General features: G+C 44.6%; 2 protein-coding genes, 1 long non-coding RNA gene and 1 pseudogene across 7 annotated transcripts in view; 2 read left to right on the plus strand and 2 right to left on the minus strand.

Annotated features, from left to right (window-relative positions):
• The first annotated feature begins 1077 nt into the window (after positions 1 to 1077).
• WWP2 (WW domain containing E3 ubiquitin protein ligase 2) lies at positions 1078 to 179362 on the plus strand. 4 transcript variants are annotated; one of them, XM_063717117.1, is made up of 25 exons: positions 1089 to 1156; positions 14953 to 15005; positions 25685 to 25769; positions 37349 to 37496; positions 37841 to 37962; positions 78652 to 78789; positions 80571 to 80667; positions 110286 to 110413; positions 125718 to 125934; positions 146400 to 146489; positions 155290 to 155464; positions 163104 to 163158; positions 167119 to 167200; positions 167801 to 167929; positions 168823 to 168898; positions 169181 to 169252; positions 169474 to 169562; positions 171643 to 171802; positions 173524 to 173657; positions 173983 to 174123; positions 174791 to 174911; positions 175230 to 175334; positions 176680 to 176776; positions 176994 to 177066; positions 177494 to 179360. In XM_063717117.1, exons 3-25 carry the CDS (start codon positions 25700 to 25702, stop codon positions 177591 to 177593), a joined length of 2619 nt encoding a protein of 872 aa, XP_063573187.1. In that variant the 5' UTR covers positions 1089 to 1156; positions 14953 to 15005; positions 25685 to 25699; the 3' UTR covers positions 177594 to 179360.
• Positions 179363 to 203160: 23798 nt separating this feature from the next.
• On the minus strand, positions 203161 to 212925 carry PSMD7 (proteasome 26S subunit, non-ATPase 7). The gene is made up of 7 exons (XM_009250878.4): positions 212461 to 212925; positions 209255 to 209346; positions 208320 to 208412; positions 207809 to 207906; positions 207171 to 207251; positions 205050 to 205141; positions 203161 to 204160 (listed from the first exon to the last, which is right to left on the minus strand). Exons 1-7 carry the CDS (start codon positions 212532 to 212534, stop codon positions 203716 to 203718), a joined length of 975 nt encoding a protein of 324 aa, XP_009249153.1. The 5' UTR covers positions 212535 to 212925; the 3' UTR covers positions 203161 to 203715.
• A 21960-nt stretch (positions 212926 to 234885) lies between these two features.
• LOC129050945 (uncharacterized) overlaps positions 234886 to 288358 on the plus strand; it is an 89413-nt gene continuing 35940 nt past the window's right edge. For both annotated transcript variants that reach the window (XR_010137851.1, XR_008514878.2), the window contains exon 1: positions 234886 to 234937. This is a non-coding gene — a long non-coding RNA (uncharacterized LOC129050945). The remainder of the gene's footprint in view (positions 234938 to 288358) is intronic.
• LOC100438802 (peptidyl-prolyl cis-trans isomerase A-like) overlaps positions 287968 to 288358 on the minus strand; it is a 566-nt pseudogene continuing 175 nt past the window's right edge.

Consider the following 288358-nt stretch of genomic DNA (forward strand, 5'->3'; position numbering starts at 1 on the left):
GAGTTTGAGCCCAGCCGAAGCAAACTATCCAGACTCATCTCTTAAAAAAAATATTTCTCTGCCGGGTGCGGTGGTTCATGCCTGTAATCCCAGCACTTTGGGAAGCCAAGGTGGGTGGATCATTTGAAGTCAGGTGTTCCAGACCAGACTGGTCAACATGGGGAAACCCTGTCTCTGCTAAAAATGCAAAAATTAGCCAGGCGTGGTGGTGCACGCCTGTAATCCCAGCTACTCGGGAGGCTGAGGCAGGAGAATCACATGAACTGGGGAGACGGAGGTTGCAGTCAGCTGAGATGCACCACTGCACTCCAGCCCGGGTGACAGAGCGAGGCTCCATCTCAAAAAAAAAAAAAAAAAAAATCATCTATCTATCCACCTACCTACCTACCTACCTGGATTATAATTCATTAAGTTCTCTGTGCCCTGTAGTTGTAGATTAAGGGAATGCGATTGGATTAGTGTGGAGAGGCGTTTTATGGAGCCAAGCAGCAGTTTTTAAGCTTTTGTACTTTTGCTTCATGTCACAAGGACAGATGCCCCACAAAGGCTGAGATGTTTGTGGTCCTGGATCTTAGAACAGTGCCTGGCACACAATAGGCGTAAGGTTGCCAGGAAATGGAAATACAGATACTCAATTCAATTTGATCTTCAGATAATCAACAAATACTTTTTTAGTATAAATATGTCCCATTCTGTATTTGGGACATACATATTACACTGTTGTTTATCTGAAATTCAAATTTAAGTGGGTGTCCTGTACTTTATCTGGCAACCCTACTAAAGGAGCTCAATTAAGTATTTGCTAACTTAATAGACTGAAGGTCTCGTTTCACCTGTAAAATGGGGCTCGTACCTGTCCCTGCCTCCATAAGGTTGATGGGCACAGTAGATGGCATTCAGTGAGCCCTCAATTTATATGACTGCCTGGGACCATCCGGTGAGCAGAAAGCCCTTCCACTTTCAAATACAGAGACGATAAAAAGGCCTCTTCGAGGCCAGAGGTGCCCAGGCCAGGCCTAGGTGGCCCGCACCTGCGAGCCTGGCCAGCCTCTTCCGGGTCAGGTGACCGCGCGCGGTCACGTGACCCGGTCCGAGTGCGGGCGGTGGAAGGCGGAAGTAGGAGAGGAGTTCGGCGCCGCTTCTGTGGCCACGGCAGGTAGCGAGCGCTGGCGCGGGGGGCGCGGCGGGCTGGCTGCCTGCGCGGGGCGGGCCGGGGGCGGCGGGCGGCGCGGGGTGGGCCGGGGGCGGCGCGGCCCGGGCGCCGGGGGGCGGCGGCTTCCTGTGGGAGGGGCCTGGCGCGGCGGTTCCGGCCTCCGAGGAGGGGTGTCCCGGCTCCCGCCCGAGCTGGGTGGGCGCGCCGCGGCCCGCGCGGGGGCTGCTCCGAAATGGGCGCCCCGGCCGCCAAGGGTGCAGCTGGAGCGAGTCCTCCCGGAAGGGGAGAGGAGCTTAGGTGCCCAGGCATGGAGAGGAGCGATCTTTGTGGAGGGATCGGGACCAGGGGAAGGGGCGACTTGGAACTGAGCTGGAAGGGGGTGCCTGAAAATGGGTTTATGGCTTGGAGCCAGAGGGAAGAAGATGCTGCCTGGACCTCCTCTGAGAGTCTCTCCCTTCCTCCCTCTTTGGAAATGATTGCTACCCGAGACTTTGATGACGGTCCCATTCAGTTTTTAAACTTCAGGAGGGATCACATAATCTTGATCGTCTTGCTTCCCTCGCGCCCACTTAGTCCTGCGTGGGTAGGGTTCCCACTTCTTGGGAGCCTAGCCCTTCAGCTCATTTTTCTTTGAGATTTTCCCTGAACGGGCCATCATCGAGGCTTTAAAAAACAAAAAAAGAAAATAAATTAAAAAAATAAGTGTGGGCACTTTGCTCTGCCCATAAAATGGCTTTTAGCTTACACTGTTGACCTAGCCGAGCGTTACCTCAGCAACATAGTGACTGCTGAAATCTTGGACAGAGAAGTGTCTACCTAGACTGCTTTATGACTTTTCTCTTTCTTCCGTTTAAATTATTCAGTTTCCCTTAGCTTATCTTGTGACTTCTTATCTTGACGAACTGTTACTGGGTAGGGTGACTGAGATGTCTGTGTTATGTTCCTTAGAACTGTGACCTGGATCATGATTTTGAGATTGAATACTTGTGTTAAAGCCTGTTCATCCTCCTGTTTCTCACGTTTACTAAAATTTGCAGAAGCGAAAGGAGTTTCATGAGTGCGGTGTAACTGGAACGAATGTTCAAACTGGACATTCACAGCAGCCAGCGTCGTTTTGGGTTACAAGTAGGAAAAAGTACTTTCCTAATGTATTATGAGTTCAAGTTTTTGGAGTTATTTGACAAACATTTAAAAATTAGTTTTTGTAGCAGCACCTATGAGTGAGGTTGGGAAGGTGTATTCTCATTTCACAGGGAACAAACAGACTTAAGAGAGACGACTTGATTTTTTAAAACAATTTATTGCTCTTTCTTGTTTGCTGGCCTCTTTTCTTCCTGCTAGACTGCAAATCCTTCAAGGGCAGGTTTCGTATTTTATTTGGCTACTAGCCCAGTGCCTGGCATGTTGTGGGCACTTGATAAATATTTGGTGAATAAATGCATTTCTAAAACTCACACCGGTGTAAGTGGTGACAAGGGATTTGAACCCAAGTCTTCTACTCTTTTTCTTGTCAGAGAAGCTTGTGATTATTTGTGTCATTGGTCCATATGAAAATAGGCTCGACAGAAAGGCTTGGATTGGCTTCTCAGTCTCTTTCACTTCATGATTACTTTCCCATTTACAAAGAGTGTATACCAACATCTCACTTAACCTTCCCTTTGAAATTGGGATGGTCAGTATTGTCCCTATATCACATGAAGAGACTGAGGCTTAATGAAGTCCTTACTTTAGATTCCAGAGCTAGTAAATGAGTAGGGACTCAAGCCCAGGCCCTTAATCCTTAGATCCATTGTTTTTCATTTATTGACACAATAGAAAATTTTATTTTTATTTTATTTTGAGACAGGATCTCACTCTGTTGCCCAGGCTGGAGTGCAGTGGCATGATCACGGCTCACTGTAACCTTGACCTACCCGGGCTCAGGTGATCCTCCCATGTCTGCCTCCCAAACAGCTGGGACTACAGGTGGGTGCCACTTTGCCTGGCTAATTTTTGTAGAGACGGGTTTTGCTGTTACCCAGGCTGTTTTCAAACTCTTGGGCTCAAGCGATCCTCCCACCTCGGCCTCTCAAAGTGTTGCAATTACAGGCATAAGCCACCATGCCCAACTGAAAGTTTTATTTTTACATAATTTTTCAGGAATAAAAACTGTGACATTTTAAGGAAAAAGATCACACAGAAAAAGTTGTGAATGTAGAATGTGAGTAAATGAAGTTTAGAAAACGCTGTACTCTACCGTAGCTTCCTCTTCCTGGGAAAACATTCTTTCATTCAATGGATATTTATAAGTACCCATTCTGTCTTTGCCAGGCATTGTTGGAGAGTCTGGTATGGTGTACACTAGCCACATGGGGCTGTTGAGCACTGGAGCTATGTATGCTGTGAGCATAAAATACTTTCTGGGTTTTGAAGACTTAGCATGAAGTTAAAATGTCTCATTGATACTTTTTATGTTATAGTAAACGATCATATAATATAATGTATAAACATGTATGATAACATTTTGGATTTATTAGGTTAAATACAACATAATTATGAATAGTTGGTTGGACATGGTGGCTCATGCCTGTAATTCCAGCACTTTGGGAGGCCAAGGTGGATAGATTGCTTGAGCCCAGGAATTTGGGACCAGCCTGGGCAACATGGTGAAACTCTGACTCTACAAAAAATACAAAAATTAGCCAGGTGCAGTGGCGCCCACCTGGCTGGCTACTCAGGAGGCTGAGGTGGGAGGATCACCCAAGCCTGGGGAGGTGGAGGCTGCAGTGAGTTGTGATCATGCCACTCACTGCACTCTAGCCTAGGTGACAGAGTGAGACCCTGTCTCAAAAAAAAGAAAAAGAAAAAGAAAAAAAGTTTCACCTTTTTGTCTTTTTTTCCCCACTTAACCTTGACTTGAAACCCAGCACTTTTTTCTTTTTAAAATGTATTTCCTAGAAAAATAAAAAATTATAAATGTGGCTTGCACTTGTGGCTCCCATCTTATTTCTATTGGACAAACCTGTTCTGAATGCCAGGAATATAGCAGTACAAGAAAGGTAAGGATCCCCACCCTTGTGGATCTTCAATTTTATTAGAGAAGGGCACATTGATAACTAAGTATAATATGTATTACGTTGTAATAAAGCAAGGAAGAGGGATGTAGGTTGCAGTTTAAATAGGATCCTGGCCAGGTGCGGTGGCTCACGCCTGTAATTCCAGCACTTTTGGAGGCTGAGACGGGCGGATCACTTGAGGTCAGGATTTCAAGACCAGCCTGACCAACATGGTGAAACCCCATCTCTACCCAAAATACAAAAATTAGCTGGGCTTGGTGGCACATGCGTCTAATTCCAGCTACTCGGGAGGCTGAGGCGCGAGAATTGCTCGAGCTCGGGAGATGGAGGTTGCAGTGAACCAAGATCGCACCACTGCACTCCAGCCTAAGTGACAAAGCGAGACTCTGTCTTGCTTTTGGAGAGGTGGGGAGTTGGGGGGGGCGGGTCTTACTTTTACCCAGGCTGGTCTTGAACACTTGGCCTCAAGCCATCCTCCTGCCTCGGCCTCCCAAACTGCTGAGATTACAGGCATGAACCATTGCACCTGGCTCAGTCTCTTAACTCTAAATACTATCCACATGCTAACAGCTTCCATATGTGTATGTCTAGCCTAGGCCTGTCTCCAGACTTCTAGATCTAATTGCCCACAATATCTTCACGTGGATTCCTATCAGGCATTTTATAATCAACATCAACAAAATTGAGCCCCACCCCTGCCCCTCAGACAGCCTTCCCCATCTCAGTTAATAACAACTCCATTCCTCCAGTTGTTCAAGCCAAAGACCTTGGAGTCACCCTTGACTCGTCTCTTCCTCTCACACCCCACATCCAACTCAGCTCGTCCACAAAGCCTACTGGCTGTACTTCAGAGTACACCCTGGATGCATCTTTCCCCTGGATGATGGCAACAGCCTCCTAACTTGTCTCCCTCTTCCACCCTGGCTGGCCTTCACTTTCTCCACACAGGACCCAGGGCAAGTCTGTTAAAAGGCAGGGTGGATCCTGTCCACCCCACTGCCCAGCTCAAACCCTCCAATTGTCCCAGCTTAACCGGAGTGAAAACCAATACCCTACAATGGCCTGCAAGCCTTCCACGACCTGATTTCTCCTCCCACACCTGCCACCACCTGACCTCCTCTCTCCACTCCTGCTTACTCAGTCCTCTCCAGCCACACTGGCCTCCTGACGGGCCCCAAAACCTGCCAGTGGTACTCCTTCTTTGGGGCTTTTGAACTCTGCCTGGACCCCTTCGCCCCTATTCAGCCACACGGCCCCTTCCTTCTCTTACCTCCTCAGATCTTTACTGAGCCATCACCTTCAGAGAGAGGCTTTTCTAGGGATCCTGTATTTTATTTTATTATTTTTGGAGTCTTGTTCTGTTGCCCAGGCTGGAGTGCAGTGGTACGATCTTGGCTCACTGCAACCTTCGCCTCCCAGGTTCAAGTGACTCTCCTGCCTCAGCCTCCCGAGTAACTGGGATTACAGGCATCTGCCACTATGTCCAACTAATTTTTGTGTTTTTAGTAGAGATGGGGTTTCACCAGGTTGGCCAGGCTAGCCTCAAAATCCTGACCTCAAGTGATCTGCCTGCCTCAGCCTCCCAAAGTGCTGGAATAGGGTTTTTTTGTTTTTTTTTTTTAATTTTTTTGAAAACCACAAGCTAATGGGTTTCTTTTTTCTTAACGAGGCTACTCTTCCAACTGTGCATCTTTATAGCACCCCTGAAATCAATTTGAGTGCCAATTTCTGGAATTAGTCTGGCTTCCTGGGTTGGCATCCAGTTTAGGCCTCCAGGATGGATGGATAATAGGCTTTTTATGTTTAAAATATGTATTGGTTTTTTCAAACATGTATTGAATGCATGTTGTTTGTCAGACATCCCACCATTTTATACATTTAACCTTGTTGAGGTAAAGTGACCCTCACAAGGTCAGATAGCTAAGAAATGAAAGAGATGGCCATTTGAATCTTGGTCTTCAGAGGCCAGATCTGGTCCTTCTACCACTTACCATTAGTGAGATGGGTGGAGTGGCTGTATAAACATAAACTCCCTTTGGAATCAAATCAGTGAGTTGCTTTTGAGCGACTTTGAGTCCCTTAGGACTATTATGTGTCACAGGCAGAAAGGGAATTTACCAGGTAAAGAAAGGCAGATTTATTAAAGTGAAAACACGTTGCAAGAAAGCAATGGGCAGTACAGCAGAGAAGGGGCTGTCTGCAAAGAGGCAGGAGATGGAGGGAAGTTTTACAGGGTCATGCTGGAGGGGGCTATGTGGGGATCGATGCGTCTGAGGGCTGTTTGTGATTAATCATTTCTCAGAACAACTGTCCGTGGTTTTCTCCTACCTGAGGCCCCTTCCTCTTTGTTGCTTACTTATCTTATTAGGACACCATATTATGGACTCTGAAATTTCTTTTCTTTCTTCGTTATTTGTTTTGCTTTTGAGACAAGGTCTCATTCTGTCACCCAGGCTGAAGTACAGTGGCATGATTATGGCTCACTGCAGCTGCAACCTTTTGAGCTCAAATGATCCTCCCATCTTAGCCTTCCAAGTAGCTGAGACTGTAGGCATGTGCCACCACGCCTAGCTAATTTTTAACTTTTTTGTAGAGATGGGGTCCCACTATGTTACTCAGACTGGTCTTGAACTCCTGGGCTCAAGTGATCCTCCTGCCTCAGCCTCCCAAAGTGTTTGGGATTACAGGTGTGAGCCACCACACCTGGCTAGGGCTCTGGAATTTCTGAGAGATGGGAACAAAAGGGAAGATGTTTCCCCTGGATGATGGGACAGGTTAGATTCTAACCAAAATCTTTTTAGAAGGTTGCAGTTCCCTGTTTTTCACCCCACCACAGTTTATAGCAAAAATTCAGTGATTTAAATCATTACTACTAATAATAACTATTAGGAAAATACCAGCCAGGCATGGTGGCTCACACCTATAATCCCAGCACTTTAGGAGGCCGAGGTGGGTAGATCACCTGAAGTCAGGAGTTTAAGACCAGCCTGGCCAACATGGTGAAACCCTGTCTCTACTAAAAATATAAAAAATTAGCTAGGCGTGGTGGCAGACACCTGTAATCCCAGCTACTTGGGAGCCTGAGGCAGGAGAATCGCTTGAACCCAGGAGACGGAGGTTGCAGTGAGCCGAGATTGCGTCACTGCCCTCCAGCCTGGGCAACAAGAGTAAAACTCCATCTCAAAAATAATTAAATAAATAAAAAATAACAAGTACCAAGACATGGCAGTCCTGACCTAGGGCCCGTCCTCTTCCTCAAGTCACTCATGCCTTTGCTTCTTGTTTTGTCTTCAGATCTGCTTTCCAGTAGGCCTCTTTTATTCTTAGCCTGTAATTCCACGGGGCTTCCAATAGTGTACCTCCCTGCTCCCTCCCGTTTTCTTTGTTTTCCGTGCTTAGTCTTTGTAAGGATGTCATTTGGCAAAGTTGATTCTGTTTGATTGTTTTTCAATATGGGCCTTTGGAGAATGGAAGGTAGTAACTCAATGCTGGACAGAGGAAGGAGGCCAAGAAAGAAGCATTAGTGTTGGAGCAGCATGAGCCTGTGAAGAAAAGGAGAATCTTTTGGACAGAGCTTTTCCTTGCGTATCTTTCAAGAAATGAGTGCAGGCTGGGCACAGTGGCTCACGCCTGTAATCCCAGCACTTTGGGAGGCCGAGGCGGGTGGATCATGAGGTCAGGAGATTGAGACCATCCTGGCTAACACGGTAAAACCCATCTCTCCTAAAAATACAAAAAACTAGCTGGGCATGGTGGCAGGCACTTGTAATCCCAGCTACTCGGAAGGCTGAGGCAAGAGAATTGCTTGAACCCGGGAGGTGGAGGTTTGCAGTGAGCCAAGATTGCACCACTGCACTCCAGCCTGGGTGACAGAGCAAGACTCCATCTCAAAAAAAAAAAAAAAAAAAAAAAAAGAAGTGGGTGCAAGGTTGATCTCTAGTTAGAAATAAGCTCTGCCTGTTTCTACAGCTGGTTAATTAGAAATAAAATCTTTGTGAACCCATGGATTATATTGAAAAAAAATTTTTAAAACAAGAAATAAAATCTTGATACTGGTGAGTAATTTCTGCTTTTCCCTGGCTCCTTCTACACAGGTCTTTTCATCTCAAGATCAGTGTTCACTGGTTTCTCGACTCAAAGCTGAGTCAAGAATTTTAGGAATTGAGGTGCTTGTAATGCCAGAGCCAAGAATTTTGGTATCGAGAAGTGGTTTCATTTGTAGTTGATATTTGAAGAGCTCTTACTGTGTGTCCTCTGCTTTACCTGAATTCATGTAGTCAGTACAATAATCTTATAAAGTAAGTACTATTATTGGGTTCATTTCACAGATGAGAAAACTGAGATTTAGAGAGGGTAGGTATGATTTTGTGAAATACATATTTAGTCTTCCTCCCATCTCCTGCCCTATAACTCCTAAAATCATTGAAATCTCCCAAGTGATCAGTGTCTTTTTTTTTTTTTTTTGAGATAGAATCTCGCTGTGTCACCCAGGCTAGAGTGCAGTGGCATAATCTCAGCTCGCTGCAGCCTCTAGGCGATTCCCGTGCCTCAGCCTCCCAAGTAGCTGGGGCTACAGGCACATGCCACCATACCCAGCTAATTTTTGTATTTTTAGTAGAGATGGGATTTCGCCATGTTGGCCAGGGTGGTCTCGAACTCCTGAGCTCAGGTGATCTGTCTGCCTTGGCCTCCCAAAGGGCTGAGATTACAGGTGTGAGCCACCACACCTGGTCAGTGTCTTTTTGTGTGCTAATAATTGACCTTTGGTTGGGGACTCCTGGATAGTCTCAGGATTTGGGGGCCAGTGGCCAGGGAAACTAGCCTTGTGGTTAGAGGGTTGGCGCTTTTAGTCCCACACCCAGCCTCTGGGACAGGGAGAGGGACTGAAGGTTGACTTGATCTGCAGTGGCAGTGACTTAATTGATCATGCCTGCATAATGAAGTGTCCATAAAAACCCTGAAGGACTGGGTTTGGGGAGCTTCTGGATGGCTGAACACGTGGAGGTTCTTGGAGGATGGCACCCTCAGGGAGGGCTTGGAGGCTCTGCGCCCCTTCTCACATGCCTCGCCCTAGCGTCTCTTCATTTGTATCCTTCATAATATCCTTTATAATAAATCAGTAAATGCAAATAAAGTGTTTCCTTGAGTCCTGTGAGTTGCTCTAGCAAATTTATGAATCCTAAGAACCTCGATTTACAGCCAGTCGGTCAGAAGCACGGGTAAAACAACCTGGAGCTTGCAATTGACGTCTCAAGTCAGGGGCAGTCTTGGGGAACTAAACCTGTGGGATCTGATGCTACTTCCAGGTGGATAGTGTAGGAACTGAATTAGAGGACACCCAGCTGGTGTCTGCCAGCTGCAGAATTGATTGCTTGCTTGGTGTATGGGGCTCCCACACATCTGGTGTCAGAAGTATTCTGTGGGGCTGGGCGCGGTGACTCACACCTGTAATCTCAGCACTTTGGGAGGCAGAGGTAGGAGGATCACTTGAGCCCAGGAGTTTGACATCAACCTGGGCAGTATAGTGAAATCCTGTCTCTATTAAAAAAAAAAAAAAGGTAGTATTGTGTGTTGTGAGAGTATAGCAGCTGAAGAAAGTGAGTTTGCTTTTTCCTCTCCATCCTTTCAGTAAGTAACTTGCTCTGGATCACTCAAAGGCAAATGAGGGGTTCAGCTTATTAGCCTCCAGAAGATTGACAAGTCTGAAAGGTTGTTGCTGAGGTAGGGTGTTAAAAGTGATCAGGTGCTTCAGGTATTGCAGGAGCTGCCACTTACTCAATCTGATGTGTGGTTGTTTTCTCCTGTCAAAAGTTCTTTAATAATTATTATTTTTCTTTTTGAGATGAAATCTCTCTGTGTCTCCCAGGCTGGAGTGCAGTGTGCTATCTCGGCTCACTGCAACGTCCACCTCCCAGGTTCAAGTGATTCTCTTGCCTCAGCTCCTGAGTAGCTGGGATTACAGGTGCCTGCCACCATGTCCGGCTAATTTTTATATTTTTAGTAGAGACGGGGTTTCACCATGCTGGCCAGGCTGGTCTCGAAATCCTGACCTCAAGTGATCCACCCGCCTGGGCCTCCTAAAGTGCTGGGATTATAGGCATGAGCCACTGAGCCTGAAGGACTGTAGCTTTGTAGTAAGTTTTAAAATTGGAAAGTGTTAGTCATCCAACTTTGTTCTTTTTCAAGATTGTTTTGGCAATTTTTGGTTCCTTGCATTTCCTTACTTTAGGGTCAGCTTGTCAATTGTTGAAAAACAATTCTCTTTTTCTCTCTGTTTGTTTTTATATCTGGCTTTTTGGCCAAGGACTTCCTCAATGGTTGTTGGCATTTAGGTGTGAAGTACCCACGTATGCTAGGACCCAAGTGCGGGAAAGTGAGTTGGGTGGGGGAAATTGACCTTTTGAGTTTATAATGTAGACTTTCACTGTCTCGCTGGGTCAATATGGTGCCTTATCGCTGTTGTCAACTGTGCCTGAAGTCTTGAGTTTGGTTTCACCTATTGAGAAACTAAAAATCTTTTGTCTTTTTTTTTTTTTTTTTTTGAGACGGAGTCTTGCTCTTGTTGCCCAGGCTGGAGTGTAATGGTGTGATCTTAGCTCACCACAACCTATTTCCCGGGTTCAAGCTATTCTCCTGCCTTAGCCTATCTCAAGTAGCTGGGATTACAGGTGTGCACCACCACGCCTGGCTAATTTTGTATTTTTAGTAAAGACAGGGTTTCATCATGTTGGTCAGGCTGGTCTCAAACTCCCGAACTTGGGTGATCCACCTGCCTCGGCCTCCCAAAGTGCTGGACTAGAAGTCTGTGCTTGGGATTAGGAAGGGGCAACTGCTTGGTTGAACTGGGTGGGGAGGGGACTCTGAGACTCTAATCGTTCCCAAGATAGGCTTTTGCCAGTCCTCCTGTTTTTAGCCCCACTTCTGCCCTTACTTTCGGAGGTACCTGGTAGTACTGATGCAGGGCACGTGAGCCCCAAAACTGGGGGTTAGTCTGGGTAGGTTCTTGGCTTTGCCCTGGAAACAATTCAAGGGCAAGCTGGTAGTAGAAGAAAACAACTTTATTGAGGCAGCAGAGTTATAGCTCCGTGACTGCTCCTGCAGAGCAGGGCTACGCTATAGGCAGTGTGTCCCAAGTAGCAGCTCAGGGGCAGTTTTGCTGTCATATTTATACCCAGTTTTAATTATATGCAAATTAACGAGTGGGCTATTAGACATTTCTAGAAAAGTGGTGGTAACTTCTGGGGCATTACCATGGCGTTGGCACACTGTCGTGGCACTGGTGGGTGTGTCTTGTGGGGAGGTGCTTTTGGTGCCTCTTCCCTGTTTCAGCCAGTCTTCAGTGTGGTCCTGAGTCGAGTCCTCCCTCCTGCCTCACCACCAGTGATTGACCCTTTCTGGAATTCTTCATTGCCAGTCCGCTTGCCTTCTGTTGACCTCTCTCGTGGGCAGCTAAGTTTCAGTTTCGACACACTGGAACCATTTTCCAAATTTTTGCTGCTATTTCCGTTGTGTTTTTTTCCCTCTTTCTGTGGGTTTTCACCTTTTTGTATTGCTTTCCTGTCATTTTGATGGAGTTTGAGAAGGGAACAGAGATAAATGTATGTGTAGTCTGCTGTGTGTGTTGAGAGCTCCTGGAAGGCTAAGGGAAGAACTGGCCTCTAGGAAGACGCTAGTGTCGCTACTACTTTGTTTCCTTAGCAACAGTCCTGACGGGGAGCTCCTTCATTGTATTCTGTTCGATACACATTGCTCCTTTTTTTTTTTTTTTTTTTTTGAGATGAGTCTCACGCTGTCGCTCAGGCTGGAGTGCAATGGCACGATCTTGGCTCACTGCAACCTTTGCCTCCCAGGTTCAAGTGATTCTCCTGCCTCAGCCTCCCGTGTAGCTGGGATTACAGGCATGCACCACCACGCCCGGATAATTTTTTTATTTTTAGTAGAGATTGGGTTTCACTATGTTGGCCAGGCTGATCTTGAACTCTTGACCTCATGTGGTCCACCCACCTCGGCCTCCCAAAATGCTAGGATTACAGGCATGAGCCACCACGCCCAGCCTCATTTTTTTTTTTTTTCTTTTGAAACAGGGTCTTCCTCTGTTGCTCAAGCTGGAGTGCAGTGGAGTGATTACGGCTCACTGCAGCCTCAACCTCCTGGGTTCCGGTGATTTCCCACCCCAGCCTCCTGAGTAGCTGGGACCACAGGCATGCACCACCATGTCTGACTAATTTTTTGTAGAAATGGGGTTTCTCCATGTTGCCTAGACTGGTCTCGAATTCCTGAGCTCAAGCAGTCTGCCCACATCAGCCTCCCAAAGTGCTTGGATTACAGGCATGAGCCACTACACCCAGCTGCCCCAGTTTTTCATTTGCATAAATTTCTATGCAAATTTTTTGCATTTTTTTAGTTCAGCCAAATTAGCTGAGGTCTAAAGTACTCCTTTTAGTGCAGTCACATTAGTTGAGGTTTCAACAAATTAGTTAACACTAAACCAGTGGTCCTCAACCCAGCTTCATATTAGGATCACTTGGGGAATTTTTAAATAACACAGCTGTCCCTGGCCCACCCCAGACCAATTAAATGGGAATCTCTGAGGGTAGGGTTTGGTGGTCAGTGTTGTTTTTTTTTTAATGCTCCCCAGATAATTCAGTGTCTAGAAAGGATGGAGAACCACTGCTCCAAGGCATTTGATCCTTCATTAAGGATAATTTAACCTAACTCTACACATTCAATTACATTTGTTATCTTATTGTTATTCTTCCCGTCTTATGTTTCCCAACATTGGCTCCTTTCCTTCCTTGTATCCCCAGATATGCTGTCATCTCAACAGCATTTTTTTTTGAGACAAGGTCTTGCTCTGTCACCTATGCTGGAGTGCAGTGGCGTGATCATAGCTCACTGCATCCTCGACCTCCCAGGCTCAAGCGATCCTCCCACCTCAGCCTCCCGAGTAACTGTGACTACAGGCATGTGCCACCATGGCTAATTTTTGTGGTTTTTGTTGAGACGAGGTTTTGCCGTATTGTTCAGGCTGGTCTCGAACTCCTGGACTCAAGTGATCCACCTGACTTGGCCTCCTAAGGTGCTGGGATTACATGCATGAGCCACCACTGCTGGCCATCATACCCTTTTATCTATCTGAATGTTTTGCAGATACTCTCAGTTTCTTTCTTCAGCTTCTTCAGATCTTTGCTCAAATGTCACCTTCTCAGTGAGACCTTCCTGTTTGTGCCTTTTTAATTTCTATTTTGGCCAGGTGCTGTGGCTTACGTTTATAATCCCATCACTTTGGGAGGCCAAGGCAGGAGGATCGCTTGAGCCTAGGATTTCAAGACCAGTCTGGCCAACTTGGTAAAATCCTATCTCTACTAAAAATACCAAAATTAGCTGGGCATGGAGGCATGTGCCTGTAACCCTAGCTACTCAGGAGGCTGAAGCATGAGAATCACTTGAATCTGGGAGGTGGAGGTTGCAGTGAGCTGAGATCACGCCACAGCACTCCAGCCTGGGTGACAGAGCAAGAGTCTGTCTCAAAAAAAAAAAAAAAGAAAAAAAAAGTGAAAAGCATGCAAATTTATATAATATAAATTAACATGACTAAGACCTGGAGAAACAGATAATGTGTATTTATGTTTAGGTTTGATGAAGAGTGGACAATCGTGGAGAAATATGATTGGACAAAAGGGGTATGATTGACTGGTAATACACTGGGGGAAATTTACCAAGTCCTATTTGTTCAAATTCTTCTCTGTGTCCTTTTGTCTTCAGAGAAGGATATTCCTTTCCTTGGGGTATAAGGAGGGCATCTCTCAAAGGAGGGTCATATGACCTGTTTCAGGGAAGATCAGAAAATCTTTCATAGGCTTTATGACCTGCTTTATGGGAGAAGGGTGAGAGGAAGCTGAGAGTGACTTCCTGCTTTTCCTGCTTTCTTAAATGCCAAGGTGTCATGTTTTGGGGTAAGGTATCTTAAACCCCATTAGCCATGTCCTGTCTACTGATGAGCCCATCAAGGCATTCTTCACTTTTATTACAGTGTTTATGATTTCTAGCATTTTCTGTTGACTCTTACAGTTTCTCTATCTCTCCTTACATTGCCCATCTATTCTCGTGTGATGTCTGCTGTTTCCATTAGATCCCTGAACCTAGTAATCATAGTTATTTTGCATTACCTGTTTGATTATTGTAAAATGTGTCCTATCTGAGTTGGGTTCTGATGCTTGCTTTATTTCTTTTTCACACTGTTTCTTCTTGCCTTTTAGTGTGTTTTGTAATTTTTCATTGAGAGCTAGACATTGACCTTCTTCCTGCTGATCAGCTCCTCTTCCTTACCCCTCCCTAGTTCTTGTTTAAAAAAGAAAGCTGGACATGATGTATTAGGTAATAGGAAATGAGGTAAATAGGCCATTAGTATTGTTAGTATGGCGTTTCATGTTAATCTGGCTAAGAGTTGGTCTGTGTTTAATGATTGCTGTAACTGTAGGTATCTGAGGCTTCAAATTCCTCTAGTGTCCTTGTTTCTGTCTCCCCTGTGATCTTTGGTTTTCCCTAAAAACTCCTTCTTAAATAGCGTGTATGCCTTTCAGCCCTAATTCCCTGTTATTGTACTGGAGCCCTGTTGGTGTGACAGCAAAGTATGGGGGAGGGGAAGCATTCTATAGCCTCATGGTCAAATCCTAGTCTTTTAGTGGGCCTGTGTCCCAGGCTATGACTGTCACTTGTATTTAACTGTTTTTCTCCCCTTAGATGAAACAGAAAGGCTAAAGAGGGCTGGAGTCAGGGGAATTCTCTTCCACCAGGTAGGATAAGGCTCTGGTAAAGTCTTTTTCCCTGGAGAGTAGGCCATTGCACTGGGCATACTTCACTATGGTTACTTCCCACAACTAGAGCTAGGAGGGGATCTTTCTTGACTCTTTACCAGGAGAATCTTGTAAAGAAGGATTTTTCTTTCTGTTTTATTCACCAGTATATCACTAGCACCAAAACCAGTGCAGAGTACATAATAGATGCTCAATAAATATTTGTCAAATGAATGAATCCCTTTTATCTAAGCTCTAGAGATTGTTTTACCTAGATGTGGGAAATTTCTTATCTTATAATAGGCCGGGTGCGGTGGCTCACGCCTGTAATCCCCAGCACTTTGGGAGGCTGAGGCAGGCGGATCAACTGAAGTCAGGAGTTCGAGACCAGCCTCAACATAGAGAAACCCCGTCTCTACTAAAAATACAAAAAATTAGCCAGGCGTGGTGGTGCATGCCTGTAATCCCAGCTACTCTGGAGGCTGAGGCAGGAGAATTGCTTGAACCTGGGAGGTGGAGGTTGTGGTGAGCTGAGATCGTGCCATTGCACTCCAGCCTGGGCAACAAGAGCAAAATTCCGTCTCAAAAAAAAAAAAATAATAAAATAATGATAATAAACTGATGACATTTCTCTGAATAAAGTTAGTCCCCAGTGTAGTATTTGCTTGTTGGGTTCTGTAGTGTTTGTTTAATCTAAAACCCTACCTTAGATAGGATTGTTGTAGACCAGTAGTCTCAAGCTTTTTTGACTGCAACCTTTAGTAAGACATACATTTTATATCTTAAAACAGTATATGTGTGTGTGTGTATATATATATGTATATATATTTCTCTTAAAACAGTATATGGATTTATATATACACATATGTGTATATACAATATACACATATGTGTATATACAATATACACATATGTGTATATCATATATGCACATATTTTATATATACATGTGTATTTATTTGGTAAAACTTTTTGTGAAATAATACTTTCCTTAATGTGTGATGTACTTTTATATTTTCTTTTTTTTTGAAACAGAGTCTTACTCTGTCACCTAGGCTGGAGTGCAGTGGTGCGGTCTTGGCTCATTGCAACCTCTGCCTCCTGGGTTCAAGCAATTCTCCTGCCTCAGCCTCCTTAGTAACTGGGATTACAGGCACCTGCCACCATGACCAGCTAATTTTTGTGTTTTTAGTAGAGATGGGGTTTCACCCTGTTGGCCAGGCTGGTCTCGAACTCCTGATCTCAAGCAATTCACCCGCCTCAGCCTCCCGAAGTGTTGGGATTACAGGCGTGAGCCACCGCGCTCGGCCTATATTTTCTTTTAAAAAAATCTTTTTATTTATTATACTTTGGTATACAACTTTTATAGTTTCTACCCTATTAGTTTGTATTTTATTTTTAAAATGCTTGTCAAGATTTATGTAGAGGATAAGTTCAGAGGAAATATGTTGTTTGTATTTATATTATATATAAATATGTTATTTATATTTTTGAGACCAAGTGTGGTGGCGCATGCTTGTAATCCCATCACTTTGGGAGGCTGAGGTGGGAGGATCGCCTGAGCTCGAGAGTTCCAGATCAGCCTGAACAACATAGGGACTTCATTCATCTGTACAAAAAATTTAAAAAATTAGGTGAGTCTGGTGGCTGGTGCCTATAGTCCCAGCCTTTTAGAAGGCTGAGGTGAGAGGATTGCTTGAGCCCAGGAGGTTGAGGCTGCAGTGAGCCATGATTGTGCCACTGCACTCCAGCTTGGGGTGACAGAGTGAAACCCTGTCTCAAATATATATATATACACACACACACGCACACACACACACATATATACATAGATATACATACACACATATATATATACATACACACATACTTATACTATAAATATATATATATATATATATTTTTTTTGAGAAATTTCAGTAGATCTACCAGACTTAGTAAAGGGGGACATTTTGACTTTCCCGTCCCCCTCCCAATAAGTCCATTAGTTTCTTCAATAATGAAATACTTTGTTCATCTGGTAACCTTTAGTTATATTTTAAACATTGACCCCCTTCTCCCTCTTCCAGCAAAGCTTATGCTCACTCAGGGTTTTGGAGTGATTAGGATGCAATTACTTTCCATGGCTATTAGCAGGGGAGAAATTACTTGAGTACATGTACAGAGTCGTGTGTTTGTGTTGCTGAGACAGAGTGTAAAGTCTGGGCCTCAGGTTTCCTAAGCTTCTTGTAGTGGATAGTGGGGATTTGGACCTAATACGCATTAGGAACCTTGTCTAAGATGGGAGGCAAAAGCTAAGAGGTCTAAAGTACTTTGATGGGGATGGGATCTGTTCCTTTCTATAGTTACGGTTATTTTTCTTGAGACAGAGTCTCGCTCTGTTGCCCAGGCTGGAGTGCAGTGGCGCGATCTTGGCTCACTGCAACGTCCGCCTCCCGGGTTCAAGCGATTCTCCTGCCTCAGCCTCCCGAGTAGCTGGATTATAGTTGCGCCACCACTCCTGGCTAATTTTTGTATTTTTCATAGAGACGGGGTCTCACCATGTTGGCCAGGCTGGTCTTGAACTCCTGCCCACAAGTGATCCGCCTGCCTGAGCCTCCCAAAGTGCTGGGATTACAGGTGTGAGCTATCACACCTGGCTGGTTATTTATTTATTTATTTTTCTGAGATGGAGTCTCGCTCTGTTGCCCAGGCTGGAGTGCAATGGTGCAATCTTGGCTCACTGCAACCTCCACTTCCTGGGTTCAAGCAATTCTCCTGCCTCAGCCTCCCAAGTAGCTGAGATTACAGGCGCCCGCCATCACGCCCGGCAAATTTGTTATATTTTTAGTAGAGATGGGGTTTTGCCATGTTGGCCAGGCTGGTCTCAAACTTCTGACCTCAGGTGATCCACCTGCCTCGGCCTCCTGAAGTGCTGGGATTATAGGCGTGAGCCACTGTGCGTGGCCCCGGCCGGTTATTTTTCTTTATGCATCAATTGGAAAGGTTTTACAATTCCAAATGCCTACATTATATAATGTCAGGGTGGTATCTTGCTCATTAGATCTGGAACTCCAGACAAAGCTCTATAGAATAACATGGATTAGTGTTAATAAGCAGTGGACTGCAATTTTAAAAGACACTGGAGAAAGAAAACATGGTGATGTTATCTACCCTGTTTCTCCTGCCTTCCCAGTTGGCTTTGTTCCTTCTGAGCCTTCTTTAAAATTTATCTGATTGTTTTAGTTTTGCGGCCCTGAAGTGTAGATCAAAAAGTTTGGTCTTTCTCCCGTTGAACGGGCCATGTATGGGCTTCGAGTTTCATCCTCTAAGAGTCAGGACCAAAGGCTCAAAACTGCTACAGTTGAGGAGAACAAGATAGTTTAAAAACTACCATTAGTTGAGTTGCCTTAGGAAAGAAAGAGTCCCAATAGAAGTAAAGATTTCTAAAATATTCTTTTATTTTTAAAGTCTGTAAATAATGGATTTCCAGCTTTTGGTGCTTTAACCCCCTGTTAACTAAAAGCCCCAAGGCTCAATTTATAATTATTTACAATCTTTCCTGCATTATTCAAGATACGATCTTTTGCTTCCCCTTAAAATTATTGTTCAATTATGAAAGAGATCAAACATATAAAATGGTTAGAGATGAAGATAACAGTCATAAAAACCACCATCTGGATTTAATGAATATGAACATTTTGCCATATTTGCTCCAGAACTTTTTTCTTTGAAAGATAAAATGTTGCAGATACAGTTGAGGTTCCTTTGGTCTCTTCCTCACTCCGGTTCCCCTGCTCCCTCCTCCCCTACCCTAGAGGGAACTTCTGTTCTGAACTTGGTGTGGTTCCTTCCCATCATGCTTTTATACTTTTAAACATTTGTGTGTCCACAACAACAATGTATACAGTTGTTTTGTGTAAGTTCAAGTGTACACCAAAGACGTCATACTAAGGCTGCCACTTGCCTTTTTTTTTTTTTCCCGTCTTGGCATTATCGTTTGGGATTTGTACATGTGGATTAAATTCATACATTTCAGGTACTATATAGCATTCCATTTTAGAAATATATCACAATTTATCCATTCCCCCACTGATGGGTATTTAAGTTATTTATAATTTTTTACCATTACAAATACTGCTATGATGAGCATCCTTGAACATGGCCTCTTCTGTGTGTGTTGGAGAATTTCTCCCTCTGCAAATGCCTGGGAGTAAAACCCTGGTGGGTCCAGAATTACGTGTCTTTAACTCTGCGGGAGGTTGTCAGTTGCCATCTAATGTGCGCTGCCTCCACAGGCATGTGAGACTTCTCTCCAACACTAATTGTCGGGCTTCTCATATCTTTCTAATCTGATGGGTAGGAAAGAGAGTTGATCTTTTTACTGCTTTGCCAAGACAAATTTAGTCTGAGGGAGTCAAAACATCATCTTTTTGGCCTGGTGAAATGGCTTATGCCTGTAATCCCAGCACTTTGGAAGGTGGGGCTGGGAGGATTGCCTGAGGCCAGGAGTTCAAGACTGGCCTGGGCAAGATGGTGAGATCCTATCTCTACAAAAAATAAATACACAAATAAATAAAAAAGGAAAAAAATTAGCTGGATGTGGTGGCACATGCCTGTAGTCCCAGCTACTCAGGAGGCTGAGGCGGAAGGATCACTGGAACCCAGGAGGTCAAGGTTGTAGTGAGCTATGATCATGTCACTGTACTCCATCCTGGGCGACGGGGCTAGACCCTGTCTCAAAAAAACAGGTTGGTCCCATGGTAGTGGGTTATCAGAACTTATTAACATTAGTGTCACTAAAGTTTGTGTACAACCCCCGAGTGCTAAATTTGGCTTTAAAAAAGGAAAAAAAAAAAGAACTGAGATGGGAGTCTGTCTGCACGTTCAAGGGATAGTTGAACAGTGAGGAGGCCTGTGTGGCAGTAGTCACAGCGTGATGAGGGTGAGGGGATATTGGGGAGCAGGAAGTGGGCCGTGAGGTCAGAGAGGGGTGTGGAAATGGGGGGAAGGTATTGCATAGGACATCAAAGGTCATTTGCAGGTCTTTGGCTTTTAATCTCTTTTTTTGTTTGTTTTTGTTTTTCAAACAGGGTCTCACTGTGTCACCCAGGCTGAAGTACGGTGGCGCAATCATGGCTCACTGCAGCCTTGACCTCCTGGGCTCAAGTGATCCTCCCAACTCTGTGATCCCGATTAGCTGGGTCCACAGGCATGTGCCATCACACCCAGCTCATTTTTATATTTTTTTGGAGAGATGGAGTTTGACCATATTGCCCAGGCTGGGCTTGAACTCCTGAGCACAAGGTGATCCACTTGCCTCAGCCTCCCGAAGTGCTGGGATTATAGGCGTGAGCCACCGCGCCCGCTGGCTTTTACTCTGAGTTAGACGGTGTCTTAGCTCATTTTGTGTTTCCATAAATGGGTAATAGAAACGGGATAAGTTATAAAGAGACTAGGTAATTTATAAAGAAAAGAGATTTATTCTTTGTATTGGAGTCTGGGAAGTCTAAGGTGGAGGGCCCACATCCTGGCGAGGGCCTTTGTACTCCACATCCCAAGTGGAAGGAAAGGCAGGAGAGCTAGAGAGAAATGTGAGGGGCTGAACTTGCTTTCATAACAAATCTGCTCTTGAGATAATGGCCCCAGCCCTGAAGTAACATCAATCTGCCCTCATGATCCAATCACCTCTTCAAGGCCCCGCCTCTCAATACTGTTAAGATTAAATTTCCGGAGCCGGGCGCGGTGGCTCATGCCTGTAATCCCAGCACTTTGGGAGGCTGAGGCCGGTGGATCACCTGAGGTCAGGAGTTCGAGACCGGCCTGGCCAACATGGTGAAACTCTGTCTTTACTAAAAATACAAAAATTAACTGGGCGTGGTAGCGGGTGCCTGTAATCCCAGCTACTAGGGAGGCTGAGGCAGGAGAATCTCTTGAACCCAGGAGGCAGAGGTTACAGTGAGCCAGGATAGCACCACTGCACTCCAGCCTGGGTGACAGAGCGAGACTCAATCTCAAACAAACAAACAAACAAATGAAGGGATGGCATTCAAAGCCTGAGATAGGATGAGGTAACTGAGAAGAGGTAGAACATTGGTTGCTTGAGGTTGAGGAGGGGGCAGGAGCCAACCAAGGAGGCTCAGGTGGGGCAGGAGGAGGATGAGGCAGGACTGGTATCCCGAGAGCTGAGGGAAAAAAGCGGTTAAAGAACGAAAGGGTGATCAGTTGTGTCAGATGTTGCCAATAGGTCAGTCATGTAAGAGGAGACGGAGAATCGCTATGGGATTTGGTAACCTGGAGGTCTCTCTGGAGCTCTTGATAAGAAGAGTTTGGTATTGTATTCCATTTGCTAAATACCGTTTCAGAGGTTTCCACTGGAAGTAAAATGCTTATTACAGACTAGTCTAGAAAAACTAGCCACTTTAAATCTTTTTGGAAACTGGATATATTACATAAATAAGACGAATTCTGTTCGAGTTTGCTAAAAATCTTGAAGCATGACATTGTTTGACTTTAGCTATGGAAAATGTCAAAATCACTGTCACTTAGCTGTAGCTACATTTATTTAAATTTAAATTTAAATTATAAAATAGAGCCGAGGTCTCACTATGTTGCCCAGGCTGGTCTTGAATTCCTGGGCTCACATGATCCTCTTGCCTCAGCCTCCCAGTGTGCTGGGATTACAGATGTGAGCCACTGTGCCCCTCTCCTGTAGCTATATTTAATTCTCATATAAAGGGCTTTTGTCCTTTTTTTTTTTTTTTTTTTTTTTGAGATGGAGTTTCACTCTCTCCCCCAGGCTGGGGTGCAGTGGCGTGATCTCAGCTCCCTCCAACCTCTGCTTCCCAGGTTCAAGCGATTCTCATGCCTCAGCCTCCGGATAGCTGGGATTACAGGCGCGTGCCACCATGCCTGGCTAATTCTTGTATTTTTAGTAGAGATGGGGTTTCATCATGTTGGCCGGGTTGGTCTCGAACTCCTGACCTCAAGTGATCTGCCTGTGTTGGCCTCCCAAAGTGCTGGGATTACAGGTGTGAGCCACCACGCCTGGCCAAGGGCTTTCATTCTTAGAGTAATATGGTGAGTTAATAACCATGTTTTAAAGCTGAACAGCTCTTTAAGATGAGTCAGGCACTGGGCTTGGTGGTCCGATCCTGTATTTCCAGCTACTCAGGAGGCTGAGGCAGGGAGATCCTTTGAGTGCAGAAGTTCGAGGCTGCCGTGAGCCATGATTATGCCTGTGAATAGCCACTGTACTCTAGCCTGGGCAATACAGCCAGACCCTGTGTCTAAATAGTAATAATAATAATATTGAAGAAAAAAAAGAAAATGGGAAGTCAGGGAGAGAGGTCACATACAAATAGAATGACAGAAGGTATTAATGATGTTGAATAGAACAGGAATTTTGGCCAGGCTTGGTGGCTCATGCTTGTAATCCCAGCACTTTGGGAGGCTGCGGAAGAAAGATAGCTTGAAGCCAGGAGTTTGAGACTAGTCTGGGCAACGTAGTGAGACCCTGTCTCTACAACAACAAAAACAACAACAAAATATTAGGATTGTGGTGGCACATCTATAGTCCCAGCTACTCAGGAGGCCAAGGTGAGAGGATTGCTCGAGTCTAGGAGTTCAAGGCTGCACTGAGCATGTTCATGCCACTGCACTCCAGGCATGGGTGACAGAGTGAGATACCATCTCTAAAAAACATAAGATACAAAGGCACAAGAATTTAACAGCATCAGTTCTCAAGTGTGGTCCTCAGACATTGGGAGGCCTCCCAGACTCTTTTAGGGTTTTGCAAGGTTAAAACTATTTTCTTTTTCTTTCTTTTTTTTTTTTTGAGACGGAGTCTTGCTGTTGTCGCCCGGGCTAGAGTGCAGTGGCATGATCTCTGCGCACTGCAACCTCTGCCTTCCAGGTTCCAGCAATTCTCGTGCCTCAGCCTCCCAAGTAGCTGAGATTACAGGCACCCACCACCATGCCCGACTAATTTTTGTATTTTTAGTAGAGACGGGGTTTCACTGTGTTGGTCAGGCTGGTCTCGAACTCCTGACCTCAGGTGATCCACCTGACTTGGCCTCCCAAAGCGCTGGGAATACAGGCGTGAGCCACTGTGCCTGACCGAAACTATTTTCATAATGACATTAACACTTTGCCTTTTCACTGTGATCCCATTCACACCAATGTTCCAGAAGCAGAGGTGAGTAAAGCAGTTGGTGCTAGCACCAATTGGGATGTTGCTGTGGTCATGGTATCCTTCACCACACATACTCTCAGTATAAAGAAAAGAAAAAGCCAGGTTCACCTGAGAATGTCCTTGATGAAGTGGTAAAATTCATTAATTTTATGAGGTCTTGACTCCTGGGCACGTCTTTTTAATATTCTGTGTGCTGAAATGGGCAGTACTCCAAAAGCTCTTCTGCCGCCTGTTGAAGTATAATGGTGTGTTGGGAAAAAGCACCGATGTTTGAATTGAGAGCTGAATTAATTGCTTTTTGGTTGAAGTACCATTTTTACTTAAACATCTAACAGACAAACGTGTTACTAGATTTGGGTATTTGGCAAGCCTTTTCTTGAAAACGAATGAAGTAAGCCCGACACTTCAAGGAAAACAACACAGTATTTGTTACCAATGATAAAATAGGAGTTTTTTTTTTTTTTTTTTTTTAAAAAAAAGAAAGAGTGGTTGAGTGCAGTGGCTCACACCTGTAATCCCAGCACTTTGGGAGGTTGAGGCAGGTGGATCACTTGAGGTTAGGAGTTCGAGACCAGCTTGGCCAACATGGTGAAACCCCATCTCTACTAAAAATACAAAAATTAGCCAGGTGGTGCTGGTGCCTCTAATTCCAGCTACTCAGAAGGCTGAGGCACGAGAATCACTTCAACTTGGGAGGTGGAGGTTGCAGTGAGCCGAGATCGTGCTACTGTACCACTCCAGCTTAGGTGTGTGAGATTCTGTCTCAAAAAAAAAAAAAAAAAAAAAGACAAAAGATAAGGTAGCAGAGATGATGGAAGGAGGGAGGAAGGGGAGCGGATATGAGTTTTTAAGTGAAAGGTTTTAAGTGAAAGTTAGACTTTTGGAATGCTTTTATCTACTACCAAGAGCTCAATGGCTTCCCAATGCTTAAAGACTTGTCTGATGAGATCAGCGGTGACATTCACAAATGTGATTTTTGGATATTGCATAATGAAATGTGTCAACATTTGGAAAATCTGCAGAACTCAATGAACCAATATTTTTCAAATGTCAAATGATGGTATTCCAAAATCACATACAAGTAAAAGATCCATTCAGAGTACAAGATAGACTTGCTTCTAGCCAAGACGGAATGACAGGGACACCTCATGGCGAATGATGCTGCACATCTTTTTTTTTTTTTTTGAGACAGAGTCTCGCTCTGTCACCCAGGCTGGAGTGCAATGGCACAGTCTCGGCCCACTGCGACCTCTACTTCCTGAGTTCAAGCGATTCTCCTGCCTCAGCCTCCTGAGTAGCTGGGATTACAGGCACCCACTACCACGCCTGACAAATTTTTTGTTTTTTACTATAGATGGGGTTTCATCATTATGGCCAGCTGGTCTTGAACTCCTGACCTCAGATGATCCACCTGTCTTGGCCTCCCAAAGTGCTGGGATTACAGACATGAGCCACTGCACCCAGCCTACCCATTTGAAGAATTGTATTAGTTGTCTTCTTTTTCTCTCCTTTTTTTTTTTGCATTATACTTTTAGCAAGGATTACTGTCAGATTCTACGCATTTGGCCAGAGACCCTCCTTGAGGTGTTTGCAGCAAACTTGCTCCACAGGTAGCACACTAGATTAGCTGTCTTTCTGCTGTGAATCTGTGATGTTCTTTTTGGAGATGTCTTTTTTTTTTTCTTCTTTTTTTGAGACAGAGTCTTGCTCTGTCGCCCAGGCTGGAGTGCAGTGGCACGATCTCGGCTCACTGCACCCTCCGCCTCCCGGGTTCAAGCAATTCTCTGCCTCACCCTCCTGAGTAGCTGGGATTACAGGCACCCACCACCACACTTTGCTAATTTTTAGTAGAGATGGGATTTCCTCATCTTGGCCAGACTGGTCTTGAACTCCCAACCTCGTAATCCACCCGCCTCCCAAAATGCTGGGATTACAGGCGTGAGCCACCGCGCCCAGCCAATCTTTTTTTTTTTTTTGAGATGGAGTTTCGCTCGTCTCCCAGCAGGCTGGAGTGCAATGGCCGATCTTGGCTCACTGCAACCTCCGCCTCCTGGGCTCAAGCGATTCTCCTGCCTCAGCCTCCGGAGTTGCTGGGATTACAGGCATGCGCCACCATGCCTGGCTAATTTTGTATTTTTTGGTAGAGACGGGGTTTCACCATGTTGGTCAGGCTGGTCTCGAACTCCTGACCTCAGGTGATCTGGCCATCTCGGCCTCCCAAAGTGCTGAAATTACAGACGTGAGCCACCATGCCTGGCGGAGATGTCTTATTAGACTCTGCCTCCTCTAGACTTTGCTATAACAGTCCTGTGTCCTTTCTAGTCTATCCTAAGTCCTGTCCAGGTTCATTAAGTCATTATAAGACAAACTATACCCTGATTGCAGTTGCTTGGACGTTTCTATTTTCTTGCCTCTGTTTCTTTAAGCTTAAATATTAAAATTGAGTTCAACTCCTCTGTCTTCTTATCAGATATTCTCTAAATTCTCTTTTCTGTTTGTCTTATAGCTTCACGGTGATGATATGGCATCTGCCAGCTCTAGCCGGGCAGGAGTGGCCCTGCCTTTTGAGAAGTCTCAGCTCACTTTGAAAGGTGAGTGGCACTGTATAACGTCTTTATCTTGTCTACGGCCAGGGAAGAGGGGGAATCTAACCACACCTTGGTCTGGGGAACCAAATTTTGTGAAGTAGTTTACATGTGCTAATTATTTATTCTCATGGGATTGTCGTCTTGTAGCTGTAATTCTTGAAGAAGAAAGAAAATAAAGGAGCAGGAAAATAAGGAACTTTTAGCTAAAATTGTGTAAAATGGTGATTTCAGGCCAGGTGCAGTGGCTCACGCCTGTAATTCAGCACTTTGGGAGGCTGAGGCAGGAGGATCCCTTAAGCCCAGAAGTTCAAGACCAGCCTGGGAAACATAGGGAAGCCCTGTGTCTACAGAACATAAAATAATTAGCCAGGCATAGTGGTGCATGCTAGCTGGTCCCAGCTACTAAGGAGGCTGAAGTGGGAGGATCGCTTGAGCCTGGGAATTCAAGGCTGCAGTGAGCTGTGATCACACCACTGCACTCAGCCTGGGCGACAGGGTGAGACCCTGTCCCAAAAACAAATTAAAATAAAAACTGAATAAAATAAAATGGTGACCTCTTCATGTCCTAGGGCTCGTTGCTACCTACACTCACTCCCTAGGTGCTTCATCCAACCTCTGGCTTTAAATGCCACCAATAGAAGATCACTCCTCCGGGCTTTTCCTCTGAACTCCTGATTTATAACCAGTAGCCAGTTTGTTACCTTCACTTGAATATTTAGTAAACATCTAAAATTTAGCCTGTCTATAGCTGAGGTCCTGGTTTTTCTTATTGTCTGTATCAAGCCATCAGCATATCTGGTTGACTCGATCTTCAAAATGTGTCACTCAACATTCAGCCACTTCTCACCACCCCTAGGTCCCAGCCTAGTCCAGACCACCATTGTCTCCACCCTGAGTTAAGGCAGTAGCCTCCTATCCTGTCTCTCTGCTTCTGCACTTTGCCCTCCTTCAGTCTGTTGGTCACACAGCAGCCAGTGATCTTGTTAAAATGTAAACTGGGGCCTGGTGTGGTGGCTCATGCCTGTAATATCAGCACTTTGGGAGGCCAAGGCAGGAGGATCACCTGAGCCCAGGAGTTTGAGACCAGCCTGAGCAACAGAGCAAGACCTTCATCTCTAAAAAAAAAAAAATCAGAGGCTGAGGCGGGAGGATCACTTGAGCCTAGGAGTTCGAGGCTGCAGTAAGCTGTGATTGTGCCACCGCACTCCAGCCCAGGCAACAGAGCAGAGCGAGACCACGTCTCAAAAAATAAATGTAAGCTGGGTCTTGTCACTCCTCTGCTCAAACCATTCAAGGGTGCTCCATTCACAGTAGAAGCCGAAGCTCCCATGTGATGTGACCCTTCCCCACCCCGCATTTCTCATCTCCTGTTCCTGGTCTACATTCTCTCTGCACCAGCCTCCTTGCTCTTCAGTGAATACACTGGGCAGGCCTCTGCCTCTGGGCCTTTGCACTTGCCGTTCCCTCTGAGTGAAATGGTTTTCGCTTCCTTACTTCCTTAGGCCTTTTCTCAAAAGCCACCCTCTTCCTGATCCCCTGATCCAAAGCCACCTTCCTCATTGACTTCATCACCTCTATTTCCCTCCCTTCTTTATATTTTTCTTCTCAGCCCTTGTCCCTGTTTAATTAATTTATTTCATTTGTTGACTGTCTCCTTCAATAGAGTGTAAAAGCCACAATAAGAGATTTTTGTCTGCTTTGGTCACTGTTAACTACCCCAGCCACTAGAAGAGTGCCTGACACATAGTGGGCCCTCAGTAAATAGTGCCTGAACGAAAGAATGTTGCTTCGGGTTCCATAGCTGTGCAGCCGCCACAGATGGGAGAATGGCTCTCAGTATCTGAGCTCAGACCCCTCAGCCTGGTCCTCCAGAGGCAAAATTGTGTCTCTTGGGAATATTTTTCTTGAGTATTTTTGAAATGCAAATGTTATTTATAGAATATACTCATGGAGTTTAAAAATCTTAATTTTTAATTTTATTATTATTATATTTTGAGACAGAGTCTCGCTGTGTCACCCAGGCTGGAGTGCAGTGGCGCTATCTCGGCTCGCTACAACTTCTTCCTCCCAAGTTAAAGTAATTCTCCCGTCTCAGCCTCCCAAGTAGCTGGGATTACAGGTGTGTGCCACCATGCCTGGCTAACTTTTTTGTTTGTTTGTTTGTTTGAGATGGAGTCTTGCTTTGTTGCTCAGGCTGAAGTGCAGTGGTACGATCTCGACTCACTGCAACCTCCGCCTCCCGGGTTCAAGCAATTCTTCTGCCTCAGCCTCCTGAGTAGCTGGGACTACAGGCGTGTGCCACCGCGCCTGGCTACTTTTTGTATTTTTAGTAGAGATGGGGTTTCACCATATTGGGCAGGCTGGCTCCAAACTCATGACCTCATGATCTCCCCGCCTTGGCCTCCCAAAGTGCTGGGATTACAGGTGTGAGCCACCATGCCCGGCCTCCTATAGTTCAAAATTCTTTCCCGCAGTCCTTCAGTGCTCCTGCTTGGAAGAAACCAGTATTATGTTTCTTGTGTGTCTCTTCCAACATACACCGAAAGGGATGCATTTTTGTAATTTTGAGAGCCAGATTGCCTTCCTTGGAAGGAATACTCTTCTAGCAATGTGCGAGAGTGCCTGTTTCCTTACATCTTTACCAGCACAATGTTGTCAGACTTTTAACTTTTGCCTGTTTCGTTGGCGCAAGCTTGTGTTCTCAGTGTAGTTTTATTTCCCACTTCTTTGCTTATGCATTTGACCCTTGAACAGCATGAGGGTCGGGGGTGCTGATTCCCTGCTCAGTAAAAAAATCCACATGTAACTTTTGACTCCCCCAAAACTTTACTAACAGCCTACTGTTGACTGAAAGCCTTGCCAATAACGGAAACAGTTGATTGGCTGGGTGCGGTGGCTCACGCCTGTAATCCCAACACTTTGAGAGGCTGAGGCAGACAGATTTCCTGAGGTCAGGAGTTCGAGACCAGCCTGGCCAACATGGTGAAACCCTGCCTCTACTAAAAACACACAAAAAAATTAGCCAGGCGTGGTGGCGGGCGCATGTAATCCCAGCTACTTGGGAGGCTGAGGCAGGGGAACAACCTCAACCCGGGAGGCCGAGGTTGCTGTGAGCCGAGACCACACCATTGCACTCCAGCCTGGGCAACAAGAACGAAATTCCATCTCAAAGAAAACAACAACAACAACAAAAAAACAGAAACAGTTGATTTACACGCATTTTGTGTTACATGTATTATATACTGTATTTTTACAATAAAATAAGCTAGAGAAAAGAAACTCATAAGGAGGAAAAAAAAATTTACTATTTGTTCAGTGGAAGTGGATCATCATAAAGGTCTTCATCCTCATCATTTTCATGTTGAGTAGCTGAGGAGGAGGAGGAAGAGGAAGGATTGGTTTTGCTGTCTGTGGGGTGGCAAAGGCAGGAGAAAATCCATGTAAAAGTGGACCCTCGTAGTTCAAACCTCTCTTGTTTAAGGGTCAACTGTGTGATGTTTAGCATCTCTTTTTTTGTTTGTTTTTGAGACAGAGTCTCACTCTGTCACCCAGGCTGGGGTGCAGTGGTGTGATCTTGGCTCACTGCGACCTCTGTCTCCTGGGTTCAAGCGATTCTCATGCCTCAGCCTCCCAAGGAGCTGGGTTTACAGGCATGTGCCACCACACCTGGCTAATTTTTGTATTTTTAGTAGAGATGGGGTTTTGCTATGTTGGCCAGGCTGGTCTCGAACTTCTGACCTCAAGTGATCCGCCTGCCTCAGCCCCCCAAAGTGCTGGGATTACAGGTGTGAACCACTGCACCCGGCCAGTGTTTAGCATCTTATATATTTAAGGGCAGTGGTATTTCCTTTCCTATGGATTGCCTGTTCATATTCTTTGCCTGTTTCTTATTACATTATTGATTTTTTTTGTAGTCTTGAAATATTTTAATTATATTTCTTGGAGTCTTTTGCCTTGCTTCTGCCCTTTTGAGTAGGGAGATGAGTTAGAGTGAACTGATATGGTTTTAAACTGGGGACTACAGACTTTATTACCTTAGCTAATAATTAGCAAGTCTAGGTCAAAGCAGAAGTCAGCCCATTGGACCTGGTAACATCCTGAGTTCTCTGTTTTGGGGTCATATTATTCAGCCACGCACACTTATTTCTTTTCTTTTCTTCTTTTTTTCTTTTTTTTTTGAGACAGAGTCTCGCTCTATCGCCCAGGCTGGAGTGCAGTGGTGTGATCTTGGCTCGCTGCAACCTCTGCCTCCCAGGTTCAAGCAATTCTCCTGCCTCAGCCTCCAAAGAAGCTGGGATTACAGGCACCTGCCACCACACCGGCTAATTTTCGTATTTTTAGTAGAGACGGGGTTTCACCGTATTGGTCAGGCTGGTCTCAAACTCCTGACCTCAGGTGATCCACTCACCTCGGCCTGCCAAAGTGCTGGGATTACAGGCATAAGCCACTGCACCTGGCCTCTTTTCTTTTTTTGAGACAGTCTTTCTCTGTTGCTCAGGCTGGAGTGTAGTGGCATGATTACAGCTCACTGCAGCCTCGAAATGGTCTCAAGCAATCCTGCCTCAGCCTCCTGAGTAGCTAGGACTCTAGGCATACACCACCATACTTAGCTAATTCTTAAATTTTTTTATAGAGATAGGTCTTGCTGTGCTGTCCAGGCTGGTTTCAAGCTCCTGGACTCAAGCAGTTCTCCCACCTTGGCCTCTTAAAGTTCTGGGATTACAGGTGTGAGCCACTGCGCCTGGCTCCCACCTCGGCCTCTTAAAGTGCTGGGATTATAGGTGTGAGCCTCCGCACCTGGCCAGCACATACTTATTTCTAAAGGCTTTTTTGTTGCCTTTCCTCAAGGTGAATTTTCGTACCAGGGTGGAAAGAGCCAGCTTGATAATACTGGTGTATCTCATCATACACATGTTTAACCTACACAGATTTGGTAACACCATTCAGGAAAATGGTTGGGGGAAAGAGAAAGAGAGAAATAACTATTAAATAGTGTAGGTGGTTCTTTTTGCCGTGCATTTCATGAAGAAAGCTGATAGTGTAACCTGTGGGGTGTGACTGCGTGGTTTCCAGTTCCCTTGTGCCTGCCCACAGTGTGATCCTGGTGTTTTAAGGTATATTTTTAAATGCATCGGGGCCCTTAAATGTAGGCCAGCTATTTTATTTGATATTTTACTAGAGAAACACTGAAAAACTGATCTCTGAAAAGCATAGTATAATAAAACAAGAAACGAGCTGTTTGGAACTTATTGAGAGAGCAGATGCCAGACTCTATTGTGGTCCCTTTTTAAGAGCTTTTTCAGTGTATAATTTTGTCATTATGTGATTTTTGCCTGATTTGTTGACTTTAAAAGCTAAATCTCACATAAAGTCGTGACTCTGTGTATAAAGATATATTTCATGAAAGAGACTTTCTAGATAAACTTGCTCATATCTTTATTTTGGCGTGTCTTTTAAGAACAAGAAATATTCAAAATATCACCCTGCCAATTAACTGTAGGTTACAAACGTGTCAGTGGGGAGACCTGGCCAACTCCACATTAAGCAGGTGTTCAAACTTAGTATCCCCAATGGCAGGACAACCTAATGTATGTGGTAAGAGGTACACGACATACTTATGTAGTATTCTTCTTTCTTTTGAGTCAGGGTCTCACTCTGTCACCTAGGCTAGAGTGCAGTGACACAATTACAGCTTACTACAGCCTCGACCTCCTGGGCTCCAGGGATCCTCCTATCTCAGCCTCTCGAGTAACTGGAACTACAGGTGTGAGCCACTACACCTGGCTAATATTTTATTTTTTGTAGATTTGGGGTCTTGCAGTGGTGCCCAGGCTTATCTCGAACTCCTGGGCTCAGGTGGCCCTTCTGCCTCAGCCTCCCAAAGTGTTTCAATTACAGGGTGAGCCATTGTGCCTGGCCTTGAAACCGAATCTAATCATGAGGAAACAATTGTAATCACCCAGTGGGTTCTTCTTGCCCACTGCACAGACAAAATAAATTCACTGCTGGGCGCGGTGGCTCATGCCTGTAATCTGAGCACTTTGGGAGGCCTAGGTGGGTAGATCACGAGGTCAGGAGTTCAAGACCAGCCTCACCAAGATAGTGAAATCCTGTCTCTACTAAAAATACAAAAAAATTAGCCAGGTGTGGTGGCGGGCGCCTGTAATCCCAGCTACTCGGGAGGCTGAGGCAGAGAATTGCTTGAACCTGGGAGGCAGAGGTTGCAGTGAGTCGAGATTGCACCACTGCACTCCAGCCTGGGTGACAGAGCGAGACTCCATCTAAAAAAAAAAAAATAGTAAATAAGTAAATTCACTGAGACTGTAGCATTGCATTAGAGAAAGAGTTTAATTGACACAAAACAGGCGGTATGGGAGACAGAGTTATCACTCAGATCAGTCTGTCTGGAGGCTCAGAGGTTAGGGTTTTTATAGACAATTTCACAGGCAGGGGACTAGGGAATGGGTGCCGCTTATTGGTTGGGGATGAGATTATAGAGGTGTGGAAAATGGTCCTCCTGTGCTGAGTCCACTTCTGGGTGGGGCCACAGGATAATTTGTTTCATGAGTCAAGTCACGGGCCCAGGCAAGGTCAGTAGATTGCCAGAAAGTCAGAAAAAATCTCAAAAGACCAGCCTTAGGTTCTGCAATAGCGATGTTATCTATGGGAGCAATTGGGGAAGTCACAAATCTTGTGACCTCTGGCTATATGACTCCTGAGCAGTAAGGGATTATAGAAACTATACTTACCTCTTATTAGAATTCAAGCCCCTCCCATAATCCTAACCTTGTGGCTGTTGATTAGTTTTACAAAGGTGGTTTCGTTTTGGGAAAGGCTGTTATTATCCTTGCTTTTTTTTTTTTTTTTTTGAGACATGGTCTTGCTCTGTCACTCAGGCTGGAATGCATTGGCGAAATCTCAGCTTACTGCACTTTCTGCCTCCTGGGTTCAAGCGATTCTCATGTTTCAGCCTCCTGAGTAGCTGGGACTACAGGCGTGCGCCACCACGCCCGGCTAAGTTTTGTATTTGTAGTAGAGACAGGGTTTCACCAAGTTGGCCAGACTGGTTTCAAACTCCTGGTCTCAAGTGATCTGCCTCCCTTAGCCTCCCAAAGTGCTGGGATTACAGGCATAAGCCACCATGCCCAGCTATCCTTGCTTTAAGATTAAACTATAGGCTGGGTGTGGTGGCTCATGCCTGTAATCCCAGTACTTTGGGAGGCTGAGGCGGGTGGATGGCTTTGAGCTCAGGCTTAAAGTTTGAGACCAGCCTGGGCAACATGGAAACCCTGTCTCTACAAAAAATACAAATATGAGCCAGGCATGGTGGCTCACACCTGTAGTCCTAGCTACTTGAGAGGCTGAGGTGGGAAGATTGCTTGAGCCCCAGAGGTGGAGGCTGCAGTGAGATGAGATTGCACCACTGCACTCCAGCCTGGGCAGCAGAGGGAGACCCTGTCTCAGAAAAGAAAAAAGAAACTATAAACTAAATTTCTCCCAAAATTAGCTTGGCCCATGCCCAGGAATGACTAAGGACAGCTTAGAAATCAGAAGTAAGATGGAATCAACTATGTCCGATTTCTCTGTCATAATTTTGCAAAGGCAGTTTCACAATCAGAAAAGTGTAGAATTTGCTGCATTCTTTAAAACAGCTGGTGGAAGTCTTTAAAAATCATTGTTGCCTTGGCAAAGCTGCTGAGATTATAAAAGAAAAAAACCAAAAAGTTAAACAAACAAAAATCATTGCCATGGAAAAGAAGGGAGGAAGTTCTAGATTTTAAAAGATTAAGGAGATAGTAGCCACAGGCAATTTGTATATATTGATTAGGTACTGAATTGGGGGAAAAATGGCTTTAAAAAATATGTTTGGGGACTGGGCAGTGGCTCATGTTTGTAATCCCAGCGTTTTGGAAAGCTCTGGCGGGTGGATCGCTTGAGTCCAGGTGGATTCCTTGAGCCCAGGAGTTCGAGATCAGCCTGGCCAATGGGGTGAAACCCCGTCTCTACAAAAAAAATTAAAAAGTTAGCCAGGCGTGGTGTTGCACGCTGGTAGTCCCAGCTAATCAGGAAGCTGAGGTGGGAGGATCGCTTCAGCCGGGCAGGTCGAGGCTGCAGTGAGCCGTGATCGTGCCACTGCACTCCAGCCGGTCTACAACTTATTTTTAAATGGTTTTACCTAGGAAAAAAAATGTGGATATATACACACACACACATACATAGAGACATAGATGGCATTTATCTGTAACCTGTGGTGTCCAATAGAATAGTCACTGTAGCCACATAGAACTGTTTACACTTAAATTACAATTATATAACATTTAAAAATCATATCCTTATTTGCACTAGCCATATTTCAAGTGTCAATAGCCACATTTGTCTCATGGCAATGTATTGGGCAGCACAGATGTGGAAAATTTTCGTCATCATGGAAGTTCTCTTGGGTAGTGATGCTATAGACACATAGAACAGAAAGCAAATGTGGCAAAATGATAACAATTGGTGAAGAGTATACAGTATTTGTTGTTCTATTTCAATTTTTCTATAGATTGGAAACTTTAAAATAGGAGGGTTTTTTTTTTTTTTTGTGAGAGTCTCTCTCCATCACCCAGGCTGGAGTGTGGTCTCAGCTCACTGTAACCTCCGCCTCCTGGGTTCAAACAATTCTCATGCCTCAGCCTCCTGAGTAGCTGGGACTACTGTTGTGCCCCACCACGCCCAGCTAGTTTTTGTATTTTTGGTAGAGACAGGGTTTAGCCATGTTGCTCAGGCTGGTCTCAAACTCCTGGCCTCAAGTGATCTGCCTGCCTCGGCCTCCCAAAGAGCTGGGATTACAGGCGTGAGCCACCATGCCCTGCTTCAGAATGAGAGTACTAATTGCCACATATGATCCTAGATTGGGGCCTAGACCAGAACAAATTTTTTTTTCTTTCTTTTTTTTTTTTTTTGCTATGATGGGCATTGATAGGACAATTGGCAAAATACAAATAAAGTCTGTAAATTAAATCTTAGTATTATAAAAAGTTAAATGTCCTGATTTTGATAATTGTGCTATTGGTTATGATAGAAAATGTGTTTGTTGGGAAATACAACCAGAAGTATTTAGGAGTAAAGGGGCACAATGTCTATAGCTTACTCTCAGAGTTTCAGGAAAAAATGTGTATGTGTATGACCGCAGATACTCCTCAACTTACAGTGGGGTTACGTCCTGAAAAATCCATCATAAGTTGAACATATCACAAGTTGAAAATGCATCTGATACTCCTAATCTGCCAAGCATCATAGCTTAGCCTAGCCTACCTTAAATGTGCTCAGGACACTTTGATAGCCCACAGCTAGGCGAGATCATCTGGTGAAGGGGTACATGGCAGAGTATCAATTGTTTGCCCCTGTGATCAAGTGGCTGACTGGTGTTGCGGCTCACTGCCACTGCCCGGTAGTACCGCATATGACTATTCTTCGAAAAGACCAAAATTCAAAATTTAAAGTACAGTTTTTACTGAATGCATATCGCTTTCGCACCACTGTAAAGTCAAATGTCCTAAGTCATGCACCATTTGTAGTCCCTATTTTTTTAAAGGCATGTAGATTCATGCTCTTACCACCAGGTGGCCTCAGTTAACCTTGGTCCGTGTGTAAATCACTGCACCTCATTTTTCTACCCTGGGCCATGCCTCAGTACCACAAACCTTTGTTCCTAGTACTGTTCCCTTGTCGCTTCTGAATCTTAGCCACAGCTGATTTTTTATCTGTTGGCTTCCTCCCTTCTGTTCCTTTGGGGCCTGAGGAAGACAGTTACTGCTATAAAAAATCTTGGTCTTTGCCAACTTGTAGACACCATTGTAGGACTGTCACCTTTCAGAAGAGTCTGGGAGGGAGGGATTTGCTTATACTCAAACAGGGAAGCTCAGGCTAGGATAGACTTGCCATTACGGGCAAGGGAGCATCAGTTATATCTCTGATTTGGGGCAGGACGGGAGACGTCTAGATGTGTTTCACCTTAGCGACCTGGCGTTTCCACCAGGGGTAGTATACACTAGGATGTCTGTCTAGCTCCTCGGCGTGATGCTTGCGTAGCTTTGTGCTCCGTGAGTCTTTGGCTTGCTGTTCCCAAACGAACATCGGAATTGTTGCCACATGAAGGCTATGAGCGGAAGAAGAAATGTAGATGACTAACGACACATGGCAAAAATATTCAACCTCGCTGGTAATCGAAGAACAGCAATAGAACAAATAAGTAAAGTTCAATAATAATACGCAGCATGATGTGGAATCAGGCCGGCCGGGTGCGCAGTCTGGCTTGTAGCTCCCTGGCTATGTAGAGTGGGACAGTGACCTTGCCTCTCAAGCCTGTTTTCTCCTGGGTAAAATGGGGTGATGATATATTCCCTGCCTCATGGGTTTGTTGTGAGGATTCAGTTAGAAAATGTGTGCACATAGCAGAGGGTCTTTAATAAGTACTCATAAAATCTTAAATATTATCTTTATTTATTTCAATTAAAATTTATAAATTGGCCAGGTGCGGTGGCTCACGCCTGTAATCCCAGCACTTTTGGAGGCCAAGGTAGGCAGATCATCTGAGGTCAGGAGTTTGAGACCAGCCTGGCCAACATGGTGAAACCCTGTCTCTACTAAAAATACAAAAATTAGCCAGGCATGGTGGCGGGCGCCTGTAATCCCAGCTACTCAGGAGGCTGAGGCAGGAGAATTGTTTGAACCTGGGAGGCAGAGGTTGCAGTGAGCCGAGATTGCGGCATTACACTCCAGCCTGGGCAACAAGAGCGAAACTCTATCTCAGAAAAAAAAAAAATATAAATTTTGTTATCTTCCCAGGCTGGTCTTGAACTCCTGGGCTGAAGCAGCCCTCCTACCTTGGCCTCCCAAAGTGCTGGGATTCCAGGCATGAGTCACCACGCCCGGCCTTAGCTGTTATCTTTACACTATGAGTTTTTAACCCATGTGATTTGCAAAAAATGAACAAGCATATCCCTTAGCACTCTGTGATGTCTGGTAAAATGAATATTCTCCTGTAGCACTGATGGGAGGCTACATGGGTTTACCTTTCTTGGAAAGGAATGGGCAGTTTTAAGAACTGTAAGAAGTGTTCATGTCCTTTGGAGGAATACTCAAGAAAGGCATGCAGATGTATATGTTCACGGTAATTTCCGCAGAGCGAACAACTGCAAGCAGTCTATTCGACAATGAAAGAATAGTTAACATATACCTATTATGGGCTTGTATTGCAGTCATTTAAGAGTGACTTATGGGGGTGAAGAATTTTTAAAGAATTGAATAAATAAAAGATGAAAATCTGGAAGGCAATTTACCAATGATAAATTGGTCATGATGATCACCGGCAGTTATCCCAGTGGTTTCAGGTTAGGGATGATTTTTTTTTCTTACACTTCATATTTCTTTGGTGTGTGTACTCACATTTCTTTAAAAAGTTTTTAGAATCAAGACAAAACAAAATGTATTGATTTATTTTTTAAAGAAATAACTAAAAAGAGCCGGAACATCTGCCACAGGGGGGCATCTGGGAGCCCTGGGACTCATCTTTGACTTTTTCTTTCTTTCTCTCCCAGTGGTGTCCGCAAAGCCCAAGGTGCATAATCGTCAACCTCGAATTAACTCCTACGTGGAGGTGGCGGTGGATGGACTCCCCAGTGAGACCAAGAAGACTGGGAAGCGCATTGGGAGCTCTGAGCTTCTCTGGAATGAGATCATCATCTTGTAAGAGAAAGCCCCTTCTTTTTGAATTCAGCAAGATGGGGAAAGAGAGAGGGTGCTCCGAGGGGGTTGTGGGAGGTACAGATTCCCTGTGGCACCTCCGACTTTTTCTGCCTATGGTACCCAAGGTGGCTCTCTTTAGGTGTTCCTACACCATTGAGCTCATAGAGCGTTCATTATTAGCTAGAGGGTTACAGGGTCAGCTTTGTGGGGGGAAAGGATATATGTGGGTGTCTGCCTGTTTTGGTTCCCCCTCCCCAAGATGTCAGCAGTTTAGTTTAAATGTTTTCTTCTAAGTTATAGGAATGATCTGCTTGGATGTAATGAATCAGGTATTTGTTTTCCAGGAATGTCACGGCCCAGAGTCATTTAGATTTAAAGGTCTGGAGCTGCCATACCTTGAGAAATGAACTGCTAGGCACCGCGTCTGTCAACCTCTCCAACGTCTTGAAGAACAATGGGGGCAAAAGTACGTATGATGAAGGGGGCGCCGACGTGATTCATTGGTGGGGATGGGAGGACCTGGCAGATCAACCTGGTGTTGCAGTTTCCCCCAGGACTAGGGGCTGCGGTACCTCTGTTCTCCTTGGATGCTGTCTTTGCAGTTTTAGGAAGGCTGAGGACTCCTCTCTGCCTCCACTACAGAGTTTAGCCGTATTTGTCCAGGGCCTCTAGTAATGTGATGCAGTGGTGTGTTGCCCTTGATCCTTCCTTAGGGACTGGAAACTTTCTGTCTGCCTCTGCTCCTCTTCCCGTTGCAGGAGATGTGTGATATGTTGAATGAAACTGTTAAATGCCTCTAGCCTAAATCATTGCTTTTCTAGCCTCAGCCCTAAAACAGAACAAAGGAGCTGTGTGTATACGTATATGTGTGTGTGTGTGCATGCCTGTGTGCATGTGTGCACGTGTGTGTCTGGGATAGTATTACAAATAGTGCCCTGTGCTTACTCGGCACTCAGTAAACATTTACTGGATGTTGGAACGTGATGGACGCGCCATCTGAATTAGCCAACATGCCTCTACGTCATGGACATATAAATCCTCATCTATTTATTGCTGTTTGTGGTCAGTGGCATGGCCCATGGCTGTGGTATTGGACCCTCCTTCATAAGGCCTCTATTCAGAGCAGTACCATATGTGGCGAATGAATGGCGTGGAAAGAAAGGCTCCTTTTTCTCTTGATGTCTAGAAAGTATTTTCTGAAAGTGGATGTAGCTTAAGAGAGAGGTGGGGGCGGGGAGAGTTGCATCCCAGTGAGCGTGTTACATTGATTTAAGAGTCTTTCTTTTCTCTCCAAGCCCGTCCTTTTAAGCGATGGGCCACTTGAAAGGTCTTTGAGCCTCCTCTGGTCTTTTCTTTTCCGCTGGGCACATAGAGATGTGCTGAACCCACACTGGCCTGAGGGATTGTTTAAAACCAGAGATGCACCTCCACTTTAATCCTGCAGAGAACTCCCTGATTGCTTTGTCTTCTGAATTGGTGTTTATTTTCCCAAACCCTAGCCAGCCTTTTGTAATTTGATCATCAGGGAGAATTCTATTTATTGCAATATTTGGAAATATACTTGTGGATAGCCTCACATTAGGATGCAGCAACCAGCCTGAGGGTCCTTTTTTCTTCTTCATTTGCCCAGCCAATATACTTTTGCTTTTTGTTAGCAAAAGTCCTTGTAGAAATTGTAAATTACAGAAAGAAAACAAAATTTGCCTGTAAGCACGGCACCTAGTAATAGTTACTGTTTTTTCTTTTTTTTTCTTTGAGATGGAGTCTTACTCTGTTGCCCAGGCTGGAGTGTAGTGGTGCAATCTCGGCTCACTGCAACCTCTGCCTCCCAGGTTCAAGCGATCCTACCGCCTCAGCCTCCCAAGTAGCTGGGATTACAGGCATGTGCCACCATTCCCAGCTAATTTTTGTATTTTCAGTAGACATGAGGTTTCACCATGTTGGTCAGGCTGGTCTTGAACTCCTGACCTCAGGTGATCTGCCCGCCTCATCCTCCCAAAGTGTTGAGATTACAGGCATGAGCCACTGCGCCCAGCCTGGTAGTTATTCTTAATGTTTTTTTAAAAGCAATTTTATGGCCGGGTGTGGTAGCTCACACCTGTAATCCCAGTACTTTGGGAGGCTGAGCCGGGTGGATCACCTGAGGTCAGGAGTTCGTGACCAGCCTGACCAACATGGCGAAACCCTGTTTCTACTAAGAAAAACACAACAATTACCCAGGGATGGTGGTGGGCGCCTGTAATCCCGGCTGCTCAGGATGCTGAGACAGAAGAATTGCTTGAACCCGGGAGGTGGAGGTTCCAGTGAGCCGAGATTGTGCCACTGCATTCCAGCCTGGGTGACAGAGCAAGTCTTAAAAAAAAAAAAAAAGCAATTTTACTTTAATTAATTAATTAATTTTTATTTTTGTATTTTATTTTTTTTTTTGAGACAGGTTTCTCACTTTGTCACTCAGGCTGGAGTGCAGTGGTGCAATCTCGGCTCACCGCAGCCTCTGCTCCTGGGCTCAAGTGATCCTCCCACCTCAGCCCCCACCCCTAGTAGCTGGGACTACAGGCACACGCCACCATGGCCTGGCTGTATTTCATATTTTTAGTAGAGAGTAGGTCTCACTATGTTGCCAGGATGGTCTGGAACTCCTGAGCTCAAGTGATCCGCTTGCCTTGGCCTTCCAAAGTGCTGGGATTACAGATGTGAGCCACTGCGTCTGGCCAATTAATTAATTTTTAGATTGAGATGGGATCTCGCTATATTGCTCAGGCTGGAGTGTAGTGGCTATTTATAGGCACGATCACAGCTCACTGTAGCCTCAAACTCCCAGCCTCAAGCCATCTCCTGCCTCAGCCTCTGGAGTAGCTGGAACCACAGGCGGGCACCACTATACCTGACTACTGTTAACATTTTGATGTATACATTTTTGAGCTTTTTAATTTTATCTTTTAAATAATTTTTTCCCCTCAGATCCTTGTTCTGATCTTTTTTTATATTTGTAGATGTATATTGATGTTTATGACATCAATGAAACTAAATTGAGATTCTACATGAACATATTATTTTGCAATATGCCTTTTTCTCTTTAAAAATCTATCAGTTTATATTTATTTTTATTTATTTATTTTTTTTTCTGAGACGGAGTCTTGCCCTGTTGCCTAGGCTGGAGTGCAGTGGCGCGATCTTGGCTCACCACAACCTTTGCCTTCTGGGTTCAAGTGATTCTCCTGCCTCAGCCTCCCGAGTAGCTGGGACTACAGGCACCCACCACCATGCCCGGCTAATTTTTGTACTCTTAGTAGAGACAGGGTTTCACTATGTTGGCCAGGCTGGTCTCGATCTCCTGACCTCGTGATCTGCCCGCCTTGGCCTCCCAAAGTGCTGGGATTACAGGTGTGAGCCACCGTGCCCGGCCTATATTTATTTTTAGTTGTGATAAAATACACATGATGTAAAATTAATCACGTTAATAATTTTTAGGTGTACAGTTTAGTGGTGTTAAGTACATTCACCTTGTTGTACAACCATCACCACCATCTATCCCCAGAACTCTTTTCACCTTGCAAAACTGAAATCCTGTGCCCATTAAACCATGACTCCCCATCCTCCCCTCGCACCAGCCCCTGGCAGCTACCACTCTACTTTCTGCCTCTGTGAATTTGGCTTTTCCAGGTAGCTTATGTTAGTGGAACCATACAGTATTTGTCCTTTTATGACTGGCTTATTTCAGTCAGCATAATGTCCTCAAGGCTTATTCATGTTATAACATGCGTCAGAAAATTTTTCTTTCCTTTTTTTTTTTTTTTTTTTTGAGACAGGGTCTCGCACTGTCGCTCAGGCTGGGGTGCAGTGGCGCGATCTCGGCTCACTGCAACCCCTGTCTCCTGGGTTCAAGTGATTCTCCTGCCTCAGGCTCCCAAGTAGCTAGGGTTATGACAGGTACCTGCCACCATGCCTGGCTAATTTTTGTATTTTTAGTAGAGACGGGAGTTTCGCCTTGTTGGCCAGGCTGGTCTCGAACTCCTGACCTCAAGTGATCTGCCCACCTTGGCCTTCCAAAGTGCTGGGATTACAGGCATAAACCACCGCATCTGGCCCAAGATATCTTCTTATGTATGTGCAAATATTCCAAAATCTGAAAAAATCTGAAATGTGAAACACTTCCAGTCCCAAGCATTTCAAATACATACTTATGAGACCTGTACAATTTACCTTCCCATCAGCAGTGGCTGAAATTTCTGGTTTGTATTGTACCTTGGCATATGTTGGATATTACTTATTAAAAAAAAACCAAAACTTTTTTTTCCTATTTGATAACTATTAACATTATGATGGATTTGCTTTTCCTATTTCCTTTTGGCTGAATTATTTTTATTTTCTTATTTTTTACTTTTTTGCTCTGATCTCCTGGCCTCTCAATAAGAAGTATTTTAAAGTATATTCTAGACGTCTTGACATTTTATCCTAGATTCTTCAACATGCATCTTGTTAAAATAGGACATTTTCTTTATTTTAATTCTTCTACTTTTTTCTATTTTTTTTTTTACTTTGGAACATTTACATAAAAAAAGAACATTATCTTACACAATTACTGTATCGTTATCACATCTAGCAATAGGGACATGAATTCCTATTTATGTCTAATAATCTGTTCATAGTTTCACCATTTTTCTCAACATGTCGTTTTGCAGTTTTACATTTGGTTTGCTTGAACCTGGGTTTGGGAAGGTCCATTCATTGGTTGTTCTATCTCTGAGGCCCCCCCACTTCCACCCTACTTTTTTTTGTGTGTGTGTGAAAGCAAATTTGTTAAGAAAGTAAAGGAAGACAGGGCGTGGTGGCTCACACATGTAATCCCAGCACTGGGAGGCGGAGGCGGGTTGATCACCTGAGGCCAGGAGTTCGAGACCAGCCTAGCCAATATGGTGAGACCATGTCTTTACTAAAAATGCAAAAATTAGCTGGGCGCAGTGGCACACGCCTGTAATCCCAACTACTCGGGAGTCTGAGGTGGGGGAGTCACTTGAACCTGGGAGGCGAAGGTTGCAGTGAGCTGAGATTGTACCACTGCAGTCCAGCCTGGATGACAGAGCGAGAGTCTGTCTCAAAAAAAAATGAAGTAAAGGAATAAAGAATGGCAGAGCAGCCTCCACCCTACTTTTTAAAGTTGTGATTTGTTGAAGGATACTGAAGGATTAAAAAAAAGTGTTTATTGCCCTATTAATGTCTTTTGCTCATTTTTATATTGAAGTGTGCATTTTTCTCTTTTGGTGTTGAAAGAACTCTATTTGTTAAGGTTATTATTCTTCGTCTTACCATTTGTAAATGTTTTTCCAGTTTTTCATTTGCATTCTAACTTTGTATGTTTTTAACTTTTTGTAGTCCAATCTGTCACCCTTTATGTTTTCAGCATTTTCTTTCGTGCTTTGGAAGGCATTCCCCCTTCTGAGATGAGGTAAATGGTCACCTCTGTTTTTTCCTAGGTGTTTATGATTTTATTTTTTCACATTTAATTCTGCATCCAAATGAGTTTATTTTTGTGCCCAGTAGGAATAGGGATCTAATTCATTTTTTTTCCTAATATGTAGCTGATTGGTTTAGCACTACTTATTGAATAATCCATCTATTTCCCCAGTGACTTGAGTTGCTTCAGCTTATATTAAAAACATATGTGTATTTGGGCCTGCTTAGGGACTTTCCATTTAATCCGTCGTTTTATTAACCTTTCCAAATCACTCTGTCTAAGCTATTGTAAAATTATGTTTTAATACCTGGCAGTTAAGTTTCTCTTTTTTTTCAAAGTCTTCATGCTTCTTTTCTTTGCATATATCACATCACTAGATGAACCTTAACAGTTTCGTCAGATTCTCTCCTCTTCCTACTCCCCATGCCCCCAAAAAAATCTCTTGAGATTTTATGGAGTCCTGTCATATGTAAAGTTAACGTAATGGGGAATTTTCATACTGAACTCCCCACCTAGGAACATGGAATGTTTCTAAATTAATTCAAATAATTTTGAAGTTATCTGTAAATAGATTCCACTTTAAATTTTAAAAACCTTTGGTATTATTTTCAGTGGGATCTTTTCTTATTCTGTCTTCTAACTCAATATTGTTGGTAGATGGCTGTTTCTGCATTTTCTTTTGTAATCTGTCAGTTTACTGAGTCCTTTAGTATAGGTTTGCAGTAGTTTCTTTTGAGTTTGCTTGGTAGACTTTTTTTTTTTTTTGAGATGGAGTCTCACTCTGTCACCCAGGCTGGAGTACAGTGGCATGATCTTGGCTCACTGCAACCTCCGCCTTCCGGATTCAAGCGATTCTCGTGCCTCAGCCTCCCGAGTAGCTGGAATTACAGGCGCCCAACACCATGCCTAATTTTTGTATTTTTGGTAGAGACGGGGTTTCATCATGAAGGCCAGGCTGGTCTCGAACTCCTGACCTCAGGCGATTTGCCTGCCTCAGCCTCCCAAAGTGCTGGGATTACAGGCGTAGTCACTGCGCCCAGCCTGCTTGGTAGACTTTTATGTGGGTTGTGACACTGATAATTTTGTTAATCCTAAGAGATAATTATATTTCTATTTTGTGTTAGTTGCTTTGCATAAAACTTTCTGTTTTAGTGGTGATAGAGAAATGCCCACTAGTAAATAACTTCTAGGTATAAGGTTGGGTATTAGTAACCTTTTTGCTTTCTTCTTCTTTTTTTATTTTATTTTTTGGCACCTTTCTGACTGGGAATCTTTTTGATTTATTAATCATTGCAGGTTAAAAAAAGTCAGGAAGGATGTTGAGTTTTTTTTGAGACAGGATCTTGCTTTGTTGCCCAGGCTGGAGTGCAGTGGCATGATCACTGCTCACTGTGGCCTCTACCTCCCAGGCTCAAGCAATCCTCCCATCTCAGTCTCGGTAGTAGCTGGGACTATAGGTGTGTTACTAATTTAAATTTTTTTTTCTTTTTTATTATTATTATTTTTTTTTAGCGATGGTATCTCACTATGTTGCCCAGGTTGGGTGTTGACTTTTTATCAAATCTCTGTTAAGCAACCATTGGAATGATTATATGATTTTTCTTCTTTAAATTACTATATTAATTTCTACAATTGGGCACAGTGGCTCATACCTGTAATCTCAGCACTTTGAGAGGCTGAAGCAGAAGGATCACTTGAGGCCAGTAGTTCGAGACCAGACAGGGCAACAGAGCAAGACCCTGTCTCTACTAAAAATTAAAAAAAAAATTAGCCAGGTGTGATGGTGTACGCCTGTAGTCCTACCTACTTGGGTGACTGAGGCAGGAGGATCACTTGAGTCCAGGATTCTGAGGCTGCAGTGAGCTATGATTGTCCAGTGCACTCTAGGCTGGACAGCAGAGTGAGACCCTGTCTCTAGAAAAGATTTTAAAAAATATATTAATTTCCTAATAGTAATTATCTTAGAATTTCTAGAATATACCTAGTTGCCCAAGATAGACTATTCCTTGAAAATTTTGTTAGAATTGTTTGTTAATATTTTATATTGGGGTTTTCCATCTATATTCATTAGTGGCATTTGTCTGTAGCTTTGGTCTATTTTTGTCAGCTTTGGAATCAAGGCCAAACTAATTTTATAAAGTAAATTGACGTGCTTTCCAACTTTGGGAACAGTCTCTATAACATGGGAATTATCTGTTCCATGAGTGCAGCAAAGAGCTCACCCATAAAACCAACTGGGTCTGGCATCTTGCTTTGAAATAATTCTCTGATGACTTTTTTTTTTCAGTTTTCCCTCCCATAATTACTGGTTTGTTCAGCTTTTTTGTTTCGTCTTGACTCAATTTTGTTAACTCATTTTTTTCTGAGAAAATCGGTTCATGAGATTTTCAAATTTATTAGAATAAGGGTTTTAAATATCATTCTCAGTTTAAAAACATCTGTAATATTTTTTACTTTAAATTTTTGCTATTTGTGTGTTTCCCCAGTTTTTTTCTTGACTAACTTAAACATTTTTGTTTTTCATTTTTCTTTTAAATTTACTTTTCATAGAACAACTTCTTGGATTTGTCAGATACCATATTTTGTAATGTTAATTTCTGTCTTTAGCTTTATTAACTTTTTCTACTATTGGCCCTTGATCTGTTGTATTTATTTATTTATTTATTTATTTATTCATTCATTTATAGCTTTTCAGGTTGAAAGCTTACTGCATTTATCTTTGTCTTTTTTTTTTTTTTTTTTTTTTTGAGATGGAGTTTATCTCTTTTTGCCCAGGATGGAGTGCAATGGCGTGATCTTGGCTCACTCCAACATCTGCCTCCTGGGTTCAAGTGATTCTCCTGCCTCAGTCTCCCGAATAGCTGGTAGCTGGGGTTACAGGCACACGTCACCATGCCCGGCTAATTTTGTATTTTTAGTAGAGATGGGGTTTCACCATGTTGGCTAGGCTAATCTTGAACTCCTGACCTCAGGTGATCCACCTGCCTAAGTCTCCCATACTGCCGGGATTACAGCCATGAGCCACTGCGCCTGGCCTATCCTTGTCCATTTTTGTTTAATAATGAAAACATGTTTGCTTTGTACTTGTCTTTGAATTTTCACCCCTGGATATTGAATTTTTTTTCTTTCAATGTAGCAATGAAAACTCATCTCTACAAAAATTTAAAAAAATTAGCTAGGTGTGGTGGTGTGTGCCTGTGGTCCCAGCTACTCGGGAGGCTGAGTTGGGAGGATTGCTTGAGCCCAGGAGGGTGAGGCTGCAGCGAGTTGTTATTGTGATACTCCACTCCTGCCTGGGTGAGAGAGCAAGACCCTTTCTCCAAAAAAAAAAAAGAAAACGAAAGGGCAGCCAGGTGCAGTAGCTTATGTCTGTAATCCTAGCACTTTGGGAGGCTGAGGTGGTAGGATTGCTTGAGCTCAGGAAGTTGAGACCAGTCTGGGCAACATAGCAACATAGTGAGAACCTGTTTCTACAAAAAAATTAAAAAAAATTAGCCAGGTGTGGTGTTGCACACCTGTAGTCCCAGCTACTTGAGAGGCAGTGGTGGGAGGATTGCTTTAGTACAGGAGATTGAGGCTGCAGTAAGCTGTGATCATGCTGCACTCCAGCGTGGGTGACAGAGCAAAACCCTATCTCAAACAAACAAACAAACAAAACAAAAAACATTCTTAGTGTTACAACTTGAATATGTACATGTGTCCACAGCTGTGTAATCATCACCCACATCAAGACACAGCATATTTCTAGCATCCCCAGAAGTTTCCCATTGTCCCTTCTAGTTAATTTCTCCTCCCTGAAATAACCACTATTCTGACTTCTATCACTATTGTTTAGCTTTGCCTAGTACTGAATTTCGTATTAGTGAGAACATGCAGTATGTTTTCTTGTGCCTGGCTTTTCATTTTATATCTTTGAGATTAAAAATATATGACCATTTTTTTGCATGTGTCAATAGTCTATCTTTTTTTTTTTTTTTTTTTTAAATAGAGATGAGATCTCGCTATATTGCCCAGGCTGGTCCAAGCGATCCTCCCACTTTGGTCTCCAAAAATGCTGGGATTACAGGCATGAGCCACCATGCCTGGCCTGTCTTTGATTTTTATTTTTATTTTTTTTTGAGATGGAGTTTCACTCTTGTCGCCCAGGCTGGGGTGCAATGGTGCAATCTTGACTCACTGCAACCTCCACCTCCCAGGTTCAAGCAGTTCTCCTGCTTCAGCCTCCTGAATAGTTGGGTTTACAGGCACCTGCCACCACGCCTGGCTAATTTTGGTATTTTCAGTAGAGACGGGGTTTCGCCATGTTGGCCAGGCTGGTCTCGAACTCCTGACCTCAGGTGGTCTGCCCGCCTTGGCCTCCCAAAGTGTTGGGATTACAGGCATGAGCCACTGCACCCGGCCATGGCCTGTCTTTGTATTTGGGTGTAGTGTTCTGTTTTATGAATACACCATAATTTATTTCTCCATTCTCCTATTGGTAGACATTTGAGTTGTTTCCAATTTCTGGCCATCATGAACAATGCTGACATAAACACTCTCAGGACATGTATTTTGAAGGACACACACATACATTTCTATTGCATGTGTACAGATCTAGGAGCTTTGGTTCATAGGGTGGATGTACGCTTACCTTTAGTAGACACCATCAGTTTTCTAGTGTTGGACCAATTTGCCATCCCATAAATTTTGCTGTGCTCTGATCGTTTGTAATTACTGTTGTGATTTTATCTTCAAACCCAGAGTTAAATTTAAGTGGATGTTTTCTATGTTTTCCAGTGGTTATATTTTTTGTGGTATTGGTTGTAGCTATTGCTGCTGTTGCTGGCACCAGCCGTAGCACGTTGTGCATGTGGCTGGGTTGGGTAGCAGGCAAATCGGATCAGAGTCTGTTGGAAAATGTGGATTGCAACAGGGCAGTGGGCTTTTTCTTAGAAAAACAAATCTTCTAGGATGACAATGGCATACGTAGCCTATGTACCTAACATTCCAGCCATGTTTCATAAAGTCTTCTATTTAGAGCAAGTTTATTTCTGGTAATTGCAAATCTTCCCAAAGATGGGGAGGTTTGAATCTCAGAGATGGACCACAGACACCCTGTTTCCTGATGCGTGACTGTCTTGCCTAAAGGGAAGGCAGTCCTGAGGTTGTTTCAGGAGGGAATTCTAGGATGAGACAAATGCATAAGTTTTGAGGGTGGCCAGGTACGGAGGCTCACGCCTGTAATCCCAGCACTTTGGGAGGCCAAGGTGGGTGTATCACCTGAGGTCAGGAGTTTGAGACCAGCCTGACCAACATGGTGGAACCCTGTCTCTACTAAAAATAAAAAAATTAGCTGGACGTGGTGGCGCGTATCTGTAATCTCAGCTACTCGGGAGGCTGAGGCAGGAGAGTCACTTGAACCCAGGAGGCAGAGGTTGCAGTGAGCCGAGATTGCGCCATTGGATGCCAGCCTGGGTGACAAGAGTGAAACTCTGTCAGAAAGAGAAAGAGAGAGAGCGACAGAGAGAGAGAGATAGGAAGGAAGGAAGGAAGGGGAGAGAGAGAAAAAGAAAAAAGAAAGAAGGAAAGAAAAGGAAGAAGCTTTGAGGGTGGTGGAGTGGGGAAGCTGTCGTTAACATGGGACATTTCAGCCCCATGGGCTTGCCCCTTGCTCTTGGTGTGGAACGATGTTTGCAGAGCGGTGTCAAATCATGCATACAGTTGTGTAGGGTAAGTGGGTCACAGGGCGGTTAGGTAACTCCTCTCACCATGGCCTAGTCTTCCCGCAACATCTTTTCCTGGGGAAGGACCTGATGGGTGATGGTTGCCCTAACTGACATTCTTCTCTTCCACAGACAGAATTTGTTCTTTCATTTGCTCCCTTGTTTCCCCTAGGTGGACTTGGACATTGGCTGGGAAACTCAGCTGGCTGTTTTCTGCCTCCCTTTGGCAGAGGGATGCTGTAATGCGGGGTTTCACTCAAGTCCTGCAGTGGCGGATGGTCAACCTGGGCTGACTCTCTCTGAGGGGACATTGCCCTGGCCATGGCTGTAAAAAGACTTGCCCAAAAGTGCTGGTTTGCCTCTTAAAGGTAGTTCTAGTTATCTCTGGGTAGAACCCAGTTTTTGATGTTGCCAATTGAGTTTTTAACATCTTTTTTTTTTTTTGAGACGGAGTCTCGCTCTGTCCCCCGGGGACAGGAGGGCAGTGGCACGATCTCGGCTCACTGCAAGCTCCGCCTACTGGGTTCACACCATTTTCCTGCCTCAGCCTCCCGAGTAGCTGGGACTACAGGCGCCCACCACCACGCCTGGCTAATTTTTTGTATTTTTTTTTAGTAGAGATGGGGTTTCACTGTGTTAGCCAGATGGTCTCAATCTCCTGACCTTGTGATCTGCCTGCCTCGGCCTCCCAAAGTTCTAGGATTACAGACATGAGCCACTGCGCCCGGCCTTAACATCTTTTTACTAGAGGAATTTTCTTTTTTTTTTTTGAGACGGAGTCTCGCTCTGTTGCCCAGACTGGAGTGCAATGGCGCAATCTCCACTCACTGCAACCTCCGCCTCCCAGGTTCAGGCAATTCTCCTGCCTCAGCCTCCTGAGCAGGTGGGATTACAGGTGCACACCACCACGCCCAGCTAATATTTCTGTTTTTAGTAGAGATGGGGTTTCACCATGTTGGCCAGGCTGGTCTCGAACTCCTGACCTCAAGTGATCTGCCCGCCTCGGCCTCCCAAAGTGCTGGGATTATAGGTGTGAGCCACCACGCCTGGCTGGAATTTTCAAGCATAATTTTCATGATGCAGCTTCAAGACTTACCAGCATGTTTCATCTGTTCCCACCCACTGGCTGCTCTTAATTTCTCTCTACATTGTTAGCAGGTAGGGTCTAATACTCCATTTCCTCTTGTAGCTCCCCACTCCTGCAGCTCTCCCCAGGAACACTGCAGCATTGGCTTTCCCAGAATCTCCTACTTTCAAGGAGGTGAATGTAGCTTGAAGTAGGTTTTTTCCCTCCCTAATTTTTGTATTTTTAAATAATTTCAGGCTAGGTGCGGTGGCTCACACCTGTAATCCCAGCATTTTGGGAGGCTAAGGCAGGAGGATTGCTTGAGCGTGGGAGTTCAAGGCCAGCTTGGGCAACATAGTGAGACCCACGCCACCCCTCCATCTCTACAAAAAATAAAAAGTAGGGTGTGGTGGCTCATACCTCCCCGCACTTTGGGAGGCTGAGGTGGGAGGCCCTCTCGAGCCTAGGAGTTTGAGACCAGACTTAGTATTATAGTGAGACCCAGTCTCTGCAAAAATAAAAACAAAGAAAATAGCTGGGCATGGTGGGCGTGCCAGCCACTTGGGAGTCTGAGGTGGGAGGACCACTTGAGCACAGGACTTAGAGGCTGCAGTGAGCTGCGATTGTGTCACTGCACTCCAGTCTGGATGACAGAGCCAGACCCAGTCTCAAAAAAATAAAAAATTCAAATTCAGAGAAGTGTTACAAGAATAGAACAAAGAACTCCTCAATGTCGTCCTTTACCCAACTGTTAAACTTTGCTACATTTGCTTTCACTGTGTTCTTCTGAGCCATTTTAGAGTAACTTACAAACCTCGCGTTTCTTTTATCCCTAACTACTGATGTGTCTGGTTCCTAAAGGAGAAGGATACTACAGTACAATTAACAAAACTAAGAAATTTCCCATTTTTGCAGTGTTGTTAATCTAATTCAGATTTCCCAGCTGTCACAGTCCAGGACCTCATGCAAGATGCAGTGTTTAGTTGTCCTGTCTCTTTAAGTCTGGATCTGGATCAGTTCGTTAGGGTTATTTATGTCTTTCATGACATTGGCATTGGCATTGTTGAAGAGTACAGACCTTTTTTTTTTTTTTTGAGATGGAGTCTCGTTCTGTCACCCAGGCTGGAGTGCAATGACATGATCTTGGCTAACTGCAACCTCTGCCTCCTGGGTTCAAGCAATTCTTCCACCTCAGCCTCCTGAGTAGCTGGGATTACAGGCACCCGCCATCATGCCCAGCTAATTTTTGTATTTTTGTAGAGATGGGGTTTCATCATGTTGGCCAGGCTGGTCTTGAACTCTTGACCTCAGGTAACCTGCCTGCCTCGGCCTCCCAAAGTGCTAAGATCACAGGCGTGAGCCACCACGCCTTCCCCCAACCCCCTTTTTTTTTTTTTTTTTTAATTGAGACAGAGTCTTGCTCTGTGGCCCAGGCTGGAATGCAGTGGTGTGAACACAGCTCACTGCAGCTTCTATCTCCTGGGTTCAAGGAATCCTCCCACTTCAGCCTCTCAGTTGAGACCACAGATGTGTGCCACCCTGCCCAGCTAATTTTTAAAAATTATTTGGCAGATTCCCCTCAACTTGGGGCCATGTGCTTTTCCTCATGGTTAGATTCAGAGTGTGCATTCTTGGCAGGAACACCCAGGAGTGACTTTGTGTCCTTCTCAGTACAGCATATCTGGAAGCTCATGACTCAGCTTGTTTATTATTGATGACATTAACTTTCATCACTTAGTTAGGGTGCTGTGTGTCAGGTTTTTCCACTGCAAAATTACTGTTTCCCCTTGACAATGAAAAGGTATTATAATTTACGGGGAGATACTTCGAGACTATGTAAATGTCTGTTCCTCATCACACCTTCACCTGCTAGTTTCTGCATCCAGTGACTTTACTCTGATGCCTATAAATTTTTATTTTTGAATTCCATCCTTCCTTCTGCATTTGTTAATTGGCATAGTACTGCAAAGAAGGGCTTTCCCTTTTCCTGTACACGTGTGTGTAGGTATGTATTATCAGCTTCTACTCATGGATTCAGATTTTATTCCATGGGTTATAACTTATTTCTGGTGTAATTTTTTTTTTTTTTTTTTTTTTTTTTTTGAGATGGAGTTTTGCTCTTGTTGCCTAGGCTGGAGTGCAATGGCGCGATCTTCGCTCACCGCAACCTCTGCCTCCCGGGTTCAAGCGATTCTCCTGCCTTATCTTCCCGAGTAGCTGGGATTACAGGCATGCGCCACCACACCCAGCTAATTTTGTATTTTTAGTAGAGATGGGGTTTCTCCATGTTGGTCAGGTTGGTCTCAAACTCCCAACCTCAGGTGTTCCACCCGCCTTGGCCTCCCAAAGTGCTGGGATTACAGGCGTGAGCCACTGCGCCCGGCCTTTTTTTTCTTGTTTTTTTAATTGTTTGTTTGTTTTAGATAGAGTCTTGCTCTGTCACCCAGGCTGGAGTGCAGTAGCGCAATCTCAGCTTCCTGGGTTCAAGCGATTCCCCCACCTCAGCCTCCAGAGTAGCTGGGACTACAGATGTGCGCTGGCTAATTTCTTTTTTTTTTTTTTTTGTATTTTTGTAGAGACAGGGTTTCACCATGTTGCCCAAGGCTGGTCTTAAACTTTTGGGCTCTAGTGATCCTCCCATGTTGGCCTCCCAAAGTGCTGTGGGATTACAGCTGTGAGCCACTGTGCCTGGCTTCTGGTGTTGATTTGATGCTAAAATGATCTCTGGCTTGGCCAGTGGCTGCCTCTTCAAGCTTGCTGCTGTATCTTTTCGCATGTCCCCATCATATATTTTTGTCCCAACATAATCCAATATAGATAAAATTTACTATGTGATAAAGATGGCATTTAAAATCAGAAGAGAAAGGCAAACAAGTGGCATTAAGATCATCAGCTAACCCAGTGGTTTTTGAAGTGTGATCCTGAGGCCAGCGGCACAGGCATCTCCAGGAAATATGTCAGACATCTAAATTCTCAGGCCAACAAGCCCTCGGGATTTGGACACACACTTGTTTGAGAACCAGTAAGCTAACCACTTGGGGGAAAATAAAGTCAGGTACCTTCCATACCAAATGTGGGGTCTTTTTTTTTTTTTTTTTTTGACAAGGTCTTGCTCTGTCGTCTAGGCTGCAGTGCAGTGGTGTGATCATAGCTCACTGCAGCCTCGAACTCCTGGGCTCAAGCGATCCTCTTGCCTCAGACTCCGGAGTTGCTGGAACTACAGGTGTGCGGTCCTGTGCCTGGCTTCTGAACCTGTATATTAAACATTATGAATTTGTACTGAAGCCACCAATCCACCACTTCCAACTGAGCTCCACAGGGCTCTTCCTAACCTTCCTCCACTCTCATGAGAACCCTGGCACTCAACACTATTTATATATTTACAAATTCCTTCACATCTGTAATGCACAGAAGGCGATTTGAGAATTGCTGTACCCACACCGCAAAGGTGGAGTTGATTTTGAAAACCTCCGTACTTTACGCTGTCCATTTCTGTGTGTGTTTCTTCTCTTTCCTCATGTGTGTCTACCAGATTCAAAAAGAGAAAGAAAAAGAAAACAACCCCCTATTTATTTAAAAATCTTTTAAGCAGAGGGTTATTACAGCACTTTACATTCCAAGAACAGACAGGCCAGTCATTGAGCGGTGGGCCTCCTCCCTTATTGCTCCGTGAGGATGGAGTGTTCTGGTGGATGGGCCGTGGGTCTTGAGCAGCTGTGCCTGACAGACAGTATACGCATTTATTTTAAAGTAAACACAGCCCTGTTTTTCCAGTTTTTCAGCTGCAAGATAAATAAAACTACTGAACCTTGGAACTTGAGTCAGTGGGAGAAGAGAAGAAATTTTTAAAAAGTTGCTCTTCAGTTAAAAACAACTTTAAATTTATTTTTATTATTAGTTTTTAAAAAATATTTATTTATTTTTATTTTTTTCAGATGAAGTCTCACTCCTTTGTCACCTAGGCTGGGGTGCAGTGGGACGATCTTGGCTCACTGCAGCCTCCGCCTCCTGGGTTCAAGCAATTGTCCTGCCTCAGCCTCCTGAGTAGCTGAGATTACAGGCATGAGCTACCATGCCTAGCTAATTTTTATATTTTTGGTAGAGACAGGGTTTCACCATGTTGGCCAGGCTGGTCTCAAACTCCTGACCTCAGGTGATCTGGCCATCTTGGCCTCCCAAAGTGCTGGGATTACAGGCGTGAGCCACCTTACCCGGCCTCATTTTTATTGTTAGTTTTTTAGAGGCAAGGACCTACTCTGTCACTCAGGCTAGGGTACAGTGGCTCGATCATAGCTCACTGCAACCTTGAACTTCTGGCCCTAGGCCATAGATCATGCACTGAGCTATGATCATGGCACTGTACTCTAGCCTGGGCAACAGAGTGAGACCCTGTCTCTTTAAAAAAAAAAGGAGGGAGGCAGGGGCTGGGCGCGGTTGCTTGTAATCCCAGCACTTTGGGAGGCCGAGGTGGGCGGATCACAAGGTCAGGAGTTTGAGACCAGCGTGGCCAATATGGTGAAATCCCAGTCTCTACTAAAAATATAAAAATTAGCCGGGTGTGGTGGCGGGCGCCTGTAGTCCCAGCTACTCGGGAGGCTGAGGCAGAAGAATTGCTTGAACCTGAGAGGCAGAGGTTGCAGTGAGCCGAGATTGCCCCATTGCACTCCAGCCTGGGCGACAGAACAAGACTCCGTCTTGAAAAAAAAAAAAAAGGCAATGGAATCATACATACTGTATATTATGGCCTCAACACATGTTCCCAATTTCCTTTCTCTGCTTTATTTTCTTTCTGAGTAGCTAAGACTACAGGCGTGCACCACCACACCGGGCTAATTTTTAAATTTCTTGTAGAGTCAGGGTCTTACTATGTTGCCCAGGCTGGCAATTTTAAACTTAAATTGGATAAATTACTCACCATTCTTCAGCTGAGGAGGCAGCAAGGGACAAAAGTAAAAGACAGCTACAGACCCTGGTGCCTTGAACAGGCTTCATGGTAGAAACTGCTAACCCAGTCCTGCATACCCAGTTAGTTTTTTCAACCTGGTAAACCACTATTTCAATCTTGTGGAATTATTACAATAATACTAGATTCTGAGAGTTTTTCTCTTGCTCCCAAAATTGAACATTATTATTAATATTTTGTATGACTGTAAAAGCTGTGTACAATTTCATATCATATATATTTTACCACAATTAAAAATAATTACTCAGCCCAGTGCAGTGGCTTACGCCTGTAATTTCAGCACTTTGGAGGTGAGAGGATGACTTGAAGCCAGGAGTGCAAGACCAGCCAGGCAATATAACGAGACCCACCTCTCTATTAAAAAAAAATATATATTTATATATATATAAAATATATAAATATATATACTTAATATATATATTAAATATATAAATATATATTTTATATATATTTATATATAATATATTTATATATTTATATATATTTAATATATATAAATAGATATATTTTATATATATACACTAAATCATTCTTGAGCAAGCTAATACAATAAAAAGTAAAAAAAGCAATACAGGCTCATAAAATTAAAAACATTATTAGTATTTTTCTGATTATTATTATTTCATGCCTATTACTAAAAAGGACAATATTCTGAGTGCTTAGTATGTATCAGTCATTTTTCTGAATTCCCTCATATGTATATACATATACACACGTATACATGTACACATGTACATACACACGTACACACATGTATACATATACACACGTGTACATATACACATACACATATACACACATACACACACATATACACACATGCACAAACATATATGTGTAAACTCATTTATTCTTCCTCTGTACATTCAAGGTAGATTGTGGTGCCATCCCCTTTGATGAAGAAATTGAGGTGGAGAGATGCTATGTAACTTGTCCAAAGTTGTCCTATAAGGAGTTCGCAGAGTTAGGATTTAACCCAGGTCTTTTGTTCCTAGAGCCTCTGCCCATAACCTCTATACATTCTGCCTTCCAAGGAAGAAGGTTAAAATCATTTGGAATTCTGTTATTCAGACCTAATGCAGTTAATACTTTGTAATATAGCCACTGTTTTGGGGGGCATATAATCATATTTGTATGTATGCCTTTTTTTTCCCCCAAATGAGAACTCATTATACATATTTCTTTGTAACTTGATTTTTTCACCCAGTTTTTTCTGCATCAGTGAAACTAGGTCAGTTTTAACGGCTACAGTAATGGGTGTGTTTTGTTTTGTTTTGTTTTTTGAGACAGAGTCTCATTCTGTCACCCAAGCTGGAGTGCAGTGGTGCGATGTTGGTTCACTGCAGCCTCAACCTCCCGGGCTCAAGCGATTCTCCCATCTTAGCCTCCCGAATAGTTGGGACTACAGATGTGCACCACCATGCTCAGCTAATTTTTGTGTTTTTAGTAGAGACAGGGTTTTGCCATGTTGGCCAGGCTGGTCTCGAACTCCTGACCTCAGGTGATCCACCCACCTTGCCCTTCCAAAGTGCTGGGATTACAGGTGTGAGCTACTGTGCCCAGCCAGGTGCTTTGTTTTTGTTTTGTATAAATGTACCCACAGTTTAACCAGTCTTTCATTCTTGGCCCTTTCTATTTTTTTTACAATTACTAGCAGCACTTTTTGTTAAACTTTTTTTTTTTTTTTTTAAGAGATGGAGTCTCGCTCCGTCCTGCAGGGGTGTGATCACAGCTCATTGCAGCCTTGACCTCCCAGGCTCAAGTGATCCTCCCACCTCAGCCTTCCGAGTAGCTGAGATTACAGGCTTGTGCCACCATGCTTGGCTAATTTTTGCATTTCCTCCCGCCTCAGCCTCCCAAAGTGTTGGGATTACAGGTGTGAGCCATTGCGCCCAGCCAAAATTCTTGTAAAGATATCTTTATGCTCCTCTTTTTTTTTCCTACAGTAAATTCCTAGGTATGCAGTCGCTGGGTCAGAAGGTGGGTGTGTTTCAAGTTTTTGATGCCTGCTGCCTGTGTCCATGGCAGAGTCTGGACCAATTTACACACTGTAAGGGTGCCACATACCTGTTTCCCTGTATCTCCAACAGCACTGGGTGTTGTCAGTCTTTTTAACTTACCTTAGTCTGTTAGGCAAAGTGATTTCTCTTTTTTATTTTATTTTGTTTTATATTTTATATTTAATTTAATTAATTTATTTAATTAATTTATTTTATTTTTTTGAGATGGAGATGTTGCCCAGACTGGAGTACAGTGGTGTGATCTTGGCTCACCGCAACCTCTGCCTCCCGGGATCAAGCGATTCTCCTGCCTCAGTAGAATCCCAAGTAGCTGGGATTACAGGCGCCCGCCACCATGCCAGCTAATTTTTTATTTTTAGTAGAGATGGGGTTTCACCATGTTGACCAGGCTGGTCTCAAACATCTGACTTCAAGTGATCTGCCTGCCTCAGCTTCCCAAAGTTCTGGGATTACAGGTGTGAGCCATGGCGCCTGGCCTCCTTTTCTTCTTGAGGAACCTCCAGTGAAGTGTTCTGCTGCTCTGCTGCATTTGCTTGTCCCAAGGTTGCCAGTGACCTCCGTGTTGCTAAACCCAGTGGTCACTTCTCAAGCTGTAATCACTGGCTTATAGATTGGACACAATGAATCGATCCTTCCTGCTTGACATATGTTCTGCCTTGGTTTCAGGGTGCCACACTCTGTGGGTTTTCTGTCCATCTCTCTGGTCACTCTCATTCAGTCTCCCTTGCTCGTTTTCCTCTTCCCCAGTCTGCAAACATGGAGGTGCTCCATGGTGGCTTTGTCCTGTGTTCATTTGTTAATTTACCCCCCTTTCATTCATGAGCACATCCAGCCTCCTTGCTTTAAATTTGACCTATACGCCCAAAACTCACAGCTAGGGCTTCTCCCCTGGCAACCAGAGACAGTATTTACGTCTAATTAACATCCTCAAGTGAACTGTTGAAATCTGAGTCACCTGCTTCCCACAGCTTTCCACATCTTGAAGCAGTGACAATTCTGTATCACTCAGGCTAAAATCCTCTGTGCCTTCCTTGACTTCATTTTCTGTCCCATCAGCACCTCCTGTCTGCATTGCCTTTAGGATATATTCTGGGATCCGACCATCTGTCACTGTGACTGCTGCTGTCACCCATGTCCAAGTCACTTCTTGACTGTTATTGCAAAGGCCTCTTAATGGGTCTCCCTGCGTCTGCTGTTGTCTTCCTATGGAATGGTTCTGAATGCAGCAGCCAGAATAATTCAGACCAGAAGTCAAATTGTATTGCTACTCCATAAAAACCAAAGTCCTTCCCTGTGGGCCCACCAGCCCCCTGTGATGCCTTTATGTGTGTCTGTTACTCCTTCGTTACCTCATCTCAAACATGCTCCTCCGCTTTCCAGACCCCTCGGGCCACAGGTCTCCCTGCTGTTTCTCCAGCCCAGTGCTGCTCTCCTGCCACTGACCCTTGGCACCGGCCTTAAATCTCTCCTGAAACTCACCCCTTCCAGTCCACTGAAATATCACCTCAGTGAGGCCTTCTTTGATAATACTGTCTTCATTTTAATTTAATTTAATTTTATAGAGATGGGATCGCACTATGTTGACTAGGCTGGTCTTGAACTCCTGGCCCCAAACAATCTTCCTGCCTTGGCCTCCCAAATGCTGGGATTACAGGTGTGAGCCACTGTACCTGGTCATGCCTTTTAAAAAAGGCGTGTAGTTCAGGGATTTTAAAATGATTTTTAAAAATCATTAATTCAGTGATTTAAAAAAACATTACTGAGTCATGCAGTCATTGCCATGAATTTTTCCATCGCCCCAGTGAGGTACTTTGTGCCCATTTATAGTGAATTCCCCTTTCCACCTCCAGCCCCTGGCAACCACGAATCTATTTTGTGTCTCTCTAGATTTACCTTTCCTGGACATTTTATAGAAATGGAATCATACAGCTGTGCACAGTGGCTCATGCCTGTGATCTCAGTGCATCAAGAGGCTGAGGCGGGGGCAGGGGATGGATGGGGTTCGAGACTAGCCTGGGCAACATAGCGAGACCCTCTACAAAAAATAGGAAAATTAGCCAGGTATGGTTGTCCGCACCTGTAGTCCCAGCTACTCAGGAGGGTGAGGCGGTAGGATTACCTGAGCTTTGGTGGTTGAGGATGCAGTGAACTGTGATCATGCCACTGTATTCCAGCCTGGGTGACAGAGTGGGACCCCTGTCTCTTTATTTTTTGTTATTATTATTTGTTTGAGACGGAGTCTCACTCTGTTGCCCAGGCTGGAGTGCAGTGGCACATCTTGGCTCACTGCAACCTCCGCCTCCTGGGTTCAAGTGATTCTCCTGCCTCAGCCTCCCGAGTAGCTGGGATTAAAGGCATGTGCCGCTGTGCTTGGCTAATTTTTGTATTTTTAGTGGAGATGGGATTTCACCATGTTGGCCAGGCTGGTCTTGAAATCCTGATCTTAAGTGACCCACCCACCTCGGCCTCCCAAAGTGTTGGGATTACAGGCGTGAGCCACCGCTTTTGGCCCCCTGTCTCTTAAAAAAAAAAAAAAAAGGGACCACACGTATTGTATATTGTGGCCTTGACAAAACTATCTTGATTGTGACTACTCCTCCCCAACATTCCCTGTTTCTCTTCTCTGCTTTATTTTCTTGTAAGCGGTTATCACCATATACAACTGTTTGTTTTGTTTATTTTTCTCATTCATTGTCCTCCACAAATAGAACGTAAGGTCTATGGGGGCAGGCGTTTTGTGAATTTTGTTCACTTTTGTGTGCCTACAACACAAAACCATGAATACATGTATACACATACACACACACACACAACATTGAAAGAGTGACTTTCTCCTCTAATTACTGAGGATGAACGTCTTTTCCTGTGACTTAGGTCTTTGCGGCCAGTGTCCGGCTCACCTCGGAGGCCGACAGCAGGACCAGTGTGTTGTGTGCTGCCCACTCGGGGGAGGCTATGGGCTGAGCCCAGCTCCAGCCTCCAAATGCAAGCCGTTGTTTCATTTTGCCCTGATCAAGTTGCAGTTACATCAGCGACTACTGTTTTTTTGATTGGCACCAGATGCCAGGCTTTGGGATTTCAGGCTGTCTTTAGCAGTCTTTGAAAAGCCCTCTGTGTGTCACTTTCTATCATCCTGCACCTCAGGCAGATATGCCTAGGCCAGAACCTCAAGGAATTCTCAAAGATGCCAAAAGCAACCCCCTCCCTCAGCTCCACACCCTCAACTTCTCAAAGTTACAGCCTGGGCCCTTTTCCTGGCTTTGGTATCAGCCGAGAGCTGTTGGAAAGAAAAGGTCCTTTTAGCCACAAGTCTCGAAAAGTAAACATGGAGGCCCTGCAACGAATGTTCCAACAATCCTGCCCCCTGTGTCACTGAGTGCTGGCTGAGAGGCTGCCTTGTGGAGCCTCACCTGAAGAGAGAAGAAAAGCTCTCTGTCAGGATTCCCTTCCCCTGGTCCAGGCTGCCGCCTCCAGAGTGTTCTGTGAGGTGTCGGCTTTGGAAGTCGGTCAGCCTCGTGGGAACACATATTTGAGCAAAGGGTGATTCTGCTCCAAATGCTGAATGCTGGCCAAGGCCTTTCCTCTTACTCCTTTTCTACAGGTATATTGTGACTGTTTGCATTTTAGTCTGCAGTAGGTGGCCAAGACATTTTTTCTCCCCTTTCTTTTCTTTCTTTTTTTTTTGTAGAGATGTAGTCTCACTGTGTCAGGCTGGTCTCAAACTCCTGGCCTCAAGCAATCCTCCCATCTCGGTCTCCCAGAGCTTGGATTATAGGCGTGAGCCACCATGCCCGGCTATTTTTCTTTCTTTTTTTTTTTTTTTTAATAAGAGACAGGGTCTTACTCTGTCACCCTGGCTAGCGTGCAGTGCCATCATAGCTCAGTGTAGCCTCAAACTTCTGGCCTTAAATGATCCTTCCACCCCAGCCTCCCGAGTAGCTAAGACCACAAATGCACACCACTATGCCCAGCTTTTTTGTATTTTTTGTAGAGACAGGGTCTCCCTTTGTTGCCCGAGCTGGTCTCAAACTCGTGGGCTCAAGCGATCCTTCCACCTCGGCCTCCCATAATACTGGAGTTACAGGTACGAGCCATCATGCCTGGCCCCTGCTTTTCTTTCCTTCTTAGACTGAAGAGTTTCTTAGTGTTGGATCAGGGTTTTGTGTGAGAGTTTCTTTCTTCTTTGTAGGGCATTTTCTTAGGATCATGAGCCTTGCTTGTAGCAGGGGCAGGGCCTGACGCTGATTTATCAGCTTTTGTGCAGTAAGCACCTTTGAGTTCCGAGCTAGAGGCTGGCGCTCAAGTGGTGAACAGCAGACAGAAAGTTGAACAAATGGTGCAAACTATTCCAGTTGTGACAGATGCAGTGGAGCAAAGTACAGGATGATCTGGGAATGCATCATGGGAGACTTTGCGTGGCCTGGGTGGGGTGTGTGTGTGTGTGTGTTCATGCATGTGTGTTTATCAAGGAAGGCTTCCTGGAGGAAGTGACACCTGGACACCACAAAGAGAAAAAGGAATTGTCTAGAGGAACAGGAGAAAAGCATTTTAGGTGGAGGGAGCAGCATGTGGGAAGCTTTGAGGCAGGAACAAGCTGGTTGCTGTCAAGTCACACAGGAGGCCAATGGCAGGGAGGAGGCAGGTACTAGATCAGTGCTGTCCAATAGAAACAGAATTTGAGGTGTGTGTATAATTTAGAATTTGCTACTAGCCATATTAAAAATAAGTAAAAACATAGGCCAGGCATTGTGGCTCACGCCTGCAATCCCAGCACTTTGGGAGGCTGAGGCCAGTGGATCATTTGAGGCCAGGAATTCAAGACCAGCCTGGCCAACATGGCAAAGCCCCATCTTTACTAAAAGTACAAAAATTAGCCAGGCATGGTGGCATGTAATCTCAGCTACTTGGGAGGCTAAGGCAGGAGAATCGCTTGAACCCAGGAGGCAGAGATTGCAGTGAGCCAAGATCTCGCCACTGCACTCCAGCCTGGGCAACAGAGCGAGACTGTGTCTCGAAAAAGAAAAAAGTAAAAACAAAAACACAGGTGAAATTAATTTTAATAATGTATCTTATTTCCACTTATCTGAAATGCTATTTTAATATGTAATCAGTATAAAGAAAAGTACTAATGAGATATTTTACATACTTTTTGGCCTCAGGTGTGTCTTTCTGACACATAGCACATCTTAATCCATACCAGCCACCTTCTAAGTGCTCTGTGGTTGCAGGTAGCTGTGGCCCCCATATTGGACAGTGCAGGTCTAGAGGTTGAGTCCCTGGAGAAAGACTGGGAAACTTCTCTTCTTTTATTTATTTATTTGTATTTACAATTTTTTTAATTTAAATTTTCTCTTTTTCTTTTTCTTTTTTATTTTTTTGAGATGGAGCCTTGCTCTCTTGCCCAGGCTGGAGTGCAGTGGTGCGGTCTCATTCACTGCAGCCTCTCCTCCTGGGTTCAAGCGATTCTCCTGCCTCAGCCTCCCAAGTAGCTGGGATTACAGGTGCGTACCACCACACCCAGCTAATTTTTATATTTTTGGTAGAGAAGGGGTTTCGCCATGTTGGCCCTGCTGGCCTCGAACTCCTGACTTCAAGTGATCCGCCTGCCCCAGCCTCCCAAAGTGCTGGGATTACAGGCTTGAGCCACCGTGCCCAGCCAAAGATTTTTGTTAAAAGATCACCTTGTCTTCAGAAGAAACTTTTCTTTGAAATTAGGTTACCATTAGTGTAGGATTATATTTGTACAGTTCTAGAAACTTCTTCCATTCCTCTTGAGCCTGTGGCACAGGGGCGTTGGCATCTTCTCCAAGGGCCTGTGCTGTTTCTCATCAGCCGTGTAGCGTTCAGGCCCTAAATGAACACCTGCTGCAGGCCCGGAATGGTGGCCTTGACCTGGTGACAGGAAAATGAGATTGTTGCCTGAATGTGAGCTGTTTCCTTCCCCTTGCCAAAAACAAAACTGAAACACTTCATCTGGTGTTTGGGCCTCTGCTCTGCAGCAGTCATTTGGGCGGCTTCCGCCTGACCGTCCATTCCAGCCTCCCAGGTTCTCCCAGGGGAGGTGCTGCGGCTGCCAGAATAGCTGTGTTAACATCAGATCTCATTTATCTCGTTGCAGTGTTTGATTTTCCCTTTTCCTTCAGACTACCAGGATTCTTGGAGTACTTTTCTTAGTGTAGGAGGCTTATTCTTTGTGGGAGAGTGGTCTGTCGAAAGGGAAGATAATCCTGAACCAGAGTAAGAGTGTCACAGTCACATAAGTGGGCAGTTAGTGCCACTGTTAGGTACAGAGTGGGACTCTGACTTCAGTGCTTGGCCTGGCCTGGGGGTGCTGTTTATTACATCCAGGACAGTAAGGCACACACTTCTCAGAAAATAATATCCCTCCCTCCCCCCTCTCCTCTCCCTCCTCCTCCCCTTTGTTCCTTCCTTTTTTCCTTCCTCTTGCCCCTTTCCTCTCTCCCTCAATTAATTAATGTTTATAACACATGTATTGCATGAATTCATTCTCTTGGAGGGAGGAATCCCCAAACCCTCTTGAGTGGATAGATTGCATCTATATATATTTGAAAAGATTCATAGATTACAAGTGAAAAATCAAAGGGCAGAGCTTTGGGCCTAGAATGACCTCAACTTTGCACCTGTGGCTTTTTTTTTTTTTTTTTTTTTGAGACAGAGTTTTACTCTGTCGCCCAGACTGCAGTACAGTGGTGCGATCTCGGCTCACCGCAGCCTCCACCTCCCGGGTTCAAGTGATTCTCCTGCCTCAGCCTCCCAAGGAGCTGGGATTACAGGCATGTGCAACCATGCCTGACTAATTTTTGTGTTTTTGGTAGAGATGGGGTTTCACTTTTTTGGCCAGGCTGGTCTCGAACTCCTGAGCTCAGGTGATCCACCCACCTCAGGCTCTGGGTTTACAGGCATGAGCCACCGTGCTCAGCCTTGCATCTGTAGCTTTTATGTGTATATTTGTGCTTGTGTTTGCAATGACTTCATACAAAGTTTTTCAAAGTGGGCGATACTGGCTGGGTGCGGTGGCTCACACCTGTAATCCCAGCACTTTGGGAGGCTGAGGTGGGTGGATCACTTGAGGCTAGGAGTTTGAGACCAGCCTGACCAACATGGTGAAACCCCATCTCTACTGAAAATACAAAATTAGCTGGGCATGGTGGCAGGCGCCTGTAGTCCCAGCTACTCAGGAGGCTGAGGCAGGAGAATCACTTGAGCCCAGGAGGCAGAGGTTGCAGTGAGTTGAGATGGTGCCACTGCACTCCAGCCTGGGCAACAGAGCGAGATTCCATCTCAAAAAAAATAAACAAAAAAACAAAAAAAAACCCCCAAAACCAAAAAACTAAAGTGGCGATAACATGGGAAAGGCTTTGGAATGTGTGCGTTTGTGGAGTAGGTGTCATATTTTACCTTTCTGTATTTGAATTTTTTTGATGAGCACGTTATTTTTTATTTTGAAAGCTAATATTATTTATTGTAAAGACGATATGATATAGCAGAAGTGGGGTTTTTTTTTTTTTTGGATACAGGGTTTTGTTCTGTTGCCCAGGCTGAGGTGTAGTGGCGCGATCACAGCTCACTGCAGCCTTGACCTCCTGGGCTCAAGTGATCCTCCCACCTCAGCCTCCCAAGTAGCTGGGACCACAGGTGCATGCCACTACACCTGGCTAAGTTTTTACATTTTTTGTAGACACAGGAGCTTCCTATGTTGCCCAGGCTGGTCTCAAACTGGGCTCAAGGGATTTTCCCACCTTGGCCTCTGCAAGTGTTGGGATTACAGATGTGAGCCACCACACCCTGCCTGGAAAATACTTTTTAAACTTTTTACTATGGAAAATTCCAAACATAAATAAAAGTAGAGAGAAGCAGCCAGGCATGGTGGCTCATGCCTGTAATCCCAGCACTTTGGGAGGCTGAGGTGGGCAGATCACCTGAGGTCAGGAGTTTGAGACCAGCCTGGCCAACATCATGAAACCCCATCTGTACTAAAAATACAAAAATTAGCCGGGCGTGGTGGTGGGTGCCTATAATCCCAGCTACTCAGGAGGCTGAGGCAGGAGAATTGCTTGAACTGGGGAGGCAGAGCTTGCAGTGAACTGAGATCACACCACTGCACTCCAGTGTGGGTGACAAGAGTGAAACTCTGTCTCAAAAAAAAAAAAAAAAGTAGACCAGGTGCAGTGGCTTATGCCTGTAATCCCAGCACTTTGGGAGGCCGAGGCGGGCAGATCACAAGGCCAGGAGTATGAGACCAGCCTGGCCAACGTACTGTAACTCTGTCTCTACTAAAAATACACACAAAAAAATTTACCGGGCGTGATGGCGGGTGCCTGTAGTCCCAGCTACTTGGGAGGCTGAGACAGGAGAATTGGCTGAACCCAGGAGGCGGAGGTTGCAGTAAGCCGAGATTGCGCCATTGCGCTCCAGGCTGGGCAACAGAGTGAGACTCCGTCTCAAAAAAAAAGAAAAGTGGAGCCGGGCATGGTGGCTCACACCTGTAATCCCAGTACTTTGGGAGGCTTAGGTGGATGGATCACGAGGTCAGGAGATCGAGACCATCCTGGCTAACACGGTGAAACCCCGTCTCTAATAAAAATAGAAAAAAAAAATTAGCCAGGCATGGTGGCGGGTGCCTGTAGTCCCAGCTCCTCGGGAGGCTGAGGCAGGAGAATGGTGTGAACCCGGGAGGCGGAGCTTGCAGTAAGCCAAGATCGCACCACTGCAGTCCAGCCTGGATGACAGATGGAGACTTCGTCTCAAAAAAAAAAAAAAAAAAAAAAAGTGGAGAGAATAATGGACCATCCAGCACCAGTTACCCAGCTTTAATGATAACCAGCACACATCTACTTGTCCTTCATCTTTAGCTCCCATCTTTTGGGGAAGTATTTGCAAGAAAATCTCATGCCTTGTGTCATTTCACTTGTCGACACTCCTGCATCCATGTCTAATGTTTAACTGAAATGGAAATTATGAAAAAAACTACTGTGGAATTAATGGAAATTGAACAAAGAAAATCTTTATTTCATAATCTTACTGGTCAAACACAACTTATCATTTTTACCTGGTTCATTTATTTCTTTGCCCCTTTGTATACTTATTTTTACATGGTTTTAATAATAGGGTGCATTCTATAATGTCAGAGGTTGCAGTGAGCCAAGATTGCGCCACTGCACTCCAGCCTGGGCGACAGAGAGAGACTCCATCTCAAAAAAAATAAAAACTTAACATTGTGGTATGAATAATTTTCCATGTTGTTGTATACGCTTTATAATCACTAATCCAAATCTTAATTGGAGCATAATAGCTCCTCATCTGAAATTATAATTTGTAAAAAAACCCCAATGTATAAAAAGGGGAATTTTTTTAAAAGCAGAATTGTGACCTTAAAAAATAATTTTCTAAGAGGACTCCTACATTTTGCTCTGCAAAGAACATTTAAAAGGAGGTTTGTTCTTTGGAAGGTGTTTATAAACATGGCTTTGATACCCGGCAACTGAGAGAGGTGGTTGTGGCCGCTGCGGTTCCCTGAGGGCACAGAGCATGGGTGATCTGTTGGAACCAGGCAGGGCCTGGGCAGGGGATTAATGGTGTGGTGGGGACTCTCCCTCCCCTTGGAGAAGAGGAGCGCTGATGACAAGGCAGCAGTAATGATGTGAACTGATAATTTATTCTAAAGACTTAACCTTCCCAGATCTGTATTTATTTCCCCAAGTCCCTTTTAATAAATTAAAATATGCTGCAGCTTGAGAGATTTACCAAGACGGATGAAGTCTTTGTATCCTGTTTTAAGAGGATCCACAGCTGGTTCCCGAGACTCCTTCTGGGGTGCCTTGTTACGTGGGTGACTGTAATGGGTAATTGGTGCTGAATTGTGTGTGCATATGTACTTTTTTTTTTTTAAGTAAAGGAAAATGTGTGTAGCTGCATGGGCCTTGCCTGTAGAGCACTGGGACCCTGAATCAAGAGAAATAAGGGTGGTCCTGGTTGATGAGTCCGTTATGTACCGAAATGAGGACATGAGTGCCAAATCCACCTTCCTTTCTTTCCCTCCTCCTAAGGGCAGATGCCACATCCATGCTTAGAGGCTTCCCTTTCCTGCCTTCCCAGGAACCCTTCTTGATCTTCCTCCCATCTCTCCAGTTATTCTTCTCTGTCTTCCTTGCAAGGTCATCATCTATTATTAAGTTTTTATTAATTTTTTTTTTGAGATGGAGTTTCACTCTTGTTGCCCAGGCTGGAGTGCAATGGCGCGATCCAGCTCACCACAACCTCCACCTCCCGAGGTCAAGCGAGTCTCCTGCCTCAGCCTCCTGAGTAGCTGGGATCACAGGCATGCACCACCATGCCCGGCTAATTTTGTATTTTAGTAGAGATGGGTTTCTCCATGTTGGTCAGGTTGGTCTTGAACTCCTGACCTCAGGTGATCCGCTTGCCTTGGCCTCTCAAAGTGCTGGGATTACAGGCGTGAGCCACCGTGCCTGGCCTAATTTTTATATTTTTAGTAGCGATAGGGTTTCGCCATGTTAGCCAGGCTGGTCTTGAACTCCTCACCTCAGGTGATCCGCCCATCTCAGCAAGGTCGTCATCTATTTAACTGTTAAATATGGGAGTTTCCTATGATTCCACCCTCTTCTTCCATGATTTCATCCCTGTTTGAACTTCCTCTCTATGCAAACCACCGTGTGCAGGTGAGCCACAGATTTGAATCACTTCTGAGCTCTCTTCCCACATATCTGACGACTTTCTTGGTGTTTCCCTGTGGTGTTCCCTGACAGGTGTTTCCCTGTCAGAAGCACCTCAACATGTGCAAGTCACCTCTTCCTCAGACTTGGTCCTGTTCCCGTATTCTGTATTTCATCATATAGAGCCTCTATTTGTCCAGTTAAGTGCTTTAGAAACCCAGGAGCTGTCTTCGATACCGAACCCCTCTTGCCCACCCCGTTTTCTAATCTCTCTTTTCAGATTATCTTGATTTTTACTTTTGCAAGTCTGCCCACTTCTTCAGCTCCATTTCTCCTGCTCTAGTCCTTTCCTCGCTGCCAAAATTTTCATCTGCAGCCTCCTGTCTGCTCTGCCTGTTTCTGTCCTTCCTTTCCTCTGGCTTGTTTTCCACACCACAGTCAGAATGATTATTAATCCAGCAAGGCTGATCTTGTCACACCTCAGTTAAAAAACCCTTTAGCACTGTGCGGTGGCTCTTAGGATACAGAAAAACTCTCTAACACAGCATGTCACAAGGCACTGCAACGTCCAGTGACCACTCAGCCCTCCCACCCATTTGGATCTCATTCCAGTCCAGCCCCACTCATCTCTGCCCACTTTCCTGAATGCACCCAGCTCATTGTGCCACAGGACCTTTGCACACAACATTTCCCCTGCCTGGATGGTCTTCCTCCCTGCCCTGCCCTACCCTGCTAGCTGTCTTCTTGAAACTTAGATGACAGTTATCAGTTTCTCAAGAAACTTTTCCTGATGTCCTGACCAGGCCAAGCATCTGGCTGCTCAGGGGACCATATGTTAATATCTCTTGCATGAAACCTTGTCTTACAGTTGCAACTTTACATTTCCTTGTTACTTCCACTTCTCCCACTGAATTGTAAGGTTCCTAAAATCAGGGACAACATCTGTTTCCATTCTCCATGATAACATAGCTTCAAGCACTGTCTGGCAGATAGTGGGCACCCAGCAAATGTTACTTGAACCTCCTGGGTTCAAGTAATCCTCTTGCCTCAACCTCCTGAGTAGCTGGGACCATAGGCATGCGCCACTACGCCCAGCTAATTTTTTTTTTTTTTTTTTCAGATAGAGTCTCACTCTTTAGCCTAAGCTGGAATGCAGTGGCGCGATGTTGGGTCATTGCAGCCTTCGCCTCCTGGATTCAAGTGATTCTCCTGCCTCAGCCACCCAAGTAGCTGGGATTACAGGCACATGCCACCATGCCTGGCTAGTTTTTGTATTTTTAGTAGAGATGGGGTTTTATCATGTTGCCTAGGTGGGTCCTGAACTCCAGCGCTCAGGTGATCTCTCTGCCTCGGCCTCCCAAAGAGCTGGGATTATAGGCGTGAGCCACCATGCCCGGCCTAATTTTTTTCTGTTTTATAGAGATGAGGGTCTCACTTTGTTGCCCAGGCTGGTCCCAAACTGGTCTCAAGCCATCCTCCTACCTCGGCCTCCCAAAGTGTTGGGATTACAGGGATGAGCCACTGTGCCCAGCCCAGGAAATGTTTCCTGAATAAATGAACAAGAAACAGAGAAAAAGTTTGTAAACTGGCTTTGTAAAAATGAGGCTATTTTCTCTAGAAGAGTTCATACAACCCCCAGGAGACCAAAACTTTAATTTAGCAATGATAAAGGGTAGATTCCCAGCGGTAGTAGCCCAAAGAAGAGACTGCAAGGCCAAGCCAGCGTTCTCATTCCATTCTGGGTTCTGGGTAAGACCCTGCCAGAGTGTGAGTGTTGGGGGGCCGTGGGGAGGTGGAGTGAGCAGAATCAGCATTGGTGCCCCAACAGGAATACCAGTGTTCACTGTTGGCCTGGTTGGGCAGAAGAGACTTTCTGTTGTTAGGCTCTGGCTAAGGTTGGAAGCTGAAGAGCCACATAACAGTAAATCCTGGAATCATCTGGCTTCCTTTACTGCAAAGGAAATGTGAAAGAGCCTTCTCTCTAGACCTGGGGTAGACTCCAGCCTGTGTGTGTCCGAGTTTCGGGGAACTGGGGAATGGAAAGGAGACTGTTTACTCTCTGCCCTTCTGGAATTTCCCCTGTTTCCGTTCCTCTGTGTACCAGTGTTTGCAGTTATGTGTAGAATGAACACGGGCCTGTTCATGAAGTGCTGCTTACTCTCACCCGCTTTTGATGGGCCTATGGGATTGAGGGCAGAGGGCGGCAGGAAGAAGGAGGCTGGTTCCACTAAGCAGGTCTTATGTTAATGGCCAAATCGTCACGTCTTCATCAGGCTTCAGAGACTCTTAATCCTGGCATCCTTGGCCTCCCTTTAAAAAATCCTCCTTTCTTTCTTGTTTCATGTTTCTCAGATTTCCAGGTAAATCCTAACGTTTGTATTCTGAATTAGGAACAAAAAGAAAACAGAACTATTTTTCCTTTGACATGTGCATACATTTCGGTGGTATGGGGTGGGGAGGGACAATAATGAGAAAAGACCCCAAACTAGAAAGTTCTTTCATACATTTGCTGTGAAACTGTCCAGGCAAGAGTTCTGGATTTTGTAACAGAATTGCATTATAGTAGCATGGTTTGGCAGTTACAGTTTATGTAGTTTTTTTTCTTTTGTTGGAAAAAGGACGGCAGTTTCCATGCCCTATTTATCTATATTTATTAGTACCACATGCAAACAACATATTTTTAAAAATCCAGGTCAAGAAAGGGAAAAAGTAACTCTTAGAAAAATATGACTCATCCTTGCTGCACGTACAAACTCTTCTCAATAGGAAATTATTAACTTGAAGCCACTTGCAAATCTGAGGCTTTGAAGGGAGGAAAAATAAGAGTAAGAGTTATTCCCCAAACGGCTTGACTGATGTGTCTTCTACCTTTTTATATTTTAAACTATATTTTGTCAAATTCTTGCAAGTTTTTATTGGTATAGTTGCTGTTAGTGCCTTAGGCATGCTGGCATGGAAAAAAACAAGAACTTTTTTTTTTTTTTTTTTTTGAGGCAGTGTCACTCTGTCACCCAGGCTGGAGTGCAGTAGCCCGATCTCAGCTCACTATAGCCTTGACCTCCTGGGCACAAGTGATTATTCCACCTCAGCCCCCCAAGTAGTTGGGACTATATGCAGGTACCACCACGCCCGGCTACTTTTTGTGTTTTTAGTAGAGACAGGGTTTCACCATGTTGCCCAGGTGGGTCTTGAACTTCTGAGCTCAAGTGAACCATCTGCCTTGGCCTCCCAAAGTGCTGGGATTACAGGTGTGAGCCACTGCGCCCTGCTTTCTTTGTTGTTTTTTTTGTTTGTTTGTTTGTTTTGATAGTGGCCAGTTACTAGAGCAAAAACTATTATAGGAAATGTGAAACATACACACAGGTGGAAAAAAAATAGTCGATGAATCCCCACATGCCGTTACCCAGTTCAGCGGCCGTCTGTGACGGGCCATTCCTGTCTCATCTATCTTCCCATCCCACCCCTGCTGGATTAATTTTATGACAATCCCAGACATACTTCAACTGCAAATATTAATATTTTAGTGTATTTCTCTAAAAGATAAGGACTCTTAAAAACCCAACCCATGATGCCAATTTCATACCTAGAAAACTCAATGGTAATCATTTAATAATTTGAACTATCTAGTCAGTTTTTACATTTCCCCAGTTGTAGTGTAACCCTTTCATTTTATTTTAAAATTTTTTTTAATGTTTTTTGAGACAGAGTCTCAATCCATCACTCAGGCCGGAGTGCAGTGACATGGATGTCAGCTCATGGCAACCTCTGCCTCCTCTGGGTTCAAGTGATTCTTGTGCCTCAGCCTCCCAAGTTAGCTGGGGTGACAGATGTGTGCCACCACACCTGGCTAATTTTTGTGTTTTTAGTAGAGATGGGGTTTTGCCATGTTGGCCAGGCTGGTCTCAAACTCCTGAACTCAAGTGATCTGCCTGCCTCGGCCTCCCAAAGTGCCGGGATTACAGGTGTGAACCACCGTGCCTGGCCCAACCTTTTTATTTTTTATTTTTATTTTTTGAGACGGGATCTTGCTCTGTTGCCTAGGCTGGAGTGCAGTGATGCAAACATGGCTCACTGCAGCCTTGACCTTCCGGGCTCAAGTGATCCTCCTGCCTAGCCTCCCATGAAGGTGGGACTGCAGGTGCACGCCACCATGTCCAACTAATTATTTTATTTTATTTTTTATAGAGATGGGGTCTCACTTTGTTGCCCAGGCTGGTCTCAAACTCTTGGACTCAAGTGAGCCCCCTGCCTTGGCCTCCCAAAGTGCCGGGATTCCAGGCGTGAGCCACCGCGCTCAGCCTTTTTAAGCCATCGGTTTGTCTGAGCCAGGAACCAAACAAGATTGATATATCTCTTCAGTCTCTCTTAACCTAGAGGTTGTCCTCCCTCTTTTTACTCCTTGCAGTGTGTTGTTGAAGAAACTGGACAGCGTGTCCTTTACAGTTTCCCACACTTTGAATTTTGCTGGTTGTCTCCCTAAAGTGTGGTTCCGTGTGTCTCTCTGTCCCTCATGGGCAGATCTAGAGGCTGAGACTGACCTTGGTTCTTTTTTTCCTCTGGTGTGGTGATATGTGTTTCCATCAGGAGGCACCTGGTGTCTGGTTGTCTCTCTTGGTGTGCTGGCTTTTAAAGGGCTGTCTTTCAAAGGGCACAGTCCCTGGGGACTTCCCAGAGTCTTTTTCCCTAGATTCTCATATTCAGCCTTACTGCTGTCTGTTGACCTCCATAAAGTAGCATTAGAAGGTATTGGTAACCCGTTACTACTTAGAACAGAAGGGTGCAGTTGTATAGCTGAAGAAGTATGTTTGCTGATTACTGAAGTTAGCATGAGCTCAGGCCTTTGGCTTTCTCGATGAAACCTAAGCCTCTTGCCAGCTGAATATTTTCATTATATATGTTCCATTTGGTCCTAATTGAATCAGACTTCCTCTAACCATGCTCTAAATTGGCACTGTTTGCAGCCCCTGCCTATGACTTGCCCAAAGCTTTGATTCCAAGAGATCAGTGGGCCTGCAGGGCCTGGCTGATGTGCTCGGTGGGGAGTCCTGGGGCTTTCTAACTCAGCTAGGGAGGAGGCCAGAGTACAATCTTCTTAGACACTGTGTTTCTTAAAGACACCGCCATCGCCTTCGCCCAAACCACCATCTGCTCTTGCCTGGTTTACCACAGTGACCTCCTACCTGGTCTTGTGTACCTCAGCCCTTCTCCTGTAGCCAGACTGGTTGTGCTACAGCAGGAATCAGGTCACTTCCTTGCTCAAAACCCTGTAACGGAGCCCCGTCCCATGTTGAGCAATTGCCAAGGACCTTGTCCCAAGGCCTGACTTGGAGGCTCTGGTTACCTCCTGCCCTCATCTGCTCCTCTCTTCCCTTGCTCCACTCCAGCTGCCCTGGGCTCCCTGCCATTCCCCAGACATGCTAGGCATGCTCTCTCACCTAGCACCTCTGGGCTTGCTTTTTCCTCTGCCTAGAATATTCTTCCTCCAGATACGCATGTGACTTCCCCCATCCTTTAGTCTTTGATCAATTGTCACCCTCCCAGGGAGGTTTTTCTTCTCTACCCCACATCCTCTCCCAGCTTAGCATTCTTCATCCCCCTTCTTTTATTTTTTCCTATTGCACTTGCCACCTTCTTTTTAAAATTTTTTTATTTCATTAAAAAATTTTTTTTTAGTTTTTTTTTTTTGAGATGGAGTTTCGCTCTTGTTGCCCAGGCTGTGTGCAATGGTGCAATCTCGGCTCACTGCAACCTCTGTTTCCCGGGTTCAAGCGATTCTCCTGCCTCAGCCTCCCAAGTAGTTGGGATTACAGGTGCCCGCCACCACACCCAGCTCATGTTTTGTATTTTTAGTAGAGACGGGGTTTCACCATGTTGGCCAGGCTGGTCTCAAACTCCTGACCTCAAATGATCCGCCTGCCTTGGCCTCCCAAAGTGCTGGGATTACAGATGTGAGCCATGGCGCCCAGCCTGCACTTGCCACCTTCTAACAGATTATGCAATTTGCTTTTTTTTTAAGGAAAAAAAGAAAAGAAATTGCTTATTGTCTGTTTCTCCCAAGTAGAATGTAAATGCTCTAGGAGCACAGATTTTTGCCTGTCTTGTTCCTGTTGAGTCACTAGAATAGTAGGTGCTCAAGGCACGGATGTGAACAGCATGAATGCAGATAGAGCAGGGCCTGATGAGCCTGAGGGGAGCTGGTGAGCTTCCTATATGCTAACTCAGATTCCAGTTATGGAAATGGACTCACTAAACCTACTTTTTCATGGGTTTCTTGATTTTGAGCAGTGCCTCCAAAGGCAGCAGGAAGACATACTGGAAGAGAAAAGGCCTCTCTAGAGCCGTCTGCACAGCTGTAGTGAAAACAGAGGGCCCCAGAGGTGAGGTGGCTAAGACTGCTATTTATAACTAAGGTTCTAGTATATGTTTTCCAGCCACACTTACGCCTTTCAGCCTCCCCTGTAGGCCCGAATCTGTCACTCAATTAGCTAATGGTTTCTTTAGTCCCATTATGTATTATAGGCCTCCTTTGGCTCAATTTTTTTAAAAAGCAAATAATGAGGTGTTCTGTTCTCTGAAGTTTAATTTTTTTAATAACCTTGCCAATTTAAAAAAACCTTTCCCCAATGTTTAATTATGAAATTTGCAAATATACAGAAGAATTGAAAGAGTGATACAATGAACATCCAAATGCCATCCACCTATTTCTGGCGCTTGTTAACATTTTTTTGCCAAATTTGTTTTATCTATATGTTATTATAGTATATGGCTGGGTGTATTTTTTTTTCCTGAGCCATTTGAAGGTAAATTGCAGATATCATGACACTTTACTCCCCAAAACTTCACCCTATTCTTCTAAAAAATCACTTGAAAATAAATGCATGTATCATTCTCATCTACTCTTGCATGTCCCAAGAATAAGACATTCTCATATAAAACCAAAGTAAATTTTTTTTTTTTTTTTTTTGAGGCAGAGTCTTGCTCTGTTGCCCAGACTGGAATGTGGTGGCATGATCCTGGCTCGCTGCAATCTCCACCTGCTGGGTTTAAGTGATTCTCCTGCCTTAGCCTCCCAAGTAGTTGGGATTACAGGTGTGTGCCACCGTGCCTGGCTAATTTTTGTATTTTTAGTAGAGATGGGGTTTCACCATGTTGGCCAGGCTGATCTTGAACTCGTGAGCTCAGGTGATCTGCCCACTTCGGCCTCCCAAAGTGCTGGGATTACAGACATGAGCCACTGTGCCTGTCCATAAAACCATAGTACTACTATTGAACCTAAAAACGTTAACAATAATTTCAAACATTATCTAATATTCAGTTTGTATGCAAATTTCTCCATTTATCCCAAGAATGTATTTTTTTCATACCAAGGTTTAGTCAAAATTCATGCATGGCATTTGTTGGTTTTCTTTAGATCTGGAAGAGTCTCCATCCTGCCTCCTTTTTTTTTCCTTAAATGAATTTAATGACATTGACTTTTTCAGGAGTTCAGGACAGTTATTGTATGGATGTCTCACATTCTGGCATCTGATTGCTTCCTCATGGTATCATTTAATGTTTCTCTGTCCCCCTGTTTCATATGAAGCATGTGGCATCAGGTTGCCTTGCTCTCAGTGACAGTAAGTTAGATCACTTGGTTGTCATGGTGACAGCCAGAGGTCTCAAATAGAACAGAGGAGGGTTATGTTCTCAAAAGTTTAGTTTAAAGAAAAAAGGCCCTCCCTCTCCTCATTGGCTATTTAAATTTAAATTAAATTAATTTATTTTTTGAGATAGGGTCTCGCTCTGTCACCCAGGCTGGAGTGCAGTGGCGCAATCTTGGCTCACTGCAATGTCTGCCCCCAACCCAGGCTCAAGCAATCCTCCCACCTCAGCCTCCCAGGTAGTGGGGCCCACAGGTGCACCCCGCCAGGCCTGGCTAATTTTTTGTATTTTTAATAGAGACAGGGTCTCACCATGTTGCCCAGGATGGTCTCCAACTCCTGAGCTCAAGAGACCCACCCATCGCAGCCCATCTCAGCCTCCCAAAGTGCTGGGATTACAGGCCTGAGCCACCATGCCCAGTCCTATTTTATTTTTTTGAGACAGAGTCTCATTCTGGTTGCTTAGGTTGGAGTGCAGTGGCGTGATCTTGGCTCACTGCAGCCTCAACCTCCTCGGCTCAGGTGATTCTCCCACCTCAGCCTCCTCAGTGTCTGGGACTACAGTTGCCTACTACCATATCCAGCTAATTTTTGGTATTTTTATTAGAGATGGGGTTTTACCATGTTGCCCAGGCTGGTCTTGAACTCCTGGACTCAAGCAATCCACCCTCCTTGGCCTCCCAAAGTGCTGGGATTACAAGCATGAGCCACTGAGCCTGGCTAGCTCCTTTTAATTAATTTTTTTGTGGTGACAAAGTCTCACTGTGTTATTCATGCTCGTCTTGAACTCCTGGCCTCAAGTGATCCTCCCACCTCAGCCTCCCAAAGTGCTGGGATTACAGGCATGAGCCACCGCACCCAGCCCATTGGCTCTTTTTGAAGGCAGAATGTGTCTCAATGTGTTGTATGGTGGCTTCTGAGCCTTCAAATATATAATGATTCCGCTGGAGACAATGAGTAGATAAACTAGATAGAAGAGCTAACTTGGATCCCTGAGACGAGACCATGGAGAGGAAAATTCAGACTATCTCTCTGGCTTCTGTCCAAGGCCCACGGCAGTGTGACTGTCACGGGGGGAGAAGTGAGCGGCCAGAGGCCCTGGGTTCCTCCACTCTCCTGTTGAACATCATCAGTCCTCCAGGAAGGAGGAAAAAAAAGTGCCCACACTCCATTTATGAAACGATGACCTTTGAGGTATCAGGACAGGAATCAAGGAGCCCTTCTGGAATGCTCATCCCTCAGCACGCTTCCAACAGTGGTGTGTGTCCTGGAGCCAGAAGGCTGGGTGCCTTTAGGAGATGACCTGGAAACAAAATGAAAGGACAGTTTGTCTGCGTGATGGGTCTGTGGCTTACCTTGGAAGATTCTTTGGCCGCGGCCCAAAAAAGTCTCAGAAGGAACAGAAGGATCAAGAGAAGAATGACTATAAAATGAATGAAGGCTAGGGTGTGGTGGCTCACTCCTGTAATCCCAGCACTTTGGGAGGCCGAGGTGGGAGGATTGCTTGAGGCCAGGAGTTCGAGACCAGCCTGGGCAACATAGTGAACCATGTCTCTATAAAAAAAATTAAAAAACAAAACAAAAAACAAATACAGTGAATGAGAAGTTAGACCAAGAGGAATTAGGACTCTTCCTAAAAACAGGAAAGTCAACAGGAAGATGATAAAAATGACAGCTTATCAGGAACTCGGTAGGTGCCATTTACTTCTTTGCAAGAGTCCTCTGAAAAAGGTGCCATGATTACCCCTGTTTTGCAGGTAGGGAGACTGATGCTCAGGTTAGGTAGTTTGCGTCACGGTGCACAGCTCTCAGGGACTAGAACTGTGAATTAAACTCAGAATGCCTGACCACACCCCGTCTTAACCTACGTGCTTAAAAACCCTATTGCCAGAGACTTAGGCACTGGATCTTGGCATAATGGAGGAGGAAGACCCTCCTTGACTTTAAAAAAAAAAAAAAAAAGCCCACAATAATCAACACTTATGACTGCATAGTTTCAGGGGGCCAGATTTGGCAGCAGCTTAGCTGGCCAGGGATCTCTCCCGAGGCTGCATTCAGGATGTGGACTAAGCTGTAGGGTAAGGCTCTGCTGGGGCTGAAGCAGGTGCTTCCCAAGTGGCCACTCCCAGGGATGGCAAGAGGTGGCTGGGGGTTGAAAGGCCTCAGTTCCTTCCCATACTCCTTGGCTTTTGAAGGAACTTGTTTCCTTTGGAAACTACAAGTGTTATTTTATAGAAACGTTTAGTACTCACCAAGGCCCTCAGTGGAACTGGCTGAAAATAGCAGCAGACTCACTCAGAAAAGAGTTGGAGAGATCCATGGCAGGGAAGAGAGATTAAGGGAAGGTAGAGTGCTTAGGAGAGCTTGAAAACCCGAAGGTTAACTGTTTTCTATCTTATTATAATAGATCCTTGAGTTGATCCAGAATTTTCTGCTAAGTTCTTAAAGGATTGTATCTGTAGAGGGATTTAGAGCAGTCTTTTTTGGGGGGGTGGGGGAAGGGGGGGTTATCTCTAGAAAGTGCTGAAATTTACTTTAGTGTGCTTATGGAGACATTTATACATACTCTACCTTGTTCTAGAAGACAGATAAGATAGCTTATAATCATGCAGTAGCAACTAAGAAATAAAACAAAGTGTTGGATTGGGTGGGGCGGGTGGAGAGGGAGGTTCAGATATGTGGTTTTGTAAGGTGTGGCATGGACGGACCCCGTGGAAATTCTCATAAAGGCTGATTCCCTCTTGGTAATTATTAAACAGCCCTGAACTGAAGGCCATAGCTCCTGGCTGGACTGAACTGAAGGGAACTGAAATATTTAGTGTGGACTAAATACTTAACTAGACAGAAGGTGTTCAGCACAGCCAAGTTCAGTAGCAGGGTGGAGGGTGTGTGTGCAGAAGTTTCTAGCCTGCCTAGGGCTTGGTGCTTCTGCCTCCAGTCAGCTTGTTCTGTTTTTCTGCTACGGTCACCCACAGGACTGAATCTGCCTGGTATCCTTGGGGGCAGGGTGCTCTGGGCCACTTCTCACTTCTCTCTCCTTAAGTCACTGATGGGGCTGATTAGCCTGTGTTGAAGTTTCATTGTTTTGACTTTTTTTTTCCTTATTTCAAGGCAATACATTTTCAGGATTGAAAATTTTAAAAAACGACAACACGTTTTAACATAAGTAAGAAAAGAATAAGCCCCTGCAATCCCTCATCTAGATGGAGATGCCTCCTGTTGACAGTTCCTTAGGGTCTCCTCGGTTTCTATGGGCAGGGGGATATTACTTGCAACTAATTTCTTCGTCGGTATGCCATCAATATCCCTGTGCTTTTCTCACAGTCCTGCAAGTATAAACAAACTAATACATCAGTAATGTGGAAATTATGGTGCTGACCCAGTGATATGAAATGTTTAGAAAGAGTGCAGCTTCCCCTCCAGCCTGATACAACAGTGATTTCATTAGACATATTCCTTCCCACTCTTTTTTCCATGCCACGAGGCAAAATGTGAAGATGTGGAGAAAGCATTCCCAGAAAAGCCAGCAAAGGTGAAATGAAAGCTTCTAATTTAGAGAATCTTAATTTGGGGTACGTTTGCTTTAGCCCATCCATGTTGCCTTTTGTACCCCACAGTGGAGAACACGCAGCTGACCCTGAACCTGCAGACGGAGAACAAAGGCAGCGTTGTCTCAGGCGGAGAGCTGACAATTTTCCTGGACGGGCCAACTGTTGATCTGGGAAATGTGCCTAATGGCAGTGCCCTGACAGATGGTGAGTGCCGCCCTGCTCTTCAGGACTGTGCCGGGACGGGGTGGGGCTGGGCGGGGGTCAGGAGGTGCTGAGAGCTTGGTTCTTACTAGGCATCTTGGTTTGATTCCCACTCAGCCTGGCCCATAGCTAGCCCCGACTCTTCTTAGCACCCTGGATCAATATCACGACATGAATTTTCAAGGGCCACTTTCTGATCAGGGGCCACAGTAAATGTCCAGTCTTTGTAAATGTGTAATTGTTCGGTTTGATAGCAGAGAAAAACATCTTTCATCCCATGTGGACTTTGGAAAATGAAATATCTTTATCAAATATGACTTTGGCCCATTATTTTCCTTCCCAATACAGTTACACTTTTTGGGGAGGTTGAAGGTGTTTTTATGAGAGGCATTGGTTGGGAAGGGGATGCTGTGTTCTTCTAGAGACACACACTAGCAAAATACAGACAGAGCAGGGAATTTGGAGAGTGTCCCCTGCTCTGTCCCGAATGTTGGTAGTTTGTTTCTTTTGATCTAGTCTGAAATTAGTCACCTTTGGATCTAGCAGGAAATTATTTCATGAAGTCTGAGGTCTGAAATGGGTTGGGTTTCTCCATAATTTTTCTCATTAAATGTTTTGTCAGATGTGATGTAACTATGGCACTTTCCAGACACCAAGCAGGATTTCTGTAGCTTCAAAGGGGTGCGATTTGAATTGCAATTCAAGGGCAGTTGGTTGGAATCTCAGTGGCTGGATGGGCCTTGACTGTGGAGAAAAATCCCTTAACTGGACTGATCGGTGCTTGGGGTGCTTTGGTGCTTGGAGAAAAACATGTGTCATTCGCTCATTCAACACATATATACATAATTGTATCCCTGGTATGCACTAGGTCTTAGACCAGGCACTAGCCAGATGGCAGTGGGCCAAATTCACATGGTCTCCACTGCTTCAGGTTTACAGTCTACTTGATGAGGGCAGGGGAAGTTAGACATCAAATGAGTAAACACACAGATAATTACATAGCTGTGATTGTAACAAAAGCTATCAGTGAAAACCACAGGGTGCTATGAGATTCCTGTACTTTGTTGGGGGAGATCTCATCTAAGCTGAGGGGTCAGGGAATGTTTCTCTGAGGAAGCTGAGACTTGGAGGATGAGGAGTTTAGACAGGCCAAGGTGGGAGTGTGGGGTAAAGGGGTGGCTTGGCCTGTGGTGGGAACAGAGGCAGTCAGCGTGGTTGGATTATTAGGAGCAAGAAGGAGAGAGAATGGAGGAGGTGAGATCAGAGAAACAGGTCAACTCAGATCACGCAGCCTTGAAACATTTGGTAAGGATTTTGAACCTCATCTTGAGAAACAGAAAGCTGTTGAAGGGTTTCTAGCAGAAGACTATGATGATCTGATTTGGCTTTGTAAAAGCTCTCTGGGTGTATTATGGAGAAATGCCCCTGATTTCTGGCCCCTACTTTGCACAGTTAGCGTTTGTTCTCTATCTCACATTTTTGAGGCTGAGATTCATTTAATGGATAAGGCAGTGTGCTTGTAAGTGCCTTGGATGTTCTTGAATGTCTTGGAGAAGAGAAGCCGTTTCCAAGGTTTGAGCCCCACTGCTCCATGGCATGGATCGGATCCGTATGATCGTCCCTGTTCCTCTTCTGCTGGTGGCTGCAGCTTTCCGGATGTCCGTATCCCATGTTGGTGGGCAACTCTAACACACAGACGGAGTTCTGTTCCTGGCCGTCAAATCTCAAACACGAGTTGAGCTCCTCAATGCTTCTGTCTTTTCTTGTGATTGATTCCTTTCTAGGATCACAGCTGCCTTCGAGAGACTCCAGTGGAACAGCAGTAGCTCCAGAGAACCGGCACCAGCCCCCCAGCACAAACTGCTTTGGTGGAAGATCCCGGTAAGACCCCCCCTTGGTGAGGACAAAGAGCTAAGAAGATGCTTAGAGCTATTGAAAACATGTTGGGACATGGCGGGAAACATTTTGTGGTAGAAACTGTTGGAGATTTCCAGAGATCTTGTAACTGACTCAGTAGTTAAGGAGGCTAATAGAGGAGTCCAGAGCTCAGGATCCTTATTTTTTTTTTTTTAAATTGAGTTTGGATTTTTAATTTTTGTTCATATTTTAGATTCAGGGGGTACCTGTACAGGTTTCTTACATGGGTATATTGCATGATGTTGAGGTTTGGGCTTCTAATGATCCTATTGCCCGGATAGTGAACATAGTCCCTGATTGGTAGTTTTTCAATTCTTGCTCCTCTCCCTCCTTGTTTTTGGAGTCCCCAGTGTTTATTATTTCTATCTTTGTGTTCATGTGTACCCAATGTTTAGCTCCCACTTGTAAATGAGAACATGTGGTATTTGGTTTTCTGTTTCTGCATTGATTTGCTTAGGATAATGGCCTCCAGTCTCTGGCTATATTCATGTCTCTGCAAAGGACATGATTTCATTCTTTTGTTTTGTTTTTTGATATGAGGTCTTGCTCTGTTGCCTACGCTGGAGTGCTATGGCACCATCACAGCTCATGGCAGCCTTGACCTCCTGGGCTCAAGCAATCCACCCACCTCAGCATCCTGAGTAGCTGAGACAGCAGGCATGCGCCACCATGCCTGGCTAATTTTTTTATTTTTGTAGAGATAGGGTTTTACCATGTTGCCCAGGCTGGTCTCGAACTCCTGGACTCAACCGATTCTCCTGTCCTGGCCTCCCAAACTGTTGGGATTATAGCCATAAGCCACTGTACCTGACTTATTTTTTATTCTTTTTTATGGTTGTGAAAGAATTCAGGATTCTTAGAAGGGTCAGAGGCTCCTTGATGAAGATTGGGACTGGCTAAGTAGGTTATTGGATAAAAGGAACTGTTGAACAGGAAACTTGACTGCTTTTTTGTATGTCCGGGGTGCAGCCACAGTTATTCTTCCAGGACACACATAGAAATGCTTAGAGCAATGGTTCTTTGTGCAATTTTCTGTCATGCATTCTGCTTTGGAGGGTGGCCCATGGTTCCCTTGTAGTGTTGGTTAAGACCTCCTACACTTAGAGTCCAAATGTTATACTTGTTATGCATATTACAAATGACGTAATTTTATTTACTGAAATTCACATTTCATACCTGTGTTAGTGGTGCAAACTCATTTCCATGGCAACTGAACGTCTAGCCAGGAAAATAGTTCTAAGTATAAAGAGATGAAGGGAGAGGGTTGGCACCTTTGTTTATTGTTTATTGCAATGTGCAAAATCCCCAGATATTTAAAGGACATTTTAAGGAAAATAATCTTAAATGTGCAAACTATGAATGTAGTTTGTAAATCTTTATTACTTGCAGAAAGTAGGTGAGTAACTGGCAGTAAAATCTTCCCAAACGAGGCCAGGCACAGTGGCTCATGCCTGTAATTCCAGCTCTTTCGGAAGATCAAAGTGGGAGGATCGCTTGAGGCCAGGAGTTCCAAGACCAGCCTGGGCAACATAGGGAGACTCTGTCTCTATAAAAGATAGAAAAATGAGCTGGGCATGGTAGTGTGTGCCTGTAGTCCCAGCTACTTGGGAGGCTGAGGTGGGAGGATTGCTTGATCCCAAGAGTTTGAGGCTGCACTGAGCTAGCAACAGGGCACTGGGTAACAGAGTGAGACTATGTCTGTAAAAAAAAAAACAAAAAAACTTCCCAAACAGACCCCAGGGAGGGGGAATAATGCTTTGAAAAATGGAATATGATTTTAGCTAATACCCGCAGCATCTTAAAAGATCCCTCTGAGGACAGCTGTCAGCTTCTCCAGATTTGGTTGTTTTGTGGGCTTATGAGATTGTGGTGACCGGCAAGTGGCGGGAGCAAGACAAGATGGACGTTCGGATCTTTTTTCCGTACCTTTATTAGAAGCAGAGATGCCATTTCCCCATTCTCTTTTCTCCAAGTCACTGTAAAGGCGTTGCCTCACTCCCAAAGACCAGTCATGTTTTCCATGTCTCGGTAGGTGACTTACAATAGTTGGATCTCATGGGGTGATGAATGACAGTGTAATTGGCAAATCTTGTGTCAACAAAGCCACGATGGGCACCTGGAACTGGAGGAAACAATTTCTTAAGCTAGAACAGCGGTAGGCGAGGAATACTTGAGCATTTCACTCTTTTAGAGAGGGAGGAATACTTGAGTATTTCACTCTTTAGAGAGTGATGCCTTCTCAGCTTTGGTGCTAGTAACTGCATCTTAGCCTTTTAGCTGAGTTGGAAAGTTTGTCTCAAACACACCCATATAACTTAATTTGGGGCTCAAAGTCAGATTCAGCTATTAACAAGTTTGGATCTAAATTCTTGACCTATTTACTGGTCTCTGAATTCCTCTAGTTGATCAACCTTGAAATTCAAAGATCCTGTTAAACTTTGTTTGTTGTCATTGGTGTTGAGAATGACACCAGGCCATCGGTGTTGCAGCAGCCAGACTGCAACAGGAAATCGGATGCATTTTGGCCCATCACATGTGGTAGACATTCAGTGCTAGTTAGTTACTGGTGAGCAAGGTACCTTCCAGGTAGTGTAAGCCTTTTCGGAATCCTCTGCAGTCTGTTAGCTGCTGCAGGCTTTTACTATGTGTAGCGTCAGAGTTTTCCCCGGCCTCTACCATCTAAGTAAGTATTCATTCTGCACTCACATGGAACCTGTTGCCATTCAGCAGGAAATACTTTTGCAAATGTTATCCAAAGCCTGTCTCTTTGCCTCCTTAAAAGCCCCCTTTCCACTTTGCTGTTGCAGGTATGAAGGTCACTGTGCACACATGCTTATGACTGTAGGCGGTGGCCGAGTAGTCTATTGGATAAGGGTGTAGGGCTTTGGAATCAGGAGATGCAGATCGAATCCTGGCCTGTCTTTTACTTGCTGTATGATTTTGGATAAGTCACAAAACCTCTCAGATCCCCAGTTTTTTTCAGGTGTAAAGTGGGGATATCACCTGCCTCACAGGGTTACTGTGGGAATGAACTGAGATGAGGCGTGTCAGTCAGAGGGCCTTACACAACGGGAGCACTCGGTGGAAGTGGCAGTGGGTTTTCTTTGTATCTGGAGACTGTCGTTTGTGCACACCTACCCCCCCTTCCCCATTAAGCCTGGGAAGTGAGGCGTTACCGGTGCATTTACATCAAGGACTGTAGTTGGGAGGTGATGAATCAGACCTTTGGGATCAAGGGCAGTCCTTTGCTGTCCTTGCTTTCTGGGGGCAGAGAGAATGATGGGCTTCTGCCTGCTGCCTCCCAGACTAAATATTTAGCTTTTGCTGTCTGAAGGGTAGGTTTTTCTTGGACTTGGGTGCTGTTCACTGTGATCAAACAAAGGTGCTCTGATGTGCCCATGAAGGTGAAGACTGCGATGTCAAAGCAACCCTTTCCTCTCCTTCTTTCCCCTGCTTAGTAAAGCTGTAGAACTGGAACTGTGAAAGGGTTTTATCTGAGGGGTTCATTCGTCCAAGCTCATCCCGCAGAGCACCACTTGCTTGCTAAGCAAGGTCTCACAGCTCCGCTTCTTAGTGGGATCTTGCCTCCTCTTCAAGAATAATCAGATGAAGCCTGGGTGTGGTGGCTTATTCCTGTAATCCCAGCATTTTGGGAGGCTGAGTTGGGCGGATCACTTGAGGTCAGGAGTTTGAGACCAGGCTGGCCGACATGGTGAAACCCTGTCTCTACTAAAACTACAAAAATTAGCCAGGTGTGGTGATGGGTGCCTGTAATCCCAGCTACTCAGGAGGCTGAGGCAGGAGAATTGCCTGAACCTGGGAGGCAGAGGTTGCAGTGAGCCGAGATCGTGCCACTGTACTCCAACCTGGGTGACAGAGCCAGACTCCATCTCAAAAAAAAAAAAAAAAAAAAAAAAAAAGAATAATTATCTGGTCTGGCACATGGAAGCCAGCATGGGACTGCCACCAGCAATTCATGTGGCATAAATTTGTTTGCCCACAGACTGTGTTAATATGGAATCAGAGGTCTGATTATGTAAAGAAAGAATTTATATCATAAATTGTCATACACTCCTATAATGGAATACTGTCTCACAGTAAAAATGGGTGAAAAACGGTTATATCCATATGGTGGAATCTTAGAAACATAATGTTGAACAAGAGAAGCAGGTCATAGAAAACAGTACGTAGTATGATGTCATATGTAGAAAGTTGAAAAATGCAAAGCCAAACAATACATGTTGTATGGATACCTTCAGAGGCAGTAAAACTATAAAAAATGGATGGGGCTGGGTGTGGTGGCTCACGCCTGTAATCCTAGCATTTTGGGGAGGCCGAGGCGGGTGGATCACTTGAGGTCAGGAGTTCAAGACCAGCCTGGCCAACATGGCGAAACTTCTTCTCTACTAACAATATAAAAATTAGCTTGGCATGGTGGCGTGCACCTGTAATCCCAGCTATTCGGGAGGCTGAGGTAGGAGAATCACTTGAACCCACGAGGTGGAGTTTGCAGTGAGCCGAGATTGCGCCACTGCACTCCAGCGGAGTGACGGAGTGAGACTCTTTCTCAAGAAAACAAACAAAAAAAAGAATGGGAATAATGAACCCTGAATTCAGGAGGGTGGTTATCTTCGGAGGAGGGAGACAGGTGTAATGAGAAAAGAGTAGAGAGAAAGTTTCTAAGGTACTGGTCATGTTGTTTCTTTGCCTGGGTGGTGGGTCCCAAGTGTTCATTCTTTTATTCTTCTTTAAATGAAATATATATTTAGAGTCTTGCTCTGTCACCCTGGCTAGAGTGCAGTGGCTCACCCACAGCTCACTGCAGCCTCAAAATGCTGGGCTCCAGGGATCCTCTTGCTTTAGCCTCCCAAGTAGCTGGGACTACAGGTGTGTGCCAGGCCCTACACCTGCTGCCAGGCTCTTTTTATTATTTATTTATTTATTTTTAAATTTGAGATGGAGTCTTGCTCTGTCACCCAGGCTGGAGTGCAGTGGCACGATCTTGGCTCAGTATAAACTCTGCCTCCCAGGTTCAAGCAATTCTCCTGTCTCAGCCTCCGGAGTAGCTGGGACTACAGGGACATGCCACCATGCCCAACTAATTTTTTCATTTTTAGTAGAGATGGGGTTTCACCATATTGGTCAGGCTGGTCTCGAACTCCTGACCTCAGGCGATCCACGCACCTCTGCCTCTCAAAGTGCTGGGATTACAGGCGTGAGCCACCATGCCCTGCCTTTTTATTTATTTTTCTTATTTTTTTAATTTTTTTGAGACAGAGTTTCACTCTTGTTGCCCAGGGTGGACTGCAATGGCGCAAACTCAGCTCACTGCAACTTCTCCCTCCCAGGTTCAAGCTATTCTCCTGCCTCAGCCTCCCGAGTAGCTGGGATTACAGGCATGCGCCACCATGCCCGACTAATTTTGTATTTTTAGTAGAGATGGGGTTTCTCCATGTTGGTCAGGCTGGTCTCGAACTCCCGACCTCAGGTGATCTGCCCGCCTCGGCCTCCTAAAGTGCTGAGATTACAGCTGTGAGCTACCGTGCCTGGCCAGGCTCTTTTTAATAACCCATTCTTGCGGGTTCCCAACAGAGAGAACTCACTCATCCCCATGAGAGGACATTAATTTATTCATGAGGGATCCACCCCCATGACCCAAACACCTCCCACTAGGTCTCACCTCCCAACTCTGCCACATTGGTAATCAAATTTCAACATGAATTTTGGTGGGGACAAACTGCATCCAAACCATAGCAGGGAGTCAAGTTGGAATGAAGCCCACAGGATTGTCTGTGAGTGGAGCTGCTCCTCCTAGCACCTCACGACTTCCTCTGGCGTGAATAGCTGGCTCCTCTGTCTAGAATCTCAGTAAAATTTCCATAGTCATACAGGGAAATGGAACAACAACAACAAAATGAGAAGAATGCATTTAATTTGCTTTTTGGTTCATAAAATTTTTCATTAATAGGGATTAATATAAGGGATCTTAGTTAAGAAGCTGTCAGCTGGGTGCAGTGGCTCGGCGTGCAGGCTGGGTATAATCCCAGCACTTTGGGAGGCTGAGGTGAGTAGATCACCTGAGGTCGGGAGTTCAAGACCAGCCTGACCAACATGGAGAAACTCCATCTCTTCTAAAAATACAAAGTTAGCCAGGCGTGGTGGCACATGCTTTGATCCCGGCTACTTGGGGGGCTGAGGCAGGAGAATCACTTGAATCTGGGAGGTGGAGGTTGTGGTGAGCCCAGATTGTGCCATTGCACTCCAGCCTGGGTAACAAGAGTGAAGCTCCATCTCAAAACAAACAAGAAGCGAAGTGTCTATAGCTAGGTTCAATGGCTCATGCCTGTAATCCCAGCACTTTGGGAGGCTGAGTTGGGAGGATTGCTTGAGCCCAGGAGTTTGAGGCTATAGTGAGCCAAGATGGAGACCCTGCAATCCAGCCTCGGCAACAGAGCTAGATGCTGTTGCTAAAAAAAAAAAAATAAAAAATAAAATAAAAAAAAAGAAGCTATATATAGAGGCTTCAACAATTTATTTTCCTTTCTTATGTGTATATGTATTTAAGCTATTTTGTTTAAGAATGCATGTGAACGCGCTTGAGAGAGAGAGTGTGTACGTGTGTGTTTGTGTGTGCGTGTAGGGCTGGGGACCTTGAATTTGCCTGTAGCCCTCATCAGCTGTCAGTAGTGGCAAGTGTTGGTCACAATCTGCATTTTAACATGTCCTTCCCAGTGATTTTTTTACATGGAAAAGTTTCAGAGCCTCTTAGATAGTTTTCTTTCTCACTCCTTTACTCTTCTTTTTTGTCCTGCGTTGATGAAAACATATCAGATTTATTGGCTCCCTTGTCTTGGCATTAACGGCCTCTGAAGATTTAAAAGATCTGTAATCTCGGAGACTTATAAAGCCTAACCGTCTCTGGTGAGCTCTAAATAGATCACCAACTGTGTCTGCAGACAGCCTATCCCAGAAAGGAAAGAAAAATAAACTCAGGCGGGTGTGAGTCCACTGCGAACACTTCAGGAAGTCCTGGGAGGGCCGGGGGAGAATTGGGAAGCAGAACCAGCAGGGAGGAGGGGTGGAGGGTGGACGGGAGCTGAGCCTTGGGCACTAGGCCATTCTCACAGTCATTGTCGGCTGGCGGTTGCCACCCCTCCTTCCACTGAGGTGACTAAAGGCTGCTTGATTGGGAACTGCAGTTATTTAGAGATGTTGCCCTGTCAGCAGGAAAGTCCTCCCATGCAATAGCTTATGCTTAAAATCTGGCTATTGCCTCATTTCTGTTGCTGGGGAAGACAATGGAATAAGCGTTATTTATTTATTCATTCATTCATTCAGTTATAATTAAGACATAGTCCCTGCTCAGAGTCCCTGCTTCTAGGCAGGGCTTTCTTCTGAGCAGTTGGTAAATATGGAATAGGATTGAGACAGTGGTCAAGGGTCCCACTGCATTCTCCAAGCCAGACATTGAAAAGTAATCATGGCTGGGCATGATGGCTGTATGCCTGAGTCCCAGCTATTTCGGAGGCTGAGGCAAGAGGATCGCTTGAGGCCAGGAGTTTGAGGCTGCAATGAGTTATGATCGTGCCACTGCACTCCAGCCTGGGCAACGTAGGGAGACCCTGTCTCTTAAAAAAAAATCATGGAGATTAATTACACAATCATTTATACATGAGTTTATTAATTTTGCATCAATTAAAATGATACATGGTACCTTATTATACATTTATTGCTTAGGTATTTATTTGGCATTTATTCTGTATGAGCCTAGAGAGATGTTTATAACGCCAGATGTGGCGTGTGCCAGAAAGCTGGTTATAAACTAGGAGGAAGGAAGGCAAATCTCTGCCGTTGAAGGCAATATTCACTTGATATACATGAATGCCAGGCTCTGAGCTAGGTCGTAGTGATTAAAAGATGAAAAGTCGGCCAGGTGCGGTGGCTCACGCCTGTAATCCCAGCACTTTGGGAGGCCGAGGCGGGCGGATCATGAGGTCAGGAGATCGAGACCATCCTGGCTAACACGGTGAAACCCCGTCTCTACTAAAAATACAAAAAAATTAGCGGGGCGTGGTGGTGGGCGCCTGTAGTCCCAGCTACTTGGGAGGCTGAGGCAGGAGAATGGTGTGAACCCGGGAGGCGGAGCTTGCAGTGAGCTGAGATCACGCCACTGCACTCCAGCCTGGGCAACAGAGCGAGACTCCATCTCAAAAAAAAAAAAAAAAAAAAAAAAAAAAAGATGAAAAGTCAGGGTCCCTGACATCAGGAAGTGTCTCTAGTAGGAGACAGATGCATGGATGACACTTTAGAGTCTGGTGTGATGGATCCGTGATGATGGTATGTACACATGCAAGAGGAGTGTAGTGGCACATTACCTAGATCTGCCTGGGGGATTTGGGGAAGACCTCCCACATTTGAGCTGTATTTTGAAGCAGTTTGCCAGACCAACAAAATGGGGGTCAGGGATGTCACTGCAGGCAGAGGGTACAGCATGAGCGAAGGCAAGGAGGAGTAAGATAACTTGACATATTTGAGAAAATAAGTCATTTAGTAATGTTGACATGTAAGATATTAGGGATGATAGCGTAGCAAACTAGGGTTTGCAGACCAAATCCAGCCTGCCATCTGCTTTTTTGTTGGTGTTCTTGTTTGTTTTTGCTGGGTGAAATCTGCCGTGTTTTTTTTAGAGCACTTTTAGGTTACCCCAAACATATATACTGTCTTCCCCACTATCAACATCCCCCACCAGAGTGGTACATTTGTTAGAATGATGAGCCTACATTGACACATCATGGTCACTCAAAGTCCGTAATTTATGTTAGGCTTCACTCTTTAATTTTTTTTTTTTTTGGACAGAGTCTCACTCTGTCATTCCACTGGCTGGAGTGCAGTGGCGCAATCTCAGCTTACTGCAACCTCTGCCTCCCAGGTTCAAGTTAGTCTCATGCCTCAGCCTCCTGAGAAGCTGGGATTACAAGCATGCACCACCATGCCCAGCTAATTTTTTTTTGTATTTTTAGTAGAGATGGGGTTTCGCCATGTTGGCCAGGCTGGTCTCAAACTCCTGGACTTGAGTGATCTGCATGCCTTGGCCCTGACATGTATCCACCATTACTGTGTCATACAGAGTAGTTTCACTGCCCTGTGCTTTCTCTATTCATCTCTCCCTCCCATCCCCAGCCCCTTGTAACCACTGATATTTTATTGTCTGTATAGTTTTGCCATTTCCAGAATGTCATATAGTTGGATCATAGAGTATATAGCCTTGTCAGATTGGCTTCTTTCACTTACTAATTGGGATTTACGTTTCTTTCACGTCTTCTCATGGCTTGATTTTTTGGGTGCTGAATAATATTTCATTGTCTGCATGTACCACAGTTTATCCATTCACTTTTACATTCCTCCTCCACAGTTTATTCATTAATTTACTGGTTGCTTCCAAGTTTTGGCAATGATGAATAATAAAGCTGCCATAAACATTAGTGTGCAGGTTTTTGTGCAGATGAAAGTTTTCAACTCGGTCGGGCACAGTGGCTCACGCCTGTAATCCTAGCACTTTGGGAGGCCGAGGCGGGCGGATCGCAAAGTCAAGAGATCCAGACCATCCTGGCCAACATAGTGAAACCCCATCTCTAGTAAAAATAAAGAAAAAATTAGCTGGGCATGGTGGTGTGCTCCTGTAGTCCCAGCTACTCGGGAGGCTGAGGCAGGAGAATAGCTTGAATCTGGGAGGTGGAGTTTGCAGTGAGCTGAGATCATGCCACTGCACTCCAGCCTGGCGACAGAGCAGTGAGACTCCAGCTAAAACAAAACAAAACAAAAACAAGTTTTTAACTCACTTGGGTAAATACAAAGAACATGATTGCTGGGTCGTATGGTAAGAGTATGCTTAGTTTTGTAAGAAACTGCTAAACTGTTTTCCAAAACAGCTGCACCAGTTTGCATTGCCACCAGCAGTGAGTGAGAGCTCCTGTTGCTCCACATCTTCACCAGGTTTGATGTGGTCCATTTTCTGGATTTTGGCTATTCTGATGGGTATCTAGTGATATCTCACTTTAATTTGCATTTCCTGGATGTTATATGATGTGGAGAGTCTTTTTTTTTTTTTTGAGAAAGAGCCTCACTCTGTTGTCCAGGCTGGAGTGCAATGGTGCGGTCTCGGCTTACTGTACCCTCCACCTCCCGGATTCAAGTGATTCTCCTGCCTCAGCCTCCTGAGTAGCTGGGTGGCACCTGCCACCAAGCCCAGCTAATTTTTTTGTATTTTAAGTAGAAACTGGGTTTCACCATGTTGGCCAGGTTGGTCTCAAACTCCTGACCTCGGGTGATCCGCCCACCTCGGCCTCCCAAAGTGCTGGGATTACAGGCATGAGCCGCCTTGCCCGGCCTATGATATGGAGAGTCTTTTCATATGCTTATATTCCATCTGTATATCTTCTTTAGCCTGGTGTCTGTTCAGGTCCTTTGCCCATTTTAAAAATCTGGTTGTTCATGTTCTTATTGCTGAGTTTTAAGCATTTTTTGTATATTTTGGATAGCAGTTATTTATCAGATATATGTTTTGCCAATATTTTCTCCCAGTCTGCGGCTTGTCTTCTCATTCTCTTTACCACCTGTTTTTGGAAATACAGTTATATTTTTATATGGTCATACTCATTTATTTTCATATTGTCTGTGGCTACTTTCATGCTACAATGGTATGTTAAGTAGTTAGAACAGAGATCATATGGTCAGCAAAACCTAAAACATTTACGATTTGGCTCTTTGCAGAAAGTTTGCCAGTCCCTGCTGTAGGAGATGGTTTGAAGGAAAGAGCAGTTCACAAAGGGCCTTTTGTGTTTTACTGAGGACTGTAGATTTTATTGTTTGGAGACAGGGAACCAGTGGATTTTGAGCAAGGGAATGGTAAGGCTATTTCTGCGGTGAATTATTCAGGAAAGTAGTCTAATGGATGAATTCGGAGCTATATCAATTGGGGTTCATTGCAGGAAACAGAAAACACTCTAGGTATTTTGAGCAGAAAAGGATTTAATATGGGAAATTAGATGCTTATAAAAGTCACTGGATGGGCTGATGCAATAGGAGTGAGGGGTCTCCCTGAAGTCTTTGGTTTCAGGCTCACAGGCTTGCAGCTCCAGTTCACATGCCAAGAAACTACTGCGCTCTTGCGATCGCTTTATGTGTATGAAGTGGGTGTCCAGGCGATGAGGCATGGAGTCTGCTGGAGCCCCTGCCAGTCACCACCACCATAGGACAAATGGCTTCTGCCTTCCTTCTGCTTTCCAACTCTCCTGCAAGAACTTCTCATTGGTGCAACTTAAATCACACCCAGAGCCTATCTGCAGGAGGGTCTGGAAGTCTTCTAGGCCCTGCAGTGCGTCAGGGCAGGCATATGGGATAGAAGAGGGTGGGAATGTCTGATACAGTGGGGCTGAGACCAGACTTAGGGACTGATGAAAAGGACTCTTGCAGAAACTGGTGAGGTTGCAATTGATGACTAGCCTTGGGCAGTAGCGAATAGAGAGGAGACAAGAGAAATACCTAGGAGGTGTAATTAAGCAGGACTGCATGGCTGGCTAATGAGACAAGGTGAAGGGTGAGGAGGGAGGGGGGTGCTCCCAGATTCCTCTACTGTGCTGTCATTCATGGAGACAAGAGACGCAAGAGGCGGGGAGCTAATGAAGATGTCACCTTAAAACCACATCCCCCATGATGGTCGGCTTTGGCGTTTAGCAGGGTTTATGGAACATTGGTACTGCCTGGCTCCGGGGCAGAGTCATTTCTCTGAAAGTGCACCCATAGGAGGAGGAATGAGAACCCAACTGAAGAGACACAGAGCGAAACATCGTATTCCTGATAGTGAACCACAGGGCCACAATAAGGGTTGCCACAATTCAGGGCATGTGAGTGCTAGCTCTACTTGAACCAGATCTATATCTGGATTCTACAACTTCTTGGTCCTAGAAAATCGTGATTGGAAGGGGACAAGTTTAGAGAGAAGCCAATAAAAAGAGTATGGGTGTTGGAGAAATGACTTTCTAGTCTTGAGAGCCTGGCAGCTTGACCACGTGCTGATGGAACACCAGAACAGAACTGGCTGCAAATGCTTTAGACAGATGTGGATGGCAAGGAAAGAGGGGTGCTTCAGCCATGGTGTTTGTGGCTGTGGTTTGGTGAGATGAAGTTCGACTTTTCCTTTCGGATTCTGTTGGAACTGGATGGCTCCTTTTAAAGTGCCAAGGTCTGTGGAGGTGGTGATTTGGGGTTTGGTTTAGTGACTGCCTTTCTGATGGCATTTAAATAGCCTAAATAGAATGACTCCTTTCAAACATTGAATCAATTCTGTATGTAGGCTTTTCTTTTCTTTTCTTTTTTTAAGTTTACTTATTTTTGAGATGGAATCTTGATCTGTCGCCCAGGCTGGAGTGCAGTGGCACGATCTTGGCTCACTGCAACCTCTGCCTTCTGGGTTCAAGCGATTCTCATGCCTCAGCCTCCTGAGTAGCTGTGACTACAGGCACCTGCCACCACGCCTGGATAATTTTTGTATTTTTAGTAGAGGTGAGGTTTCACCAAGTTGGTCATACTGGTCTTAAACTCCTGACCTCAGGTGGTCCACCTGCCGTGGCCTCCCAAAGTGCTGGGATTACAAGTGTGGGCCACCGCGCCTGGCCTCTTTTTTCTTTTTTAAAATTTTGAGACAGGGTCTTGTTCTGTCATCCAGGCTGGAGTGCAGTGGTGCAATCGTGGCCCACTGCAGCCTCAACCTCCAAGGCTCAAGTGATCCTCCTGCCTCAGCCTCCCAAATAACTGGGACTACAGGTGTGCACCACCACAGTAGGCTAATTTTTAAAATTTTTTATAGAGATAAGGTCTCCCCATGTTGTCAAGGCTGGTCTTAAACTCTGAACTCAAGCGATCCACCAGCCTTGGCCTTCCAAGGTGCTGGGATTACAGGCATGAGCCGCTGAGCCCAGCTGGCTTTTCATTTTGTTTTAGATAAATATAGTAACCGAACTAAAATCTAGAATTTATATTCTGCTTCACATGTACTTTCACATGAAGTTTTTCTTCACCCTTAACTTATTGAAAATATAGTGGAGGTATTTGTCGCAATATTCTTGGGGCCTGCCATCCTTATTTCTTAAGTATTTTTTAGTTCACTTCAGTCTGCCCTCTGCCTCTATCATTCTGCTGCAATGACAGTCACCAAAGCCCTGCTGACCTGTCTGCCAGTTTAACATCATGGACTAGTCCTCTCTAGAAACATTTTGTGCCTTGGTTTCTATAGTAATGCAGAATCCTAGAGTGTTCCTTTTTTCTCTTGGTTTTATTGATTTTTATTACTTAAAAAAATGAGTTTGATTCATGCAAAAAATATATATAAATGTATCACGTAAGAGCTGGTTGCAGTATTAAATAGGGCAGTCAAGAGAGGTGTTGTTGAGAAGGTGACTTTTAAGCAAGGATTTGAAGGAGGCAAGGAATGTAACTATGAGGTTATCTGGGGAAAGAGAGTTTGGGCAGAAGAATGGCTGTTGGAAAGGCCTTAAGTTAGGAATGTGCCTTTGGAGTTGAAGGAACAATGGAGAGGCCAGTCCCACTGGAGAGGAAGGGGAAGTGGAGTCACAGGAAGAGATGACAGTGGTAAAGGGTAGCACCAGATCATTCTGATGAATTTCTGCTTTATGTATTTCAAGGTTATTTCATTGGATCTAGAGTACAACTTGACATATGTCTTATGGATGAATAGAACTTTTTGTCCTTATCTTGTTATTGGTTTTTTAATGCTTTTTCTCTTAAAATTTATTTGGTCTGAAGCCAGGCACAGTGGTATGTGCCTATAGTCCCAGCCACTGGGGAGGCTGAGCTGGGAGGATTGCTTGAGTCCAGGAATTCGAGTCTAGCCTGGGCAGCATAACAAGACTCCCATCTCTAAAAAAGATATATATTTATTTGGTCTGACAAATAAAAAGTAACTTAACAACGTGAATGACTCTTAAAAGTATTAGGCTAAGCTTAAGAAGCCAGACATAGAAGCTTATGTTCTGTGTGATTCCATTTATATAACATCCTGGAAAAGGCAAAATTCTAGGGACAGAAATCCAATCTGAAGATGTGGGGGCATTGGAGGAGGGATTGACTGCAAAGGGGCACAAGGAAATTTTGGGAGCAATGGGAATGTTCTATGTCTCAGTTGTAGTGATGGTAACACCACTATAAACATTTGGTAAAACTTGCCAAATTGTACCCTTAGAAAGGGTAAATTTTACTCTATGTAAATTTAAAAATCATTAAAAGACCCATTTGGTGGCCAGGCGCGGTGGCTCACGCCTGTAATCCCAGCACTTTGGGAGGCTGAGGCGGGTAGATCACGAGGTCAGGAGATCGAGACCATCCTGGCCAAAATGGTGAAACCCCGTCTCACTAAAAATACAAAAATTAGCTGGATGTGGTGGCATGTGCCTGTAGTCTCAGCTACTCAGGAGGCTGAGGCAGGAGGATTGCTTGAACTTGGGAGGTGGAGGTTGCAGTGAGCTGAGATCATGCCACTGCACTCCAGCCTGGTCCACAGAGGGAGACTCCATGTCAAAAAAAAAAAAAAAAATACAACAACAACAACAAAACCCATTTGGTGTGATGTTAACCTAACTATCCCAGCTTCCTTTTGTTTTGTATCCACTTGGCATATTTTTTTCCCTATTCATTTCATTTTAACCTATTTGGTACTTATATTTTAGGTAGTGTTTTTTGTAACAGCATTTAACTGGAGTTTTAAAAAACCATATGATTTTAAACTGTCACAGTTCATTTATGTTTCTCGTGGTTCTTGATATCTTTAGAGTTGTTTTCTTCCTCTTACTTGTTAATTTCTGTCTGTCCTATAGTTTCTGTTTCCCATCTCTGACTAACTTTCCACTTTTTTTACTTTTTTTGAGATAGAGTCTCACTCTGTCGCCCAGGCTGGAGTGCAGTGGCGCCATCTCGGCTCATTGCAATCTCTGCCTCTGGGGTTCAAGCGATTCTGTTGCCTCAGCCTCCCTAGTAGCTGGGCGCACTCCACCAAGCTTAGCTAATTTTTGTATTTTTAGTAGAGACAGGTTTCACCTGTTGGCCAGGCTGATCTCGAACGCCTGACCTCGTGACCCACCTGCCTCGGCCTCCCAAAGTGCTGGGATTACAGGTGTGAGCCACCATGCCTGGCATAACTTTCCACTTTAAGCCTATGTTTGGTCTGCCTTTTCAAGAAAAGTCTTGATGGGTTGACGGTATCTTTGGCTCCCTGATTATTTGATAATGGAGTGTGGAATTCTGCATCCAGTGGTATGAAGAGAACAAGAGCTCATTGACTGGCTCTCGGCCTGAAGATTTTCTGTTTGGCTTTATGCTGAGTTTTATATACAGCATGTCTATATGTTGGGTCTACTTTGTGTGTTTTGTGTTTTCAAATGGCCTTGGAAGGTCAACTTCAAAGGCCATTTCAAAGGCCATTTTTTTTGAGACAGGGTTTTGCTCTGTCACCCAGGCTGGAGTGCAGTGGCACAATCACAGCTCACTGCAGCCTCGACCTCCCAGGCTCAAGTGATCCTCCCACCTCAGTCTCCCAGGTAGCTGAGACTACAGGTGTGCACCACCGTGCCTGACTAATTTTTAAATTTTTTTTGTAGTGACAGGGTCTTCCTGTGTTGCCTAGGCTGGTCTTGGGTCCTCTTTCCTTAGCCTCCCAAAGTGTTGGGATTATAGGCGTAAGCTACCGCATCCGGCCTATCAGTACAACTCTGTAATGACAAAATGACCCAAAGAAAATTTAGTGAAATTAGTGAAGACCTAGAGTAGGATGTGGTGCAGATACTCATTATTTTGTAGTGGAGAATGAGGGATTAGGGCCTGGTTGGTTTTGTTCCTTTTCTTTGAAATTTTACCTTTAGAACCAGTAAAAAAAAAAGTTTTCTTTTAAATAAAGTCATACATTTTTCTTTACACTTAGAAAAAGAATGATGAATTGGAGACTTCCGAGGAGTTATTTCTTCCACCTGGTTTGTTATTTTTTTGGGGAGGAAGGGGCTTGGGGGAAGTGGTGCTGAAGCTTTCACCCAAACACCAGGCCACGGCTCTGTGTGCCTCATTCATCTTTGTGTCCCCAGCAGGACCTAGAATAGTGCCTTACTGCACGTAGTAGCAGCTCAATAAATATTTGCTGAGCTGAAAGAGTCTCGTGTTCCTGCTCTTCATTCGCCAAAACTTCTGGGTGGGTCATGTTGCTGGTTTACGTTCCCTGGCGCCTTGACTCCTGAGATGCGATAATTTGAGGACCACAGAGAAGAGGGGGCACCCTTTATCACAACCGCCTTGTGCTTGCAAGGTGAACCACCAAGAGTGTGCTGGGGTCCCACTGCCTGCACAGTCTCTGTGGCTTCATCTGTTTTTTTCTTCATGATTGATATTTCTGTGTTGAATGCTTTTCATGGACTGTTCTTTTCAAATCCTTGCAGCTTTTAAGGTTAATACTGGAATCAGAGAAGAATTGACACATAAATAAGTCTTGTTTGGGAAAAGAAGGTGTAAAGTCCATGTACTTCAACTCTGCCAGAAAAGAATGTTACTTATCCTCTAAGAATAGATAATATCTCATTTATATCTAGGTGTTCAAATTCCCAAGTGATTGTTGAATCTTAGGATTGAGTGTCTCCTTGAGGACATTAGGATCACTGGAATGCTGCTCCTTCGAGATGGGCACTGGATCCCACAGAGTGATGCCATAACTGTATGAGGGCTTCTGAACTAGACCAGCAAGAACTGGGTCAAGGCTGTTCCCTAGCCATACATGTATTTGAGAGTTCCATCTTCTACCGTGGAAATTGAATTGTCATTTATTTGCATTCATTTTCTATTGCTGTATAACAAATCACCACAAACTCAGGGCTTAAAACAACACCATTTATTAGCTCACAGTTCTGTAGGTCATAAGTCCAGGATCACACGGCTGACTTTTCCCTTCAGGGTTTCACAAGGCCAAAATCAAGGCCCTGGCAGGACAGCATTCTTATCTGCATACACTGGGGAAGAATTCACATCAAAGGTCATTCAGGGCTGGGCACAGTGGCTCACGCCTGTAATTCCAGCATTTTGGCGGGCTGAGGTGGGCAGATGGCTTGAGTCCAGGAGTTTGAGACCAGCCTGAGCAACACAGCCAAACCCCATCTCAACAAAAAAAACACAGAAATTAGCTAGGCATGGTGGCGCATGCCTGTCATCCCGGCTACTCAGGAGGCTGAGGCAGGAGGATCACTTGAGCCCAGGGAGGTCGAGGATGCAGTGAACTGTGATTGCACCACTGCACACCAGCCTGGGCAAGAGGGAGAGCCTGTCTCAAAAAGAAAAAGAAAAAAAAGTCATTCAGGTCCTTAGCTGAATTTAGTTACTTGCAGTGTAGGACTGAGGTGCCCATTTCTTGCTGACCATCAGCGGGGGTCTCTCTCAACTCCTTAAGCTTCCCCCTGGCCCCGACCCCTGCATTCCTTCTCACGGTGTCCCCTCCACTTTCGAGCCAGGAAAGGATCTCCCTGTGATTTGAGTCTCTCTGATTTTCTCTCCTGCCACCTGCTGGAGAAGGTGCTCTGCTTCCAGGAGGTGATGTGATGCTAATTAGACGAAGTGACCACTGCACCCCCCCACTCCCCCGCCGGCCCCGACCCGATGATCCCCTTTCTTAAGGTCTGCTGTGGTACACGACGACATACTCAAGGGTGTGGCACCTTGTCATATTCACAGTTTTTAGGCATTGGAGGGGGGCTAGAGTGAGAGGGATGTCATTTTAGAAATTCTCCCCACAGTAGAAAGACTCTCTCTAATGGGCCAGCCACGGTGGCTCAGACCTGTAATCCCAGCACTTTGGGAGGCTGAGGTGGGAGGATCACTTCACCTCAGGAGTTCAAGACCCCCATTGCTATAAAAAAAATATCAAAAAATTAGCCAGGTGTGGTGGTCCGATTCCATTCTTTAAAGGAGTCGGGGAGGTGATGAGTGACTGGATTGGAAAGAATATGCAAAGTACTGGAGATTACAGGCCCAAGAGTGATTTTGAACCTGACAGCTTGCATCTTTCCTTCATTCAACAGATATTTCCGGAATCCTACTGTGGGCCAGGCACACACTAGGTGCTGAGTCTCCAGAGGTTCGCAAAACAAGACGTGGTCCCTGCCCTCATGAATATGTAATGACACACAGCAGTGCCATAAAGGGAACAATTAGGATGTTATGAGAGAATGAAAGGAAATTTACTGTAGCCTGGGAGATGAGGGACATTTAGACTGAGATTTGGCCTAGGAATTTGGCCACCTGGGTGGAAAGTCCAGGAAGAGTATGCTGGGCAAGTAGATCAGCAAAGGGTCTGACTGTCCCTTGGTAGGGGTCTAGAGAGGTATTTTGAGGAATGTCCATTGAACATATTCTTTTTGGAGCCTGCCTCCCTCCTGCTGAATTCCTGCCTTGTGATTTGTCATGTCAGAACATTTAGAAATAATGCTCTACCCAGCTCATGCCTCTAATCCCAACACTTTGGGAGGCCGAGGCCGGAGGATTGCTTGAGGCCAGGAGTTTGAGACCGGCCAGGACAACATAGCAAGACTCAATCTCTATTTAAAAAAAAAGGAAAGAAAGAACACTCTAATATACTGTAGTCCCCCATTCATTCAAGGTCCTGTGTAGTTAGTCCTTTCTGGTCTGGAGCTATAGTAAAAGGAGGCAGTGAGTAGGCCAGATTGAAACAGGGAATGATGCCAGTAGCGAGAAAGTGAAGAGGCTTTTCTGGTGCACCTGTCCAGGTTGTGCTCTGCATTCCTTGGGGGCCAGCCCCATGGAGATTCCTCCTGTGCGTAGTGGAGGTTGATGGGCTGGGATGCTCATCTCTTAAGCGGCGACAGTGTCCTATGCACTCACAATTCAGGGTCAGGGGATCTCAGGTCATAGGACAAATCACAGGCTGCTGTCTCTGTTCAGGGTACCTCAAGCCATCAATGGCTGCGTTGAGCAGGTGAACACTTCCCCTCTGAACTCTCTAGCTCTCTTTCAAGTTTGGGAGGGTGTTTGAGCACTCTTCTCAGCTAAGCCCAACATACAGCCTGGAAGTAGATTTGACAAGTCACCATTTACTATACCTTCTCTCTCAAGGTGAGTTTTTTTAGTCTAATGAAATTGCCACCTTTGAGAAGGTTGCTCTGTACTGTAGGGTGAGCAAAAGGAAATCGTTTGTCTTCCGGAAGTCTTTCTGTAATTTAGAATGGCCTTGGCAGTGGTTTTATTTTTACCTTCCCTGTCATTTGTGAGGCTGGCAGTCCAGAGGTAGGGTGTGGAATGGAGACGTAAATTGCCTTTGCAATGACCAGAAGGGGCCCATTTTAACTCTAATTGTGCCTTTCCCGGTTCACTTCTCCTTTTACCCGCCCTCTCCATTTTTTTTTTTTTTTCTAATCCACATTTGAGTGGGGAGGAAGAATTGAGGGGGGTGCAGGTGGGAGTAGGTTTATTTATTGGTGCTTCTCTGGGTGGTGGACACTGTTTCTTTTCCCATTATGGCTTCCTTTTTTATTTTTTCATGCTTCTATTTTAAGTGCCCGTTTCTTTCTGGTTCTGTCTCGCTGGAAACTGGCCCAGCTCCACTGAATTTTTTTTCCATGCAGCTATTAAAAGACAATGACCAGTTAAGAGTGTGCTCAGAGGAAGTACAGACTTGAGGTGGGGAGCCCTCTTGGTTCTAGTAATCCTAGGCAAATACCGCTTACCCGGATTGTAATGTGAGAGGAGTTTTATTAGGCAATTTTACTTTTTGTGCCTGTTTTATAGGAGGAAAATCAATAACCAGGTTGTTTTGTTTTGTTTTGTTTTGTTTTGTTTGTTTCGAGACAGAGTTTCGCTCTTGTTACGCAGGCTGGAGTGCAATGGTACGATCTCGGCTCACTGCGACCTCAGCCTCCAGGGTTCAAGTGATTCTCCTGCCTCAGCCTCCTGCGTAGCTGGGATTACAGGCATTCGCCACCCTGCCCAGCTAATTTTTGTATTTTTAGTAGAGATGGGGTTTCTCCATGTTGGTCAGGCTGGTCTCGAACTCCTGACAGCAGGTGATCCACTCACCTCGGCCTCCCAAAGTGCTGGGATTACAGGCGTGAGCCACCGCGCCTGGCCCTTGTTTTGTTTTTTTGAGACGGAGTCTCACTGTGTCATCTAGGCTGGAGTGCAGCAGCAGGATCTCTCTCAGCTCACTGCAACCTCCATTCCCCAGGCTGGTCTCGAACTCCTGACCTCAGGCGATCCAACCACCTCGGCCTTCCAAAGTGCTGGGATTACAGGCATGAGCCACCATGCCTGGCCAATAATCAGTTTTTATACCTTGAAACTTCTCTTTTGCTGAACTTGAATACCAGTGGGCTTGAATCTGGGGTCAATGAACCTCCCTTTCATATTCTGGGCCTCTTTTACCAAGATAGAAAAGTATGCTTGGAACCTGGTATCCAGCCAGCCATGAATTCCTTTTTTTTTTTTTTGGAAACAGGGTCTCTTGCTCTGTTGCCCAGGATAGAGTGCAGTGGTGCAAGTGTGATCACAGCTCACTGCGGCCTTAACCTCCCGGGCTCAAATGATCCTCCCACCTCAGCCTCCCGCATAGCTGGGATCACAGGCACTTGCCACTATACCTGGCTAATTTAAAATAATTTTTTATGGAGACAAGGTCTCCCTATGCTGCCAGGCTGGGTTTGCACTCTTGGGCTCAAGCAGTCCTCCGCCCTTGGCCTCCTAAAGTGCTGGGATTACAGGTGTGAGCCGCCACCTCCGGCCTAGCCATGAATTCCCGACATTTGGGAGAGATATGTCCCTAGTCTTTATAGAATCCCTACATATATTAATTCAGAAATGTTTGTAGAGTCTTGAATTTTGCCTGAATCACATTCCTATCGACATTCTTACTGTTTTTTGAGCATACCCTCATGCCATACCTGCCTTCTACAACTTTTGCTCACTTTTATATTTTCTCCACAAATGGCTTTTTTAAATTATTGTTTACTAAGGTATAATTTACAAACAGTAAAATCTACCCTTACTAGTGTATAGTTCTGTAAGTTTTGACAAAAGCATACAGCCAGGTAGCCACTATCATAATCAAGATACAGATAGGCTGGGCGTGATGGCTCATGCCTGTAATCCTTGCACTTTGAGAGGCCGGGGCGGGCGAAGTCCTGAAGTCAGGACTTCAAGACCAGCCTGGCCAACATGGTGAAACCCCGTCTCTACTAAAAACACAAAAATTAGCTGGGCGTGGTGACAGGCGCCTGTAATCCCAGCTACAAGGGATGCCGAGGCAGGAGAATTGCTTGAACCTGGGGTGGGCAGAGGTTGTAGTGAGCCGAGATTGCACCACTTCAGCCTGGGTGAAAGAGTGAAACTCCATCTCAAAAACAAACAAAAAAAAGATATAGAAAGTTTCATCACCCCAGAAAGTTCCCCAGTGCCCCTTTGTAGCCAGCTCCTCCTTGTACCCATCACCGCTGGCAAGCATGGATCTGTTTTCTTTCTCTAACTTTGACCTCTTCTTGAATATCTTAAAAATGGAAATGTACACTGTGTAGCCTTTGGTGTCTTTTACTTAGCATAATGTGGTTGTGATTCACCTCTGTTGCTGCATGTACCAGCACTTCATTCCTTTTATGCATTGAGTTTATTCCACTATGTGTGTGTACCACAATTGGTCTATTCATTCACCAATTGAAGGACTTGGAGTTGCTTACAGTATTTGGCGATTACAAACAAAGCCTCTATGATCATTTGCATACAGGCTTTTGTGCAAACGTGTTTTCATTTCTCATGGGTAAATACCTAGGAGAGGCTGGGTGTGGTGGCTCATGCCTATAATCCCAGCACTTTGTTTGGGATGCCAAGGAGGGTAGATTGCTTGATCTCAGGAGTTCGATATCAGCCTGGGCAACATGGTGAAACCCCTTCTCTACCCAAAATGCAAAAATTAGCTGGGCACGGTGGTGCGCACCTGTGATCGCAGCTACTTGGGAGGTTGGGATGGGAGGATTGCAGGAGCCCAGGAGGCTGCAGTGAGCCATGATCACGCCACTGCACTCCAGCCTGGGTGACAGAGCAAGACCCTGTCTGAAAATAATAATTTTAAAAAATACTTAGGAGTAGGATTGTCAGTTTGCATGCTAAGTATATATTTAACTTTATAAGAAACTGCCAAATAGTTTACAAAGTGGCTGTGTTCCCGCCATCAATGTATGAGAGTTCCAATTACTTTGCATCCTAATCTGGACTTATTACCGTAAGTTGTATAAAAACTCTGTGCATTCTTTTTGTTGTGAGAGACAGAGTCTCGCTCTGTCACCCAGGCTGGAGTGCAGAGGCACAATCTTGGCTGACTGCCACCTTGGCCTCCCGGGGTTCAAGCGATCTCCTGCCTCAGCCTCCTGAGTAGCTGGGATTACAGGTGCCAGCCACTATGCCTGACTAATTTTTGCATTTTTTTTTTTGAGACAGAAACTGGCTCTGTCACCCAGGCTGGAGTGCAATGGCTTGATTTTTAATAGAGAAGGGGTTTCACCATGTTGGCCAGGCTGGTCTCAAACTCCTGACTTGAAGCAATCCGCCTGCCTTGGCCTCCCAAAGTGTTGGGGTTACAGGCGTGAGCCACCGCGTCCAGCCTAAAAAACTTTGTCCATCCTAATAGGTATGTAATGATATCTCATTGTAGTTTTAATTTGCACTTCCCGAAGAACTTAGGATGTTGAGCATCTTTTTTTGTGCTTATTTTCCTTCTGTAGATCTTCTTTGGTGATGTGTCTGTTCAAACCTTTTTTTTAGTCGGGGTTTGGCTCTGTCGCGTAGGCTGGAGTGCAATGGCGTGACCTCGGTTCACTGTAACCTCCACCTCCCAAGCTCAAGCCATCCTCCTGCCTCAGCCTTCCAAGTAGCTGGGACTACAGGCGCTTGCCACCATAACTAGCAAATTTTTGTTATTTTTGTAGAGACAGGGTTTTGCCATGTTGCCCAGGCTGGTCTCGAACTCCTGACCTCAGGTGATCCGCCTGCCTCAGCCTCCCAAAGTGCTGGGATTACAGGCATGAGCCACCACACCCAGCCTCAAATCTTTTGATTATTTAAAAAATATTGGGGTTGTTTTCTGGTTGCTGAATTTTAAGAGTTCTCTATCAATTCTAGATAAAATTCCTTTATCAGATATATATTGTCAACCATAAAAGTCACAAACTCTATAAATTTAGAACAGAGAGCTTCATTTCTAAAGGCGGGGGTACCATAACCTGTAGGCAGGAAGTGGAGCCTCTACCTGAAACCAAAAAGCAGGCACTTCAAGGGAGGGAAAGATGAGACAGTAATTTGCGCTAAACTGGTTGGCTAAGTTTACATATTTATCAGGTTATAGGAGAAGCTATAAATATTTATGAAGGGGACATAACATGCGTGTGTCATAAACTAACACGTTTGTTACCTGTGTCCCTTGTTTCCCTTTGAGATGGACACTTAATATTTAAATGTATTACAGTTAGGCCCTGTCCATCAGAAGGTGAAGCAGAGGACAGAAAGACACTGAGTGCACAGCCTCCGTGGCCTGGCCAGAACCACACCATAGTCAGTGGCCTCTTATCAGGAAGGAATGCTGGTCAGTTGCTGTGTGGAAACCACAAAGGGGAAGGCAGCGTGAGGCCATTGGTTGAAATCAGCAGTGAACAAGTCTTTTGAGAGGGTTGATTTTTGTTCAACACTGAGGAAAGGAAGACTCATGGTGGCTAGGGAAGGAGGGGATGTAACGAGGTGTCTCTGACCTCGCATCTCATCATGGCTGGGAATGAAGGTTTTTAAGGTTTCTCTGGGGTCCTGTTGGCCAAGAGGGGGGTCCATTCAGTTGGTTGAGGAGCTTAGGATTTTATTATTATTTCTCACTATTATGGACTGTCTTTTCATTTTTTTGGACAGTGTCTTTAGAAGAGCAGGAGTTTAAAAATTTTGATGAAGCCACAAAATGCTTTTTAAAAAAATATTTCACATTTTATTTATGTATTTATTTACGGAGACGGAGTCTTCCTACGTTGCCTGCGCCAGTCTCAATTGATCCACCTGCCTCAGCCTCCCAAAGTGCTGGGATTACAGACATGAGCCACGCACCTAGCCTCATTTTATTAGATATTTTTGCTTTCTACAAATTTCTTCCCTATTTCCCCCTCTCCCTAGCTCCTTGCAACCATCATCCCACTTTCTCACTCAATTAGTTTGACTACTCCAGGTACCATTTAAATGGAACCACACAGGATTTGTCTTTTTGCCACTGGCTTCTTTCACTTAGCATAATGTCCTCGAGGTTCATCCATGTGGTAGCCTGTGTCAAAATTTCCTTCCTTTTTAAGGTTGAGTAATACTCATATGTGTGCATATACCATACTTTATCCATTCGTCGAGGGTGGGTTGCTTCTACCTCTTGGCTATTGTGAATAATGCTGTTGTCTACCTGTGTGTGCAAATATCTCTCCTGAGGTCTTGCTTTCAGTTCCATTTTTATTTATTTATTTATTTATTTTTGAGACGGAGTCTCACTCTGTCGCCCAGGCTGGAATGCAGTGGTGCGATCTTGGCTCACTGTAACCTCTGCCTCCTGGATTCAAGTGATTCTTCTGCCTCAGCCTCCTGAGTAGCTGGAACTACAGACATGCGCCACCAGGCCCAGCTAATTTTTCTGTTTTTGGTAGAGATGGGGTTTTGCCATGTTGGCCAGGCTGGTCTCGAACTCCTGACCTCAGGTGGTCCACCTGCCTCAGCCTCCCGAAGTGCTGGGATTATAGGCATGAGCCACTGCACCTGGCCAAGGTTTTTTTTTTTTTTTTCTTTTTAACCAAACAAACAAAATCCTGTTTTGTTTAATTACTCCACATGAACCGTTGCAAAGGTGGCAATGGTCAACAAGGCTGCACTGAGGTGACACTGTCACGTGGTCAGCCAGGCTCACTCACCAGCAGGTGGCTTCCCCAAAGCAGCATTGTGTGCTATGATGGAAATTTGTGTCTGAGCAGAATTACAAATCACAGCATTTCCACTAAGGTGGAAGCTCTTTGAGGTTAGGGACTCTGTTTTATCTCTAGAATGGGGCCTAACACTCAGAAAAGGATGATTGAGTACATTTCAGCGGCCCTCATGAAGGGCGAGACCAGATGTCCCATGACACCCAAGGCTCTGGCTGTCAGGGTGTAGCTGAGGATGGAGGCCGGGGCTGTGACCATCAAAGCTTAAATGCCAAGTGTCAGTGAGCAGCTCTGTCCTGTGGACCTCATCTGTGTCAGAACCGCTTTGGGGAACGTGGGTCCTGGTCGTGGCTGGCCTGCCTTCAGGAGGCCTCAGTTCTTGAGAGAGGACCTTGGGTGAGGACACACTGCATCCTGAGAAGGGCGTGCTACAAAGAGAGCTGAATTTCTGTAATGAGTTGACTTAAAACCATTTGTGGAGTTTGGCCTGACTGGCACTGCCATTCTAACTGCTTTCTGCCTGTCCTGGGGGCTGTATAACTCGTCCCTTCCCCCTAAATGGTGAGGGGGCTTGGGCCAAGGTTGAAGTCATGGGCAGAGCTGAGCCTGGCTGTCTCAGCCATCACCCCGCATTTGTCTGGGTGCTATTTTGGCCCACGATGTGTGGTTTCAGCATCTGGGCCAGCTTTTCATCACAATATGATCCCATCTTTTATGGGTTGAGTGAGTTCTCCAAGAGAGGAAACTGCCAAAGAGAGGAGTTGCCTCAGATGTTGAGACCTTCTCTTCCTTTTAGGTGTCTTATTTTAAAGGTAACACGAGAGCCAAAAACTGGAAACTCCAGATTTAGGGCAAGGGGAGAATCTGGGGAGAGGGGATGTGGTGTTTGTGTGTGTGTTGGGGGGTGGTGGCTGGCCGCGGGCAGGGAGGTGGCAGTTCATGCAAAGTGGTCCCAGCTGCCCCTAGCTTAGGGCTGATCCCGCCCTGCCCAGCCCATCATTCAGGGTAAGCCGCTGTCATTAGTGGTTAAGTGTTTCTGAAAGTATTCTCTCTCCACGCTAACCACATGCCCTTTCTGGGAAGGGAGGGCAGGGCCAGGGAGTAATGGGACTCACCCTATTGTCATGCCCAGCTGCTCTGCAGAGGGACAAGGAACCCGGGGCTGGAGTTGATCATGGACAGGTCTGTCTGAAGGGTTGACAGTGCACGTCTTGCAGGTCCTGCAGCTCCCTGAGGGGTCCAGCTTGCTCCTGGGGGCTGCGAGTTCCAAATCAGAGAGGCTTTTTATCCTAGTAAAGGGATCCTTGGCTGAAACAAACCTTCTATTAACCAATTTTCTCTCTCAATCTCTCTGCCCTCAACACATACACATGTGCACATACACGCACACACACGCACACGCACAGATATACACACATACACACACACATGCACACATGCGCACACACACACACACCAGCTTGCTGAGGGCTGCCTGCCTTTCCCTTTGGAACTCATTTGTGCTCATTCCACTTTTGAGGAGGAGCTGTGGTGAAATGCTTAAGGTGAACATTTCTTCCCATGAAGTGGGAACTTAGAAATATTCATCTTTGACTGAGGTGTGGTTGACAGCTTTTTGTTGTTGTTGAGACAGAGTCTCTCTCTGTGTTATCCAGGCTGGAGTGCAGTGGCACAATCTCGGCTCACTGCAACCTCCACCTCCCGGTTTCTAAGTGATTCTCCTGCCTCAGCCTCTGAAGTAGCTGGGATTATAAGCGCGCACCACCACGCCTGGCTAATTCTGTATTTTTAGTAGAGATGGGGTTTCGCCATGTTGGCCAGGCTGGTCTCGAACTCCTGACCTCAGGTGATCCACCTGCCTCGGCCTCCCAAAGTGCTGGGATTACAGGCATGAGCCACCGCGTCCGGCCAACAGCTTTTGATTTATGAAATTAGCTCAGGGAAAAAGTTAAGATGGAAAAAGAGAGTCCACATTGAGTCTTTATTTCCACAGCTCAGTCATACCCCGTCTCCATTGCCATGCAGTGTTTAAGTATGAGGGACTCCAGAGTTTGCTACGTTTCTCCTTTTCTCCTTTTTTTTTTTTTTGTTGGGGATTGGGGGCAAGAAAAACTTAAACTTTTTTTTTTTTTTTTTTTTTTTTTTAAACAAAGTCTCACTCTTTTGCCATGCTCTCAGGCTGAAGTGATCCTCCTGCCTTGGCCTCCCAAGTACCTGGGACCACAGGGGCGTGCCACCACACCTGGCTAATTTTTAAAATTTTTTGCTAGAGATGGGGTCTCCCTGTGTTGCCCAGGCTGGTCTCAAGCTCCTGGGCTCAAGTGCCATCCCATCTCAGCCTCCCAAAGCTTTAGGATTACAGGTGTGAGCCACTGCACCCAGCCAAAAATTCATGTTTTCTTCCTTACTCAAAAGTATACAAGCTCAATGAAGGAAGCTGGAAAAATCTAGAAGAGCACAAAAGGGTTTCTGTATTCCCAATATCCAAAGATAATGACCGTTAAGATTTTGGTTTATGTTCATCTTGTCAAATTCTGTTTCTTACTTTAGAGAAGGTAGCTAGTGAAGGTGGTTCATATCCCTCAAGGAGCCTCCTGTTGACCACCCCAACATGCTGGACCAAAGACTCCCAGCAGAGTTGTTCTGCTGGGGGTGGATCCTCCCAGTGGGGAACTTTCTGTTACAGCTCTTAATTTCACCATTGTCCAAATGACCAGCAAAAAAATAGCCCAAGAGGAATTCAGCTTGAGTTCAGGCTTCCTCTCCCATCTTCTGACCTAAGAGCCTATGCTCTTGACATTAAACTGCCTGTATATGAATCTTTGCATCATTTGGCTTACTTTCTGTAGAGCTTCTCTGTGTCTGTTTGCTTATCTGTAAAGTGGGGATAATAATATTAATCTACCTTTAGGGTTCCCATGTTAAATGAGAAAATATATGTAACATGCATAGCACACACAGTGCCTGGAACATAATGTTAGAGTTCAGTAAATATTATATACTTCTGTAGCCATTATTATTACCTTTATTTATTTACTGGCTTTTTTTTTTTTTGGAGACACTCTCACTCACTCTGTCACCCAGGCTGGAGTACAGTGACATGATCTTGGCTCCCTGAAACCTCTACCTTCTGGGCTCAAGTGATCCTCCTACTTCAGCCTCTTGAGTAGCTGGGACTACAGGCATGCACCAGTAGTGCAGCTAATTTTGTTTATTTTTTGTAGAGGCAGGGTCTCATTATGTTGCCCAGGCTGGTCTCAAACTCCTGGGCTCAAGTGATCCTCCCGCCTTGGCCTCCCAAAGTGTTAGGATTTAACAGGCATGAGCCACTGTGCCCAGCCACCTTTATTGTTGAGAGTAGTTTTATTGCCCCATGTTGCATGGCACAAATTGTCTCTGGGTCTCTGTTTCTCTGTCTGGAGAGGGGTGATCTTTTCTTCACTGGATGGTATTTGAACCATCTCACAGTTGCAAAGCAGTAGATGCTTAGTAGTAGAAGAGCCTCGTTTGGTGAAACAGATGAACCGAAGGACAGGGAGGCTTAGACATTTTCACTGAGTGGGCAAAGTCAAGCTGCAAAAAGAACTTGAGAGCACATGCTACCTGTTGCCTTGTGTTCTCTGAAGATGCCTGATAGGTTTTCTGCTGCTAAATTCCACACTTTTCTTTGTGATTTGGGTCCGTTTCTGCATTGCTTCTCATTTACTTGGATGGATTGTTGAGTCACCTTTTCTAGATAAAACATGTCTAGGCCAGCCACAGTGGCTCATACCTGTAATCCCAGCACTTTGGGAGGCTGAGGCAGGAGGATCGTTTGAGCTCAGGAGTTCGAGACCAGCCTTGGCAACATAGCAAGACCCCATCTCCCCAAAAATAAAACAATGAGCCAGCTGTGGTGCTGTGTGCCTATAGTCCAGCTACTGGGGAGGCTGAGGTAGAAGGATCACTTGAGCCTAAGAGTTTGAGGCTGCAATGAGCTATGATTGTGCCACTCCAGCCTGGGCAGCAGAGTGTGACCCTGTCTCTAAACAAACTAACAAGTAAACAACAACAACAAAAAGTGTCAACATATGCATTGACTGAAAGTTGTTTAATGCCCCTTGACTTTTATTGCTAAGGGAATCATCTTTCTAGCTATAGAGAAAATTGCTTTGGATAAGTTTTGAGCTCTTCTTGCCTAATGGGGGAAATATTTCATCTGAGCCTGTCCGGTGATTCTTGTTTATTTGTAACATTTGAGCCCAATAAAAATAATGTGATGGTCACAGGATATTCTGCCAATTATTTCAGATGTAGGGGCAATTCACTCTGTATTTGTTTACTTGAAGTGGAAAAGTTTACACAAAGTTACCTTCTGAGCTTTTACCAAAAAGGAAACTTCCCTGGGTCTCTGTGCTTGGAACCAGCTTCTGTTGAGTCCAAAACTAGAGGGGCTATTAAAGGTCTTGTTTCCAATAAATGGCAGGAGAAGGGAATATGATGACTTAGGTAGGAAACACTTCTGTCCTTTTCACAGTGACTTATGTCTGTCTGCTTTCTACTTTGAACCCCCAGGACGCACAGACATTCAGGTGCTTCAGCCAGAACAACCCCAGCAACCGGCGAGCAAAGCCCCGGTGCTCGGAGCCGGCACCGCCAGCCCGTCAAGAACTCAGGCCACAGTGGCTTGGCCAATGGCACAGGTGAGTGATGGCACTGCACGCCAGCCTGCACTGAAGCTGTGGGCTCTCACCCGTTCTAACGTGGACACGGGATCCTGCCCACTGTGTCAGAATAGAGGGTGGGCGTCAGAAGGCTCTAGGACTAAACTGGATTTGAATCCATCAGTCTTTCTACTGACCCATCTTCTTCTCTCTGGCATATTCTGTACAGCCAAGGTTATTCTCCATATGACTGCGCTCTTCTAAAATACTCATTTGCACAGAAGTAAAAAGTCTTGTCTTTCTATTCATTTCTTTTTTTTTTTTTTTTTTTTTTTTGAGATGGAGTTTCACCCTGTCGCCCAGGCTGGAGTGCAGTGGCGCAATCTCAGCTCACTGCAAGCTCCGCCTCCCGGGTTCATGCCATTCTCCTGCCTCAGCCTCCTGAGTAGCTGGGACTACAGGCGCCCACCGCCACACCCGGCTAATTTTTTGTATTTTTAGTAGAGACAGGGTTTCACTGTGTTAGCCAGGATGGTCTCTATCTCCTGACCTTGTGATCGCCCGCCTTGGCCTCCCAAAGTTCTGGGATTACAGGCGTGAGCCACCGTGCCTAGCCTTTCTATTCATTTCTTATCTGCATTGGATTTCACGTTGGGGAGGATATCTCATTTATACATAGCATATTTTTTATTTCCTTCATGTAAGGGAATTATCAGACTAAGGAAATATAGGACTAAGTATTGTTGTTAAGAGCTGAGTCAGATGATGGCACCACCAGTAAATGGGTTGAGATGCTGACTAGGGCAAAGCCAGGTAACTACTTCAGGTAACTACTTAGGGGTGTGCTGGGGCCATCCCAATGGGGGCCCCATTTGAGAGGAGACAGTGCCGTCCACGTGCGCACAGAACTTCCCCACACTTGGCTCTGCTTCCCCGTAAGTGAGACGGGAAGGACCTATTTCAAAACAACTCATTTTCCGTCCTGCTCTCCCTCTCTCTCATCAGGACAGAGTCAAAAAGGAAAAAGAAAAAACAAACCCATTCATTTCTCTAAACTTCTCAAAGATTGTCAAATCTTTAGAGACTGCTGGTCGTTTGGTAGTTTGTCTTCATTTGGGGCAGCTGGGCCGGGACGTAGCTGTTTCGCTTGGATGAATTGTAGGTAGAGGAATGTAGGTGTTGAAATTTTGTAAGTGACGCTGAGATAGTTTTCTAATGCTCGTGACAGCAGAGGTGTGGCGTAAAGGCCAGGAGACCCAGAGCAGCGTGCCTTTTCATGGAAGTGTTGTTGTGGTATTGTTAGGTGACCTCTGTGACAAACTTACTGAGTGGAAGAAATTGATTTGGGTTCCTTTGTAATACTCTTCAGTTCTGTGGCAGCACCATATGGGGGCTTCAGAGTCCCCGTGGCTGCTGCTGTTGCCTGGGTACCCTGTCATCTTCAGTGGACTGCAAGATGGTGTGGTCTGTGTCCTACAAAGCGCACTGTGAGTGCAGTGGCCTGACCTCCTCCCTGAAGTTTGGGACCTGCCTGAAGGACTTGAGTGAACTGACTAGCCCACCCTGAGCCTTGGGGAAGAGGAGGAGCTGCAGGTGGGGAGTCCCAGGGCTGCCGTCTCAGCTGCCTGGCGCCCCTGTGCCACCCACTGTATCCTTGTGCTGGAACATCCAGTGGTAACTGAGCCTGGCCTTCCTGTCTGTGTGAAGGAGACAGCAAAGTGATGGCCGTGAGCTATGGTATAGAGAACCATAGGCAGCTCTGAAAGCATTTTTCGCTTAGAAAACTCAATGGCTTGTGGAGGAGGGCAGTGTTTACAAATGGGGACGGGGGACTGGCTTTTAGGAACTAGCTGATTCCCAGGTGCCATGGCGGAGCTACTAGCGGCTTTGTTCTGCCAGGGGCCTGTGTTATTGAGATCATGGTTTCCTGCAGCTACCTCTACTTTTCCTATAAAAACTATTGGTGAATGGATTTTCTTTGGTGATGGTCCTTGAGTCACTCTTGGACATTTCAATAGAGCTGTATTTCCCCTACATTTATTTTTAGGTACCATTACTTATTGTCTTTATCTCTAGGAACATTATGTTCTAGCAGACAAGGCAGGTGCCAGCCGTGTCTTCAAAAGCCAGGTGTCTCTAACCTCGGACTGCCTTGGAAGTGTTTCATGGTGGTGTCTCTCAATGCCCAAACCTGTTCCTAAGATCATCTCTGAAGGGATTTCTGCCCTCTCCAGTGCTGAGTGCTTGATGTCCATCTCTCCCCTTTCTGCTGGGATGGTGGTTCACCTTTACCTCACAGGCAGCCTGTACTTCATAACGTCTGCCCCAAGGGTACAGAACAGTGTCACCTTTGCCGTGGGGAACAGGCAGAAGCTCCCCTCTTCAGCAGCGCAAGACCAGAGGGGGGTTGAGGGTGTGAATGAGGACATCTTCATCCCTCAGGCTGCTGCTGTGAGAACTCTGAGGACCAGTTCCAAGATGGTGGTGGTGGGGAGCTCTGCCTCCTGGAAGAGTTTCCACAGACTTGCGAGATTTATTTAGCAGCCTTTTTTGGCTGTGCACTGCAGTTATGCATGAAAAAGAAATTTGAGGCCAAACCGGAGCTGAGTTCCAGGTGGTTTTTTTATGTTGTCACAACCATAAAGTATCCATTTTTATAAAACAAGAGTGAATGGCAGCCTGTCTGTATAAATATTATATTTCTAAGTTTTAGAAGTGGTGGAATCAAGAAATAGACTAATGGCATAGCCCTTCATTGAGACTTGTATGGGATGATTTACTTGCTAATTCTTTATTGAAGACTTTGCCCCAAAATTTACATATTTTACTTCTTCCCTAAATGTAATTTCCATACACATCAGTCAGAAGTTGCATCAGCCGTGGTCAGATTCCGATTCTTCATCTTTAATGTGTTTAAGGCCTAGTGACTCGCTAGGTCTTAGTTTTCTCATTTATAAAATTAGGGCAAAAGTTGGGCGTGGTGACATGCATCTGTAGTCCCTGCTACTCAGGAGGCTGAGCCAGGAGGATCGTTTGAGCCTAGGAGGCAGATGTTGCAATGAGCTGAGGTGGCACCACTACACTCCAGCCTGGGCAACAGAGTTGAGACCCTGTCTCAAAAAAAAAAAAAAATTACAGCAAAAGTATATATCTCATAAGTTGTCATAAGGCATAAATTACAGGCACACCTTCAAGATATTATGGGTTTGTTTCCAGACTACCACAATAAAGCAAATATCACAAAAAAGCAAGTCACATGAATTTTTTGGTTTCCCAGTGCTTATAAAAGTTATGTTTACACTGTACTGTAGTCCATAAAGGGTACAACAGCATTATGTCTAAAAAATGTATACACCTTAATTAAAAAATACTTTATTGCTAAAAATGCTAACAATTATCTGAGCCTTTAGCCAGTGGAGATCTCTTCACTGGTGGAAGGTCTCACCTCGATGTTGATGGCTGCTGACTGATCAGGATGGTGGTTGTTGAAGGTCAGGGTGGCTGTAGAAATTTCTAATAAGACAACATGAAATTTGCCGCATGAGTTGACTCTCCCTTTCATCAAAGATTTCTCTGTAGCATGCGATGCTGTTTGATAGCATTTCAGCAACAGTAGAAAATCTTTCACCCTAGAAGAAAACCTAGGCATTACCATTCAGGACATAGGCATGGGCAATGACTTCATGTCTAAAACACAAAAAGCAATGGCAACAAAAGCCAAAATTGACAAATGGTATCTAATTAAACTAAAGAGCTTCTGCACAGCAAAAGAAACTACCATCAGAGTGAACAGGCAACCTACAAAATGGGAGAAAATTTTCGCAACCTACTCATCTGACAAAGGGCTAATATCCAGAATCTACAATGAACTTCAACAAATTTACAAGAAAAAAACAAACAACCCCATCAAAAAGTGGGCAAAGGATATGAACAGACACTTCTCAAAAGAAGACATTTATGCAGCCAAAAGACACATGAAAAAATGCTCATCAGCACTGGCCGTCAGAGAAATGCAAATCAAAACCACAATGAGATACCATCTCACACCAGTTAGAATGGCAGTCATTAAAAAGTCCGGAAACAACAGGTGCTGGAGAGGATGTGGAGAAATAGGAACACTTTTACACCATTGGTGGGACTGTAAACTAGTTCAACCATTGTGGTGTGGCGATTCCTCAGGGATCTAGAACTACAAATACCATTTGACCCAGCCATCCCATTACTGGGTATATACCCAAAGGACTATAAATCATGCTGCTATAAAGACACATGCACACGTATGTTTATTGCAGCACTGTTCACAATAGCAAAGACTTGGAACCAACCCAAATGTCCAACAATGATAGACTGGATTAAGAAAATGTGGCATATATACACCATGGAATACTATGCAGCCATAAAAAATGATGAGTTCGTGTCCTTTGTAGGGACATGGATGAAATTGGAAATCATCATTCTCAGTAAACTATCGCAAGGACAAAAAACCAAACACCGCATGTTATCATTCATAGATGGGAATTGAACAATGAGAACACATGGACACAGGAAGGGGAACATCACACTCTGGGGACTGTTGTGGGATGGGGGGAGCGGGGAGGGATAGCATTAGGAGATATACCTAATGCTAAATGACTAGTTAATGGGTGCAGCACACCAGCATGGCACATGTATATATATGTAACTAACCTGCACATTGTGCACATGTACCCTAAAACTTAAAGTATAATAATAATAATAATTTAAAAAAAAAGAAAATCTTTCAAATTTGCAGTCAATTTTCTCAAACTTTGCCACAGCTTTATCAACTAAGTATATGGAATATTCTAAATCCTTGTTGTCATTTCAACAATGTTCACGGCATTTTCACTGGAAGTAGATTCCATCTCAAGAAACTGCTTTCTTTGCTCATCCATAAGACACAACTCCTAATCCATTCCAGTCTTCTTATGAGATTGAAGCAGTTTAGTCACATCTTCAGGCCTACTTCTTAGTCTAGCTCTCTTGCTATTTCCACCACACCTGCATTTCCTTCCTCCACTGAAATCTTGAACCCCTCAAAGCCATCCATCAGGGTTTGAGCTTCTTCCAAACTCCTGTTGTGTTGATATGTTGACCTCCTCCCATGAATCACAAATGTTCTTAATGGCATCTAGAATGGTGAGTCCTTTTTAGTTTTTTTTTTTTTTTTAATTTTTTTATTTTTTTGAGATGGAGTTTTGCTCTTGTTGCCCAGGCTGGCATGCAGTGGCTTGATCTCAGCTCACTGCTGCAACCTCCGCCTCCTGGGTTAAAGCAATTCTCCTACTTCAGTCCCAGGAGTAGCTGGGATTATAGGCATGCACCACTACACCCAGCTAATTTTTGTATTTTCAGTAGAGATGGGGTTTCATCATGTGGGCCAGTCTGGTCTTGAACCCCTGACCTCAGGTGATCTGCCTGCCTTGGCCTCCCAATGTGCTGAGATTGTAGGCTTAAGCCTTTAGGAGGTTTTTAGTGGGTTTTGGCCACATCCATTAGAGGAATCATGATCTAAGGCAGTTATAGCCTTATAAAATGTATTTGGTTTTTTTGGGGGCATGTTTTTTTGTTTTGTTTTTTTCGTTTTTTGTTTTTGAGATGGAGTCTCACTCTGTTGCCTAGGCTGGAATGCCGTGGCATGATCTTGGCTCACTATAACCTACACCTCCCGGATTCAAGTGATTCTTGTGCCTCAGCCTCCAAAGTAGCTGGGATTACAGGCATCTGCTACCACGTCCGGCTAATTTTTGTATTTTAGTAGAGACAGGGTGTCATCATGTTGGGCAGGCTGGTCTCAAACTCCTGACCTCAAGTGATCCACTTACCTTGGCCTCCCAAAGTGCTGAGATTATAGGCGTGAGCACCTGTACCAAGCCATAAAATGTATTTCTTAAATAGTAAGACTTGAAAGGCAAGATGACTCCCTGATCCATGGGCTACAGAATGGATATTGTGTTAGCGGGCATGAAAACAACATTAATCTCCTTGTAAATCTCCATCAGAGCTCTTGGGTAACCAGATGCATTATCCATGAGCAGTAATATGTTGAAAGGAATATTTTTTCCTGAGCAGTAGGTCTCAACAGTGGGCTTAAAATATTCAGTAAACCATGCTGCAGACAAATGTGCTGTGATCCAGGCTTTGTTGCTCCATTTATAAAACACAAGCAGAGTAGATTTAGCATAATCTATAAGGGCCCTAGGATTTTCAGAATGTTAAGTGAACATTGGCTTCAAGTTAAAATCACCAGCAATGTTAGCTGCTAAGAAGAGAGACAGCCTGTCCTTTGAAGCTTTGAAGGTATTAACTTCTCTTTATCTATGAATGTCCAAGGTAGCATCTTCTTGCAATGGAAGGCTCTTTCATCTGCATTGAAAGCTGTTGTTTAGTGTAGCCAACCCTGTCAATGATCTTAGCTAGACCTTCTGGATAACTTGCTGCAGCTTCTTCATCAGCATTTTCTTCACTTGGACTTTTATGTTGTGTTTGAGGCATCTTTCCTTAAACCTCATGAACCAATCTTTGCTATCTTCCAACTTTTCTTCTGCAACTTCCTCACCTCTCTCAGCCTTCATAGAATTGAAGAGAGTTAAGGTCTTGCTCCGGATTAGGCTTTGGCTTAAGAGAATGTCAAGGCTGGTTTGATCTTCTTTTCAGACTACTCAAACCTTCTCCCTGTCGCTTTTCTTGGTAAGGCTGTTTTACTTTCTTATCACTCAAGTGTTCATCAGAGTAGCACTTTTAATTTTTAAAAATTATAGTAAAAAACACATAACATGAAATTTACCATTTAAACAATTTTTAGGTGTGTAATTCAGTGGCATTAAGTTCAATCACAATGTTGGGTAACTATCACCACCAGTGTCCATTTCTAGAACTTTTTCATCATCCCAAACGGATTCTCTGTATCCATTAAACAATAACATTTCCCCCCAACCTGCCCGCCCCCCACCCGCAGCCCATGGTAACCCTATTCTCCTGTTTCTGCATTTTCTTATTCTAGATACCTCATATAAGTGGACTAACGTGTCCTTTTATGTCTGGCTTATTTCACTTAGTGTGGCATTTTCGATTCATCCATGTTGTAGCGTGTATCAGAATTTCCTTCCTTTTTAAGGCTGAATAATATTCCATTGTATGTACATACCACATTTTGTTTCTCCATTCATCTGTGGATGAACATTTGGGTTGTCTCCACCTTTTGGCTGTTGGAATAATATGGCTGAGAACTTGGCTGTACAAGTATCTGAGCCCAAGCTTTCGGTTCTTTTGGTTGTATACCTAGGAGTGGAATTACTGTGGTAATTCTGTATGGTAATTTTGTATGGTAATTTTGTGTAGCTGCAAATTTTATCTGTTATATTTGTAAGTTTTCCCATATCACCGTTTTGCATTTTATCTTACTTCTGTGAGTATTGCAGAAAAGGATTTAAGAATTTTAAAAATAATTAGGCCTGCGCATTTAAAAAATGTGTATAATTTCACTTTTTGCGTCAATAATGTAAAAGTTCTTGTCTATAAAATGAGATACTTTTTTTTTTCTTTATGGCCACATTGGATATGCAGAGATAAATACTTTTTTCTGTTTTGCTTGCTTTCTTCATGATGTTATCAAAATAAATATCCCATTGGAATTTATAGTGATATATATGTCACTATAATATATAACTATAAATATGTATTTATACATAATATATATTATATAGACATGTATGTATATAAAATGAGGACTGGGTCTGAATTATTTTCTATGCTGGGATCCTATTATCACAAAGACATTAAGTAAACAGTGTCATTTTTTACTGTGATTTTTTTTTAGTGTTGATCACTTTTAACATTCTTACATACAGTGAGAATTTGTTTCTTGTTTTGAGTAAGTCCCATATGATTTTTATTACTGATGTGTTATTGTATTTTCTTTAATGTCTGGAAGAGCTAGTTTTGCCTTTTTCTTCCTCCATGATATTCTTTGGTCATTCATACATTTTCAAAACAAATTTCAGACTTTGAATTCTTTGAAGCACAGTAGGATGTAAGTAGGAACCATGTTCATCTGTATATAAACCGGGGAAGGATTTTACCTTCCCATCAATCAGGTAACACAGTATGGCTTTGTCCATTTTTAAGTTTTGCTCCTTTTTTCCCCACATAATATAACCGTTTTTCTTTATATGAGCTTCACTCATCCCATGCCGTGCTAATTACAAAATCTTTGTCCAGTTTTGGTTGCTCTCGTGAAGAGCTGACTGATCAGCTGCCTTGGCAGTGCAGTTGCTTGTGTTTCACGGGTGAAAGACACCAACTGCTTTACTGTGGCCCACATGTTACGAGCTGATCTTCAGTAGAAAGAGCTGTTGTTATTGGTGCTGGCTTTCTACGTGCCTGAGTGCAGGGCCGAAAAGTCCTGAGTGTCCACCACGAGCCTGTGATACACCACACACACCTAAGCATCTTGGAACACATAGTGGGCTGGCAGTGTCTCTAGGATTAAGCAAAAGAATTTCCAATTCCTGATCTTTTTTTTGGCTAACTGTGACTAGAGTGTGTCTCAGTCTTGAATGAATATGTGATTCATAAAGTTGGAATGTTTCACCAACATCACAGAGGGAACCTTGTGAAATACCCAAGGTTATAGAAAGCAGAGGCCATGCAACTGCCATCTTACTGCTTACCATTTTGTACCCCACTTTCCCTCCTTGGTACCCCACTTTCCCGGTCTTTGGTGCCCTACTTTCCCTCCCATTTGGGAAACATCGAAGCCATCTTCGCTCCCCACGCCCACTGTTTTTACTTCATGGTGTTCTGGTTTGAGTACTGGTTCTGCTACTTGCTGACTGCACAACGCCTCTCTGAGTGGTCCCTCTGCGAGCCTCAGTTTTGTCTGCAGTGAAATGGAAATAATAATATCTTCCTCATAAGGGCATTGGGAGGATCAATGAGCTAATAAAAGTAAACTTGCTAAAGGCAATGCAGGATCCTGGGTTGGATCTTGGAACAGAAACAAAACATTAGTGCAAAAGTTGTTGAAATCCAAATAAAGTCTGGAGTTTAGTTAATAGTAGTATAGTAATTATTATTTTAGCATTGGCAAATGTGCCACGATTGTATAAGATAGTATTATTAAGGGAAACTGGGTGAAGACCATACTATGTTTTCAGATTTTCTGAAAATAATATCCAAAATTATTCCAAAATAAAACAAAAAGAACCTATGGTTTTAAATTTTTAAAATTTTTTATTTTTTAGACAGTCTCACTCTGTCACCCAGGCTGGAGTGCAATGGCATGCTCTCAGCTCACTGCAGCCTCCCCTTCCTGGGCTCAAGCGATTCTCCTGCCGCAGCCTCCCTAGTAGCTGGGACTACAGGCACACGCCACCACACCCAGCTAATTTTTTGTATTTTTAGTAGAGGCAGAGTTTTGCCATGTTGGCCAGGCTGGTCTTGAACTCCTGACCTCAAGTGATCCACCTGCCTCGGCCTCCCAAAGTGCTGGGATTATAGGTGTGAACCACTGCGCTCAGCCTAAAGAATCTGTTTTGTAAATGATATTGTTATACAAATGTCAAGTAGTTGTATTTCAAATATCTTTCTTTTATTTTTTAGTTTTTAATTTTTTTTATTTCTTTTCTTTTCCCTTTAAAACTCTCGCATTCAATCAAATATCTTTCTTTTGCTAGGTTATTGGGCTTAGTGAATAAGTATTTCTTGAACAAATATTTATCAAATGTTAAGCACTGTGGACAATGTAAAGCATATAAGATAAGGCCTCTGCCCTATGATCTTGTTCCAGAAAAGAAGTTGAAACCACACGTCAGCAAAGTCAAAACAGCACATGTCACAGGGGCTGTGCGGCTGAGTAGCTGAGACCACGGGTGCTGTGGGCTTCACAGTGTGGAGTGCTTTCCCTGGCCCGCAGGGGTGGGGAGGGCGTTCAGGGAAGAAGGCTGATGTGGGCAAAGAGATGCAGCAAGAACACAAGGGACAGAGAGTGGAAGTAGTGAAAAATGCAGGAAACAAATCTGCCCTCTCTCTCAAGATGGGTGCAGTCCTTTTGGGGAGATATGGGTGTACATCAAATAATTAGGATTAAAAGAGAACATTGGCTATATTGAATAGAGTTAAAAGTTAATACAGCAGACCGGGTGCAGTGGCTCATGCCTGTACTCCCAGAACTTTGGGAGGCTGAGGCAGGCAGATCACTTGAGGTCAGGAGTTCAAGACCAGCCTGGCCAACATAGTAAAACCCCATCTCTACTAAAAATACAAAAATTAGCCAGGCGTGGTGGCACACGCTTGTAATCCCAGCTACTTGGGAGGCTGAGGCAGGAGGATCGCTTGAACCCAGGAGGTGGAGGTTGCAGTGAGCCGAGATCATGTCACTGCACTCCAGTTTGGGTAGCAGGGTGAGACTCCATCTCAAAAAAAAAAAAAATTAATACAGTAATTCTGTAAGGCATGATGGACTTGTAACTCCTTGTCTTTGACAATCCAGTTTTTCTATTTGAAGCCTCATTAGACTTGAGTATGGTGCCCTGTCCCTGGTTGACCAGGGTGACTGTGGGCCAGTAATGTATTGTTAGAACTTAATTTCTGCTGACTGTGAGTTGTGATGGGGTGGATTGACTCCTGAGGTTCTTTCAGGCTTTCATGTTCTAAGAATGTGCACACACACAAACACACACACACACACTCACTTACTCACTCCTACTTTTTGAGAGCCGAAGAAGGGTACTTGTGAGTATTCATGGGCACAGAAGGCTTGCCCATGCTAGGATATCTAGCCTTCATATTTTTCTATTTCCAAATCTGAACTCAAGGTATAGCACAAACTTTTTTTTTTCAACTTTAAGTTCTGGGGTACGTGTACAGGATGTGCAGGTTTGTTACATCAGTTAAACATGTGCCATGGTGGTTTACTGCACAGATCATCCCATCACCTAGGTATTAAGCCCAGCATCGGTTAGCCATTCTTTCTGATGCTCTCCGTCCCCGCACCCCACCCTGCAAAAACTGTTAAATAGAAGAGCTACTATGGGTGAACCAGGTTGACTCAGAGGCTCTTGGTTAGGCCTGTGGACATGTACAGCCCTAGAGGGAACCTTTCTAACTAGATTTGCAGCTGCATGAACAGTCAGATCTGAGTAGTGTTGATTGGAGGGTCTTCTGCCCTGGCATGCCATGGGGGCTCTGCTTTTGTTCTTTTCATGGTCAGCTATTTCGTAATAATTATTTTTAATAGTAGTACATATATGTTACTAAAACTTTAAAAAAATAAAAGCTTAAACAGTATAAAGAATGTCTTTTTCCTATTCTGCTCACCTTCAGTTTCCTCCCCCAAGGCCCACTGTTGTGTTTCTTGTGGTTCTTTCAAAGATATTCTTGGAATATACAAGCGTATGTATATATATTCCTTGAAAAAACACACACATGTGTATGCATACAAACTCACAAATGATAGCACAATTATACATTGTTCTGCACTTTTTCATTTAGTAATTATCTTAGAATGTTCCAATGGTATTTGAAGCTAACTTGAAGAGCTTCATTCACCTCCCCTTTCCCCACTAAGTCCAGCCAAGGATGGGGACAATTTTAGGATCAAAAAGAATATTAGGCTGGGTGCAGTGGCTCACGCCTGTGATCCCAGCACTTCGGGAGGCTCAGGTGGGAGGATCGCTTGAGCTCAGGAGTTTGAGACCAGCCTGGGCAACATAGTGAGACCCTATCTCTACAAAAAATGAAACTAAAAATTAGCCAGGCATGGTAGCATGAGCCTGTAGTTCCAGCGGCTTGAGAGGCTGAGGCAAGGGGATTGCTTGAGCCTGGGAGGTCAAGGCTGCAGTGAGCCATAATTGTGCCACTGCACTCCAGCCTGGGTGACAGAGCAAGACCCTATCTTAAAAACAAAACAAAAAACAAAAAACAATGGATTGAAATATTTTAAAACATATTTGAATCCAGTGCCTCATAAAGATTCTTAAACAAAATGAAACCTCATTGTTCATTTTTAGAGGATGCAAGGAAATCAACTCATTCTGAAGACTGGTAAACAGAGGGAAAGAAGCAATCAATTCTCCTGCCTTTTCTTTACAAACTGAACCTCCAGGAAGCCAAATAGTTGATAAGGGGAAGTTTCTCTTTATAGAAGTATTGTAGCTAATAAATGAAGAAGGTGTGGTAGAATTAGAATATTACTATTTTGCAGCCTTCAGTGAATTATTTATTTAAGCCTATTTCTGAACTTTCTTATTAATTGACACTTGCCTGTTCATACATCAGTACCACATTGTTTTAATTGCTGTAGCTTTGTAGTATGTTTTAATAATTTAGAAACTTCCCCTACACACAGACACCACTCTTTTACAAACTCCTCCTACACACACACACACACACACACACACACACACACACACACATACACACACACCATTCTTCTTCTTTAGAATGTTCATGGCTATTCTTGTGTATTTAGTTTTCCTAATAAATTTTATAATAAATTCATCTAGCTCTGAAAAAAGTCATAGTATTTTTTTTAAATTGAGTAAAATGTATAGATGTGCATAAAGTGAATTGCCATCTGTTGTGTTTTACTGGCTTGCCTGAGATAGAATAGGAATATAAATATCAAGCCTTGCATTTCTGTTAGGGAAACATTAATTGCACAAGATTTAGTCATTTATTAAACAACTAATTTAGCCTATGTACCAGGCAATATTTTATATACTTCAGAGAAAACAAGTAAATAAATCATAGCCAATTTCTAGCATCAGGCTTTTACCTGTTGGTTAAGCTCTAGCTTGGCATCCATCACATCATATGAAGAAATTTGACTTTCAGCTGACCACCAGTTCCATGTGTGCCAATTTTTACATGGTTGCTAAGAGTTATTATAATCTTCGGTTGAATTAGAGGATGTGCAGGGAGGGAGAAGTGGAGCATAGTGACAAGTGGTTTAGGCTCTGGAGGCAGACAGCAAGGTGTGAATTAGGTGCTATATGACCTTGAGAGGTGTTGTAGCCTCTTTGAGCCATAGTTTCCTTAAGTGTTAAGTGGGGATATCAATTGTAACTAACTTGTGGGGTTGCATGTGAGGCCTAAATGAGATAATCTAAAGTGCTTTGCACCTTTCCTGCACGTGCTGGTGTTCTGGAAATGTTACCTGGTATTTAAGTTGGTAATCTGACTCTGCTGGCCTCATGGTATGTGATTTATTATGTTTAGTTCCTGATATGATTAGCTAGAAGAGGCAGTAGACGATATCTAGAAGAGGGCAGCCAGATGATCGGGAAAGGGGGGTTGCCTAGAAACACTGAAGAAATGGTAGGCCTCTTTACTAGAAAAGGGAATACTAACATGAAACAGTAGCCATTGATTGGTTGGTTGGTTGATTGATGGGTCTCACCCTGTCACCTAGGCTGGGTTGCAGTGGTACAATCATGGCTCACTTCAGCCTCCATCTCCTTAGCTCCAGTGATTCTCCCTCAGCCTCCTGAGTAGCTGGAATCACAGGTGGGCACCACCATGCCCAACTAGTCTTTTAAATTATTTGTAGAGATGAGTCCTCACTAGGTTGCCCAGGCTGATCTGGAATTCCTGGGCTCAAGCAATCCTCCTGCTTCAGGCTCCCAAAGTGCTGGAATTAGAGGCAAAGTATCTAGGTATCCGGCCTAGATACTTTGAATTGCTTTGGAGATAGAAATGGTACTCAGACCAGGTAATAGAATCAGCTTCCCACGAAGAAAAAAAAAACAAACAACTTTCTGGGCCAGGTGCCCTGGCTCATGCCTGTAATCCCAGCACTTTGGGAGGCTGCAGTGGGCATATCGCTTGAGGCCAGGAGTTTGAGACCAGCCTGGCCAACATGGTGAAACCCCATCTTTATTAAAAATACAAAAATTAGCTGGGTGTGGTGGCGTACACCTGTAATTCTAGCTACTTGGGAGACTGAGGCATGAGAATTGCTTGAACCCGGGAGGCAGAGGTTGCAGTGAGCCAAGATGGCACCATTTTACTCCAGCTTGGGTGACAGAGCGAGACTGTGTCTCAAAACAAAACAAACCCCCCACCAACTTTCTGGCAAGTACATCTGTTCAACGATGGGATGATTCTGTAGTGAGCTCCCCGTAAGAAATGTTCACGAAGAATCTGGATAGCCACTTGTTAGGGATACAACAAAAAGAATTTCTGCATTAGGAAGATGAGGCTAAATGATGACTAAGGCGTTTTCCTAAGAATGTCTAGTATACATGTACACATATGCAATCATATATATGGAAAATTCTCTGCATATAGCTTATCACTTCCAAAGAACCACAGTTCTTTGAAACCTTATTTGATCCTTTTTTGAGTTAGAGGGTATTGCAATGCACCTTGGGGTCCTTGTGAACATAAGTGATCATCAAAGAAGTGAAGAGATGGTGAAATAGGGAGACTGGGGGACTAGTGTGTTTCACTTCTGTCTCATTGTCTATTATCTCAGAGAGAAGACCCTTAAGCTGCGAGCCCTTCTTGCATCCTACTTTGAGCGTGAGCCTTTAAAAGAATGAGCACATTATTGGAAGTTTTCTGCCTCTTTAGTGTGTATGAGCTTTTTGAAAGAAGGTGCTAGTCATGTCTAGCAAACAAATGACAAATTTAAAGAAAAGGATGTGACCGTCTAACTTGGCCTTGCTGCATTTAGCCCCAACACTTTTTTTTTTTTTGAGACAGAATTTTGCTGTCAGGCAAATTTTTTGCCAGGCTGGAGTGCAGTGGCATAGTCTTGGCTGACTGCAACCTCTGCCTCCCGGGTTCAAGCGATTCTCCTGCCTCAGCCTCCCAAGTAGCTGGGATTATAGGCATGCACCACCATGCCCAGCTAAATTTTGTATTTTTAGTGGAGACGGGGTTTTGCCATGTTGGCCAGGTGGGTCTCGAACTCCTGACCTCAAGTGATCCACCCGCCTCAGCCTCCCAAAGTGCTGGGATTACAGTTGTGAGCCACGGTGCCTGGCCCCAACACATTCCTGTTGTGTTCATCTTTCCTGCTACTCTTTTGTTGCAATAAATGTAAATGTAACCATAGTATGTTAGAAAAACTTGATAAAGTTATGTAAAAAAGGTAGTTAATATATTTATTTCAGATTCATCCGGATTTCCTTTGGACTGGCATTAATGACTTGCTGTACTTTCCAAAGTCATGTTTTGTAAAACTTTTTGCTGTCGCCCAATACATGTAGTGTAACATTGTAGATACCATGTTAGCCTATTAAGTGAAAAACCTAGCAAGTATAAATAAAATTCTCTTTCTTAGTTGATCTTTAAAGTATGATTTGTGCATCTTCAGTGAATGACGAACCCACAACAGCCACTGATCCCGAAGAACCTTCCGTTGTTGGTGTGACGTCCCCACCTGCTGCACCCTTGAGTGCGACCCTGAATCCCAACACGACTTCTCTCCCTGCCCCAGCCACACCGGCTGAAGGAGAGGAACCCAGCACTTCGGGTTTGGGTACACAGCAGCTCCCAGCGGCTGCCCAGGCCCCCGACGCTCTGCCTGCTGGGTGAGTAGTCTTCTGTCCCATAACAGATCTCTCCTCCTCAAAGACTGAGGCTCCTTTACGGGGGCAGAAACAACGTGGTTATTTATTACCTAGTGGCTAGTAGACTCTGGGGAGGCTGCTGTGCATTGAAGCAAGGGAGGTGTGGAAGAACTGCTTGTTCTACATAAATCTTAAAAAGAATCTCAGTAGCTTGGGGCAGAATCAATGCTACCTTGTACCGTGACTTGAAATGAACAGCTTGACTCAAAGAGTGTGGCTTTTATGGAACAAGGAGCTCATTTTGCTTTCCTGAATCATTGGAGGGTGTTCGCCTAGATCCTGCCTAGAAAACAGCTTTTCTCTCTTGAATTTTATCTTATCAGCCCACGGAGGAGTTGGGTTTTAGGCTGTGAATATTGCTGTATGTTATTCTCATAACTGGGATTTAAGTTAACATAAACTACAAGTTTTCTTGCCATCCTTTTTTTTTTTTTTTTAAAGAGATGGAGTCTTAATGTGTCGCCCAGGCTGGAGTGTAATGACACAATCTCGGCTCACTGCAACCTCTGCCTCCTGGGTTCAAGTGATTCTCCTGCCTCAGCCTCCCAAGTAGCTGGGGCTACAGGCTCACACCACCATGCTGGATAATTTTTTTGTATTTTTAGTAGAGATAGGGTTTCGCCATGTTGGCCAGGCTGGTCTCGAACTCCTGACCTCACATCATCCACCTGCCTCGGCCTCCCAAAGTGCTGGGATTACAGGCAGGAGCCACCACACCTGGCCCTCTTGCCATCCTTTAGTTCAGTCAGATGGCGTGGTGGCTCACGCGCCAATCAATTCCAGTGCTTTGGGAGGCTGGGGTGGGAAGATCACTTGAGGCCAGGAGTTTGAGACCAGCCTGGGCAATATAGTGATATCCTGCCTACACACACACACACACACACACACACACACACACAAATGTGAGCACAGTGACCTGTGCCTGTAGTCGTAGCTACTGGGGAAGCCAAGGTGGGAGGATTGCTTGAGCCGGGAATTAGGGGCAGCAGTGAGCTGTGATCACACCGCTGTACCCCAGCCTGGACTACGAAGCAAGACCCCTGTCTCAAAAATAAAAATTAAATCTGACAGCAAAGACCTTGGATAATAAGAAGACAGCCCCTGTAAGCCAAAGGGAAGTTCAAGTTTGGTTATATGGTGAGTGGAGATTACAAGCGTGGACCTGGGAATCAAATAGCTCTGGGTTTGAATCCCCCCCACCATGTGACCTTGGCCAAATGACTTAGCCTCTTGGTAAGGTGGAGATATCATACATATCTCCCCAGGAAGTTAAGGGACTCAAAGAAGATGGTGAACATGAAACCCTCACTGATTGGTGGGTGTTACACCTGGTAAGTGATATTTTTCAAGTGATTGTGAAGGGGCCCTAAAGGAAGAGAATGCTTCTGAACCAGGAGGTGAAGTCCTTTCTCAGCAGCTCTGATCATGGTTGGGGCCAGTTTTCACTGCCTCTCCTGGTAATCAGTTTGGTGTGGAGGAAACCCACATCTGTATCACTCTAGTTGCTGGTGATCTGGTTGATGATGACTTGGTGATGTGTGTCCTGTGAACCGTTGTAATTCATAAACAAAAAAGGAAGGGTGTAAGGCCTCTTACTTGACTACAAGGTGCTGTATTATTATTTTTTTCACTCCCTTATCCCATCTCCTTATTCTATTATTAAGCCACTTTCGTTGTTGTTGTTGTTGTTTGAGACAGGGTCTCACTCTGTTGCCCAGGGTGGAGTGCAGTAGTACAATCTTGGCTCATTGCAGCCTTGACTTCCTGGGCTCAAGTGATTCTTCCACCTCAGCCTCCCAAGTAGCTGGGACTACAGGCATGCACCACTACGCCTGGATAATTTTTTTTTTTTTTTGTAGAGACAGGGTTTCACCATGTTGCCCAGGCTGGCTTAAGCCACTTTCAAAAACCCAGTTGTCAAAACAAAAATCCTTTATCTGAAGGCACATGTGACCTTTACTACGTACACATTGTTTTCCTAGCATGCGCCACGCTACCTAACTCCCGTCTCTTCAAAAAGTCCTGTTCCACATACCTTTGTACCTCAAACCTGGAGAGAATTGGCAGGATTGAGAGGCAGCTCTGGGATGTTTTTTTGTGAGGTTTTTGATTTTAGTGTAGGTTAAAGTGAAAAGCTCACTAATCAATTGCTTTGTGTCCAGCTACTCCCTACAGAGATATTTCTCTTTCGTATGTGGTAAGGAATACTCGAAAGACCTTTGTTTGGTTTATAATTTCAAGCCTGTATATTATAATTTGGGGGGAACAGAGCAGAATCATGTTGGCAGAAAGGAGAGAAAATGGCCGCCTGTGTCCCCAGTGAGCTGTTTGTTTTCTTTCCGCTGAGCGAATGCCTGGAAGGCCGGCCTCACTCCTGTGTCAGTCACAGGCAATTAGGGCTAATGGCTCAACATGTCTTTATGTAGGGCGTGTGTGAGGGTTACTGTTCTCGGGGATTGGGCACTTCCTGTTTCCAGGCAGCTGGAAAACTCCAGGCTCTGAAAACGCTCTTTATTCTAAGTCTGGCAGATCGAGCAGCCCAGGGAAACTGATTCCCCTCCCTCATCCTGCCAGAGGCTGAAACACGTTTCTGAGGTAGAGCCTGAACAGCATCTTTTCCTTGGGGCATTTAGAACGTGATGAGGCCCACGTGTGGGCCTGGGGAGGCTGCTCCCCACTTGAACATGTACGATGGTCCAGAGAAAGGTGTCGGAGACCCAATTTTCCAACCCAGACGGCTTCCACGTGCTCTTCTCTAAGTTGACTTTTGTGGGCTGACTCATGACCTGGAGATCGTCAGCCACCTACCTGGAGACTGACTAGCACTGCTGAGTGTCTAAGAGGGAGCACGGCAGGCTTTTGGTTGGCTGATGGAAGCCAGAGAGAGTACGATTTCTGCCAGTGATCCTTCCAGTTCATAGGCCTGCCAGCCCCACCCCAGCTTACTTAAAAGTTTAGGAGATCCAGGCAAGGTGGATTATTAATTTACCCCTGATGTTCCAGAGTCAGGGGACCAATGAGAGAAGGAAATCTGTCATTTCTAATTCCAATACCAACAAAGGGCGTGTTGTGGCAGAGGGACTGGAGTGCTATCTCATAGGAACTGCATCTTCTTGAGTTTGCAGAATGCCTTTATCTTTTATGAGGATATATAAATGCAGCAGCTGAATTGAGTATCTACTAGTGCCCAAATTCTATATTCGAGGTTTTACACTGTTGATTCTTTCATTAGACAAAATATCTGTTACTATTTAAGAGACGACAGGTCAGGTGCTGGGTATCGTAGATGCAGTGCTAAACAAGAAATGATTCTTGCTACCAGACTGTTTCACAATGCATGCTCCAGTCACTCAGTTCTCCCCCTGGCTCGACTCAGCCATTCCCTTGGCTGCCTCTGGGATCTGATGCTAAGTCCCATATCTGCCTCTTGAACCCAGTTCTCTCTTGACTCACTGCCTGGACAGTTCCACGTAGCTATCTCAACCCAACAGAACTTATCATCTTACCCATCCCATCCAGGCTAGAACCTGGTCCCCCTCCTGGGAATGGTGCCACCATCTGCCCAGGTGACCTTCAAGTCGTACATCTTTCCCCTGCCCCTGACATCCATTCAGTCATCAAGCCCTGCCTCGGGGTCTCCAGACTGTGCTGTCTCAGCTTCCCATACTGATCCTGCTTTGCATTTATCTCAGGTGTAATTTGCATATGATTTATTGAGTGACCATCTCCTCCACCATACTCTAGGTGCCATACAGGCAGGGATCGTGTCTTTCTTATTTGCCCCTGCCCAGCACCTAGCACATATGTACCTAGCCTGGCACATAGTGGGACTCCAGGAAATAGTTAAATGAAACAACAATTCTTTTTTTTTAATTTAAAATTTTATTTTATGATTTTTCTTTTAATTATACTTTAAGTTCTGGGATATATGTGCATAATGTGCAGTTTTGTTACATAGATATACACGTGCCATGGTGGTTTGCTGTACCCATCAACCTGTCATCTACATTAGGTATTTCTCCTAATGCTATCCCTCCCCTAGGCCCCCACCCACCACCAACAGGCCCCGGTGTGTGATGTTCCCCTCCCTGTGTCCATGTGTTCCCATTGAAACAATGATTCTCTTAAACAACTCTCAAATCTGCCCACTTGGCTACATGCTTTTGCAATATTCCAGACTAAATTACCATGATCTGTCACTTGAGTGACTGTTCTTACCCTTTCCCAATCTATTTTAACTTTTCTTTTTTTGAGACATGGTCTCACTCTGTCACCCAGGCTGGAGTGCAGTTGTGCAATCTTGGCTCACTGCAGCCTCAGCCTCACGGGCTCAAGTGATCCTCCCACCTCAGCCTCCTGAGTAGCTGGGACTACAGGCGTCTGCCACCACACCCAGCTAATTTTGTTTATTTTCACAGAGACAAGGTCTCCCTATGTTTCCAAGGCTGGTCTCAAACTCCCAGGCTCAAGCAATCCTCCTGCCTTGGCCTTCCAAAGTGCTGGGATTACAGGCATGAGCCACTGCGCCTGGCCCTGTTTTAACTTTTAAAAATAAAACTCTGAGCATGACCTTTCACCACTTAGAATGCTCCAGTGGCTTCATATTGTCTTTGGGGATAAATTCCCAAATCCTTAATAAGGCCTAAAAAGCCCTGTGTAATATGACCCCACCTACCCTTCAAGCCTTCGGTGGGATCCACTCCACATCTCTGCCTAAGCCACGATAACTTAACTTTAATTTGACAAATGCATCACCCTCTCTCCGGACTTAGGATCCTCCCCCATGCTGGTCACTCTTTCTGAAACCTTCCTTGCCATCTTATCCATTAATTCCTATACATCTTCAAGTGCCAACTTAATCAGTAAATCCTCTGGGACTCCCTCCCTGATCCCTGGTGGACAAGAAGAAGCGTGTCCTTCCTCTGTCACTCTTCTCACACCTGTCATTGCTTGTTTTCTGCCTCTCTGCTATTCTTGGCTCTGCATGCCAAGGTGGCCGGGAACCTGGCACAGAGTAGGCCCCCAAGACATGTTTGCAATGAATGGATGAGTACTTTTAAATGCCATCTTTCCTTCACCTAGATGAATGTTTTTTGCCTCTTTGATGCCTCAAAGAAGAACAGCTATGACAGCAATATTGCATTTTCTTCCCAAGGGCAAGAAAGTTGAGCCTAATGCTGTCATTCACTGGCTTGACTGGCTTTGGGTTCAAATATGCATCTCTCATAGTTCAGAATGCTGTTTTTTTTTTTTTTTGAGATGGAATGTCACTCTGTTGGTCCAGGCTCCGTCTCTCAGGTTCAAACAATTCTCCTGCCTCAGCCTCCCGAGTAGCTGGGAGTACAGGCTTGTGCCACCATGCCCAGCTAGTTTTTTGTGTTTTTTAGTAGAGCCGGGGTTTCACCATGTTGACCAGGCTGTGCTCGAACTCCTGATCTCAAGTGATCCACCTGCCTCGGCCTCCCAAAATGCTGGAATTACAGGAGTGAGCCACCATACCCAGCCCTCAGAATGCTCTTCTCTGTTCATAAAGGATCACTCTTCCCGCACTGGCAGATACTCTGCAGCACGGCTCCTCTTCACTGAGGCATTTGAGCTAAGCTTGATTGCTTTCTGGGCCCTCCAGGGGACTCTGTCTTTCTAACTTTATCTTCTCAACTCATCCAATCTCCCTTACTGAGTGACAGGAGCAAGGTTCTCTTGGGGATCCCATGGCTCTATTTTTCAGGTTGCTGCATTTTTTTTTTTAATTGAGATGGGGTCTCGCTCTGTCACCCAGGCTGGAGTGCAGTGGCACGATCATGGCTCATGGCAGCCTCAAATTCCAAGGCTCAAGTAATCCTCCTGCCTCAGCCTCCTGAGTAGCTGGGACTACAGGCACATGCCACTATACCCAGCTTTTTTTTTTTTTAAGTAGAAATGAGAGTCTCAGTCTGTTGCCCATGCGGATCTCAAACTCCTGGGCTCAAGCGATCTTCCTGCCTTGGCCTCCCAAAGTGCTGGGATTCCAGGCATGAGCCACCGCACCTGGCCGCATTGTCTTTTTGAAATATGCAGCAGATGAGACTTTGGCCATACGTGGTTACACACGTCTGCACGTTTTAAGAACTGAAGGCTGCTGAAACCTGGGCTGCAGATGTCCAAATACAGCACTCCCCATCCCTTTTCTCTGTCCCCATCTGTAAACCCTCCTGCTTTCCATAGCTTTTAAATTAACTAGCATGAAAGAAGCCAGCTGGAGGGTTATGAAGTTTTCAGGTTGCAAATGTCTATGAAAGAAGGGGTGCCAGGAAGGTTTGTGGGTGGGAGGGGGAGGCTGGTGAGATAGTGGTTCAGGCCGTGAGCAATGGGAAGCGAGGCCGCTTTGGTCTGCAGGCCCTGTATCTGTTTTTCCTCAGCGCTCAGCCCACTTTGGGGACCCAATGCTCATTATCAATGAGCCAACTGTGTGTACATGGCTTAGATAAACTCCAAGCATGTCCCTTACAGTCTTTGTAGCTCCTTCGGTCCCACACACACAGAGGCACATTATTTTGCCCTGGCAGCCAGCACGCCACTGTGGTTTCTTACATAACGGAGGGCGTTGTGTTTGGACTGCCGACTTACCTCAGCTCTGCCATTTCACACCATGCTTTTTCTCCCGCAGCCATTGGCTGCCCCGTCTGTTTCCTGCCTCCGAGTGGAATTAATTGAGGAGGGATGTTTTCTGGATCTTTCGGATTTGCCATCTCCTCTACCCCCCTGCCCAATTATGGATATCCAGAGACACTCTCTTGAGATGGCCCTTAAGACACTATCAAGGATGACAGCCTCGTAAGAGTTCTTGGATGTTAGTTTGTGGGGACACTCTAAGAGATGTTGGAATTTAGAGCTTCTCTGCTAAGTTATAAACCAGGCACTGCCATTGAATTTCATTCCAAACTCAACTTCAGCACTAGCCAAAGAGTCTTACCCAAGGAGTTTTAACACTGCTCTTCTCAAAACTATTTGTGAGAAAACAGTCCTTTTTGGTTGTTGTTTTGTTTTAATTTATTTTAAAATATTCTGTCTATTGTGAATCCTTTTATTCTATACGCTGTTCAATGAGACGAATCTTTTGAGCACATATGTGGATATTACAGCAATGTCAGATTGGTACAAAAGTTCCTAAAGTGGGCCAGGCATGGTGGTTCGTGCCTGTAATCTCAGCACTTTGGGAGGCCGAGTCAGGAGGATTGGTTGAGTCCAGGAGTTCGAGACCAGCCTGGGCAACATAGCAAGACATCGTCTCTACAAAAAATACGAACAAAAACATCAGCTGTGTGCACCTGTGATCCTAGCTACTCCAGAGGCTGAGGCAGGAGGATCACATAAGCCCTGGAAGTCGAGGCTGTTGTAAGCTGTGTTCAAGCCACTGCTCATCAGCCTGGATGACTGAGTGAGACCCTGTCTCAGTTAAAAGAAAAAAAGTTTCTAAGTGCTTAGAAAATTCAGTACTTTTCTGGTCGCAGAACAGTAACAGTTTGGGCTGTGGACCATTCTTTGAGTAGCATCAGATTAAAGGATTACACTGTGAGTGTCTGTGTCTTTCCTCCAGCTTGTTTCTTTGCTTAGTATGGTTTAGTTTGTGACGCTGCAGGGATTATTACATGCTTAGGTCACATGGAATAGTGCGTGTTTCTGGCTTCCTCATCACCATCTCAGAACTTAAACTCTTATTTCCAAAGATTCTACTGTTGTCGGAGGCTGGGCCATGAGATGTTTTCACCTTATGTGTATGTATTCATGCATAATTATTCATTTTCATTTCTACTGAACTTTCTTTCCTTTTTTTGGAGACAGGGTCTCATTTTGTCACCCAGGCTGGAGTATAGTGGCGTGATCAGAGCTCATTGCAGCCTCAACTTCCTTAGCTCAAGCAGTCCTCCTGCCTCAGCCTCCCAAGTAGCTGGGACTACCATGCGCCACCATGCCCAGCTAATTTTTGTACTTTTTATAGAGACAAGGTCTCGCTATGTTACCCAGGCTGGTCTTGAACTCCTGGAGGCTCAAGTGATCCTCCTATCTTGGCCTACCAAAGTGCTGGGGTTACAGGTGTGAACCACCATGCCCATCCTTACTGCAATTTCTTGAGAGCTCCTCAAGAGCGAGGAATATTGTGTCCGTCTTTGTGTTCCCTGTACCCAGCATACAACTTGGCTTCCAAGGAGAGGGAGTGATGTGTCACATGAGTGGGAAAATGATATCACATTCTCAGTGGCCCTTCAATTTTTTTAGTTTCTTTTTGATCTTATTATAAAAGCCCATTGGTGGAAAATTAGAAAAAAATAGGAGGCGGGAGAAGAACAGTACATAATAACAACAGTTAACAAACACCCACCTAAGATCTGACCGTTGGTTATTTCTTCTGCAGCTTGTGTGTATTTTTTTTTTTTTTTTAACACTAACTACAGCTACCGTGTATTCTAAGTGTTTCTAAGGTGCTGGGGACTGTCCAGTTTCCTACATGGATGATTTCATGCAGTCTTCCCTCTGTGAGAGAGCTACGTTTATCCTCATCTTGCAAGTGAGGAGAACTTAAGCAATTTGCCTGGCACCACATATACAGATACACATATAACACACATCTACCAAAATTTGATAATCTTCCAGTATATGCTTTTAAAATTCATTCGTTTTTATTGTAAAATATTGTAAGCATGCAGATACAAATGGAGAAGAATGTAAAAAATACCGGTGGCTCATCATCTTTAGCTCTGTGCTGCATTTGCTACAGGTCTCCCCCCGTCTTTTTTTTTGTTTGTGTGTTTTGTTTTTGAGACAGAATCTGTGTCGCCCACGCTGGAGTGCAGTGGCGTGGTCTCAGCTCACTGCAGCCTTGACCTCCCAGGCTCAGGTGATCCTCTCGCTTCAGCCTCTCGAGTACCTGAGACCACAGGCACATCCTACCATGCCAGGCTAATTTTTATATTTTTTGTAGAGATGGGGTTTTGCCGTGTTGCTCAGGCTGGTCTTGAACTCCTGGGCTCAAGCAATCTGCTCCCCTAAACCTCCCAAAGTGCTGGGGTTACAGGTGTGAGTCACTATGCCCAGCACCTGAGGAGGTCTTTTTTTAACCCCCTCTTTTTAACCCCTTGATGTATAAGATGTTACCAGTACAGCTGAAGGTTCCATGAACTCTCTGATCTCATTCCCTGTATACAGTGATACATGGAACTTGGGATATGCATTTAAACTGCTATACGGTATTCTGTTACATGAACAGTTAAAAATTTATCCATTTACTTGTTTCTTGACAGCTATAAACAATGGCTGCAGTAGGCCAGCCGCAGTGGCTCATGCCTGTAATCCCAGCACTTTGGGAGGCCGAGGTGGGCAGATCACAAGGTCAGGAGTTCGAGACCAGCCTGGCCAATATGGTGAAACCCCATCTCTACTAAAAATACAAAAATTAGCCAGATGTGGTGGTGCACGCCTGTAGTCCCAGCTACTTGGGAGGCTGAGGCAGAAGAGTGGCTTGAACCAGGGAGGCGGAGGTTACAGTGAGCTGAGATCATGCCACTGCACTCTAGCCTGGGCAACAGAGTGAGACTCCATCTCAAAACAAAAAAACAAAACAAAACAAAACAAAAAACACAATGAAACAATGGCTGCAGGAAAGTTTTCCTGTGCATGCCTTTTTGTGTACATGGTTTTTTTCTTTTTCTTTTTCTTTCTTTCTTTTTTTTTTTTTTGAGACAGAGTCTTGCTCAGTTGCCCAGGCTGGAGTGTGCAATGGCACAATCTCGGCTCACTGCAACCTCCGCCTCCCGAGTTCAAGTGATTCTCCTGCCTCAGCCTCCCAAGTAGCTGGGATTACAGTCATCTGCCACCATGCTTGGCTAGTTTTTGTTTTTTTAGTAGAGACAGGGTTTTGCCATGTTAGCCAGGGTGGTCTCAAACTCCCAACCTCAGGTGATCTGCCCACCTCGGCCTCCCAAAGTGCTGGGATTACAGGTGTGAGCCACCGCGCCCAGCCAGTTATTTCTTAAAGGTTTGTACAGCAACTGGAATTTCTGCATTATAGGAAATGAAGATCTTCAACTTTAGTAGATATTATCAAATTGCCTGAGTCACCTAACCAGTTCATACTCCTGTGAACATGTGTAAGCATTCCTGCTAAAACTTAGCGTTGTCAGATTCGTTTCGTGTGGGCCAGTCTAATGGGCATGAATGGTACCTCTTTGAGGATTCAGTTTGAAGTTCCCTGATTACTATTGAGATTGAACCTCTTTTTACATGTCTTTATTAGGTTCTTTGGTTTCTTCTTTTGTAAAGTGCCTATTTATTTTTGTCCATTTTTAAATTTGTCTTTATATATATTTATTTTTAATCTTCAGGATTCTTTTTTGTTGTTGTGTTTGTTTTTTTTTGAGATGGAGTTTCACTCTTGTTGCCCATGCTGGAGAGCGATGGTGCAATCTTGGCTCACTGCAACCTCTGCCTCCCAGGTTCAAGCAATTCTCTTGCCTCAGCCTCCTGAGTAGCTGGGATTACAGGCATGTGCCACTACTCCCAGATAATTTTTCCGTATTTAGTAGAGACGGGAATTCACCATGTTGGTCAGGCTGGTCTTGAACTCCTGACCTCAGGTGATCCACCTGCCTCGGCTTCCCAAAGTGCTGGGATTATAGGCATGAGCCACCACACCCAGCCAATCTGCAGGATTCTTAATAATGCTAGGTACAAATTGCTTCTCAATTATACGCATTGCAAATATTTGCTCCCAGTCTGTGGCTTGTCTTTTCACTTTGTTTATGGTGCCTTTTATTGTACAAGAGTTAATAATTTTAAATAGCCAAATCTGTGATCTTTTTCATGTGTCTTTTGTGTTTTGTCTAAAATTCTTCCCTACTCCTAAGTTACATAAAAATGTTACAGGCCACACTTGGTGGTTCATGCCTGTAACTTCAGCACTTTAGGAGGCTTAGGCAGGCAGATTGCTTGAGCCCAGGAGTTTAAGACCAGCCTGGACAGCATAGTGAGATCCCCATCTCAGCAACAACAACAGCAACGCAAATTTTATACACATTCCACATTTTATTTATTCTGATATGCATGTTATTTCACATTTTAACTTCTTTAAAAAATCAAGATGTGGGCCGGGCGCGATGGCTCATGCCTATAATCCCAGCACTTTGGGAGGCCGAGGCAGGTGGATTACCTGAGGTCAGGAGTTCAAGACCAGCCTAGCCAAGATAGTGAAACCTTGTCTCTACTAAAAATACAAAAATTAGCCAGGTGTGTTGGTGCATGCCTGTAATCTCAGCTACTCGGGAGGCTGAGGCAGGGAATTGTTTGAACCCGGGAGGTGGAGGTTGCAGAGCCAAGATCGCACCACTGCACTCCAGCCTGGGTGACAGAGTGAGACTCTGTCTCAAAAAAAAAAAAAAATCAAGCTGTGATTTATAGGCACTGGGGTGGCATAATTTAATTGGCAGTGTTTTTTTTCTTAGTGTTATGTCTAATAATCCTACAATCGATGGCATTTTAGATTTGATGAAAAACAATATATAATTTCTAAACAAAATTTTGATTGTCTTAGGCGTATTACTTTAAACTTGCCTTTTCTACCCAATATATTGTAAATACCTGAACAAGTCAATATTTATCTACAATGTTATTTTCAAGGAATGAATACCCATTATAGGAATAACATGATTTATTTGATTAACTCTCCATTTGGGGGTGTTTAGGTTGCTTCCAGTTTTTCTGTAACTGCTGTAATATGCTGTAGCAGATGCACTTATAGCTAAATTTCTGACACCTAATTATTTCCTTGGGATATGTCCTAGAAGTAAAATTGCTGAGTTAAGGGCCATTCACAAGAAAAATAATTAAACGGTATTCACATAATAAAGATTTTTTGGCCAAATTGCCCTTTGGAAAGAGTGTACCCATTTTTGCTCCCACTGATCATTCTTGATAGTAACTATCCCTATACTGCCAAACTTTTATCTGCAAAAATGTTAAAAAGAAATTTTTAGAGGCCGGGTACAGTGGCTCATGCCTGTAATCCCAGCACTTTTGGGAGGCTGAAGCAGGAAGATTGCTTGAGCCCAGGAGTTCAAAACCACCCTGGGTAATATGGCGAGACTCTGCCTCTATTTTTAAAAAAGATAATTAAAAGAATTTTTTATAGATGCGTATATTTTAATGTTGCCAACTTTTTTTTTTCTTTGAGACGGAGTCTTGCTCTGTCACCCAGGCTGGAGTGCAGTGGCGCGATCTCAGCTCACTGCATCCTCCACCTCCTGGACTCAAGCGATTCTCCTGCCTCAGCCTCCTGAGTAGCTGGGACTACAGGTGCGTGCCACCATGTCTGGCTATTTTTTTGTATTTTTAGTAGAGATGGGGTTTCACCATGTTGGCCAGGGTGGTCTTGAACTCTTGACCTCAGGTAATCCGCCTGCCTTGGCCTCCCAAAGTGCTGGAATTACAGGCGTGAGTCACCGTGCCTGGCCAGTGTTGCCAACCTCTATTGAGGAGCTTTGGTAAAGATAAAAAAGATAAGAAGAAAGACTTAATTCAGGAGCTTTGGTAGCTGCTCCCATGCCATCCTGTGTTTTGAGGCATAAAGTGCTGGTTGTTGAGTTATTAAAAGGTTAGTGTGCTTAGATTTAAAGGCTAGTTCCTTATTTCAGGAAGGGTCCTTCGGGGAAGGACTGAGTTTAACACATTTCCTACCCAGTTTACAAAGGACCTACTGAAGCACTAAACACAGTGCACAGGAATTATGTTCCACTGCAGACAGATTTCTGACTCATAAAACAGCCTGAAAACGTCCCTACAGAAGAAATAAATCTTATGGTTCTCCCCGGAAGTGGCCAAAGCTTGGAGGAAGAATAGGACTTGGCTCAGAAACATTTATTATAGGAGCATAGAATAAGAAAATGTGATTTTATGTAGCTTTTGCCTGTGGGGCATTGAACTTCTGAAGAGGCAGCTTTAAGAATACTTGAGTGCTTCCAGTGTATTCTTCCTAAGTTTAATTTTTGTTTAAGTAACCAGCAAGACATCTTTTCTTTAGGATGTGAAAGGGTTCAGGTGTGGTCTTATTTCCTTTTCTTTGAGATGGAGTCTTGCTCTGTCGCCCAGTCTGGGGTGCAGTGGCGCCATCTTGGCTCATTGCAAGCTCTGCCTCCCGGGTTCATGCCATTCTCCTGCTTCAGCCTCCTGAGTAGCTGGGACTACAGGCATATGCCACCATGCCCGGCTAATTTTTTTGTATTTTGAGTAGAGACGGGGTTTCATGTGGTCTTATTTTCTAATGGAGAGAGTGGATTTTGATTGAGTTAGCTTTACTAATAATACCCAGTGCCTGTGTCAATGAAAAGTAAGCAAATTAATGAATAATACAAGCTGATGATGCTCTTACCAAGACTGAAATTTTGAGCATTTTGGTATATCAATGTATAAGGGCCATTTGAAAAGAATTTCTATTAGCCAGGCATGGTGGCGGGTCCCTGTAATCCCAGCTACTCGGGAGGCTGAGGCAGGAGAATCACTTGAACCTGGGAGATGGAGGTTACAGTGAGTCGAGATTGCACCACTGCACTCCAGCCTGGGTGACAGAACGAGACTTCGAGACTTCGTCTCTAATAAATAAATATATAAATAGAGAATTTATCTAATATTCACTTGAACTCTTTGACCAGCTTTAATTCCTTTTAGCTTAATCCTATTCTTGGTGAAATGTTGATTTGGTTCAAACAGGTGAATCTGACCAAGAAATATGGTGATCAGAATGGTTGAACACACACTGTAACAACGGGTAATTGGGCATTAATTTCCTGAAGACCTTTGGGAAACCTTTGACAAGAAAACATGGTTCAGGAGACCAGATGATTTCCTTTCTGATAACATGAGAGAGATGTTGATGTCATTCTAATAATGAGATGGAGATGTTTAGCCTTTAACCTGTGAAGATGGCAATTGTGAGTGGATTGGGACGTAGGGGTGGAACATGGTTCATATACAACTGAACCAAGGGCAGCTACAGTCCATCAGAGGAAAGGTAATTTAGGGAAAAGAAAAAGTACCTAAGATTAATTGCAGTCGGACGGAGACTGCTTTTAAAGTACTTTGAAGTACAAAGACCTCGTGTAGTCCATGCTCCAACCAAATGTTACTCATTGAAGGCCAAGGAGCAATGTGTTGGGTAGGGACTTAAAACAAGCTTGGCGCTTTGAACACTGTTCCTGAGAGCATCAACGGAAGCTATCGAGGGGGACAGGAGATGACCCATGTGACCAAGATGCAGTGTTGAGACCCATGGGTAGTTTGATTGAAAAGCCTTTTAATCTCAGTGTGAAGGAGTTGCTTATAAGTGACAGAAATGTAACCTCTGACAGGGATGTGCTGATGAAAAATTGATACCAGTGTCACTTTCTTGGCATGGGGGAGACCAAACCAAGACAGTCGGAGGCTCCATCTATGTGGGTCATTGGCCACTGAGGAGGAACGGGAATCAGGAGGCTAGTCTGGTTGGTGATAGAATCCACCGACTGTGCTGCGTGAATGAAGGGGAGAGATTTGTGTGAATTATGAATAGCCATGCAGGTGAGGGAGGAGTGAGGTTCTGTGAGAAAGGGAGGCAGGCCAGGTCGTGGATCAGGGAGGACCCACAGGGACATTTAATCTGAGCAGGGGTCCAATTGCAAAAGGAAAAAGTGTAGATATCAAAAAAGGTGATGGAAGAAAGTTCTTGTTCCTCTGGTAACTATTCTTCTCGCTAAGCCAGTTGAGGGGGTTCATAGAAGGACATTGAGCTTTGCGGGACAATAATAGTCCCTGAAAGAGAAACTTTCATTTCCAGCATCAGCCACGATCAAAGATGGAAGGGTGGGCCTTATCTGGGCCTGTGTCCTCTGAAGACCTGCTGAAACTGTATATAAGGGAAGAGGACTCAGCACTGATTTCATTTCTGGCAGTGTGTGGGAATACCACTGTGTCAATTATAGACATTTATTTCATGGAATTTGAAGCGTTAGCCTACCTTCATATTAAAACATTAGCCAAAGTGTAATAAAATCAATGTTTCTCTCCTTGTCTTAAATGAACATAAAAGATGTCAAAAGTGGAGACTGCTGATAAGATGAAAGTTAAAAGAATTTTTGGAATAAAAGAAAAATGGCCGGGCGCAGTGGCTCACACCTGCAATCCCAGCACTTTGGGAGGCCGAGGAAGGTGGATCACAAGGTCAGAAGATTGAGACCATCCTGGCCAACATGGTGAAACCCCATCTCTACTAAAATACAAAAAAATTAGCCAGGTGTGGTGGCACATACCTGTAGTCCCCGCTACTCAGGAGGCTGAGGCAGGGGAATCGCTTGAACCCAGGAGGTGGAGGTTGCAGTGAGCTGAGATTGCGTCACTGCACTCCAGCCTGGCGACAGACCAAGACTCCATCTCAAAAAAAAAAAAAAAAAAAGAAAGAAAAAAGAAAAATGTTTTTAAGTTTTGTTTTTAAGCTCCACTTGCTACAACAGATATTTTGTCTTTATAAAAGGGGCAGCCCACCCAAATATTAGAGTTTTCCATATAGTGACTGAAAAATGAGCATACTAGTATTAGGGCTTTTGTGCCACAAAACTACCCAAAGAACTGTTTTCAAGGAAGGGAAGGATGCAGCTAAATTCTTCGGGAGTGCTGGAGAGTTCTCAGCTACTTAAATCGCATTAGGAGCAGATGTTATAAAAGAGAGGCTTGCTGCCATTGGCGCTCAGCGCTTTCATTTTTTAATACTTATCCTTAAGCCAAATATCTTTCTCAGGACTTTCTTCATTTCCAAATTCAGATGAATAAAGAGGGTATCAGATTTGCTCCTCTGTTACCGAGCAGACAGAAGGTATTTGGAGAATTGCTGTGAAGCTACAGTATGTCGGCTGCCTTCTGTGCTAGAAGGCCCTGCCAAATCCCCAAAGATGAAACACCAGCCTCTTGAGCTGGCAATATTGTTACTCCTTTGTCTTTAAATCAGAAGGGCATTCAGAGGGAGAAGATCTTTAACTATACCCAGTGTGCATTTTCTTTTTTTTTTTTTTTTTGAATTGGGGTCTATTGCCTAGGCTGGGGTGCAGAGGTGTGATCACGGCTCACTGCAGCCTCCAACTCCTGGGCTCAAGTGATCCTCCTGCCTCAGTCCCCTGAGTAGGTATGATTACAGGTATGTGCCAGCACATCTGACTGTTTTTAAAATTTTTTTTATAGAGATGGGATCTTGCTGTGTTGCCCAAGCTGGCCTCAAACTCCTGGCTTCAAGTGATCCTCATGCCTCAGCCTCCCAAAGTTCTGGTACGCAGGCATGAGCCACTGTACCTGGCCCTAGTGTGCATTTTCATCTGGCCACTTTTGCCAGATCCTGCCCTTTTGGTAAAATACTAAATGAAATATGAAGATCTCTCTTTTGCAATGGGAGGAACCAGGGCATCTGGGTCAAATCCCCAGGAGTCTCATCAGTCAGAGCCTTGAGCAAGAATGCCCGGGAGAGAAAACATCCCTACATGCTATTTAATGGTGTTTGTCATGTTAAATAAGTAAGCAAGAGGCCATTAGCCTGAAGCTGTCTCCATACTTCCAGTTCTTACATAGCAAACTACAACCTAACTTAGTACGTAAACCAACCAAAATCCAAATTAGGACTATATGTTTTTTGTAACAAATAGCTGGGTTTCAGCCAGTCACAGGCAGGCGGCTGATCAGACCATGCCCAAATAAGGCAGACGCCCAGCTGTAGCTGTTTAGATGATTTCTCTACCTTGCTTCCATGTTCAGCCTCTAAAGACTTGCTGCTCACACTGCTTGGCAGCGCTCTCTGAGCCTCTCCTGGTTCTCAGTGCTGCCCAGTTCCTGGATCATTCTTAAATAAACTTGGTTAAATTTATTTTGTCTAATGTTTGTCTTTAAACAGTAGCACTCTGGTCCTCAACCAAGAGTTGTCCACTTTGGGGGGTGTGTAGAACCTCCAGATCTCACTGTTCTTGGGGCCAGCACTCCTAGTGGTGCAAAATGTGTACCTTCTTCCAGGAGATCAGATCTGAGCAGAAGATTGTGATTAAAATGGAGCCTAGAAATGTCTGTGGACCCATTACAGGTTGAGTGTTCCTGTTCTGAAATGCCCCCAAATCCAGAACTTTTTGAGTTCTGACATGATGCTTAAAGGAAATACTCACTGGAGAACTTAGGATTTCAGGTTTTCAGATTAGGGATGTTCAGCTGGTATGTATTCTGCAGATATTCCAAAATCTGAAAAAAAAAAAATCCAAAATCTGAAACACTTCTGGTCCCAAGCATCTAGAGAAGGGGCTACTCAACCTGTATAATTCCTCCCTAGTCATCTTGATCCTACCTCGATGCCAGTGCTAGGGAAGGCTGTTCACTTTGAGATCAGGATTGGGAAGGCACCTGGCACATGGCCATGTAGTAGAGTCCTTATAAATTTCAGTTCATCTTCCTTTTCTTCCCATTCTTCCTTTCAGCAGAGCATGGTGAAACTCATGGGCTCGGTGGGCAGAGCTGAGTTTGAATCCCATTGAAGAGTTACATAGTTTCTCTGAGCCTCAGTTTCCTTAGTGGTGATGGTGATTCCACCTTGAAGGATGGAGGCAAGGATTGCATACATGGTGTTAGCCTGTAGCTCGTGGTAGATTCTCAGTGGGTAATGGTGTCTCCTCTGCTTCTTCCTTACCTTGAAAACCTTATGTATCTGTTTCTTTTTTTTTTTTTTTTTTTTTTTGAGACGGAGTCTTGCTCTGTCACCCAGGCTGAGTGCAGTGGCGCAGTCTCGGCTCACTGCAAGCTCCGTCTCCCGGGTTCACGCCATTCTCCTGCCCCAGCCTCCCAAGTAGCTGGGACTACAGGCGCCCACCACCACGTCCAGCTAATTTTTTATATTTTTAGTAGAGACGGAGTTTCACCGTGTTAGCCAGGATGGTCTCGATCTCCTGACTTTGTGATCCGCCTGCCTCAGCCTCCCAAAGTGCTGGGATTACAGGTGTGAGCCACTGCGCCCGACCTTATGTATCTGTTTCTGGACTAGCTTCTGAGGGGCTGATCAATGCAGTTCACTAATCAGACATCCCAGTTTAAATAAGAAATGGCATTGAGTACAGGTAATATCTATCAGTTTAGACACATCAGGCTTAATAGTAGAAGTTAGGACTTTTTTTTTTCATATACAGTTAGCTCTGCTATAACATATGTGCTACTAAAAGTCAGCACGTGATGCAAAATTATGCAGTTAAAAACCTTAGGGGCTAGGCACGTTGGTTTGTGATACCAGCACTCTGAGAGGCTGAAGTGGGAGGATTATTTGAGCCCAAGAGTTCAAGACCAACCTGGGCAAAGCAAGACCCCGTCTCTACAAAATAAAAAGATTAGCTGGGCCTCGTGGCATGCACTTGTTTTCCTAGCTACTTGGGAAGCTGAGGCAGGGGTATCACTTGAACCCAAGAATCAGAGGCTATAGTGAGCTATGATCACATCACCACCCTCCAGCTTGGGCAACAGAGCAAGACTCTGTCTTTAAAAAAATTAAAAGAAAAATATTTTAAAAGGATAAAAACCACAGGGCTCGTGGGGAAAAATGAGTAGGAACGTAATACTAAAAATATTTGTCAATGACACATTAAAAAGGAACCTAATAATGATAGCAGTTTTACACATGTTAAATGATTACGAAATAGATAACACTACAGTAAATATGGCATTTTCTCTTGAGAAGACCTGAAGTTTGCTTGTGGAAGCAGGTGTCAGAAGTTGGAGCTTGTGAGTATTACTGTGAACTGGTGCATGGAGGGCTATCTGAAATCAGATGGGAGTTGTAACTCCAGATGTTGACGGTGTAGCCTATTAATACATTGTAAACTGAGGAGGCTGCTAGATGCCTGTGGCTTTTGTGTATTCTTGTGTAACTAGGTTTAGCTGGGGGAAGTTTTCTGTGTTCATCTAGTGTTTCTCACAGACAGAATCATGCATAAGCAAACAGAATTCCCATCATGCTCACATCGTCCACTTCTATATCAATAGCATTGGAACAAATTTGCATTTTCAAAGCAAGCATTACAGCAGAACTGACTGTAGTAGCTTCCCAGAAAAGGTCAACTTCTCCTAGACAGTACCCAAAAGTAGAAGTAAATAAATTCAGTGTAAAACATAAAGGCCCACAGCACCATTAATATCCTTGAGAAAGTGGTAAGCATTATATAAATACGTTTTTGCATCCTTTATATATAGGTTACTATATTCTGGGTAAGTAGAGTTATTGTCAGACTGCATGCAAATAACAGGAGTGTGGGGATAAGTGGTCCTTGGCTGTATTTTGTACTGATCGGGCTTGTGTATTATCTCTGAATCACCTGCTACCTTGGCATTCTTTCAGTAGTGCAGATAAGTCACCCGCAGCACCTTGATCTTATATTAGCTTACAGACAGATTTGACTTCATAGGTAGAGCAGTGTAAAATAACAATATGTTGTGTTTCTGTATTCACCCAGATCTCGTTTAAGATACTCTGTAAATGAATCTTATGTTACAAAAATAAATGTGAGCATGAATATATATGATGCTTGGAGAAGAGGGGTAGTCATAGAACCTGTGACTTTAAGCCGGGTGCGGTGGCTCACTCCTGTAATCCCAGCACTTTGGGAGGCCAAGGTGGGCGGATCGCTTGAGCTCAGGGGTTCCAGACCAGCCTGGGCAACATGGTGAAACCTGTCTCTACCAAAAATTAAAAAACAAAAATAACTGGACATGGTAATGTGTGCCTGTAGTCCCAGCTACTCGGGAGGTTGAGGTGGGAGGATTGCTTGAGCCTGGGAGGTGGAGGCTGCAGTGAGCTGAGATTGCGTCACTGCACTCCAGCCTGGGCAACAGAGTGAGACCCTGTCTCGTTAAAAAATAATAATAATAAAGAATCTGTGACTTTAATAGGCTGGGTAGACGAAAAAGGCTGGAGGGCCTATAGATGATCTTTTAGAGGGGTCTGTGAAACCCAGAAATTGCAATACAAATTTTTGTCATAAGTGCATTTTGAAGGGAAAGGGTCCTCAGCTTTCATCATGTTCCTAAAGGGACCTTTGTGAAATGGTGGAGAAATGCTGAACTTTTTAAAAAAAATCCATGGAATATATATTCCTATCGGTCATTTAGGGAAATTTAGAGTGATCTATAGTGGATCCTGGTCCATTGATTCTATACAGGGGACCTATTATAGTTTCTTCAAGAAGCATTCCTGGCTGGCACCCTCAGGCCACAGCAGGAAGCAGCTTCGCCATTGGGTCGGCCTCGTATGTCATCTTTGATGCTTCCTGTAAATTAGCCACGTCAGTGGTGAAGGTCTTCCTTTCTAACAGGGGCATATGCCTTTCCACTGCGTGTCTCATGCTACCCTTGACTTTATTTTTCAGATGGGAACAGCGAGAGTTGCCCAACGGGCGTGTCTATTATGTTGACCACAATACCAAGACCACCACCTGGGAGCGGCCCCTTCCTCCAGGGTAAGTCATCAACTGAGAAGACCTGAGACTCTGGAACTGACACCATGAGTCACCCAATGGCTTCTTGAAACGGTCCCTTTCTGCAGAGGTAGCATAGCACAGTGACGTTTATTCCAGGTCACTTGATTGCTTTTCCTATCCACTTACCTTAATATTGCTCCCATGTCTTAGGACATATTAGAATTATTAGAGGATCTCTGGGAAACAAAAGGCGCATGGGAGGCCAAGACAGAGTGTTGATGCATTTCGCCGTACCCTATGCCCAGCCTGTCCCTAAAGGCACAGTGCTTCTCATTCGGCAGGGCTTTGTGAGAAAGCCGCCAAGTTATCCAAAACCAAAGGATGAGAGAGGCTTCCAAGAGAGGGAAGACTGTCCAAGTTCAAGGAGAAGGGGTTTGGTTCCCTGTCTGCCAGGGACAGAAAGTTCTTTCCAATATGTCTCCTGGTCCCAAGAGCTTTCAAAAGGGAATGTATTCTGCTCCAAGAAAGAATCACCTCCCAGTAAAGTAGCCATGAAGGGCTCCTGTATAAAATATGCACACTTCCCCTGCCCTGAGTTTGTGGAGGGAAAGGCTGTCGGAAGTGGGGACTCTCAGGAGAGCCCATGTGCCTTGTTTGGTTCAGCTGCCAGGCATGTGCCACACACATCCCACCTCATCTTCTGGTCCCGTAATTCTCCATGGATGGGCTGCTTTTAGCTCCAGGTTTCCAGTAGAATGCTTGAGTTTTCCTTTTTTCCATAGCTCCTGGAGGATGAAACTCATAACCTGTCATCATCAGTGCTCTGTTTTCCACTTTTGACTTGAAGTCAAATGAAGTTACCAAAGTTAAACATGGACTTCTCAAATTAGAAAAAAACAAACAAAAAAAACCAGGTTAAGCATTTTATTATGAAAATTATGAAAATGTTCTTCTTATTATGGAAAATTTCAAATAGATATAGAGAGAATAATGTTACAAACCTCCACATACTCAACATTTAGCTTCAAAAATTATCAACTCATGGCGGGTTTTGTTTCATCTGTACAAACTAGTCGGCACACTATGATGGCCTGTGGACAAAATCTGGCCCTCTGACTGTTTTTGTAAATAAGGTTTTATTGGAACACAGCCACACATATTTGTTGACTTATTGTTTTTGGCTGCTTTTGTACTTCATTGGCAGAGTTGAGTAATTGCAGCAGACTCTATGGCTTGCAAGACCTAAAATAATTACTTTGTGTGGCCCTTTATAGAAAAAATTTGCTAACTCCTGATCTATAACCCCCAACCTATCCCCCACACCTTGATCTAGGTAATTTTGAAGCAAATCCCAAACGTCACATCATTTATCCATATTTCAGTATGTATTTCTAAAGCATATTCTTTTATTAAAAATAAAACTCCAATATCATTAACAGTATTTTGTTTATATTATCAAATACCCAGTCAATATTTGACTTTCTATAATTGTGTCACAAATTAAACATTGACTTTAACAGTATGTATTACACACTTGTACTTTGTGTACTTTATAACATGTGCACTTTAAAACAGCAGGAGCTCTGTGTACTGTGGCTTTTTTTTTTTTTAGATGGAGTCTCGCTCTGTTGCCTAGGCTGGAGTGCAGTGGTGCGATCTCCAGCTCACTGCAACCTCCACCTCCTGGGTTCAAGCGATTCTCCTGTCTCAGCCTCCTAAATAGCTGGGATTACAGGCACCCACCAATATGCCCAACTAATTTTTTGTATTTTTAGTAGAGACAGGGTTTCACCATTTTGGCCAGGCTGGTCTTGAACTCCTGACCTCATGATTTGCCTGCCTTGGCCTCCCAAAGTGCTGGGATTACAGGCGTGAGCCACCGCACCCAGCCTACTGTGGCTTCTTTTTAACCTCTGTTGTCTAGGAGGGACGTAGGCCTTGACCCAGTGAGCATTTGCATGGAATTTAAGTAAAGATATTCAGTGGTACCTTCTAAGGATGGCTGGGGACTTGCTCTCCTCCAGGTGCTGAGGTGGGACACTACTAATCAAGCTGTCTTATTTCCAGGGTAGTTTTCATGTTTTCCTGGGAGATGGCTCACCTGTATACCCTGCATAGCTTACTAGTTCTTCCTGAGTTTTAGGTCAAGAACTTTGAGCCTCTAGCTCTCATTTCTGCTCTGTAATCACAGGGGATCCAGAGAGAACAGAATGACTGCTTAATCTTTCATTTCTCATTAATGGCAGAAGTCCTGCCTCCAGGGAAGTGTTAACCATGGTGAAAACAATTTTGAAACTACAGATGGAGCCATGATCTCAACAGACCTAGTCCCTGGGGAGCAAAATTGAACCAACGATTCACTTAATCATGGCCATCCCTGCATAGGAAACCCACAGGAAACTTGTATGAGAATGGGTCCTTTTATCCAGGAGCAATAAGAATTGGACCTAGCAGCTCAGGGTGAATGCATCCATTTGCTCATCAGTCACTCTTAAGCAATGTTCAGACCAGAGGTAAGCAAAGAGTGATCACTGTGAAACAGGAGGACTGAGGAGGCCTCACAGAGGGAAGCGGCTCCAACTCTTGCAGGAAGATGATCCAGGCTGGGGGGACAGTGAAGGTGGCTGCCTGCACATGGGAATGGAAAGGATGTGTTTGGGGAAGGATGCATGGGGCGGTTATGCTGGAGTGGAAGGGTTGTATGAAGTAAAGATGCTCCGAGTGTGCCCGGTGGGACTCTCAGGTTTGGGGGAGATGCCCACTGGAGCCAAAGAGGGTGGAAGGGCTGACTGGGCTTCCAGTCACTGTTCTGTGCAAGATTTCAACTGAAGTAAAAGAGTGCAGTCATGCTTCCTAGAAGTGGAAATTCACCACAGCAGAGCACTTCTAGTTAAACATGTGGCTTGAACATGTGTTTATTTCTGTTCTTCCTGAAAACCCACTAAAATAGTAATAAAGGTATTAAAAAGGCATAAACCTTCAACAATAAAGAGATGGAAGAGGAGAAACAGCATATGGGAGATGTTAATCAAAGTTTAGTTTCTGATAGATAAATGGCAGAGCCGAGAGAACCGAAACTACACCTGCAGGATGAGGAATCCACCAGGAAGCCTGCTGATTTGCACCATGGGGCTCTGGAAAACCTCAGTGATTAGAGGCACCAAGGATGGGTGTGGAATGAGATTAAAACCTTGGCTGGGCTTGGTGGCTCACGCCTGTAATCCCAGCACTTTGGGAGGCTGAGGCGGGTGGATCATGAAGTCAGGAGATTGAGACCATCCTGGCTAACACGGTGAAAACCCATCTCTACTAAAAATACAAAAAATTAGCCAGGCATGGTGGCATACACCTGTAGTCCCAGCTGCTTGGGAGGCTGAGGCAGAAGAATTGTTTGAACCCGAGCGGCGGAGGTTACAGTGAGCTGAGATCGCGCCACTGCACCACTCTAGCCTGGACGACAGAGCGAGACTCTGTCTCAAAAAAAAAAAAAAAAACGAAAAACAAAACCTCATTGGTTTTAGATCAGTTGGAAGATGAGTTGGAAGTTTGTGCAGGGAGTTAGATTCACACACACACACACACACACACACACACACACACACACACACACACACACACACACAGCCTCATGACTGCCTCTGACATTGAGAAGCTGCAGACAGAGTGGGAGGACCAGGTCTGGGGACACAAACTATAGCTGAAGGCCAGGATGAACTCAGAAACAAGAGATTAAATGCAGATGCTATCTCCATTCCCCAGGCTGAAAATTGGAGGGTAGTTTTGTTTGTTTGTTTGTTTGTTTTTGCTGGGGAAAGTGATAGTCTAAGAGAAAGAAACATAGATTGTGATATTTGGGAACCTTCTAGTGAAATAGCTGAGACTCTTCCTGGTCACTCTACAGTCTGCAGCCCTCATCTGAGGATACAGAACTTAGTCAGAGTTTTAGTGGCTCACTGTTAAATGTGAATGAACACAGCTGGGCACGGTGGCTCACACCTGTAATAGTAGAACTTCCAGAGGCCAAGGCAGGAGGATCTGGAAGTAGAACTTCCAGAGGCCAAGGCGGGAGGATCACTCGAGTCCAGGAGTTCGAGACTAGTCTGGGCAACATATGGAGAACCAGTCTCTACAAAAAAAAAATATATAATATATATATATTTTTTGAGACAGAATTTTTGCTCTCGTTGCCCAGGCTGGAGTGCAGTGGCGCAATCTCGGCTCACTGCAACCTTCACCTCCCAGGTTCAAGCGATTCTCCTTCCTCAGCCTCCTAAGTAGTTGGGGTTACAGGCACATGCCACCATGCCCAGCTAATTTTTGTAATTTTTTTTTTTTTTTTTAAGTAGAGATGGGGTTTCACCATGTTGGCCAGGCTGGTCTTGAAGTCCTGACATCAGGCGAGCCACCTGCCTCGGCCTCCCAAAGTGCTGGGATTACAGGCATGAGCCACCACGCCCGGCCAAAAAAAAATTTGTTTTAAATTAGCTGAGTGTGGTGGTGCGTGCCTGTGTTCCCAGCTACTTGGGAGGCTGAGGTGGGAGAATCACTTGGGCATGGAAGGTTGAGGCCGCAGTGAGCCGTGACTGTGCCACTGCACTCCAGCCTGGGTGAGAGGGCAAGACCCTGTCTCAAAAAATGATAATAATAAATAAAAATAAATGTGAACAAACAGCCAAAGATTAGCAGACAGAAAAAAGAGACTTGGTGAAAACAATATAGGAAGCTGAAAAACAACTTTGGAAAGGAAAACCAAATTATAATTGATATCCTCAAAGATTTGAGAGAAAATAATGGCATCTGTGCAACAAGAACAGGAGGCCATGAAATGGACCAGGCAGAAAACAAGAGCTTTTAGAAATTAATATATATGACAGCAGAAATGAAAAATTCAGTAGAATGGTTGATAGATAAATTTGGGCCAGGCACGGTGGCTCACGCCTGTAATCCCAGCACTTTGGGAGGGTGAGGCAGGTGGATCACCTGAGGTCAGAAGTTCGAGACCAGCCTGGCCAACATGGTGAAACCCTGTCTCTACTAAAAATATAAAAAATTAGCTGGGCGTGGTGGTGCATGCCTGTAATCCCAGCTACTCACAAGGCTGAGGCAGGAGAATCATTTGAACCTGGGAGGCGGAGGTTGCAGTGAGCCGAGATCACACCATTGCACTCCAGCCTGGGCGACAGAGCGAGACTGTGTCTCAGAAAAAAAAAAAAAAGAAAGTGATAAATTTGGAGATAAGAAGATGAGAAGATGTGACCAAGGCATTCAATATCTGAAGAATAGTTCTTTAGCAAGAACTTGTGGAATAGCAGGAAAGAACAGAGAAACAGGCAATAGGAAATAATGAGAAAAGAAAATTGCCAGAACTCAAGTATCCAGATTCAAACAGCTCACCACATGCCTAGCCCAGAGGATAAAAACACACTCACCCCGAGGCTCATCTGATTGAATTTCCGAGTGCCAAGAGACAACCTCAGAAACTTCCAGAGGGAAAAAACAGAGTACCTAGAAAGAGTCAGGAACCAAGAGTGCCATCCTTCTTCTCAACAGCTGCAGAGCAGGACCTTCGCAATTCCGATGGAAAATGATTTCCTGCCGGGCACAGTGGCTCAAACGTCTAATCCCAGCACTTTGGGAGGCCAAGGCAGGAGGATCGTTTGAGTCCAGGAGTTCAAGACCAGCCTGGGCAACACAGTGAGACAAACAAAAAACTGGCCCAGCATGGTAGTGCATGCCTGTAGTCCTAGCTACTTGGGAGGCTGAGGTGGGAGGATCACTTGAGCTGGGAGGTTGAGGCTGCAGTGAGCCATGATCATGCCACTGCACTCCAGCCTGGGCAACAGAGCAAGACCCTGTCTCAAACAAACAAAAAAAATGATTTCCTGTCTAGAAATCAACTTTGAGTTATTTTAACATTTGAATGTGAGAGTAGAAATAAAGGCATCTTCAGACATTCTGGGCTTCAAAAAATTAACCTTGGTACATCCTGTCTCGGAAGCTACTCCATGATTTATCCCACCAAATCCCACCAGGATGCCAAGAAAGAAGAATGAATGGGATGCAAGACACAGGGAACTTAACCCTGAGGCCGTGGAATCTCCCAGGAGGAGGAGAAGGGAAGGCAAGTCAGGTCAAGGACACAGAGCAGGTGTGAGGTGGACACACAACTGTCCACGTCAGATGAGGGAGAGATGTGGCCGAGAGAGGAAGGCCACTGCCAGGCCACCTGTCCCGTCTGAGAATCTGGGGATGCATCAGTGATAGGTTCTTGAAAACCACACAGAAGGCAACAAGGAAGTTCTTACCTCTAGAAAAAAGAAAAAAGTTGTTACAAGTAAGGAAATGTACTTACAGTATTCTACATCATCATAATCCAAACCCTGAATATTGATTTAGTGGTGATTTTCCATATTGAGAGGACGAGGGGAGGAGATAGTTGAGGGATGGAATACAATACCTACGTCCTCATCCCTCATCTTTGGTAGCAGAAAGTTCATAAGCGATAGCAAATAAGGCAAAAATCAAGAAATAATGAGCCAGGCTTGGTGGTGCACACCTGAGACTACTCAGCTACTCAGGAGGCTGAGGCTGGAGGATAGCTTGAGCCTAGCAGTTCAAATCCAGTTTGGGCAACATAGTGAGACCCTGTCTCTGTATTAAAGAAAAGACAAAAAGCAATGAAAAAGACATGTTATTTAGAGACACAGATGTACACATACACTTGTAGAAGCAATTGAGAGTTGAAAGTGGTTGCCTTCGGGGAACAGGAGTTAGCAGTGGGGCAAGAGACCATGGTTTTTCATTATATTCCCTGCAGTCCTGTTTATGTTTCAAAACTATATACATATGACTTCGGGCCGGGTGCGGGGGCTCACACCTGTAATCCCAGCACTTTGGGAGGCTGAGGCGAGAGGATTGCTTGAGCCCAGGAGTTTGAGACTAGCCTGAGCAACACGGGGAGGCTTCCATGTCTACAAAAATTTTTTTAAAAAACTAGTTGAGTGTGATGGTGCATGCCTGTGGTCCCAGCTACTCAGGAGGCTAAGGTGGGAGGATCACTTGAGCCCGGGAGGTGAGGCTGCAGTGAGCCATGATCCTGCTACTATACTCCAGCCTGGACTAACAGAGTGAGACCCTGTCTAAAAAAAAAAAAAAATCTTTGGTAACAAATAAAAATAAATAAAAATTACTAGTTTAGACAAATTATGAGAAAGCTAGGAAGGTTCCAGATTTTTGTGAGCCTTGCTTACTTACTAAAGGATTTTGACTCAAGGGCAGTGGGGAGTCAATTGAAGTGTTGTTGTTGTTGTTGTTGTTGTTGTTTGAGACAGTATCTCACTCTGTTGCCCAGGCTGGAGTGTAGCAGCATAATCATAGTTCACTGTAGCCTTGACCTCCCAGGCACAAGCAGTCCTCCCACCTCAGCCGCCCAAGTAGCTGGGACCAAGGGCGCACACTCCACCACCCCCAGCTAATTTTTAAAAAGTATTTTTGTAGAGATGGGGGTCTCCCTCTGTTGCTTAGGCTGGTCAATTGAAGTTTTTGAGCAGGAGTGTGACCCAAGGGCTCAGTCTAGTGGGTTACTCTGATGGCTGTTTATAGGCTGGATGGAGTGGGGAGGTTAATTCTGGGGTAGGAGCAGTATTCCAGGGGTGAGGTGATACAGATCTGGACATAGGAATGGAAAATGGAAAGTCAGGGGCAGGGAGACGGCGAAAAAGCAGCAGTCAGGCTGAATGATTGACTGATAGCAGCGGGAATGATGTTGGCCTGGTTTCTTCCCTGTGAGGAGAACTGACATGAGGAAACTGAGGAAAGGCCTGGGTGTGGGGAGAGAGCTGCAGCATTCAGTTGAATGAAGGGTGACAGCCGGTCATGAAGGTGAGGGACTCTAGCAGGCAGAATCCAGACAAAATGTGGGAACTGACTGTGGGTCCTAGGAACCACTTGAGGGGAAACCATTTTTAGAGAGGCCTTGAGTTAAAAATAATAATAATAATAATAATAATAATAATTGAGGCCGGGTACAGTGGCTCATGCCTGTAATCTCAGCACTTTGGGAGGCCAAGGTGGGAGGATCGTTTGAGTCCAGGAGTTCGAGACCAGTCTGGGCAACATGGTGAAACTCCATCTCTACTAAAAATATAAACAGTGAGACTCTATCTCAAAACCAAACCAAACCAAAAACCAACATGTTTTCATTGGCACCTTATATCAGGAGAGTTTCAGTTGCAAGTAACAAGTTGTTATCAACATTGGCTTAAATAATGAAGGGAATGTATTGGCTCATGTAACTGAAAATTCTAGATATCAATCCTGATTCCAAGCGAAGCTTGGGCTACTCAACAATATCACCAAGGAATTGGCTTTTCTCCCATTTTTCTGCTCTGCCATCCACTAGGTCAACTTCCTATTGTCTCTGGGTCCAAAATAATAGCCAGTGGCCCCCAGGACCACATGCTTCCTCAGTCATATTCAGAAAGGATGAGCGACTATTATTTTTCCTAGATTTGCTAGCGGAAGTCCTGAGATTGGCTGTGGCTGGCTCAGCATACATCACATGTGCACTTCTGGTCCAGGCAACCATGCAACTCTGAGGTTGGGAACAGAGTCAGCTTCCCCAGAACCACATGGATCCCCAAATTAGAAATTGAGAGCTAATGGCAAGGAGGGATTGGGTGCTGCAGAGACAACCACAGATGTCTGCTGTAATCAGCTAAGCCCCAGTAGCCTCTGTGATGGGGCCTGCCCGGCTATGCTAGGCATCCTGAGACTTTTCTAGAATTGGGGGATGGGAGTGGGGTGGTCATTATATTCATTCTGAGGTTCCTATTTCCAGCTGGGAAAAACGCACAGATCCCCGAGGCAGGTTTTACTATGTGGATCACAATACTCGGACCACCACCTGGCAGCGTCCGACCGCGGAGTACGTGCGCAACTATGAGCAGTGGCAGTCGCAGCGGAATCAGCTCCAGGGGGCCATGCAGCACTTCAGCCAAAGATTCCTCTACCAGGTGAGAGGGCAGGCGCTTGGCCTGAGGGGGGAGCGCCTCCCTGCACTTGCGAATGTGCAGCCTCACGCGTTCTCTGTTGACCTGCTTAGTGAGCAGGGAAAACAGCGTCTGGCAATGTCAGTGCTCTGCCCCTGGAGATTTTACTCATCACGGTGAAATTCCTCAAATTCCAGCGTTCCTCACTCAGCAGCTCCATGTCTAGCCTCTGTGTTTAAGGAATCAACATGTCTAAAACTGAATTCCCCATTTTTCTTCCAAGATTGGCTTTCATTTCTGGCCCCTTCATTCAAGTCCATTTTCCCTGACTTGCACCCTGAAGGTCAGCTTTGACTTCTCCCATCCCTCACCTTTCCAGATCAAAGCAATCACCAGGCAACATAGTGAGACCCTGTCTCTAAAAAAAAAACACTGCTACTGTTTTTTGTTAGATCTTTATTATCTGACAGATTCTCAGGGATGAAGGATCCTTGGGCTCATCTAGATCAGGGATTGGCAAATAATAGTCCATGAGCCAAGCTGGCCTGCCACTTCATTTTGTTAATAAAGTTTCATTGAAACATAAGAACACCCAGCAGTTTACATATTAATGGTGGCTGCTTTCATGGTACAATGGTAGACTTAAGTATCACAATAAAGACTGTACAGGTCAGAAATCCTAAAGTAGCCTAAGCCTACTGTCTGACCCTTTGCAGAAAAAGCTTGTTATCTTTGGTCTAGCTGAGCCTCCTTCTTTCTGATGCTTGATCATCTTCTGCCCCTTCGCATCTGAATTGCTAGAGCAGCCTCTAAATTGTTCTCTCTATTGGCCTTCTCTCTCTTCCAATCCATCTGGCCTGTTCCCTTCAGAGCAGTCTTCAAATGTTACTGTCATTGCATCCATTTACTGGCTCAAAACCTTTTGTGGTTATTACCTAAAGAGTAACATTTAAATTTTCTTTTCTTTTTTTTTTTTTTTTTTGAGATGGAGTCTTGCTCTGTTGCCCATGCTGGAGTGCAGTGGGACAATCTCAGCTCACTGCAACCTCTGTCTCCTAGGTTCAAGCAATTCTCCTGCCCCAGCCTCCCAAGTAGCTGGGATTACAGGTGCCCGCCACCACACCCGGCTAATTTTTGTATTTTTAGTAGAGATGGAGTTTTACCATGTTGGCCAGGCTGGTCTTGAACTCCTGACCTCAAGTGACCTGCCCTCCTCGGCCTCCCAAAGTGCTGGGATTACAAGCATGAGCCACCATCTCCGACCACATTTAAATTTTCTTTTCTTTTCTTATTTCTTTATTTTAAGATGGAGTTTTGTTCTTGTTGCCCAAGCTGGAGTGCAATGGCACAATCTCGACTCCATCCCTGACCACATTTAAATTTTCTTTTCTTTTCCTTTTTATTTTTTTTAAGATGGTGTTTCGCTCTTGTTGCCCAAGCTGGAGTGCAATGGCATGATCTCAGCTCACTGCAACCTCCGCCTCCCAGGTTCAAGCAATTCTCCTGCCTCAGCCTCCCAAGTAGCTGGGATTACAGGTGCACGCCCCATGCCTGGCTAATTTTTTGTATTGTTAGCAGAGATGGGGTTTCACCATGTTGGTCAGGCTGGTCTCAAACTCCTGACCTCAGGTAATCCGCCCACCTTGGCCTCCCAAAGTGCTGGGATTACAGGTGTGAACCACCATGCCTGGCCCACATTTAAATTTTCTAGTCCAGAATTCTGGGTGCTCTGGTTTCAAACTAACTGCCTAAGCAGTCTCCCATACCGTGTCCCTTTGGGAATCCTCCCAGTTCCACCTGCTGGAGTCTCCATCTCATTAAAGGGTCCACAATGACCTGGAGCTGGGGAAGCCCAGCTGCACAGCCTCTTTGGTAGGGAGACATGGGACTCCCAAGTTGGCTGATTGTATTTTCTCAGAGCACTTTAGATGTGAAGGTTGGGATCTACAGCAGAACTAACACAGGATATGATAGTGCATTGCAGGCTGGAAATATTTTGAGCTGGTCCCCTGACTTTTTTTTTTTTTTTTTTTGAGAGAAGGTCTCATTCTGTGTCACCCAGGCTGGAGTGCAGTGGCACGATCATAGCTTATTGCAGCCTTGACCTCCTGGGCTGAAGTGATCCTCCCACCTCAGTCCCCTCAAGTAGCTGGGACTACAGGCATGCACAACCACACCTGGCTAATTTTTTGTATTTTTAGTAGAGATGGGGTTTTGCCATGTTGCCCAGGCTGGTCTTGAACCCCTAGGCTCAAGTGATCCATCTGCCTTGGCCTCCCGAAGTGCTGGGATTACAAGTATGAGTCACCGCACTGAGCCGATGGACCCCCGACTTTTAATCATCAGCCATAACTCACTGTAGCATCTCCCTTGGTTAGTTCTGTCTGTGGGGATGGATTGCTTATCGTACAGGGAGGAAACCGTGGAGGACCTCAGTTTCCTTAGCTGAGGTGAGCAGAAAGTGTGATGTTTGTCTCAGTAAGTTGCTCCAGGGTCGACGGTCATGCCCCTGTCCAACCAGGGCCCCGCTGTCTAGCCCAGTGCAGCTCTGTATACTTTCTTGGGCCAGGCTTCCCACGCATGCCTGCCACACATGCCTGACATCCAATTCTGGCATGTTTCAGAATTGAATGGAATCTGGTCTTTCACCACATTTCAGAGATTGCTCCTTTTGAGCTGGGCCCCAAAGATTTTGCCTGCCATTTTCTTGGGTGGTTGTGGCTGCAAAACTGGGAAGGTCTGGGCATCTTTCTTCTTTGACCTATCTGTCTTTTGACTTAGAGACAAGGACGTATTTTAGGAGTTTCACATGGTTTTTGTCTACCTGATTATCCAACTTTTCTCATTTAAAAAAAAAATGGAACCGAGTGTTGTGGTGCACACCTGTAATTCCAGCAACTCGGAAGACTGGCGGGTGGGAGGATCGCTTGAGCCCAGGAGTTTGAGGCTGCAGTGACCTATGATCGTGCCACTGCACTCTAGTCTGGATGACAGTAAGATCCTGTCTCAATAAATAAATAAATAAATAAAATGCATTAAAGCAATTTTTTTTCCCTTAAAAGCCCCACTAGTTAGGTTCTGTGGGTTGACCAAGATATTGGTGTGTGAAAGGGAAGATTCTCAGATTCTGGAGCTCACATCTGCCTGGTCTTTTTGGAGTCTTCCTTCCTTTTGCCTGCCTCTCTTAGCAACTTTATTCTGGGTTTATAGAGGTAAAACTTTGACTTGGAGGGTTCCCTAGAAGTAAAAATTAAACACTAAAAAATTGTTCTTTCTGAGTGCTCTAAAATGGTTTTCTCAGCCTCGCTGGGGATGTGGGAGGGTTCTGCATGGAGGTGATGGTTACCTTTACTCCATGAAACAAGACTCATATTGAAAAATGTGGCAGGAATCTTTCTTTGGTCTGCTTTCAATGTCTCTCTGTTGATTTTCCTCCCCCTCTGGCATTGGTTTTCTCCTCTTGTTTGCTATGGTGCCATGTCCTGGTTACAAGTAAGAAGGGTTACTTTCATATAGTTATTTTGGGGTTTGGCTTAGGCCCAGAGTTTGACTCGGAAGACTTAAGACCTAATACTAGGCTAGCTAGCGGCCTCCCCTCCTCCTCTTGCTGGGCTTCAACTGAGACCTTGTTCTTCTTTGCTGCACTGCAGAGAACATGAAATACAGTTCAAAATGGAAATCAAGGGAATCCCAGATTGCAGTCTCCTGTTATTCCTTCCTGCTGTCTGCCTCAACACACACCTTTTCCACTTCCTCTAAATTCTGGTTCTTAGTTTTTCTGCCATGTTTCCCTTTCCCGACTCCCTAATGTGCTAATGTTGCCCGTGATCATCGTGTATCTTTTCATTTGCTTGTTTCACCGTTGCAGTTTCTTTTTGCCCTCTTGTGTCGTGTTCCTGCTGGGACCCACTGAAGATGCCTGGCACAGCCTTGCACATTGTGCTGTTGTGACGGGACTATCACACGGCCGGCAATTTCCGGGGCATCTCTCTCCGCAGTATTGAAACAGATTATTTTGACCAGGCGCGGTGGCTCACGCCTGTAATCCCAGCACTTTGGGAGGCTGAGGCAGGCGGATCACTTGAGGTCGGGAGTTCGAGACCATCCTGGCCAACATGGTGAAACCCCATCTCTACTAAAAATACCAAAATTAGCTGGGCGTGGTGGCAGGCACCTGTAGTCCCAGCTACTTGGGAGGCTGAGGCAGGAGAATCGCTTGAATTCGGGAGGCAGAGGTTGTGGTGAGCTGAGATCATGCCTCTGCACTCCAGCCAGAGCGACAGAGTGAGACTCCATCTCAAAAAAAAAAAAAAAAAAGGTAAAAGAAACAGATTATTTTGTGGCTCTTAGGGTGTGGACTGCAAATTGCATTATCGAGAAACAGACAACTTGTTTCTTACTCTGCAGTGAGCCCCTTGCGTTGAATTCTCAAGCACCTGGATTTTGTTCTGCATCCGTCTGGTGCATCCTTAAAAAAAAAAAAAAAAAGAAAAAAAAATGCCCGCCTTCCATGCTGCAACCTTTATGCCCTTCCCAGACCTTTCTTACCCTCAGCTGTATTTGCTAGACATTCTTTATTTCTGAGTTTGTATCTTAAAATATTACTGGAACTTTGTGCTTAGTTCCCAAGGGACTTGAACTCTCATGAGCTCTCTGGCTCATGGCCTGTACCCCAGATCTCCCAACGCAGGGACCATTACCCGGGAAGAGGATTCCACAGTGTTCTTTTCTGTTCCTAGTGATAGAGAGCATCCAGGATCTCCCTTCTGGCTGCAGAGTCCCACTTTCCCCCATCTACATCCTTTTCTGCTCCACGTAACACCTTGACGTCTCTCATTTTAGGGGAATGTGCTAGAAGAGGAGGGGCAGCCGGTTGGCTCATTGGAGGTGTGGGTTTTTGGCTTTTGGTTTTCTGGCCATGATGCATAGGTTTTATTTTTCATTTATTCTTGTTCCTTCCTTCTGGCTTTCTTTATTTTTCAAGTTGTACTGTGTACCTTAGGGAAGAAGTATCCAAAATCGTCAAGTGCTTCTATTTAACAATAAAAAGTAAAATTGTTGTGAGGATCAGCTCCCATTGATTCTGATTTTATTAGGTTGGTGCAAAAGTAATTGTGGTTTTTGCCACGACTCTTTTTTTTTTTTCTGAGACGGAGTCTCGCTCTGTCGCCCAGGTTAGAGTGCAGTGGCGCAATCTCAGCTCGCTGCAACCTCTGCCTCCTGGGTTTAAGTGATTATCCTGCCTCAGCCTCCTGAGTAGCTGAGATTATAGATGCCCGCCACTACGCCTGGCTAATTTTTGTATTTTGTGTAGAGACAGGGTTTCCGCATGTTGGCCAGGCTGGTCTCAAACTCCTGACCTCAAGTGATCCATCCGCCTCAGACTCCCAAAGTGCTGGGATCACCAGCCTGAGCCACGGCACCCGGCTGCCATGACTCCACAATTACCTTTGCACCAACCTAATAAACGTTGTTTGTGTTTATCAGTCTCTGGCGTCTCTCCCTTTCCCATCTGCCTCCTCTTTTCCTCGCTTCTTATAGGTGTGTGTGTGTTGGGGGAGTGGGTGGGGGGGTGGGGGGCATTCTGATAGAATAACAATCAGAGGTTACCAAGGAAATTTTTTAAAAAACACTTTAATGAAAGAGAGCCAACATTGCATGAAGGCTGAGATTTTTTTTAAAAGGCAAGGATTCAGAAAAGGGCTGATCAGTATTTTCTGATCCTAGTTCAGTGCTAGTCAGGGAGACTGTCAGTAAAGACCTTTTTGGTCTGTTGATTTGTAGAATTAAGCAAAAGATGACCATGCCCCCGTGGAAGCTGGGTTGGTACCAGCTGGTAGCCGATTTCCCATGAGAGCCCCGAACACTTTGAAGATGATCTACTGACTCCAAAACAAGACCTGGAGCAGCAAACACTTTTACACCAAATGCGTCTTCTTTTAATGTCTTAAAATAACCTTTTCTATAGTCCTTCCCTTTTGCAAGGTCATTGCTGTAGCTCAGCACTTACCAAGTGCCTCTGGCTCCATAATGTAGAATACGTGTGTTTTCGCATTTGTTCCTTTGCCTCTGTTGCCGAATGTTTTTAATGTGTTAACTACAAAACAGAGTCGGAGGAACTTGGATTTTATGAGATGCTGTACCCTATCTCCCCCAAGCCCCCAACACACAGACACACACCCCGATGACTTGGAATTCGGGAGATTTTTTTCAGTAATGATTCAATGTGATTTGTGATGGAGAATTTTAGGCACAGCTCGAGATCAATGATAAGGGGCCCTAAATCAAGGTGAGCTTCCCCCACCTCCGTGCACTTGCATTCTGTGTGGGCAGGAGGCCCTGCCCTGAAAGGGGGCTCCGTCCTATCAAGAGCCTTTGGTTTCAAGACTTAAACGTCTTTGTTGGAACTTGCTTGGAAGAGGGGCCTGTGTTGCCACCTTGGAAAGAAAGTTTCTCTGTCCTTTCAGCTGGGGGTGGAGGGAGGGCTGTGGAAGGGGGCTTGCTGGCAGTTGAGTTTCACCAATGTTTTCTCAAGCCGACACTGAGCCCCATTCATCCTCCTGCCCGTGTGTGGCTCCGGCACCCCCAGACGGGGCCAGCCCAGCAGCCTGAAGTCCGCATTTAGAACTTGATCCCCTCTTATAACGATTAAATTTTAGTGAGTAAAATAAAAATGCTTCAGAAAGAAAAAAAAGAAAGGAAGAAAGAGCGGAACAATACTTGTTTTATTTAACGACCAGAACTTTTTGACAGCACCCCCCTTCCCCACAGGATATGGGAATGCCTGGTCCACTGCAGTCCATCCCCAGGGACCTCGAAGCAGAATTCGGCCGGAGGGGGTGCGGGGGGGATTCTAATGTAAACAGTGACCCTGAAGTCCTGGAGCTGGTTCCCCCTTCTTTCCCCTGTCTCCCCTTCTGTCTTGCTGCCCCGCCCCCAGCCCCAACCCCTCCCCCCCAAAAAAACACAGAACACTGAACAACTTCAGGTTCAGGCAGGGGAGGAATAAAGGTGCTTTGTGAAGGGGAAGGAAAACATTCCTGGGGGAGGTGAGGGCTTGGGGCATGAATGTGCCCTCAGTCTGGGTGGACGCTGCACACCCAGATGGGAGGTTGGGGGGGACGCTGAGGTGGAGGGAGGAGGGCCGGGCCCCAGCCAGGAAGCTCTGGGCGTGGGCAGGGCTTGTGGGAATGATTTCATTGGAAAGGCCTGCGATATTTTTTCCCCTCCTGCGTGTGGTTCTTGGAGAAAGTTGGAGGTGGTGGTGATTTCAGTTGCCTTGGCCGCCTCGAGCCGGAGCTGAGTGGAGGCACTGGGCCGAGCCTGCTTCCCGGGCCTTCCTACCTCGCCAGGGCTGCTCCCTGCCTCCGCCACCCTGGCACACCTTCACCCGCCTACCTCCTCCTCCCCGTCGCTCTACCTTTTCCAAAACTCACTTGGGCCCTCTGTGTGCAGGGTTCTTTTTTGGTTTTTCTGTAAAAATCAAAACAAAAAACAGAGACTTTTGAGAGGAGCAGATGCCACCTAAAGTCCCACTGCATTCCCTGCAAAGCGCTCAAATGTGGAAGCGAGTCATTGGCATTTTTATTTTTTATCGATTGATTTATTTTTTCACCAGTGGCTTTTTGTAACCTCTGTGTTCTGCTGTGTTTCTTGTGTTTAGTCTTCGAGTGCTTCGACTGACCATGATCCCCTGGGCCCCCTCCCTCCTGGCTGGGGTAAGTACTGAGTTCTCTTCCCGGCCCTCGGCCTTCCGTCAGCCACAGTGCTCTGTCCTCTCCTCCCGCGTGTCTTCCTTCCCTGTTCCTGTCCCACTGTTTTCCATCTCTCCCCTCTCCAGCACACTCTCTGGGCATGCCCCACCAGAGCAATTACAGGTGATGGAGCTGGGTGGCTGGGAAAGTAACCAAGCGCCACCGAACCACTGTAGCATCCACCCACCATCGCTAAAGGAGTGTGACCCTAAGAAAGATGTCCCTGAGCAGCTGGGGGGCTATTGGGTTTTGGTCTTGAGTTTCAAGGTGTCTACTCAAGAGTCCATGCTACCACTAAGATATTTTGACACTGCCTAACTCCCAAATGGATTTGTTTCAGATCTGTGACCATATGGTTGGAATGATCCACCTTAAAAAATCTTTCTTTGCAGCTGAGATGTTGGAGGACTTTGGTCTAATTTTGACTAATAGAAGCCACCTTTTTATTTCTGACATAGCTGTGAAAGAGACCAGAGGGAAGCAGATACGAGAGTTGAATGCCAGGTGGTGACTCTGGAAATGCATCGCTGCTAGTTATTATCGCCGTGTAGATTTCTCCTCGCCCTTGGTAGCCGCCTCTTACCTATCCCAAGTCCTTGATGTGATTGGCTAACAGTGAGTTAAGGGATGGACATCCATGACTTAGGAGAGATTATAGGCTTCATGGCTATTCTAGGAAGGAGTAGCCATGCAAAAAGGGTCATTAGAGATGATGAGACTTAGCGCATTTGATAGAGCTGGGGCAGAGTTTTATTTAATCTTGTGAGGGTCACTGGGAGCAGAAGAAAGCAGTTTTTGCGGGAACCAGCATGTGTTGGGTTTCATTTATTGGTTAGGCCAGCAGAAGACGGTAAACGTTGGTTTGGTGGTGTTGACAGATGGTGTGAAACTGGGAGGGGGTGAGCTCGACAACAAAGATGGAGAGGTGCATCCTGGGAAGTTGGCAATGATAGGATGGGCATCTGATGCCTGGAAACGTGCAGCTTTGGAGCTGAATCTTCTCGGTGCAGACACTTCTGCTCTCGGGTAGTCATTTAAGAGGTTGTGTCAACCCTGTTATACCTGCAGGGTATCACTTAGTCAATAAGCACCGCAGTCCAGTGTGCCAGAAGGGCCTTCTGGTCCTTCTGATTGGAGACATCATTTAGTGAAGCTTCCACACATTTGTTGACTTTCAGCTCGGGGATCCCTTACGCAGAGAGCTGCCCCACATGGCTCCCTGGACCAAAGAAAGGTCATTAGTACCTCAGAGATTGGCAGCAACTCCAATGTGAGAGAGTAAAACTCTGAAGACCCTGCGTCATCAGTAGGCAGGGGAAAATGCATCAGATTAAAGAAGAATCTGTACTGCTGTTTAGTAGCCAGTGGCCTAGAAGCCGGGGACTTCTAGTGTGTTTCAGGCTCTGTAGAGGCAGGTGATGTAGCCCAGTCAAGTGGGTTTTCATGCCAGTTCTGCGGAGTGATGCTCACCAGGTAAGCACAGCTGATGGAGACTTGAAAACAGCTCTCGAATGCTAAGTGTGGAAATATTTGAGATAGAAATGGAGGAGCTGTGGTCAGAGTTGATGCTGTTAATGAACGATGAGAAAAAAACCCACGAAACTGTCATAGTCCAGAATTAAGAGGAAGAACATTCAAGCTAAAGGCCAGGGCTCCTTCTGAATCTCAGATCCTTGGGGGTCTGTGTTGGCTGCCCCAGGGCTGTGGCTGGGGCCACCTCCCCAGGGCTCACCGAGAATCAACAGAAAGAACAGCCAGACCAAGTGAGACTGATTGGCAGCTTGCTAACCAAGCCTGCTGGTGTCTCTCTCTGCTGTCCCACGAGAGACCCCGCATCTTCCCCACACACTGCTGTGGGACTCAGGACACCTCAGGTTCAGATCCACATCTGCCCTCGGCAGCCCTGACCCTGGGCCTGTGGCTGAATATATCTGAGTCCATTTGCTCCTAAAATGAGGTCGAGCCAGGTGTTCCTGGGGTCTTTCCCAGCCCCCAACTGAAACTGAATGCCGCGAGGCAGCCAGCTGGCCTTGGGAGGCCTCCACACAGCAGCAGTGCCAGAAATGACGACACAGGCCTTAGGCCCGCTGGACAGATCCCCCTGGCCCTGTGGTTAGCCTTGGCTTTGGCCCTTAACAGGGCAGACGTGGAGGATCTAGTTCAAAGCAGTAGCTTTGGGGCTGGGAGCAGCCCCCTCCCCTGGAAACCTCTTGGGAAGCCTTCCTTCTGTGTGTTCTGAGGTGGTGGTAGCTCCGTAACAGCTCTGGGCACCTCCTGTTCTTTCTTTCCTTTGGCTTTCTTTTATTTATTTTTTATTTATAAAATAGAGATGAAGTCTCGCCGTGTTGCCCAGGCTGGTCTCGAACCCCTGGGCTCAAGCGATCCTCCTGCCTCAGCCTCCCAAAGTACTGGGATTACAGGTGTGATCCACCGTGCCCAGCCTGTCTTTATTTTTATTTTATTTATTTGTTTTTCCAGCTTTATTGAGGTATGATTGACAACGTCTGTTTGTAAAATTTCAGTCGAGTCATAGATACCAGGTAAGGCAGAGGGTGGGAGGGAGACTGAGGCCTTGGGCTGGTGTTGGGAGCACTGCAGCTCGAGTCTTGGAGTCAGGAGGGGGTTGCTGCACTTCCCTGTTCTGCTCCTTTTTCAGCTTTCTGGTTCCCTGTAGCTTCTGGAACTGATTATTTTTGTTTCTTTGATGTTGCCCTGTCTTGTAAAAGGAGAGCCATTAGCATCATTTGTTTTCAGGAGAGAAACAAATTTGAAGGCTCAGGAACTTCCTGGGAAAGGTGACGTCTTTTGAGCCAAGAGCTTTACCCGCTAGTTGTTTTTTTTTTTTTTTTCTCCTGTCTACCTGGAGCTGAGAGGTTACCCCTTTCAATCACTCTCAAGGTCCAGAATCACCAGCTAGGGTTGGGTCTGTCCCTGGAGCCCAGACTCCTCCCTTGGGGACCCCAGAGCCCTTATCAGTATATCAGTAAAGGGCAAGAGAACAGAGATTGTTCAGAGCAGAGGAAAATTATATTTGTTCCCCAGCCCCACTCCATGAACATTCCCCTGTCTCAAAGCACATACTTAGGTGTAAGAACAGGATAGGCAGGCCAGGCACAGTGGCTTATTGCCTGTAATCCCAGTACTTTGGGAGGCTGAGGCGGGAGGATACTTGAGGCCAGGAGTTCGAGACCAGCCAGGACAACATAGCGAGACCCTGTCTTTATATAAAAAAGAAAAAAAAGGTACATGTCTAAGAAGAGGCTGGGCAGTGTAAGTGTCCTCAGCCCCAGATATCATTTATTTGGTCATAAGCAAGAAAGAGGTGTGCTAGGGTATGAGAGTTTTAGAACAAGACTTAGCCTGTAAGTGGGAGAAGAGGGAGAACTTGGAGGGTACAGGGGCGCAGGGTGCAGAGCACTGATCAGAGAGGTGCGAGGGAAATGCAGCCACCCCATAAGGACTGTGCCCTGTGGGACAGAGGTGCCCAGGTCAGCTGCATGCAGTGCAGAGGGTCCCAGGACCAGGGATCAGCTGTGAGGGACTTGGGTGGGGGGCCTGGCGGGTTGGGGACTGCCCGGCTTCCATGCTGCACACAGCTGGGAGCAATTATGCCTCTGGTTTGAGCTGTGCTGCTCCCTCCGGGTGGCCACACCACCCCCTCCCTCCGACCAACCAACCAAAGAAGTGCTTCATCTCGAGTTGGAAGTGTGTCACCCCTCCACCACCACCAACAAGGAAGGACCCTCTTTGTCCCTTTCCCAGTGACAAGTGTGAGTGAGCTTGGCTTTGGCTGGTTCTTCTCTAACAGGCTGACAACAGGGAGATAAACTCAGACCCAGCACCCAGGAGGTGGGAACCTCAGGGAAAGGACACCGGCTCTCCGTGTTTGAATCTGATGGTTCTTTCTTTCTTCTCATGTGGCAGAGAAGAGACAGGACAATGGACGGGTGTATTACGTGAACCATAACACTCGCACGACCCAGTGGGAGGATCCCCGGACCCAGGGGTAAGGACTTGGGCTGAGAGGGGGGCCGGGCTGGGCTGGGTCTCTGTGCAGCTCCAGCACTGGGCAGGTGGCTTTGGACTGCATCGTCCCAGAGGGGTGATGTCAGGGACCTTTAGCCACACACAAGTGTCTTGAGATTCTCACCGTACAGATACACTGTTGGCCTGATGAGAGCTTAAAAGGGGTTTCTTAAATGGACCTTCCTGGTGAATGGAGGGTGGCCCGGCTGGCGGGTGTTGCTGGTCTCCATACTGAATGTGCAGGCTGCTGATAATTGGATTGCAAAAAGGTTGAGGGCATCCTGGTCTCCCAACACCCCCAAGTGAAGCTATGCTGGCGCACGGGGTGCCTCAGGATTGCTGGTGGCCGCTCAGTCCGATGCCATCCATGCAGGGCTGGGTTTTTGGCCATGAGATAATCAATGACCTCTCTGTGCTGCAGAACTGTCCTCACGACTTGGGTCATGCTTCTTGGGTGCATGTCCTCAAGGTCCCTCATGGGCTCTGCAGAGACAAAGCCATACTTTGAGGACCCAGCCTCCAACCACCAAGGTCCAGAAGGTGGGGCCAGCCCTTCACCCTTTTCTTCCCGTGTTTCCAGGATGATCCAGGAAACGGCTCTGCCCCCAGGATGGGAGATGAAATACACCAGCGAGGGGGTGCGATACTTTGTGGACCACAATACCCGCACCACCACCTTTAAGGATCCTCGCCCGGGGTTTGAGTCGGGGTAAGGACTTTGTGCAGGTAGCAGCAGCGTCAGGAGCCGAGGCCCAGGCTGTCCTTGTTCTGGCTCTGGGAGGCCCACTTTGGGTGGCCCCTGTGGTGCGTTCTACTGCCCTTACTGCCCTCTAGTGGCCAATGTTGATGTCATCTTAAAGGGGATGGGAGGATAGCTTGAGCCCAGGAGTTTGAGACCAGCCTGGACAACATAGCGAGACCGTGTCTCCACAAGAATAAAAAAGATTAACCAGGCTGAGAAAGATGGCAAGACCCCATCTCTATAAAAAAAATTTAAAAATTAGCTGGATGTGGTGGTGCATGCCTGTAGTCCCAGCTACGTGGGAGGCTGAGGTGGGAGGATCCCTTGAGCTCAGGAGTTTGAGGCTGCAGTGAGCTATGATGGCACCACTGCACTCCAGCTCAGGTGACAGAGTGAGACCCTGTTTCTAAAAAATAATAATACATTTAAAATTAGCTTGGTGTGGTAGCACACTCCTGTAGTCCTAGCTACTTGGAAGGCTGAGGCGGGAGGATCGCTTAAGACCAGGAATTCGAGGCTGCAGTGAGCCATGATCACACCACTGCACTGCAGCCTGGGTGACACAGCAAGACCCCGTCTCTAGAAAACGAACAAGCAAATAAATAAGATGGGATGGGGAGGAAGGGACTATCCTGTTTATTCCGAGTGACACTAGAGTTATTTCTCTAAAAGCAAGAAGTCTGGCTTTATTTCTAGATTTTCTTTTTTATTCTTCAAGGATCTTAATGACAGTCACTTCCTCACCTTACATTACTCATCTTTAAATTAACATAGCACCAGCTTTCCTTAGGGCTGACAAAGACAAGTTGTTCATTTTCTGAGAAATTGCATGAACCCCTGAACATCTTTGCTCTTCCCAGGACGAAGCAAGGTTCCCCTGGTGCTTATGACCGCAGTTTTCGGTGGAAGTATCACCAGTTCCGTTTCCTCTGCCATGTGAGTTCTGGTACTGGGGCTCCCGTGGCAGTTGGGGTTATTGAGTTATTTCAGTGTGAGTTCCCGGCACAGCAGCAGGTATCGGAATGTTTGTGTCTTAGGTGGGGGCGAGACACTTGTCTAACCCCGAGCTGGCTGTCTCTAAGAAGCAAGTTTTCATTCCTAGGGGACATGCTGTTGCCTCCTGGCCCAGCAGGCTGGGGAATGCCTGTTCATACAGACAGGAGAACAGATGACCACTTGAGGCTCAATTTAAAGTTCTTTTCTTTTTTTTTTTTTCAGTCAAATGCCCTACCTAGCCACGTGAAGATCAGCGTTTCCAGGCAGACGCTTTTCGAAGATTCCTTCCAACAGGTTAGATCATGGTGCCCGAAACCAGTGGCAGGCCGACGCCCTCCTCCCAGCACCCCATTTCCAATCGCGTGGCCTGTTAAACCCACACTGCAGACTTTCCAGGGCATGGGTCTTGGTGACTGTGTCTGCTGGATATTAGGCCTTAGAGTCCCCTGTCCCTCCCGCCCCTGCCTGTTGTGGAAGGGAGAGTGGCAGGCCGGCCCGATGCTCTGTCTTCCCAGATCATGAACATGAAACCCTATGACCTGCGCCGCCGGCTCTACATCATCATGCGTGGCGAGGAGGGCCTGGACTATGGGGGCATCGCCAGGTGAGCTTGAGTGCCCCGGAAGGCTGCCCTGTACCCCGCTTCCCCAGGCTACAGCATTCATGGCCAGAAAGCTGCCTGCCCCCTGCTCACATTCCCTCCCAAAGCTCTCATGCATCTTCAAGAGTGGGCACAGTGTGGCATTCAAAATACGTGAATCTGCCAGGCACGGTGGCTCATGCCTGTAATCCCAGCACTTTGGGAGGCTGAGGCAGGTGGATCACCTGAAGTCGGGGGTTCAAGACCAGCCTGACCAACATGGAGAAACCCCGTCTCTACTAAAAATACACAATTAGCTGGGCATGGTGGTGCATGCCTGTAATCCCAGCTCCTAGGGGAGGCTAAGGCGGGAGAATCGCTCGAACCTGGGAGGCAGGAGGTTGCAGTGAGCCAAGATCGTGCCATTGCACTCTATCCTGGGCAACAAGAGCGAAACTCTGTCTCAAAAACAAAACAAACAAAAAAACAAAATACGTGAATCCATGTGGCCAGTCCATTGGGCCTGGAACAGGGGCCTGGGGTGCCCCGCTGGGCTGGGCGTTAAGCCTTTAGTTACTGGGTCATGAGGCGACGGAGGACTCCTGGGAGGGGCGAGTGCTCAGTACAATGGCTCTGTTATCTACCAGTGTGTCATGTTTCTGTACTTTAACAACCAGGCCAGCAGCATCTGGGCAGTTGAATATAGGTGCCATGTGGTCATCCATTAGAGTTGACCCTGGGGTCCCCTCCTCTTAAGGCAGCCAGGGCAGGCGAAGTCAGGTGTCCTCGTGTGGATAAGCCGTGTCACGATCCACAGGGCCTTGAGCAGGGCTCAGCTGCATGTCACGTGCCTGGGGTCAGTAAAACTGTAACGGCTTATGTCACCCTAAAAAGAGTCCAAAGCATTGTCTTGCCTTCACCCTGGTCCACCCATAAAAATTAACAGGCCCTCTGGGAAATGCTGCCTTGGACAGCAGGGCAGAAGGGCCCCGGCAGAGAGAGGGAGCGCCGTGGCCTGCAGCGACCTCTCCGCTCGAGATCTCTCCTGGTGTGGGCATGTCTTCCCGCTTGGTGTTGGGTTAACTTGCTTCTGGTCCTCTGTTCGGTGGTGGCGTTGCCTTCTGCACTGGCCCCGTGGATGGATGTTCCTTTTTTCCGTGGTGACCTCCTCTCCAGGCTCTGCTTGGTGGGCTTCTGGTGTGGCCGCGCCCTGTGTGTGTCTCTCTCTGTGTCCTGCCAGTGGTTTTACCCTATGGTAGGTTACGTCATGCTGTTCTACCACAGGGTAGAACCACGGACAGGATACCGGGGCACCCTCTGCGTCGAAGGACTCCTCGTCTGCCCAGCCACAAACAGCCCAGTAGCCGGGGACTGGCCCCTTTGGGACATCCCCTTGCTGGTTTAGCTCAAGCCCAAAAGGACTCTGAATTCATGCCTGAGGCTCGCACCCAGGGCACGGGTGTTGGTTCAGATGAATGCGTGGAAGTGTGGGAATGGGGATGGTGCTGGGGTCTGGGGGTGAAGGGAGGGCAAAGTGCAAGAGTGTGGCATAGCTGGTGGGCATGAGGTTTCTAATCTGAAGGCAGCGTGGATTACATTTTCATGGATCGGGGTTGGAAATGTGTTGCTGTGTATTTACGTTATGTTGCCCACCCAGGTAGAGTGGAAACAGGGTAGTTGCTATTCAAACAGAACCTTTGTAGAAAAATTATTGTAATAAACATGCATCGTGCCCTTGTGCAGTGCACAGCCTATGCAACTGAGCATGGTGACCCAGGGTACAAGGACCCCCTTTACCATTAGAAGCTCTGGATATTGTGATGTAAAGTCTTGGAACGCATCACCTGGGAGCCGACAATCACACGTTTTCCCAAATATCATCCTGAAATGCAGTTGCTGCCCTGGTTCAGTGTAGGTCTGAGCCTGCCCTGTTCACTGACCAGCTGTTCATATAGGTTAGCCCGGGTGCTTGTCACAGGGCTCGACTCCCTGGGACACGTGTCCCCATACTAACCTGAGACACGATGGTGAAGAGTCACAGCTCCTGTGCAGATGTGCACGAAGGGACCCATTATTCTTGTCTTTTCTCTCTCTTCCCTCACAGAGAGTGGTTTTTCCTCCTGTCTCACGAGGTGCTCAACCCTATGTATTGTTTATTCGAATATGCCGGAAAGAACAATTACTGCCTGCAGATCAACCCCGCCTCCTCCATCAACCCGGACCACCTCACCTACTTTCGCTTTATAGGCAGATTCATCGCCATGGTAAGGGGGCCCCAGGCGTCTGCCTAGTTCCCTCCTCCTCTCTCTCCTCTTCCCTCTCCTGGTGAAGTGTGCCAGGGGCACCAGGGGAATCTGCTTTTTCTCTGAGACCTGCAGGAAGGGGCAGCATTGGAGGAGGCCCTGGGCCTGTTCACCAGGAGGCAGCGTGGCGTGAACAGCAGCCCCTGTGGACTGGCTCACCCTCTCGGGGCTCCACCCTTTGCCCCCATAGAGCTCGTAACCTAAAAATGCAAAAAGCTAGAGAGAGTTCTGGAGAAACCAGAGCTTTCTCAGTGGCTGCCCTGTAGGTAGTGAAGAGTTTCCATGTTGCTTTGTATAGGACTTGTCAAGAGGGGACCCAGGGTCTCTGGGCCACAGACTTAACTGAACATTAAATATGTGCTCTGTTGAGGGCCTTGGGATGACAGGGCCAAGTGAAACCATAGCTGCCCACCTGCTGCCTGTCTCTGGGAGGTGACACTGTCACGGCATTTGGGAATGTCCCACTGAGACACTAAGCCTTCTGGAAGGGCATTTGGAATCAACACTAGCGTAGAACAAAACCCTAAAGTCTGTGGTCCAGAGACCCTGGGCCTCCTCTTGACAAGTCCTATACAAAGCAACATGGAAACTCTTCATTACCTACAGGGCAGCCACTGAGAAAGCTCTGGTTTCTCCAGAACTATCTCCAGCTTTTTGCATTTTTAGGTTACGAGCTCTGTGGGGCGAAGGGTAGAGCCCAGAGAGGGCGCACCAGTCCATGGGGGCTGCTGTTCACGCCACACTGCCTCCTGGTGAACAGTAGACTGGCTGGTGCAGGGCGTAGGGACATCTGTCAGAAAGTGAGCCAGTTCTGGGGAGGGGCGTCCCAGCGTCTGTATTTAACTGGAAAGAGGGACACAATGTGAATATGGAAAGGGAGGTCTTGCCACATGCCCCCTGTTGAGGGTCCTGGGAGCGTGGAGAACCCAGATTGAGAAGCGGAGCCCGTGGGAGGCACAGCGCGGGAGCCACACTCATAGCTGGAGATGTTTCAATTCTCACTTTCCTTCGCTTCTTCCCCTGCCTTCCTGAGTGTCCCACCCGGCTTCCCTCTTAGGAGGACCCAAGCGCCCCAAGAGCCTGTGACTAAATATGGCCCTTCCCATCATCGGGGAGTTCTTGGCCAAGGTGCTGGGCTCTGGAAATGGGCACATTCTTCCCAGGTCTAGAGACCCGCCTGGCCCAGCAGCCAACAGGACAGACTGGTAAAACCCTAGACTATTACTCACCATTGGCCGCCAGCTCTCGCTGTCAGCGGTGTCTGCATTATTTTTGGCTGCCTTTGCCACCCACCCTGAGTGCCAGTGAGTCAGGGCTGCCACCTGGAGCTGTTCTGAGCAAGCCTTTTCTGTGAGCGTGGGGCAGACCCTTGCTGGGCCAGGAGCCAGCCGGCCAGTGTGCGGGGCAGATGCGGGCCCGGACGTGGGTTCCCGTGCCGGCTGGCTCTGCCCAGTCCCTGCAGTCTGCAGGCAGGGTGGGAGTCCCTCGGTAGGTACAAATCAGGACAAAGGCGTTGTTTACTCCTGAGGCCCTCCCGCTGCGTCCGAGGCAGCTGCTGCTGTAGTTCTGTCAGGAAAGGAAGGCAGGTAGCGGTAGCAGAGTTTGATACCGAGCATCCGAGAGCCGGTCTTGGCAGTGCCCAGGGAAGGCCAAACCTCTGTGCTGTGCCTCTTCCTTCCCAGGCACTGTACCATGGAAAGTTCATCGACACGGGCTTCACCCTCCCTTTCTACAAGCGGATGCTCAACAAGAGACCAACCCTGAAAGACCTGGAGTCCATTGACCCCGAGTTCTACAACTCCATTGTCTGGATCAAGTGAGTTCCCTCCCCCCTCGCCCCACCGCGCTGATAGGAGGGACGTCTCTGGGCAGGGAGCAGGTATTGATGGCCTTTATTTTGTCTGCCAGTGTGGCCCCTGAGCTCTTGTCCAGCCTCTATAAGAGCTTGTGGAGAGGAATGTCCTCTGGGTCCCCTGGGGACAGTTCTAGAACCTTCTCCTTGAGTCAAGGAGCTGTCCCCTGTCACTGTTCAGGATTCTAGGCCACCTGTGGGCCCTTGGTGTCCCACGGGCAACAGAGCAGGATCCAGGAAAGACCCTGCCATGGTAGACATCTCCCCACTTGGTCTCCTGTGCCCCCAGAGAGAACAACCTGGAAGAATGTGGCCTGGAGCTGTACTTCATCCAGGACATGGAGATCCTGGGCAAGGTGACGACCCACGAGCTGAAGGAGGGCGGCGAGAGCATCCGGGTCACGGAGGAGAACAAGGAAGAGTACATCATGTGAGTCTCAGGCGCCGGGGGCTCCGCTCCAGGGGTGGTGTGGAGATCTAGTGGGTTGCAGAGAAAGATGGGCCCCCACCTGTGGCCCATCGGTCACTGTGGATGCCATTTGCATCTGCCTTGATGGTGGCTGCTGGTGGGCGGTCATGTGATGGCGCGAGCTGGGGGAACCAGAGCTGAGGTCCTTAGTTACCGACTCCCAGCTGCACTTTTTCGCCACGGGGGAGACTTCAAGCCTGCAGCGTGGAATTTCTTTGAAGTGGCATCAAGCTTAGACATCTACATCTTTCTCCAGGCCGAAAGGATCTCTGTGGCCCGTGTGCCTAGACCCACTGTCTCACGTGTGCCCATTCTCCGTGCCTGTTCCTCAGGCCTCTTGCTTTAGTCTTTTTATCTCCACGCTTCCATACGTCTGAGGTTCAGTCGGCGCTGGGGGCAGGAGCAGGAGGAGGTGGTAGTGAGGATGATTTCAAAGACTCCGGTGTCTGCAGGTCACTGTGAGGTTTTCAGGGCCACACTCTAGGTCCTCCAGCAGGCTGGGTCTGGGTGTGCGAAGTGGGTTCTGCTGATCTGGTGGTCCTGCGTGGTAATGGCCACGCGGCCTGGCCGGGAGCCGCCCCTGAGCAGTGGGTCTCAGGCTCCACCCATGGCTGGTCTTTGGTCTCAGGCTGCTGACTGACTGGCGTTTCACCCGAGGCGTGGAAGAGCAGACCAAAGCCTTCCTGGATGGCTTCAACGAGGTGGCCCCGCTGGAGTGGCTGCGCTACTTTGACGAGAAAGAGCTGGAGGTGAGTGTCTGAGGTTGCTGGGACCCTGAGCCCCTGCCTCTGGGGCGATCCTGCTCTGTGATACGCTCACTGTGTACCCACGGACACTCAGCAATAAAACTCCCACTTCGGCAAGGCAGATGGGTTTGATTTGGGATCTCAGGACCCACCCTTCCCCAGACACTTGTTTCAAGAAAACAGGGACTTATATTAACCATATTATTAACGCTGACACCAAAAATAGCTAGTTGAACATGTTTGGGGTAATGTCGAGTGCTAGCGAGTGGACGATGCGCGGGGAGGGGCCTGCCGAGGATGCTGACTGCTGCCTCTCCCCAGCTGATGCTGTGCGGCATGCAGGAGATAGACATGAGCGACTGGCAGAAGAGCACCATCTACCGGCACTACACCAAGAACAGCAAGCAGATCCAGTGGTTCTGGCAGGTGGGTCCCGGGCCCAGGCCTTGGCAGGGACATTTGGGCCATCAGCCAAAGGAAACGGGTCCTGGGGAGACCTCACGCGCAAGGACCTTCAGCTTTGACCCTGTCCTTGCCTCCCACAACTTGCAAAAGGAGACGATAGACCAGCCTTGGGATGAACGGGGACAGTTCCAGCTGAGTGGTGGCCAGTGGATGTGATGGGAGGTCATCAGTGGTCAGCCTTGGGCCAGCTGGTATGCAGGGACAGACCTGCAGGCAGACAGCAGCTGCCACTGGTTGAGAGGTCCCCTGCCAGCCAGATGGAACAGGAAGGCAGGGGCTTGGCTCCAGAAAACAGAAAGAGCTGTCATCCTATGTATAATTAATGTGTTGATTCTTTTATATGTATGGGTTTTGTTGTTGTCGTTATGAAGTATAGCATACAAAAAAAATAATGATTACAGATATTCTTAGTACATGTCTGTGTGCATATGTATGTATACAAATTTTTTGTGGAGGTGAAGTTTGTATAACATACAATTAACTATTAAATTTTTTTTTTTTTTCAATAGAGACAGGGTCTTGCTATGGTGCCCAGCCTGGTCCTGAACTCCTGGGCTCAAGCAGTCCTTCCATCTCACCCTCCCAAAGTGCTGGGATTACAGGCGTGAGCCACTGTGCCCAACCCATTTAAGTTTTCAAGATACACAATTCAGTGGCTTTCCACTTTGGGTTCCTTGGCTTCCCACCCAGGCCGAGGTGGGCGGACCACTTGAGGTCGGGAGTTCAAGACCAGCCTGGCCAAAATAGTGAAACCCTCTCTCTACCAAAAATATAAAAAATTAGCCAGGCGTGGTGGCGGACACCTGTAATCCCAGCTACTCGGGAAGCTGATGCATGAGAATCACTTGAACCTGGGAGGTGGAGACTGCAGTGAGCCAAGACCGTGCCGCTGCACTCCAGCCTGGGCGACAGAGCAGTGGCTTCCAGTACATTCACAGTGTTGTGCACCTGGCACCACTATCTAATTCTGGAACGTTTCATCTCCCCAAAAACCTTATACCCATTAAGCAGTCACTCCCATATTTAGTCATCTTTAAAAACAGAACGTGGATGGGAAGAGAATACCCAGCACGAGATGTCCTTGAGACCCAGAGATGTCCCATGGACTGGTGGGAATCTTATGCAAACACAGCCTCTTAGCGAAAGCACTTCTGGGGTTTCTCAGGTTGGAGGCTGTCATCTGGCCAACCTGGCTTTGTGTTCTCAGCCCCAAAAACGGGCCCCGCTGAGATGGAGAGCTCCACGTTCGATCAAAGTACTGGGCCCCGTGGGTTGCCTGACTGTGCCTTGACTTGCGGACTTCCAGGTAGTGAAGGAGATGGACAACGAGAAGAGGATCCGGCTGCTGCAGTTTGTCACCGGTACCTGCCGCCTGCCCGTCGGGGGATTTGCCGAACTCATCGGTACGTTTTCTCTCGCCCTCTGGCGTCCTGGCTGGCAGTGAGGACAGCTCAGAGGCAGGGGGAAACCTAGTCTCTTCCTGGAAGCACATCAGTGGGATGGAGAAGAGCTGTGGCCTCTGCGTCCTGGGGCCAAGCCCATCTGTGGGTGGAGCCGGAGGGTCCTGCTTTGGGAAGGGACGTCTCTGTTGACATCGGTGTGTTTTACCTTGGATCACAGGTAGCAACGGACCACAGAAGTTTTGCATTGACAAAGTTGGCAAGGAAACCTGGCTGCCCAGAAGCCACACCTGGTGAGCCTGCTGGTTTTAGTGGGAGGTCGGGGGGCCTCAGACCTGATGAGCTCCTGGGACAGCCCAGTGGGTGTAGCAGCTTCATAGCCTCGAGTCTGGCAGCTTTTGCGTGGCCCTGGGGTGCTGGGTTGGAGAGATTGGGCTGTGATGGGCATCTGATCTACCAGGTTTTACATATGAAGCACTTCTGTTCCAGTAGTCCAAGAGCTACTGCCCTAAGTGTCCCCCACAACCAATTTCCAGCTGTTCTGTCCCCTCCCTTAACACCCCATGGTCCAGGCACCTGCAATGTGAAGGCCTGACTGGCAACCCCTGAGCCCTAGCCAGTGTGGTGCAAGCCCTGTGGCCCTGCTGCAGGCAGGCATGGTGGGGCTCTCAGAGCCCTGGCCTCCTGTGGCTGACTGTCGTGCTTCCCCGCTCTCGATAGCTTCAACCGTCTGGATCTTCCACCCTACAAGAGCTACGAACAGCTGAGAGAGAAGCTGCTATATGCCATTGAGGAGACCGAGGGCTTTGGACAGGAGTAACCGAGGCCGCCCCTCCCACGCCCCCCAGCGCACACGTAGTCCTGAGTCCTCCCTGCCTGAGAGGCCACTGGCCCCGCAGTCCTTGGGAGGCCCCCGTGGATGTGGCCCTGTGTGGGACCACACTGTCATCTCGCTGCTGGCAGAAGAGCCTGATCCCAGGAGGCCCTGCAGTTCCCCCCACCCGCGGATGGCAGTCTGGAATAAAGCCCCCTAGTTGCCTTTGGCCCCACCTTTGCAAAGTTCCAGAGGGCTGACCCTCTCTGCAAAACTCTCCCCTGTCCCCTAGACCCCACCCTGGGTGTGTGTGAGTGTGCAAGGGAAGGTGTTGCATCCCCAGGGGCTGCCGCAGAGGCCGGAGACCTCCCGGACTAGTTTGGCGAGGAGACTGGCCACTGAGGGTGGCTGTTCTGGACTGAGAGAGCCAAGGGTCTTTGCCAGCAAAGGAGGTTCTGCCTGTAATTGAGCCTCTCTGATGATCGAGATGAAGTGAAGGTCTGAGGGAGAGGGCCCTGGGGCGAGGCCATCTCTGCCTGCCTCCCTAGCAGGCGCCAGCGGTGGAGCTGAGTCGCAGGACACATGCCGGCCAGTTAATTCATTCTCAGCAAATGAAGGTTTGTCTAAGCTGCCTGGGTATCCATGGGACAAAAACAGCAAACTCCCTCAGACTTTCTTTGTCCATTTATAAACTTGAAGCGGTTGTGTTGTAGGGTTGCAGTTTTTTTTGTTACGCTGCTGTCACTTTCTGTCCAGGAGCTGGCACCCCAGGTGTTCTGAGACCTTGAGGGACCCAGGCCTTTGGGTCCAAGAGTTTCCCAAACAGCCACGCCTCTCAGGAACCCACCTGGCAGTTCCGTGAGCTCAGGCGGGCCTGACCCGGCGGCACAGCCTGGCAGGGACCTCGTTCCCAAGCCTGGCAGAATGGGAGGGGTTGAGGTCCCGAGCGCCACTCCTAGCCTTGCTGCCTTCAATAGAGAAGAAATCCCTTTGCTAGATAGGGTCCCCCAGGCAGTCCCCAGTGGCGGGATACAGGGGTCTGGCTGTGGAGCTCCCCTGCCAGCCCCTGGAGCTCCAGGTGGGCCTGTTGGTCCCCTGTTCAGAATGGAGTGCAGCCCGGCCAGCGGAAAGTGTTCATTCTGCATAGGTGTGAGGCTTTATCTGCACACAGATAAGGCCCTGAGCTGCTGCATAGCCCAATCTGATTTCTGCAGTTCCCGTCAGCCTCCAACACGGGGACTCTGCCATAATTGGAATCTTCATAGGTGACCATGCCCCACCGGGATGCTGGGGCAGTAGTCATGGCAGACTCCCGGCCCGGGCCCCCAGGATTCTAGGACCCCAGGCAGCCCCTTGGACTGGTCCCGGGTGCCTTCCAAGCACAGTCTCCATGCTCCCAGATTCTCGACCTTCCCCCGGCCCGGGAGGTGGAGCCTGTGTCTGCCTCTGTCGTGTGTGCTGATTTGAGTGGCTTAGCTTGCCACAGCGCAACCTCTTCTATCCCTTTCAGTCATTTGCTGTACTTCCCTGCGGCACGTTACCACGGAAGCCGCTCCAGGGTGGGTCAGGGTGCAAGCTGCTGGTGAGGTTTGGAAGCATCAGGCTCACGGGTGTTCATGTGTGTTTGTGCGTGTGTGTGTGTACGTGTATATAACTGAAGTGTCTGTACGGAATGCCCTTTGCTAGCCATGGGCTGGTCACCAGATTGTTTTGTAATGCCTGCCCCTTGCCTCGATATTGCCAGTTTCTTGTGCAATAAACAATCAGCAGCTGTGGGTGGTGTTGGTGTGGATGTTTACAAACGCACAGTCCTCCAGTCAAGAGGACTCCGGGCCTCACAGACTCTCCAGGCCTGGATAGGGGTGGAAATTTCCTGACCTCACTGGTTTTGAGAAGCATGTGTGTCATGGACCGAGGCAGCCCCCCACTTCTGGGCTTGGCAGCTGAGTCCTGGCCCAGGGATCACCGGCTTCAGCCCTTGGTCGGCCGCCTCACTGTACCCTTTTGGCACCCTCTGCCTCCGCCTGCTGGACCCGGGGGTCTCCAAGCAGTTGCTGTGGGGTGCAGAACAATAACAGCTACAGATTGGGTAGGCTTCCGAAACTGGCTTGCAGGGAGAGTGTTCTAGGCAGTCATTCATTTGGGAAATACTCAGGTTTCACAAGTTCCGCGACGGTCGAGGGACTCTGTGATCTTGACCTCAGGGTCATGTAAGGGCTTGCCACCCACTTTTTTTTGTTTTTGACAGATCACCATGCTGACGGGTCTTGATGCATTTGACAAGGAAGTGACTTTGTCATGGACCAAGCAGGGCCCTGACTGTGCCTCCGACGCTCAGTGGGGCAGACGTGTTCAGAGCGAGCTCCCTCCTGGGTTCGTCAGCTGGACTCACTGCCTCCAGCTCCAAAACCTTATTTTTAGGCAACAGGCCAAGGCTGTACTTGGACAAAATTACTGGAAAAGGTCCAGATGTCTCATGATAAATTCAATAAGACATGCCCCAGTGGAAATTGTTCCCCCAACCCTTGTCCCCAGAGGGACCTACTGTTCACAATTGGCGGTGGTATTTCCAGATGCTTCTGTGTGGGTGGGCAAATTGTTTACACATACGATTTTTAAATATACCAAAAATGGAATATTGTACACACTGCGCAACTCACTTTTTTCATTAAATGAGATGTTATGGACCCCTTTCCATGTTCGTCGAAGTAGACACTGCTTAATTCTTTAGCCACTGTGTGACATTCTGTATGATTGCAGTTCTATAATATGCTCACCTCCTTCCTAAAGGGGGTGGCAGTTGTGTCCCACAATTTGCTGGTGGCTGTGGAGCTCCGGGAAACACCCTTGGGCAGGTCTGTGTGCTGCTGCTGCTGCTTCTGCTCTTCTGCTAGGGGACGGTCCTAGAAGTTTGATTGTTGATCATGCACCTTTATTTTTATTTAAAAATTTGGTGAAGGTTCAGTTGAAAGATGCAAAGGAGCTGCTGTGTAAGGCCTCCCTTACTTACTCTTCTGTCCCTCGGCCACCCTGATGCCTTCCCGGAGGCAACCATTGCTGCTGCTTCTTTTGGATCTTTCCAGATATACTTTAAAAATCCTAGTGGGGCCAAGTGTGGTGGCTCACATCTGTAATCCCAGCACTTTGGGGATTTTTAGTAGACATAGGGTTTCGCCATGTTGGCCAGGCTGATCTCAAACTACTGACCTCAGGTGATCTTCCTGCCTCGGCTTCCCAAAGTGCTGGGATTACAGGCATGAGCCACCGTGCACCTGGCTGTTTTTGTTTTGTTTTTTATTGTGGTAAAATACACATAATATACAAATTGCTATCTTAATCATTTTTAAGTGCACAATTCAGTGGCATTAAATGCATTCATAATGTTGTGTATCCATCACCACCATCCATCTCCAGAACTCTTTTCATCTTGCAAAATGGAAACTCTGACCCCGCATTCCTCTTCCCCCCATTCCTCTTCCCCACAGCCCCTGGCAGCCACCATCCTCCTTTCTGTCCCTTTGACCGTGACTCCTCTTAACTACCTTCTTATGAGTGGAATCGTATAGTACTTGTCTTTTCACGACTGGCTAATTTCACTTAACATAATGTCCTCAAGGTTCATCCATGGGTCAGAATTTCCTTTTTAAGGCTGAAGAATATTCTATTGTATCTGTTTTTTTCTTCTCCATTCATCCCTCGGTGGACACTTGTGTTACTTCCATGTTTTAGCCATTGTGGATAGTGCTGCTGTGAACACAGATGGACAAATACCCCCGAGACCTTGCTTTCAGTTCTTTTGGGGATATACTCAGAAGTGAAATTTCTAGGCTGGGCGCATTGGCTCATGCCTCTAATCCCACCACTTTAGGAGGCCGAAGGGGGTGGATACCTGAGGCCAGGAGTTCGAGAGCAGCCTGGCCAACATGGCGAAACCCCGTCTCTACTAAACATACAAAAATTAGCCGGGTGTGATGGCAGGTGCTTGTAATCCCAGCTATTCAGGAGGCTGAGGCAGGAGAATCGCTTTGAACCCGGAAGGCAGAGGAGCTAAGATCGTGCCACTACACTCCAGCCTGAGCAACAAGAGTGAAACTGTGTCTCAAAAAAACAAAAAAAAAAAAAAAAAAGAAATTTCTGGATCATATGGTAATTCTATTTTTTTTCTCTTTTTTTAAGACGGAGTCTCACTCTGTCACCAGGCTGGAGTGTGGTGGCGCAATATTGGCTCACTGCAACCTCTGCCTCCTGGGTTCAAGCAATTCTCCTGCCTCAGCCTCCTGAGTAGCTGGGACTACAGGTGCGCACCACCACACCCAGCTAATTTTTGTATTTTTAGTACAGATGGGATTTCACCATGTTGGCCCAGATGGTCCTGATCTCTTGACCTTGTGATCTGCCCACCTCAGCCTCCCAAAGTGCTGGGATTACAGGCATGAGCCACCAGGCCCGGCCAATAATTCTATTTTTTATGTTTATTTTTTAGAAACAGAGTTTCATGCTGTCACTCAGGCTGCAGTGGTATGATCATAACTCACTGCAGCCTTGAACTCCTGGGATCAAGTGATCCTCCTGCCTCAGCCTCCTGAGTAGCTGGGACTACAGATGTGATGCTACCATGCCTGACTTTTTATTTTTTGTAGAGATGGGTTCTTGCTATGTTGCCTAGACTGGTCTCGAACTCCTGGCTTCAAGCGATCCTCCTGTCTCAGCCTCTCAAAGTGTTGGGATTACAGGTGTGAGCCACCACACCCAGCGTCATTCTAGTTGTAATTTCTTGAGGAACTTCCATAGCGTTTTCTACAGTAGCGGTACCATTTTACATTCTCACCAACAATGCACAAGGATTTCAATTTCTCCACATCCTCACCAACATTTGCTCTTTTCTTGTTTTTATTTTTAATAGGAGCTCTCCTAATGGGTGTGAGGTGATATCTCATTATAGTTTTGACTCGCATTTCTCTAGCGATGTTGGGCATCTTTTCATGTACTCACTGGTCAAATGTTTATCTTCTTTGGAGAATTGTCTATTCAATTCCTTTGCGATCATGGTTTTCTTTTTGATGCTTGCTAGAATTTTGGTCTCTTTAGTTGGACTCTGGTGCTATTTTCCTCAGTATATTTGATGGTCTACCACAGGGGTCCCCAACCCCTGAGCCACAGACCAGTGTGGGTCCGTGGCCTGTTAGGAACTGGCCTGCACAGCAGGAGGTGAGCAGCAGTTGAGTGAGCGGAACTCCATCTGTATTTACAGCTGCTCCCTGTTGCTCACATTACCACCTGAGCTCCGCCTCCTGTCAGATTAGCAGCCTCGTTAGATTCTCATATGGAAGCATGAACCCAATTGTGAATTGCGCGTGCGTGGGATCTAGGTTGCACACCCCTTATAAGAATCTAATGCCTGATGATCTGAGGTGCAACAGTTTCATCCCGAAACCATACCCCCATCCCAGTCTGCAGAAAAATTGTCTTCCATGAAACCAACCAGTCCCTGGTGCCAAAAAGGTTGGGGACCACTGGCTTATAAGATACTCTATTCCCAACTTTAGTTCTCTTGCCCAAAACATAGAATTAACTACTCTGCTAGCTGCGTTTGTTCTTTGGTGTAAAAAAATGATTTGAATTCAAAACATGGGGTTCTGTCAAAATAGCACAGTGAATTCATGAATTGATCACGTCTCTGCTCCAAATAAAGAAACTACAAGAAGAGAAAAAAACAAAAGAACTGGTTCAAAAACAAGATAAAGAATTCCACACGCCAAAAACAGAGCAAAAGCGCAAAATGTGGGACGAGAATGAAGCTGTGGGCTTGTTGCATGTGGGGCCTGGCAATGGGGCTGAGAGTTCAGCTGCTGTGGGCTGAAGGGGTCTGAATAAACTCCAGCATAGAGGGGACAGGGCCAGCTCACTGCTTCCTCCCGTTTCATGCAAACCGGCAAACAGAGACAAAGGCAAACTGCCGCTGCTGTGCACCTGGGCTGTGGCTTCGAGAACAAACGATTAAGGAGATGGAAACTCACCAAGCCAAACCCACTTCATGGGTTCTGAACAGGGTCTGTGTGATCTTCCTAGGTCACCCAGGCCAGAGTCCCAAACTGCCATTCGACGATCAAACCCTAGAAGTGTGGATGCCCAGATGGACAGGAGCGGGTAGCTGCAGAAGCATTAGACAGGAAATAGCACAGGAGCACAGGAGAGCCGGTGAAAGAGCAGCTCCTTAGGCAATGTCTTTGCCTCCCGCTATTTCCATGGAAGACACCACAGGGGTGGGTCTCTCACCTGCTGGCCTTTGCTGTAAAGGGATTGGGTGGCAAGTGAGCCTCTTCACTGAGGCCCCAGATGTTACTGTTCGGGGCTGTCTATTCCAGGGTGGCTGGTTTCTCTAGAGATGACTCCTCCGGTCTCCTACCTGGGGAGGAGGATGTACCTGAGCCAGGGTACGCCTGCATGTAGATTTCCTGGGAACAGACAGCAGGAAGGAACCGAGCTTTCAGAGCCCAGGCCCCCAGCCTTACCTTTTCTCCTGCTTTCCTGCCCTGCTTCTTCTCCCAGCCTGCAGCTTTGACTCAGGTCCTCAGTCCTGGAGCTTGACTCCATCTCTCGTCTCCTGCAGTTGGGAGCGGGCAGGTAGCCAGGCTGTGTGGGGCTTGGAGAGGACCTGGTGTCCCATCCTTTTGTAGAGAAACTTGTAGCTAACTCAGTTTTCAGCTCTCTGCCTCACTCCTGCTTCCTGCTGTCCCCAAGTACTCAGTCTCCTGCGAGCTCTGTGGGGCTCATTTCTTTCTTTCTTTCGTTTTTTTTTTTTGAGACAGGGTGTCACTGTCATCCAGGCTGGAGTGCAGTGGCACGATCATGGCTCACTGCAGCCTCAACATCCCAGGCTCAGGTGATCCTCCCATCTCAACCTACCGAGTGGCTGTGACTACCCAGTTAATATTTAAGTTTTTTGTAGAGATGGGTTTTTGCCATGTTCCCCAGGCTGGTCTCAAACTCCTGAGGTCAAGCGATGCTCCTGAGTTGGCCTCCCAAAGTTCTGGTATTACAGGTGCGAGATACCACACCCTGCCTTTGTTTGAGACAGGGTCTCCCTCATTTGCCCAGGCTGAGTGCAGTGGTGGTGCCATCACAGCTCACTGCAGCCTTGACCTCCTGGGCTCAAGTGACCTTCCTGCCTCAGCCTCCTGAGTAGCTGGGACCACAGGCACACCCCATCGTGCCTGGCTATTTTTTGTATTTTTCTGTAGAGACGCGGTCTCACTATGTTGCCCAGGCTGCTCTCAAACTCCTGGTCTCAAGTGATCTTCCTGCCTCAGCCTCCCAAAGTGCTGGGATTGCAGGCATGAGCCACCGCGCCTGGCCTGTTTGGTTGTTTTTTAAAAATAATTTTGGGCTGGGCGCAGTGCCTCATGCCTGTAATCCCAGCACTTTGGGAGGCTGAGGCAGGCCAATCACGAGGTCAGGAGTTCGAGACTAGCCTGGCCAACATGGTGAAACCGCGTCTCTACTAAAAATACAAAAAATAGCTGGGCATGGTGGCAGGCGCCTATAATCCCAGCTACTCAGGAGGCTGAGGCAGGAGAATTGCCTGAACCCAGGAGGTGGAGGTTGCAGTGAGCCAAGATTGTGCCACTGCACTCCAGCCTGGGCGACAGAGCAAGACTCTGTCTCAAAAATAAATAAATAAATAATTTTGGGGCTCTAGTAAGAAGAGATGGTAGATCTGCTCTCTGTTAACTTCCTCTCCTTTGATAGATGTGCCTGGGGGCAGAAGAGGGACAGCTTGCAGATGGCAGCCTGTGCATAGAGGCCCTGAAGGGGCTTGTCTGTTTTTATTGTACTGACTTTCAACTAACCTGACTGCTGCTGCCTCTGCCTTTCTCAGTCCTGAGCCTTTCCGGGTTCTGCAGGGCTCACCAGAGCCCTCCTTGGCTAAGCTCTTTCTGCCTGAATTCTTGGCCAGGGCTTCCTCTGCCTGGCCACTCCACCTGCCTGACACCTCCTAGAAATGTGTTGAACTCTCTGGTCCACCTCTCAGATGCTACCCTTCAGATTGGGCCCATTGGGTAGAGCAAAATGGGAAAATTTTAATATTCTTTCACTGCCATTCTGATGGGGTCTTGGGAGGAAGAAAATAGAAACACATTTCAGAATGGAGTTCTTGCTCATTAGCTAAGATGTTTTTGTTTTTGTTTTTTTGATACAGGGTCTCACTCTGTTACCTAGGCTGGAGTGCAGTGGTGCAATCTCAGCTCACTGCAACCTCCGCCTCCCGGGTTCAAGCGATCCTCCTGCCTTAGCCAAGTGGCAGTGACTACAGGCGCAGGCCACCACGCCCGGCTAATTTTTGTATTTTTAGTAGAGACGGGGTTTCACCATTGTGGCCAGGCTGGTCTTGAACTCCTGACCTCAGGTGATCAGCCTGCCTTGGCCTCCCAAAGTGCTGGGATTACAGGTGTGAGCCACTGCACCCAGCTCATTAGCCAAGATGAACCTCATTGCACCCACTTCCCTAAGAGCACTGACTGGCTTCCTTATGCTGGGAGAGGGTGGAAGGTGAGGGGCATGGGATGGGGGTAGGTGGATGGAGTGGGGTGGGGGAAGGGGAGTAGGTGGGATGGGTTAGCTTTGCTTTCTTATCTCCAAAGCCAATGGTGGCAATAGGTAGTTCTGTTTATAAACAAGAGGGTGGCCAGGCATGGTGGCTCATGTCTGTAATCCCAGCACTTTGGGAGGCCGAGGCGGGTGGATCACCTGAGGTCAGGAGTTTGAGACCAGCCTGGCCAACATGGTGAAACCCCGTCTCTACTAAAAGTACAAAAAATAGTCTGGCATGGTGGCGGGCACCTGTAGTCCCAGCTACCTAGGAGGCAGAGGTTGCAGTGAGCCAAGATTCCACCACTGCACTCCAGCCTGGGTGGCAGAGTGAGATCCTGTCAAAAAAAAAAACAAACAAACCAGAGAGATATTTCACTTCTGCATTTTCCACTAACAGTATTCTCATTCTAAGACATTAATTAGGCACCAAATTAAGAAAGAAAACCCCACTGCATCCTATTCTTGATTACTCTAGTGAGTTCTTATTCCTATCTGTGTTAGTGTTTACCGGAAAGGGTGTTCTGATCCAGACTCCAAGAGAGGGTTCTCGGATCTCATGCGAGAAAGAATTCGGGGCTAGTCCACAGATTAAAGTGAAAGCAAGTTTATGAGAGAAGTAAAGAAACAAAAGAATAGCTGTTCCATAGACAGAGCAGCACTGAGCGCTGCTGGTTGGCTATTTTTAGGGTTATTTCTTGATTGAATGCTAAATATGGGGTGGATTATTCATGAGTTTTCCAGGAAAGGGATGGGGATTTCCCTTCTTTTCTATCATGTAAGGTCACTTCTGGACATTGTTATGGCCTTTGTAAGCTGTCACATGCTGGTAGAAGTGTCTTTTAGTATGCGATTGTAATACAATTGGTGTGTAATGAGCAGTGTGGACGACCAGAGGTTGCTTTGGTCGCCATCTTGGTTTTTGTGGGCTTTGGCTGGCTTTTTTACCGCAAACTGTTTTATCAGCAGGGTCTTTATGACCTGTATTTTGTGATACCAGTCTTGCCAACCTCTGTCCTGTGACTGAGAATGCCTAACCTCCTGGGAATGCAGCTCAGCAGATCTCATCCTCATTTTATCCAGCCCTTGTTCAAGATGGAGTCACTGTGGTTCGCATGCCTCTGACAGTAGGTGGACTTTTTTTTTTTTTTTGAGACAGTTTTGCTCTTGTTGCCCAGGCTAGAGTGCAATGGCGTGATCTCGGCTCACTGCAACCTCCACCTCCTGGGTTCAAGTGGTTCTCCTGCCTCCGCCTCCCAAGTAGCTGGGATTACAGGCACCCGCCACCATGCCCAGCTGATTTTTGTATTTTTAGTAGAGATGGGGTTTCACCATGTTGGCCAGGCTGGTCTCAAACTCCTGACCTCTGGTGATCCACCTGCCTCGGCCTCCCAAAGTGCTGGGATTACAGCTGTGAGCCACCGCGCCTGGCCTAGTAGGCAGACTTCTTAGGTGGCCTCCAGTGCTCCCCTACTGGTATTCCTACCTTCATGGTGTAAACCCCTTCCCTTGAGAGTGAGCTGCCCTAGTGACTTGCTTCTACCTAGTGGCACATGGCCCAGGTGATGGGATGTCACTTCTGTGATTCAGTTGCAATCTGTCTCACTGACTCTCCCCCTTGCCTGCTGGCATGTGTGCTCTGATGGAGCAAGCTGCTGTGTTAGGCCCACGTGGCAAGGGACTGAAGGCAGCCTTATGTCAACAGCTAGCAAGGAACTGAGGCCCTTAGGCCCACAGCCCATGAGGACTGAATCCTGCCAACAGCCATGTGAGCTTGGAGCCGGCTCCTTCTGTTGCTGAGCTGGGGGTGACTACAGCCCAGCGGACACCCTACCTGCAGCCGGTGAGCAACTCAAAGCAGAGACCCAGGTGAGCCGTGCCTGGACCCCTGAGCCAAGGAAACTGTGAGATAACAAATGCGTGTTGTAAGCAGCTAACTGTTATGGTGATTTTCTAGGCAGCCATAGGTAACCAGTACACTCTGCTAGGTCAGATTAAACGTCCTGAGATTAGCATCCCTTCCCTTCCCTGGTTCCTGAATGTGGCCATGATTTTTAATACATGAAAGAGCCATGGCAGCGAGACCATCTGTAGATCAATACAATCATACTAACCAGGAACACAGGCCGATTGCCCTTCTTCCTCTTCCCGGGGAAAGAGAATACTGGGAAGTGGGAGTAATGTTAATCCCTCCCGAAGACCCCAGTTTCCAGCCTGACATCATTTGCCCGGCAGTGCCAATGGTCCCGGGGCCCTCAGGTCTGGCCCAGTCTGCGACTGCGGCTCTCTGCCTTGAGATGTTCTTAGTTCTTGTCTGGGCCTTCAGCCAAACATAGTTGGCAAGAGTCATGTCCAGTCTCTCATGGACAATTTTGGGGCCGTTTCCTGTGTAATTATAGGGTGAGCAGCAGGGTAGATGGGTGCTATTACAGCAGCAAATTAGCCTGAAGGGCGGCCTCTGCAGCTCTAGGACTCCCACGGAGGCTGGCTTAGGGCACAGCTCTCACCTCCGTGACGGCCTCCCCATGAGTATCTGGGGCCTGGTAGGCTGTGGGTGCAGAAGCATTGTTTCTTCTGGGAGGGTATCCATTTCACTCCCAAACCTTTGAATTTTATTTTATTATTTATTTATTTATTTTTGAGACAGGGTCTTGCTCTGTTGCCCAGGCTGGAGTACAGTGGTGCGATCTAGGCTCACTGCAGCCTCAAACTCCTGGGCTCAAGTGATCCTCCCACCTCAGCCTCCCGAGTAGCTGGGACTATAGGCACATGCCACCATGCCTGGTGAATTTTGTCTTGTTTTTTTGAGACAGGGTCTCACTTTGTCACCCAGGCTGGAGTGTACACGGCTAATTAAAAAAAATTTTTTTTTGGTAGAGACAGGGTCTCACTATGTTGCCCAGGTTGGTCTCAAACTCCTGGCCTCAAGGGATCCTCCCACCTTGCCCTTCCAAAATGCTAGGATTATAGGTGTGAGCCACTGTGCCTGATCTGAATGTTTGGATTTTATAGTCAAGGTCTGCCAACTCTCTGTCATTGGTCCACACTGGTTAAAATCTGGAATGTCTGTGTGTGGGGTACATGAGAAGTAGCCTGAGTGGTAAATGTTGACTGTTATCCTGTCCCTGCACTCCATACGCGGTACTCACCCCTAAGCATCAGCTTTCTGCCAAAGGGCACAAGATGCCTCTTGATAAATATTATATGGTAGAGAAGAGTGCAGGAGAAAGGGTCTACTGTGGATAGGACTTTAGGGAAAGCAACTCAAAAGAGGTGTTTCAGCCTAATGACCTGAAAGGTAAGAAGGAGCCAGAAGGCCGGGTGCAGTGGCTCACGCCTGTCATCCCAGCACTTTGGGAGGCTGAGGCGGGTGGATCACCTGAGGTCAGGAGTTTGAGACCAGCCTAGCCAACATGGTGAAACCCCATCTCTACTAAAAATACAAAAATTAGCCAGGTGTGGTGGTGGGTGCCTGTAATCCCAGCTACTCAGGAGGCTGAGGCAGGAGAATCACTTGAACCTGGGAGGTGGAGGTTGCAGTGAGCCGAGATTGTGCCACTGCACTCTAGCCTGGGTGACAGAGTCTCAAAGAAAAAAAAGAACAAGAAGAAAGGAGGAAGAAGAAAGGAGGAAGAAGGAGGAAGAAGGAGAAGAAGGAGAAGAAGAAGAAAGAAGAAGGAGAAGGAGAAGGAGGAGGAGGAGAAGAAAGAAGAAAGAAGAAGAAGAAGGGAAGAAAGAAAGAAAGAAAGAAGAATCAGCCAGGCAAGTAAAGAGCTGGAGGAGGAACGTCCAGGGTTAGAAGCATCCGGTGCAGCCATCTGAGTGGGAAGGAGGCTGGCCTGTTCTGAGAGTGGGTTGAGGCTGGGGTGGCTGAGCAGGGGCAGCATGAGAGGAGATCCATAGGTTGGTGCAGGTCCAGGTCATGCAGGGACCCGTGAGCCCTGATGAAGAGCTTGGGTTTTCATTCTAAGAGCAGTGGGAAGCCCCTGGAGGCTCAGGCACAGGAGAGGTGTGACCCGAGGTACACCTAAGAAAGATCACCCCAAAGGCAGCATGGAGCTTGGGTCCCCTGGAGCTGGAGGGGATGCAGGGAGGGTGGTTAGGAGGCACTGTGGTCATCCAGGACAGGCAATGGCTTTGGGTTAGGTATATGCAGTGGAAAATGGAAAGACTCGTGCTGTCTTTGGGGTGCAATTGACATGATTTTGCCAGTGGATTGGAAATGGTGCGTTAGAGAAAGAGCAAAGTCAAGGATGACGTCTTCATTTTTGGCTTAAGAAACTGGGAAGAGGATGGTACCATTTAATCTGATGCAAAAGACTGGAGCAGGGGAGCTGCAGGGACCGGAGATGAAGACTCTCTGGAGGAAACAAAGGTGAATTCCTATCTCTTACCACAAACAAGGTGAAAGTTTTATAAAGGTCTTAACCTACAAGGGCAAAGAGAACATAAGAGGACTCGGTGGCAGACGAGGATGGCCAACATAGTTTTACAAGGCAGACAGCAGGTGGAGGATTGCAATGGATCAAGCAGAGCAGGAAGCTGCACTGCAGGGGAGGCCGATGAGAAATTAGCCACTCTGTCTAGTAGACCACTTGAGAAACTCAGGGTTTGGGGGCAGCAAGAAGGCAAGGGCGATACTAGGGTCTAAAAACAAGTGGAGTAGGCTGGGCACAGTGGCTCACACCTGTAATCCTAACACTTTTGGAGGCTGAGGTGGGCAGATCGTGAAGTCAGGAGTTTGAGACCAGCCTGGCCAACATGGTGAAACTCCATCTCTACTAAAAATAATTAGCCGGGCATGGCGGTGTGCACCTGTAGTCCAAGCTACTCAGGAGGCTGAGGCAGGAGAAACACTTGAACCTGGGAGGGGGAGGTTGCAATGAGTGGAGATTGTGCCACTGTACTCCAGCCTGGGCAACAGAGTGAGATGCTGTCTCAAAACAAACAAAAATAAGTGGAGTAGTTAAGCAACCGTATACAGAGGAGTTGGACACCCACCGCCCCCCCTAGACCCCAGCTGCTGCCCATTCTTTGACTGCCACTGACCAGAAGTGTATTCAGGCCCAAGGCTTGGGGACTTGAGGGACAACAGAAGGCTAGGGAGGTGCAGAGCTGAAAATCAGCAGATAGATAGAAGTCTTGAAACTTGAAGTGGAGGCTGAGTGCGGTGGCTCACACATGTAATCCTAGCACTTGGGAGTCTAAGGTGGGGAGACCAGCCTGGGTAACATAGCAAGACACTTGTCTCTACAAAAAATTAGCCAGGCATGGTGGCGCACGTCTGTAGTTCCATCTGCTTGAGAGGCTGAGGTGGGAGGATCGCTTGAGCCCGGGAGGTCAAGCTGCAGGGAGATATGATCGTACCACTGCACCCTCAGCCTGGGTGACAGTGTGAGACCCCGTCTCTCAAATAAAAATAAAAAAGAAACTTGAAGTGGATGAAAAGATCTAATACGAAAGGTGAAAATATAAAGCTAATGATGTGTAAGTATGAGAATAGATTTGGGACTTTAAGCTGGGGAAGGACTTCTTAAATATGATTCACAAAGCACTAACCATAGGGGAGAATGGATAGATTTGTCTACATCAAAATAGAGGATTTCTGTTCCACGAAGCTCCCCACAGATAAAGTAACAGACAGATGGGACTGACTGAAGAGAGTTGCCACACAAAACTGAAACAGGAGTTGTTTCCTGAATATTCAAGGGATGTCTGCAAATCAACAAGAAAAAGAAAAGAAACTCAATAGAAAAAAAGATGAACAAAAGATAGAAGTAGCAATTCACAGAAGGGGCAATAAACATGGCCATGGGGAGAAAGCTCTATCAAAATAACTTCAGAATACTATTGCAGTCCTAAGATCTATAAAAATTGGGAAGTTGGGTAATACGCAGTTAGGTTAGCAAGCATATTAATAAGGGACCATCACAATCATACTTACACAGGATATAATGTGTGCAGGCTCTGCTCCAAGCCCCTTATATGTAATATTTTGCGTAATTTTCCTGACAAATCTATGAAGCAGATGGTTTTATTATTCCCATTTTGCAGATGAGAAAATGGAGATAGAGATTTGTCTTTTTTGCTCTGTCGCCCAGGCTGGTGTGCTATAGTGCGATCTCGGCTCACTGCAACCTCTGCCTCCTGGGTTCAAGTGATTCTCCTGCCTCAGCCTTCCGAGTAGCTGGGATTACAAGCATGCATCCTGGCTAATTTTTTTGTATTTTTAGTAGAGATGGGGTTTCACCATGTTGGCCAGTCTGGTCTCCAACTCCTAACCTCAGGTGATCCCCCTGCCTCGGCCTCCCCAAATGCTGGGATTATAGGTGTGAGCCACCACGTCCAGCCAAGGAGCCTTAACAGCTAGTAGTTTATACATCTTGGATTCCAAGTCAAGCAATCTGACTTGAGTCCATGCTTTAAGCTGCTAAAATATACTGTGGTTTCAGAAATGGTAACCTCATGAACTGTGAGTAGGAGCATAAAGGACTGCAGCCACTCTAGCGTGCAATCTGGCTGTACTTAGAGATATGAACTATGTCTATATTCTATGTTCCTGCAAACTCCTGGACATGGACTCCATAGAAACTCTTGCTCAGGTCCTTATGAGGACGTGTGGTAGCTTTGTTTGTGGTGGTGGAGAGCTGGAAGTAACCCAAGTGTCCATCACTAGGAGGTAGGTAAGTAAACCACGGCGGATGACTACAATGGATCCCCACCTTAGTGGACTAGCAGGGTAGGCAGAGTTACGTCGTGATGACAAACAGCCCTGAAATCTCAGTGGCTGAACCCAAGTTTTATTCCAGCTAACATCAAATCGAATGCAAGGCAAGTGTTTCTCTAGGACATCTCTTCTCTGTAAAGGGACTCAGCAGTCAGGCTGCACCCTGTGTGACTTGCCATCTCAACATGTCCCTCTTCTATCGCCCAGGCAGGGGGCGAGAGAGACAGGAGTGGCTTTTCACTGTCTCAGTCTCACCCTCTCATCAGGCTGGAGTGCAGTGGCCCGATCTTTGCTCACTGCAACCTCTGACTCCCTGGTTCAAGCAATTCTCCTGCCTCAGCCTCCCAAGTAGCTGGGATTCCAGGCATGCACCACCACTCCCAGCTAATTTTTGTATTTTTAGTAGAGACGGGGTTTCACCATGTTGGCCTGGATGGTCTCGATCTCCTGACCTTGTGATCCACCCACCCTTGCCTCCCAGAGTGCTGGGATTACAGGCGTGAGGCACTGCACCCGGCCTGCTCATATTTTTTCATTGTCCAGGACTCATCTCGTGGCCTTCTCTGGAGCAAAGGGGTGGCAAGTGTAGTCTGCAGTATGTCCAGGAAAGAGGAATGTGGAACAGGATTTGGGAACACATAGTATTGTTGCTGCCACCAGCAGTTACAAGCTATGAACTGAATGAATCTATACACACAGCCATGAAGACATGTCTTTAAAACATAGTTTTGAGTTTTAAAAAAAGGAAAGAATGAGATTAAAGGGAAACTTACAGAAATTAAAACACATGCACACAGAACATTACGCTGCATGGGCTGGGTGCGGTGGCTCACACCTGTAATCCCAGTACTTTGGGAGGCCGAGGTGGGCGGATCACCTGAGGTCAGGAGTTCAAGGACATTATGCTGCATGTTCTTGGCGGATCCATCCATATCTAAGGACATTTATTAAACACATTGAAGTGGCTATAGCTTATGTGTGTGGGAAGGATGGGTGGTTAGAATGATAGAGGAAATCAGGTAAAAAAAAAAATCAAAGAAAGGACACGTTTGATGATGATGGTGATGATGATGATGGCAGTCATGAACTGAGGAGTCAGATTCATGCCACTCTACATTTGAGGTTCTTCCTCCAGCCATGTAACTCTGGCAATGGAGTAGAATAAGGAGGAGGGGGAAGGTGAGAACATAGGTAGAAAGAGCTGTTGGGCAACTGTAGCAATAAAACAGAAAAGAGATGAACGTTTGCACATAGGCAGGGGCGGCAGGAATGCAGAGGGGCAGGTGTCAGAGAGGGCCCAACTGGTAGGACCCACAGGACCAGGTGGCTGAATGCAGAGGCTGAGGCTGAGCAGGGCGGCCAGTATGGCTCCTGTGTTCTGATGGCGTGTAGTGGCGTGACCAGCCAGGGCCTGGAAGAAAGACGAGGAATGAGTATTGGAATCAGAGGCATCAGATAACGATGCAGGATTCTTTAAAATATAAGATACAGGTTGAGTCAAATGAGGGTCCAAGAAGCAGGTAAGAGTACCATGATAGAAGTGCCAGGGATCAAGTCAGGGAGGTAAGGTAATATGGTTTCGCTGTGTCCCCATCCAAATCTCATCTTGAACTGTAGCTCTTGCAATTCCTACATGTCATTGGAGGGACCCAGTGGGAGGCAATTGAATCATGGGGGCGGGTCTTTTCCATGCTGTTCTCATGATAGTGAATAAGTCTCACCAGATCTGAAGGTTTTATAAAGAAGAGGTCCCACACACAAGTTCTCTCTCATCTTCCTCCATGTAAGACGTGCCTTCTGCCTTCTGCCATGATTGTGAGGCCTCCCCAGGCACTTAAACTGTGAGTCCATTAATCCTCTTTTTCTTTATAAGTTACCCAGTCTTGGGTGTGTCTTAATCAGCAGCGTGAAAACGGACTAATACATAAGGGCTCAGAAGGGCCAACTGGATGGGCAAAGAAGCCATTGGTGACTTTAGTGAGAGCGACTTTAGTGGAATGGTGGGGGGCAAAAGCCAGATTGCAGATGATTAAGGAAATACCTGGAAGACAAAGAAGAGAAGGCAACAGACATAGATTAGCCATTTGCTGAAGGTTAACTGGGAAAAGAAGGATGGAGGAAGGCTACAGCAGGGGCTGCAGAGTGCAGGTGTGCGTGTGTAATATGGGAGGGAGCTGAGGGTTTATATGCTGAGGGGTAAAAGGTGGGGATGGAGTCAGGATTGAAAATGAGGAAGAGAGGCCAGGTGCAGTAGCTCACGCCTGTAATCTCAGCACTTTGGGAGGCCGAGGCAGGCAGATGACAAGGTCAGGAGTTCAAGACCAGCCCGACCAACGTGGTGAAACCCCATCTCTACTAAAAATACAAAAATTAGCCGGGTGTGGTGGCACACGCCTATAATCCTAGCTACTCAGGAGGCTGAGGCAGGAAAGTCGCTTGAACCTGGGAGGCAGAGGTTACAGTGAGCCGAGATCATGCCATTGCACTCCAGCCTGGGTGACAGAGCGAGACTCCGTCTCAAAAAAAAAGAAAAAGAAAGAAAATGAGGAAGAGGCCAGACACGGTGGCTCACACCTGTAATCTCAGCACTTTGGGAGGCCGAGGCAGGCAGATCACTTGAGGTCAGGAGTTTGAGACTAGCCTGGCCAACATGGTGAAACCTTGTCTCTACTAAAAATACAAAAATTAGCTGGGCATGGTGGCAGGCACTCGAGAGCCTGAGGCAGGAGAATCGCTTGAACCTAGGAGGCAAAGGTTTTAGTGAGACAAGATCACGCCACTGCACTCCAGCCTGGGTGACAGGGCAAGACTGGGTCTGAAAAAAAAAAAACAAAAAACGAAAACAAAGAAAATGAGGAAGACAGGGGCTCTACATGAACGAAGGATCCTAGCTGGTTATTTTGATTAAAAGATGACTCAAATGATGTTAACACTGATCAGACTTTAGCACGAGAGCTGCAGAGAAGGAAGACACTATGATGAGAATATATTTGGGGTTTTGAGCTGGGAAAAGACTTCCTAAATATGATCCAGAAAGTACTGGCCATAAGGAAAAAACGTAACAGATTTGTCTGCACCAAAATCTACCAAGAGAGTCCTTTCAACCAGAACTGCCATCACCACAATGATGAACATGGGGAAAGAGGAGAGGTACCTGCTGTATATTCTCAGGCCTTTAAGAACACATGGAGTTGTTCCTCTGGCCACATCCACATGAACCTACAAGAAAGGAGATGTTATAGACATCAAGGGAATGGGCACTGTTCAAAAAGAATGCCCCACGGATGTTACCAAGGCAAAAGAGGAAGAGACTACATGTATCTAGCATGCTGTTGGCATGGTTGGAAACAAACAAGGGCATGATTCTTGCCAAGAGAATTAATGTGTGTGTATGGAGCATACCAAGCGCTCCAAGAGCTGGGATGGCCTTCAGAAACATGTGAGGGAAAATGATCAAAAGAGAAGGAAACGGCCAGGCATGGCGGCTCACGCCTGTAATCCCAGCACTTTGGGAGGCTGAGGCGGGCAGATCACCTGAGGTCAGGAGTTTGAGACCAGGCTGGCCCACATGGCGAAACCCCGTCTCTACTAAAAATATAAAACTTAGCCGGGCATGGTGGTGCATGCCTGTAGTCCCAGCTACTTGGGAGGCTAAGGCAGGAGAATCTCTAGAACCTGGGAGGTGAAGGTTGCAGTGAGCCAAGATTGCACCACTGCACTCCAGCCTGGGCGACGGAGGGAGACTCCATCTCAAAAAAAAAAAAAGAGAAGGAAGCCAGAGAGTACCTGGGTTCAACTGAAGCGCCAGCCTGCTCCAGCCAGAGAAGCACAATTTGTGAGAACAGGGAAAACGAACCCAAGCTGCTGGAACCCAATCCTCTTGAATTAATGGCTTCATAGGTGTTAAAAAAAAAAAAAAAAAAAAAAAAAAAAAAAAGGCCAAGCGTGGTGGCTCACACCTGTAATCCCAGCATTTTGGGAGGCCAAAGCAGGAGGATCGCTTGAGCCCAGGAGTTCAAGACCAGCCTGGGCAACATAGAGAGACTCATCTCTATGAAAAATAAATAAATAAATGATTTTAAAACAGCACAAAAAACAAACCAGACCCCTGGACTGTTAAAAAAAACAATTGAGAAGATTGTTCTACATCAAAATAAATGTTCTCTAACTTTCATGTGGGCAGGAACCATATGGAGACCATCTTAAAAACACAGATCCCCAGAGACTGTAACACAGTAGGTCTGGGGTTGGGCCCAGAAACGTGAATTTTTATTATTTTTTTGAGACAGGGTCTCTGTCACCCAGGCTGGAGTGCAGTGGTACAATCTCAGTTCACTGCAACCTCTGCCTCCCGGGTTCAATAGATTCTCCTGGCCTCAGCCTCCCGAGTAGCTGGGACTACAGGTGTGCGCCACCACACCCGGCAAAATTTTGTATTTTTTGGTAGATACTGGCTTTCACCTTGTTGGCCAGGCTGGTTTTGAACTCCTGGCCTCAAGTGATCTGCCCGCCTCGGCCTCCCAAAGAGCTGGGATTACAGGCGTGAGCCACTGCACCTGGCCAGAAACGTCAATTTTTAACAAGCATCATAGTGAATTCTTCTGTCATTGGTTCTATGTTTTGAATCACTGCTAGAGAACGGCCAGCTGAGGTCCTAATAAGTGAGACCGAATCAATCAACCAACCAATCAGCACCACCCCCTTCTGGAAAAGTCCTAAGCATTTGACAAAGATTTGTCACCTACAACTTATCTGCCACTGCGTGAAGACGGCTACTTTAAATGAACCCAAGTCTTGGTAAGTTTTCTTGAGAAAAACAGAAACAGGTACAAAATGAAAACAACTGGGGATTAAATAACAGTCATGAAGGCAGTGATCATTTAAATAGGACTGGAAAGGGTGGGCTCGGAGCTAGGTTGCACAGGTTTGCAAAAGCCAATTGTTAAATTTTCAGAAATTTTGTGAGCTGGAGGCTAAACAAAACCATTGTTAAAAATTAAATTGGGCTGGGCACGGTGGCTCACGCCTGTAATCCCAGCACTTTGGGAGGCCAAGGCGGGCGGATCATGAGGTCTGGAGATCAAGACCATCCTGGGTAACACGGTGAAACCCCGCCTCTACTAAAAATACAAAAAATTAGCCAGGTGAGGTGGCGGGCGCCTGTAGTCCCAGCTACTCGGGAAGCTGAGGCAGGAGAATGGCGTGAACCCTGGGGGGTGGAGCCTGCAGTGAGCCGAGATCGCGCCACTGCACTCCAACCTGGGCAACACCAAGACTCCGTCTCAAAAAAAAAAAAAAAAAAAAAGAAAAATTAAATTGGATAAACTTACAATTAAATAGATTATATTAAGAAAAGATTTTTAAAACTCTCAACACATTGCATTCTAATTTCTTTTCTTTTTCTTTTTCTGTTCTTTTTTTTTTTTTGACATGGAGTCCCGCTCTGTTGCCCAGGCTGGAGTGCAGTGGCAAGATCTCGGCTCACTGCAACTTCTGCCTTCTGGGTTCAAGCAATTCTCCTGCCTCAGCCTCCTGAGTAGCTGGGATTACAGGCCCATGCCACCATGCCCGGCTAATTTTTGAATTTTTAGTAGAGACAGGGTTTCCCCACATTGGCCAGGCTGGTCTCAAACTCCTGACCTTAGGTGATCCGCCCGCCTCAGCCTCCCAAGGCCAGGTGTGAGCCATCGCACCCAGCCCTCATTTCTTTACTACATTTTACTATCAGGTGTGCTCCTAAGGTTATTTTTGTCTATGTTATCTGTAAGGTGGAAATACTATGTAGCACTGTGCTCCTGTGCTTCTCCTTTCAACTCAGGTTGTTGACTTGAAATCAGGCACTGTGGAAGTTATTTATACCAGGGAAATTGGGAAAGGCTTACAAATCAATGCTACTCATCCCTTTTTTGGAGAACTGATTGTTACATGTGTACCAGAACACCCACTGACTATGGTCCTTAAAGTAATTAGGAGGCTGGACACAGTGGCTCATGCCTGTAATCCCAGCACTTTGGAAGGCTGAGGCAGGAGGATTGCTTGAGCCCAGGAGTTCAAGACCAGCCTGGGCAACAAAGGTGAGACCCTGTCTCTACAAAAAAGTTAAAAATTACTTAGGCGTGGTGGCTCGTGACTGCCCTCTCAGCTACTCAGGAGGCTGAGGCAGGAGGATCGCTTGAGCCCAGGAGGTTGAGGCTGCAGTGAGCTGTGATCGCATCGCTGCACTCCAGTGTGAGCGACAGAGCAATACCCAGTCTCGAAAAAAAAAAAAATTAGAAGAGTAATACCAGCAGTGAGGAAAATCGAAGCACATGCTATATGCTTGTATTAATGTATTCATCCCCCAGCAGCAGTGTGCAAGAGGACGGTAAGGGTGGAGGTGTGGAGGCTTAACCCAGTCTGTTTGTACCCATAGTCTCTTCAAATTCCTTCAAAATTTTGCCTGGGTGGCTTCAGCTGAAAGCAGAAATGGCAGGAAGTAACTGGGGGAGATTCCCAAATCTATGCCCAACTGGGAATCAAATTTTTCTCTTGTCAAGAGATGAGCTGAGCTGAGGGAATGACGCCATCTAGTGTCGAAGAACAGATTGGCTCCAAAGAGCAACGATTAGCAAAAGATTTCTCTTAATTTGGGCCCTAGAAACACGACTTCCACAGTTTCTTCCTTTCTTTTCGCATATTTTCATTCCTCACGTCCATGTCTATACTGAGTCAATTCTTATTTACTCCCCCAATAAAGACAGGCTTTACTTTTTTTTTTTTTTTTTTTTTTTTTTAAGACGGAGTCCGGCTGTCACCCAGGCTGGAGCAGTGGCACGATCTCCGGCTCACTGCAACCTCCGCCTCCCGGGTTCAAGCAATTCTCCTGCCTCAGCCTCCCGAGTAGCTGGAATTACAGGCTCCCGCCACCACACCCAGCTAATTTTTGTATTTTTAGTAGAGACGGTGTTTCTTCGTGGTGGCCAGGCTGGTCTCAAACTCCTGACCTCGTGATCCGCCCGCCTCGGCCTCTCAATTACAGGTGTGAGCCACCGTGCCTGGCCAAAAAACAGGCTTTAATTTTTTAAAAAAAATCTCAATTTTGCACTGCTACCAGGCAAAAATCGGTAATGCCAAGAGTTGAATGGCATAGGAATGTGCACATGTATTATGTGTAATAATTTGCAATACATTTGCTTAGAGAAGTTGTAAACATTTTCTCTTGTGGGCCATATAAATCAAATGTTTCTCTGCCTTCCCACATGTCCTGTATCCACCCCATTTTCCCGGACAGGGCAGATGAAAGTGGTTTGTTAGCATGTTATAGTCTAACAAACAATCCTAACTCATTCTCAAGTTTTATTCTGCTTAATGGAAAATGTTAGAAGAAAAAGCCTTTGCATAACTTCCCAGTGAATGGGAGATTTCATTCTTTTCCATAAGTTGAGGGCTATTTCCTGTTTTCTTTTTCATTTTGTTTGAGAAAACTAACACTTTATTGAGATATTTTTAAGTCAAATATCTAATATAAAAAGTTTGCATTGTTTCAGCTTGTTTTCATTTAAACCTGTGGTTGTCCTTCATCTGCTTCTGGCATTTTTTTTTTTTTTTTTTTTTTTGTGAGACAGAGTCTCGCTCTGTTGCCCAGGCTGGAGTGCAGTGGCACAGTCTCGGCTCACTGCAACTTCCATATCCCCAGTCCAAGCAATTCTCCTGCCTCAGCCTCCCAAGTAGCTGGGATTACAGGTGCATGCCACCACACCCAGCTAATTTTTTTATTTTTAGTAGAGATGGGGTTTTACCATGTTGGCCAGGCTGGTCTTGAACTCCTGACCTCAAGTAATCCACTGGCCTCGACCTCCCAGAGTGCTAGGATTACAGGCATGAGCCACCACACCCTGCCTACTTCTGGCATTAAAGTGCTCTAGTTTTGGTAAAATCTTCTTGACTTCAGGACCCTCTCCACATTTATCCCCCGTCTATAACTCGCATATTTCGTGTTTTCAGACACAAACCATAATTCAGGAGTGAACACCATCCTCTGTAAGGTGTCACAGGAGCAGCCTGAAATCCACTAGGCAGTCATTCTGAAGCTGTGGTGAAATCGAAGGGAAGCTAATGTTGCAGCTAGGAAGATGAGATCCAGGCTCAGGATCACACTTTTTCCAGAATACTTTTTCAGTGTTTCCAAAGCCAGCAAAAGCCGTTTAGAAGTCTCATCTCCGGACCGCCAGACTACACAAATGTAAGGCTTTATTTTAGGGGTTGGCCCTGGGTTTTGCAGTCAAGTCAGCTGCTATTTGTATGAGCAATACTTCATCAGTAGCACTACTGGGCTCCCCCTCTTCTAAATGATGGCAGCAATTTGGCCTTAGAAAATATGCCTAAGTGACTCCACAGGCTATAAGCTATTTTCTTCATAAGTAGAAACGGAAGATTCCTGTTAGGAAGGTAGAAGTCAGTTTTGTCCGTATGTGGGCCAAACTATTAAAAATAATAAGGCCTGGGGATTCCCATGTTCCTAGATGCTCAATAAACATTTCAGTTCATCAAACTATGACCAACTTAAAAGGCGTGGCATTGTGCTAGTTCACTGGACCCTGGGAAAGTCTTTTAAATCCAAATGATACTTTTTGTTTTTTAAAGACAGGATTTTGCTCTGTTGCCTAGGCTGGAGTGCAGTGGCATGTGATCACAGCTCACTGCAACCTTGAGCTCCTGGGCTCCAGTGTCCTACCTCAGCCTCTTGAGTAGCTAGGACTAAGGCACATCCCACCACACCCAGGCAATTTTAAAATTTTTTGTAGATGGGTCTTACTATGTTGTTCAGGCTGGTCTTACTCCTGGGCTCAAGTAATCCTCCTGCCTCAGCCTCCCAGTGTTGGGATTACAGGCACCAGCCACTGCCCCCAACCCTGCATTATGTTCTTAAAGGCAGACCTGAATCCTGTGCGGTGTCAATTCAGGTGTGCACTGGCCCCTGAGCCTTACATACAGGACCCGTTCCTTAAGATGACGTTGCGTTCCCTTGCTTAGAGCCTCAGCACCATGGCACCTGGCTCTCCCCCGACGCCTGGGTCTTGCTCTTGCCCATTTCCTAGCCAGGGTTTGTGGTCCAGGCAACCTGTCACATCAGTGTGTTCCAAACATGGCACCCAAATCTCAAAAGCTTCTTCAATGCTCCCATGGTTTGGGATATACCTCAAGTTTTAATCTATGTGCTTCAAGTTTCTTTTATTCAATTAGATACAACCGTCTGACTTTTGGCTTCTGAAACAGGAAAGTCAATTTTGTTCTGTTTTCACTGTACCATGCTTTTTTTTAATCTCAGAATCTTGATGAACTCTGAAATGACCCCTGATGGGGCATGCCTCTATTTATGCTGAATAAGAGCCATTTTACATTTTACTACAGGTTGAGTGCCCCTAATCCAAAAATTTGAAATGCTCTAAAATCTGAAACTTTTTGAGCACTTACATGGTATTCAAAGGAAATGCTCATTGGAACATTTCAGATTAGGCATGCTCAGCTGTTAAGTATAATGCAAATATTAAAAAAAAAAATTTCCTAAATCTTTAACACTTCTGGTTCCAAGCATTTCAGATAAGGGATACTCAAGCTCTATCTATTCCCAAATTCCCACTAACTAGCTCTTTGGCAGGTCTAAGGAATAAAAGTCGATGCTTCTGATTACTTTAAGGCATTATAACCTCATGAAGTGGTTTCTGAGATGCAACTGAGTTTTTGTGCTATTTTATTGTATTCTTAAATCTTTCAAGATGAATAATCCATGTAGTGCATTTGAGAGGTTCTACTTGTTCAAGAAAGGAAATTTAATATCCGTGACTACTGTGTGTCAAATGATTTAGTGCCTTATTTAATTTGTTCCCCTAGGAGTCCTGTGCACTTATCTTGGGGGAAACACTGTTCCATTCTTAGTAACATGCCTGTTTGGCCTGTGGTCTGAGATACTTACAACTGCTGCAGTGGTAAATGTGTCCCTTTTGAAACACTGTTCTGGGGACTTCAGAGATGACTGCAACCTACCACCTCATAAATGAGGGATCTGAGGTACAAACTGGAACCCGGGTCTTCTTGGCTCAGAGAACTCTCCTCACTACAGCAGACTGCCTATTTCCATTTAGGGGAATGAGATGCTCTTTCATAAATGATACCAAGTCCAAGAGAACTCCTTAAGGCAGCTCCAGTCGAAGACTGTCTTGGCTGCTTCTGGAAACTACGGATCACTACTCCCGAAGTCAAAAACGACTAGAACACAGCTTAAAAATCAAGCCATTTAATTGTGTCTTTGAAGGTAAACAATATATGGAGCTGGATCACAACCCCTGAGGATGCCAGAGCTATGGGTCCAAAACATGGTGTGGTATTATCAACAGAGTTCAGAAGGGTCTGAACTCTACGTGTTACCAGAGAACATAATGCAATTCATGCATTCCACTTAGCAATTTTGTAAAATACCAGAAACAGACCCCAAGAGTCTTTCAAGATGAGGAAAATTCAACTCCTGGTTTTAGAGATAAACGAATGAAGAGTACCAAAAACGTTTTGTTGACTTCTCCTCATTTTTCTCACACAATCTGAAGCCTGAGCTGACTATCATATCCCCAACTCACAGCAGCTGAAGCTGCAGTTCAGGTTTGAGATCAGTCTCCATTCACTTCCACGTAGCACCACAGCAAGAGTGACCGGAGGCAGAGAGCTCTTGTCGGGTCAGCTTTCTAATAAGCACGTCAAGTGAAAAAGAACCCTCTAGCAGCACAGATTTAGTTTGTAAGATTTTAATTTACAAATTAAAAAGGCTGTTTAATACATGCTTTACTTTTTCTCCTTTTTCTCCTCTTTCTTTACATCACTCTTTTCCTTATCTTTATCTTTCTCCTTGTCCTCTTTCCTATCCTTTTTGCTCTCTTCTTTCTCCTGCCCTTCTTTCTTCTCTGCATCCCGGTTGGCAATCTTGTTGTTGATGAGGTTGTGCAGGGCGACCACGGAACGGATCAGCGAGGCCAAGTACACTACCACCATCTGGTCGTTGGTCTTCAGGTAAAAGGCCTTGACAAACTCCTGCAGGCTGACGTCTGGCAGCAGGTTGAAGACGTCCTGCAGCTGGTAGATGATCTGGTGGTTGATGGGCAGCTTGCCTGTGGCGACTTTTTCCAGGTAGCTCCTGATATCCAGAAGCTTGGAGTTCAGTCCCTTCAAACCATGGACCTGGTTTGTGATCCGCTGGGACAGAGTGCCCACCGTCGTGTCTTTGATATCTCTGTAATAACCCACAGTTAAAAAGGGCAGGAAAAGGCATCAGGGTACCATGTTATCAGGCAAGTTCTTACATTCTAAGAAAATTCCTAGCTTTGTTGGGTGCGGCAAGTTTTTAAAAGAAAAATGTCACTTCCCCATTTGATAAAGATTTCGTTATCAATTACCTTAATTTCGTTATCATTTGGAACACATTTTATCTTTCTCAACACAGGACATTTTTCAAAAAATAATTATAAAAGAGAGCTAAAATAAAACCATTTCCACCTAAGGTAAAAAAATTGCTTAGGTCAACAGTTCAGATCTACCAATAACTTTCTGGGTAACCTTGTACTGAAGCTCTCTATCTCAGCTTTCCTGTTCCTAAAAGGATGGCATTTTCTCTACCTGCATCTCCAGAATATCAAGAAGCTTAAATAAGATGTTAATTTTTAGAACTGGAAGGAACCTCACTGATAAAACTATGACCTTTTTCAAATAAAGATTATGATAGATATAGGATTTTAAAACAAAAGCTGCTCCAAGATGAAGATTCTCTCCAGAAAATGGGCTACATTTGTTGAGAAGGACACCTAGTGGAGAGTGCAGGCCTGCATTTATTTCAAACCTCTCTTCCCGTCAGTCAACATTATAGTTTCCAGACAAGGTATGCTATCCACAAAGTCGTAAATTGTAACTCAAGACATTTTACAGCTGATGTAGTTCAAACACTTCAATTTATAGACAAGAAAACAAAGGTCTGGAAAGGGACTGTGATTTGCTCAGAATGGCAGACTTGTTAGTGGACAGCCAGGACCAGAACCTAGGTCTCCATACTCCCAACACAGACCTCTTCCTTACACCGTGTGACCTCTCGGGCAGCGAATGATTTTGATGCTGTACTAGGGTCTCACCGTAACAAGTGTTCAACTCCAACTTCCTCAGCTTCCTCTGCTCCAATTTCACTGGTCACGTGTTCAAATGTTTTCGAGGTTGGAGTTCCATCCTGGGAGAGGAAGCCTAACTATAATTATTTTCCACAAACAAACTGACATGTGTTCCTTTTCGCACCCTGAGTCTTTTGCTTTAAGTCAGCTCATTTAATGACTGCATGTCTGAGAATTTTCTATGGCAAGGGTGGGTAAGGCTTGCTTTGAAAGCTTAGCCTTCAAAGTTAACGTCACTGTGGTGCTGCTCAGTGATGCAGTCTGCTGGGGCACTGTGCGTTGAGAAAAATCTGGAAATTCCCTCAAGCCCACACTTGGGATGAACACACAGGGAAGTCTCAGGTTGATTCTTAAAAGTATACCGTTTTGGCCGGGCATGGACCTGTAATCTCAGCACTTTGGTATGCCAACAATTCGAGACCAGCCTGGGCAACATGGCGAAAATCCCTGTCTACTAAAAATACAAAAACTAGCCAGGTGTGGTGGCGGGTGCCTGTAATCCCAGCTACTCTGGAGGCTGAGGAGCGAGAATCACTTGAACCTGGGAGGTGGAGGTTGCAGTGAGTCGAGATCACGCCACTGCACTCCAACCTGAGCAACAGAGTGAGACTGTCTTAAAAAAATATATATATATATATATAGTTCTTTCTGGAACGGACAATATACAGAATATCTGTACTGAAGCAAGTTCATGCCAGAAAATAAAACTTTTAGCCCTTTTTTGTCTCTTGGATCAAACGATTCCAGAGTGTCCAAACCAATGCAATCAGAATAGTTGGCTTTCTGGTGGTCTGAATTAATCAAAGGATCCACTGGGGACATGGTTCATGGTAGTCACCCAGTGACATCCTGAAGGGACTTGGAAGATACTTTTCTCAGACCTTGTGCCAGAAGAGGCTGTACGTCTCCTGTCAAAAGGCTGTAAACTGTCTGCAAGGGAGGATAGCATAGTGGTAAAAAAGAGCACACGCTCCACAGCCAGGCTACCTGGGTTCAAATTTGGCTCCTCCATGTATGTAATAAGGGAGCTCCAAGACCTTGGGAAAGTCACTCAACTCACACCAAGTGCTATAAAAGTTAGCCGTGATTATTTTATTTAGGATGGTGTTAATCCTGCAAGGGGCATTCTCCTCTTTGCTTTGGATGCCAGGATGGTCAGAACCTTTGACAGTCTTGTGGGATTTCTTGGTAACCTTTACAGGCACTAATTCTTCTTGAGCTTCATCTTGTAATATGACCCGTATGTCCTTTATCCCCTACTAAAAAACCTTGCTTCACTAGGGTGCATGTATATGTGCAACCTCAATTCCTTTTCTAAAGAGGCAGGAGAAAAATTCACTAAAAACAACTGGGTCAAAACCAGGGATGAAAGCCCTACTGCAACTAGGCGATACATTTGGCTCTAAGCTCCCTGGTAGCCAGGCAAAGAGAAAAGCTCCAGGAAGACAGAGCTCGATGAGAGGAACATTTGCACAGAACTATCCTAAAATATCCTTTTCCAAATCTTAAAACTGAAAGTAAGGATAAATACTGCATATCTAAATTCAAAAGGAGACCGTAATTCATCCCTTAAACTTTTCGTTTGTAAAAGGGGAATTTGGATTTCTTGTTTTTTTAAGGGACAGGGTCTCAACTGTCGCACAGGTTGGAATGCAGTGGTGTGATCATAGCTCACTGTAACCTTGAACTCCGGGGCTCAAACAATACTCCCGTCTCAGCCTCCTGAGTAGCTTGGAATATAGGCATGGACCATCATTGCCTGGCTAATGTTTTTATTTTTGTAGGTGTCTTGCTATGTTGCCCAGGCTGGTCTTCAACTCCTAGGCTTAGGCAATCCTCCCACCTCAGCCTCTCAAAGCACTGGGTGAGCCACTGTGCCTGGCTGGAATTTAGATTTCTATGTTCCTCTCCATTTCCAAAATGTGGTGATTAAAAAAGTCAAAGGGAAAAAAACTTAACTACTTTCTTTTGTTATAGAGACAAAGGATTTGTTGACCTGAAAATTGAAAAAAAAAAAAAAAAAACAAAAAAGCCAATCACCCAATAAGTAGCAGTCTAACCTCCCAGGTTCATAGCGAGATGACTTACATCATGGACTTCTTCTACTGAAATGTACGCTTCTGTGGGCAGCCCTAGGTCCTTCGGCTTCACATCAATGATGACCAATACCTGGCAGAGAAACACATCTTAGCAAATCATCTCACGCCCAGCACAAAAGGGATAATTTCAGGCATTCTTCTCACAATTACTAAAGCTATTTCTTGTATTCAATTAGAAATGAACCTGAATTTTCAGCAAAAATGCATTTATACTTCAAATGATCTCATCATTTCTTCTGCTTTTCGATCCCTTTCATTAACAAGCTGAGGGGCAGTACAGTGCCTAGCACAAGGACATTAGAGTCAATACAGCCAAAATTTCAATCCCAGTCCCACCCTTACCAGACCTTCCTAACCATTCTGAACCTCAGTTTTCTCATTTGTAAAGAGGATATACAGTTACTGAGAGGATTACATAACTCATACACCTGGTACTTAGCAGGTATAAACTGTTATTTATCAAATATATTAGGTCACAGTATACTTCACAGAGCACTACAAATTAACGCAAGTTTATGAAGATAAAGCAGTAAGCAGATTTGCTACTCAAATTCTTCCCAGGATGCTCTTACTTGAGCTGGCTGACAAAAAAATCATTCAAGAGTTTCAAAAATAAAGAGCACTTACGGAATTAGGACAGTATCTTTTCATGAGTTCGTTGATGGCAATGTCATTCTTGTGTAGTTTAGGGCCTGTGTGGTACCAGCCAACTATTCTTTCTCTGGCTAGGAAGGAAAAAAATTAGTGGGCTTTAACTGTTTCATGAAGATCTATATAACTCCCTCAAAAAGGATAAGAACATCAGTAGTTATGTCCTTTACCTCTTTGAAAATTCCAGACATATTTACCCTGGCGGTACTAAAACTCTAACGGAAGACTGACTTTACTGGATGGTTCTTCACTTTTCTGCTGCAATGAGAGGGTTATTTCCCCTCTTACCCACAGCCAGGTGGCCTATTTGGCCTTAACTTTCTAGTTCTTCATCTATTCTACCTTATTTCTCTACTACCACTAGTCTTACTGAAGTGTAGCTAAGTGAAAGGGCCCTTGATGTTAAAGAAAAGTGAACAGAAGACCCCCCCCCCACACACACACAGATCAATTCTATGCTGTAACACCTTAGAACATCAAGACATACCATTGACTTTCTTAAACATTCCATACATGTTTTCCAAATAATCATGGTCTAAAAACCACACAGAATCATCTTTGTCATCTTCATCAAAAGGAACTAAAGAGGAAAAAAAAGTTAGTTTAGGGCACTTGAGAGAAACCTAGAACACAGGTCACAAGTAAAGACCCCTAGGCCAGTTCTGATTCACTTACGTGTTTCGCTTGCCCAACACAGTATGAAAAATTTGTTTTGAGCTGCCCTCAAAAACTGGGAGAATTCACATAAAATCCAGACCTCCAGCTTCTCTTAAAAAACTGGAATACCTGGCAACTACTAGCTAAGGCCAGGTAGGGGCTGCCCCCTTTAAAAAAGACACATGCTTTTCAGTTTTCTAGAAGCCCAGTAACTTCCTGATATTTTCCATTTGGCAAATGACATGACTAGCTGGTCGTTTTAGACACTAGAGTTAGTGACCTCTAGTCCAGAGGTCACCCAGTATGTTCTCCTTTATTGTTGTTGCTTTAATCATTAAAGTAATACATGGGTACGTTCTTGTAAGGATTCACATAAAGGGATAAAGTTCCCCACCTCTGTCCTTACTCTACCTATAAGAAGCATGGTTAAACAGTTTAGTGCAGGGGCTGACAAACTGTGCCAGCTGTCTGTTTTTACAGAGGTTTGCTGGAATACTGCCACTTTTGTTTGCTTACATGTTGTCTATAGCAGCTCTTGCACTATAATGGCAGAGAGGAGCAGGTGCAGTGGAGACCACATGGCCTGCAAGTTTAAAATATTTACTGTCTGGTCTAGTGTGCAATCTTCAGGTTCTCTTTTCTATACTTCAGCAATTTTAAGACAATCTCTGGGTTGTAGTCAAAAGTGGTAACAAAGGTTTATATTTTTAAAGAGTTAACTGACATTTCAGTCATGCTCGGAAAAACACAAAATTTGTCTTTTACCTGCAAAACTGTTCGATACATCAAGTACTTTCTTTTGCCATGACCCCAAAAGCACACCAACAACACGCTTCTGGTTTCCAACCTTGCCGATTCTGAACAAGAAAACAGATGGTCAGTGTGGATAGGCTCGCACAGAAATGTGGACCCAACAATAAGATACTCAATGGGAAATATCAGTGGCACAGATACAATTTAGTTTACCTGGGAACTAATCTCCCTAAACCAATGTAATAGGGTTAGGGTGATATTAACTATAAGGGGGTAATTCATAAACTTGGTACTGACACTCACTGGCAGTTTTTACTTAACACTGACTGTGAAGTAATACATGCTTAGGACAATTTCAAACTTCACAGAAATTTAAAATGAAGAAAATGAAAGCTTCCCAGATCTTAGTCTGAAAACACATTTAAGCTTTGCTACCACATTTAACTTTACTTTTTCTTTGCAGCTTTCCTTCTCCTTTAAACTTTTCCCATCCTGAAATCTTTTTTGGAATAAAGATGCTGGAGTAGGCCGGATGCAGTGGCTCATGCCTGTAATCCCAGCACTCTGGGAGGCTGAGGTGGGCAGATCACTTGAGCTCAGGAGTTTGAGACGAGCATGGGCTGTGTGGGCAACATGGCGAAACCCTGTCTACAAGAAATACAAAACTTAGCCGGGCATAGTGGGGATGTGCCTGTAGTCTCAGCTGCTTGGGGGTGGGGGACTGAGGTGGGGGGACTGCTTGAGCTCAGAAGGTCGAGTTTGAGGCTAGCTACAGTGAGCTGAGATTGTGCCACTGCACCCCAGCCTGGGCAGACCCTGTCTCAAAATAAATGAATAAATAGAGGAGGGCTGAATGAGAAATATTTTACTTGAGAATTTTTACCTCCATTTCAAACCTCCTCAGTCATTTTCTCCTAAGGAGTTACAAGTGCGTCACTTACACACTCTCATTTCCTTGGTCTTCAAGAAGTATTTTTTAACCACTAGCAAATGTGTGACACAGAAACACAACTCTATGCTAAGGAAAGACAAAAGCCACTGTTAATTACATTTTCTTAACAGCTGTTAGTTTCACATTGGTTTAATTGTAGTATTTTTCTTAGCATATAGTTGGCAAATCTATAAATGGTTACTAGGTTTGGGGTTTGAATCAAACAAAGTTAATGATTCTGTATTTCTGGTGCCTCTCATTTTTGGGGGTGGGGGAGTAAGGGGGAAACTGAGTTTCCAACTTCAAGGGAAACTTCCATACTCGTGGGCTTTTGTTTTGGTCTACCAAAGTCCATTTGTGTTTTTTAAAACCCTACACTTACTTGATAGAGAAGCTAGTGTTCTTTGTTTTTGAGACAGGGTCTCACTCTGTTGCCCAGGCTGGAGTCCAGTGGTGCGATCTTCGCTCACTGCAGCCTCTACTTCTCAGATTCAAGTGATCTTCTCACTTCAGCCTCCCAAGTAGCTGAGACTACAGGCACACATCACCACACCTGGCTAATTTTTGTATTATTATTATTATTATTTTTGGTAGAGAAGGGGTTTCGCCATGTGGCCCAGGCTGGTCTAGAACGCCTAAGCTCAAGCAATCCACCCACCTAGGTCTCTGAAAGTGCTAGGATTACAGGCATGTGCCACCAGGCTAGCCTGAATGCTAGTGCTCTTAACAAGTGCTGGAATAGAACTGAAATAGTGCCTGCCCCTAGTATCCCATGGGAGAAAAACAGTAATTCCTCTACTGTAGAAAAGCCAACATATCCTAGGCTGAGGGTCCTTTTCTGGCTCCAGCTGAATTAGTTGCACACAGCAAGTTGCAGGAGAATGGACACTTTGCAACAATGGCTTTATAGCAGATGCTCTGAACTGGGTCTTTACATTTGCCAAGTCAACTAACAATCTTGTAAAGCTTAGAAACACGTGCAACAGGTCTAGCAGGATGAACAACTCCAAAGCCAAGAGGTGGTGGATGTACACCCTCAAACAATAAGCTTAAGCTTACTAGATGACCTTTGAGATGTTTCCTTACTTTATTCATTAAGGTCCAAATCTCCAGCTGGTCTTTTTTTTTTTTTGGAGACAGGGTCTCACTCTCACCCAGACTGGAGTGCAGTGGCATGATCTCAGCTCATGACAGCTTCGAACTCCTGGGCTCAAGCGATCCTCCCGTCTCAGCCTCCCAAAATGCTGGGATTACAGGCGTGAGCCACCATGCCCGGCCTTGTGTTCTAAATAAAAACTGAAACCTCATCTATATATACATTTTTTTTTGAGACGGAGTCTAATCAGATTCCCATTTAAAAATGTTAATGGGTTAAAACCACAGCTGATCCAGGAAGCCCTTCGGGGTGCTGAGCATCATCCAGATTTCGATAACAGGAACTCGGTCAAATGGAGACAAACATAGACACGACCCTGGGGGCGGGGGTCAGGGCCAAATTGAAGCTAGCCCCCTCAGCCCCACTCCGGCATCATCCAGGCATCATTCACTTTGCATCATTCACATTTCGGTGAAATCAACTTGGTTAAACGAGGATAAACATAAATACGACCCTGGGGCCGGGGTCAGGGCCAAATGAAGGTAGCCCCCCTGCGCCCCACTCCAGCATTATCCATATTTCGGTGAAACCAATTCGGTCAAACGAAGATAAACATAGATAGCCTTGGGGCGGGGCTAAATGGAGCTAGCCCCCTCTGCCCCACCCAAGCATCATCCAGACATCGGTCACTTTGTATCATTCACATTTCAGTGAAATCAACTGAGTCAAACGAAGATACGACCCTGGGGTCGGGGGTCAGAGCCAAATGAAGCTAGCCCGCCTCCGCCTCACCCTGGCTTTATCCAGATTTCGGCAAAACGAACTTCAAAACGAAGTGACAGACACGAGCTTGGGGGCGGGGGTCAGGGCCAACTAAAGCTAGCCGCATCTCCCGACCCCCAGCATCATCCAGATTTCGGTAAAACGAACTCGGAAAGGGAACTCTGTAAAACAAACAGGGTAAACGGAACAGGCAGCCAAGGCCCCGGACTGGCGGCGGCTGGGGAAGGGGCGGGAGGCTGGATGACTCCGGCATCGTGAGCCGACGCTGGTCTGAGCTCGTGAGCAAGTAAGGGTCACCAGCCGCCCTATCTGCGTCCCTAGCTCGCCCGCGGCCGCCACGCCATCCCCAGCGTGCCCGTGACTCAGCAGCGGCTGCGCCGCCGGCCCAGCTATAGGCCGCTCGCTCACCGGTTGAAATGATCCACCACACTGAGCAGCACCAGGGGGTGGACCACCACCTTCTGCACCGCCAGCTCCGGCATCGCGACACACCCCGCTCGCCAGGCCTGGCTCCCTGCCACCCGCAAACACCGGCAGCAGTAGTGGTTACCGGGGCCCTTCCAGGCCCAGTTCCTCTTCTTCCGGTTCGCCAGCCCTCGCGCGGCCTCCTTCTTCCGCTCCCAGAGTGCCTCGCGCGGCGGGCCCGGATCTTCGCCACCGCTGTCATTTGTGGGAGGAGAAAGGGCTGGAGAAAGGCGGGGATCGTCCCTCGTCCCTCGCCTTGCGTTTCCCTGCACTTAAGGGCCGAAGGGACACTGGAGACTTGACCTCCTGGTATTGGCCTGCACCGTCACTTCCAGAGGCTTTCCGCCTCAGTTCCTTCCCAGCACCTCCCCCCCCCACCAAAGTAAATAGTTGACAGTTTACTTTTCCACCACCCGGAAGAAGTTCACTTTTACTTCAGGTCAAAATCCTCCGGGATTTCTGAGAGGAACTTTAAATCTCTAACATAAGAGCACGCTTTTAATGTAATTTGGTAATTTATCTCATTCTCGTTTTCATTGCCGGGTAATTTCTCCTTTATCTTTACTGTGGACACTTTGCAATGAACGTGGCAACCTGCAGGTTTCCACCTGTCCTTATATTACTGCGTAACTAGGGCTAGAAGAACGCAATTGTGCCGTTGCTTTTGAAATCAAAATTTACAGAAGCGTTGAAGAAAAGATGGAAGGAAGGCAGTAAGGAAGTATGTTGTGATATTTAGCTAGGAAAGAGAAGAAGACTGAGGGAGACAAAGACTTAAGCTTATTTGCAGGAGGCAAATTATAAGAAAAATCATACAGGTTTATATCTCTCGTTTTAAGTTGCTGTTTCTGTAAACGAAAACAATACTTAAGCAACCTGAATTATTTACTTATTTTTTGTTCTGCCTTTAAACAATTTTTGCTTTCCGTTTATCACCAGAGGATTTTCCCAACATTTTGGCCTCTTGTCTTTTTAAGGTGGACTTCCTGATCTCCAAATGTTAAGGGACACGCTCAGTCTCTCTTATTTGTGGGTGGTGAAAAACATTAGCAAAGATTAGACTGAAATTTGGCCACCAATGAGAGACATTAATGTAGTCAGGAGTTTTAATTTGTCTGCATATGAATTTATCTTTGTCTTCTGTCTGCAGCTTGGCTTTATTTTCAGATTTTTCTGCTAGATCCACAAGGAAGTAAATGGCAGGATATGCTTAATATTCATAATTAATTGAAGAGACAATGCTATCTTTATTTTTTCATTTTTTTTTGTACAGTTGGTGTTTCACTATGTTGTCCAAGCTGGTCTCAAACTCCCAGCCTCAAGCAGTCCTCCCACCTCAGCGTCCCAAAGTGCTGGGATTACAGGCATGAGCTACTGTGCCTGGCCATTTATTCTTAATTATAACTAGAAAGATATAAGGGTTATGTTAATGGGGAAAGAAAACTAAGAATTACTGAATCTATTGAGTGCCTATAATATGCCAGTCCTGGTTCAGACGCAAATATTTAATCCTTTTAATTAATGCTTCTCAAACTTTGATATGCTTACAAATCACCAGGGGACCTTGTTAAAATTCAGATTCTGATTCTGTAGGTCTGAGATGGGACCTGAAATTCTGTGCTTCTAACAAGCTTTCAGGTGAGGCCCATGCTGTGCTAACAAGGCTTGTAACAACCTTACGAAGTCGGTATTTTCTCATTACAAATGAAAATTGTTGCTCAAATGTTGCTCTCGAGGTGGGCTTTTTCTGACGCTTTGAAAAAATTTCATCTTTCTCCCCTTACGTGTTTCTGCTTTAGTTTTCTCTATGGTTTTTACCACTTGTGAATAGCTTGTAGAATTTACTTATTCTGTTCATTGTCTTTGTCTCTTATTAGAATGTAAGCTCTTGTTTAGTTTGTAAACTCCTGTTTTTTTTTTTTTTTTAAATAAATGAGAGTCTCGCTCTGTCACCCAGTCTGGAATGCAGTGGCACAATCTTGGCTCACTGCAACCTTCACCTCCCCGGTTCAAGCGATTCTCATGCCTCAGCCTCCCGAGTAGCTGGGACTACACGTGAGTGCCACCATGCCCCACTGATTTTTCTATTTTTAGTAGAGATAGAGTTTCACTATGTTGGCCAGGCTTATCTGGAACTCCTGAACTCAAGTGATCTGCCTGCCTTGGCTTCCCAAAGTGCTGGGATTATAGGTGTGAGCCACCGCACGTGGCCCCTAGTTTGCTTTTATATTATCAGTGTCTTGAAAAGTGCCTGGCACATAGGAGACATTCAGTAATTACTATATAAATGAATAATTAGTTATGGTAGTGAAATGGAAGATGACAATAAGGCTTAGACATTGGGAAGGATCTTTCCAAGATCACATTGCTGGTCAGGATCAAGCCAGGTTTCTGTGACCCCAGTTCCTAACTGGGTGGTGTGCCTGCTTGTAGCAGTCTTAGGCAAAAGAATTGCGTTAATTTTATTAAGATACTAAATTTCAAACTTTAGAAAGTGATGTATTTTATTTCACACTAGTTCACTTTGCAGTTGTACAGACTAAGCAAGCTGTTTCGAAGCTTATTGGGTGTCTCCAATCCTGACTCACTGAAGCAGTGTGAAATTGACTATGAGCTTAAAAAATTATTCTAGTTACACATGATCATTGTGGAAAAATGACACTATTCAGATAAATAAAAATGAATATAGAGCTGGGCATGGTGGCCTGTGCCTGTAATCCCAGATACTTGGAAGGCTGAGGTTGGAGGATCACTTGAGCCCAGGAGTTCATGACCCTTCTGAACAGTAGGCCCTTGTCACAAATAATTAATTAATTGAAATAAATTAAAATCACCTGAAATCTTACCACATACAGAAAACTAAGATTAACCCTGGCCCAAAGTGCTTTTTTTTTTTTTTTTTTTTTTTGAGACGGAGTCCTACTCTGTTGCCAGGCCGGAGTGCAGTGGCGCAATCTCGACTCCCTGTAACCTCCGTCTCCCAGGTTCAAGTGATTCTCCTGCCTCAGCCTCCCAAGCAGCTGGGACTATAGGTGCATGCCACCATGCCCAGCTAATTTTTTTGTATTTTTAGTAGAGAGGGTTTCACAACGTTGGCCAGGAAGGATGGTCTCGATTTTGTGATCTGCCTGCCTCAGCCTCCCAAAGTGCTAGGATTACAGGCGTGAACCACCACGCCTGGCCTAAAGTGCTATATTTCTTAAGGGACTTCAGCATTAGCTTCCTAATTTCTCTTTTTGCCTTCCAGTTTTGACCTTCTCCCATCTCCATCCTCCACTCTGCAGCCAGACTTATTTTATTGATTGATTGAGACTGAGTTTCACTCTTGTTGCCCAGATCTCGGCTTGCTGCAACCAACACCTCCTGGGTTCAAGCGATTCTCCCACCTCAGCCTCCCGAGTAGCTGGGATTACAGGTGACCACCACCACGCCTGGCTAATTTTTGTATTTTTAGTAGAGACGGGGTTTCATCCTGTTGGCCAGGCTGGTCTCGAACTCCTGACCTCAGCTGGTCCACCTGCCTCGGCTTCCCAAAGTGCTGGGATTACAGGCGTGAGCCACTGTGCCCAGCCTTATTTTATTATTTTTACTTTATTATTTTTTTAAAAGAGATAGGGTCTCTGTCACCGAGGTTGGAGTGCAGTGGTGCGATCATTAGCTCACTGAAGCCTTGAACTCCTGGGCTCAAATGATCCTCCTGCTTTGGCCTCCCAAAATGTTAGGATTATAGGCGTGAGCCATGGTGCCCAGCCCCAGACATATTTTTAAAACACTCTTTTTAATGGAAAATCCCTACCCTGTGCAAGAGTAGGGAAAATAGTATAAGAAAGCCCATGAACCTGTTACTGAGCTTCAAGTCTCCCTCACTTTTCTTAGGTGAACCCTAGTTCCTCTCCTTAAAGGTAGTCACTAGCTACTAGTTTCTGGCGAATCTTTCAGAAAGTTTTTTAAAGATGTACCTTTTGGCATCTATATGCATAGCTTTCAAAATATGCAAATGGGCTTGGCGCCGTGGCTCACGCCTGTAATCCCAGCACTTTGGGAGGCCGAGGCAGGCAGATCACAAGGTCAGGAGTTCGAGACCAGCTTGGCCAACATGGTGAACCCCATCTCTACTAAAAATACAAAAAAAAATTAGCCATGCATGATGGTAGGTGCCTGTAATCCCAGCTGCTTGGGAGGCTGAGGCAGGAGAATCTCTTGAACCTGGGAGGCGGAGGTTGCAGTGAGCTAATATCCTGCCACTGCACTCTAGCCTGGGCAACAGAGCGAGACTTCGTCTCAAAAAAAAAAAACAACAACAAAAAATGGAAATGGAATTTAACTCTACATAAAGTTCTGAAATTTGCTCTTTTGAGTTAATAATGTATCATTAACACACTTCCTTATAGCAAATCTAGGTCTACATCATCATTAATAGCTGCATAGAATGGATTTGATTTCTTCATAATAGATACCTTCATCTACTCAGAGGCCGAGCTACAACATCATTCTCCATCAGCCTCTGTAGGCCTGGAAAGGGCAAAAGCTGTGCGAACGATGTTTCTAGAATCTTTAATTTTTCCACTTAGATAATGACTCTTTTGCACTGTAAACTTTGGCAGTCTTCTATAACCAGTATCTCTGATGTTTTTCTCAATACTCATTTAATAATTTAACTCTGTGCCACTCTTCTAAATACTGGTTATATAGGAATAAACAAAACAAAGCTCTTGCCCCCTTTGAACTTATAGTCTTGTTAGGGGAGATAGACTATAAGCAAATAATAAATATAAATCCTGTATAATATCCCATATGGTATCAGAAAGTGTGCTTCAGTCTATCAAACATGCTCGCCATGATCAAATGTGCCAGGCCCCAATGAATCATGCATCTTGGCGTTCATGCCCTGGTGTTGTCTCCTCCAAAATTGACTATGAGCTTGGGCATGTGACTTGCTCTGGCACATGAGATATTAGCAAGTGTAATACAAACAGAGGCTTGAGTAACACTCTCATGTTGCAGCTTGTTCTCTTGGAATGCCCACTCTTGGAACCCTGAGTCATGTAGAGAAATCTGGCTACTTTGCAGGAGAGACCATATGGAATAGAAGAGAAATGCTTGGCCATTCCCGTTATTCCAGCCATTACAGACAGGGTCCCAAGAAGTGAGAGTGAAAAAACCATTGTGGATATTCCAGCCCTAGTAGATAGCATGTGGAGCAGAAGAACTGCCCAGCTGAGCCCAGCCCAGGTTATAAAATTCTGTGAAATAATAAGTCATCATTGCTGTTTTAAGTCACTAAGTTTTGGGTGGTTTGTTGTGCAGCAACAGATAACAGAAACACTAGGCAATTTGTGAATTCTTTGTGAACCTAAGGTTCTTGGTAAATCAATTATCTCCCACTCAATGCTTGGTTACGTAGCTGCTCCCTAAATGTTAGCTCTGTCACTTACTTTCTCTGTCATTTGCTGCATTTACTCTTTCATTTGAGGGTTATTTAGGCCTGTCATGGAATATCGCTCAGCCCAAGTGATATGATCAGAGTCTGAAGAGGTTCCTCAAGCTAGGTAGCATTTTGGAAACATCCCAGCAGGACTGAGTTTGAAAGTGTGGAGAAACTGGAGCATGGTAGAGAATAAATTCTTGATGCCTCTGGCACCCTTCCCTGTAAGCTTTCTCCCTTTCATCTCCTACTGTGAAGGTAATAGAAAAGAGCGTGGGCTGTGAGTCAGATCTAGATTTGAATTTTGCTTTTCCTATTCACTGGCTAGGATATTTTAAATGGGTCACTTAATCTCTCTACGCCTCAATTTCCTCTGTGTAAAAGAGGGATAATAATAGTGCCTGACTCGGGTGAGGGGAGCCAGGGATGGGAGATGACTGGGCTGTCCTGAGCAGAGACATATTTAAGAGAGTAGTGAGAAATAAGTTTATGTTGGTTGGGTAGGACCAGGTTATAAAGGGCACAGGATTTTTATTGTAAGTTGGAAAGTGATATGAAAGAAGTGACATTTTTAGAAGGTTAATCTGGTAGTAGTATGCAAAGTAGACTCACAGAAAGAGAGCTAGTGCTGGATGTGGTGGTGGCACCTGTAGTCCCAGCTACTTGGGAGGTTGAGGTGGAGTTCAAGACCAGCCTGAGCAGCATAGTGAGACCCTGTCTCTGAAAAAAGAAATATATGTATATATTTTTTAAGAGAACAAGGAATCAGGGAAGCCCTGTTAGGAGGAATTTTAAATAATTCAGTATGAGGTGACAAATAGCTGGAGTGGCAGAGGGAACAGAGAAAGAAACAAGGAGATGCATTTCAGAGAAAAATGGACAGAAAATGGTGATTGATTGCCTGTGAAAGATGAAGGAATGGATGAATAAAAAATTACTCCAAAGTTCCCTGGCTGGGTGGCATGGCTCAAGGCCAAGGTGGGAGGATTGCTTAAGGCCAGGAGTTTGAAACCAGCCTGGGCAACATTTCCAGACCTTGTCTCTCCAAAAAAAAAAAAAAAAAAGAAAAAATTAGCCAAGCACGGTGGCATGCACCTATAGACCTATAGTCCCAGCTACTACTTGGGAGGCTGAGGTGGGAGGATTGCTTGAGCCTAGGAGTATGAGGTTACAGTGAGCTATGATTGTGCCACTGCACTCCAGCCTGGGGGACAGAGTGAGACTGTCTCTTAAATAAATGAAAATGAAAACTTGCTGTTTCATAATTTTCTTTTTTAATTTTTGAAAATATACTTACCAAAAAGATCTAAAAAGCATGCTTTCTGTTCCTAAGAGTAATGCCCACTCATTGTTAGAACTTCAAGTAGTACACAAATATAAAACTTATAAAGTAAAAATCTCCCATAATCCCACCACCCACATATAATCACCCCTAACAGTTCGGCGTGTGTTCTTCTAGATGAAATGTTTGTTTGAAAGTTTTGAAGAACCTGATTTCAGAGTGTGGTAGCGGCCATTGTGCCTCTTTGTTTTGGGGTTACTCGACTTGATAACACTTCTCATTTTTAATTTTAATCACCCAATCTCATAACTAATTATAGGCATAATTAGTTACACATTTTGTGGTTGAGTCCCACAATTGCTCAGGGTCCTTCAGCTGTGCATCTTTGAAGAATGACCAGGAGACTTTTGCTCTGAGTCTTAGCCTTCTTCCAATGTAATCAGGGAGCTTTTGATATTCTTTCTGTGTCCTGTCAATCCCTTTCATTACATGTACTTTTCTTACTTTTGGGAACATTGCTTTGGGTTTTCTTCATTTCTTTTAATATTTTTGATTTGAGTATCAGATGACTGCTCCTGCATTCTAAGATAGCAAAACTTTTAGGTTAAGAAGATTTAAGTCAGCTCTCATTGTGTGATGTGTTAAATAAAGCATGCTTGCTGGTGTTTAGTGTCTGATTCAAAGTAGACGTTGTTTCATCTCTTACATGATGCTATTCAGCACGGGGTAGACATGTGTCTATTATGAAAAAAGCGTGAAGGAGTTTCCCTTCTAATTTGTAATTAAGGATTTAATGGCTATCAGATGATCAAAGATTGGTTTTGATTTTTCTTATGTGTCAAATAAGGTTTAAGAATTGGAGTCTGACGGAAATATCATTTTGACTAAAATGCATAGAGTATAAAGAAGACCACTGGAAATCATAAAGGAGGCATTTTCCACATTGCCACTCCCCTTTTAAAAATATAACTGACTTATAAAATCATCTCTGATATTGTAGCCACTAATGGGGGCTGAATTTATTCAGAGGGATGCAGAAGGGAGGTGTAAGAAATCCATTTTCTTTTGTTCATTGAATTTTGGACTTAACTTTGAGAGAACCTGATGAGAGTTTAATGATAATACATTTTCCTCTCCTTTGATCATTTTTATCTTTCAGTTTAGGGAGTTAGCCCCCACAGACTACAGCATCTTAAAAGAGTTGTTATTTTTGCTAAGTCCAGAACAAGGAATAACGGTCTTACAAGCATTTCAGCAATACCTTGAACTTTGCAGCCTCTATTTATCTTAAGAGATTTTGAAGAAAAAAGAATACATAGCAGAGATACCACCTTTAGCCTAGGCTGTATGTGTTGTTGGGTTCAGACATCCTTGGGAATGTCTGGCAAACTAAGGTAGGCCCACTAGATCTCTAATTGTATGAGTCGCTGAGAGACCTGCAATGGCACTCATCTTAAGAGTCAGATACACTGGTTTGGCCCAGAAACACACCCTCGATTTTTGGAGAGAAAGTGGTGATTCATGGGATAGTATGAATCTGCCACTCCGAGCTGGCTCTCAGTTCAGCCCCTTATATCTGAGTCCAGAAAGCCATGTTGGTAAGCTTTATGAGAAAACTGAAAGAGCTGTTTCATAAAAGCTCTGTGAAACATTTGGGCACAAGTAGTAGCACTGCTCATATTATTTCTCTAACAGAGTGTAATCCAAAATGTGGGGAGTGGCTGGGCACGGTGGCTCACGCCTATAACCCTAGCACACTGGGAGACCAAGGTGGATGGATCACCTGACATCGGGAGTTTGAGACCAGCCTGGCCAACATGGTGAAACCCTGTCTGTACTAAAAATACGAAAATTAGCTGGTCATGGTGGCACAGTTGATAGCTCAGTGAAGGCTGTGGAATGGGCACTTTCAGGTTTGGTTGCCTGAGCCACCAGTGGTTCTGCTATGACATGGACAGGACTACAGGTGGCAGGAGGAGGAGGCCATAATGGTGGGGGAGACTTCTGCTCTGTGTTGAATTCCATAGCATAGGATGCCTGAGTTGGCCCGAACTGGAGTCACAGGTATACCTCAGAGGCACTGAGGTGGGACCAGTTGTCCTGAGAGCACCCCTGGAACAGCCTAGCCCAGGAAAGAGTCCCAAGTGCACCAGCCATGAACAGACTTTGGAGGCCAGCAAGGCCCCCAGTGACCAGGCCATAAGAGACATTGCATCAGAGACCATCAGACATTGGCCATGGCATGCCCAAGGACCAGTGTGGGGATAGGCCTGTTTCCTTCATGGTCACTGAGTCATGTAAACCCCATCCCTCTCTCCCCATGTGCCTGTACTCCTTAGGGAGAAAAGAGAGGGAAAGGAGGATGCTACTAAGAGATGGAAACTTTTCTTTTTTTTTTGAGATGGAGTTTCACTGTTGTTGCCCAGGCTGGAGTGCAATGATGGGATCTCAGCTCACCGCAACCTCCACCTCCCAGGTTCAGGCGATTCTCCTGTCTCAGCCTCCTGAGTAGCTGGGATTACAGGCATGTGCCACCATGCCTGGCTAATTTTGTATTTTTTTAGTAGAGACAGGGTATCTCTATGTTGGTCAGGGTGGTCGTGAACTCCCGACCTCAGGTGATCTGCCCGCCTTGGCCTCCTAAACTGCTCGGATTACAGGCATGAGCCACCGTGCCTGGCTGAAACTTTTCTTTTTTTTCAGACAGAGTCTCGCTTTGTTGCCCAGGCTGGAGTGCAGTGGTGTGATCTTGGTTCACTGCAACCTCAGCCTCCCGGGTTCAAGTGATTTTCCTGCCTCAGCCTCCTGAGTGGCTGGGACTACAGGAGTGTGCCGCCATGCTCAGCTAATTTTTGTATTTTTAGTAGAGATGGGGTTTTGCCATGTTGGCCAGCCTGGTCTTGAACTCCTGACCTCAAGTGATCCTCCTGCCTCGGCCTCCCAAAGTGCTGGGATTACAGGCATGAGCCACCACACCTGGCTGAGATGGAAACTTTTCTAAAGAGATTGCTTGCTTTAAACCAATTTGGTTATTTAATTTGATTTTGTTTTTGTAGAGATGGTGGCCTTGCTATGTTGCCCAGTCTGGTCTCAAACTCCAGCCTCAGGCAATCCTCCTGCCTAATTTTTAAAAAGTTATTTTTTCCTATGTAATCAGCATGTGGTGGCTTGTAAAGGAAGGTTAGTTATGGACAAAAATAAGGGAGCACATTCATTCCCTGCCCATTTGAACATCAGGTTAACTGTGAGTTAAGTTTGTGTCCTATGTTGGTAGGTACTGTGATCCTAAACTCTGCACTTTCTTTTTTTTTTTTTTTGAGACAGAGTCCTGCTTTATCACCCAGGCTGGAGTGCAGTGGTACGATCTTGGCTCACTGCAACCTCTGCCTCCTGGGTTTAAGTGATTCTCATGACTCAACCTCCCAGATAGCTGGGATTACAGGTGCCCAGCACCACACCCAGCTAATTTTTGTATTTTTAGTTTCACCATGTTGACCAGGCTGGTCTTGAACTTTTGACCTCAGGTGATCTGCCTGCCTCAGCCTCCCAAAGTACTGGGATCACAGGCGCAAGCCACTGCACCCAGCCACTGCACTTTCTTTTCCTTGGGGAACACTGTATGAGGAAACTAGGTGTAGTATACCTTGGGTCAGAGGAAGAGAACTCTTAATTTTTTTTTTTTTTTTTTGAGACAGAGTTTCACACTGTTGCCCAGGCTGGAGTGCAATGGCACAATCTTGGCTCACTGCAACCTCCGCCTCCCGGGTTTAAGCAATTATCTTGCCTCAGCCTCCCAAGTAGCTGGGATTACAGGTACCTGTCATCATGGCTGGCTAATTTTTGTATTTTTTAGAGATGGGGTTTCACCATGTTGGCCAGGCTGGTCTTGAACTCCTGACCTCAGGTGATCCACCCACCTTGGCCTCCCAAAGTGCTAGGATTACAGGTGTGAGCCAGCCACCACACCCAGCCGAGAACTCTAATTTCTGTAGGAAACTTAGGCAAGACACCCTGAGTTGCTAAGAACCTTTTATGTATTTTCTGTGGTTGTGCCTAATCTGGATGATGATAATAGTCAGTTCATTATCTTTTTGTTGTTTTTTTTGATACAGGGTCTTGCTGTTTGACCCAGGCTGGTGTGCAGTGGTGTGATCATAGCTCACCGCAGCCTTAAACTCCTGGGCCCAAGCAATCCTCTCACTTCAGCCTCCCGAGTAGCTGGGACTACAAGCATGTGCCACCATGCCTGGCTAATTTTTTTATTTTTTATTTTTTTGTAGAGGTGGAGTCTCACTATGTTGCCCAGGCTGGTCTTGAACTCCTGGGCTCAAGCGATTCTCCTACCTTGGCCTCTATTAAAATATCTTAAGCCTAAAACTCATTCCTGAATTCCAATCTGGATAGGCTTCTGCCTACAGGATCTCCCCACCCAGATTTCTATGTGCCGTAAGCCTTTCAAGTTGACCAGGACATAGCTGAACTTGCCATTTTCCCTCCCAGACTTGTTCCTTCTTATGTATTCCTGAGCTTAGCAGATACTCACACCATTGAAGGGACCTAGTCAGGCACGTCAATGTCATTCTAGAGATTCCACTCCTTTTCCACAGAAATCTAATTGGTCAGTGACCACCTGCTCCTGCAAATGGCTTAAGAGGCTTGTCACTTTCTGGACCCTGACTGTTCTTCTAGCTTTGTTACCTGCCACCTAAATGCCAGCCACGGGGATGATTTCCCCACTGTGCTCACTTGCTCCTGCCCTGGTCCTTTTGCACATGTTTTCTCTCGGCCTGCAGGGTCCTTCCCTTTGTGGTCTGCTTGAAGAACCCCTCACTCCTCCTTTAGTCTCAGCTCAGGAGCCTTTGTGAAGACCTTGGCCCCTGGGACAGTTATACTCAAGCACTTTGCACATGGATTCTTCTTGTACTTACTGTGTTATACAGTCCCTGTTTGTTCTTAGGCTCCCATGGTACAGTAAGGGACCCTGGAGGGCGGGGATTTTGTGCATTCATTTCGTATCTCAAGGCAGGCCAGTGCTAGGCACATAATAGCTCTCAGTCGTAAATGCTTGTCGAGTGAATGAAATTCTCAAAGCCATGTTTTTAAAAACTTCTAATAATTTTATGATTATTATAATTTACTTTTGATTCTTTCCAGGAATGTAGGTAAGTGAACATGTGTATTGCTAAGAGGTCTTGTGTACACGGTGCTGACCTTTCAGTTGGTTCTGAATGTTTTACATTTTTTCGTACTTCTGAGCAAGCCTCAATGACTGCACGTGTGGCCCTCAATTTGTCTTCTTCATTTTAACCTCCTTAAAGGTGGGGCTTATGTTTTGCTACATATAGTACAGTGATATGGGAATCCTAATACATGTAAGAAATATGAAGTAGCAGTTTGATATAGTTTGGATATTTGTCCCCACCCAAATCTCATGTTGAATCATGATATGGTTTGGCTCTGTATCCCCGCCTGGTTCTCATGTCATATTGTAGTTCTCAGTGTTGGAAGGGGGCCATGTTGGGAGGTGATTGGGTCATCGGGGCAGATTTCCCCCCTGGGTGCCATTCTCATGATAGAGTTCTCATGGGATCCAGTTGTTTAGAAGTGTGTAGCACCTCCCCAGTCTCTCTCTTCCTCTTGCTCCTGGCCATGTGAGGTGCCAGGTCTCCCTTTGCCTTCTGCCATGATTGTAAGTTTCCTAAGGCCTCCCAAGAAGTCGAGCAGATGCCACCATCATGCTTCCTGTACAGCCTGCAAAACCATGAGCCAATTAAGTCTCATTTCTTTATAAATGGGGATGGATTCCTCATGGCTTTGTGCGGTCTTTGTGATAGTGAGTGAGTTCTTGGGAGATCTGGTCATTTAAAAGTGTGTTGCACCTTCCTGGCCCTACTCTCTCTCTTGCTCTCGCTTTCGCCATAGGAGTGCCTACTCCTGCTTTGCCTTCGGCTGTGAGTAAAAGCTTTCTGAAGCCTCCCCAGATCAGATGCTGGCACCATGCCTCCTGTACAACCTGCAGAACTGTGAGCCAATTAAACCTCTTTTCATATAAATTACCTAATCTCAGGTATTTCTTTATAGCAAGACAATAATGGCCTAATATAGAGTTTTTAAAAAGTACTCTGTGAATACTCAACTGTTAATATGATGTATTGCTAGAGTAATGCTTCAGAAAAAAGCCTGGAAGGAAATACACCAAATTGTTAACAGTGGTTGTCTTTGAGTAGTGACAGTGAGTGCAGTATATTTCACTTTTTTGCTGTTCTATGTTTTTCAGTTTTTTCTGTAGTTTATTATTACCATTATTGTTTTTTAGTGGAAATCACTGAAGAATAGGTTATCCTATTTGCAGAGCAGTAGAGCATAGTGCAGTCTCTACAAGCGGACAGACTTGTACATTTTAACATCCTTAGTTTCCTCATCTATAAAATGAGACAATAATACAAAGGGTAAGTGTACTAATATACCTGTATTCTAGATCACTCTTGATTGCTAGAGGTGGAATCCTACTTCAACCAGCTGAAGCAAAAAGGGAAATTTATTATCTCACATTACAGGCAATTCAAAGGGCCCTGATGGTTCCAGGGATTTCAAATGATGTTTCCCTCTCCACCTTTCAGCATCCTTTGGTGTTTTGGCTCCATTTTCAGACCAAGTTCCTGCCAGTGACTGGGAAACAGATAGCTAGAGAGTCCCAGGTTTACATCTTTAAAGGAAAGTATACCTTGATTCTAAATCCTTATTTAGGAAACTTGATTGGCTTTGCAGGACTCAGGTTGTCAACTTAAAAATCACAAGATCTATAAATTTGGAAAGGAGAACTTTATTTCTTATAAAGGGTTGCAGCCTGCAGCTGGCTATCTTGCAGGCTGGGAAATGTAGCCTCTGGCAGAAACCAAAAGCAGGCACTTTGAGGGAGGGAAGGGTGGAATGAATTTGTGCCGAATTGGTTGGTTAAATATCCATATTCAACAGGTTCTAGCAGGAGCTATGAATATTCATGAAGCGGGGGATGCATGCATGCATAGTAAGCAAACATGCATTACATATGTCCCATGTACACTTTGGGTGGAGACTTAATATTTATTTTATTTTTTGAGATGGGGTTTCATTGTGTTACTCAGGCTGGTCTTTAACTTCCGGGCTCAAGCATTGCTCCTGCCTCAGCTTCCCAAAGTGCTGCAGTTATAGGCATGAGCCACTATGCCCAACTGAGAGTTAGCATTTAAATGAATTAAAATTAGGCTCTCTGTGTCAAAAGGTGAAATGGAGGACCCAGAGCCATCCTGTGTCCAGCCAGAAACAGTCCACAGTTGGCCTCTTATCAGGAAGGAATGTGGGTTAATTGTGTTGGAACTGCAAAAAGGAGGGAAGTCCAGTGAAATCCATGGAGCAAGTCTTTTGAAAGGGCTGGTTTCTGTTTAACCCTTAGGAAAGAAAGCCTAATGGCAGTTAACAAGGTAGCAAGTCTAATGAGGGGTGTCTGAGCCCCTGTCCCATCATGAGTGTCTCAGTTTTCAAGGTTTCTTTCTGGGGTCCCCTTGGCTAAGAAGAGGTTCATTCAGTCAGTTCAGGGGCTTAGGATTTTATTTTTATTTCTCAGTGGCCATCCCTGAACTAACCACTGTGCCTAGGAGAATGGAGTTCTCTGTGCCTAGTTTGGGATCAGCCTGGGAATGGGGAAACTGTCATGGAATAGCTCACCAGGATCACCTGAAATAGGGAAGGACAAAGGGGGTGCTGTCACCAAAAGGGGGAATGAGTGCTGGGCAGGCCAAAACAAGTCTATCCTGTGATATGAAGAACTTAGCACAATTGCTGGAACATAGTAAGAACCTAACAGATGTTAGACATGGTTGTCATTATAGTGTAGGGTTATCATCATTATATTTTATAACAGGTTATAAGAATTTCGTACTTTTGTCTGGGCATGGCAGCTCATGCCTGTAATCCTAGCACTTTGGGAGGCCTAGCTGGGAGAATTGCTTGAGCGCAGGAGTTCAAGACCAGCCTGGGCAACACAGTGAGGCTTCATCTCTATTTAAAAAAAAAAAAAATTGTACTTTTATTTCCTGGTATTTGTATTTATGTAACCCAGCAGAATAAGAGTTGAACTTTACTTTTGTATGTATAATTTCTTTATCCTTGTCTTTTGCCTTGGGTGTTTTTGGTTTATGAAAATTGTGTTTTTTGGCTGGCCAGGGTGGCTCATGCCTGTAATCCCAGCACTTTGGGAGGCTGAGGTGGGTGGATCACTGAGGTCAGGAGTTCAAGACTAGCCTGGCCAAAGTGGTGAAACCCCCGTCTCTACTAAAAATACACAATTAGCTGGGCATGGTGGTGCATGCCTGTAATCCCAGCTACTTGGGAGGCTGAGGCAGAAGAATCGCTTGAACCTGGGGGCAGAAGTTGCAGTGAGCCAAGATTGTGCCGCTGCACTCCAGCCTGGGTGACAGAGAGAGACTCCATCTCAAAAAAAAAAAAAAAAAAAAAGAAAAAAAGAAAATTGTGTTTTTTAAAAAAACTCCTGTTTCTAAAATATATTTATGATCATTTTCATTTTTCCCATGGCTAATTGTTACAGAAAGACCTGGTTTGTTTAAAGAGGTTTTCCTTGTTTTATGCTTGACACAAGTGATGAGTCTATGTGTTGGCTTTGGATACCTACCTGCTTGTTATTCCTCTTGTTGTCATATTTTATTTAGCTGCAAATTAAAAAGAACTGAAAAAATTACAGCAATTTCTAGTTCATATCCAGGAAATGGAACTCTCCACAGGAACCTTTGCATGGTACAAATATGTTAGAAAATCATTTTCCATTGTGATTTGAGAGTCTGTGAGGCCGTCACAATGGAGCACAGTTCACCTATCTTGGATGAAACCCAGAGAGACCGTGGTGTGTAGACTGCAGGAAACCTCCCATCTGAAGAGTTAATTTTCTTTCAGAATCTGTGTTAGAGGCTGCTGAAATTAAAACACGACACTTTAAGATTGGTACAGGAACACTTACAACTGTTGACGATAAAAAGAAAACCCAGGAGGTCAGATTCAGCCTTGGGAGTTGCTTTGGTTTGAGCCTCATAAGACCTTTATTCTGAATTTTCCTCTGCTTTGATTATGCATGCTTTCTGCTTTAATAAAAAGAATTCATTAAATTAACATAAATAAGCAAACAACTAGTTTAGTCTCTTGAATATTTTAAGATGTCTTCAGGCTACTTTTGTTTTTGTGGCTGTTGGGGATCAGAAAAAGTATGGTGCTTTTGGCCTGCTGAGTGCTTTGAACAAAAGGAGAGCCAAGGTCTCTCTGACCTTCTCCCACCCCCGGTCTCTTGCCCTTCTTTCCCTCTCTAAGCTGTGGGAGTGGCTTTCTCTGAAGTTTCCTTGTCTGACTAAGGGAAAGTTCCTCCAGGAGGAATGTAATTGTCATGAGCCCTCTGCCTATAATCTCATGAAACAGCAAAGACTAACTCACAGGAAAGGAGACTAAAAAGGTCAGTACTAAAAAGGTCAGTACCTGAGAGACTTTATCTGTATAACAAGACAGCCTTTGTTCATTATGTGTTTCCTCTCCTCAACCTCCTGTAACCTGTTGCCATCATCACCCCCTAGAAACCCCAATCTCCATTTCTTTCTTTTTTTTTTTTTTTTTTTTTTTTTTGAGATGGAGTCTCACTCTGTTGCCCAGGCTGGAGTGCAGTGGCACGATCTCGGCTCACTGCAACCTCTGCCTCCCAGGTTCAAGCGATTCTTGTGCTTCAGCCTCCCAAGTAGCTGGAACTACAGGCACATGCCACCAAGCCCAGCTAATTTTTTGGATTTTAGTAGAGATGGGGTTTCACCATGTTGCCCAGGCTTGTCTCCAACCCCTAAGCTCAGGCAATCCATCTGTGTTGGCCTCCCAAAGTGCTAGAATTATAGGTGTGAGCCACCACTCCCAGCCCCAACCCACTATTTCTTTCTGTAGCTCAGGATACTACATAAACTTCAACCATCTGGACTTGAATCCACCTTTGCAAAAATTATGTCAGTGAGAAAATTATGGCAGGGAGGAGATCTGATCTGGCCTGTGCCCCCGCCTCTTGCCATTAGCTTTCAGTCTGCTTTAATTATTCCTTGGTTTAGGCTGAGCTGACTTTGGAAGACATTTAGGTTATAGTTTAAATGATAGTAGCCCTTGCCTAAAACTCAACCACTGCTAATAGAGACTACTAGGCTAGCGGGAGGAAAGGAGTCTGAATTCTGCTAAGGTGTAGACTGGTCACAAGATATGCAACTTCCCCAATTATGCCAGCAGATAACATCACTGTGGTCGATTGGCTTTTTGAGATATCTTTTCAGGTTTTTTTTTGCATGTCTGATACCCATGGCTCCAACTGGACCTAATGGCTCTGTTACAGGAAAGGGATCCCAATCCAGACCCCAAGAGAGGGTTCTTGGATCTCATGCAAGAAAGAATTCAGGGTGAGTCTGCAGGGCAAAGTAAAAGCAAGTTTATTAAGAAAGTAAAGTAGTGAAAGAACAGCTACTCTATAGACAGAGTAGGACATTCCCGAAAGTAAGAGAAGGAACACATCCACCCCTAGGTACAATACTCATATATATGGGGAGATGTGCTATGCTACAAGGGTTTGTGATAAAGGATTAATTTTCTTAATTATAAGAAATCAATATTTTCTTGTAAGAAAATATTGCATGAATCAATATTATTATCTTTAAAGCAAAATTAGGAATGCCCTTGTTCTCCAGATATTGGGATGTCTGGATACTTCTAAGTCTGAGTCTGTTTGATAAACATTATTAATTCATTCCCTTAACCATAAACATCTAGAGGTTAGGAATACCTAACTTTCTGGGAATGCAGCCCAGCAAGTCTCAGCCTCGTTTTCCCAGCCCTCACGCAAAGTGGAGTCTCTCTGGTTCAAATACCTCTGATAGCTCCACCTGGACTGCCAAACCGCTCCTGTGGCCCCACACAGGAGCAACTCAGCTCAAGAGGACAGCGTCTGGCCAGGTGAGGTGGCTCACACCTGTAATCCCAGCACTTTGGGAGGCTGAGGTGGGTGGATCACCTGAGGTTGGGAGTTCGAGACCAGCCTGACCAACATGGAGAAACCCTGTCTCTACTAAAAATACAAAATTAGTTGGGCGTGGTGGCGCATGCCTATAATCCCGGATACTCGGGAGGCTGAGGCAGGAGAATTGCTTGAACCCAGGAGGTGGAGATTGCGGTGAGCTGAGATTGTGCCATTGCACTCCAACCTGGGCAACAAGAGTGAAACTCCATCTCAAAAAAAAAAAAGAAAAAAAGAAAAAAGGACAGCTTCCACCCACTATGATTTTATCTCTAGCCCAACCAATCAGCAGCAAGCACCCATTTTCTACCCACTTCCATCCCTTCCCCCAAAACTGCCTTTGAAAAACCCCTAACCTACAAGCCTTTGAGACTGATTTGAGTAACAGCTCTGTCTCCCTTGTGGCATGGCCAGCCTCGTGTCAATTAAACTCTTTCTGTACTGCAATGTCATGGTCTTTATTTGTGCAGCAGGCAGGAAGAGGTCACCAGGTGGTTATAGATGTTCTCCAAGTCTCATACTCTGTGGGACCCCCATGCATGTAATACATTTGTAAGCCTTTGCTCCTGTTAATTTGTCTATGGCCAATTTATTCCAGAGACTCAATTTATTGCAACTCCAGAGGGTGGAAAGAAAGTTGCCTTCACCCTTACCTTGCCATTCTGATTCTTTTCAGAGTCATGCTTCATGGCTGTGTAAAAATGAAACTTTTTTTTTTTCTTCTCCATTTTACTTGACTTTTGGATGTAGATTGATGGATGTAGCATCAAAACAAGAACAAGGTTTGAAAACAGTTAAAGCTCTTTACTTTTTTTTTTTTTTGACAGAGTCTCACTGTTCCTAGCTGGAGGGCAGTGGCGTGATCATGGCTCTCTGCAGCCTCTATCTCCCAGACTCAAGTGGTCCTCCCACCTCAGCCTCCTGAATAGCTGGGACCACAGATGCATGCCACCATACCTGGCTAATTTTTTGCATTTTTTGTAGAGACAGGGTTTCACCATGTCGCTCAGGCTGGTCTCGAACTCCTAGGCTCAAACAGTCCACCCACTTTGGCCTCCCAAATTCCTGGGGTTACAGGTGTGAGCCATTGCACTTGGCTGAAGCTCCTTTTTTTTTTTTTTTTTTGAGATGGGGTTGTGCTCTGTAACCCAGGCATGAGTACAGTGGTGCAATCTCAGCTCACAGCTACCTCTGCCTCCTGGGGTCAAGTGATCCTCTCATCTCCCAGCCTCCCGAGTAGCTGGGACTACAGGCGTGCGCTACCATGCCCAGCTAATTTTTTGTATTTTTGGTAGAGATAGGATTTCTTCATGTTGCCCAGGCTGGTCTTGAACTCCTGAGCTCAAGCAATCTGCCCGCCTCGGTCTCCTAAAGTGCTGGAATTACAGGTGTGAGCCACTGCACCCCACCGAAGCTCTTTATCTTTCTAAAGACAGAGGTGTTTTTTCCTTTTCTTGTTTTCTTCAAGACATGAAATCAAAGAAGCATTTCTTTTTAATTTAAAAAGCTGAAGCAACAATATTCAATAACAGTTGTTAGAAGAAAAGACAATCAGCCATAATCGTATCTCAAATGTGGCCACTGGTTTCAGTTTTGTATGTCCCTTCCATATCAGGGCACAGGCACACATACTTGATCTGGTTGAAGTTGTGTTCTCTAAATGTCTGCAGTTTGTTCCTTATCTCAATAGTCTTCTGCTGTGCCTTCTATTGGCTCCCAGCAAGGTTATTGCAGGTATCTCTTGGCTGCTTCCAGCCAGAATCTTCAAGCCATTTTCCACATCGCTGGTGTTCTTTCCTCCCACAAAGTGTAGTGCTGATGTGATCTGAGAGATCAAAATAGACGTCCCTTTATCAACTAAGATCGACCCTAAGGTCAAGGAAACAAAAAGTTACCTGCCGGGCATAGTGGCTCACATCCATAATCTCAGCACTATGAGAGGCCAAGGCAGGCAGATTGCTTGAGCCCAGGATTTTGAGACCAGCCTGGGCAACATGGTGAAACCCTGTCTCTACAAAAAATACAAAAATTTGCCAGTCCTGATGGCATGCACCTGTAGTCCCAGCTACTTGGGAGGCTGAGGTGGGAGGATCACCTGAGCCTAAGATGTTGAGGCTGCAGTGAGCTGTGATTGCGCCTCTGCACTCCAGCTTGGGCAACTGAGTGAGACCCTGTCTCAAAAAACAAAACAAAACAAAACAAAACCTATGGGTTGAGCGCTCAGGTCCCAGCTGGCATGGCAAAGTTCTAAATTCTTATGGTTACAAGAAAACCACACTTGTTAAACTCCCTAACAATAGGAGCTATGAGACCCCTCCTAAGTCTGATTTACAACCCAGACCCCTACAACTCTGGACAGAAGACTGGCCTTACAAACATGCTTTTCTGGTAAGCAATTGCAGGCCTTAAGCCAGTTTCAGCCGGCTTATAGAGGAGCTACGCAACTTTGTGTCCTGTAGTTCACTTTTTGATGTGAATAGCTAAATTCCACCTCATTTTAATGCTAAAACCTCTCCCCAAGGTGAAAATGGGATGTATGTTACATATATGTTTGCCCATTGTGCATGCACTCAGCTCCCCTCATAAATATGTATAACTTTCCCCAAACCTGCTGAATATGTATGACTCTATTGTGTGATGCAGGCCCTGTAGGGCATAAAACCCAACTTCTTCTTCCCCTCTTTGAAGAGAGAGCACCTTTGGCACATGCCGAAGACTGTCCATCCTTTCCCGGTTTGCAAACTGATATCGCCAATAAAGCTCTCCTTTCTACTATTTAGCCATCCTGGTGGTCTTTTGGATGACACTGATATTACTTCCTTAAAATCCTTCAAAACCTTTCCAGTGCCACAGATAAAATCTGAACTTTAAGAAGGTATCCAAGACTTCCCAACTTGACCTCAACCAACCTTTATGAAACTTATTTCCTACTGGTCTCACCCGCTGCCAGACCCACCTGAAATCCCAATGAGTTCAGCTATTTCCAACAATTTGCTTTTCTCTGTGCTAATTTAGTTGGAACTCCTTATACACCAGGCGCATTCCTAGGTCTTTTTCAAGGACTCATTCAGAAGGTCATCTTTTCTGTGGAAGCTTTCTCCTTGCCTTCTCCAGGCGGAGTTGGTTCTTCTGTGCTCTGGGTCCTCACAACACTTCGTGCATCTTTCTTTTTTAAAAAAAATTTGAGATGGTGTCTTGCTATGTTGCCCTGGCTGGTCTTGAACTCCTGGGCTCAAATAGTCCTCCTGCCTCAGCCTTCTGAGTGGCTGGGATTACAGGTGTACATATTTCTATTACAGTACTCATCATGTTTGATTGTAGTGGTTCATTTGATGTGTATCTCTTCTGCACTGGGGTATGTGTGAAGGCCAGAACCACAGCTTAGTCATCTTTTTAGCATTCGCACCTAGCAAGAGTCAGACATTGGTCAACTGTATTGTGGAACTTGGGCACTATGTTACAGAGTATATCCATAATGTCTTGGCCAATGATGTTTCAGTATGCAAAAAAAAAAAAACCCATTATTCTGTGTAGTTTCCTGTTTCATCCCACATAAAGATAAAACAACCCAAAACAAAGCCAAACTCATATAGAATGAGCAAAGTTCTTTGATTAAAAAATTCTCCTGTCAGAGCATGTAACTTTACATGTGCTCATTGTTTTGAATATAAATGAAATGAGTGGAAATATGACTGCAAAAATATATGGGTTACTGTTGATGAAACCATTTACAACCAAACTGGTTTGTTCTGGGTAGCTGTAATGTTTTGAAAGGTACTATGTACAATTTCAGGTGTGTGTCAGATACCTCTTCACCCTCATTTCTCTCTTAACACCTTTTATCATAATTTCTGAAGGTCCCTTTTGTAGTTAAGAGTTAAAAGTCCTGAGGCGAGCTCTTCAGAACTCTAACAACGGCTTAGGGCTCAACTGGCAGGGGGAGAAATTGAAAAGCGGTGAAGAGTCTTTTCAGCAAAGTACTTAGCATTTTAAATAGTAGAAGTTTGAAAAAAAAAAAAAAGGTAACAATAGTGTTGGAAACTCTTATACCACCCCACGCAGGGAGAGGCGTGTGAAGCTGTTTCGTGGATTCATACATTGAGTTCTCAAAAACCTTCATTTACAGAGATAGTTCCAATTTGATTTTGATCAAATTAAACATCTAAGAAAGTAGACTTTTCCTTGAGCATAGATTTATACTTTCTCCTTTAAAATTCAAACCCCCTTTCTTCTGACATCAAAGAGAGAGGACTCAAGGCTTTTAGAATCTTATTTCTAATAATATATCCCCCAAAACCCCTAGGATAATGTTTAGAAAATTAGGAAAAGTGTTTTGAAATAATTAAATGCTGTTTCTCATCTGCCATTTGATACTGGGTATAAATACCACATTCCAGGTTATTGACAAAGTTTTCGGAAACTGTATGTGTGTTTTTAACCCTTAATGATTTCATATTATTGTCATGAATTTCTGGAGATTTTTAAGATTAAGAAGTCTTTTGTGGACTTTTTGAGGTTACAGCTTGTAATTTTTTATCTTTTTGTTCCATAGCTGGAAGAAATGGTTTAATTTTTTTTTTTATTCCAGCAGAGGGAGACATCTGACCATGGACACAGTATTGCTACTTGCCAGTATTCTGTAAGCCCTTTTTATCAATATACATAAAAAACTCAATGTTCAAATTAACTAGTTCAATAAGTAATTTAGCTCATTGATTTTTGGGCATATCCTAAGTGCCATTACAAGCTACGGATATTTTAAATGCCATTACCTAATAGAAGGAATGTTTTAAGCACCTTTTATTGATTTTATTACTGCTTTATTTTGCTGTCTTGGTTTAAAATCATTTTAACCACTCCGTAATCAAGAAGAAATATATCGTTGGTGAAATACAGTCAATTTCCTAAAAACCTTTGACATCGTTAAATAAGGAATTACAGTTGTTAAATCATGTCAGGCAATAACTGAGGGACAGAAGAGATATAAAATTTGGAGCAGTGGGCAGCTTACCAGTAAGCTGTGCTGACCTCCAGCATTCAGAATCTGCACATGTCAGTCACACTTCGGGTTTGCTTATGGTTTTTACATCAGCAAGAAAGATTTAAAATCTCAGGTAGCAGAGAAGGTGGAAGAATGCTAGCAAAATGTGATCTCGGGACAATTACAGTGCTTTTTAAATGACCTCTTGTGACTTTCTGTTAAAATGATTCTCTAAGCAATTTTGTAATTTCATTTGCTTTTCTTGCTAGACTATAGTATATTGATATTTGGCCTACGAGGGGACCAAGGTGCTCACAGGGATCTTTTACCGCTTCCTTCTCCTGCTCATTTGATTTTATATTAGCAGTATGACTGAGCTGATCAGCTGGTTAGATGGACAGGGACTATGGTCTATACACTATTTAATCAAAGAGGTGCAGAAGTGGGTGGTGAGCACTGAAGCTCGATATGAGCCCACTAATGAGTTGATTGCATTGACATTTGATGTAATTTAACTGTAGAGTGGCAAATATCAATACCTGTATATGATTTGGCAGATGGTTGTTGAACTGTGATTAGAAGTTTAGAATAATTCCCGGTAAAAGAGCACCTGGCAGTAACCCAAGACTGGAGAACTGAGTTCCCCATTAAATGGAATAGGTCCAGAAAGTCAAGTATTTTGATCATTAATAGAATCTTTCCTTTTCTTTTAGCAAATGTTAGCTTCAAGAGGAAATTGATAATTATGTCTAGGTCTATTAAATGATCTTAGGGAGAGCTCTTTTCATTCCTTCAAATGAGCTCATATCTACAGTTGTGGCAATTATTCACCGGCAAGGAAAGAAAACTAGCTAAGATGCTGATAGGCAGCGTTTCAAATATATTGGCGATGTTGGAAGCACCTGGATAGCATTAATCTATTTGAGGTTGAAAACCAGATTCAGTTGTAACATTAATGATTATTCTATGTTATTTTATAATTTCAGTAAATATCTTAAGAAATAATTTAAGCTGTACTGAGCATCTATTATATGCAAGACACTGTCGTGTAGGTGTTTCAAATATAAAGAACACCAAGATGATGTCTTCCTTTCCCTCGGAAAGAGGGACACGTACAATGTGCATCCCATGGGATGGTGATCAGGAGCTGTGGCCACATAGATGGGAACAGTGGGCTTCTCTGTGGGAAGAGGACATGTCAGGGAAGGCCTCACCGGGGTGTCATTTGAAATAGATCTTGAACAGTTAGAGATGGGCATGCAGAAGTAGACTGGCAATACTAAAGCATAATCTGCTTTTGAAAAATTGTGAGTGAGTTTTTTAAAAATAAAGATCTTGGTGGGGTGCAGTGGCTCACACCTGTAATCTTGGCAGTTTGGGAGGCCAAGGGGGGCGGATCGCTTGAGGTCAAGAGTTTGAGACCAGCCTGGCCAATATGGCAAAACCTGGTCTCTTCTGAGAATATAAAAATTAACCAGGTGTGGTGGCACATGCCTGTGGTCCCAGCTACTCGGGAGGCTGAGGTAGGAGAATCACTTGAGCTTGGGAGGTGGAGGTTGCAGTGAGCTGAGATTATACCACTGCACTTCAGCCTGGGTGACAGAGCAAGACTCTGTCTCAAAAAAAAAAAAAAAAGACGTTGTTTCTTGTTTTCTTTTTTTTATTTTCATTATGTAATTTTAATATACCATTATACATGTGTATAAGAACAATAAAATAAATACAATGCATTTGCCTCCCAACTGAGATACAGAATATTACCAATATCTTGAAGCCCTGGTGGGCTCTTGGCTAACCGTGCCCTTCTGCCCTGCCAATACTTGAAATTATTTAATAATATTCTTTTTTTTTTTTTTAGACAGAGTCTCGCTCTGTCACCAGGCTGGAGTGCAGTGGTGCGATCTCAGCCCACTGCAACCTCCGCCTCCTGGGTTCAAGCGATTCTCCTGCCTCAGCCTCCCGAGTAGCTGGGACTACAGGTGCCCGCCACCATGCCCAGCTAATTTTTGTATTTTTAGTAGAGATGGGGTTTCACCATGTTGGCCAGGATGGTCCTGATCTCTTGACCTCGTGATCCACCCGCCTCGGCCTCCCAAAGTGCTGGGATTACAGGCGTGAGCCACCGTGACTGGCTGACATTATTTAATATTGTTATTTATATCCAGTTGCAAAGCACATGAACATCTGGATCTCTCAAGATCCACAACCCTTTTATTCATTGGTTAGATCCATGAAAGATGAAGTAAAGGAATGGGTGGATGTGTGTCTGGTGAATTCAGACAATGTGGAAAGCTCTTTTTTTGGTGGGGAGGAAGAGGAGTCCCAGATAACCTAAGTTACTGTCAATCTAATTTGAATAAATCAGAAAGTAGTCTGACTTATTCAAATTATAGCTTCTGCTTCACTTTGAGCTTTGTTGTTGTTGTTATTGTTGAGACAGGGTCTCACTCTGTTGCCCATGCTGGAGTGCAGTGGTGCGATCATGGATCACTGCAGCCTCAACTGATCCTCCTGCTTCAGTCTCCCAAGTAGCTAGGACTACAGGTGCACACCACCACGCCTGGCTAAGTTTTAAAATTTTTGGTAGAGACGGTGTCTCACTGTGTTGCCCAGGCTAGTCTTGAACTCTTGGCCTCAAGCTGTCCTCCTGCCTTGTCCTCCCAAATTGTTGGGATTACAGGCATGAGTCACTGTACCTGGCCCACTTTGAGCTTTATAGCTCTTTGTCCAGTATATCCAGATTGAATGACTAAACTAATAACTAATCCCAGTGTGTTGTGGTGGAGCTACGTATGTTGCTATGGAGACTCAGTGACGATTTTCATGCATATAGACTTCCATATCAGCATGGAATAGTCATCTTTAAGCTTGGCAACAGTATTTTCAGACTTACTTTTTAATTTGGCTGATGGCCATGCTCTCCTCCATCCATCCCCATTTTCATTTTCTACATTTCATAGGATTGATAGGTGAATATCTTTTTGTTGTTGTTGTTGTTGTTTTTTGTTTTTTGTTTTTTTTGGAAACAGAGTCTTGCTCTGTCACCCAGGCTGGAATGCAGTGGTGTGATCATAGCTCACTGCAGCCTCAACCTCCTGGTCTCAAGAGATCCTCCCACCTCAGCCTCCCAAGTAGCTGGGACTACAGGCAGATATCTTTTATATTACAGGTAATGGTTTGTTGAAAGAGTGGAACTCCACAGTATATAAACAAGCTGTTCTCTCCCTTCTTGTCAAATCCACTCTGTGGGCCAGTTTTTCCTCTGTCTCTAGGTGAAATATCAGGTGCATCTCTTAGCTTTTACAGCCTCTTTTAGACTTAAGAAAATACACCCTGGTTGTTTGTAGCCATAGAATGATCCAATTTGTGTAATAAAAAAATGACCAGTCCAGGGTCATATTCTGACCTTCATTCAGTGTTCAAGCTGCTCTTCTTCCCAAGCGAGGTATTACTTCAGGCTGATAAGCCTGTAGTAGGGGATGGGGAGGGGTTGACTTCTCCATTTCCCCTCCTGGTGCTTCCCCTCTCCACCATCCCACCACAGGCTTGGAGCTTCAAGTGGGAAGAGAGAAGGGGAGAGGGATAGGAAAGGCTTCCTTGGCAGATCCTATCCCGATTGGCTGGTTGCGTTCTCTGGCCTTGGCACATGCTCAGTCCTGACTCTCTAGAGGCACTTTTGGGTTCCCCTCTGGGAATAGCTGACTGCAGGCCACATGTTTCTACTCTGGCTGCATTCCAGGGTCCATCTCCTCTTTCTGTGGAGGTCCCCTGACTTTTCTAGATTGGGATCTCTTTTATTTATTTGTTAGAGGGATCTCTTTTAAAATGTCCTCCTGATTGCCCTCCTGTTACATAAGGGCTGATCATACAATTGTTGTGAAGATGAAATAAAATAATACATGTAAAGCACTCTTCCTGGCATGTATTTGTTGAATTAATTAATGAATGGTTTTTTGGGTGCCTTCTCTGTGAGGCAGTTTGCAAGTGCTTTATAAACCTCATTATACACCAATGCTTTGGATTTAAAGGAACTCAGATACATGAAGTTATTTGTAAAGTCACAAAGCTAGAAAGTAGTTAAGCTGAGATTTGCATCCAGCTGTATCCAGTGATAGAGTCTCTGGTCCTTTAGATGTGGGGCTTATTGTTCTAAACCCCAGAAAATCTGGTCGATACCCATGGATCCTAGTGTCTGTTCTATCTTGTCAGTCTCTTTTTTTTTTGAGATGGAGTCTTGCTCTTTCACCCAGGCTGGAGTGCAATGGTGCGATCTTGGCTCACTGCAAGCTCCACCTCCCGGGTTCAAGAGATTCTCCTGCCTCAACCTCCTGAGTAGCTGGGACTACAGGTGTGCACCACCCCACCCAGCTAATTTTTGTATTTTTAGTAGAGATGGGGTTTCACCATGTTGGCCGGGCTGGTCTTGAACTCCTGGTCTCAGGTGATCCGCCCACCTCGGCCTCCTAAAGTGCTGGGATTGCAGGTGTGAGTTACTGTGCCCAGCCTTGTCAGTCTCTTGAGTGTCAAGTGTGCTCTCAGTCTGCAGGGAAGCTCTTTTGGGCACTTTGACTTGACCACACCTACATGACATCTGGACAGACTTGACTTCCTCGACATGAGTTCTTCACCTTCAGGGACCTTGGCCAGATTTCTACTGGTGAACCCAATTAGATTCAAGGAAATTCATCGTAAGAATCCAGATAGATCCTGGGTTTTCCTGCCAGTATATTATGCTTCAGTATTTCACAGGAGTTCATGGCACATGTGAAATCCTGGGACTCAGAGAACAATCTCGGGATGCAGAGAGATGACAGTGGGGAAGTAACCACACGTCTGTCTCTTGCCTCCATTGGTTCAAGAAAAGGCAACAAGTTTTACCCACTAAAGTTCTGTGATGCCAACTGCCACAGAGGACTCCCTGTTCAGAGGACGACCTGTTCAGATTGGCCATCTCAGCAGAGGGGCCTGGAAGAATACAGATTCTTGTTCATTCTTGTTTACATGGAATTGTGGGTTAAGAAAATCTGCTTTGGAAAGAATTGGCCAGAAATAGACTAGGATAAGGCAAACCATGGAAAGGAAACAAAACCACTGGAACATTAGACTTAATTTGTTTCAGTAAAGTGTTGTTTAATGAAATCCTAATGTTCAAGCTTGGCCCTACATACACTGCTAGGATATGTAGACTTAATCAGAATTCTGTAAAAATCTACATTAAAATTAGCTAGCGTCTTGCCCCTTTAACTTTATGCTTGCCAAGCAGCAAACTGCCACAAGTAGATAATTTGAAAGCCTGACTTTTATTTGCTCTTGTTGCTTGGGGCAAAATGAAGTTGAACCCCAGATTGTAAACTAGCCAATTTCTGTTGTACAGACAGTTATTCAGCCAATTTATGTGGATTACTAACCCTTCTTTACTCTGCTGTGGCGATATTGTCAGGAAAATGCATTCAAAGTTCTTATTTTGTGAACTGTAAAATGAGTGGGGTCTTGTGAGAAGAATACTGACTCTAGTCCTGTTTTTGACTCTATGGAGGATTTAGCAATAATCAGAAAAAGACATTCCTTACTTTTTGTGTCTCAGCTTCATCCCCCAAGAAAGTACAAATAATAAGACCTGTCCTTTAGGATTTTGTAAGGATGTTATGGCAAAGTATTTTGAGCTCCTTGGAGAAAAAGGCTATTCAGTAAGATAGCATTGTTGGTCTTGTTAATGTCAATTATATTCTGAAATATGATTTCAGAATTTCAGGATCCTGGGACCTGAGATTGAACCGGCAGCTGATCAATTCTGTGGAATTTAGAGTTCTTGTTCTAAGCACTGAACCAGAATTTTCTTTGGCAAAAGAGGGAAAGCATACAATTATGGTCAGAAACATAATAATAAATCTACTGTAACAACCTTCTTTCCACCACATATCTTTGCTGATATTTATCTGAATATCCAGCTTATAAAAACAAGAAGAGATTCTCATTTCAACAGCACCAGCAACTCTGTGAGTACACAAAGTCATTTAAGCTATGATCTGTTTTTATTTTTCCAATGTGCATGTCTGAAAGGTTTTTCTTTCTTTTTGTTTTGAAAATTAAAGAAAGGAAACAAACAGTTAAAAGTATGGAAGGTCTACCCGTGCTGCTTTTTCTACACCTTGAGGACTAGCAAAATCTTTAATATGAGACTTTATTTGTACAAAGCAAAACTTCAAAACCACTCAAAAGCTTTTCTTATTAACTGCTGTCAGTCCTGTGATTTACAGAGGCAATAAAGAACTAGAGGGGGCACATTTATCATGGAGTTCTGCACACCAGGAGCCATTTTCTCCAGCGGTAAAGGCAAGTGATAAAACGAATTCTTTTGTTCTATAACCAAGACACATTCCCTGTTCCCTGTTCTCTAAACTTGGGCACACCAGGCTGCTCTAGTGGCAGCCTGGCACTGCCCCATCCACACTGAATGATAAATTGTTAGCACAAAAACATTGATAGAACACCTGGAACACCTGGCTGTGAACAGTGCGATGTGCTTACCTTCAGCACATAATAGTTAGCCGCCAACATATTTGTACTATGAATTCCCAGTTTACTTTGAATAACACATTGTGTATGGACCTTTTTTTCATATTGGAAGAGAAGGGAAGGGAATGTTAAATAGTGTGAAGGGTTTTGTTTTGTTTAGTAAAGATCATAACATTTAAATTTTGAATCCCGATTTTCTTGTGGTAGCAAAGAATGCCTCATCTGAATTTTGATGTGGGAAAGCAAAACCAGTTCTGGTATACATTTTTTCAATTCACTTTGTATTTGATTTTGAGTTTGTGTTATGTGTTTTAGGCAGGTAGGTGTGATGCACAGAGGTGCTTTTAAACTGTCTCTGAGCTTTGATTACACATTTGTGAGTTTTTGAAATGAATTAGGCAGGCTTTGAGCTAAGCTGGACATAAAAGCAACAACAGTTTTGCTGTTTGGGAGACTTAAAAAAGGGAGCATTTTTAATATTCTATAATTGAGTACATCCATCATCCAGTCGTATTTATTAGGTACTCACCTGTGCATGACAACGTGTCGGGCACAAAGATTACTGTAAAAAATGCCAATTATTTGGAACCAGAGACAATGGTAGTGCTTACACTTATGAGAAAATGAACACAAATGTTAAATTGTGAATGTTATTCCTAATAGGGCAAATTATGGAGTTAATTTAGTCTCTGAAAGATACAAGCGTGGTCAAATAAAATCTCTTGACATGTCCCACTTATACAATAATTAACTCTGCTCTTTGTTGGCGTCTTAATGAAAAATAATATGTTCCAAAGAGAGAAGTAAGGCAGAAGCTATTAAAAATCCAGGAAAAGAAAATTCAGATTGGGTACTTTTGTGACTTCTTGGCCATTCTTATAAACTTTTGGCCGGGAAGGAATTTGGAACAGTGTTATGTGGGAGTTTCACTTATCCATCCATTCTTTGCAATGTATAATTTAGTGGTTAAATTTATTCTCTTTCTTCTGTCGCTATCAGTTTCTTTTCACAGGAAGGGAAATAGGTCCTTCTGTCAGTAATTTGGCAAAAGTGCTGAAAAGCCCATTATTCCTGTTGGAGAGAAAGCAAACCACCTCTGGTATGTGAGGACCTGGCAGGCTTCATAGAGAGAGATGAGTCCAAGCAAGCAGCTTCCAGTGAGAGAAAGGTTTTTATTCTCCAAGAGACACTGAACATCAGACAGTCTTGTTTTTTTTTAGAGAAGGGTCTCACTCTATCGCCCAGGCTGGAGTGCAGCAGTGCGATCATAGCTCATAACAGCCTTCAGCTTCTGGGCCCAAGTGATCCTCCCACTGAAGCCTCTCAAGTAGCTAGGACTACAGGCACACACCACCATGCCTGGCTAATTTATTTTTATTTATTTATTATTTTTGTAGAGACGGGGTCTCACGATGTTGCCCAGGCTGGTCTCCAACTCCTGGGCTCAAGCAATCCTCCCATCTTAACCTCCCAAGGCACTGGGATTATATGCATGAGCCCCTGTGCCTGACCTAGACATTCTTCTTCAACCCGCTAACATTTTCTCAGAGCAGAGTTGTCCTCCACCTCCGCCCCTGCCTTTAAAACAAATTTGTTGCTATAGAAGACACAGAATGGAGAAGGAAAAAAAAGCCAAATCATTTGAATAAAGTAGTCATAGTTTATGGATTTTGTGTTGTGGACTCTGTACATTGGGAAGGGAGTGCATAAAGGTTGGGGAAATTGAATGCTTTGTTTCATGGTGCACTTCTTTTTTTTTTTTTTTTTTGAGCTGGAGTCTCACTCTGTCGCCCAGGCTGGAGTGCAGTGGCGCAATCTTGGCTCACTGAAACCTCCGCCTCCTTTGTTCAAGTGATTCTCATGCCTCAGCCTCCCCAGTAGCTGGGATGACAGGCATGCACCACCACGCCTGGCTAATTTTTGTGTTTTTAGTAGAGACAGGGTTTAACCATGTTGGCCAGGCTAGTCTCAAACTGCTGGCCTCAAATGATCCACTTGCCTCGGCCTCCCAAAGTGCTGGGATTATAGGCGTGAGCCACTGCTCCCGGCCCGTGGTGCACTTCTCTTTTTTTTTTTTTTTTTGAGACTGAGTCTTGCCCTGTCACTCAGGCTGGAGTGCAGTGGCGCGATCTTGGCTCACTGCAAGTAGCGCCTCCCGGGTTCACGCCATTCTCCTGCCTCAGCCTCCCAAGTAGCTGGGACTACAGGTGCCCGCCACCACTCCCGGCTAATTTTTTTGTATTTTTAGTAGAGACGGGGTTTCACCGTGTTAGCCAGGATGGTCTTGATCTCATGACCTCGTGATCTGCCCGCCTCGGCCTCCCAAAGTGCTGGGATTATAGGCGTGAGCCACCGAGCCCAGCCGGTGCACTTCTTATAGTACTTCCTTAACGAAAGGGAGCCACTGTAGGGTATCAGAGGGAAGCATCATTACTAACCTCAGCCCATGCAAGCCTAAAGTTTTGGCTAATTTGGATGTCTGGGCACCATTGCAGAAAGACCGTCATAACCATTTGCTATGATTTTAGGTTCATACTTCACTGTTGGAAGGAAGGAAAAACTTTTTACAGAGGCTTACTTTTTTATATGGCTTTGAAGGGAATTGCATTTTATTTCTGACACTTATTGTATTGTAAAATCTCTAGTCTCTGATATTTAAAGGTGGAAACTTTTAACTTTCTCTCTTTTAAAAAAAACAACAGAACTCTAGGGGCTTTTTAGTACTATAGCCTCTCAAATAATCCTAAAGCTTTGAAAAATGAAATACTTTATTTTATGAAGGAGTTTTGGGGTCAATTTTTTTTCCCCTAAAATGTATGCTTTCATGTTGGGTAGTTTAAAGACCAGCTGTTAACTGAAACCAACAGTCAATGAAGTTGCATAAAGTTGTGTTTCCTATTAGTCTTGTATCTTTCCTATTAGTCATTTATGAAAGGATACAGGAACATCTAACAGAACTCCAAACAAAAACTGAAAAAACAGATGTTGAAACCATATTGGCTTGATGGTTTGCTATTTTTTTTTAAGTAAAAAAGGTTAGTAATTATTAGTGGATTATGAAATAAGGCTTGTTTTGCGAACTTACCACAAAATTGTTAGTAGTAACTTGCAGTTGAAAATTGATGTTTTACTTACTGGAATTTCAGAGGATTAAAAAAAAGAGTTGAAGTTTATGCCTGGGAGCACCATGGAGGAGGAACTATGACATTTTCAATAGTTGGGCATGTATGAGCCTCTAAAGGTGTGTTTATTATGTTGTCATGGTGAGCAGTGAATTAAAAAAATAACAAGACTGCTCCTTGGGTAGTTGTGACTTATTGGTAGTTATCTTTACAAGAGTTCCATGCTGACTTAAGTAAAGATCTTCAGGGGGAAAGAAAAAAACAAACTTTATTTTTCAAATAAATTCTGCTAAGAGCCTACAGGCTTCCATGACACTGCACTGAATTGTTATTAATGTGCACTGCTGTGAGAGTAACGTGTGCTGCTGTTTAACAATAACCCCTTCCTCTGGAATTTCAGAAAAGTGGTAAGAAAATGAGAGGCAGATTTCAGTACCACTGCTGCAGTGAGTGTGCTGGTTGATGGGCCCAACATTTTTATCATTGCTTGTGCAAGAGAGTGTAGAAAGAGGCCGTTATTTGGGGTCAGGTCACATATGGGACTGGTGAAGTTGTTGGAGAGACATTTTTGGCGAGCAAAGGCATTGCTCCTGGCTGGGAAAAGGTTTGTTTAACCTCTTGCCTTTACTTTGGGTGCCCCATTTCCGTCCTTCTTCCGAGGGTTGTGTGTGGTGTTTTTTTTTTCTTTTTGAGACAGAATCTCATTCTGTCGCCCAGGTTGGAGTGTAGTGGTGCGATCTCAGCTCACTGCAGCCTCTGCCTCCTGTGTTCAAGTGATTCTCCTGCCTCAGCCTCCCAAGTAGCTGGGATTACAGGCGCGCACCACCATGCCCAGCTAATTTTTGTATTTTTAGTAGAGACAGGGTTTCACCATGTTGTCCAGGGTGGTCTCAAACTCCTGGCCTCAAGGGATCCACTTGCCTCGGCCTCCCAAAGTGCTGGGATTACAGGCATGAGCCACTGTGCCCGGCCCATATGTGTGATATTTTTGAAGGCAGGGATGTGATCTTTCAAGGGTCTTCCTTGTTGACTTTAGAAATCTGTTATTAAAACCAAATATTTAGCACATATCATTGTCCTTTTTAAGGTCGATGATTAGCAGACTTGCTTTGAAGTTCATTATTATGATTATAGGTGCCTTTTTCAATTGGAATTACCTTTAAGGTTTCCTCCAGCTTGCATTTCCAAATTTCATCCAGTAATCTTTCCTCACCTCTCTTTCTTCTCCTCCACCGCATCTTCTGGCCATGATGGACTGTTTGCTCTTCTCCAAACGTGCCCTTTAGCACCTTGCCTCTGTGCTGTTGCTTGGGCTGTCTTATGGAATATGCCAACTCCTACCATTCTGTAAGGACCAGATCATATTATATTGCTTCAGAGAATGTTTCCCAAATCCCTGCACACACTTCATGGAATAAAATAGAGATCCTCCCTCCTGGGCCTCCCACAGTGCTGGGATTACAGGTGTGAGCCACTGTGCATGCTCTATTTGTTACCACATATTCTTTATTAACTTATTTAGGAACTTGCCTTCTGTCTTTTCAGGAATAGTGGGCCCTGCAAGTTAGAGGCAGTGTGATTCTTTATTATTATTATTTTTTCTGAGATGGAGTCTCACTCTGTCACCCAGGCTGATGTGCAGTGGCACGATCTCAGCTCACTGCAGCCTCCGCCTCCTGGGTTCAAGCGATTCTCCTGTCTCAGCCTCCTGAATAGCTGGGATTACAGGTGCCCGCCACCACGCCTGGCTCATTTTTGTAGTTTTAGTAGAGATGGGGTTTCACCATGTTGGCCAGGCTGGTCTCAAACTCCTGACCTGAAGTGATCCACCTGTCTCCCAAAATGTAGGGATTACAGGTGTGAGCCACTGCACCTGGCCAGGTAGTGTGATTCTTTTTTTCTTTTTTTTTTTTGGAGACGGAGTCTTGCTCTGCCACCCAGGCTGAAGGGCAGTAGTGCGACCCGGCTCACTGCAACCTCTGCCTCCCGGGTTCAACGATTCTCCTGCCTCAGCCTCCCGAGTAGCTGGGACTACAGGCATGTGCCACCATGCCCGGCTAATTTTTTTGTATTTTTAGTAGAGACGGGGTTTCACCGTGTTAGCCAGGATGGTCTCGATCTCCTGACTATGTGATCCACCCACCTCGGCCTCCAAAAGTGCTGGGATTACAGGCGTGAGCCACCATGCCCGGCCTGTGATTCTTGTCTTTGTATCCTGCCTCTGATCTAGTATAGCACCTAACGTGGTTATACAGTAGATAAATTTCAGTGGTTGGCCGTGCACAGTGGCTCATACCTGTAATCCCAGCACTGCTTGCTTGACATCAAGAGCTCAAGGCTGCAGTGAGCTATGATTGTACCACTGCACTCCAGTCTGGGTAGCAAAGCGAGACCTGTCTCTTAAAATTAAAAAAAAAAAACAAAAACCCCAGCAATTAAAAATCAATCCTGGCGGGGTGCGGTGGCTCACACCTGTAATTCCAGCACTTTGGGAGGCCTAGGTGGGCAGATCACCTGAGGTCAGGAGTTCAAGACCAGCCTGGCCAATATGGAGAAACCCCGTCTCTACTAAAAACACAAAAAATTAGCCGGGTGTGGTGGCGCGTGTCTGTAATCCCAGCTACTTGGGAGGCTGAAGTAGGAGAATCGCTTGAACCCAGGAGGCAGAGGTTGCAGTGAGCCGAGATTGTGCCACTGCACTCCAGCTTGGGCAACAAGAGTGAAACTCCATCTCAAAAAAAAAAAAGAGAAATAAATCCTAGGTGATTGTGGATACTTTATAACATAACATGAGACATTTAAGGAATCCAGAAACCTGTTAATTAGTCATTTAATTCTAATTCTGGTGGGTGGAGTTTAATTTTATTTTATTAGGGAGGACTCATGACCATTAGGGTGACAAGTGTCACCAAAGATGGTGGCTGATAAGGTTCCTTCTGGTGTATAGTATCTCCTTTGCTGTCTCTGGTGTTTCTGCGATGCCATCTGAGTGTACTTTGTGATGGGGAAAAGATACTTCCACAATCTGAAAGCTGGTATTTTGGAGAATATTTAAAATATTTAAGGCCCATGCATTTTTCAGCTACTCTGTAGTTTTCCACAAATTGGTAAGGATCTTAGAGACTGTTTAAAGCCACCACCTCCCCTGGGCAGAAATCTCTTGACATATATACAGCTACTGTGTACCCACAAAAAAGAAAAAAAAAAAAAAAAGAAAAAAAAAGAAATCTCTTGATGGACCTTCCTGATTGTGTCTACTTCAACATACCAGTGATGTGGACATCACGCCCCTGACCGTCAAGGGAAAGCTGAGAGACGTAAAGTATCTTCCTGTCATAGTTTCCCCAAGTTTAAGTCACTTTTCTTTTTTTTTTTTTTGAGACAGGGTCTCGCTCTGTCACCTAGGCTAGAGTGTAGCAGCGTGATCTCGGCTCACTGCATTCTCCGCCTCCCAGCTTCAGGCGATCCTCCTACCTCAGCCGCCTAAGTAGCTGGGACCACAGGCACGCCCAGCCAATTTTTGTATTTTTGTAAAGATGGGGTTTCACCATGTTGGCCAGGCTGATTACGAACTCATGGCCTCAAGCGATCCATCTGCCTTGGCCTCCCAAAGTGCTGGGATTATAGGTGTGAGCCACTGCCCCGCCAAAGTCCCTTTTGCTTTTAAGTATTCTCTTTTTTAGCCTAGGTATTTCTAATTCCCTCTACTTCATGGATTCAATTCCCCACCCAATATAGTTAATTGGCTCAGAGATGGACACCTCATTAATACCAGTTCTTCCACTCACTGGCCGGTGACCAATCCAATGTTCTCTTTCAGGGCTGGGTGTGGTGGCTTATGCCTGTAATCCCAGCAGTTTGGGAGGCCAAGGTGGGTGGATCAGCTTGGGCTTCAGTCCAGGAGTTGGAGACCAGCCTGGGCAACATGGCGAAACCCTGTCTTAAAAAAAAATAGTTAATGTTCTCTCCCAGGAATCTGACTCAGAGACAGAAACTGTAGCCAGTTAGCAGTGGGAAGCTGAGCTAGAGGGTCACATCGGGTAGGGGCCCAAGTCAGCTCTGTGGCAAGCTGAAGTTGCATGAAAGCTGACACCGAGGTGGAACAAAAGCCACGAGTTATAGGAAGCTGGTTGCAGAGAGCATGGAGCAGAGCCGCACAGAGAAATTCAGTGGCAGGGAACTCATGCTGTCCCAGAGACAGAGGGAGAGAGAGGCTGGGTCAGGCCCCGACGTGGGGCCTCATGGGTGCTGGAACTGGGAAATTTTCCTCCAATGGCATCTGTCTTGCTGGTACTCAGCACTGAAGAGGCAGTTCAGTACTCAAGTTACTCAAGAGGCAGTTCAGTGCTTGTCTCTCGAGGCCGCAGTTGTTAAGATCATGGACTCTGGTAGGAGACACAATTCAACCCCTAAGGAGACTGCTGGGATTTGGGTCTTGTCTCTGCCGCTTACAACTGTGCAACTTGGGGGAAGTTACTTACTCTCTCTCCAGGCCTTCATTTCCCCATATGTGGAATGGGCACAGTACTAAGACCTGCATCATAACATTGTTGAGGGACCCAACAAATTAACGTGTGGACGGCATTTCACTTGAAATAGTGCCTGGCCCTCAAAATGGTGGCGAGTACCATCATTATTATGTTTTTTGAGACAGAGTCTTGCTCTGTCCCCCAGGCTGGAGTGCAGTGGTGTGATCTCGGCTCACTGCAACTTCCGCCTCCTGGCTTCAAGTGATTCTCCTGCCTCAGCCACCCAAGCCCCTGAGATTACAGGCGTGCACCGCCACACTCGGCTAATTTTTGTATTTTTTTTCTAGTAGAGATGGGGTTTCGCCATGTTGCCCAGGCTGTTCTGGAACTCCTGAGTTCAAGCGATCCGCCCACCTTGGCCTCCCAAAGTGCTGGGATTAGAGGCGTGATCCACCACGCCCGGCCGCGAATACCATTATTAAAATAGCAATAGGAGTGGAGTGCTTGTTTTAATATCTAAGAAATTATGCAGGCCTTCTTTCTGAAAGTAAAATATAGCAGTTGAGACAGTGGACTCTAGCATCTGACTACCTGCCTAGTTTCAAAGCACACCATTTGTAGCTTTGTGATGGAAGTTATATAAGCTTCTCATGCCTTGGTTTCTTCATTTATCAAATAGGGATGATAGTAGTACCTACCGCATAGAGTTCCTGGACATTTGGAAAAGAACTTGTATAGTAGGGATCACAATAAAAAATGTTATTAGCCACGTATGAAGGCTCATCCCTGTGAACCCAGGGACTTGAGAGGCTAAGGCAGGAGGATTGCTTGAGGCTAGGAATTCGAGACCAGCCTGGGCAACACAGTGAGCTCCTGTTTCTAAAATAAGTAAATAAATAAAATAATTAGTCAGGTGTGGTGGTGTGGTGATGTGCACCTATACTCCCAGCTACTCAGGAGGCTGAAGCGGGAGGATCACTTGAGCCCAGGAGGTTAAGGCTGCAGTCAGCTGTGAACACGCCACTGCACTCCAGCTTAGGGGATAGAGCAAGAACACTTCTCTAAAGAAAAAAAAAAGATAATTCAACTTATTATTCTTACCTCTAGTGACTTTGGCATGTCTTAGGGTTCTCATTATGACATATTATCTTTATGGAGCGATAGAAGACCTGGAAATATTTACTTGGATGAAATTCTGTCTCTTTTCTCCTTGGGAGATCATAGTCTCTCTGATGGTCATCTCCAACCAGTGTAGAGGTACACCAGGAGCCTCCAGAGTAAAGCCAGGAGATGCCTAATAGGCAGCAGAAAGTGTGGCTTTGGAGTTCAGGAAAGAAGGTGAGAGTAAATGTATAGATTTGAGTAGGTACAGCAGAAGCCAGAGGTGTGGAGGAGATTCCATTGGAAGGATGTTCAGAATGAAAAGAAAAAAACAGGATTGGCACAGATTTCTGGCACGGGATTTGAGGATGGTTGAGATTTTGGAGTGGGCTGGAGAGGGACAGAGCAAAATGAGTTAGCAGATATTACTTAGTATAGTCGGATGAGTGATAGCAATAGTGAACGTGATAGAAAATACACTATGTGTTCCAACATTCATTCACTCATTTAATCTTCTTAATAACTCTTAGGGAGGTAGTGTTATACTTCTAATTTTCAGATGGGAAAATTGACATATGGAGAAGAAAAGTAATTTGCCCAAGGTGGCAAAGCTAGTAAATGATAAAACTAGAAGAATCTGAACCTAGGTAATTTCATTCTAGATCTCACAATCTCCAAGGACACACAAAAGCAAAATCAGAATAAATAAGGGCGAACAAGTTGTCTCAGTTGGTACTCAGGTGATTGATGTTCTCTATTTTTGTCTATTTCTTTTATTATTAAATTTTTAAACCAACACCACATGGTATTTTTTTTTTTTTTGGCAAGAATAATTCCGCAGGTGTTCAGAAGCCAAACGGCTGTGAATTGAGTCATGAAAGTGTATTGGTCAGGTTTTGCTGCCATCATACTGCTTAAGAAGCAACTGCTTGTTACTTTCATAACAAGCAAGATGTTGGTAGGTTACAGCCATAAACACTTACTTTTTGCTCATGGATCTGTGGTTTGGCTAAAGAGGCTCTGCTTTAGGCTATAAGTTGGGCTTAGGTCTGCTCTACACATGTGTTAGCTTCTAGGGCTGCCATGACAAAATATCACAGAGTGGGTGGCTTAAACAACCGAAGTTAATTTTCTCATGGTTCTGGAGGCTACAAGTCCAAGATCAAGGTGTTGGCAGGGTTGATTTCTTTGGAGGCCTCTCCACTTGGCTTGCAGATGGTGCCTTCTTGCTGTGCCCATGTGTCCCCAGTGTCTCTGTGCATGTCCAAATTCCCTCTTCTTGTAAGAACACCAGTCAGATTGGATTGGGACCCACCCTAAAGGCCGCATTTTTACTTAATCACCTCTTAAGGGCTTTATCTCCAAATACAGTCACATTCCGAGGTACTGGGGCATAGGACTTCAACCTGTGAATTTTGGGAGACACAATTCAACTCATAACAATGTCTCTCCTCTTCCTGGGACTTAAGGCTAAGTGAGGCTTACTATTCTCCTGGCAGAGGGCAGACGTGCCAAGAGGAAGAAAGATATGAGCTGCTCAAGGCCTCAGCTTGGACCTAGCTCTGTCCTGTCCACATTCTATTGTTTAAGACAGGTCACATGACCAAGCCCAACAGGATCTTGCTTTGTTGCCCAGGCTGGTGTACAGTGTGATCCATGGCTCACTGCTCACTCGTCTCAAACCGTCCTCCCACCTCTCAGCCTCTCGAGTAGCTGGGACTACAGGCGCACACTAACATGCCTGGCTAATTTTTGTATTTTTTGTTGAGACAGGGTTTTGCCATGTTGCCCAGGCTGGTCTTGAACTCCTGGGCTCAAGCGATCCGCCCACCTTGGCCTTCCAAAGTGCTGGGATTCCAGGTGTGAGCCACTGCATCTGGCCAAGAAGTTTTATAAATGTAGAAAGATGGGCTAGTAGCCATGCAGAGACACCCATTCCCATCGACATGCCAATGGTGTGTAACTGAAGGGTTTCATTGACCGTTCCCCAGAATAAACCTGCCAATGGGATGGAATGGAACAGGACTGCCCCTCCCCTCCAGCCACGCTGGGCTCCTTGGCTACTCCTAAATGTCCGCTCCTTGCTCATGCTGTTGTCTCTGCTGAATGCCTTTCCCCATTTTTCTTTTCCTGGATAATTGTTATTCATCCTTCAAGACTCAGTTTAACGGTCAATTTCCCATGATGCTTCTCTTTCCCTGAGGCAAAGCAGGTACTTCCTTTTCTGTTCTCTCACAGCTTCTCTGTATCAGCTTTTATTACTTTTTAAATTATAACTTTGTGTAACTCAGAAATCAACTTTCCCCCGTCCTCTGGGTCCAACATCATCACACTCAGTTTATGCCCTGGGCCCACGAGGATTTGAGGTTCAGCTCTGCTTGGTCACCACCACAAAACCCCAGGTGATGCCACCATTGGCACCTGCTAGGTGGAAACAGGAACCAAGAGTACAAAGTCAGGTTCACTTATATGAAAATATTAAAAGAGAAGTTGATTTTGGAGGGGAGGTGGAAGAAGGGTTTATGTCATACTCCAAGTCAAATAACTACAGAAATCCCTTCTTGACATTTCTGCTCTCTCCCTAAATTTCTTCTTGGCCCCTGGGGTTTCTTTGACTGCTTGGCAATGTCCAGTCACTCTGGCTTTTGCAGGGCTGCTGGGTTGTACTGTGTAGGGGTGCCATTCACTCCCTAGAATATGATGTGCATAGTGCCCCTTGGAGTTGCACACTGTGGCCCTGGGCCAGTTGTGTCTTCTCTCTTGCACACCTGCTTGCACCTTTGGAACCCTCAATCTCTGTTTTCTGTTATGCATAACAATTTGGCTAGCTCCTCCATGGCATAGCAGCACTCAGCCCAGAGGAGGGAATATAGGAACTGACTTCAGAAGGCTTAGTGAGCATTTTTTGTTATTTTAGGATGCCCTTTGGTAGACTCATATTCCTAGTGGCTCATTTTCTAAACACAGGTGATGTCCCCTCATAAGAAATTCTTATTGTAGCTCTTAGGACAATGCTCATCCTTTCTGTCTGTCTGTCTGTCTTTCTAGATAGGGTCTTGCTCTGTTGCCCAGACTGCCAGACTGGAGTGTGATGGCATGATCCCAGCTCCCTTCAGCCTCATCCTCCTGGGCTCAAACGAATCTCCCACCTCAGCCTCCCAAGTAGCTGGGACCACAGGTGCTTGCCACCACACCTGGCTAATTTTTGTAGTTTTTTTTCACAGAGCTGGGGTCTTGGTATGTTGTCCAGGCTGTTTTCAAACTCTTGGGCTCAAGTGATCCTCCTGCCTTGGCCTCCCAAAGTGCTGGGATTACAGGTGTGAGCCAGCATGCCTAGCTGACTATGATATTCAAGGCAGGAATTTTGCTCTATTCATTTTTAATTTCCACATTCAAGACAGTCCCTGGAACATAGCAAGGGCTTCAAAAATGTTGCCTGAATAACTAATTGAGTACAGTTCAATGTTCTTCATTTTAAATTATAATCAAGAAGCCAAGGGAATGTGAATCAGAAACCAGTAAGTATATTTCCACATTCCCAGAACTGAACTAGAATTGTTATTAAACCTGAACTTGAACTAAATTGAAACAAAGCTTCTTGATATTTTCATTGTAAATTGGTTGCTTACTGGCTTGAGCCAGAGATAAACTGCAGTACTGCTGAACTCAAAGTAGTACTAATCTGAAAAATGAACTGTTTTGATTCTTTAGTTAGGTACTTGGACATCCTATGAATATGAAACTACTATTTTGTTGACAGTGAATAGATTAACTCAGAGGTGAGATCTTTTCCTGTTTCTTCAAGTGAGAAACAGAAAAAGGATCTCTTATGAGATCCTCTGACCTGAGTGTAATTATTTTAGGGATCTCCAGAATATTGAGGATAGTCTTATCTCATTCATCTATTCCATGATTCGTTACCTTATTGACAAAAACCTATTCTAGAATAAGATGAAAATCAATTAGTGGGGAAATCAGGAGATAGGAGTAGGGGATCTTTTGAGGCACAGAATAGCAAACTAAAGATAGGGGAAAAAAATAAAGCCAGGAAAACCTTTGTATCTAAGTATATGCCCAAAAGTCTTACTCATTTTGCTAAATGACATTATAAACTTTAACAAAATAAAAACAATAATAAAGGGTATTTGGAAGCAATGGTAGTAATATGCAGTCAAATTGGACTTGCTAGAAGAAAATTGGATAAATTATGAGGAAAAAAACATTTCAATTATACCTACTTTTCTTCTTGATTGGAGAAGAATTTATCATTGGTTTATTAGTCAAAAAATACTATTTCTTCCCCTTCAGTTATTTGAATTTGCTGTCAAAGCAAACTAAAATCCAGTGAGTAATTTCAGAGCTGTGTACTTTAATTTGGCTACATAGATCAGTCTATGGAAAATATTTCTTAAAAGTGTTTGCCTGCCATTAAAAATAATATGTATGGCTCCAAATATTCTTTATCATGAAATGATACATTGTCTCATTGGTTCTTACAATCTGGCGATAGCTCCTTTAGTTTTCCCATGATTTTATTAGAGTTTAGAAAAGGTTAATTTGTTATCCACTGATCTTAGTGGAAGAAGATTTTTAAAAAATATAATATTGCAAACCATCCTAGTAGGGTATGAAGGTAACACCACAAGGGGGTCCTATAATTTTATCAAATCTGTCCTGGTAAGTTGGCTCAGAAGGTGAAATGATTAGGGCCTGCAGAGTTAATTTTAATATGCTAATACATCACAGCAAGTTGGGAACTTAAATAAAATGATACAATTAATATACCTTTATGGGATGTAGAAAGACTTAGTGAGGTCATTTGTAGATTATATTAGAGCTGCATTTAGACTTATTGGGTTTAAAATTCAGCATTCTTTAAAAAAAAAGCAGCAGATGTCTGACGTATGCATTTTAGTGACCTTTGAATGAAGAAGTGAATGTCAAATTGTGTGGATCTTGATCCGGGTTCTTAAAATAAATTAACTCTCTGGTCTGTCCTCTAAAAATAGCTAGGATCAAGCCTTTAGATCTTAATTTTCTTAGTGTCGCAACACAGAAAATGTTGGAGGATGTTAATCCTGGAAGGGATTTTTTGAAAGGATATTTAATCATAGAAGACTTTAGTTTCTTAATGTGCCTCTGAAAATGATTCCACAATTTTGCTTGGTAATAAATTTGAGTGGTTTGAAGCCCCTTTTGGCTGGACAGCTGAAATCTTTGAAGGTGCTTCCAGGGCCAAAGGATTTCTTTTTTTTTTTTTTTTTAATTTTTAAACATAACATCCTGGCACCCTATGTGTTTATATGCTAATTTTAGCAGATGTTCACTTGCTGAGCAAGGTGGACCATGGGTGTTTGAAATAAGCTAATGCTTTATCTGTGTGGAAGAACAAGTGTTTACAGGCTACAAATAAATAGACTGTTAGGTATTCCATCTTTTCTTACCTACTTACCCAGTGGCATAGACAGGATGTTGAACCAATATTTAGAATCATGCTAGGATTAAATGAGATAATGTCTGTAAACTGCCTAGCACAGTAGCTGGGACAATGGTGAGGTAACCCGCAGCCTTGGCTCTGCCACATGGCTCTCATTATCACTGCAAAATGCAAAGATTGGAGCACTGCCTCTGTGTCCCCACTTCTCAAATATGCACAAATGTTAGAATGTTGTGCTTGAGAAGTAGAGCTGTTTTTCTTGACATTCTACTCAGTAAAGTAGACAATTGAAGCTTCAAGAATTTGTGCTTAACTCCTACCCCAGGACTAAATATGGCTATTTTTATTTTGTACTTTAAAAAAAGCAACCCATAAATCTTTTCATGTCTTGTAAATTATCCCAGCCTATAAAAGGTTGCCCATGACTGTCCAAGGACAATTTGGCAAAGGTTTTTTGTTTTTTTTTTTTTTCTTTTCTTTTTCCCTTCGTATCTCTAACAAGGGATCACTCTTTACCCGAGGCCCTGACTGCCTCCACCCTTAGAGCAATTCAGATCTGGAGCAGCAGCAGCTGTTTCATATGATGTTTTTTGTTGGTATCACATTTTCTTTTTGGCTGTTCATTCCTCATGCTTCTTTCTCAAGTCCTTAGCCTAAATCCAATCTCTTCTAGTTCATACTGCCCCATATTCATTTCCTTCTGTTCTCCATTCTCTTAGCCCGATCCCCTTTATTAAAAATATCTTTTTTAGAGATAGGATCTTGGCTTGTTGCCCAGGCTAGAGTTCAGTGTCATGATTTGGGCTCACTGCAGCCTCAAACTCCTGGGCTCAAGCTCTCCTTTTACCTCAGCCTTCCAGGACTACAGGGGGGTGCCACCATGCCCAGCTAATTTTTATGTTTATTTTTTGTAGAGACAGGGTCTTGTATTTTTTCTCAGGCTGGTCTTGAACTCCTGGCCTCAAGCAGTCCTCCTGCCTTGGCCTCTCAAAGTGCTGGGATTACAGGCATGGGCCACTGCTCCTGGCCCTAGCTTGATTTCCTAATGCCGACACATGTCATTCAGAACCTGAACTCTGCTTGTCTATCTTTCCATCTCTTCTGCCGTGTGCTGGGCTCTGTTGACTTGGACTGAGTTCCCAGTCTTACTAAACTTTGAGCCACTGAGAATCAACCTCTTCTTTCTTTCTGAACTTTGATGTTAGGCTTTAGTATATCTTTATGGCTAATTAGAAATAGATTACAAAACAGCGTGTGAGGTTCAACCCAGTTTTACAAAAATAATGGTGCCTGTTATTCTGGTGGGGCCCCTTTTCTAATGAGTGGATCTTAGGAGGAAATGAGCTATTGTGAAATTCCTGCTTTGATGTACTCCCCTGGCAGAAGACAGAGGCCCCACTCCCCCACACCCTGGGAGTGTGCTTTTGCTTGTGATGGTGGAACTATAAGTATCGATGTGGAAACTAAACTCTAAGTACCATGGTGGTAGGAATTGGGTCCATTTTGGTTGCAAATGTTTTCCCGGAGCCTAGTGTAGCACCTGTTGTGTGATGATCCCATAAGAAATATTTGCTGAATGAATGACATTAAGAGCTAAGCCCTGAGCCACAAGGGGCCTGTTACATGACACATCTAGCCTGCTCAGATGTCTCTCCTTGACCCCTTGGCTTTTTCCAGAGCAAGCATCTTTGACAGGGACCTGCAGCACCATGTCACAGCCCAGGAGGATCACTCACAAGTCATCCGTCACTAACTATGTACCTTGCTAGATAGAATATTCATACAGGTGGCTGGCATCACTAGTTCTAAACAAAAAGCCTTCATTTCTGAAATGGCCTGATGTTATTTGATCAACTCTGAAGATGGATTTGGGGATTGGGATAAATGACTACTTCTTGCTCTTAACTCCTTCAGCTAACTTGGGGACTGACTGGCATAGAGTAGGTGTCCAATACATCTTTGCTTCCTGGCATAGGAGAGGCTTGAGTATCTTACAGGCTGTGGTGAAAGAGTCACAGGAGTGAAAAAGAGTAATTGATGGGAGAGTGTCCTGGGGAGGCAGGTGGTGATGGGGTCAGTATCACAGGCCAGAGGAGGAACACCCTTCCCAGAATCTCCTAAGTCAGAAACTAGATTCTGCCCTAACCCTGTCTGCCATATGCAACTGGACCCCATGACAAAGTATCTACTTCTCAAATATCTTGAGTTCTAGTCTCTTCCCTTGTTCTACTGCTGCTCTCTTGGTTCAAGTTCTCACTCTTTGCAGCCTGGGCTGCCGTAGTGTGTACATGGCCAAGTGCTATTCTGGGCTACATTAATACTGCTAAATGCAGTCTGGCCTGCTGTAGTCCAGCCAAGTGCTGTACAGGACTACTCTAACAAAGCATCCTTCCTTTCCTCCACTCCAGCTTGCCTCAATCGAGTGTTCACCCTACAGTCAGAAGAGTATTTCTAAAATGCGTATCTGACCATGCCTATTTCCTGTTTTAAAAAGCCGTGCAGTGACTCTCCATTACCTTCTGGATAAAACCCCAGTCAGTGCCTTAGCCTAGAATCCTAGGCTCTTTGTGATCTGGGCTATACTTATGTGTTTAGCTTCACCCCATTACAGCCCTTCCTCTCTTACCCTAGATGCCAGCCGTATATCCTGGAGCCTATCTGCTTCTTCTTTTTTCTTTTTTAAGACATCGTCTCACTGTGTTGCCCAGGCCGAGTGCAGTGGTGTGATCATGGCTCACTGCAGCTTCCAACTCCCAGGCTCAAGTGATCCTCCCCACCTCAGCCTCCTGAGGAGCTGGGACTATAGGTGCGTGCCACCGTGTCTGGCTGAATTTTTAAATTTTTTGTAGAGACAGAGTTTTGCTATGTTGCCCAGGCTTGTCTTAAACTCCTGGGCTCAAGTGATCCTCCCACCTTGGCCTCCCAAAGTGCTGGAATTACAGGTGTGAGCCACTGCGCCTGGCCCACTTTTTTATCCCTGCTACCTTTATCTGTGCAGTTCTTGAGCCTAGAATGTCTTTTCTCTCATTTTTGTGCCTCTGTACTTGGTGGTGGCAATGAGGTCTTGATGCGGGTGCCCTCTCTGCATGGTGCCTGACTGCATTGTATTTATTCCCTCCCTTGGTCAGCGGCAGCTGGCCTGCCTCTTCCTGTTTTCAATGCCTGTGTCTTGTTTTGGAATATTCACAATGTTTCTTGTTTTCTAATCCTTACCTTTAAAAATTCAATGACTTTTATAATTCACTTAAGAAATATAATCTCTAAATCCTGCTATAATTTTACAGTATCAAAAGTCTTAATCATCCAGTAAAAAATCACAGAGATGATTTCTACCAAGTGAGAGGCCGTTCTCATGTTCATTGTCAAGGGACAGCTGTTTTATTTTGGAGTGTTCCTAAGGCTAAGGAGATGAGGCTAACATAGGGTTTTATATTCGGTAGCGAAAATGGAAAGAAGGGAGATGGGGAGAAAGCGAGAGGTGGTTATTCAAAAACATTTCAGAGACAAATATACTCACTGGATAACTTTTATCCCTATATTAAAACGTTTGCACCTTTTTCTTGGAATAAGTATACAAATAAAATATCTCTTTTTGAATATCTGTGGAGCCCTAATAAGAATCATGGGGTTATTCTTGATGATTTATATTTTAATCATAAAAATATAGTAATGTGTTTTTGAAGCAGAAAAGACAGAGGAATAAGTAATTCTCAATTTCTATTTAGCCAGATCTGATACAGAGCAGAAATAATTAGAGTGATAAAGTCTAACTGGCACTAGTAAATTTGACTAAACGCCAAGAGCAACACAGTCAGGACACTTATATTCATGTTTAAATTACTCAAGTGCTTAATTGTATAATTTCAGTTTCAATTACCAAAAGCCCTTACTTTAAAAATCAGTCCTTTGAGTATTAGCTGCATGATGTTGTTATTAAAGTTGAAAATCTGCTATTATGGTTTAAAGGATTATTGCAAAGTTGTTGGCATATGTCTTGTTTAATAAATAAGTTTAATTGTGCATGTAATCTAGTAATTTCATAATGATGAATTATATTTTACAGAAATCTAGAATGGCCATTTTTTTTTTCATAGGGTAAAACAAAATTACTTTTTAGAGATTTGTTTTCCAGAGAAAATATTTTATTATAGAAATATCTAAGACACCTCCTGTACTATATAAGCCCCTGTAAGTAGTGAGACTTTTAATGGAAATTTAACATTAAAAACCCCCCTCCTCCCATCTCTGTATAAGATTGAGAGAAGGGGAATGAAGGTCAGTTACAAGGATGTGCTGTTTATATATTTGGTGCTTTCTAAGTTTCCCTTTCCTCTAGAATATTGAGAGTATGACAAAGTAGCCCATATAATAGATTAGTGTGTTTTCACTCCACGTGGCACGTTCCCCATTTAGATGTGAACTCAGCAGCCACTATTAATGTGAATGAGTTTCACTCATAAGAAAGTCCCTCGAGCTCATTCTGAATTATCTTGGGCAAAACCTCTGATTGGCGTGATATCATTCATGCTTTCATTAACTCTAGCTGTCCTGAATTCTAGGGGGAAACATAGCACCAGTTGTTTTATTATTTATTTATTTATTTATTTATTTTTTGAGACGGAGTCTTGTTCTGTCACCCAGGCTGGAGTGCAGTGGTATGATTGATCTCAGCTCACTGCAACCTCCGCCTCCTGGGTTCAGGCAGTTCTCCTGCCTCAGCCTCCTGAGTAGCTGGGATTACAGGCATGCGTCACCACACCCAGCTAATTTTTGTATTTTTAGTAGGCACAGGATTTCACCATGTTGGCCAGGCTGGTCTCAAACTCCTGACCTCAAGTGATCCACCCGCCTCGGCCTTCCAAAGTGCTGAGATTACAGGCGTGAACCACCATCCTCAGCCTAATTGTTTTGTTTATTTATATTTTTATTATTTTTTAATTTTTTGAGATGGAGTTTCACTCTTCTTGCCCAGGCTGGAGTGCAGTCAGCTCACTGCAACCTCTGCCTCCGGGTTCAAGCGATTTTCCTGCCTCAGCCTTCCGAGTAGCTGGGATTACAGGTGCCCGCCACCATGCCCGGCTAATTTTTATATTTTTAGTAGAGACAGGGTTTCACCCTGTTGGCCAGGCTGGTCTCGAACTCGTGACCTCAGGTGATCCATCCACCTCAGCCTCCCAAAGTGCTGGGATTACAGGCGTGAGCCACTGTGTGAGCCACCACGCCCGGCCGCCAATTTTTTTAGACCTGTGTCTCAGAATAAGACGTTTTGGAATTTTAGGATTAAAGTATATTTTCATTTCTAAATGATATTGGCCCAAGTTGATGCTTAGATGAAATCTTTGTTTTATTGACTGTTGCCTTCATTTGATGGGTGACAAAACTGACGGACAAAAAGTTTGGTGGACTTGTTTGAGATCACATAATGAATGATAGAGAAAAGACTAAAATCTGAGGGTTTTGCTTCCATGGCCTTGCACTCTCATGGAGATTGGGGTGACTCTGGGAGGAAACATGTTTGTAAATCGCAGGACTGCAATATCCTTCCCGATCCTTGGGGCCAGATGAGTTTTGGCACTCAGAATTTTTGGAATGTTAGAAAGTTTCCTTCTCAGCTCTGTTAAAATGACAATTAAGGAATAAATGAGGGCAAAGAGAACAATAGCAGGCAGGAGTTGTCACCCCAACCTTGAGGCTAAAAAGCATATGGAAAAGTGGGTAATTAATTGAGAAAATCAGAGGAAGCTGGAATTGAGTCAAATCCCACTGAGAACCCCAGAAAGCTTCACACATTTGAAGCAGCAAGGACCTCTGAATGTGAGGTGGCAGAGAAGGGATTTGTTGAGAGTCCTTAAAAGGGGCAGTTAGATGCTCCTCCCCCAAGGTGTCAGTCAGGTAACATTTTCTTCTCCACCCTCAGAAAAGTGGAGGTTTCTCTGGAGAGACTGAACCAGAGTAACTTTGGTCTCTAGGATTCCAGGCACAGCTGAGGGTAGGGCGATGGTGCTAAACTGAAAATTGGAGATTAAGATGAAATCTGAATGGTCGATGGGTGAAACACTCCATTTCTTCTCCCCATAGCTTCTAGAAAGCCCTGGACAGGTGTCTATGCTCCTAGTTGGAGACTGGAGGATTCTTCTGTGGGAAACTGGCCCCAAAGAAAAGAGCTACAAATAATGATGCTTCAGAGTATTCTAATGAAATAGCCATGGCTCCATTGGATCATCTCTGAAGTCAGGAAATCTTTTCCACCTGCAGATCTGTCAACTGTTTTTTTAGTGCCTCACTCTTAAATGTGAATTGACAACTAACAACCACCAGACCTTCGAGAAAGGGCCACAAAATGAAAGAGAATAACATTACTGTGAAAAGGAACTCAGTGGGAACAGGGGAGAGAGAGAGAGAGAGAGAGGAAAATTAAAAACCAATAGAACAAAAACAAATTGTTATTAATATAGCCAAAGAGAGATGCTTCATCTGTGATTCCGTTAAAATAAAACAAATAGAGAAAAAGAAAGAATTATTGGGAATTAAACATAAGATCAAAGAAAACAATTAGTAGAAAGAATAGAAGATAAAATTGAAGAAATATCCTGGAAAACAGAACAAAGAGAAACAAAAAAGAAAAAGAGTAAAGATAACAGAATTCGGGATGGATATTCAGGAGCTTCAACATTCAACTAACAGGAGTTACAGAGAGAGTGAGCAGAGAAGCCAGCAGGAGAGGAAGCTATAGAAAATTGACACAAGAAAAACTCCCAAAACCGAAGCACACTGGACTTCAGATTAAAAGGGTTAATTGAATGCCCAGCACAATATGTGAATCAGGTTCTCCATAGAAGCAGATCAATAGGATGTGTGTGTGTGTGTGTGTGTGTGTGTGTGTGTAAGAATATATATATGAAGAGATTTATTATAAGGAATTGGCTCATCTAATATGGGAGGCTGATGAGTCCCAAGATCTGCAGGGTGAGTCAGTAAGTGGGAGACCGTGGAGAACCAGTGGTGAAGTTCCAGTTCAGGTTCAAAAGCTGGAGACCTGGGAGGGCCAATGGTGCAGTTTGAGTCTGAAGGCAGGAAACAGCTGATGTCCCCCAGTTTGAAGGCAGTCAGGCAGGAGGAATGCTGTCTACTCTGGGGAGGGGGAGGGTTGGCTTTTTTGTTTTATTCAGGTCTTCAGTGGATTGGATCAGGCCCACCTACATTAGGGAGGGCAATCTGCCTACTCAGAATTCACCAATTTCAATGTTGATCTCACCAAAAACAGCCTTACAGAAATGCCTAGAATAGTGTTTGAACAAATATCTGGGCACTCCATGGCCCAGTCAAATTGGCACCTAAAATTAACCATCACACACAATGACTAAAAAAAAAGTTAAGAAGAAAAAAGTACAAGTACATCACCATAACATTTCAAAATACAAGAGATAGAAAGAAGATCCTTAAAACCTATAAGAAATAAATAGGTAAATAAATAGAGAATCAAAATGGCTTTAAACTTTTGAACAGCAGCCTTGGAAGCTAGAACATGATGGAATAACACTTCAAAAGACTTAAGAGAAAATAATGTCCAAACCAGAATTCTTTTTTTTTAATTTAAGATGGAGTCTTGCTCTGTTGCCCAGGCTGGAGTGCAGTGGTGCGATCTCGGCTCACTGCAAGCTCTGCCTCCTGGGTTCACACCATTCTCCTGCCTCAACCTCCCGAGTAGCTGGGACTACAGGCACCCACCACCATGCCCTGCTAATTTTTTGTGTTTTTAGTAGAGATGGGGTTTCACTGTGTTAGCCAGGATGGTCTGGATCTCCTGACCTTGTGATCCGCCCGCCTCGGCCTCCCAAAGTGCTGGGATTACAGGCGTGAGCCACTGTGCCTGGCCCCAAACCAGAATTCTATACCCCACAGGCATCAACTAAGTATGTGGGTAGAAGATATTTTCAGACATAAAATACTCACAACATTTATTTCTCTAAGGCATCCCATGCTCAAGAAGACACTCAGATATGAGAGTATGTACCACCAAAACAAGGGAGAAAATCACAAAAGAGGAAGATATGGGATCCAGCAAACATGATGCCCTACAGGAGATAAGCAAAAGACATTCCCAGGATAATGAATAATGGTGAAGGGAAGTTCCAAGATGACGGTTAAGGCGTAACCAGTTCAGATCAGAGCAGGAAGGTGAAGAGTCCCAGGAGAAATGTCTCCAATTTATACATATATAAGTTATTATATATGTTATATATCATATCATATACTATATAGAAATGATATATAATATATTGATATTATATATATAATATATATATAAATTCAATTGATAGATGACCTGATTTGTTTCAACATATTGGGAGGAGATGACTTTTTTCAGAAAATTTAGGTATAAGTTTGTAATGGATCCAATAGAACAATAAGCAATTAACTCCCCACCCCCCAACAGTTATTAAGTCTCGAAAAAACAAGTTGTACTAGAACTTGAAATAAATTAAATATTATTCGTAGAAATGAAATAAATTATACCATGAGGCCCAGTTGGAAGCAATATTTACATGACCATGTTAATTTAAATACTGATTATTGGTTTAAGCAAAAATTATGATACAACTATCCTGGGAAGATGAGGTAACAAGAATTGTGTGTGTGTGTGGAGTGTGTGTGTATATTTGTGTGGGGTGAGTGGGTAGATAGTGGTATAAGGGTGATAATAGAAAATGAATACATGATAGTCATGTTAGTTAGAAATACAGATGTAGAGATTATAAGAAACAGCTCAAAGACAAGTGTTGGTCTCTGGGATATTAGAGTTTGGGGTAGTATGGTGGTTCAAAAGTATACCTACACATTCTGTAATACACCTCACTTTAAGAGGTGAGCTAGTTTCATCTTTCCTTGAGTGTGGGCTACTCTCATCCAATGAGTAGAATGAAGCAGATGTGACAGTATGTGACTTCTCAGACTAGGTCATAAAAGCCATTGAGACTCTTTTGTGTTGCTTTGGGTAGGATCAGCTGCCATGTCAGGTGCAAGTTAAGGGCACTCAGGCAGTCCTGTAGAGAGGTCTACATGATGAGGAATGTGTAATTGCAACAGAGAGGAGCTCAAGTGTCTGGAGTCTGTGTCATTTAGTGGTAGACTAGGTGATCATTTTCTAAGATGGGAAGAGGAGACTTTCATATTCTGTTTTTTTTTTTTTTTGAGACAGTCTTGCTCTGTCGCATAGGCTGAAGTGCAGTGGCGCAATCTCAGCTCACTGCAAACTCCACCTCCTGGGTTCAAGTGATTGCTCTGCCTCAGCCTCCTGAGTAGCTGGGATTACAGGTGCGCACAACTATGCTGGGCTAATTTTGCATTTTTAGTAGAGACAGGGTTTCGCCATATTGACCAGGCTGGCCTCAAACTCTTGATCTCAGGTGATCTGCCCTTGGCCTCTCAAAGTGCTGGGATTACAGGCGTGAGCCACCACCGGCTGAGACTTTCATATTCTGAAGCACACATTTTAATAACTGCATTTGAAAATATTTTAACTTCTTGGATATCCCTATAAGTCTTGCATGGTAAGCAACTCTGAATGGACCTAATTAAAATGTCTAAAATGAAAGTAGAACAGATTGTTTAAATGTTCTCAACAAAGGTTATGTGGCCTCTCAGAGTTTATTAATTAGTTGATTAATTGGTTCTGTTTATTTTCAAATATTGAATAGATATTGCCAGCTCCAAGATCAATACAGTTAAATTTTCTTCTATAGGGTGAATTTATTTCTAGGCACCCTTTCTTAGAGAGAGTGGCCCTTTGCTATTGTAATGTTATGGGGTGGGAGTGGGTGTCTCATTTCAGTTGGGAAGGCCCTAGGTCTGGTCTCCTGTGGCTCACACACAACTGCATGGTAGCCAAAGCAGATGGTCAAGGTTGCAAGGGTTTGGTGAACAAAAGCGGACTTTGGTCCTTGTTTATATTTCTAGATTCCAGCTTCCACTTTGCTTTTGACCTCTGGGGAGTCCTTTTGTTTTTATCAGCTCAGTTATGCATTTGAGTTTTATTCAAATTACTATACTTAGCATTTTTTGTCATTTGCAGTGGGAGAGTTACTTAGGGTCTCTAGTCTTTTCTACTGACAAGGAGTCTAATTTAGATAGGCTAATGTTTGTGAACAGTTGGGTCTGTGACGTACAGTGGAAAAACAGATTCCATACTTGAGCTGGGAAGCTCGAAAGAAACTAATCCTAAGCTATGGCTATGGCAGGCACTGTTGAGGCCCTGACCACTATGCCCTCAGCCCACCTGCACTTGCCAGCAGCTGAGGCTAGTCCCAGGCAGGCTGAATTTCTCGCCTTAACATTTCCCTCTAGAAGCTAGGCTGAATACAGGTGTATCCTGTAAGAAGTTTGGAAGTGGAGTTGATTCTGTGCTCAACCCTCAGCCAAGGAGGGACGGGAGTTGATAGATAAATGCTCCACCTTGCTGTCCCCAGTTGTGTCACTTCTGAGGCGTGTGCCATGGAGTGCCTCAGAGGGTTCCAGCAGGACCATGCCCTGGATGTCCAAGAGGTAACTTGCTCATTCATGCACCCTCAAACAGGCCTGGGACCACTTCTCAAATAAACGACCTGCAGCCTTTTCTCAGGGTCTGCTTTGGGGGAACCCTAAGATACCATCACATAGACATAAATCTTTTTTTTTTCTAAACTCCAAATAATACAATCAGGCTCTATGGATTTTTAAGCCAAGGAATCAATCTTTCCATGTGAGTTTTCCTTGCTATAATACAGAAACAACTTCTTTTTGAATTTAGCTTTAAAGAAAAAAAAAGATTGACTTCCAATAATTTTGGATTGATTTGTGAAGTGTGGTTTTGTTGTCTACTTTTTTTTTTTTTTTTTAGTTGGAGTCTTGCTCTATCGCCAGGCTGGAGTGCAATGGTGTGCTCTCGGCTCACTGCAACCTCTACCTCTCGGGTTCAAGCAATTCCCCTGCCTCAGCCTCCTGAGTAGCTGGGACTCCGGGTGCACACCACCACACCTGGCTAATTTTTTGTATTTTAGTAGAGATGGTGTTTCACCATGTTGGCCAGGATGGTCTTGATATCGTGATCTGCCCGCCTCGGCCTCCCAAAGTGTTGAGATTGCAGGTGTGAGCCACTGCGTCTGGCCTACTGTCTATTTTAATTGAAATAATGCAAGAGGAAAAGTGCTGGTAAAGCTACCTTTTGCCTTGTCAGTTTCTGCTGATATTTCAATTCAGTTTTTGTTTTTGAAATGTTTTAAAAGTATCCCAAGCTAGCCTGTTAATTGATCAAGAAAGAAAAGTGATAAATCTTTCTGGAAATTTCCATAGATGCAGACATGGTAGCACAAAGTGATACCACAGTGATTACTGCTGCTAAAAAGGGCGAGAAACTGACTATGAATTAGTGTTAATCCAAAGCTCTGTACAACAGGAAAAGAGTCCATATTAATGTTGGTAGGGATTCTTCCTGCTATATATGTTTCTTTTTCTTTTAATTTCTTACCTTTTTTGTTTTGGAACACAGAAATGTTTTCATTTGCATGTTAGTTTTGTAATCTTTTCTTTGTGCCTGTCATTTCAAACCCAAACTCATCTTTCATTCAAGAGTTTTCAGAAGTTCCCAAAGTTGAAAATAATTGCAACTGATCATGTGTGTGAATGGCTTTGATTTTTTGATAGATGAGTGTTGGTGGTTTGAGATTTCCTTGTTGGTGATGCTGGAAGGGAGCTTTGAGTGAGTTGGAGTATGTATTATGGAGGGACAGGAGAGCAGCATGGAAGATCATGGCCTTTGAACTCAAGTCCTCGCCCTAGTCTGTGTACATCTGGGCAGATGCTTTTTTCTCATCTGGAAAACCCACTTTGCAGGGTAGTCATGAGGATTAAATGAGATAATCCATAGGAAGTCCTAAATAGGGTGCCTGGCATGTGACAGTTCTGTACCTGCTAACTTATCGTAAGGCAGAAACCTTGAAGTGATCTGAGTAGGATGGATCTCTTCCATTTCTATTCATGTGACTACAACTTTAATTTCTGAAGAAATGTGGGGCTTAGTTTTCCAACTCTGTATGGGAACTTTTCAGACCTCCTGAATTTAGTGCACTAGCATATTATTGCATGGTTTATTTCAGCTCTTGAAACAGCTAGTCCTGAAGCTGGAAGGATTCTCCCTCAAAATTGTAATTTCAACTCCAGCATTATCTCCAACATTGCTTTGGCTGTGAAATTGTATTCTCAGTATCGTAACAGCACAGATTTGACCTACCCTATTCCTCTTGGCTCAGCTCCAGGAAAAATATTTTATTTCAGGGTTTGCCTGGATATTGTATCTTAGACCCCAAATTGTAGAATGTAAAAATGTAGATAACAAAATTTTCAAGAGTCACCAACATAATAGACATTATTTGTAAGTCATGTTGGAGTGGAGTTTCCAGTTCAGCATATACTCCATCTTGGAGGAAACTGGCTTGAAATTGACAGCTACTGCAGAAAATCCAAATGTACCAGAAGAAAGTAAAGGACATAGTTTATTAGCTGCATCAAGCCTGTTCAACTGGCAGCCTGTGGGCTGCATGAAGCCCAGGATGGCTTTGAATGTGGCCCAACACAAATTTGTAAACTTTCTTAAAACATTATGAGATTTTTTTGATTTTTTTTTTTTTTAAAGCTTATCCGCTATAGTTAGTGTTAGTACATTTTATGTGTGGCCCAAGATAATTCTTCTTCTTCCAGTGTGGCCCAGGGAAGCCAAAAGATTATGCCACCGAGCTAGATGATCTCAAATAAATCAGGGGTTCTGAGGTAGGAGGCCAGACTTGACTTTGGAGGCTTGGCTCAGACAATGGACCAAATTAAGTACTAGCTAAAACAGGGATGGGGCAAAAGCAGCTTTTTTTTTTTTTTTGAGACAGAGTCTTGCTCTGTCGCCCAGGCTGGAGTGCAGTGGTACAATCTTGGCTTACTGCAACCTCCACCTCCCGGGTTCAAGCGATTCTCTTGCCTCAGCCTCCTGAGTAGCTGGGATTACAGGCGTGCGCCACCATGCCTGGCTAGTTTTTGTATTTTTAGTAGAGATGGGGTTTCACCATGTTGGTCAGGCTGGTTTTGAACTCCTGACCTCATGATCCATCCACCTCGGCCTCCCAAAGGGCTGGGATTACAGGCGTGAGTCACTGCACCCAGCCAAAAGTAGCTTTCTATAAGACATGACCACCAGCATGTTATTTCAGTTTACCATTGCCATGGCAACACCTGGAAGTGACTGCCCCTTTCCATAACAACAACCTCAAAACCCAGAAGTTACCACCCTTTTTCTAGAAATTTCTGCACAACCTGCTCTTAATTTGCATATAATTAAAAGTGGGTATAACTGTGACTGCAGAACTGCTCCTGAGCTGCTACTCTGGGCACACTGCCTATGGGGTAACCCTGCTCCACTGCTGCTGTGCACTGCCACATCAATAAAACTTGCTTAACACCACTGCCTTGCCCTTGAATTCTTTCCTGGGTGAAGTCAAGAACCTCCCCAGGCTAAGCCCCAATTTTGGGGCTCACCTGTCTTGCATCAGTTCCGGTGTTTTTTTGTTTTTTTTTAAGGAAGATAGTGTACAACAAAGGATCAAGAGTGACAATTTCTTGTAAATGCAGTTGAATGATGCAGAAATCCTATATGCCACAAGAAAAGATAAAGCTGAATATGAAGATGATAAGAATGATCTAGAAGTAAAAATTTCTCATGTGGTGGCCAAAAAAATGCCCCCTTTACAGTGTATTAGACAACAGCCTGTATCTATAATACAAATCAACAGTATAGTAAACAATGGAGGAACTACATGTGAACAATAGTATTCCATCTTCTAATGAATTAATATTAGATTTTATTAAATGAATGTATATTTACATTTTAGGGTAAAATAAAATGTTTAAGATATAGGCTTATTTAAAATTATTTTCCTTCATTTAACCATTACATATATATATATATATTTTTGTAGTTAATCTGTCAAACATCAGCTCTGAATCAGAAAATAGGACTTCTACTGTATTCTTAAATACCCTAAGTTTTGCTAGTTCCACTCTTGGCTTGATTCTTTTCAAGATGTATTCTACAATATGAAAGTGTTATTGATCCTGCGTTGAGGGGAGAGGCATCCAGAATTAGGAGACTCAGCCCCAACATCATCTAAATGGTACAGTAATTTCGTCACTGGCCAAGAGCAATTGGGACTGTTTAGGAGTGTAGGTGACTAGAACCTGTGGTCTTGATCCACACCCCTTAGACTGTCTTGGGACATTTCCTACACCAGCAGTCAAACAAGCTGATACCCATAGACACTGGAGCTGAAAGCTTTTAGGAGAGCCCCAAAGTTAGCCACATTTGAGAGTCTGACTGGTGCACACTGGCGCCATATGCTCTGTAAATACAATTGGGTGTTCCTCAGCTGCAGCTTTGCCGTGATGCCAACAGGTGATGGCAGGGATGCTAGCAATTCTGTGGGCTAATAGAAATTGTTATGAGTTTATAAAACTCTTAATCTACATGCAAAGCTTTTATGTGTTCCTGTTTCAGTTACCTATGCCCTCCCCCACCCTATCACCCGTTGGCTGTTACAGAGTTGAGGAGAGAATCCCTTGTGGATTGTATGAGCTTCAGAAAAATAAAGCAAACATAAAGATGAAAATGATTTGGCTCTCTGTTGATATTGTCTACACGAACACCCACCCACTGCTTTCTCTCTACAATGAACAGGGCCCGATATGCATCATGTTACAAGCTGCAGAGCTTCAATTAAGTAATTTAATCACCCTGTTTTGGTCATTATGCAGAATTGACAGGAAGCGTTCCTCCTGCTCCCACAAATTGCTGATATTCCTTTGGGAGAACTAAATAAAGACACTGCATTAAGAGGAACATTAAGAAACCTGACAAATATGTACAACAGACAGCATAAGTCAGCTCATGTACAAAAGGGAAGCGACTACAACCTCTGTCACTGCATTTTCACAAAAGTCCCTGTCTCAGATGATGAATAAAGTGCTCGTGTACTTTCTAATGTGTTTTTCTCATGACATGATGTATCTTAGTAGGCATGTTTATGGATATCATGGTCTTTTCTTTTACCAAAGACCTGAATCAGAAGATGGAATATATGTTTAAGTGTTTTTTTCCTGGTTTGTAAATGCAATTTTGAAATATACCATGCTAGAATTACGTGCTAATAGCCAACACTTGTTCTCCCAAGCTTTGGATCAGAGTAGCAAGCTACTGCTCATCAGGAATACAGATACGAAATGAATATAGTCAACCATATTGTTTTGAGCTTAAAAGAATAAGATAATGAAATCAAGCAAAGATTAGTCATTGTTTTCCTACATCTCTGTGCAGCATTTCTTCAACATAAAAATCCCTTATTAATGTTGTATTACTCTTCCACTTCCTTTTTATTTCCAAGATCTTCTCTTTCACCCCAGTGCAGTCCCAGACCATTGTGACTATGCCTGGTTCTGTTGTTCTAAGGAAGTCCTCCACTGAACTGGGTGGGTTGGTAGGTACTTGGTAAAAGTTGTTGAATGAATACATTGGGTTTCTTTCTTTTTTTCTTGTCATTTATCCCACAGCCCATCCTGTCTACTAATCTTGCCTTTCTGTTTCCCTTATGAGCATCTTCAGTCATTCTAGTCTCTGGTTTCACCCAATCTATCTGGTAGATTTCTATGATCGTGCATCTTAGGGGTGTGCTGCCCTCTCTAGTACCTTTGGTCTGTTACAGATACATTTCTGTTTGTAGTTTATCAGGCTTTCTTGCCTCTAGTTCCCCATCCCATCCCTACACCTACAGTGCACATATGCATATCTGTACACGCATGCATGTGTGCATGCACACAGACACACGCACACTTTCCCTTAACTACATAGCATGTAGTCAATAGTCATACAGATTGAGCATCCCTAATTTAAAATTTGAAATGCTCCAAAATCAGAAATGTTTTGAGCGCTGACTTGATGTCACAAGTGGAAAATTCCACACCTGACCTCATGTGAAAGGTTGCAGTCAAAACACAGGAATGCCACACACCATTTATTCAGTGTCCCCAGGGAAATAAGACCTTCCCAGCCCCCTTCCTCTGTAAGAAAATGGCAAGTGTGCAGACCAGATATGCTAATGGCAAATTCTGGAGATGCTACTGTGTTGTTTAGTTACCCTGAACACATTATTTCTTCACTGTATTAATGGTATGTCATTTTTTTTTTTGTTTTGAGATGGAGTCTCGCTCTGTCGCCCAGGCTGGAGTGCAGTGGCGCGATCTTGGCTCACTGCAACCTCTGCCTCCCGGGTTCACGCCATTCTCCTGCCTCAGCCTCCTGAATAGCTGGGACTACAGGTGCCTGCCACCACGCCCGGCTAATTTTTTATATTTTTAGTAGAGATGGGGTTTCACCGTGTTAGCTAGGATGGTCTTGATCTCCTGACCTCGTGATCTGCCCGCCTCGGCCTCCCAAAGTGCTGGGATTATAGGCATGAGCCACTGTGCCTGGCTGGTATGTCGTAGTTTTTTTACGGTTAAGTACTTGTGTGTAAGTGTAAGACAATGATTGCTTATTGGTAGCATATAAATTCAGAATGAGGAATGATTGTGATGCTTAATAACACAGATTTTGTCCACATGGTTGGCTGAGATGGTGACAGCTTTGCTCTCCAATAGTTCAAAGTACACAAAATTTGTTTCATGCACAAAATTATTAAAAGTATTGTATAAAATTACCTTCAGGCTATGTGCGTAAGAAGCATAAATGAATTTTGTGTTTACACTTGGGTTCCATCCTCAAGATATCTCATTATTGTATACGCAAATATTCCAAAATTAAAAAAAAATCCCAAATCTGAAACACTCCAAGCATTTCACATAAGGAATACCTAACCTTATGTGAAACAAGCCCTGACCTCTTCCGTCTGTTTTTTTCCAAGGTTTGAATGACCAGAAGGTGCTGGTTGAGCTAAGATCTGGGGGGAAAATAATCAAGGAAGACCTAAAGGCTGGTACAAAGCCGTGGGATAGGCAGAATAATGTGAGGAAAAAATAAACCTCTATCTTGTTTAAGCCACAGTTACTAGGAATATCTTTTTTCATCCCTTTGTTCCCAACCTAACCATGAATATTTATTTTAGGTATGTTTTATAGGAATGTTTCATTTACATAGCATCTAGATAGATCTTTTTTTTTTTTTTTTGAGACGGAGTTTCGCTCTTGCTGCCCAGGCTGGAGTGCAATGGTACAATGGTGCAGTCTTGGCTCACTGCAGCATCTACTTCCCGGGTTCAAGTGACTCTCCTGCCTCAGCCTCCCAAGTAGCTGGGATTATAGGCACCCCACACCATGCCCAACAAAGTTTTGTGTTTTTCACAGAGATGGAGTTTCACCATGTCAGCCCGGCTGGTCTTGAACTCCTGACCTCAGGTGATCCGCCTGCCTCGGCCTCCCAAAGTCCTGGGATTACAGGCATGAGCCACTATCCCAGTTGTATGTACGTAGATTTGTAACCTGATTTGAGAATTTCTATCTTTTGAAATCAGGCATTTAAGTCATTTATGTATATTATAATTATAGACACAGCCATATGCCTGCCGTCTTATATATCTTTTCAATTTACTATGCCTGTTTCCCCTTTTCCTTTTCCCTTTGTTGAATTTATAACTTTTCTTCCATTTTCTTTCATGTTCTATTATTTTCTATGATGTTTTGGAAATTATGTATAACTTTTGTAGTGATCTTTTAGTAATCACCTCCAAATTTATATTTTTCTTCAATGTCTAAAATTATTCATTGTATATTTATTATTTATGTATGAAACAACAATCTTAGCATATTTTACTTCATTTTCTCCATCTCATTAGTTTCTATGTTGAGATTATCTTGGATTTTAGTTCTAGATTGTTATATATTTTAAAATCAATAATTAAACTGAACTGTAAGTTTTTTTATTTTTCAAGAGATGGGATCTTGCTGTGTTGTGCAGGCTGGCCTTGAACTCCTGGGCTCAAGTGATCCTTCTGCCTTTGCCTCCCGAGTAGCTGGAGCTATAGATGCTTACACCACTGCCTGTCTGAACAGTGTTTTATGAAGCAAAGTTTCTAAGTTTGCTTAAAAGTTTTACTAAGCAAAGTTTCTTTGCTTAGCACTTATGTTGTCTGTTAGATCTTCATTTTAGTCCTTTGTGCTCTTACCTCTTTTCTATCATAATCACATTATGTGGTAGTTAATTGTGTGTCCCCTGGCTCTCTTGGTACATGATGCCTGAAGACTCACTTTTGCATCTCCTGAGTTCCGCCTGTAGTAGCTACACTGTAAATGTTTGTTGAATGAATGTAAGCCCTGATATTCCATATCACCCCAGCCCTGTACTTTGATTTGCTTCCCTGTGTTTCTAGGTAACTTGGCAGAAGTGAGGATTGAGAAAACACCCATCTCAGGTCTTAGATGTGAGAAGAATCTTTAGATGGCTTATGCATTTATTTAGCCATCTAGTCTGGATATGAGAGTCAAGGCCGGATCGTTTCATAAAGAATATTATCTACTGATTTGTCCTGCCATGTTTTGTTATTCTGAGGGAAAAATACCTTACCCCATGGGAAGAATAGGGTATAAAATCCTCTCTGTGTTGGGAAGTTTACCCTAGGCCTACATTTTACGTTGATTAAATTTCGTTCTATTACTTCATCACTCAGGATACTACACTAAACTTTTCTTCTCCTTTGTTTATACCTTGAAGGCATTTATTGGCTATTATCATGGCTCCCTAGCTACCTTGGTTGTTGTTTGGCCAGGCAGTTTATTCTTAATGTTTATTTTTGTACTTATCTCTTTAGTTCTGCCCTTATTATTTTATATTATTTTTCCATCTTTAACTTATGTCTACCTAATGTCAGGCTTTGTTCCATAAGGCTTCAGAGAGTTCTTTGAGCCATTTGGGCTGTTATAACAAAATGCCACAGATTGGGTGGCTTATAAACAACAGACGTTTACTTCTCACACTTCTGGAGACTGGCAAGTTCCTGATCAAGGTGCTGGCAGATTCAGTGTCTGGTGAGATCCTGCTTTCTGGTTCATAGATGTGTCTTCTTGTGTTCTTATGTGGCACAAGAGTTGGGGCAGCTCTCTGCGGTCTCTTCTGTAAGGGCACTAGTCCCATTCATGAGAGTTCCACCTTCAAGACCCAGTCATCTCCCAAAGGCCCTGCCTCCTAGCACCATCCCCTTGGTGATTAGGTTTCAACATCTGAATTCTGAGGGGACTCAAACATTCAGCCCATAGTAACTTCCTTTAGTTTTCCTGTTTCTTAAGGTAGAAATTACTACAAGGGACCAAGAGCAATGTTGTCACAGGGAAGGATAAATTAGGACATTCACCTGGAGTCTTTTACCTTAGGGGGGGATCCTACAGTCATCCTGGGATGGGTGGGTGGACCTACAATGAAGTGACTCCAACTAGCACCAAGATGGTCCTGCCTCCCATCTTAGTTCATTCTGCGCTGCTGCAACAGAATACCTGAGACTGGCTATTTTAAAAGGAATAGAAATTTATTTCTCACAGTTCTGGAGGCTGGGAAGCCCAAGATCAAGGTGCCAGCATCTGGTGAGGGCTGCTTTCTGCCTCCAAGACGTCACCTTGAATGCTGCCTCCTCATATGGCAGAAGGTGGACGGGCAGAGTGATGAACTCCCTCCATCAAACCCCTTTATAAGGACACCTAAGGAAGGAGCGCTCATAGCCTGATCACTTCTTAGAGGCCATCTTTTTTTTTTTTTTTTTTTTTTTTCAGATGGAGTCTGGCTGTATCACCCAGGCTGGAGTGCAGTGGTGAGATCTCAGCTCTCTGTAACCTCCACCTCCCAGGTTCAAGCGATTTTCCTGTCTCAGCCTCCAGAGTAGCTGGGATTACAGGCATATGCCACCACACCCAGCTAATTTTTGCATTTTTAGTAGAGATGGGGTTTCACTATGTTGTCCAGGCTGGTCTTGAACTCCTGACCTCAAGTGATCCACCCACTTTGGCCTCCTAAAATGCTAATGCCTGGCCCGGATTACAAGCGTGAGCCACCATGCCTGGCCAGAGGCCTCACCTCTTAATATTATCACGTTGGTAACACATAAATTTTGGAGGGAACACATTCAAACCATAGCACGCCCCGCCCCCCCCCCCAAAGTCCCCTTGGAACTTAGGAGGGGATGCATTCATAGTCAGGCATCTGAAGCACCAAGGAGAAACCCTGATTTTTGTTCCTAGTGACCATCAACACTTACCTTCATCACTTACAGGAACCCAGGAAGAAAGAAAGGTTTGGACTTTCAGAAGGAGGCTGTAGGCATGTGGGGTGTGTGTGTGTGTGTGTGTGTGTGTGTGTGTGTAAAATGCTTTTTGCATAGTAGCATGTTCAGACCTGCCATTAATAGCCTGTTAGTTGACTGAATTCTTGCCTTTCTCTCTGGGATGCCCAGTCTCTGAACTATGTAAAAGATTCAAGCATTTTAAATCTACACCCACATGAGATTTCACTCAGTATAGGCTTTATGAATATTCATGCTGAAGTATTTAGCCTCAGGGTATGAAATATTAATCTCTTACCTGAGTTTTACATCTAATTCTTTTTCAATGACACAGAGAAAAATTAAATGTTACCTGCCACCAGGGGCATCATTAGGATTAGCTCTTTGGGTTAAAGCTCTAAAAGAAGAACTCATAGTCTTAAATAATTTTTTTGCAGTTTCCCATTATGCGATAGGCAAAATTTTCAAAGGTATTACCATAGTTTTTATTAAACAGTGACCTTCTGTCTATCCAGATTTGACAAGCAAATAATATTAGAGTTGACTTCTATTGTGGTAAATATGAACAATTAAAGTTATTTTTGTTGCATTAGAGTTTGTTATGAAGAATCCATATCAAAGGAGTGCCAATGCTTATCAATAGAAACTATGGGGAAGATAGACTTACTGTGATGAATGAGCAATGAAACCAAGTGCTCTAAATCGAGCAGGAGAAATTAAGAAATAACATTGAGGTTGGGTGAGATGGCTCATGACTGTAATCTCAGTGCTTTGGGAGGCAAGGTGGGAGGATCGCTTGAGGGCTTGAGGATAGGAGTTCAAGACCAGCCTGAGTAACATAGCAAGACTCGTCTCTATGGGAGTTTTTTAACTAAAAAAATTTAGCTGAGCATGGTGGCTCACACCTGTAATCCTAGCTACTCAGGTGGGTGAGGCAGGAGGATCCTTTGAGCCCAGGAGTTTGAGGCTACAGTGAGCCAAGATTGCACCACTGCATTCCAGCCTGGGCAACAGAATGCGATCTTGTCTCTAAATAAAACAAAATGAAAACCATTGGATTATGTTTCTGTTTTGGTGCATTTTTGTTTGTGCAGTATTTGTATTTTGTTTTCTGGTGGTTAGTCTGAGAGTTCACCTGGGTTTTTCTGAAGCGGGTTGGGGGGTGATGAAGAGTGGAAGAAAAAGACAGCTGAAGAGTAGTTTCTAAAACATTTGTTTTTCCTTTTTCTTATATCAATATTTGTTGAAGAAAATTGAGAAATAATGGATAAATAAAAAAGAAAATAAAGAATACTTCTGAACTGATGACCAGGGAAATCTACAGCTATGATTTTAGTATACTTTATTCAGTCTTTTATTCTATATTAAAAATTCAAATATGTATATTTAAAAAAAGCAGAGTCATGCTGTGCTGTTTTGTAATGTCTTTTAGTAATTTAAACGATGTTCTTGGCATAATTTTAAGTAGCTGCTTAGTATTCTTTTATATGAATGTATTATAATTCATTTAAACAATTAGATATTTTTATATTTAGGAAGCTCTTGTTTTATATTGTTATGAATGGCATTTCAGTGAACACCCTTAAAGCTAAATTTTTGCATATATCTACTGTTACTTCTTATTCTTAGGATGAATTTCTAGAAATGGAGTTACTTAATTGGAGTATGTACATTTCACCACTGTAGATCTATATTGTCAAATTGCCCTCCAGAAAGATTGTTCCAGTTCATGCTTCCACACTCTCTCTAAAGCTGGTTATTATCATCAAAATAGATATTTGCAAATTTTATAGGAAAATGCTGGTAACTTATTGCTGTTTTTAATTTTGACAGATTTAAAATTCCACCTTAATCTCATATGAAATTTTTTTTAAGGGTAGTTATTTCTTGATGAATAAAAGAGCACAAGAAAATCTTATTCTTCATTCTATTGGAAGGAGATAGAATTCCTTCAAAAGAAATGATTATTTCACATCAAAGATTAGTAATAATTCCCGAGTTGTGGAAATCATTGCATTGGTAGGCATCCCTCTCTTGAGACACAGATCTTTTTCCACATCTTTTTATTATAATTAAATTCATTGTGATGGGATTTTACCTGTACGTAATCCAGCAAATTTACATTGAAAGAATTAATTGTGGGTTTGTAGAGCGATACTATCCCATGAGTCTAATGACTTTGATAGTATGATCTGGGGGTATAATTAAGAATTGAGTGGGTGGCCTTGGGCATAGGCTCACCAAGAATAAGTAGATTACTTTCATCTTTTGGGTTTAATCCTAGATAGAGAGAAGAATGCCCGAGAGATGAAAGCATGATATTCCAACCCCAAAACAGTATGTATATTCTTCTAGAAGAGTTGCTGTTATAGTAATGAAAATGTTGGTTTGGAGTGCGATATTCACTAATAAAAGTTCACTAATGTGTACATGAATTGACATCTCTCGCTCAATTTTTAACTCTGTTAAATGGTTATATCCATTTATTTTGGCAATTTAAGTTGGAAGATCAGCCTGGGTATTAAGAATTCCAATGAAAAACTGTAGCCTGCAGGCATCCTGCTAGTTTCTTATTTAAATGCTGCTGGAAGTCTGTCTGTCAGCACTCATACTTACTACTGAGACTATGATAGGTATTTGGTAAAAAATGATAGTAGATTATTCAGTTTGTTTATTGCTTTTGTTCTAAGACGCTGATAATGATTATCTAAGATGACTGTTGTTTCTGTTACCCTTACTCACCTGTTGCAAACATTTTTTTCCCCTCTGTCCCAAGCACATTATTGCCAGGTTAAATGTACTTAAAGGGGCTGGGCACAGTGACTTTACACCTGTAATCCTAGCACTTTGGGAGGCCGAGGTGGGAGCTCGGGAGTTTGAAACCAGTCTGGACAATGCAGTGAGATTCCATCTCTATTTTTAAAAAAGTACTTAAAGAACATTTGCTGAATTATATAGGGGTCATGTTCCACCATGCTAAAATCCTGTTTGAAATCTTGAAAGGCTGCCCTGACCTGTAGAATTACATAGTGATCATTTATCTGCCAATCAAAACCTTTTGCAAAACTGGCCAGTGCCTACTTTTTTAGTTTCATCTCTCATGGTTTATATGCAGTGTTTTGTACCCTGAATAGAACTATTGCTTTTTTTTTTTTTTTTTTTTTTTTGCCTTTTTGTCTTATAAAAAGCTTCTCTCTTAACCTGGAGTGTGCTTTCCCTTCATTTCCCTTCATTCTTGGGCTATGAGGTTTGGGAGAGATTTTCAATATTCATGCTTTCTGATTTTCAAGACCCAGGACATATAATCCTGTCTCTGATTTCTAGTTGAAATGACTTCTTTCCTCTGATTTTCTATGTACTGTATTCATACTCCCTTAAGACAGCATTGACTACATTTTGCCATATTTGTAGTAGTTTATGTACCTGTCTTATTCCTCTAATAGATTAAAAATTACTTGGGATGAGGGTCGACATTTTATTTTTTGAATTTCTTGTGCTAGCACAGCACTGGGCATACATTAACTTATCAGTAAATGTTTAAATAAAGATGTAGTATTGAGAAATTATTAATGTGATTTTGTGGTTGTTGAATTATGACAAAGCATACATTTTGAGGAGATTCAGACAATGACTTTGCTGAATCTTTTTTTAAAATGGCATATTGAAAAACTTTATTTTTAAAAAAACATTATATGACTTCAAGTTTATTAAAAAATTTTTTTTGGGGGAAAATTACTCCTTTTCTTTTTTTTCTTTTTTTGAGACAGGGTCTTGCTCTGTCGCTCAGGCCGGAGTGCAGTGGCGTGATCATGGCTCATGCAGCCTTGACCATCGGTCCTCGCGATCCTCCCACCTCAGCCTCCTGAGTAGCTGGGACTACATGCCACTGCAGTGGGCTAATTTTTGTATTTTTTGTGGAGACAGGGTTTTGCTATGTTGTCTAGGCTGGTCTTGAGCTCCTGGGCTCGAGCAAACCACTCACCTTGGCCTTGCAAAGCACAATTACAACTCTTCTACAGCAGCATGTGAGTCTGACTTGACATATGGCAGTAAACATGTAGCATGTGAATTTTCCACTCACCCACTTTCTTGATTTCATCAATGTCATGTCCCACTATCCCCATATTTTTTCCCTCTTTCCTTTAGTCACCTAGTCATGATACTTAATCTTTTTAGACAGTAGCTTGTAGATTCATTGCCTTCTCTGTAGCTCAGCCTGAATCACTTTAACAACCACCTGGATGGCCTCCCTACCTCTTGCATCCCCACTCTTAGGGTGCTGGAAACACTCTTCAGATGCAGAAATGTCATCAATAAACCTACCCAGACATCACTCATGGGTTCCCGCTGATGAAATCCAGATTGCAGCGTTGAAATCTCATTTGGTTCCATTCCACCTGTTCAGCTTATCTTGCCTTCTTTGGGGCCAGGTACTTTTCACTTAGAGAGCCGTGCCTTGGGAGTCCTTCAGATTCAACATGCTCAATCTTTTTATCAGCCATCCCCAGTCTGTGCTGCATGGAGCAGGCTTCTCTCTTCTTTCTCTCTCCCCAGGTTCTATCTGCTCCCGGGAGATCACAGAGGCTCTGGCCTCCCCTCTCTGGCCCATTTATTATGGGGTCTGTTTTGTCCATTTGGGCCTTCCTGCACAGCTGTTGCATAGGCCTGGTCTCCCCAGATGGACTGGGCCCTTGCATGTGATTGGTCCTTGGGCAGATACCTTGTGATGTAAAGCAGGACTCATGATTTGTGTTTCTTTCATGTGGCCCTTGGTGCTTTGCACCATGCTTGGGATGCTTAGTGAACTTCTGAATGTCTCCAACTTGGGGAAAAGCTCTGTCTACAGTAGATCATGCTGCTTTTCTGAAGTTTAAGACATTTCTCCATGATAATTTTACTTAAGATCATGAATTTTTCTCCCCCCCCCATTATAAAACCATTAAAAAAAAGTTGGATTCTACTGTAGCCCTTTTCTTTTCTTTCTTTTTTTTTTTTGAGGTGGAGTCTCGCTCTGTTACCCAGGCTGGAGTGCGGTGGTTTGATCTTGGCTCACTGCAACCTCCACCTCCAGGGTTCAAGCCATTCTCCTGCCTCATCCTCCCAAATAGCTGGGATTACAGGGACGTTCCACCACACCTGGCTAATTTTTATATTTTTGGTAGAGACGGGGTTTCACCATGTTGGTCAGGCTGGTCTCGAACTCCTGACCTTGTGATCTGCCCACCTCAACCTCCCAAAGTGCTAGGATTACAGGCATGAGCCACCACGCTGCCCAGCGTACTGTAGCACTTTTCATATGATAACTTCAGAACATGTAACAATTAGAATGAAATGTAGCATCTTCTGGTGGATGGCCAAAGCAAATTTGTGCCTAAATCACGTATAAGTTGGCCACTGATTGGAGCTGGGTGTTGAATGTGCAGCTCAGGACCCCCAGCCCCTGCCTCCTGGGGTCAATTTAAACCCACTTTTTAAACCAACTTTCTTAAAAAAACAAAGCAGGCCATGCATGGTGCTCATGTCTGTAATCCTAGCAATTTTGAAGGCTGAGGCAGGAGGATCGCTTGAGCCCAGGAATTTGAGACCAGCCTGGGCAACAAAGTGAGACCTCATCTCTACAAAAAAAATTAAAAAATTAGCCAGGCATAGTGGCACATGCCTGTAGTCCCAGCTACTTGGGAGGCTGAGGCAAGAGGATTGCTTGAGCCCAGGAGATTGAGGCTGCAGTGAGCGATGATCATGCCTTTGTACTCCAGCCTGGGCAACAGTCACAAAATAAAACAACCTACGGCAATTTGGGAATTCTGTGATTCATGAGAGCTGCCGATGGGATTCATGTGTTCTGTGTCCCAGGCTGGTCCTGTCCAGATGGCATTGTGCTGTGGCAGCCCCACAAGAGAGAGACACTGGTCCATTCTCTGGGTGGAAAGATGGAAACAGGACGAGAGCTTTCTGATGGCCACTTTGAAAACTCTCTGTCTCTTTCTTCCTCTCTCTTTTGCTAGTTATTTCGAATATATTTATTTATAAATCTAAGTACTATTAAAAACGAATCACTCTCTCCCTCTCACTTTACCTCCCCTTCCCTGCTTCCCAGCAAACAAACAAACAAACAGATCCTAATCAACGCAATTTTTTCTTGTCTGGAATTAGATGGTTTCTTGCAGTATAATACCTATTTAGCTCTACTTTGTTATTCTGATTTTATAGCTAGTAAAGTTCAGTGAATATCAGGGGATCCAACCATGACAGTAAATCACACGTACCATTGAAAAAGCCAGCTGCAAGTTTTAAAAAGCCATCATCCTATTTATATGAATAGAGAGCTCTGTATTTTCTCCACAAGAGGGCAGGAAAGTCTGGGCTGTAAATATAATTTTTCAAAAAACGTCTTTATTCGAAGAAGTGCTTTACTTTACTCTACATGCATACTTTTAAAAATATATAAAAATTTCTCGTTGAAAAAGGAAGTTCTACGAGTGGGTGATTTGGAAAGTTTCTTAAATTTTTCTGGGCAGCGGCTTTTCAGCATTGTTCAGCAATCTCTGCTTCTCCAGCTTCTAAGTCAGAGCTTCTAATAGCAGGACTTAGTGTAGCTATGCTCCTGTTAGTTGACTGAGGCGGCTTGTCCTCATTGACTCATGCTCTTAGACCCTTAATACGTATACAGGGAAAAGGAAGAGACCAGCGTTTCACTGGAGGCTCCCGCCAATGAGAAAATAATGCCTGTGTCAAAGGAAAACAAAAATCACATAACTGACTTGAGACCAGTTCTGATCATATATACACATTCATACGTTCTCCTGCTCATATTATTTTTTATTCTTCACTGCTTCCCACTGCCTCTCACCCCCACATCTTTTGTCTTTTTTTTTTTTTTCTGTGAGATGTACATTATAGGCCATACTGCAAAACCCATCTTAAATCTGTGATATCAAAAAACACAATGCTTCTCTCTCTTCTGGTGATCACAACAGGGTTGGCTTAACCTCTTAGGTCTCACTGTGCTGGGATAACAATGGAATATGCAAGCGAAGGGGAAGATATTTGACAAATTCACTTTGTTTTCACAAAAATACAGTTGGTAAAATATTTGTAGCTTCAGATTTGGGGGCTGGATGCCCCTTAAATCCCCAGTACCAACTAACTAACTACCTCCCTCCCTCCCTCCCTTCCCCCCTTCCCTCCTTTTTCTTCTTTCCCTTCTTTCTTCTTCTTTTTTTTTTTTTTTTTTAATAAAGAGCTAATAGACTATTTGAAAGACAAATTGTGTAAAACAATAAAGCATTAAAGACTCAATTTTTGCTTAAGGCCGATAGTGATTCCCCCCTGTAGGGCATGAAATTAAAATGTGAGCACAGAACGAATGATTGCTTCAATATCATGTTTTTAGTGGTGGTTGTCCTCTTGAAGGAGTTAGTGCTGCTCAAAAGAAGTGAGGTGGAACAATTCAGGTGGCAAAAGATTGACTCAAAGAGGATGTTTATACAGAAAAATTATTGACAGCTCCAGACATATCCAGTTGACATAGCGTATCAGTTGGTGACAGACATAGCAAAAAGACGTGAGAAAGATATCATAGAAGTAATATGAAGACTTTCTGTGTTAGTGAGATGCAAGTGTAACTAATATCGCTAACGTGCATACCTCAAATATAAGCAACGTGGCCACCCACACACGCTGTTTGTTGCGATATGGCTGCTCAGAAACATACAAGTCATTTGGCACCCACTCCTTTAAGCACCATGACAGTTTGTAGCTTTAGGAAAGGTTCACTTGAAAAACCCCTTATGGTTTCACTCCTAATTACAGATACAGATGGCCACATGAATTAAAAAAAAAAATTTAAAGTGTAGAACATTGAGCCGTCCTGAAAGTTCATTTCAATCCTATGAATGCCTTATGTCTGTTTTCACAGCCTGTCTTCTTTTCCAAACACAGACAGTGGGACGTATCTGTTTTTCTTTAGAAGTAGTGTAATGGGCAGTGTGCATGTGTGTGTGTGTGTGTGTGTGTGTGTATGTGTGTACCTATGTATAATTTATATATATATTTTTCATTTTTCTTTTACATTATAGCTCTTTTTTGCCTGTACCTAACGTGATTAGTCTTGGTTGAGTGAATGATATCACAGTGATTTTGGCTTTCTTCCAGCAGGCAGAGGGAGAAATGACAAAGTTGACCAAGAATTTCATAGCACAATGGGAAGAGGAATGCACTAAACAGACTTTACTCAAAGGAAACATGAGGAAAACATCTTATTATAAGATATATATTTAATATGTTTTTCATATTTGGAAAGAAAAGCTAATGTCTGGGAATGCCTTTTGATTCCCTGGCCAGAAGGATTTGTGTCGTTTGACATCTCTCCCCACTCCTTCCAAGTCTTTAGATTAGAAATGATTTATTTACAGAGAAAAGAATGGTACTTTGATATACTATACTAATGTTAAACATTTATGGGGTTTAAAAATATTTATGAATGTGTAAAAGTTATTAAAGTAAATGTGTTTTAGGTTACCTTATGATCAGGTATAGTATGAATACAAAACCAGGAAATTTTATAAAAGAAAAAAAGAAAATACATATAGATTTGTAAAGTTTAATAATCTTAGGGTATGCACGTGTCTATTTTGTGTATAATTTAAAATACATAATCCTGTAAAATACAGACTTAATATACATAGGTATATTTTTGGAGACATCATAAATTACAACGTTAAAGCTCCAAGAAAATTTCATTATAACTCTTTATTCTGAGTCACTCAAAAAATAATAAAAAATTTTCAGTAAAAACTTCCACAATTGTTCTTTATGAAAAAAATGATCATTTGGAGAATATTGGACTGCTTTTTTGGGGGACATTAGTTTTAAAGGAAGAGAATTTTTATTTGCTCTATAAGATTTTTCAGGCCTTATGTTACTTCATAAGAAAAATGTTCAGTAAACTTACATAAAATTATACATATGAGTGGGATACAAAAAGAGAGGCCATGGAATATTTCAAGTTAACTTAAAGTAAAAATTTCTTCTATATCTTTATTAAGTCGATTTTTCTAGAAGCATCTACAGTGCTTAAAGAATAAATGCTTTTTTAGCAACATTAATAGCACACCTAATATGAGTCAAGCAAAGTCATCTTTTCTTTTTTTTAAAAGTATTTCAAGGAAATCAAAGACCCCAAAATTTATTACTCCAAAAATAACAAGGTTTTAAATTCTTTTTAGTTTTCTCTTTGCATCTGGGATTTGTAAACCTAAAAGGACACTTAAAAAATATACATATATCGTGGTCTTTATGTGGTCATCAGAAGAGTGGCTAGAGAGGTGAAGACCCATGCATGTTGCAGGGAAGTTGTCTTCCTGCTCCTGCTTCTCTCAGTGTCCAGGTCCCCACTGTGACTTTATAGCTAACCAGGATCCTAACATATGAAAGCCTCATAGATCTGCTTTCACTGTGGAGAGCTGTGTGTTTCCTTGGGGCAGCTGAACTTCTTTATGTACATTTTTAATAATTTTGCCACCTCAAATTCTTCCTAGGCTATTTATAATTGTTGAACACTAGACAGTTTCTGTACACATTGAGGACTGTCATGATCATTTAGTTTATGCAGGAAATGAATATTTTAATCCTGATTCTATTATTGTGGGTGGAAGATGGGGGAAGGTCAGGTCCACAGACTCACGCTACGATTTTGTGCTTTGCTTTGGTGCAATAGCTGTGGCTTATACACATTTTAATTATTGTGAAAGTGAGTAAAACGTACATACAAGGTAGAATTTTTTAAATGAAAACTTTATATAAGGAATCACCATGTCATCTAGAGAGAGTAGTACAATTTATCATTTAGAGACAGTAGTAAAAATCTGCATGTCTACAATACACTCCTTTCTTCCACTTCAACTTGCATTTTATATTTAATATAGCCATTTTTTGTGGGGGAGGGATTTGAGACGGAGTATCGCTCTGTTACCCAGGCTGGAGTTCAATGGCGTGACCTCAGCTCACTGCAACCTCTGCCTCCCGGATTCAAGCAATTCTCCTGACTCAGCCTCCCAAGTAGCTGGGATTATGGGTGCCCACCATCATGCCTGACTAATTTTTGTATTTTTAGTAGAGACAGAGTTTCACCATGTTGAACAGGCTGGTCTCGAACCCCCAACCTTAAGTGGCCCACTTGCCTTGACCTCCTCAAGTGCAGGGATTACAGGCATGAACCACCCTGCCTAGCCAAGTATAGCCATTTTTTATTGTACTTGATGACTATCAAAATCTTGAGGGCTTTTACTCTCAGACTGTTAACTGTGATTCTGTCACCTAGAGTAGAAAATAAAGTGAAGAAGTATAAAATACAGATTGGGACTAATTAAATTGTCTAAATGGAAGATACATGTAAGAGCTACCTTTATGCAAACATTAAGTGGATGTGTTTTTTTACTCCGGTAAACCAAGATACCCTGGGGCCTACCCCTCACTGAAGCACAGGTTTCAGTGTCAGGGGAAAGGTGAAAGAGCCAAACAACCAAGTCACTGCTAAGTTTTGGCTACCAAATTAAGCTTTTGGAAGTCACAGTGAGATAGTAGTTTTGAGAGCCAGACTTTGTAGAGAGAGAAAAAGGACTTCTGCTTCTCAAGGCTCCTTTTGTATGATCCAGACACAAGAAGCCAGGGCTGAGATGGGGCCAAGTCTCCAAACATGAGGAATCCCCAGGACTCCAACAGTCCCAGGAGAACAGACCACAAGTTCCACCAGGTGAGGACTTCAGCAGGTGGCCAGGAGAGAGCCATCTCTCAAGAGGCAACAGGGGCACTGAGGGCCTGGAGGACCGCTCAGGGTCTAGCCTTTGAACATAAATGTTGCAAAAACAGTACAAAGAACTCCCCTATACCCTTTGCTTAGATATACCAACTTTCCACTTACACGTTAGCATTCTCTATCTTTATATGTGCACGTATTACTAATTTTTGAACCATTTGAGAGTAGGTTGCATACATAATGGCTCTTTTTCCCTTTAGTCTTTCTGTGTATATATTTTTAAGAACAAGCATAATCACATCAAATTCATGAAGCTTAACACTGATACATTGCTTCTGTGTAATCTACAGTGCATATTCAAATGTCATCAGTTCTCCCAATGTTGTTCTTTTTAGCATTTCTCCCCAGTCCAGGATTACATTTTGAATTAATTTCCCTGCGAGGCTGAGTCATCATTGACAAATTCTAGCCCAGTTTCTCACTCCACAATACCCAGCCTCCATCTGCCAGAATAGGCACTTCAGAGCAGGTTTTGTTTTTTCTTATTTTTGCCTATTTATGTGTAGTACATGTTGAGTGTATATCCATTACTATTTCCAAACACTGAGCCCTGTATGTAGAGTTGAGAGATTTCATCTTTATCCTGCATCATTAATTAGACCTCAAGCCAAGTAGCTGAGAGATTTTTCTTACTTCTGCGGCCTTGGAGGGTGCCCTAATGAAGTCAGAAGAGAGGTAAGGTCGTATATTTTATTTTTTTTGTTATTTAGTTTTTATTTCATAATCATTTATTTAAGTTTTATTTCAAAACTTAACTCTGCAATCCAGCCAGGCATGGAAGGGAAGAAGGAAAACATGGAACCCAAAGGGAACTGCAGTGAGAGAACAAAGATGATAGGATACTGTGAGCAAATGGGGTGGAGGGTACTCTCCTGAGCTGCAGAAGGAGTGGTCTGCTGGTTAAGATAAAACACAAGTCAAACGTATTTGAGTTGTCCACAGTCAGCAGTGGTGATATTCTTGCTGGTCTTGCCATTCCTGGACCCAAAGCGCTCCATGGCCTCCACAATATTCATGCCTTCCTTCACTTTGCCAGAGACCACATGCTTTGTCCAACCACTCAGTCTTGGTAGTGCAGATGAAAAACCGGGAACCGTTTGTGTTGGGTCCAGCATTTACCATGGACAAGATGCCAGGACCTGTATGCTTTAGGATGAAGTTCCCATCATCAAATTTCTCCCCGTAGATGGACTTGCCACCAGTGCCATTATGGCATGTGAAACCACCACCCTGACACATAAACCCTGGAATAATTCTGTGAAAACAGGAACCCTTATAACCAAATCCTTTCTCT

This window comes from Pongo abelii, chromosome 18, assembly GCF_028885655.2.
Source record: "Pongo abelii isolate AG06213 chromosome 18, NHGRI_mPonAbe1-v2.0_pri, whole genome shotgun sequence".
Lineage (NCBI taxonomy): Eukaryota > Metazoa > Chordata > Mammalia > Primates > Hominidae > Pongo > Pongo abelii.

Excerpts from the sequence above, each read along its gene's own strand:
- WWP2 (XM_063717117.1), top strand. The coding sequence starts at position 25,700 with ATGGCATCTGCCAGCTCTAGCCGGGCAGGAGTGGCCCTGCCTTTTGAG. Across the intron at positions 163,159-167,118 it reads CCCCCTCCCTCCTGGCTGGG|AGAAGAGACAGGACAATGGA; the intron begins GTAAGTACTGAG and ends CTCATGTGGCAG. Across the intron at positions 174,912-175,229 it reads TTGACGAGAAAGAGCTGGAG|CTGATGCTGTGCGGCATGCA; the intron begins GTGAGTGTCTGA and ends GCCTCTCCCCAG.
- PSMD7 (XM_009250878.4), bottom strand. The coding sequence starts at position 212,534 with ATGCCGGAGCTGGCGGTGCAGAAGGTGGTGGTCCACCCCCTGGTGCTG. Across the intron at positions 207,907-208,319 it reads AATGTTTAAGAAAGTCAATG|CCAGAGAAAGAATAGTTGGC; the intron begins GTATGTCTTGAT and ends TTTCCTTCCTAG. Across the intron at positions 207,252-207,808 it reads AAAGATACTGTCCTAATTCC|GTATTGGTCATCATTGATGT; the intron begins GTAAGTGCTCTT and ends TTTCTCTGCCAG.